Below are 287275 nucleotides of genomic sequence, written 5' to 3' on the forward strand. Positions count from 1 at the left end.
TATTGTGATAGTTGAGAGGTGTTTTACAGTAGACCTGTGCAGAAATTACACAACAATGCAATATTTTGCTTAAGGGAATTGTACGTCTATGGATTTTGGCATGCACTGGGGTATTGGAATCAGTGGATACCAAAGAGGGAACTTTAGTGTTCAGATGGTCCATTGTTGCATAACAAGCCATCCCAAACTTCATCTTAAAACAATAACAATAAATTGAATACTAGCAGAGGTAATAGTAGGGCGGCTTATCCCTATTCTGCTTGGCATTGCCTAGCGTGGATCAAGAGGTAGGCTCTAGAACCTTCCAAGGTGGCTCTCATTGGACTGGAGTCACCTTGGAGACTTCCTCACTGACATGTGTGGCATCTGTCTGAAGGTTAGCGATTGCCTCCCTGAGTTCCCAGCTGAAGCCACCAAGTACAAGACTCACCTGTGTCCTCACAGTGGTGACTGAATGTGGTGCATCATCCCTGCTGTCACATTCTATTTGATAATGCAGTCACACTCCTGCACAATTTCTCAGCATGAACCAGGACTGTCCTGGGTAAACCAAGACATTTGGTCACAACAGCCATACAGTGAAGGCACCAAGCTTTCTGACTTCCTTTTTATCTTTTTGACATTTGTTGTGTCATTTTTAAAACTTACCACTTTAATCTTTGAAATTTGCAATTTACATCTTATTTTCTGCTTCTGCATAAGGTCTTGCTTCTAGAAAAGGAATACTATCTTGAAGTTGCTTTTTTTCATCATGATGCTGGGACTTGAGAGCTGTAAATCTTCTCCCATAATATTGCTCACACATACTGACAGAGCTGTTGGCAGTATAGGGGACATGTAATTAGGATGCTCTCGCTCTCAGATGAGAGAAAGCCAAGCCATGGAACAATGTGCTCTAAGAAATGCTTTTAAGAAAAACTAACTTCTGAGCTAAGTGGTGAACACACACACACACACACACACCATCATGGTGACTCACCAGTTGCCAAATCCTTCAGCCCCAAAGAAGTGTTTTTACAAGAAGTGGGGTTTTTTTTTTTCCTTTCCCCTAAGGCAGACTGCACAATGCTTGGTGTGTCTCCTTCTGAGAAACAGATTCCATCTTAATGGGAAGTGACAGCTTCACGCTCGAGCTGATAGTGTTTATTTGCAGAGCGGAGCACAGTACCTCGGCCCAGGATTCACATTCGCCTACAGCCCCAAGGGCAGATCGGCCATGGAAGCATCCCCCATCAGTGCATTTCCCCTGTCCCTGCCCTCCCTACAGCCAGCCACCGCCCAGTGTTTCCAAAGACTCTGTAGCAAAACGAAGGCTTGAAGTGAACCCTGGAAACAGGACCACCCAGGGGTACGTGGGCATGGCTGCTTTATTGTTCCCGGCCTAGCACTTCTCAGATACTCATTCTCCATGGTAGGCTGTTTCTTCTCTCCATTGCAAAACTTTGTCTTCCCTTTGTCTCAAGACTCTACACCTCTGGAAAAAAAAAAAGCACAATGTGACTCATTTCTGATTCTTGAAAGCAAACACCCCATTCTGTTTCTTCTGTTTTCTTGGAACCTTCCACAAATCTTTCCTTGCTGGAGAACAAAAACGAAAAGCTGCTCCAGACTTGAAATATGCAGGACACGTTTGTGAGTCCCAGATTATAATTTGGGCTTCATGAATTAAGGAGATATTGAAGATACACATGAGTTAGGACCAGGAGAAGCAGCAGACAGATACGTGAGGGTTAGAGCCAGTAACTCCTAACAGTGCTTAGAATGAAAGAGGGACTGGACATAATGGACTACTTGCTTGGAACTGATTCATGCACAAGCTGAAGCCCCAGGGTGGTTTTATTTGGAGGGGCTTTTGGGAGCTCATTAGGCTTAAGAGAGATCTTGTAAGAACAGATGCCAGCAGCTGGCATTGTGGGGCAGTGAGTTAAGCCACCACTTGCAATGTCAGCATCCCATGTCGGAGAGCCAGTTCAAGTTCCCAGCTGCTCTAATTCCAATCCAGCTTCCTGTTAATGTGCCTGGGAAAGTAATGGAGGAGGATCAGCATTGTGACACAGCAGGTTAAGCCATAGTTTGCAATATCACCATCTTACATGGAACTGCCTTGTTCATAAGTCCCAGCAATTCTGATTCTGACCCAGTTTTCTGTTAAAGTACCAGGGAAGGCATCATATTATGGCCAAAGACACACGTGGGAGATAAGAATTGAATTCTAGGCTTCTGGCTTTAACCTGGCTCAGCCTATATGGTTGCAGCCATTTGGAAGATCTTCATGTCTTCCTCTCTTTATCACTCTAACTTTCCAATAACAAATCAATCTTTTTCTAGAAAAGAAAAGCAGCAGAAGATGGTCCAGGATACTCCCCCCCCCCCCTTATAGCTGACCTGGAAAGCATTCCTGACTCCTAACTTCAACCTGACCTAGCCCCAGCTGTTCTGCCCTTTGGGGGAGTAAACCCACAAATAAAACAACTCTCTCTTTTTCTCTGTCACTATTCTTCTCAATTAAATCAATTTCAAAACTTTGTGAAAAATCATGCTAATGAGTGTTGCCCGCTCCGTGCTCCAGCCCCTCTCCACAGCAGGAAGGCAGCCAGGAAGGGAGCTCTCATCAGAACATGCCCATGTTGGCCCAGTGAGCCTAGACTTCCAGCCTCTAGAAATAGGAGAAATGGATTTCTGTTGTTGACGTCACCGTCTGCAGCATTTGTCATGGCAGCCTGAGTTGACTGTGATACCATGCAAAGTCTTGTCATGCACTGAGCCTGCGCTGTAGGAGAGTTGTGCTTCTGCCACCATGGAAGTCATACTGTTGGCAATTTCACTACCAACGAGTCAGTGAGTCAGAGCCACACTTTGTTTTCTGCTCCAGTCATTCTCCGTATGAGTCCCAAGCATTGGTGCCTCCCATTAGTGCCCATTTTGGGTTCTGCACTATGAGCCTTCTTCCTTTTTGCTGTCTCTCAAAGTACCTTTGGGGGAAAAAATTATTTTCAAAAAGGAATGACCCAATTACAGTTGATGGCAAGAATCTAGACAATAAGACATCCAGCAATGGAAAGCAAAAATTGTGTTGCATCAGCACTTAATATTATGCATCTGTAAGTTTACTCATCCTAAAAACTATAGAGGCAACACGGGAAACACCCAAGCTAGCACGCTGCTGAAAGAAGCATATAAAATATGAGCTGGAAGGTAGGATGAGTTGGAACATGTCTGTGGGGATGTTTTCCTGTTTCATTTTTTCACATTATATTTAATATCACTTTGTCTTTTCACTGAAAAAAATATATAGTCAGAGGCAGTGGATCTGGAGGCACGATAGTGAGATTATAAGGCCCCACCAACACGGTCATGAAACTACAGTTGGAGCTTTCATTGAGTAGCCGTGCTGAAATTCTCACTGATCCCTTACTCACTGCTGACAAGCCAAGGTCACTTTCATCTCTGTCCTCCTCTGTGACCACAAGAAAAGGCCAGGTCCAAGTCCTGTGACTTTAAATGGAGCTCTTGGTAGGACTGGAGGGATGAGCTTACAAAGATGCCACGCACACATGAAACCCCAACACTCAGGCTCATGGATAAGGTATTAGCAGACCTTAGGGAGCTCTCAGGTCCCTTGGGGGCTGGCAAGTTTGGTCACCTTGACAACCCTTGCAGCCCTGCCCCAGTACCAAATGTTCTACCTGACTCTGCTCTTGGGTTAGTGTGCAGACACCTGCCCCAATCTAGGATTCTACACTTACATGACTTTGTCTATTCTGCCTTTCCTTCTCTCAAAGCACCCAGGCCTTGGCCATGGAGAGCCTTTTCTGACCCTGGATCAGACGCCTAGCTGGTCTCCTGAGGACAGACCTTTCTCTCCACACCCTCTTGGAGGAAACCACAAAAACATCCCAGAAGCCAGCTTTGTTCCGAGGGGAAGGTCTTCACCCTGCTCCCGCTTAGGCCTGGAACGCAGGCAATGAAACATTTATGAGGTTTCCCGGAGGTAGCTGCGCAGCCAGCCCAGGCACCTGCCAACTCTGGCTTCACTGGGGGTTGCTTTCATCTTCCCGGCAGCTGACATTTCTAAGCTCTCTCATCTGCCAAGTACATATGTTTACAAACAGACATTACCATTCTCCCTTAAAAATTCCTTTTTCTCCAAGTCCCAGACAGTCAATGAGTCAGAGCCACACTTTGTTTTCTGCTCTGGTCATTCTCTGTATGTGTCCCAAGCATTGGTGCCTCCCAGGCAGGCACGTACTTTACACTGACTTCCAGCTCTACAGCTGACACCGTGCCCTCCCAGAACTGGTACCCGTGAACAAACAGGAAACACCCCCAAATGCTCAGCAACAGCAGAAGACCTGAGCAGATTGTAGCTTATTCACACAACGAGATACTACTCAAGGTTTAGAAGCAGTAACACATGCAACAACACAGGTGACTCTTAAGAATATTACACTGAATCAAAGAAGCCAGACCTTACAGCGTGCATATCGTACAACGTTGTGCCCCTAAAACCGGTGTGCGTAAGTGCTAGTCCACAGTGAGGCTCCAATCCCCACTACCTGGACATGGGGGCCCCTAAGGAAGATATACAAGTTGAATGATGTTGCGACAGTGGTGTCTCCACTCAAAAAGATGAGCGTGTCTTTAAGAAGTGACAGCCTCTCTCCACCAACAAACACTGAGCACTGAAGGTACCCATTTGCAAGCCAAGAAGACAGCCCTCACCAGACAATGGACGGGTAGCAACTTGACCTTGGGCCTTTAGTCTCCAGGAATGTAAGCTTATGGATTTCTGCAGTGTAAGTCACCTAGTCTATGGTGTTTTGCTATGGCAGCCTGAACAGACCAAGAAGAGGTCAGAATAGCAGCATCTAGAGGTTAGTGTTTAAGCTGCTGCACTACAAACACTACCACAGCAGGTGGTTGTGTCAGGAGAGATGTGCTTGGCAAGCAAACTTCCAGAGTCTAGAAAATATTGTACATCTCTTCAGGGTGATAATCACATGTATATTTACACAGACACACGGAAGAAAATCACTGAGCTGTACACCCACACCGAGTGTATTTCACCGTCAGTAAATTGCACTTCATTGGGAAAGAATAATTATTTCTTCACCCCGTAACTGATCGATTGGGGTGAAGCTGTATCCAACTTCCACTGGACAGCTCCAAAAGCAGTGTCTGGAAGTCCTCAAGTCACAGCCACACAGCCAGACAGTGCCAAATGCTAACAGCTCCCTCGGGGACCTGCTGGTGCTCAAGAAGCCACATCTACTGTCAGGCGCCCATGGAGGCAGGGGTTGCCGGCTTCCTTTGAGCCCCAGCCAGGCCCCCGATCTGCTCAGCGATGGCAAGTTCTACCAGGAAAAACAAAAGGGAAGTAGGAAGACCAGGGCAGACTGTTCCTGTGACATTTGCATCCATGTATTTCTGACTTGGAGATTCTCTGCCCAGGAGGCTGCCCAACTCCTTCCCCCCACTCTCAGCCGGGCTCTTCCCTGAACCCTGCAGTCTTGATGTGGCTGTTGGGCTCCTGGAGACAAAGCTGAGACATTCCCGGGAAGGCTCCCAACCTTCATTTGCAGAACTGCCATCGTGCCTATCAGACATGGTCAGACACCACCTCTGATACAACATAAACTAGAGCATGTGTTCTGCGTTCCTTCCCACGGAGAAACGGGGCATTCATTGGCTGATACCAGACTCTTTACACCGAGCTAAACAAAACCCCAAAAAGCTGTTTTCATAAGATCACTACATTCTAGAAAAGTAAACGTGTGGCAGATGGACCACCTCTCTGCCCCTCTGTGTCCTTTAGCAGACATTGCTAGTTGATCACAGCACACTCACCGATCAGTGATGTGCTGAGCAGGCAGGTGCTTATACATGGGAGCCCATTGTTCACCTTCTTGGGGAAACCAGTTATAAAACACCCATAATTAAAAATTAAATTGTATGAGCATATACTTAAATGAAGCAAATTATATATTAAATACATCAAATATACATTTATATTTAAGAATATTTGTTTGAAAGAGTTTCAGAGAGAAACAGAGAAGCCTATGGGCCAGAAACCTGGCCTGGAGGTGACAGATCACTGCTCTCTCTGCAGTTCTGGGGCCAGGTGCCTTTCTCTCTTTCTCTATCTCCCTCCATGCCTTCCTCCTTTATGCTTTTCTTTCCTTCTTTCTCTTTCCCTCTTTCTCTTCCTGCCTTCCCTCCGTCCTCACCCCCTTTTCTGCTTGTACCTTGATTCATTTTCAAGCTCAGTCCTGCCTTCCAATTGAGGCCTGTCCCTGCACAGTTAGAGGGTTGCCCTCATGGCGTGTTCCGATTAATTTGTTTGTAAGGTTTATAAAAGAGTTTCTGTGAAATCAACATGTAAGTGTAACATAACACTTAAATCCAGGGGCCAGTGTTGTGGCCACCCGCAATCCAGCTCCCTGATGGTGGACCTGGGAAAGCAGTGGAGGATGGCCCACGTGCTAGGAACTGTGTCACCCACATGGGAGACCTGGCTGGAGTTCTGGGCTCCTAGTTTCAGCACACCACAGCCCTGGCCATTGAGGCCATTTGGGGAGTGAACCAATGGATGACAGATCGCTATCTCTCCCTCTCTGTGTAAGTCTGCCTTAGAAAATAAGTAAATATTTAAGAGAGAGAGAGGTGAGAGGTAAGAAATGGAACAGGTTAAGCTCCTGGCTTTGGTCTGATATAGCCTGGACTGTTGCAGACTTAGGAGGTGTAAACCATCAGATCTCTGATCTCTCTTTCTCTCTCTCTCCCTCTTTCTCTCTCTCTGTGTGTTTTCCCTTCCCTCTCTATATATTTAAAATAAATGCATACATCTTTTGTCAAACAACAACAACACTTGAATCACTATTTTGAGCCAAGAACAGTGATTTTTTAATTGGAGGGCAGAGCTGTCTGAAACACCTGGGGCAATGTTTTTTTTTGTGGCCGATGATATGACTCTGATGGACTGTACTTATTAAAGCCAAGAACATGGCTAGCCAAAGAGCTGTCTTGTTTATAAAGCAGGGAGCTGATATAGGATGCTCAGGACTTCCTCACATCCAGCCACAGGACTCTTCAGAGGGTCTGCATAAATGATTCTGGGGGAAAAAATCTATCATAAAATCAACATTAACAACTCTGGACATGACCTATAGATTCACTTCGCATCGTAAAATCTTTAGTGGTGGAAAGCACCCAAGGAACATTTGATCAGTCCTTCCCTCTTGTAAATCAGTAAGGTTGAGGAACTTGTCCAAGGACACAGAGGGGCAGGAGTGGCAGAATGCCCAGCAAGGCACAGACCTCAGCTCTGGCTTCCTAAGCAATAGCCCAAGGATTTCCCTCCACCACGATGTGATGCTGGTTGTGCCACAAACCAACTAGATGCTCAGCCTGTTGAACAGGGGATTGAATTTGAGGCCCAGTTGCAAGGCTGATGCAAACAACATGAGCTTTCTTTCTGGGAACCTGGGTGGACATCCCCTGCACAGCCAGGGAAGGCCTACATTCTTAGCAAATCATACTTGTCAGACGGCCTCTCTAACCTTACACACACTCTCAAAAGTCAACTCAAATTTGCAAAGGGATCACACAGATTTTCAAAAACTTGCTTCTGTGACAGCTCCACACTTGCAAAGCAGGGCTGCATGCAAGGAATGTCCAAGGAGCCCAGTATGGCCCACTCATCCTGGGGACAGTGGTTGGCAGAAAGTTCCCCTCGCCAGTGCATGTTTGTTTAAAGAGTCATGTGATGTGGTGACATCATGTGTAGATCAGATCTTCACACATCAGGGCGAGTGTACATTCTAATCTTTCCCAGAGGGCTCGGAAGTTCATCTTCTCCCCAGCCACCCGAGTGTAACACAGTGCATGCTTAAGATGAGCTGCTTACGATGCCTCCCCATCCCAGTGGCAGCAGAAAGTGGAGAGCTCAGGCCACGTGGAGCTGCCCCAAGGTCATGAGCAGCAATGTTTGGCTGTCCCAGACAATCATAACATTGGCTGGAGTCGATTCACACACCCATCCTGGTGTCGCCCGGCTCAGAGCCAGCCCACAAAAGACAGAAGATTTTTTTAAAGTGATGGTAAACAATGACCTCACAGCACAACCCTCCTGGGTTTAGTCAGGATGGAGGGGAAAAAAAACCTTAGGGATTATAAAATCCCTGTGGCCATTCCAATCAGGGCCAGGCAGGCTGGGTTTCACGAACTGGGAGATTCTCTCAGGAGGAACTGAAGAATATCAGCTCACCTTTTGCCATCCCCCAGGGCTGTGAGCATTAGTCAATGACCCCAGCTGCTCTCCCCACCAGCCTGGATCTCCAGAACCCAAGACAGTGCCCAGAATAGTACAGGGACTAACAAATGTCGGCTGAATGATCACATTTATAAGTTAGAAACTGGACAGAGAGAAGCATGACAGGGTAACTGAGTATATGTTTTTTAAAACTACCAAGTCAGAACATTTTACTCAATTCTCCCAAGGCTGTTCCTTCTGTGGCTGACGCCTCACTCTTGTTGTCTGAAGTCTTCCCACTGCTTGAGCCCCAAATCTGTCTTGTCATTTGTGCCCTGGTGGTTTTATTTTCCCCTCTCCGACTTCCTGCTCTTGCTCGAGGGATCTTCCAAAGGTAAAGAGACCTTGCCCTACTCTCGAATCGCAGAGTAAGCATCTTCTGAGTTTTCCTTTTTCATAACTGTGATGTCCTGCCCTAGATGCTTAGCGTGGAGTGGGATTTTAATTATTCTAAAAATTCACATCAAGGCTTTCATACTATCCATCTTGTTTTAGACATCTGCACAGTTGTATATGAAATTAGTTCATCCAATCTACATGCTTGTATATTATGTATTATCTAGCTGCTCATACATTATGTGATGTAATGTGCATATGTAGGTTATTTTTCAATTGTTTTTTTTTTCTCCAACAAGCATGCCACTACATGTCTTCCTGTGACCAGGCCATAAGCTTTCTCCCAGAAGAGGCAATGCTGGGTTGCAGATTGCCCACATACTCAATGCCCAAGAATCCTGAGAGAGTCCAGGATCCACTGTCACCACCAGCATGCGAGCGTTCTGTTTCTCAGCTTCTTTGACTTGGCTGGTGTTACTGGGTGTTTGTGATGTTGTGTAGTGTGCATCTAGATTCTCCGCTCTGTTCCACCAAGTTCTCACTGATGCGCCAAGCCACATGATCATCACAGTGTTTTCAACCCCAAGTCTGACAAGAGGAATCTTCCTCCTTGCTCTTCTTTTTCTGAAGATTGTTTTTATTGGAAACTCAGATTTACAGACTGAAGGAGAGACAGATCTCCCTTCTGCTGGTTCACTCCCCAAGTGACCACAACAGCCAGAGCTGAGCTGATCTGAACCCAGGAGCCTGGAGTTTCTTCTGGGTCTCCCACATGGGTGCAGGATCCAAGATTTTGGGCCGTCCTCGACTGCTTTTTCAGACAACTGGGAGCTAGATATGAAGTGGAGCAGCCAGGACATGAACTGGGGCCTAAATGGGATCCTGGCACATGCAAGGCGAGGATTTAGCCACTAGGCTATCACATGTGCACATGTGTGTGTCCACACACACACACACACACACACACACACACACACACAGTAGGAATTGCAGCACAGCTTGTCAGGACCCATGGGGGTTCAATGAAGATTTGATATGTAATCATAGCAAATTTCAGGGTAGAGTTGAGGACTGACATGTTTGTGGTGGTGAGTTATCCATCTAGGACTACATCGCATCTCTGGGTTTGCCTTTATTCTCTCAAAAAACATTTATCATTTTCCCCATATATGTGTGAGATTATTACAAGCTCCCTAAACTTAATCCTGAGGTGCCATTTTTCATTTACTGGACAAGACAAGGATACAGACATTTAATAACATTAACCACTGGTAAGATTACCAGGCACTCGTGTGATTTACTAGTGCAAGTACAAATGAATGTAATTTCTTTGGGGTACCATTCGCAATTGCTATTTGATCCAGAAAATTTCACTTTCATGAATATGAATGAATACATGCACACATGTGAAATTTTATATATATACGGATATTTACAGCAGTGTTAGTATAAAAGCTTAAAATTGCCAACAACTTAAATGCACAACAATAGAAAATTGGCAAAATCAACCACTGATGAATTTATCCATTCAGTGAAACGTTACGCATAAATCACAGACAGCTAAACACTTACATAGGAAATTGTGCAGGATTTTCACCTCTCCATCTGCTTTAGGTTTACCTTGCCCTCCCCCTTTTTTAAAGTCCAATATCTTACAACTTAAGTTGGTCATTAGAAATGTTTCTTCTCCTTTTATTTGTTTTTTATAAAACATTTATTTGTGTGAAAGTAGAGTTAAAGAGACAGGGTGAGACAGACGGGGGAGGGGAGGGTCAGGGAGAGAATCTTCCATCCTTTGATTCGCACTCCAAGTAGTCCTCAGCAGCCAGGACCCAGTCAGGCTAAAGCCAGGAGCCAGGAGCCTGGAGCCAGGAACCAGGAGCCCAGAGCCTGGAGCCTGGATCCGGGAGCCAGGAGCCCAGAGCCTGGAGCCTGGAGCCAGGAGCTGGGAGCCTGGATCCGGGAGCCAGGAGCTGGGAGCCTGGAGCCTGGAGCCAGGAGCTGGGAGCCTGGATCCGGGAGCCAGGAGCCCAGAGCCTGGAGCCTGGAGCCAGGAGCTGGGAGCCTGGAGCCGGGAACCAGGAGCCCAGAACCTGGAGCCTGGAGCCTGGAGCCTGGAGCTTCATCCAGGTCTCCTTTGTGAGTAGCAAGAGCCCCAAACACCTGGTCAAACTTGCACTGCTTTGCTAGGCCCTTAGCAGGGAGCTGCTTTGGAAGTGGAGCAGCCAGGACTCAGAGAGCCTCCATATGGGATCCTGGTGTCACAGCTGCAGCTTTATCTGCTTTGCCACAAGGCCAGCCCCTTTCTTTAAATACAAGCACTGTGACATTCCATAAGTTTTGCTGTGCTGTGGTTTCCTTTCTATTCATTCCGAAGTATTTTCTTTGTTCTCATGTGATCTCTTCTTTGACTCATGTATGAATATATTTCTGAATTCTTTTGTATTTGTGGTTTCTCAAATTTCTTTATGCCATTGATTTATATTTGATTATGTTTTGACCGAGGAATGTATTTGTCATAATTTCAATCCTTTTATCATCATTGGGCTTTTAAATGGCATGCATATGTTCTACCCTGGAGACTATTCCATATACCCTTGAGAAAAATGTGCTTTGCTGATGGATGGAGAACAGTGAGACAAGCCGTGTTCATCCTGCATCCCCCTCAGCTCTCATATACACCTACGGGTGCTGGAGCTTTACTCAACCTACCCACCCAGGCCACGCGTATGCTGACAGGTGCTGCCACCTTGTCCAGCCTGGCCTGCCCCCAGCCTTGGCTCTCATGCCCACCTGTAGGAGCTGCAGCCCAGCAGAGGCCTGCCTGCAGTTCCACTACTAGGCCTAGTCCCAGTCCCTGACCTTGCACTTTCCAGAGGGCACTTCAGCAGCCTCACTTCCAGAAGGACAGCATCTGTGGTCCCCAGCAAGGCACAGGGAGTTTGAGCTAGCTTGGCAGATCACCCGGGGTAGCCTGGGTGTGCACAGACAGTTGGCTGTGTCCCACACACAGCCTTTCTGGACTAGGGCGAATTCCCTTGACTCTCTCCAGGGAAGGAATTCTTCCTCCCAATGAGATCCAGATCTCAGCTCCTGGGCTGTTTCTGTTGTGATCCAGTCGCAGCAGCGACGCTGCTGGGTTGTGCAGAGCCTGAGAACACTGAGGGCATTAGGACCAGGAGCGGGGCTTGGCTCGGCTCAGGCTCGGTCTGGCACGGGGCTCTGGGCTGAGCAGAGTATGTGTGAAAGGAAATCAGGCAGTGCCTTGCCGGCTTTGCATCTGTTGATCAGACCTGACTTGAGGTGTCCAAAGAAGGACAGATGTGAGTCCTGCTCGCCTGGGATGCTACCAGTTCTTCTGGACGTCTCCCAGCAGCCAGAGGGAAAGGAAACTACTGGACCACACACCTGAACAGAACCAAGTCATCACTGGTTTCCCAAAGAGAGCAGCAGGGCGAGAGGGCAGCGTGCTGCTGTATGCGGAATCTTTGTCCGAGGGTCTTCAGGATGCCATCACAGAAACCCACTTAGAAAGAACCGGTTGGCGGCGGGGGGATGGGGCGCAGATGGACTTGGGTCCTGGAGATTTCTGGTGGCAGGTGGAAGCAGGTCCCACACTCGCTGCTGACCAACGCCATGCAGGAGGGGAAAGGGGCAGAGTAAGAGACAGGTAAAGGCCTTCAGGTGGTACAAGCAACTTGGGTCGTGCTGCGAGCTTGAAGCAGAGGGGCAAGCCCGTGAACTTGAACATGACCTGTTGCACTTGGCGAGTCCCAGCATCATGCTCCTGAGGAAGCAGCACAGGACCCGCCGACTACAATTCCTCCTGCTCTTCCTGGTGTTGGGCTGTGTGTTGGTGATGGTGGTGATGCGGCACCCTGCCCCACACACCTCCCATCAAACTGGTACTGCCAAGGCCGGCCAGCATAGCCATGCTGCAGCCAGAGACCACCTGGACTTTGGGGACTCCCAGGAGTGGGTGCTGGAAGCTGAGGCACAGGGGGAGGAGTACAGCCCCCTAGAGAGCCTGCCAGCGTACATCTCCCTGCGGGAGGATGAGCTGCTGGTAGCCGTGGCCTCGCCCAGGGCCAGAAGGGACCGGAGCTGGGGCAGAAGAAGTGGCAGCTACCGGCTCATCAAGCAGTCTCGCAGGAGGCAAGACGAGGATGCCCCAGAGAGAGACTGGGCAGCCGAGGAGGAGGACGGGGAGCTGTCTGAAGCAGAGGCACCAACCCCACTTGGCCTGGACTTCAATGTGCACCTGCAGGTGCAGAGGCCCCTACCTGAGGTGCGACACCCACTGTAAGTAAGGCCCTTTTTTTTTCCTTTGCTTGCCTGGTGTTAGGGCAGCAATGTACCCACCCTATATCTCCTCCCTGCCCCAAGGGCAGTGCTGCTGGCACCTGTTAGCAGTGCAGAGCCAGGGTCCAGGGCTCTGTATTCAACAACTCCCTACCAACCTGGCATGGGGTAAAAGGCACTGGAGCTGGAAATGTGAGGCACTCTTCCTGCTCCTCCCCACTGTGGGTACAAGTCCCCTGTGCCTGCGTTGTAATAGGGTGGAGCAGGTACCCCCGCAGGGCCTCATCCAATTCTAACACTGACTTCTGCATTGCTGTGCTGTGGGGATTGGTGTTGGCAAGAATTCCTCAAGTGTCACCTCTGAAGCCCTCGCTACTCTGTGGGATGGGTGCGTGTCTTGGCCTCATACCTCCTTCACAGAGCACAAGTGGCTTGCCCACAGTCTCAGAGCTGGCAGGTGCTGAAGCAGGGAGTGAATTCAGACATTAAAGTTTGGGTATCCCCAGAGCACTCCCTCTGCTCCCTTGCTTGGTCCACCAGATCTTGGAGCATGTTCCCTGGCCTGGGGTAGCATGCAGCACTGTTTACAGCTTACCCTGGCCGGGTGTGGTGCAGGGACAGCCCCAGGAGGCTGCAGAGCTGTGCCCAGGGAGGTGGTGGTCTCGCCCTACACACCCTCACTCAGGCAAGGGAGGCTGCTAAGCTGCATCCAGGAACTGACACAGCTGCTTTGTCAGGGCTGATCGAGGTTGCAGAGCGCACGCAGGTTTCCTAGAAAGCAAACTCATACTCCACTCCTGAAGGAAGGAGGATCTGTGTGGAACCGCAGCTGGGAGCAGGGCAGCGTCCTCTTCTCTTCCGGCCTTTGCCCTGGCTCCTCTCAGCCTGGCCAGCCAGTCACCCATGTGCCAGAGCGTGCACAGGCAGGCTCAGCACCCCAAGCTGTGCACCCCAGCACCCTTGCTTGTCTCATCCTAATCCCAGCTCTGAGACTCTGACTGCAGGAACTCCCACCCCATTCATTGGCACCCTGGAATCTGTCAAGTAAATGGTCCAGGATGTGTTTGGCTGTCCCTTGCCATGCTATGAACCCCAGAGAAGGTTGGCATTGAATCTGGGTTGTCCACCTGAGTGACCAGGACAGCACAGAAATGATCACTGAATGAAGGAACAGACATGCACTTGTCAAACTCTTCTCACCCACTTCTTTAGTGGCTTAGAACCAAAGTGAGTACCCTCGTTTTACCAACAAGAAACATTAGCTCCAACAAGAAGGTGTCTGACTAACATAGGGCTGTGTGTGACTGCGTAGCGCAAGTGTGCAGTACACAAGCACACCCATGAGTGCTTGGTGTGTGTGCTTGGGCAGGGGTGTGTAGTATACACAGTGTGCTTTGCGAACACTGTTGCTTACTGACACTGTATGCGTGCTGTTGATGGTTTTCTGTGCGCTGTGTGCCTGCTGAAAATACATTTGTTTATGAGACGTGCTGTGTGTAGGTATTTAGGGCGTGGTGTTGGTGCACATGCAGGAAGCAGGTGACACAGGCGTATGTCACGTCTGTGGTGCACTGGAGTAACCAGCACATGCACGGTGCATATGTATGCTGCAATGTGACATTTGCAGCTTGCACATGGATTATATGTGACTTTGTGCACATGCATGCTCTGCTGGTGCGTAGATTGCACGTGTCCTGTTTTGTTATGAGTGAGATGTGTGTACTGGTTCAAGTGTGTTATGCATGTACTATGACGTACATGGGTGTGGTGTGTGTGTAATAGAAGTGTGGATTGGTTTTGCTGTATGGGGTATGTTGGTGTGCTGTCTAGACACAAGTACTGTGTGCTCATCACACCACGTTTGTGTGTCCTTGTATGCTTGCATGTTTGTTGTATGTGTCATGTGTGGTGTGATGTGTGTGTGCTGCTATGTGGAGCAAGCTGAGGTGCATGTTGTACCATGTGTGTTTGATGTGAACCTGTATGTGTGTGCACTCATGGTCCTTCAGCAGATACTTCTTCCAGCCAGATAATCAGCTTGTCTTGCAGTGCACGGCCTGACTGAAAGTTCCTTCACCAGAAGCAGAGGGCAGGCCCCCAGCTCCAGGTTCCCATAACCTCCTGCTGGCTCTGTGCGGCGGTGTGCAGCGCCCCCTGCTGTCCATTCCAGCACGTGCAGCCAGGGCAACGCTCCCAGGCTCCCTCTCCTGCCTACAGGTAGTTGCTGGCCATCAAATCGAGGCAGCCACCCCCCACTCCCTTCCCTTCCTCTCCCACCCCTTTCCAAACGCACAGAAATACAACACAGAAGAGAAAGAACATATATGAGACATCTTCTGTGTGCAAGCCCTGCACGGCACTGCTGTTTTCCTACCAGGTCTAGAACACGCAGGAGCCCCACCACTTACCAACTTCTGCCCAGAGCTCTATGCAACCCAGCTCGCCTCTGCAGGAGGGGGCAGGGCTCATCTTGGGACCAGCAGTTGATGGGTGTGGTAGCACTGTGAGCAGCCTTATACACTACTTGTAAATAGGACCAGAGCCTTCCTTTGTCCCCTGAGCAAACATTTATTTTACAACTATTAGAAGTAAGAAGGTGAGCGAGCTTCATATTCAACTTAAGGAGCTTGGGGGACACTGAGGAATGCTGTCCAGGAGCTAGTCTTCTAGGGCTGTGGGCTCAAAGCCAAGCTAGAAACTGCTGAATGGGGAGCTTGCGCTGAGTGGGGAGGAGGGATCGGGAGCCAGTAACCCCCAAACATCTTTAGGACACCGGCAGAAATCTCTCTACTCCAGCCAGGCAAGCAGAGGGTGGGTGGAGGGTGAGCACTCCAGCCAGCCAGGCCATCTGGCACAAGGTGATGACTCATTCTCTTTGGATCAGCATCCAAACACGTATTCCAAGTTCATGGGGGATTCTGGCCTTGCTTATAAAGAGAGAGCACATGTCTACATATAAATACAAGAGCCTGGCTCCTTCTGACCTTGGCATCTGGAGCTGTAAGGCCGGTGTGTGGAGTGGCTCCTGGGCCAGGACTAGCCCTCACAGTCCAGGCCACACCCTTGCCCTGGAGAAGGGCATTAAGCACCCTGAGCTGGCTGATTAGGGGCTGTAAATGGCACAGTCAGGATAAGGGCTGGGTGGGTATGACTCCAAAGCCCCAAGTCCTTTTTTTTTTCTCAGAAGACGGAAGGCAAGGTCAGGGGTATGGACTCCCAGACATTTGTACCACAGACATGTGCAAGCTGGGACAGTGAAATTCTCTCCTGGTAACAAAGAAGGCAGGTCCAACACTGAATGATCAAGATACACCCAGCCAGTTGAGCTCAGAGTCCCAGTTTCCTCATGTGCACAGCGGGGCTAAGATCACCCAGACCACAGACCCAATGAGTGTGCGACAAGGTGAACACAGGGCCTAGCACCTCTGACATGTTGTCGGCACTCACAGACACGCAGACCTGTCCCTTCTACTGTTATGACAATAAAGCCCTGATAGCACCCCATGTGTGCACAACCTGGGCTGCACTAGGATGCAGGGTACACCTCTCCACAATGTCCCTGTCCTTGCATGGACAGTGATTCATGTTCACAGGACTTACAACAAAGTGCTCACAACCCTTAAGCATCACAACACTGTCATGAGGTTGGCAGACAATGTCAGTTTTCCTCATTCTACAGACTGGGACAGCTGTCCTGGGAGGCGGCTGGATGAAGTAGGCAGGTCACTCCTGGGAACTGAGGTATGGGGCGTGCTAGGTGAATTGCCACAGGCAGGATGGGGTCTCTTGAAATGGAAATTGTAAGAAACCCCAGGGAGAGAGCTGTGGAGCTAGGAGGAGAGCCCTGCTGGAGAGGCAGGGAGAGGTGGAGTGCGTCTGGTGGCCCTTCCCTTCTCCTAGATCTCTTCCTTGCAGGTGTCTGCAGCAGCACCCAGGGGACAGCCTGCCCTCGGCCAGCATCATCCTCTGCTTCCACGACGAGGACTGGGCCACCCTCCTGAGGACTGTGCACAGCATCCTGGGCACGGCGCCCCGGGCCCTCCTGAAGGAGATCATTCTGGTGGATGACCTTAGCCAGCAAGGTAGCTGTGGGCTCGGGCCAGGCTCCACACAGGTGTTGGTGGTGCAAAGGGATGGAGTTTAGGCCAAGTCTTCCACCCATGAGGTGGCGCTCCGGGTCCCGGGGAGACCCATAAGTCAGTGGGGAAGCAAGGCAGAGAAGGGGAAGCCACAAGTGAGAGCCCTCGTGAGGGCTCAGGGGCTCCTAGAACTATGGACAAGACCTTTACATTCATCAGCAGTAAACCAACAGGAAACTCACTTCAAGAAGATTCTACAATTCAACTCAAGGACTGAGGCATGCATTTCCAGCTCAGCCTCACAGCCTCAGAGTTGGAGATCAGAGTGTGTGGAAGCAAGCTGAACACTTAGCACGGTTCTGGGGGAGAGATAGCATGCATGGCTAGGGGGCTCTGTTAGCTCTGTCCAGGGTCCTGATGTCGGGAATCTGCACAGCCTGGTCACACAAGTGGGTGGAACCAGCCAGCCAAAGGCTCTGTGAGTGAGCATGTGGCTAGGCAATTGGCAGGACTCAGGACAGGTGCAGGACCGGCTGGGCCGGCTGGTATAAGTGCTCACATATCCCCAAGCCTGCATTGAGACGGGGTCCTCCTGAGAACACACCTGTGGTCACTCCCCACTCTCGGATCACTGGGTTCTGCTGGGCAGCGAGGGAGTTGTCTCCAGGGAAGTGCCAGCCTGCAGCGCACTCAGAGCCGCCCGCAGGCCATCACAGCCAGGGCGCGCAGTGGCTCCATTTACCCCTCTCTGTGTGCCTGCCTAGACCCAGAGCACAGACAAACTAAAGAAACACTGGTCACCATAGCAACAATCCCACTGTGATAAGATCCTTGAATCTCAGGATCTTTTTGTGCTTACAAGGGTCCACAAGACAAACAAACAAACAGATGACCGGGCAGAGCGATGGCCACTCCCAGCCTACCTGTTGCGCCTCTGTGACATTTCCCGCTCTGTCCACTGACCACAGCCCTGCTGATTCCAGGACAGCTCAAGTCTGCCCTCAGTGAAAACGTGGCCAGGCTGGAGGGCGTGAAACTGCTCAGGAGCAACAAGAGGCTGGGCCCTGCTGGGGCCCGAATGCTGGGGGCTGCTAGGGCCACGGGAGATGTGTTGGTCTTCATGGACGCCCACTGCGAGTGCCACCCCGGCTGGCTGGAGCCCCTCCTCAGCAGAATAGCCGCTGACAGGTAATCCCCCCACCTCACTTTGCTTGGGGGCTGCAGCGTCGGGAGGGGATTATGGGAATAATGCCCAGCCCCCACCCTCCCAGGGCTTTTGTGCATTGCTGGAGGAATGATCACCACTGGAGAGAGAGTTGCTCCTGTGCAGCTTCCAGGAGTTGGAGTTGGAAGGGAACCTGAAGATCTTCCAGTCCACATGTCTTATTTTACAAAGGAACAAGCCAGAACATACTTTCTGTTAAGTTATAAATACTTAAAATCCTATTAAGTTGCAGAGGAAGGGTCATGTCATATCATAGTTATCCTTGCCTTTGATGACAGTTTGACAACTTAATTTTTTAAAAATTTGATTACTTACATATCAGGAGAGAGAGAAAGAGAGGGAGAGAGAGGCCTCATCCACTGGTTCATTCCCCAAACGCCCGCTGTGACTGGAGCTGGATGGAGGCTGGAGCCAAGGGTCAGGGAGTCAGCCCAGGTCTCGCACATGAGCGGCTAGCACCCAGTTACTCAGCCATCATCTGCCACCTCACAGAGTCTGCATTAGGAGGAGGAAGGAGGTTAGAGTTGGATGCCACAATTGAGACTTGAATGCAGTACTCCCGTACGGGACAACAGTGTCTTAACTAGGGTAAGTTCTCACTCCCAGTTTTAGTTAAGACTATATCATCACCTGGACAGGGAACTGGAAATCTCTGAACTACTTAGGTCATAGATTACACATCTGTCAAATGCAAGCATTTGATTCTGTAATCAAAGTCTCACCAAGAGCTAGCAAACCTTGCTCTTCCAGTTTGTAGAGGGGTTCTTCAAAAATCTCACTGAAAAAAAGAAATTAAAGGAAATGTTTGTTTTGTTATACAAGAACATGGAAATCCACACATAGTGTTTTCCTAATATCCATTTTCCATGAACTTTGTAAAATGCCCTTCCACCTGGAGTCTCTGATTTTCCCATCAAAGCTGACCCACAGAAGCGAGGCTGGAGAAGGTCCATCCTCCCAGACACCTACACACGTTTGCCCTGCTTCTCTTCCCTTGCCAGCCACTTTCCCACTTACTTGTCCAACTCAAACAGTTCCCACTCACGCCTGACTAACCATTACTCTCAACCTCAATATCTCACTCAGGAAAACTAAAACCTGAATACTACCCCACTGGGATTATTTTAGGGGTACCCCTCTGGGGCTGAAGGAGACCCATCACACAGAAGGACCTCCACAGAGGGTGGGGTTTGGATCAAGTAGGGTTGATTTTAGAACCAAACTGTGTGATCTCAATTTTCCCTCCCCAACCCATGGCCAATGCTAACTGTCTCAGCTGCGGCTGAATATAATCATCTATGAGTCAAGTATTCCTGGACCATATTGGCATCCTGTTTGATGGAAGAGGTTTCAGGAAGCACGAAGCATAGTGTTAATAGTCTCATGATTAGATTCTAATAAAATAAAGAACTCTAGTGAAGCCAAGACAAGTTCCTTTTGCCCAGTCCCATAACGTAGACTACTGTCTCCTCTAGGAGCCGTGTGGTGTCTCCTGTTATAGATTCAGTTGACTGGAAGACTCTCCAGTATCAGCCCTCCAAGGAGCTGCAGCGTGGGGTGTTGGACTGGAAGCTGGATTTCCACTGGGAACCTTTGCCAGAGCACGAGAAGAAAACCCTCCAGTCCCCCATCAGCCCTATCAGGTGAGTCCCAGGATGCAGCCCATTTAAACCACTGTCTCCTTCCTAAGCACCACTCCAGGGGCCCTCAAGCCTGAGGGTAGGGAAAGCTCCAGGTGATGCCTGGACTCTGTGGGCAGAGTGTAAAGTTCTGGGCAGCCATCATGCTTCCCTCTTAGAGTACCCCACTGCTTTGCTCCAGGTTCACGATGGAAAGCCTCGTGGTCCATCATCCCAGAGCCCACTGAAGCCCCTTGCAGCTCCAAATGAAGGCCCCACCCCAGCCTGACCAGCTAAGCTGCCATCCCTTGCCTTCCTCCCCTCTCTGTCCAGGAGCCCTGTGGTACCCAGAGAGGTGGTAGCCGTGGACAGACACTACTTCCAAAACACAGGCGTATATGAGACTGTCATGTCACCTTGGGATGGTGAAAACCTCGAACTGTCTTTCAAGGTATGTCCCAGACCCAGGGAAGTCACAGGGGAGGTCATGGGTGAGGTTGTGGGAGTTAGGAAGTCCTTGCCATGGTCCACCTGCCTCTCTCCTTCCCTTTCTCACCCCCTGTGAACCCTACCTTGAACCATAACCAGCCTCTCTCATGAATTGACCTGCCAAAACCTGCTAGCAGGAGAGGCCTCCTAACAGTCATCCACCTCTTGGTGCACAGATTTCAGACATTCTTATCCAGTCCCCATTTGTAGCACCCTTCGTGTCTCGGTCATTTTTTTTTTTTCATAGTGCCCACAGGCCAAAACAAGTTCTCAATATCTCTGTGTAGAGAGTAGCTTGGTCCGGGCAACTTAGTGAGCACTCACCTAATAACTGATAATCTGTTGGGCATCAGAACGGACTGCCATAGGCTGCCAGGGACACCTCTATCACTAAGGGAGCCTCGAGGAGAGCAGAGTGGCAGATCGGAGCAGGTGTTGTAAGCATAGCACATCTGGTCACCCCTTTGATTCCAAACTGAAGCACTGCCGCAGGTTTCCTACTGGCCCCTTCACTGTCCGGAAGGGCCAGAACTGGACACCCAGAGCACTTTGATCTTCTTGACTGTTCCGTGGGTGTGGTCAGCCCCTCACGGCAGGATCTCTTTCTTGGCACTGCTGTGGTAGAGGTGGACTGCAGGGCAGTTTCTCTCCCTATCTCATGGCAGGCCTGGCTCTGTGGTGGCTCGGTTGAGATCCTTCCCTGCTCCCGCGTGGGCCATGTCTACCAAGACTGGGAGGCCCACTCCCTGGTCGACCAGGAGGCCATGCTGCGAAGCAAGATCTGCCTTGCTGAGACTTGGCTGGGGTCGTTCAAAGAGACCTTCTACAGGCACAGTCCGGAGGCCTCCTCCCTGAGCCAGGTAAGGAGGCAGTCGGGAGGCGCGGGGGCGGTGTGGATACTGGGCCCAGCAAAGCTCAGTTTCTGGCTTGAGCTTCCTGTAAGCTGAAAACTGTTGAGTGGCACCTCAACCGGGTGGGACTGTTAGTGCTTCTCTTAGCCTCTCCTCCACCCCAGATCTCACAGTTGGCCTTGGCTAGGAGCCTCATGATGGCAACGGGGTGACATCCCTGGGGTGCAATTCCTTACCATGCCACTGAAGATCAAGGTCTCCTGGGAGCCCTGAGCAAAGTGCTCCAGGCCAGAAAATGATCCCAGCCATGAAACACAAATGCTACAGAAAAATAAACATTTGACCTATTACAAGTAGTGCATCATCCCTGGGCCAGCTGCCTTTGGCTCAGGTCTTGTGGAGTAACATGGAGATGCTGGGTTACTTGGACCCCCAGTCCCCAGTTTCCCTGGCGACACCATCTTGGCCACCCCCATGATACTCACGGCAAGTCTGCACCACTCCCAACTAGGGGCAACAGCTCGGTTTCTCCTGGTCCATATTAAAGTCATCCTAGCACAGATGTGGTATCTGCATATTCAGGATCCAGGGGTTTGTGGGAAAGTAGTGAGATCATCTGACAGTCTTATTTTTTTAATTCTTTATTTTTCATGATACAGTTCCATAGGCTCAGGGATTTCTCCTTCCACCCTCCCCATTTGCCACTCCCCCCACCATTCTCTAGTCTCTTCCAAGCCCTCCTTTCTCCTGTCTGCAGCCCTGGGAATTTCAGTCTTGGCAACTCAGTCCTGATCCCCCTTAGCCTCCTCCTCAAGGACTTCAGGCTAAAACAAACCTGCTCTTAGTGCCCGAGGCCTTCTCGCCCGCCCCCTGCCCCAGGCTGAGAAACTCCTCTGCCCAGAGCGCTTACAGCTGCAAAGGAGACTGGGCTGTCGGACATTCCACTGGTTCCTGGCCAATGTCTATCCGGAGCTGTATCCGTCGGGACCCAGGCCCAGGTTCTCTGGAAAGGTAAGGCATGGTCCAGGAAGAGGGGGACGAAGGAAGGGGCGCAAAACCTTCCCAAAGCAAGAATTACATGTGCAATGCACTTCCCTGACCCCGGCCAGCAGCCTCAGGCTCAGCAGGACCTCAAAGGCTTTAATGGCTTTTGGGCACCTCAGTGCCAGTTTGAGGAAGGAGGTTGGGTTTTCTAATAGTCCATCCCAGGACCACTCACCTGGGCAGGTGGGGCCTGTGTCCTTCAAGAGGCCTGAGTGATTCACCTTGAGCCCCATTCCAGAAAAGAATGGGGGAGGAGAAGAGGAGGAGTCCCAAGGTGTTGCTGCAGTGGACATGGGGTTCACAGCCATGTCCATGCCTATTTTCAGCTCCACAACACTGGCCTCGGCTTCTGTGCAGACTGCCTGGCAGAGGGTGACATTATGGGCTGTCCCATGGTGCTGGCGCCTTGCAGTGACAGCCGGCAGCAGGTGGGTGGTCAGACTTTTCAATGTGGATAAGAGCCCAGAAAGACTTCCAGGTGGCTTACATCATTCTGTCAGCAGAGAGGGGTTTTAAGGGGGTCTGTCTAGATTCCTTGACATCCTGCTCCCTCCAATAACTGAGCCAAGTTAGGTTTCAAGTCGCTAGCCCCAGTGTTGCCAATGACACTTCCGGGATGCAGATGGGACTCAAGCATCTCAGGAAAGAGGAAGATGGTAATTGAGTCAGGAGAAGGGTGAGGATGCTGCAGGATTGTTCCAGCAGCATGGGGGGCCCTTGAGCACCAGAAAGATCTCTGTAGAGCTTAGGGTATTTCTCCTCCTCAAAATATTCTTCTATGAGACTCACTGTCCAGGGTGGCAGAAAGCTTCCATCAGTGCTGCCACCTGCGTAGCTAACCTGCAGTGTTAGTCTGTTACCCAGCAGCTTCCCATTCAGGCTATGATAGGGGCCTTTGTGTTAAGCCAACAGATCCCAAAGGCCTCGAACAAAAACAAAGTATTAGATGCATTGAGTGAGGCCCAGAGTCTGGGCCAGAGGATGGGCCCTCTTGGAGGGTCTGGAGTCCCTCTACCCCTCAGAGAGGGCTAACCAAGGCCATGGTTGGAACTGAGGCCAGCTTTGCCACCCAGGGATCAGGCCTGGGCCTGAGGATGCCTAGGGAAGGAGGCCCTGTGCCAGCCTCCCGGAGCACACCAGGAGGCAAACCCACACACATCTGGAATAGATGTATGCAGAGATGAGGAGGGAATCCTAGGGCAGGGAGGAAATCATCCAAACTTTCCCTGTTAAGAGAGAAAAGCGCAGGGAGGCCAGCACCCAGTGATGTTAGGAGCTAGACAGTTGAAAGCTCTTCCTTAAGGCTCCTTAAGGAACAGGATCTGCTGGGTGGAAATCAAGGTGCTGCCTTTTCCTGCTTGCTTTAACTGAGTGAATAAGAAGGAAAGGAAAATCAAAGGTTAACTGAAAATAAAGCCGCAGGGTGTGGTCCTGCCCTTCTATCAGGTGTGTGTCTATGATTCTGTCAAGTTCAGCGGCCCGGGGTTTGGACTGTGGGCTGAAAACAGGATCCAGCTCATCCCGGGGCCTGGTCCTGTCCCCGCCAGGAAGCAATCACTCTGGTGCTTCAGAATGGTCCCACGCCCACCCGCCTTTCCTACAGCTCTCCCCAAATACACAGCAGAGCGCACAACTAGGAGGCGGGGACTGCAGAGGCCAGGGCCAGCCCAGCTGCAGGTCTGTGACCTTGCAGACTCCACAGAATCCAGAAGTTCAGCCTCCGGAGTTCTCCTGGCCTTGGGGTGGTGGGGCGGGGAGGGAGGCCTTTCTTGCTGCACTAACAGTCATTCTCTCCATCCAGCACTGGGAGCACACGGGCAGAAAGGAGATCCACCTGCACAGTCCGCGGCACCTGTGCCTGGATGTCAGGCGAGAGCAGGTGATCCTGCAGAACTGCACCGGGGAAGGCCCTGCCGTCCATCAGCAGCACTGGGACCTGCAGGAGGTGAGCGGGGTGGTTAGGGATGAACTCCTGGCCGCACAGTATCCTGGGCTCTCCCCAGGGGCCCAGGCCTCAGCACACCAGCCTGGCCCTCAGAGGCTAAACTTCATGGCTGGGTACAAAACCCTTGGAGAGAGAATGAAGTTGGGCCAACAGCAGCCCACAACACCCTGACTTGTCATATTTATGTATAGCTCTGGCCTTGATTGTGGTAGAAGGCAGAGTGGGCCCTCTTTTCAACGTTTATTTGCTCAAATGGAACACAGCCCAGGAGTAATCACATCACAGCTGATGGTGTGATTTGAAGAGCATTGCAAAATCTTCCCCCATGCCTCTCCTACCAAACACACACACACACACACACACACACACACACACACACACACACACACAAAACAAAAACAAAAACATAGAGCTCCCCGTTACCGTGTGGGTCTTTCCCCAAACCGTTAGCATGGAGCTGGATGAAATAAGGAGCATCCACGACTCAAACCAGTGCCTACAAGGGATGCCAGCAACACAGCCAGATTCACATACTATGCCTTGATATCAACTCTGATTAAATCTTTCAAAAACACAGATTTACAAATGGTAACAAGCATGTCACAAATATAATAGTAAGTCTCAACATACTATATTTCTTGGAATTATACTGTCTGAAATATTCTAAGCAATGGCATAATTATACAACTATTGGTAAAGAAAATTGTGTTAATTATGCCCTCTAAATTTTAGAACTACCTAAATTGTATTTGATATTAACCAAAATACTACGATTTCTTCCCAGGTACCACCTCAATAATTCTGTTAGCTATTAGCACAGATCTCAGATAACATTCCTCGCTAACTAATGGTGAGGGACTGGTTTAATTTCCTTTTTCCTTTATTCTTTTCAGAATGGGATGATTGTCCACGTTCTTTCTGGGAAATGCCTGGAAGCTGTGATGCAAGGAAACCGCAGAGACCTGCGCTTGCGCCTCTGTGATGGCAAAGCCAGCCAGCTGTGGCGGTTTGACCAAGCCAATGCTGTAGCTGAACGGTGAATGCCAATGGCTGTCAGGGGTCAATCCCCAGGGAACTAAAAGGGCATGCATGTTTCAGAAAGTAGATCCTTTTCTGCTTGTGCTCCTGGGGATAGACGAAAATCCCAGCAAAGGATGTAGGGAATCTCTCCTTTTCACAACTGATTTGATTGCTTGGTGTTTTCAAAGAAGCTTGAAAATGAATTCATCATCTTCATCACTGGGAGATGGTCATCACCGGGAGATGGTCATCACTCACATGGAAGATTCTTTTCCCACTGAGTGCCCAACAACTGCTTGGATTTCTGAGTAGCCAACAATCCTGCACACTCTTTGGCAGCACCTGCGGGATATATCAATCCAATGGGTCTTCTTAGTCTTCGCGAGTCTTATCTTGGATTGTTTGTGGCCAACCATGAAAACTAAAGAGGGCCTGCCGTGGTAGCCTAGAGGCTAAAGTCCTCGCCTTGTACACATTGGGATCCCATATGGACACCAGTTCATATCCCAGCTGCTTTACTTCCCATCCAGCTCCCTGCTTGTGGTCTAAGAAAGCAGTGGAGAACGGCCCATAGCCTTGGGACCCTGCACCCATGTAGAAGACCTGGAAGAGGCTCCTGGCTCCTTGCTTTGGATTTTAGCAGCTCCAGCTATTGTGGCCACTTGAGGAGGGAGCCAGCGATGGAAAATTTTCTCTTTATCTCCTCTCTGTAAATCTGCCTTTCCAATAAAAATAAAAGAAAGAACATAAAAAAAAACAAAGAAAATTAAAGAAGGAAGAGGACATCAAAGGCCCCACATTGCAAGGAGTTGGATGAGCCACAGAGTTCATGCTCCATGGCACTGAGCTATAGGTCAGAAATGGAAGCGGGATGAGAAGGGGAGTGGAGAGGATGGAAGAGAGCCTCCACCCAGTTCTCCAGCTCCTGCTAACAGCGGAAAAGACCTTTACTTTTATGTTCATGCAAACTTCTCCAAACATTCTACCTCCATTCACCTGCCCCGGCCCTTCTCCAGCTTGGTTCAGCATAGACACACTCCCTTGCGATTGTCTGCTCTTGAGTGTCAGCACAGACCAAGCATTCCCATTATCAACGTGTTCCCATGGGCCTTTTCTAACGCCTTGATTGGCTGTCCTCCCCCTTCAAGTGTTGGGATCCCATATGGGTGCAAGTTCGTGTCCTGACTGCCCCAGTTCCCATCCAGCTCCCTGCTGTGGCCTGGGAAAGCAGCTGAGGATGACCCAAAGCCTTTGGACCTTGTACCCGCATGAGAGACCTAGAGGAGGCTCTTGGTTCCTGGCTTCAGACAGGCTTAACTCCACAGCCATTTGGAGAGTAAATCTATGGACGGAAGATTTTTCTCTCTGTCTCCCCTTCTCTCTGTAAATCTACCTTTCCAGTAAAAATAAATAAATCTTTGAAAAATATATTAAAAAAAAAAACAGGTGTTTCCAGGTAAAAAGCTCTCCTCATGCTCTATTCAGGAGGGTAGCATTGACTGGATCAGAAATGACAACCTTTGCTGCAAAGGAACAGGTTTCCCTGGGAGGAGAAAGCCAGAGCCCGAGCTGACATTCTGTGGGGAGGAAGCAGAGTTGGGTGTTAGTGTCCATGAGGCCCCTCTGCTCATCGCTGAGTCCACAGCACTGGTTTGGCACATCCTCATAGTGCCCGTTCACAGACATGGGAAGCACATACCTCAACTGCAGCGGGCAGGGCTAACAAGGGGCAGTGGCTCTCCTCACTACAACCTGAGCTGCCTCCTGTAATAAGACTTGCTGGGTGTGACTGCTTCTGCTGGTAAGAAAGCACGTTCAGATCCTACTCTCCTTAACGGGGTCAGCACTCCCCCGGCCAGCTTACAAGCCTCCTGTCCCTTGGGCTGTCTCAGAACACCACAGGCTGGAAATGCAGAAAACTAGGTGGGACTGTGGGTTTCCAAACAATGCCTGGCTTGATTCTGTGTTTATTCTCCACCTGCCAAATCAATACCCCACTGTGTTTAGCCTTCCTCAGAATATACGCAAAACACCTGTGCAGCCTAACCAGCAGTCACTGACCAAATGTTTCCATTGTAATGTCATTTTGAAGAGAGAAACGGACGAGAAATGTGACCTGAGCATCCTCACAGTGCCTTGTTCCTGCTGCTGCTGCTCTGACTCGATTTGGTTTTATCCCTTCAGATTGCACCTTTGCCCACAAAAGGTACTGGAAGAAGAGTAACTTGGGTCAGTTGGAACTAGGGAAGATATGTGTTGTAAGCCTGTGTGTGTGTGTGTGTGTGTGTGTGTGTGTGTGTGTAGACACTGCCATGCTGTAGGAGGTTTAGAACAAACTTTTTACCAGCCATGACACAGAAAGATGGAGCAATAAATGTCAACTTATTGGATGAGTAAGAAACGAGACAGGCAGGAGCCAGCACCATGGCATGGGAGGTTAAGTCTCCACCTGCAGCACCAGCATCCCCTATGAGTGCTGGTTCAAATCTAGGCTTCTCTGCTTCTGACCTAGCTCTGTGCTTACAGCCTGGAAAGGCAGTGGAGGATGGCCCAAGGCAGTGAGCCGCTGCACTCACATGAGAGACCTAGAAGAAGCTCCTGGCTTCCGGCTCCTCCTGGCCCGGCTCTAGCTGTTAGGGTCATTTGGGAAGTGAACCTGTAGATGAAAGATTGTCTCTCTCTCTCTCATCTCCTCTCTATATAATGCTGCATTTCAAATAAAATAAATAAATATATATTTTTAAAGCCAGTAGTTACCAAAACATCTTTTAAAAGAGAACAATTATTAAGTAGCAACAGTATGCCTGATGCTATGCAAGGTCTTAGCACGTGTCATCATATTTAATCCTCACAATCACCCTCGTAAATGATTTTCATCAATTCCTACTTTACAGAAGGGGAGACTGTGGCTTGTCCAAGGTCACAAGACTAACAAAGGATTCAAAACAAGGATGTTAAACCTTGCTCTTTCACTTCTGCAGCTTTCCTCGAAAGCAAACCTGCGCCATCTGGTGGCAGCGCGGGAGCAGGCGCTGGGACAGCGGACGAAGGATACTACAGAGGCTAGCCACCTGCCTTGGGGGGGGGGGATTTATGGAAAGGAAGAACAAATATCTGTTTCTCTAAACCACCTCACCCCTACCTCATCCCCATGAAGAAAACAAGATAGCTCAAAGCTCAAATCAGACAGAAATGGCATCTTCTAGATGGCCACAGCTTCCTACTGAACTACAGTCTGAGGTCTCCACATTGTTAGCTTGCTTCAATAGAATTTAAGCACTGCTCATTCAGGGATCTCGGCATTGTGCTTTCTCTCAGTTCTGGGGCTCTCCTGCGAATGCGTCCTTCAAATCTGCTGGTAGGAGCGGGGACTCCTGCATGCCTATTTTAAGCATTTGGTGGAGCTAGCAGATAGTATTTTTTTATCTATGCTTCTATTTTATATGTCTTTGTTTTAAGCTCTTAACAAGGAATAATTTGTAAAATGGTTTCTTAGTCCAATATGTAATCACGAGCAATTTGCCCGTGATTGGTAGGAAGCAGAGAATGGCAGGCATCAGCGAGCAGAGTTAAAGAGATCCTAACTACTTACACCTGCAAGGGCTGTCGCTCTCGGAAGGTGTGCAATTAGCAGCCCAAGTGTGCAGGGAAATCTGATTGTCTATTTAAATAGGGGACGCAGCCCAGAGGCAGCCCACACTGGGGCTCCCCTGCTGTGTCCATTAGCCCAGCCAGGACTCTCCTGGTCACTTGCTAAGCTGATAGCAGGCCAGAATGCAAAATGTGCTGCCAACTGAGCCTGCACGCAGTTTCATATGCAAAACTGGTGTGTCATTTAGACACCGGGCTCCTTTTTACTTTGACTTTGAATTTTCTTGCCTTTCTAACCCAGTGGTTTTTTCGGCCCCAGTTGTACATTGGAAACACAAGGGGGCACTTTCTGAAGATTTTCATGCCCAACTTGCATTCACCAGTTAAGTGAGACTCTCTAGGACTCTAAGTTTTAAAAACATTCCAAGTCTTTATAAACGTGCTGCCCACTCTGAAAAACCCATGGTTCTCAAACTTAAGCTACCTCAGAAGGAAGCGGAGTTTGCTAAAGCATGCCGGGTCAGGCCTTGTGAGTCACCACACCCCACATCCCTGGGTGTGCAGCCCGGCTCTGCTCCCAGCTCCAGCTTCCTGCAAACGCTGTCGGGAGGCTGTGGATGGTGGCTCAAGTCCTTGGGTCTTTGCTCCTCACGACGGACACCTAGAGTTTCAGGCTCCGGGCTTCAGCCTGGGCCAGACCTTCGTGTCGCAGCCATGTGGGGAGTGAACCAGCAAAGGCAACATTTCTCTATGTCCTTGTCATTCCGCCACTCAGACAAACTTTCTAAAAACAGATGGAGTGCTGGACCCTATCCCACAATCCATAAGATGGGGAACTAGGCTGTTCAAAATTTTGAACTTCCGTTATATGCACTCTGAGAAGGTTGTTAATACTGGAAACAGTCAGACTCTGTCTGGAGCCAGACTACTCAGTGAGTCTGTGTGTGTGCATGCGCACACATTCCTATTAGAGGCATTAACTTCTTCATTTTTACGAAGAGGTTTCAGTTGTCAACCTCACATCTCAAGGAGTCAGATTCAAGACTGCTCTCTCTACTCCTCCAAAGGCACTTGGGCAAGCTTTCTCTATAACCTGGTTCATTTTCTCCTAGGTTCTAACCAGACTGTATCTTGGTTATTCCATGGAAACTCCATGACAGCAGAAACTGCGTCTCTTTGCCTGGGCACTTCAGCAACACCTGAATCAGTGGAGTTCATACAGCACCTATGAAAGACGACTACGGTCTACGCCTCACAGACCAAGACGCGGAGATCCTAACCCTAACTCGTCTAGGACAATAACGGAACAATTGAGAGTCAAGTTCTGTCCAGATCAGAGATGGGCTTTTAAGCCACAATTCATCACTGGTCTTAAAAATCAACCCTTTTTCCAGCAATAGACTGAATCACTCATTGAAGAATACCAATGAACTTTGCCTTACTACCACTTAATTCAAACCCAATCTTTCCCAAATTTTAATTAAAACCCAAAGCCCAAATTCAATGACCAAACTACAAAAAGAGCGGCACTTTCCCATTTCAGGACGTCTTCTCTCCTTACCAGACACTGCATAATGCCCTAAAGCCAGGCTAGAAACAATTCCCTAATAGTTACATCCAAACCCTAAAACACAAAATGCTGGGATTAAGGGGCGGGTGCTGTCACCGTGGGTTAAGTTTGCCTCTCGGAATACCCATATACCTTCACAGAATGCTTCTGATCCAGCAACCTGCCGATGCATCTAGGAAGCTAGATCAAGTACCAGTCTAGTACTGCCACCCCTTGGGAGCCTGAGATGGAGTTCCAGCCTCCTGGCGTCAGCCTTGTGCAGTCCCAGCTTTGACAGGCATTTGGGGGAATGAACCAACAGATGGAAACCCTTTGCCTTTCTATCCATCTTCCATTAAAAAAAATATTGATATTTAGGGAAAGAGAAATCACATGAAAGCAAATGAATTTGAATTATCTGACTTTATTTAATAGGCCAATATAATTTATTCTGATAAGAAATTAACACAATGTACAATTATGACGTGGGTTGGGTGCCTTCCAAGAAAAATGCTTTTCAATGCGTACACAGATTTGTACATAAAATCTTTTACATTCTCGAGTCTATAAATTTACACTGAAAAGTGTGGTAATACCAATTTTCTGAAGAATAGAGTTCCTTTTTCTGTAATTCATGATTTACTAGTTTTAAAAGGTCTCAATTGCCATTTTGGTTTCTGCAAGTTGCCAAGCCTGAAACAAGAGAACTGACCACTGAGCAATGACCCGGTCCAGTCGCACACGACTTCTCAGTGGTGCTCCAGAAATGTCTTTTGAGCTAAGCCAGCACAAGCATGGCCGTGCACACGTGCACATGCACACACATGCGCGCACGCACATGCACACACACACGAGAACTCCAGCCGCACTAGAACGTAGCCTTCTGCTTCACACAGGAGTAATTCCTGAGGTGTACGGTGTTCCAGCTGCATCAGAAATGAGGCCGTTCCCACGCTGCACTGGGCTCACACTATCAGTGCAGTCCCTCTCTTCCTGGGATGAATGGACACGGGCACTTTTCCTTCTGTCCCTACATGTTCATAAGAGCTATAAGCTGAAATTCATCAGCAGAAGTAACATCATGTTAACAGTGCCTACAAAATCAGCAACGTGAGCACAACACAGCTCATGTCTCTTGGCAGACCATTCCCACCAGAGAACACACATTCCTGGCTCTGCTCATCTGGGCGTCACTTTCAGTCTGCAAAGCAGCGTGGGTTACTTCTGGGGCACCAATGTCCTGAGGAGTAATGCACTCTCTCAACACACCGAGAGCACGCCACACTGTGACAAACACAGCACACAAGTGTCAGCACCTTAGTAAGCCTCAGCCTGCTGGCCACACACAGCCACACTACTGCCAGGCGCAAGCTGGCCACCCCATGCGTGTGCGCCGAACGTCTGCCAACCACTAACACAGCACTCACTTTCCAGCAGACTGTTTCAGTTGCAGGAACCATTCCAAAAACGACCTGCCAGAGCTTTCTGAAAACTGTTATTCACACAGCAAAGTTGCCTATCAAGGGAATTTTCAAATTTCCATCTGAGTGGTTCTAATTTCTTGTTACTCTCAGAACTACAGCAAAGACGAGACTGACCTCTCATCTTTACATAGTTCTTTTCCTTCCGCAGCATTTCCCTGGAGATGTGCGTGTAATACAGGCCAACGAGACGTGCCTGGTGAGCCTACTGAGCCATGCCAGGCCTGCCGTTTCCAACCCTTCTCTGTTGTCATGCTCTCCCTTTCAGGAGCAACGACATGATATGTGACATACTGAAATCACCGCCACCAGCCATGAAAGTTTGACATTAACCCTCATCTGGGAAGCAATTTCATTAGCATTATCTAAACAAACAAACAAACAAAAGACAAACAAACAGAAGCAGAAGTGCTCAAGCATTTCATTCCCAACCTTGCATGTTCTGCTTCTCTCATTAGGTGACCAATTTCTTGCCCTTTGGCTGTTTTTAACTTGTCCTGCTTTCAAGGGACATGGAAGCCTAAGCTGACTTTTCACTGTGGACTTTTCTTTGTCCTAGAGAAATTCTGAACACACTGTGCAAAAGTGCCACACAAACTGCACATTGCGCAGAGTGTGGTCATGGTGACGACACCCAGGAGGAGACAGGTCAGACGTGTGACCCAGCGTGCGGACAATGCATTTTCGTCAGTTTAGACAGAGAAGCAGAGGTGATGTCAAAGCTCAAAAAAAGGGCCTGATCCTCTTGACAGCCACGTCACAAATGTTACCCCTTGCTTAGTAGGGAATGCTAATGAATGAGGTAGCTGATGTTGCTGTCAGATACTGAACTAAGGCTTAAGACAGAAAAATGATAAAATGGAGCCAGAGAAAGCACTGCTCTGAGATGATCTTCCTTGGCATCCTGACAGGTAATTAAGAACACTTGCACTTCACAGCTCTAAGCATGAAATCCAGGCGTGTCATGGTGTAGACTCGCCTCTTTATTCGAAACGCAGAGGAAGGCCCACGACTCCTGCTTGGCCCTAACAAGGAGCCAGAAACTGCGCTGGGCGTTTCCTCGGCTCAGGCCCAGCTGCCGGAGACTCGCTCTCTCGCAGGCTTCGTTAGCACTTCACTAATTCTTTGCTGGTTGATGGGGCTGGGATTGTTTCTCCACACATGAACTGATCCTAAGACAGAATAAGAAGCGACATTAGCCAGTGAGTGTCCATGTTAAAAATGCATGAATGTGGCCATTTGGGGAGTGAACCAGGGATTGGAAGATTTTTTTATTTAAAAAGCAGTCATGTTCCTTAGTTTTGTTACCCACTCCAAAGCTAAAATGAGTTTACAGAAACTTAACCTCTCAAAATCTGAATATTTTAAAAACTTGTGGAGAAAACTCTGCACTCTACCTAGTACAACACTGTCCTGCACCTGAGGGTCACAGACAAGCCGCTCAAGGTCCTAGCCCCTGTCCCCCCGCCTTTACACGGTGTCCCTTACTTTGTCATAAATCACTCTGATAATCAGAGAGCAGCTAGGGCACGTTGCCACGTCTTCCCCATTCTCCAGATCTTCCTACAAAGAAACCAAACACCGGGCGGTCAGCATTGTCCTCCCGTCCCCTCTCCCACCCCTTACTGCCAGTTTCTTGGTGGCTTGTCAGTCCCGCGAGATGATGTTAGCCAAAAGGGCCTGCCAGGAGCGACACCGCGAAGGCTGGGGAGGGTTCAGTCACTGCAACCTCTCTGCTAAAGGAACACGCGCCCCTAGGGAGAGCCGCGGGGCTGGGGGGCTCCCGCCCCCGCCAGCCCTCCCGTGGCGTGACTGGGGGCCAATGAGAGCTGAAGGTAGCAACTGCTGGCGGCGGGGGGGAAAGCAGTTCAGAAACACCAGAGGAGGGGAAGAGTGACCGCACAGAGCCACCCGATCAGGGGAACGAAGCCGACGCAAGGAAAAGCTGACAGCCAGGGAGCCAGAACACACACCGGGCAGTGCGCATGCTCGATGGGTGAGTCGCTCAGCCAGCCACCCTGCCACCACAATGCGCATGCTCGCAGGCTCTCCACCCCCATCACCCTCAATGCGCATGCTCGCAGGCGCTCCACCCCACCCCCCCACCACACAATGCGCACGCTCCGTAAGCCGCGTAGCCGGGTCCTCAGTTACCTTAGTGATGGAGAAGTTATCGCCACACGGGCAGGGGTAGAAGTACGTTTCTGAGTCCTCATCATATTGGAAGTCCTCGATCTCCACTTCGTCGTGAAACACAGCCATGGTCCCCGGGGCCGGTAAACAGCTAACACATGTTCCGTTCGATACTTCTCAAGAGCCGGCCCAGACCTGTCAGGTCCTCACCACCCATCGGGGCACGACAGTCACTTCCGGCGCTAGACAGTGACGCAATTCCGGACAGGGCGGCCAAAGGGGTGACCGGGTTTCGCGGTCCCCATGGAGATGGCGGAGCTAAGGGCGGAGACCTTCTAAAAAGGGCGTCTCCCGTCGGCGTCGCTCCGCCCACTGGAATGCTATGACCAATAGCTCGCCAGGGCTCCCTGGAGCGGCTGCTACGTCACGGCGGGGCGCGCCTAGTCGGCGCGTGTCTCGAGGCTGGGACTGTTGTCCCCCGTGCTTGCTGGCCGTGGCTACTCGTGGCCTACGGGGCCCTTAGACGTCGTCGGGGAGCGGGCGGCAGGCGACATCCTCGGGCGTGAGAATTGTGCCCATTTGCTGGGGCTTCTGCCGCGGTGGGAGCACCCAGGAACAGGTCTGAGAATCTGACCTGAGTCGCCAAGTCCCTTCTGGGGGTCGGATGGTTGCCGTGAAGTTTCTCTTCGCCACGTGATCCAACTTGACTAGCTCCTGGCTGCAGGTACATCCCGGCTCTTTCCCACCGCGAGATCTTTAGATTCCCGAGCACGGTCGGTGTTGTGTGAAAGGACTGAGTTGCAATCCGCTGTCCTGCCGTAGAACAGAATGCACCACACCGAGACATAATGCTAGCCTTCGATCTGGGGCGCTTGTTAGGCGTCTTTCTGCCGTTAGCTCTAGGGGGATCAGATGTCATTTCATTACTGATCTGCAGGCTGCAGTAACAGGTTTACACTCTCAGGGAATAACCAAGAGCCTGGCTCTCTCCAAAGCCTGGGAATAGATTACTTCACTTACTCTTCTTTGTAAAAGGAGTGATACTCCTGGGCAGATTCTCTGTGTATCTTGAAGCGAAATACAAATAAAAGGTGGCTTGCCCTGAAAACAGTGCTGGTTGCCTGTTGGCGTGCAGCCGGCTGCTGTGGGGAGTGGGACCATCACTCTTCCATATTTCAAGGGAAACAGAGTGAGGTTGTGAAAATGGCACGATTAAGAAACGAAGATCTGCTCTCTGGATCTGACCTGGTTGTGAATGAGCCTTGGAAGCGGCGTATTTACGTTACTTGGCCCGCCTTTCATCTACCACCTGAAAAAAGGGCGGTTGCATTGGAGCTGGCTCACCTGCCCCTTTCGAACCTTGTGTTCTCTGCCATGGCAGTTATGAGTTTTATTTGGCTCAGCAATCGCACATCATTTTTATGTATTTGCATGTACACACATACACATATTCTGTAACATATGTGCAGTCACCCCATGCTTACACATACTCAGAAATGCTTGTGTAAGTTTACTAGGTCTGCGTACACTGAGCTGAAGCTCTACTTGGGACCAACCGTCCCTTTTTAAAAAGAAGATTTATTTATTTTACTTGAAAATCAGTGAGACGGAGAGACTGAGAGGGAAAGAGCTCTCGCTCTCTCTCTTTTTTTTTTAAGATTTATTTATTTTTATTGGAAAGGCAGAGTCATAGAGTGAAGGAGAGATGGAGAGGAAAATCTTCCATCCACTGGTTCACTCCCCTAATGGCCGCAACAGCTGGAGCTGAGCTGATCAGAAGCCAGGAGCCCAGAGCCTCTTCCTGGTCTCCCACACAGGTACAGGGTCCCTCGGGTGTGGCCCATCCTCGACTGCTTTCCCAGGCCACAAGCAGGTAGCTGGATGGGAAGTGGAGCAGCTGGGACCAAAGCGGTTCCTATATGGGATCCCAGTGTGTGCAAGGTGAGGACTTCAGCCACTAGGCTACCACGCCAAGCCCTAAACAAACCATTTTTAAAAAGTAGTTTAGATCTGATATAACAAATTTACTAAAGACTCTGAGTGCTAAAAGTTACAGGGCTCCTAAGGTGAATTCTCTGTATAACTTTCCAACTTTTATTTATGTACTCATATTTATGATTTCAATTTTTTTTGCGGCACAATAAACTTAACTTTTAATAAATTACATTTCCACAAACTTTGACAAGTGCCTTGTATTACCTAAAATAAAATAGCAAAAAACTAATGAATGGCTTATTAATGGTGATTGGCACTCTGTGCTGAGCCCTGAGCCTCTCCTTTACGTGTGTTATGTCATTAAAATAGTGTGGAAATTGGTGCCTTCTTTAACATGGGAAACTTGAGGTCTGGGAACTAAGGAAGTGCCGAGGCAGAGCTGTTAAGTTGCGGAAAGCTGTGATGCAAGCTCCCATCTATCTGGTCCCGGAATCCTGGCTCTTAGTGAACCACAATGCTGTGTATGATGAAATGGGGTTGTGGGCAGAGCTGGATTAACCAAGCATAGGTAGGCCTGGCATGATGGCTCAATGGCTAAATCCTCAGCTTGCAAGTGCCAGGATCCCATACAGACACCAGTTTGTGTCCCAGCTGTTCCACTTCTCATCCAGTTTCCTGCATGTAGCCTGGGAAGGAAGTGAAGGGCGGCTCAAAACCTTGGGACACTGCACCCACATGGCAGACTTGGAAGAAGCTCCTGGCTCCTGGCTTCAGATCAGCCCAGCTCCTGACACTGCAACCATTTGTAGAGTGAGCACGTGGATGGAAGATCTCTCCTCTCTGTATATGTCTTTGTCTTTCAAATAAATGAATACATCTTTTAAAAATAAAACATGTGTTGATCTGCTGTGATTAAATGTTTAGAATGGATACATGAAAACACTGGGAATATTTTAAAAGTGAGTGGTTTTCCATTTTGTTTTGTTTTTTAAGTACTCTACATTTAAAGGACTAGTGAAAAGCCCTGGAAGGCGCTGGAAAGTTTTTTTAATGCCCTCTGTTTACCAGTAGGTGGCACTCCTGGTCATGATTACTGTCAAAGATTTTTTTTTAGAATTCTAAGAACAGCTTTTAAAGCTTAAAATTCCTTTGTTTTTCATTTCATTTGAGAAGTAGATTATTCAGACACCATGTTCACTAAACAACATGTCCTACAGTGAGGAAGATTTTTTTAGCAATCATTGCCCAAAATATCGAACAGAACAGTGTTTTCACAAGATTTATTTGTTTGAATATCAGAGTGAGAGGAGGAGAGATCTTCCATCTGCTCGTTCACTTCCCACGCGGCCTCAGTGGCTGCCTCCAGCGACCTGGGACTCCGGCTGGGTCTCCCGCACGACTGCAGGAGCCCGGGTACCTGAGCCGTCTCCCCCTGCTTTCCCAAGTGCATCAGGGAGCTGGATAGCAAGTGGAACTTCCTGCACTTGAACTGGTACCCATATGAGATGCCAGCAGTGTCACAGAGGGCAGCCTGACCCACTGTGCCAGTGCCAGGCCCAGTATTTCCATATTTAACTAAATAGCAGCTGAGTTTGGGGGGGAGGGGATTTACAGAGGCGTGACACCTGTTGGGTTTTTTTGTTTGTTTTTTTTTTTTTTTAAGATTTTATTTTCATTGGGAAGGTGGACCGACAGAGAGGAAGGTGTGTTCCTCTGATGGTTCACTCCCCAAGCGGCCACAACAGCCAGAGCTAAGCCAATCTAAAGCCAGGAGCCCAGAGCGTCTTCTCGGTCTCCCACGCGGGGGTAGGGGGTGCAGGGTCCCAAGGCTTTGGGCTGTCCTCGACTGCTTTCCCAGGCCACAAGCAGGGAGCTGGATGGGAAGCAGGGCTGCCAGAGTTAGAACTGGTGCCCGTATGGGATCGCAGTGTGTTCAAGGTAAGTACTTCAGTCGGTAGGCTATTGCATCGGGCGCTCAGGACCGGTTTTGACAGTAGCAATGGTCACATACCTGTGTGCTGTGGAGGCTCACAGAGTCTACTCTAAACAGGGAAGATGGTTTGTCGGGGTGAGGAATGGCAGTCCCGGCCCTTGCTTGCTTGGCTGGCAAAGCTCCTAACAGCACAACAGAAGTGTGAATTCTTCTTCACTGGCCTTTAATGTAGTCTGATCTTCTCTTAAAACCATCTTGGATTTCAGCCTGCTGCTTGCCTGGGAGGCGCCATGGTGTGTGCTGCTGTCCTGACACGTGGAAGACGTGCCATCCGAGCCCTCTGCATCCAGGCCGCGCCTTCGGTTCTGCCAGCCAGTACCGTGCGCTGCCTCGCCCTGAGCAGGTGAGTCCTCGAGCATCCCAGGAGGCCTCACCTGCTGCCAGCTGTGGAAAGCCTATGGAAGTCCTGAAAGAGACAACCACGTGGCTAAAATGTACACGCTGTCAGCAGATCACAAATTATTGTTAGATGTGTACACACTTGCGCTGATCTTGTTGTGGGCTGTGGGACATTGGGTTATGATGTTGCGGGACAGACTGAGCTCAGTGCTTTTCTGAGGGTAGTGGATTATAACCTGTTTGTTTCTTTTTTTCTTGTTAAAGCTTAAGGAGATCCAACAGGAAGATGGATCACTTGGCGAGAACAGCGAGTGCCGTCCGCCGGGAGGTCTGTGTCTGCAGGGGCGATGGCTTCTCTGGCTGACAGGTGCACCCAGTCCTGACTGGTGGCTGGCTCGGGCAGTTGGGCAGTCAGGGGATGTGATTCATTGAGAAGTTCTCCACTCAGGGACATGGGCTAACTGATATGAAACGGTGACAGAGAAGGACCCAGGGTCCTCCCTTTCCAGTCGGGGTAAGGGGATGCAGCTGTCGCCCCGTCCGCACAGGACTGCCGTGCAGGGCTGTGGTCGGAGATGGACTGCTTCCAGAAGCTTACCTTCCCCAGCCTGCCAGCACGAGTCCGCAAGTGTGTGTTCTCACTGCGAGGGGAGACGCCGACCCGGGAAAGGAGGCTGGCTTTGCGTGCACGGTCTCCCCCAGCGTGGTCAGACTCAGGCAGGCTCATGTGCCACCTGACGGGCGGCAAGGGCCGGAAATGAAGGGGCTCACCTTCACCTCCACAAAGAACCCTGGTTTCATTTAAGACCATGAGTTGGATTCTTAGTTTTCTCTTTTTGATTGTTTCTTTTGTGCCTAAATATGTGTAGCTTAGTATTACGGTCCACAGATGTGTTCAGAGTAGATTTATGGGCATGTGGGAAAATACACTTTTCCACTGATGATAAATCTGAATTTTTTTTTTTTTTCTGCTTGTTCAACCCACAAACATGCTGATTTTGTAATGGTCAGACTTGTTTGCTATCTTTTCTTTTTTTTTTTTTATTTTTTTAATGGAACCATTCCTGGATGTGAAGTGAAAGTAGCTTGTTAAATAGGTTTGCGTTATTCTGTTTCAGGGGTTTTTCATTTTTTTGAAATGAGTTTTAGGCTTTATGAACCCTGCTGACTTTGTTCCATCTACCAGGCTCTGCCCTTGTAGCGTGACTCAGCCGTAGATAATGAGTAGACAATACAGTGTGGCATGTTCCAGGCAAACTGTTTATCAAAACATCCAGTTGGAGTTTATTTACAACAGCCATTGCACATTTTTTTTTTCAAGATTCATTTATTTGGGGGGTGAGGCTAGTGGCTAAAGTCCCTGCCATGCAAGTGCCAGGATCCCATATGGGCAGTTTCCTTCCAGCTCCCTGCTTATGGCCTGGGAAAGTAGTAGAGGATGGCCCAAAGCCTTGGGACCCTGCATGCACGTTGGAGACCTGGAGAAAGCTCCTGGCTCCTGGTTTCAGATTGGCTCAGCTTGGGCCATTGTGGCCAGCAGGAGAGTGAACTAGCAAATGGAAGATCTTTCTTTCTCTCCTCCTCTCTGTAAATCTGACTTTCCAATAAAAATTTTAAAAAGATTTATTTTTGTTGGAAAGGTGGATGGGAAGTGGAGCAGCTGGAGCACAAACTGGTGACCATATGGGATTTTCAGCACTTACAAGGATTTAGCCAATTGAGTCATTGCACCAGGTCCTGCCATTGGACAGTTTATACAAAGTATATAATTTTTTATTACATTTTATTTTATTGGAAAGGTAGAGCAACCATAAAAGATCTTCCATCTGTTGATTTACTATGTCAAATTCCCACTTTAGCCACGGGTGGGCCCGGCCAAAGCCAGGAGTCTAAAACTCAGTCAGAGTTTCCCAGCTTGGTGGCAAGGTCCCTGGTACTTGGCATCCCCGTCTCTCATGAGGCTCCTTGATGGAAAGCTGGGATGGATGTGTAGAAGCCGGGGCTTGGGGCAGGTGCTCTGCCACAACACAGTATCTGAATTACTGTGCCCAGTGCCTGCTGCTTGCTTCAGAACTTCACAGGATAAATTGTCAGGATGTCGTGGGGTTATTCTGAGCCAAGTTTAGGTGAAATTATACACACAAAAAAGTTGATGTGAACTCTTCAAAAGTGTAACTGAGAGGTTGGGAATTTTACTGTTTAGTAATAGTGAATACATAGTTCAAACCCAATCAAGGGAACGCCTTAAAAGGGTTGTCCCATCATAACTCTTTTTCCTAAGTTTCTCATTTCTACTCTTTTCTCAGACAAACTGAAAACTGGGAGGAGCTGGGAGAAATTGGAGAGAGCAGTATGACCCATCATTTCAAGAGTGTATGGGGCTCAGCCAGTCTCTTTAGAGGTTACTCCTAGCATAGAGCAAGGGGTAGAACTTGGGCTTCTTGAAGTGAACCCTAAGTTGGACCGTAAGGAGTTGCCTCTCCTGGACTTGTCTTCCACTTCTGCCTTTGATTATATAGCAGTGCATTTGCAAAGCGCTTCCCATCATCTGCTCTGCACTTCACACCCTCGAACTAGCCTGAGCATAGGAAGTTATCTACCTGTTTGTTACTAAGGAGGAAACCAGCAGGGGAGGTCTCCCAGGGAGACCCTGCCGCTAGTCCTGAAGTGGATCAAGAAGGAAATATTCCTTCACTCAGAAATGTCCTTCCAGTGTTGGGCATTGTGTCCCTGCTGCAAAATGTACCGAATGACCGTTTTATGATGTTAATGTCCTTACTTGGAACGGTAAATGTCACCAGGCTAAGGTTAGATTATTGCAGGAAGCTGAACTTTGAATTGAATGACATTTGGCTGTTTCTGTTCCAGTTCGCATTTGTTTCCTAAGGGTCAAAGAGTAAGCAGTGTGGGAACCTTCAAAATGTCAAGGAGATAAGAGCAGAGCTATCATTGTGCAGTGAGGACTGTTTAGTCAGGTCCTTATTTTACTCGAGGGGTCACTCTGCGCTTGGCCTCTGTAGAGGGTTGACCCACTAAGCAAGTCATATTCAGTTCATCAATCTGATAGCAGTATGAGGCAGTGGCTTGCTTTTTCAAATGTTGTTTCTGGTGTGTTCTATTCATTTGGAAATTTGCTAGGCACCCGGACAGGTTCTGGGTCTACCTTTACAGAACTGTTCAGGCAAGTGAAGGAGTCAGTCCTGGACCCAGAGTTTTGATAATCAGACCTGTTTTCTTTTCTGCTGCCACAAATGTGACACCCAGTTTGGGCAGACAGTTTAGTTGTATGGCTTGTTTCTCGGGTTGGAGTTACTGGTGGTGCAGTGGTTAGTTTATAGTCTGCAGTGGAGCAGTTAGGACACTGCATCCTAGTTCAGTGTCTGCCTCTGGTGCCAGCTCCTGCACTTGCGGACCAGCTTCCTGCGAAGGCTCAACCTGGGAGGCATCAGTGATGGCTCGAGGATTTGTGTCTTTCACCCACGTGGCAATCATGGACTAAATGCTGGGTCCTGGCTTCAGCCTGGCCAGTGTCCAGCTCTTAAGAGCATTTGGGGTAGTGAACCAGTGAGTGGGAAAGCTCTGTCCGTCTCTATACATATGTCTCTCTTTTTTCCTTTCTAATAAATGTAGAATAACAAACACTGTTCCCAGTCCTGATTGTCACATGTTCTTCATCTGTTTGTGCTTTGCTGGGGCTTGGGTTTGGGTGGGATGGGTTGCTTGGCTGGAGAGAAGTGTGTCTTAAGCTTATTGTTTGCAGCCCTCTGGAGCTGTAACGGCATGCAGAGCTCGGCCACAGCTTCTGGGAGAGACTTTCAGGCTGGCACAGTTAGCTTGCATCCCCTGCAGTTGCTATAAGTTGAAAGTTGCAAAAATCAGCAGGCTCCTTGAAAGGAGCCGCTTGGCAGTTCTGGTATCTATCAGAGTGCTGATACACCACAGGCACTCAACACAGGCCTCACTGAGTAATCAGGCAATGCCCTTCACCCTTGCTGGTTTCCTGTATTTGTTGGTTGAGTCATTTGATGAAGTAGCAGTGAGGCTGGCAGCCAGCTGAAGAGATGAGGTGAGCTTGCAAGTCAGCTCTGTACAGATAGAAAATGAGAACGTTGGCTGTACTACCAGCATTCCAGCATGAACTCCACCCAGAACGGAAGGGGTAGTGTCTAAAATGTGGTGTCAGTGCTTTTCACAGTTCAGTAAATAAAGCAGTCCTTTTTCCCACCAAGGAAAAAGGAGGGCAGGAGGTGGGCCTGGGTTCCTAGATTGTGATACAGAGTTAGACGCGAGGTCATTAGTGAAAGGGGAGGAGACCAAGGTGACTTCCAGGGCCTGGGACTTGAGAAAATGGATTCACTAAAGGCTGTGATGATCATAGCATGCAGTTACTCAAACTGGAGAGGGAGTTTGGAGGAGTGGCCATCAAGAGCTAAGTTTTAGAATAGGATAAGATAGAAGGGAAGTGGAGGAAATACAGATGAGATGAGATGACACAAAGCTTTAGCAAGCCTTCCACTTGTGTTAACTCATGGCAGCTGTTGAGTCAGCTGAGAGGTGGGCACCAGTGGAGGCTCTGTGGGCACCAATCGAGGGGAGTGGCCAGCACTGATGAACTTGAAAACTGGACAGAATGTGCTGCAGAGAGAACAGGAGCCTGAGGAAATGCAGGCAGGACCCGCAGAAGCCGTCTAGCTGTGTGATGTGATGAGGAGCCAAGGAATGGATTAAAGGAGAGGGTTATTTTGTTTGTTGTTTTGAAAAGCAGGCAATGAACCGGTGCGGTAGCCTAGCAGCTGAAGTACTACTCACCTTGAACATGCAGGGATCCCATATGGGTGCTGGTTCTAATCCTGGCAGCTCCACTTCCCATCCAGCTCCCTGCTTGTGGCTTGGGAAAGCAGTCAAGGTTGGCCCAAAGCCTTGGAACCCTGCACCCATGTGGGAGACCTGGAGAAAGGTCCTGGCTTTGGATCGGCTCAGCTTGGGCCATTGCGTTCACTTGGGGAGTGAATCAACGGACGAAAGATCTTCCTCTCTGTCGCTCCTCCTCTCTGTATATCTGCCTTTCCAAATAAATAAATAAATCTTAAAGAAGAAGAACAAGAACAGAAAAGAAAAGCAGGCAAGCACGGGTTCCCGGATTCAGATTTCAGCCTTGCCTCTCACTAGCTCATATTCTCACACGTGAAGTGAGGGCGGCAGGCTCTAGCTTCTGGGGTCATTGTGAGGAGCGGATGGATGGAGGGGCCTGGCATGCGGCCGGCACCATCAGCAGGTGTTTGCTGCTGCGACTGCTGCTATAGACTGGACGACAACCTCCAAGGAAGTCGATGTTTCTCACAGACAGGGGTGTGCAGCGGCTGATTCCAGAGCCAGCATAGATGGTCGAGTGACCCCTGGAGAGGGTAGAGGGGAGCTGGTTCAGTGAGGCCACCAGCTCTGCCAGCATATAATGTAAAACAGTGAGGTCGACAGAAGCTTACAGCCTTTCCTTCGTCAGCACGTCTCTCGATCCCCCACAGGCCTGTTTGGTTTCTGCTTACCATCTGAGTGATGTCCCTGAGTTGTCGGGGTTCTTAAGTGTCAAGTAGCAGGCAGGGCTTGATCATGACTGCGGGTTCCTTCAGTTCTGAACTTCTGGAAGCCCTGACTGCTGTGTTGGGTTGGGGTAGTCTTCTCATCCCAACTTGGCCTCAATTTTTGAACCAGAAAACAAATACATGGAAGTGAACAGGGAAGGCCGTCCAAAGAAAGACCTCTTTCCTGTCCAGACGTTGATGTCAGCAGTAACATAAGAATATCCTACGTAGAACTGGCCTTTTAAATAAATATGATGGAATTTCCTTTTAGAGCTGACTCTGACAAAGCACTCAGAGTGTGTCTTAGAGTACAAGCTGGCAAGTGTATTGCTTTTTTTTTTTATTGAAAGGTAGAAGAATCTAAATGTTATTTCATGGGAAACTTTGTTTCCTGCCATGTGCTTTAACTTAGGAAGTAGCTAGTTGAGGTTTTAGTTGCAGAATTTTTTGATCCAGTAAGAATAGGAGCAAGTACACATGTTAAAACGTATAATTTCTTGGCATATTTTATTTACTCAGTGAAAGTAGAAAAAGAATTCCATAAAACAAAAGGCACAACTACAGATCCTTAATGACACAACTAGCGTCCAAGTAAAATAAATATGGGGCCTTCAAACAGTTTCTGTTCATGTTTTTAATTCGTATGACTAAGAATCTTGTATTGGGTTAAGCAAAATAAAGTAATAAGAGGGAGCCATGTCTTTGAAAGTCATGAATCGTGAGAGGTATTTTCGTGTTCCAGTTCTGGTAGTTTTATCCGGATTATTAGGATAGATAGCATTAATACCCGTAGACAAAGTGTATCTGGAAAGTTCTTTGATCAAAGACACGAGATGAAAATGTGATTTAATAGAAAGGATACCTTTTTTCCTTGGCAGCATAGCACTGGCCTCTCTCTCTCTGTTGTAATTGAGTGGCCATTGGAGCTAAGGAATAACTCCCTAGGTTGGAACATTAGAAGTACGTTGTCCATTGTGTGTTTTGAGAAACACAAGGAGGACGCCAAGCGAGCGGGACCAGTGAGAAGAACTGGGAAGGTGGAGAGGGACTAGAGAAGGAAAAAGACTTGCAGTAGATTCAGAGTTGGACTGTGTTAGCGCGAGTGCCAGGAAGTCTGCACGTGTTTGTATGGCTATGAGAACAGGTTTGATGCTGTGGAGGCCAACATGGTCCAGAATTGGGGTCCAGGTGAGCGGGTAAAGCTGCTTTTTGAGGGCTCTGGGAGTGCGGGCCAGCCTTCATGTCTGTGTCCCCGGTCCCCAGCATCATCCGTGCTCGAGGAGAGAGTGTAGCAGGGATAGGTCTGGTGGAGTTCATTCTGCGCATCAGAGAGTTTGCCAGGGCACCCCCCTGAGTTAGGGCAAGGCCCCCTGGGTTGGAATCCTGGGTCAGCTGCCCCTAGGGAGGTGTTATTGAAGAAGTCAGTTGGGCCTTTCTGTTGGCTTGTCTGCAGGATGAAGGCTAACACCCGTGCCTGGGGGATGTGGCATGTTTATTCCTGTCGACCAGGTGAAGTTGCACACAAACCATTTGGCTTAGCACCATGCTCATAGGTGAGGCTGTGGCTGGGCGCCTTGGGCTGCCCACTGAGCCCAAGTTCATCTCTCGGCCCTAGGTGGTGTCGCCGGCCAAGGTGTGTGCAATTGCAGCTGAGTCGCCCTCCGTGAAGAGCCTCCGCTTGCTTGTGGCCGATAAGGAGTTCTCCTTCAAAGCCGGCCAGTGGTGAGTACGTTGCCTGCCCCGCCGTCTGCTCAGGAAGATGCCGCAAGAGAAGGGGCTCGGCTTCGCAGCTTTCCCTCCCAGCAGGCCAGCACCTCCAGCTCACATCTGTGCCAGGGCAGCCTTGTCCCGTATGCAGAAGCGGATTGCCCTCGGCACCCGGACAGGAGTGCTTAGGGGGTGTGGGAATGGTGGCTGAGAGAGCACTCGGACAGTGCTGTAATGTACCCGCCTTGGTGTGTTGCTGGGCATGCGCGTCTTTACAAACAAGACCTCTTTATGTCCAACGCCGAGCAAACAGCAGCCTCGCGGGCGGAGTGCCCTGCTCTGTCTGCCCGGCTGGCAGTCCTGGCGGTTAAACACCTGCATTGCTTGCTTGTACCTCGCCTGGGTCAGCTTTCAAAGCTCTGTTTCTCACCAGGATCTCCCTCTCCCTCCCAGCTCCTGCCAGCAGCTCGTAGGTCTGGGTGCTGGCAGGGCAGCAGTGGCCCGGGTAGCCCCATTGAGTCGCCATTCAAATGGAATCGTGAGTACATAAACTTGCGTTTCCCTAGGAAAGGTGTGTTTGGGGGTGTGTGTGTGTGTCCTTTATTTAAACAAAGCATTCATTGCCAGATCAATTCTGGCATGTCAATCTTGACAGTGTTTCTTAGGAGTCGCTTGCCTAATTTTGGCAGTCCATCTGGAAATGCGGTTTTGTTAGAAAGAGGATGTGTGATAATAGCAAGTGTGATAATAGCAAGAGTTAGCAGCCTTGTGTTAATAGTTTGCCTTTGAATTTAGAACTAAAAAACAAGATGCTGATTGCAATAATTTGCGTTTGTGAAGCAATTTACTGCAATCTTTGCACATGTTCTGTGATACATATTAAACGCAGGGTGGCTGCCTGAGGGGGCGGGCCACATATTTACCCTTCAAAAATGGCTTCGCGGTTACTCCATGGAAAGTGGAAGTGTGGCTGCACGGCTCTGTCTCTCAGCGTGTGTGTCCCTTGCGCAGCCCTGGATCCTGCTGGGCCCCGGGCGCGGGCTCTGGTGAGGGGGCGCCCGCACACTGGCTGCAGGGCCACCGCCATGTGTGCCCGCAGGTGGCCTCCACCTGCACTGTGCAGGTGTCTGATAAGGGAAATGCCCTCAGCCCCGGCCACACGGATAGGGGTATACTGGCAATCTCCAGGTAACACATACACCATCCCTTTGTCTCGTATTTTAATTAAAGCAGGTTTTTTTAATTATTATTTTTATGTTTCCTAATGTTTACATGGTTGAGAGGGACGCACACCCATGTGGGCATCTGATTAGGATGGGCAGGGTTGAGATATGGAGGAAGGTGGGTGGGACTGTTTGGTTTTTTTTCTTCTGTGTCTGCAGATGGGGAAGGGCAGGCAGCCACTCCTTGTTGTCAAACTACATCAGCACCAGGGATGGGGGTGACATTTGATGACACCTTGGAGACCCCGATGTCGGGGAGAGTGTCCCGAGAGTGTTACTTGAGAGGTTGTGATAGTCCTGAGATGCTGTTGGCCTTGCTGCAGCAGAGCTATGAAGATCTTTCTAAGGTCAGCTGGTAACAAGTGCACCTTAGGGCAGCCACAGACCAGATACTTGCTGCCAAGCTCGGCCAGGGGAGTTGTCCAGCCTGTTCTGCTTTCCATCCTCTGACGAGTTACTGGATGTCCTCTGCTGGCCTTGATGAGCTGGCTGTCACATCCCCTGCATGTATCTGGGCATGCTGTCCACTGCACAGGCAACAGCAACTGAGGCAAGCCATTCCCAACACCAAGGTCTGACCACCTATATCGTGATTTCCACTGTGGCCAGGTGTTGAGTCCAGTGGTCCAGTTGGAGAGTCCCCCAAGAAATCTCACCTGGGGTGCCCTAGGTCTTGACTGGTGTGTACCCACCAGTGCAGGCAGGGTCAGGTTCGGCCCATCACCTGTGCCAGTAGGGATGGTTCTAGTATGCACCTGGCTGGCTTCAGCGAAAGAGGGAAGACTTGCAGCTACTTGTCACTGGCTGGCTGACGGTGACACTGTCTCTGCCAGCTGTTGGCACTCATCCTGGCAGCTCGGCCCTCCTCTCCTGTAATAAACTGTGTCGGGGTCCTGGTACACTGGTTCAATGGCTAAATCCTCACCTTGCCATTATGCCACATGGGTGCCAGTTTGTGTCCTGGCTGCTGCACTTCTGGTCCAGCTCCCTTGGAAAGTTGTGGAAGGTGACCTACGTCTTTGGATCCCTATACTCACAGAGACCCGAGAAGCTTCCTGGCTCCTGCCTTTAGATCAGCTTGGCTCCAGCCATTGTGGCCATTTTGAGAGTGAACCAGCAGATGGAAGATCTTTGTCTCTCCTTCTCTCTGGAAATCTGTCTGCCTTTCCAATAAAAATAAATCATAAAAAAAAGGCAAGGAAGCCACATGGGTCCCTATTGTGAGAAGGAAGATGCGAAGGAACAAGAAACTGGAGTGGCGAGATTGGAGACAGGTGTGTACTGACACATACTCGCGGGAGGGGGGCCATGCCCTGTCCTCCCCACCCTGTGCCTGTGTAGCTCTGACTCCCGGGGTCTGCTGAGGAGGTGCGGGGGCCTCGGAGTGTGCGCAGACCAGGCTGGGAGCACTCTGTCTTTAAGACTTGGGTTACGAAGCATCCCCTCTGTGAAGTCGTTGTTTTGGTCTAGCTGACTGCTCTCCGTTACTTTAAGCAGATTCCATTGTATCCATCCGTGATCTCTCCTCCCACTAGAGCGGATTTATCAGGGGCTGTGAGGACTAGCACAGAGGACCCAAGAGCTGGAGGGTTCTGTGGTAGAGTGCCATCGCTCGGCCTCAGTGCGCATGCCCACTGTGCACTGGCGTCGCCTGGTGTGGCAGGTGGCCGTGCTGTGTGACTACTTGCTTTGCTGCGCTCCCAGGCTCCTCTTCTCGTTTCCGGTGGACTCTGCTGACTCCAGGAATGCTTGTTGTGCAAAAGTTATTTTTAAAGTTGTGTGCTTGTAGGAAAATTCTGCCTTGGACAGGATTTTAAAGACTTTTAATATGTTTATGTACATGTTTTATTTGAGAGGTGAGAGATTGACTGACTGACATTGTCTTCCCCCAAAGTACCCCAAACAGCTGGGGGTGCACCAGGCTGAAACCAAGGGCCCAGATCGCAGTCCAGGTCCCCCAGTGGTTTTTCGGGTGCTCGTTCTTGAGCCATCATCTGCTGCCTTACCAGAGTGCTCCCGACCATCAGGAGGCTGTATCCCAAGTGGGCCTAGACTTGAACCAGGCACTCCAAAGGGGGGTGAGGGTTTCCCAAGCTGTGTTTTAACTGCTGCGTCCAGTGTCCACTTCTCAAACTTTTAATAATCAAATATTTATTGTGCACATTGTCTTAAATCGATTCAGATTAAATTTTTATGTAATTTGAATTTTAACTTTTAAAGGAGAGAGGTTTCTTTTTCCTAAGGTAGCTCTCTAGGGCTCTCGTCTTTATCAATTGGAGCAGCAGAGGGCGCCATAGTTTAGCAGATGCAGCAAAAGCTGCTCATTGATGGATTTATTTAAAAATTGAATGGTGGAGATTCTGTCCTCCTGTGTGCCTGCAACTGGACTAGTCATTGCAAGCTTTTGTGTTTTAAACGTTTTCCTGGAATGAGAGGGAGGTTAAAGTATTCCCACAAAAGAGCCGAATGACAGTGGGTAAATGTAGGCCAGGGACTTTTGGGGGGAGTACTTCCCAATCCAGAAAATGATTGAATAGTATAGGTCCTATATCAGAGGAGAAGATTGTTTAAGGGCATGGATCCAATCGGTAAAGACCATCTTGTTTTCCATGAAAGCCTGAACTTAGGAAGCCAGACGTGGGGAGATGCGCTTTCCGGCTGACACCAGGAAACCCTGGTTGGGTGTCAGGTTCCCTGACTTGGGGGGGTGTTCGACCTTTCTAGGTTCTAGGAAATGTCCTGGCCTTTCCATGTGACAAGATGTATCGCCATTCCCAGAATCACAGCCCCCCAAAGAAGTGTTCCTGTGGCGTAGAATTGTTGAAGGTTTAAAACTCGCCAAGTCCAGCCTGCAGGGTTGTAGTGAGAAGAAAAATGTCACGACTTTGGAATCCCACTTCAGCTGGTGTCAGTGCAGGGCTTGTGACGTTTCTTTTGTTGTTGCTTTTCCCTTTTAAAACAGTAGTTTATTGAGATGTGATTCGCCTGTAAATCCACTCACTTAAAGGGTGCAGTTCAGCAGCCTTTCAGCACTTGGGAGCTGTGTGGTCATCGACAGGCCCACTCCGTCCGACTCCTGGCATCCCGGGAGGCAGCCCTGCGCCGTAGGAGCCCCGGCCGACCTCCTGAGAAGGCCACTCACATGCGCTCTGTCTCTGGCTCTGCGTCTTCTGGACCTTTCTCTACGTATGCACACTGAATGCTAACCTGCGGGTTGTTTATATCCTGCAAGGACTGTACACAGTTTTGCATTAACATATAATAACTGTTCACTGATACTTCACAACATCTATATAGCATGTACGAATCAAGTCGCAGTAATTAGCATTCATCTCCTTATCATTTCTCTACTTCTGTTCTTCTAGTTCCTCAGAAAATGTGGATTTGCTTATGGGCAGCTGTAGTCATCCACTGTGGTTCACTGCGGTGTGTAATTCTAGACTGTACCTCTTTTTGACCTGTTTGGAGTCCCTTTATGTCCAGATGTCTCCTAACCCTTCTACACGCGGTTCTACTTGGGAGTTTGGTTGGTTTCTTTTAGGCTTCTACAGTTGAGACTCAGTGTGCGGTATTTGCCTTTGACCTGGCCTGTCTCACCTGCTGCTATTTTGGACAGCTTCCTTCCACATTTGTTCCTGCTTACGTCTGCACAGATATCCTCTTTGTCTTCGATACCTTGCACACATGTGTAAGTTAATGTCTGTCTAGTTAGCTTAACGTTCCACCCTCAGAAGGACCCCAAAATCTTGGGGGAAGATTCATCTGCTGGGTTTTCTGTAAGCCAACATAAGGGGATTCTTCTTTTGCTGTCGGTTGCATGGTGTCAGCAGGCGGCCTTGGACAGGACTGCCTGTGGTCCAGGGGGTGGCCACGTGGAGCTGTGGCATGGACCAGCTGGAGGCCCCATCGGATGTTAACCTGATCTTGTGTGTCTGTGCTTTATATGGCTTGCTGGTTTCTGCCTGGCTGGGGAGCGGGCTTGTTAAGGTGGCTCCTAGAGTGAGTTGCGAAGCCGTGTTCTCTCCTGTTTTCGGAGGACTTTGTGATTGAGTAGGGTTCATTCCTCTTTAAGTGCATGGTAAAATTTACCACTGATGTCAACTAGGTCTGACCTTCTCTTTGTGGGATTTTTTTTAAATGATCACTTCAGTCTTGGCTTGTTAGGCATCTTTTCAGATTTTCTGTCTCTTCTTGAGTCAGAGTTGGCAGTTTGTGCCTCTCTGGGAATACATGTATTACATGTAAGTTAAGCTTTAACGAGCAGTTATTCACTGAATTCCTTTATAATCTTTTATCTCTGTAGCATTGGTACTGGAGTCCCTTCTTTTACTCTTGATTTTCAGTAATTAATTTTTCTTCATAGCCTAGCTAAAATGTGTATCTTCCGTTTATCTTACTTTTACAGTTGCCTCAACAGTAATCATTTCTTTGTTTTTCCTTTTAGGGTCGATTTCTTTATCCCCGGGGTCTCTGTGGTTGGTGGGTTTTCCATATGCTCCAGTCCCAGACTGCTTGAACAGGAGAGGACGATCGAGCTGGCAGTGAAGTACGCGAACCACGCCCCTGCGCTCTGGGTCCACAGGACGGTGAGTGAGCGCTCTGGCTCCTGAGCTGGCCCTGCCGCCCACCGACTGTGTGCTGCTTACCTGATCTGCTATAAAAGCCACGGCCTAAGTGGCTAGAATACAAACTCAAGCTCACAGAGAGCTTTTCAGAAAGGCTTGAGAGGCAGGATCTCTTTTGGATGCACGAGGCCTGGTTCCAAGAGGCTTCAGGATCTGGCAGTGCTTCTGGGGTTCCAAGTGGTATTCAACTGGGTATTACTGTAGAAGGAAACCATTGTGCATTTTAAGCAAGGTTTTTTTTTTAATTGGCTATGTGTATTTTGTATTTGACAAATTGATGCGGCAGATTGTCTTGTCCTAACCTTCGTGAATGCAAGGAAGGACGTGATGATTGTGTCATGGTTCAGAGTGGAAACTGTCACTGATTACACTGGACTGCCCTTCCACTGCCACACACGTGTGTGTATGTTTCTTTATGTATTTAAAAAAGTTACGCGGCCAGCATTACGGCACAGCATGTTAAGGTACTACCAGCTGCGTCGCCACTGTCCTGTGTGAGCACCAGTGTGAGTCCTGGGTGCTCCATTTCCCTCACTCATGTGCCTGCCGCCCACATGGATGACCAAATGTAGGTCCAGGCTCATGGCTTCACCTTGACCTAGCCCCAGCTGGGAAGGAAAGCAGACAGAAGTTTTCTCTCCCTCTCTTTCTTGGCCTGTCAAGTAAACAAATCTTAAGAAACCAGACTTTTCTTTTCATCACATGTCTGTGAGACAGGGGGAGACAGAGTTCCTATCCCCAGGCTCACTCCCTAGATGCTGCAGTAAGAGTGACTTGGGTCACAGGCCAAAACCAGGAGCGAGCAACTCCATCCAGGCCTCCCGCATGAGTGCTCACCACTGCCTTACAAAGCCTGCTGGCGCCCAGAGCTGGGGCTTGGAGCCAGGAACTCCTAGACGAGGTGCGGCTGTCATTAACCACTAGGCTAAGTGCCTGTTCCCCAGCACATTTTCCCAGGTTGTAGAGAACTGTTGTGTTTGTGTAGGAGCCACATGGGGATAGCTAGAGAGTAAAGGCTGACAGTGGATCTCATGAGTACCAGTAAAGACGCACGTGAGAGAGGCCTGCGACAACAGGCCCAGAGCAGTGTAGTACAAACACTGCAGCCCAGGACACCCTTGGCCCACCCCCCAGAGCCAGGCCTCGTGCAAATCATGGTTCATGTCAAGCTCATGGAGAAACCAAAGCAGACATGAACCAACCTAGAGACACACCGTCTTCATGGTGTGGAGGGCTCAGCAGAGTGAAAGAATCTGTTTATAATTTATAGAGTGAAGATTGATCATAGCACTCATTAACATCTCAACAGGTTTTTTTAAGTAGATATAGACAAGCTGATTTTAAAATTTATGTGAGAAATAGGAACTAGAATTTTGAAAAGCAATAAAAGTTGAAAGTACTCAAATTTAAGATTAAGATCAACACGAGATAAATAGTATATTACTGAATGTAAGGAGACACATTACCAGTGGAACAAAATAAAGAGTTCAGAAGTAGACACAGATGCGGCCATTTTAGTTTTACAAAGATACTACAGACATTTAAGAAAGAAAGGCGAGCCTTTTCCCCCGTTAGTGCTGGAACAATCGTACATCTCTGTATGTGTTCCAGGAAAAAAATGGAGAAAAGAACTTTGAGCTAAACTTCATACTTTATATTAACTCAGAATAGGTTGTAAATCTAAGACAAATTATGAAACTAAAAATTCTGAAAGAAACTATAGAAAATATTTGGAACTTGATAGACATGACTCCAAAGGCAAGTTCTATAGAAGAAAAATATTACATGTAGGATTCAATGAAGATTATAATTTTTTTCTTCTACAAAAGATACTATTAAAAGAATTGATAAAGAAGTTATTGGCTGGGATAAAATATGTGCCAATTGGATATCCAGATTATATGAAGAATTCCCAGAATTCAAAAAAGAATATAGTGTAAGTTTTTCAGATTGGCAAAGAACTGAAAAGCATTTAATTAAAAATGTTGTAAGAAAGTTGGGTCCTCTGTGGGAAGATGTGCAGCATCATTAATCCTTACGGAAATATAAATTAAAACTATTAGAAACTATCAGTACATTAGAGTGGCTGAAATTAAGCAGCTGGAACTCTTCTATCTTGCTAGTGGGAATGCCAAGTCATATAGCCATTCTGGAAAACATTTTGCAGTTGCATGTAAAGTTAAACATACATTTGCTGTGTAACCTGGCAACACGGCTATGCTCATATAACCACCTGCTATAAAGATTTACTGCAGTTCTGTTCATGATTATCAAAAACTGGAAATCACTCGCATGTCCCTCAACAGGTGAGTGGATGAACAATCATGATGCATTCATCCAGTGAACTAGTCAGCAAGAAAAAGGGATTAACAGCTTGGATGCATCTCACAGGCCTTGTGTCTAGTGAAAGAATGCAGTCCCATGGGGTTAGAGAATAGAACATCCCACTTATATCTGATTCTAGGAAAAATGGAGTGATGGCCAGGCTGCCAGCTGTTGGCAGGTGGGGCTAGGAAAGGAAGTGTGCATGAAGGGGTGGTACAGAGAGTGGGATGACAAAACTGTTCTGTCTTCATTTGCATGTTGGTTACATAAATCTGCTTATGTGCTGATATCCACAGGGGAAAAGGTTTTGCTAAGAGAATTTAAAAGACAATTTAAAAAACTTTTATTTGAAAATTAAAGAGGGAGAGAGAGAAAAGAAGAAGCAAGAAGTCTTCCACCTGCTGGATTCATTCCCCAAATGGCTGCAACAGTCAGGGTTATGCAGGCCAAAGCCAGGAGCCAGGAGCTTCTTCTGGGTCTCCCACACGGGTGTAGGGCCCCAGGCATGTCATGCGTCTTCTGCTGCCCTCCTAGGCCATTAGCAAGGAGCTAGTTCAGAAGTGGAGCAGCCAGAATCCAAACCACCACTCACAGGATACCAGCGTCACAGGTGTTATACTGACCTGCCACACTGCAGCTCCAGCCCCTAAACATTCTAGAGTCGAATACATTCTTTAACCTGTCCATTTGTGTCTGCTCGGGGCACCCCAGGGGCTTGCGGTGGCACTGCCATTGTCGGTGTGTTCCATCACATCTTAACACTGCTCTAGGCCTCCCAGCCTCCTTTGCTGCAGCCTCAGGTGTGGCTGCTTTCAGAACGCTCTCTGGGTTTCAGGAATATGCCGCTGTGCTGGAATCAAGCAGGCGTTGGCGTGGCTTGGTAGCTTGGCTCAGAGTTGAAATCAGCTCAGCCATCCAGGCGTCCTCTGCCTGCCGGTGGCCTGGCCTGGTCCTTGTCCACAGCTCACTGTGTGGTTTCATGGAGATTTCGGAGTGGCACTGCCGAGTGCATGCCCTAATTGGAGAGCCTGCTGTCCTGTCCTTGGGACTCGCTAGCAGCAGCCTGCAGGAAGCTGGTTCTTCCTTGGAGCCATTTCCAGGTGGCTGCGTTCCTCCTGGGTGTTTGTCTTATTACACCGTTGGAGTGGACTATGGATGTGTGTGAATGTGTGGGTGGCCGCAGGCTGCTCTGCCGCCGCTCGTGATAAAGTGCCATAAACATCTTCCTCTATTTGGTCCGCCTTGGCTCGGGCTCCTGGCAGGGTAAAGGGCTCCAGCCAGCCATTGTGTGCTCAGCTCCAGTCGTGCGAAGAACATCTGGTTCATAAGTAGAAAATCTATACCCAGGTTAGATGCATTGCCATGTGATTGAAGATAATGTCTTTCTACTCACTTACGTGTTACGCTGCGCAGAGCCTTGAATCTGTGTTCCCGCTACCCCAGCAGCTTTTATTGATCAACAAAAGACAAACGTGGCTTTTGATTCTTTCCAGATGCCAGCAAATAAGAAGATACATTTACCAAAGGTTGTTTGGCCTCTAAGGAAAAGCCAGGCTTCTTGAGTAGTTACCTTTCCCTGGGGCACATTTCCCACCAATTTTAAGATTGGAAATGCTTTAGTTTTTAAAAACTATAACCTGAGGCTTCTTTGTTGTTATTATTAAGCATGCCAAGGTGGCCACTGAGAAAATGATCTCTGTGGTTTCCAGTCTGTTTTACGCTCTGGTTGTTGGCAGTAAGGAGAGGTGTGTGCAGGCCAGCGCGAAAACTCAGCAAAGCCTCTTGCGCCTTAGGTTTGCTTTGAAGACGTGAGAGGATGGAACATGGTGAAGCACAGGGGCAGGGAGCCTGCGCGGGACTTGCTCCACATGCCTCCTGCCCCTGTGCTCCCGGCTGCCAATTCCTGTTAGAGAGGAAAGCCAGACACCACCTTCCATGTAAAAATATCCTAGATATATAAATAGATATAGAGAAAGATATACAGAGAGGAGGAGAGACAGAGAGGAAGAACATCTGTCTGCTGATTCATTTCCCAAGTGGCCACAATGGCCAGAGCTGAGCTCATCTGAAGTCAGGAGCCAGGAGCTTCTTCCAGGTCTTCCATGCGGGTGCAGGGTCCCAAGGCCATGGGCCATCGTTGACTGCTTTCCCAGGCCACAAGCAGGGAGCTGGAAGGGAAGTGGAGTGGCCAGGACATGAACCAGCTCCCACATGGGATCCCAGCACATGCAAGGCGAGGACTTTAACCACGTGGCTACTGTGCCGAGCCCCAACATTCTCTTAACTGTAATACAAGGGAGCATCTCAGGGCAGTGGTACAGTCACAGCATCTGTTACAGAAGAAGGGGGTGCACACCTGTTGCCTAGGAGCAAGAATGAGGCCGGCAGCTGGCTCTCCTAACCTGGCTCACCTCCAGCAGGGTCTGTTTTGCCTTCCTGAGTGGCTGACCCTGGGCTGTGTGGGGTCCCACTTTGGCGAAGGTCTGAGCACAGCAGAGGGTGGTCCGTGTGTATGGGGGTCCCATTCTGAACAGGGCAAATCAAGTTCCACCTCCACAAAAGGGACCCTGAGATTATTGACAGATGAATGAGGATCTGACAGCCCAGCACGCGAAAACCTCCTGGGTCCTTCAGAAGTCACCGCACAGGATGGTCCCTTGTGTCACAGCTGTCGGTGTGCAGCAAAGCTGCTCTGAAGAATTACACCCTTGTTCATGCCGTTGGCTGGGCTGTGTGCTGCTGCCACGATGGCCGATTTCAAACCAGTGGAGATAGCCGGTTACAGAACCAATCACAGATGGAGCCACAGTAGGCACCAACTCCTGGGCAGGACTGCCAGCATCGCTTGCCCTCTACGTGCCACTTGGCTTCTCCATATCATTGTGACAGCATAAAGTACCACCCCACGTGTGCAGGATTCCCTCAGTTCCCACCCCTTCCCCCACGGCCAGCAGCGCGGCCCGCCCAGCTCCGGCACATTTCGCTCCACGATGTTTCTGGGGCAGGTGACCTCAGCGAATAGGCAGGTCTGTGTGACACCCCCCCCCCCATGTGAAGCCTTCAACTTGGGTCTGGCCACTGTTTCTGCTGATGCAGAGAGAAGCAGGCCTGCAGTGCTGCTCCACGCCCATGCCCGTGGACCTGGCCTGGCTGTGGTTCGTGGTGATGGGGAGGCAGCCCCCACTTCCCATACCTCGCAACCCTGGTCGGAACGCAGGTGCAAACTCGGTAACAGAGCCACTGCTTCCAGAGCGCTCCCCTGCCCACGCACATCGCCCCTTCCCGCACCCCAGTCCATCAACTGAGACACTCATAAACGGCAAAGTTACTGAAGTCAGCCTCCCTGTTCTCAGTGCCACAGTGGCTGTGTGTTCAGTCAACCGAGCAGGGCAGCATATGGCCTGTGTGATGGCTGAGTCAGGCAGAGCCCCAAGCGGGAAACTGGGAGCATGCGGTCGTCGTAGTCCTAAACCTGTTAGTTTTCCGAAGGGAGGAGGTTTGATTGAAGACCCCTGCTACAGAGGACTAAGGAGTCTGTCCTTCCCTCCTGTAGTGTGCACTTGACTCTGAAGTGGCAGTGAGAGTGGGCGGAGAGTTCTTCTTTGACCCTCAGCCCACCGACGCCTCCAGGAACCTCGTGTTGATTGCAGGAGGAGTTGGAATTAACCCCCTGCTTTCCATCCTGCGGCACTCGGCAGATCTCCACCGAGCGCGGGCAAGCACAGGCAGCGGGTATGAGATCGGAGCAGTGAGACTGTTCTACAGCGCAAAGAATACCAGCGAGCTGCTGTTTCAGGTAAGCGAAGGCCCCGGGTGCGTGTTTCAACCTGGACTGTAGCAACATTCCTTGTCCACAGATACTCCTGCTCTGGGATCTGTTTTCTCTGTAGAGATTCTTACAAAAGACTTGGCAAAGCTTACCCATGTTTCAGTGATGCTTAACTAACACATCTTTAGCCAGGACAATTAAAACGCTGCTGTGGAAGAGGCTCCCAGTTTAATGACAGCCAGAGAGATGGGGCCCAGTGGTTGGGTAAGCAGAGAAGTCACGTGTACGCCTACCCTTCCCTCCCCACCAACCCCCCCAAGGATCCCAGGGTTCAGGAGTGGGCAAGACCCAGGGGGCTCAGGCCCTGCTGCATCTGCTGAAGAGACCACACTGGAAGGAGGCTGTCTCTTGGCATTGCTCAGCAGCTGCAGGAGTGAACAAAAGAACAGAACAGTTAAAAGCGCAACTGTGGTTCCTGAAACTGCCACTTAATTGCCAATGCTTAAGAAGAAGGAAAAAAGTCACCTGGAGAGTCAGTAATATGCTTATTAGCATATTGAGATTTCAGTTAAAGCCGAATAGCCCCTGTCCTGTGTGCTCCGGCCTGCTCTGCTGCAGACAGTGTTGGAGTAGAGTGCGAGCTGCCGACCTGTGCTGAATGAGGGTCCAGGCTCAGCGCCCACAGTTGTGCACATCTGTTTTGATTTCTCAAGATTGCAGTGTGACCAAAGCTGTTTGGCATTTCAGAAAAATATCCTCGATGTAGTCCATGAGTTTCCTGGGAAGATTACATGCAGTCTACACGTTACAAAGCAGACTACACAAATCAGTGCCGAACTCAAGCCCTACACCACGGGTGAGTCCCCTAAAGACACCTCGCAGTCTCTGGGCGGTCGTTTAGCGCACCTGTCGGCTGTATGCATTGTAGGTGCTTTAATGGTTGGCAGTTGCCGGCTGGAAAGGTGCCTGCCTGGGGATTTGGGAAATGTTCATCATGGAATAATAATAATGAGGTCTTCAGTTGGGTTTACTTACTGTATGCCGATTTCCTACTGCCCGTGTGAAAAATGAGTTTTGTACATTGTTCGGTGGCCATCGCAGCATCACTTGGAGGCTGCATACAGAATTTATATTCCAGCTGTGGCTGCATTGATGCCATTAATGAGCATTGGAATTACCCATGATTCCCCTGCCTGAGAGGATTCTTACAGTGGCACTATCTGCAGAAGGCCCTTTGCATCTCCACCGCGGGTCCAGAGGTTCGCCAGCCCTCTCGCCGGCCCGCCCTGAATAGTGCCCCGAGATCGGCTGCCCCTTCCAGGCCAGGTTGAGGAAGTCTGGATTTTGTACTCTGCTGTGTCTGGCCACAGATGCCCCCAGGAGCCGTCGAACGGAAGGATCCAGAATGAGCTCGAGTTCCTGCAGCTAGCTCCTGTGGCCGAGTTGTCGTTAGTCCCTCATTTCAGCATCCAAGCACATCTGGCTTAATTCAGTGTTCTGTTTTCTTGGTAGAAGGAAGAATAACGGAAAAAGAGCTAAGTGACCATATTTCCAAGGAGACTTTATTCTTTATTTGTGGTCCACCTCCGATGACGGACTCTTTCTCCAAGCTCCTGGAAAACAGCCACGTTCCTAGAGAACACATCTGCTTTGAGAAGTGGTGGTAGGGAACGGCCAGCGGCCAGGATGGGAGGGAGACGTGGACCCGGTGGGGCCAGGCAGAGCCGTGCTGTGCTCGGCGACTGACTGGGTCTGCCCTTCCCAGAAGACCTGGGGAGGCAGGGAAGCCTGCCACAGACCGTTGATCCAGCTGTGCCACTGCACAGGTTTTCTTGTTATTAATTTTCTCATGATATTATCATGAGCTGGTCGGCATAGAACTTTCTTTTGCAAGGTATATACGTGGGTTTAATCATGAGAAAAATGGAGTTTTGTGAATGAGGTATAGGGTATCTTTGAATTACATGGCAGTAATTCACATAAATGTTCAATAAACTTGTAATTTAAGAACATGATTTACCGATTTTACCTTATAAAGTAAGTTGGAAGTAAATTTGGAAGGTATGCAGTACCTTCATTTCCCATGTCCCACAGCCTTATTTATTTGGACACTGAAATTAAGCTTCAAAATGGGAAATGGTTACAGAAATTGCTTTTAGAGGTTGATCTCCAGAATGCTTGCTTTCCTGTTGACAAATCTCCTATGTCCGGATGCTGACAGGGGCTAGGCGCCTCTGCAGCGAGGCCCGTTCTGAGTGAGCCGTGTGCCTTACCCGAAGGAGCAGCTGCTGTGTGGGGCAAGGGTGCGGGCGGCTGTGCTGTGCGCACTGCGTCTGCCTTCAGCGCCGGCTGGCCGGCTGGGGCAAGGTGCTGAGGTTTGATCAGGCACCGTAGAACTGGTTCCACTGTAGAACTGGTTGCTCTGCTTGTTATTTCATTCTTTGCCAGGGTTGGAGGCGAGCCGCTGGCCGGGTGGCGGCCTGCTAGTCAGAGTTGCAGCAGGCTGGGTGGCTTAGCTTCAGTCCACTCGTTTTTTGTTTTTCTAAGTAATAGAGTTATTTTATTTTTGATGATGTTTACATAGGGGAAGGATGCATGCCCATGTGGACCACTAACTGGGGGGTTGTCAAGGAATTGGGGAAAGTAGATGAGATAACTGCTTCCAGTCTCCCTTTTATTTCCTGTACCTGGGGAACGCGGGGAGGAAAGGGGCAAGGGCCGCTCCCAGCAGTCCCCGGGGGTGGGGTCCCGCTCAGCAGGGACCTCTTTCCCTGTGAGTATGTGGACCTCTCGTTAGCTGAGACCCTGCCGTGGGTGTACTCCTCCAGGGACTAGCGTGCAGTGATAGATGAGTCTTTGTCAAGTTTTGAGTGGTAGAGCTCACCAGAAAATGGAGCAAGCACCTGGCCTTCCCCACAGACTTTCCCATGAAAGGTGCCTTCTTGAAGGCGGGGAGCACTTCATCTCCAATAGGACATCTACAGGTGGACGTGGAGCCCCCCGAGAAGGGTGTTCCCCGGGACCCAGGTTTTAGAGAGTAGTACTCACAAAGAAAAAAAATACATCATGAGATGTTTAGACACCTGCCCATAGTGAAAGGGACACGCGGGCATCCCCACCCATCCGCGAGGGCTGCCAAGACTACTGTGTGCCCTCAACTTCTTGTGTTGTATGACAACCAAGCCAAAAAAATTGTACTGTGGCACTCCAAGATATCATAACATGTGTCTCTAAACTGACACGTCACGTCCACATGACCACAGTGCTGTTGTCACACTCAACACAAACAGCTGTGACTCCTTCAAGTCTCATCTGAGACCCCTTTATGCTGCATCTCCCGTGACCTCCAGTGCACACATGGTGTTGGGTTGACAAGTCCTGTTAGCGGCACTTCCCACCATACACACACACACACACACACACACACACACACACACACACACACACACACACACACACACACACACACACACACACACACACATTTCTTTCTCCAGGTTTATCTGTTGAATAAACGTGTTATTCATCCAAAAGACCTTCCACATTTTGAACCTGTCTTACTGAGTCCTCAAGGTGTCATGTAACACAAGCTTCTCCCTTCCGTGCTTCATGTACGTTGGTAATTAGATGTAGCTTGTCTTGGGGTTCAGGCGCAGGACTTCTTTTTTTCACTAGAGTGCACGCCCAAGTGATGTGCGTACTCCCGTGGCCTCCCCCGAGCGCTCCGTGTCAGCCCCATTCCTCATGCTGCCACGGGGGCCGGCAGGTGCAGCTCTTGTCAGCCTGGCCTGTCCAATGTAAACTCCACCCCGTCCTTCACCTGATTATCCTAGCAGCCATTATTACCTTTATCTGTTACTTCATTAAGGATTAATTATCCATCTCTAGCATTCTTCCTGCATTTATTATGTGTGATTCTTCTTCAGCTTTGATTATCCTGCAATGAGTCTAAATAAGAGGCAGGATCAAGGCCTGACGTCTCGCCTCTTATTTATCAATTAGTATGTTATGATTTGGTTGCTTAGCAACCTCAGAGATGACCTGTGAAGTTTGTGGGATGGGGTTTTTTTCAGTATTACTGTGGACTCATGGCTTTGTATACGTTTGCTTGCTTTTACCCGTGGCAGCCAGTGTTCCGATGCTCAGCTCTCCGTGCTGTGTCCCTGACCCGCACTAAATCAAGGTGTGGGGAAGTTGATGAGGTTTGAGGCCTTTAAGAAATGCAAAAAGTGCTCCAACGAACAGGAGGAAAGGATATGAGCGGGGGTGGGCTCAGCAGAGCACACTAGGAAGCGTTCAGGGAGGTGGGCTGGCTGACAGTGGGGCAGCAGGACGAGAAGCAGGTGTTCTCAGGAGCGGCCGTGGCCACTGGAACGTCCCTGGGGACTTCCCTGAGTAGGAGTGAAGAGCCGGTGCTGCAGTGCAGCGGGCAAAGCCACCTCTGTGACGCCAACATCCCATATGGGCCCTGATTGTATCCCGGCTGCTCCACTTCCCATCCAGCTCCCTGCTAATGTGCCTGGGAAGGCAGCAGAAGATGGCTCAAGTGTTCGAACCCCTGCACTTGTGTGGGAGACCTGGAGGAAGCTGACCTGAACCAACCTTGGCTCTTGTGACCATCTTGAGACTGAAATGACAGATCAAAGATCTTTGTGTTTGGCCTCTTCTCTTTGTAAATCTTTTAAATAAATATTTGGGCCCAGCACGGTAGCCTAGTGGCTAACATCCTCACCATGCACTCCCTGGATCCCATATGGGCGCCAGTTCTAATCCCGGCAGCCACACTTCCTATCCAACTCCCTGCTTGTGGCCTTGGAAAGTAGTCAAGGATGGCCCAAAGCCTTGGGACTCTGTACCCCCGTGGGAGACTTGGAGCTCCTGGTTTCAGATCAGCTCAGCTCCGGCTGTTGCAGCCACTTGGGGAGTGAATCATCAGACAGAAGATCTTCTCTGTCTCTCCTCCTCTCTGTATATCTTACTTTCCAATAAATATAAAAATAAATCTTTAGAGAAAAAAGAAAACAGGAAGAAAATTAGATGTTTACAATGCCATGAAGTTAAACAACAGCTACTGATGGCCAGTGTGTCGCTGAAGAAATGAAAATCAAGAACCTTCTTGAAGAAAATGATGCTAGTGAAAGACCTGTGAGTCAGTGAAGAATTTAATATGAGAAAAAGTAAAAATAAAAATATCAAAATCTGTGAGATATAGTTGATTTTGAGGCTTTTCGTTTGAGGAGATGCATAGTAACTGTGCAGTGGAGACTGTCATATCCAGATGTGAGGATACAACGCAGTATGCATCTCTCCTTCCAGACAAAGATGGACTCCCAATGAAACTGTTAACTCTGTCCTGACAGTAGGATGCTGGCCTCTCTGCCATTGTCCAAGTGATGGACCTGTGAGCGTGTGTGAAGAACTACACTATAGTAATAATATAGGGGAGCTCAGCGGGGATGGTAAAGGGAATCCCAGAGCCTGGGGAACTGTATCATAACATAGTCAGAATTTTAAAACGGGGAAGGAAAAGCAGTAGGAAGCAACAGCAAAACCACAGGAGTAATTGCAGGGACAATCAGAGAACGGATGCTGAGTGACACACAGGATGGTCTCACAGCATCTGCTCCCAAGGCAAGGTCGGTGATGGGCGGCTGCCGCGACGGGCAGCTGCGCTCAGCACAGCACCACTTCACTCGTTGATGTTTGGTTTTGTTTTTTTAACTTTTACATTTTCAAGTAATTTTAGATTTAGAGAAAAGTTGTAAAGAATAGTGCAGGCTTTCCATATACCTCTTACCAGCTTCCCCAATGTGAGCACAACCAGTGGCCATATGGGATCCCGGCACGTGCAAGGTGAGGACTTTAGCCATGAGGCTACTGCGCCAGACCCACAGACCTTCTTGAGGAGCTGGTTAAAGACTTTGGGAAACTGTTTAATAAAAGCTAAAGACTGATGGAAGTTGTCTTCAAGAAAGAAGTATCTCTTTCACTGTGACCTTTTCACCAAGACTGAAAGTGGAAAAGCTCTGGGGAAGAATTTGCTTTTGCAACCAATCACTGGTTGAAAGTGAAGCTGCCAAAGCTGGATGAGTGAACAAGGGAGCCCCTGGCCTCACGGAGTCCTGTAAGAGGAACGACAGACGGCGGAGCAAGTCACCAGGGTGATGGCGTCTGCCAGGCGGGTGGACAGGTGACGATGCCTGACATGCTGGCTTCATGTGCGGGGGAGGACAGATGACTGGGCAAATCGCTGGCATGAGAGTGTCCAGCAGGTGGGAGGATGGGTCGCTGGGCAAGACACGGGGGTGACGTGGCCCCACGGGTGGGAGGATGGGTGACTGGTCACTCATGTGATGAGGTTGTGGGTGAGAGGATGGATGACTGGGAGGTCACTGACACGTGGGGCCTGTAAGTGGGAGGATGAGTGAGTGGGGAGCCAGCAGCCTGGTGGGGTCCTATAGGAGAGAGGACTGGTGACTGGGGAGTCAGTGGCCTGTGGGTTCCTGTAAGTGGGAGGATGGGAGACTGGTCACTCATGTAATGAGGTTGTCCGTGGGAGTATGGGTGATTGGGGGGTCAGTGGGAAGCTAAGTAATGGGGCCAACTCACTGTCCCACAGGAAGGGGCGTCAGGCCCTGGAGGTTATACCCATGCTGTGGAAACAGGCCCTGGGATGTTGCCACTGGATGCACCTGCGTGCTAGGCAGCCCGAACACACACATGCGTGCCCTGACTGTCAAACAACCCAAGGTCATGTGTCTCCCGCTGAGATTGTTTCTCCCTCTCTCTCTTTTTTTTTTTTTCTGAATGGAAAACAGCAATTTCCTTCATCTCTTGGTATTGCGGATGATCATATGCTGATAAATTAGCATGAGCACCATTGCTTCATTTTATTTTAAATAAGACCCAAAGAAGTATACTGTTCTCATCCTAGAAAAAAATAGCTATCTTGTCTTTAATATTACTCTTTCCTAATATGCACAATCAGCCATCGGTATGGTGATGACATATAAAGATAACCACCAACCCACTGTCAGATCAAGGCATGCATTTTAATACATTTTATGGCCAGGCATCCAGACTTGTCCAGTTGTTGAGTAAGTGGCTACCTTTCTTTTTCTCTCTTTCCTTCTCTCCCTCCCCCATCTCTCTTTCTTTCTACATTCACAGATTTATATAAAGAGCAGAGGGACAAAGACACAGGCTTTTCCACCCATTAGTTTACTTCCTAAATGGCTGCCAACAGCCAAGGCTGCACCAAGATGAAGCCAGGAGCCAGTAACTCCATCCAGAAACTTCAGTGTGGGTGGCAGGAAGCTGAGTGCTTGGGCTGGTACCCACTGTCTCCCAGGTACACTGGCATCAGGCTGGATTGGAAGCTCAGGGTAGCCAGGACTAAAACCAGGCACTCCAGCTGGGGAGTGAGCATCCCAAGCAGGGGTTTAACCTGCTGTGGCATCCATATGGCATGCTGGCACTTGAGGGTGGAAGATTATCCAGTTGAGCTATCACACTGGCCCCAAGATGACTTATTTTAAATATATTTTGATAACACTCATTTTCTGAAGCTTTTTAGCCATTTCTGTTTTTTTTTCTTTTGAGAATGGTATGTTGCTTTTATGTATCCATGTTGATGTTTTGCATATCTGAATTGATAAAAATGGACTAAATGCTAATAACGCTTTGGTAGATGTTTTACAACTGTTTCTCCCAGACTTTTGGTAGTCCCTGGTTAACTCCTAGCTTTATTTCAGATTCGTATGTGGTCAAGTACACTCGTCCTTCCCCTTGGCTTGCTAGAATAGAATTTTCTTCTGATGCTTTTACAGACCTTTAATCTATTGGGGATTCATTTTGTACTCGATGGGAGTATAGAGATCAGATTTGTCCAATATGGCCCTCCAGTTGTGCATCGCCATTTTTCAAGTCTCGTGTTTCTATCCTCGTAGTTTGAAGTGTTCCTTTGTCACATACTCCGTGTCTCCCACCAGGTCCACAGATTTGTTCTTGCTTTGGTGTCACACTGTTCATTAATCTAGCTGTTTGGTGTGGCATCACATGTTGGACAAAAGCCATCTCAGACTGTAGATGGCTAGAGAAAAAAAAGCAAAAAAAGAAAAAAGAAAACAAGGCAGATGGGTTTGCTGTGCATTGTAGTGTGGTCAAAAGATCGAAGCACCAGGTCTGAGCGACCTAAAACGTCCCCCTTCTACGCCTTGCTGCCCACCTGTGAACTGTCATGTGGGTGGGGCTGTGCAGTGTCAGGTCCCTTTCTGGATAAATGGCCTCAGACATCCCGGGGGCTGGACTGGCCCTTCTGATGAGGATGACTAGGCAGGGCCTTCACATATCTGACAATTGTTGCAGTGACTGTCGTTGGCATCCCCAGGGCTGCCAGAAGAGTTGTCTTGGAATGAAGCAAGCAGTGAGGTGGAGGACTCCGGGGTTAAAGTGCTGACAGCACAGCCCTGTTGGGGCCTCGTGGACTCCAGTGAGGCAGGGGCTGAGCTGACAGCTCTCTTGCTTCATAAAAAGGGAGTGTTTTAGATAGTCGCTCACTTAGGCATTCTGTGGCCCCATGACTGCTGTGTCTGTTGATGGTTTGTTAACAGTGAGGTGGAAGGTCATGTCTGGAAGCCGCTCTGTCCCAAGCTGCAGGTGATCCAGGCCCAGCAGGAGCATCAGGTGTTCAGTGAGAGCTACCAGCTGCCCTGCTGGCTACTCAGCAACATGTGGCTGACTGCCACCCCAGGCCAACCACAGTACCCAAATCTTCATAATGCCCACAGATATATATATTTAATTTTAACAATTTATTTGAACGGCAGTATGACAAAGAGAAAAGAAGATGGAGAATCCATCTGCTCATTCCCACCTCCCATACCCACAACAAGTCGAAGCCAAGAACCAGGAGCTCCAGGCCGGCTTCCCACCGGTGGCAGGAGCCCACTCACTCGGGCCATTGTCTGCTGCTTCCCAGGGTGCACCTTCGCAGGAAGCTGGACTGGAGGGGGAGGCGGGACTCGATCCCAGGTAGTTTGATATGAGAAGCAGGCATCCCCAAGCGGTGGCCCTTTTCCACACTTGAGATTGGTGCCAGGAAATGTGAAAAAGCCAACTGAAGTCCATCTGTGTAGACTGAGTGCAGTTCAGATCCAATTCCAAAGACCTGTGCAGCTCTTCCACTGCCCCCAATCCCAGTATCAGTCAGCCCCACTGCTGCATTACCTCAGGCCTCCTCCGGCTCCCCATATGGCAGATCTGTGACCTTGTGGCATGGCGGTGTACCTTCGGAAGCACACACCTGCATTTGCATTTGCTGAGACAGCTTCTCCCTCCCGCACCTGCTGAGTGAGTGATGCTAGGCCCCGCCCACTGCCCTCTCCAGAAGCTTGGAGGTGAAGACACTTTCCTGGGGGGGCGGGAATGCAGCCACCGCCTCACAGGCACATCCTTCTGCAGTCAGCAGTCAGCCCTGGAGCTCCTGTTTCCTGGCAGTGCCACTCCGTGACAGCTGCAGCCCCAAAGACGGTCTCCCACAGGCAGCAGTTAACTCCTGCCAAACAGTGCCAAGGCTGTGCAGCTTTGAGTGCCTACTGGGGCCGTGTCCACGACGGGCAGGTCACAGCGAAACAAGATTCCCTTTAAGGGCACTGCATACTTGAAATGTATTGCAAAGCAAAGGTGTTGTGGTGCAGTGGGTCAAGACACCGCCTGGGACACCCACACCCTATAGCCAAGAGCCTGGGTTCAAGTTCCACAGCCAGCTTGTCACTAAAGCACCTAGCCAGGTGCTGGTCCCTGGGCTGCGTCCCTGGCACCCACGTGCTTCACCTGGGATCAGTCCTACCTCTTGGCTTTGACCTGACCTGGCTCCAGCTGCCTCTCTCTGTCACTCAGCTATTCAAAAAAATAATTTTTTAAATGTATATGCAAGATGCTGGGATCAGACTGGGGGCCTTGGTGAATTTGTAGAAAGCATCTCATCTCGCAGGGAGCAAGCTGTGATTCCATTCAGAGAGATCCTGCGGCCAGCAGTTCTCCGGCCTGGCTGTGTCTCGGAATCCCCCCCCACCCCGGGAGTTTTTAAAAACCCCGTAGTTTATGACAGAGAGGGAGCTTGGCCCAGTGATCAGGACTGTGGTTAACATGTCTACATTGCACACCGAGGAGCCCGGGCTCTGCACCTGGCCTGGGCCCTGGCTCCTGGCAACAGCTAGAAGCCAACCTGGCTCCAAGAATTGGGTTCCTGCTACCCACGTGAGAAACTTAGGTTGAACTCCTGGCTCCCGGCCTCAGCAAGCGTTCAGGGAGGGAGCCAGCACGTGGGGGCTCCGCCCTCCCTCACCTATCTACACCTCTCAAAGAGAGTAAGTCCTGATGGGACTGGCGCGATGGCTCAACTGGCTAGTCCTTTGCCGGCGAGTGCCGGCATCCATGTGGCCACTGGATTGCGTTCCAGTTGCTCCATGTCCAGCTACTTGCTTGGATAACTGGCCATGGGACCCTATGCCCATGTTCTGGGCGCTGGTTCCTGGCTTCAGATCAGCTCTGCCCCAGAGTGAACCAGCAAATGGAAGGTCTTTCTCTCTCCTTCTCTCTGTAAATCTGCCTTTCCAATGAAATAAATCGATCTAACAAATAAGAAATCCTGACGCCCAGACCACTCCCCGTTTATTCACAGGCTGGAAGGGCAGGACCCTCAGCCCAAGGACAGCTGATGCACATCACCGGGTTACAGAAGAACGTGCTCAAAGCTGAGTGCTGCAAGCTCCTCCAGGCTGGAGTTCTGCCTGTTGCTGATGAACAAATCTCTCTATTGGTTATCCCCCTTGCCTGCCACATTCGGGGCTAGGCCAAGATGAAGCCAGGAGTAAGAGCTCCATCCCAGTGCACTACAGAGCAGGCATGAGCCATCAGCTGCCGCTTGTCAGGGCGCACAGTGGCAGGGAGCCGGACCAGAAGCAGGACTCCCCGGATGCGTGCATCTCAGCTGGCAGTTAAACCCACCAGCCCTAGCCTATTTTTAATAGGGTACTAAGATATGGGGTAAAGAGATTTTTTTCTATTAAAACATACTTTAGATCTTAAGACCTGGGCTTAATTATGGAAAATGCCATTTTGTGATAGCTTCCTGGAAAGGGCCTTAAGACTTTCTGAGCTCTGAGGGCAGGGCAGTGGGGGAGGGGGCTGGTCAAGAGGAGAGGGCCAGGGATGCGGCTGGACAGGGTTTTCAACTCCGCAGTGTGATAAACATATACCACCTATGTCTTATTTTAATAAGCATGCAAACAAAAAAGGCTTGCCTCTTCAGGTGATTTACTTCCAAGGAAACAAGCTTAGAAATCGGGGTCTGCCTGTCCCTACCCCCTCACGCGTGGGAGGTGGCGGTCAGTGCCCCTGACCTACCTGGTGGCCGCCGGATGCCACGTTACAGCCTCACAGCTCACTCAAGCCACTCCCACAGTTTCCCAACGTGCTGAGGCTGCTGGGAAATAGAAACCTTCCCGAAGCAGGGGGAGGGGTGGAATCTTTGGCCACGAGGCCTGGACTCCATATCGTGACCCAGTAAATACTGCACAGCAGGCTGGAACTCACGGACGGTTTATTGCTTTAAGTAACTAAAGAAAGAAAAGAAACAGGATGCTGTTTCGGTCAGCACAAGCTGGCATTCCCTCTCCAGGTGCATCTACTTAAAGCCTTCACAGTACTCTCTGGACCGCAGAAACAAGGGATGCCTACAGCATACATGGGTAACAAGTTGGCCAATGAGAACACCAACGGGAACAGCACACGCGGGCACCCAGGCCGGATGCCCCGAAAAAAATGTGTGTTCCTAGGCTGGGCTGAATACAAATACAAAACCTTTAAAAAATGTTTTTGGCATTAATACACGGAACACTCTGTTGCACTCCCTGCAGCAGCAGGTGCACACACAAAATTACCTCTTCATCAGCACGTGACCAGGATCTACAGGACTATCTGGAGAGAAGCTGGGGGCTGGGCAACTCCTCTCCCCAGCGTCATTTTCTTCACCAAAGCAGCAGGGTCTGAGGGGTTCAGAGGCAGAGAAGGAGGCAGCCCGTGGGGCTCCAGGGATGGTTACAAGTCACCAAGCAGCTGTGGAAAGCAGCCGGGCACGGGCACTGCCCCCCCCCCCCCCGCAGCCTTGGGAAAGAGTCTTGGGTTTCCAGCCAGGGAGGTACATGGATTTGGCCCAAATATGCCCTGGAGTCGGGTGTTGGGAAGAGGGGGGGCCAACACACACAGGCACCAGGTGGCCCAGACCCTCCAGCAGAACTGGGCCTCTGACCCCCAAGGTCTAGGAAAAAGAAAAAAATCAAGCTGACCCCGTGCACTGTCACACGTGGCCATTAAGACACCTTTGGAACAGAAGCACAGAGACTTAACACTGTCAGGGGTGTGGCCTTGGGGAGCCCAAGGACAGCATCCAGCAGAGGTCAAGCTGAAGTTTATCAACACGCCAGAGAAGACTGCTGAGCCTGCGCCAGCCCAGCCGGCCTCCGCACAAGAACCCCGGCCTCAGTTTGCCTCTGCCACGATGGGCTCTGCGGGAACCTCCTCGGCGCCCCCGTCGGGGTGCCCGGCGCTCCCCCCCACCGGAGCCCTGCAGTGGCCAGCAGGGCCGTTCTGCAGGGCTTCCCCTGACCCTGGCCTGTCTCCCTCCGCCTGCTGGCCGGGGCTCCTCATCCGCTCCGAGGCGCTCCTCTCCTGCTGCGGGCCCAAGACGCAGTTGCCCACATCTCCGGCTTTGAAAACGCAATCCTCCGAAGCCTTATCCGTTTCTTCTGCTTGCCGCTTGTCCCTGGCTCTGAGTCTCCCTTTGGACCGCCGCAGGTGCCGCTCCTCTCGTGAGAATCGCCACTGAAACTGTTAGGCAGAGAGGAGCAGGTGAGCAGAGTGGCCCCTGGGATTTCCATCTTCCCCGGAAGGCTAATGGCGTCACACCCACAACCCTCCCCATGGCAGCGCGCTCATCTCTGACACCATCCCCACCAGCCAGACTCTTCCAAAGCTGCTGTTTGGGGGTACACTCGGCCTGTGGCCAGCAAACTTCCCTCTGGGCATGGCCAGAGTTCCTGCCACCCACACACTCCACAGGCCAGCGGTGCCTCATCCCTGCCCCCAGCCATGGTGCCCACCTCAGCCAGCGCTACAGTACATGTGTTCTTCTAGGTGTGTGTGTGATAGTTGTCCAAGAGGAGGTCAGGTCGTTTTAGTTTTGTTGGACGAGTAGCAGGCTGGTTTTGGCTAAGAGGCCTCAACATTGAACTGTCAAGGGGATGCCTAATCCTCAGGTCCAAGTTCCAGCCCATGCACTCAGTCAGTCCCCCTGGGGCACGTTCACAGACTACCAGACAGCTCCCAAGTTCCTCATCTCCAAAGTGGTTGTCTCTGACCCCAAGACTGGGTGGGCGCACACCTGCAGGGGCCCCACCCACACAGAACTGATGCAAAACAGCGCCCCCTGTAGGCTGTGAGGAAGACATGGAGGACGCTCCCACAAGCACCAGACTTTCCATCTGCGAAGCCCTGGGGATGTGAACAGAGCCCGGATCAGGCTTCCCGGGGCTGCTCTAGCTGACTGAAGCCACAGACCCCACGGGGGCCCTCGGGATGCCTGGCTGCATCCCCTCCCTGGAGCAGATCCCACTTTGCTGGTCTGAGGGAAGACAACAGGAGACCACAGTGGGGAAAGGAGCCTGTGGCAGGCACACCGGCTACTTGCTGCAGCAAGGACCAGGGAAGCTGGGTGGGAAGCAGCTCGGCCCCCTCTCCCGAGTCACCACAGGGAAGTCAGCCACGCCCAACACCTCCAAAGGCTGCACTGCTTTTTCTGTGTCTGCAGATGGGGCTGTGGGCGAATGTCACACCTTGCTGAATCCCTCCAGGGGCACCATTAGTGCTGGTCTGCAGATGAGCAAGTAGGTAGTTTCTTCCCTTCAGTGTCAACACTTGACTGAGTTCCTATGTCCCAGGCTCAGAAGCCAGATTCTTCAACAACTACCCGTTGAGCTCTAACTTCAATCCAGGCTGCAGCGTCATGGCGGAAGTGGGCAGTTAGCTACACTGAGGTGAGCTGGGACTCCTGTGCTGCTCCCAGGTAACCCGGATAGGCTCGTCCTAGTCATGGACGCCAACTGCACCCTGCTAGGCTGAAGGCCGGCAGAGAACTCTTCCAGGAAGTGTGACTGCTGCACTTCCTCTCCCTCTCTGTCTCTCTGTCTCTCTCTCTTGGAGCACCCAACACAGACCAAGTGCTGCATAGGACCACCTTGAACTTATTGAAATGAGGCAAGACAGGAAGAGCCAGAGGCCCCGGGGCTTGGGAGCTATCACTGACTATCAGGAAAGCCAGTCCTGCTTGCTGACAGCAGCTCTGCATGACCACCCTTAAGATGCCCTGCCTGCCCCAGTCCAGTGTCCCCCGACGTGTCCCCCTAAGAGGTCAGACCTCCTTCCCACTCTGGGGACAGCACCTACTCTGCATACCCGGGAGTGGTGACACCACGTCTTCCTCTTCGCAGTGTTTGCCAGGGAACCTTATGCGTGTCGACTGCTCAGTGTCACTCCATGATGGCTTAGCGACAACGTGTGGCAGATGTAGCTGGCAAGGTAGCTGTTGCCTGTCACATCACCCCTCGCAGCCTGCACAAACCCTCCCCCAGTCTGCAGCCTGCCAGGCTCCACGTCCCCACCCCGCAGCCCACGGACACAGCATCCAAGAGTGGGCAATGTGGAAGATGGGCCCCAGGCCTGAGGAGCTGGGCAGTGCAGGGAGCGCTGCCCGAGAGTGTGGCCTCGGCCATCATCAAACACAGAGCAGCTCGACACAGGTGACCCTGACGTGGGCTTCATGATCACGTGACTCATCATGGAAACCACTCAGGGAAAGCACCCACAGGCTGCAAAGCCTGTGGCCACACAGCCTCCAGGTCACCTGGTACATGGGGCGGCCTGCCTCGACTTTAGAAAACAAAGAACCCTCAGAAGAGCCAGTGTCCTCTGCAGCTGTGCCTGGTGGCCAGCTCGCCCGAGGTGCACCTTGGGGAGACTCACGGCCACAAAGCCAGGGCGGGCCTTCGTCTACACCACCAGCTGTCACTTGGGGCCCCCTGGCTGGGGCCTGTCAAGATCTCTGCTGAGATCAACAAACTGCTGATGACCCAAAGGCAGGTCAGCGCTCTGGCCGGCGTCTAGTAAGACCAAGCCGCTGAGAGGCCGGCCAGGGGACCGAGCCAGCCCCAGACTGGTCTGATGCAGCTGATTTTGTGCACCTGCTGGTCCAGCAAAGACAACTTGGTGCATCTACTGCTTGCAGTCTGGGGTAAAGGGCACCTGGGGGGGACAACAGAGCCCGTCCCTGACCCTCCAGCCAGCCTCTCCATAGCCCCAGCACCCTGTTCACAAGCCGCACGTGGGACTCGGGAGTCCCTGAAGTTCTGTGGGCCCAGGGAAGCCAGAGCAGGCTGCCATCCAGCACTGCAGGACAGGGGCAGGCAGGAGGAGGCCCCGCCCAGGGAAGCCCGGGCCTCTTACCTTTGATTCCTTCTTCTTGAGTTTCTGAGGTAGACAGGGTCTCTGGAGGAAGACGATCTGCTTGGTAGACACACTGCCCTCCCTGCAACACATGGCATCAAGAATGGACCAAACAACAGACAGAAGGACCCCAGACCTGACGCGGACGCCGCAGTGCCTCAGCACAGATGCAGCCCCCTCCTCCCTCCCAGGCATGGAGGTTAAATTCGGGTGGCGCCTGGCTCAATACCCCTACCCAGGCTTTCAGCTTTGCCACCTCTGATGCCCTATTAAAGCCCTATGTGTGTCTCTGCCCAGTCAGCTCCCAGCGGGGAACTGCCCATCCTTGACAGGAAGTGACAGCTGCATATCAGCCTAGGAGGACACATGGCTGCTGCGGCAGGTCTCAAAGGGGCAGGGCCTCATCCTGATCCGTGCTTGGGGATGCTGCCATTAGGCAGGTCGGCACATGAGGACCCGTGCCATCAGCTTAGTCCTCCAGCCATGCCATGACAGATGGGGCGGAGGCAAGGCAGACTCAGGTCCCAGCTACAGGAGTGGCTCACGTGGGCTGTTGGCCATGGTGGTGCTCCAGGCAAGCTGTGGGACAGTGGTACGCATGACCCTAGCTGTGACCTCACCTTACGGGAAGTGCTGGCTCCTTCCAGAAGGACGGGAGCACATGGGCTATCTTTAGAGCGATGGTGACACTGCAGAGGAGACTAGCAATTTGGCCCAACTCCACCCTCCAACGGACTTTCTAAAATCTGGGCCCTGTCTTCTGGCCACAGCGACAGTGCTGTATTTGGCCATACATCTCATGCACTAACATCTGATCTGTACCGATTCTGTGCCAGCTGCCAGACTGGGCGACTGCACGCAGTGACTCGCCAAGGCTCACTACAGTGCTCCTAGGAAAACGAGCCTGGGGCAGGAGCGGGTACAATGAGCATGCACACACCACCTTCCTGGTTCCACGTTCTCTATGCCCCACCAGGACAGCTCAGGGAGCACCACAGCGGGCACACAAAAGGATTCCCCAGTCACAGTGACTGCCGGAGCCAGGGCAGACAGCTGTGGACCAGCTGGGGCTGCTCCCTGCCCCCATCCACGGCATGTCCCGGGCGCTGGACACCGGCTCCGGGCACTTTTCTCCCTCAGTCAAGGTGACAGCGAGTGGCACACTTGGGGCTTGGGTCCAAGTGTTCAGGCCTCAGATCAAGGGTTCCACTCACTCAGCCACAATGCGCTGTGCCTGCAGACATGCAAGCTGAGAAGTGGGACAGCAGGTCCCCGGGGCTGTGGGGCCTAAGGAGGCTAGGCTGGCTCCTGCAGGTGCACAGCCCCACTGGGGCCCAGAAGCTGAAGGCAATCATGTCAGAGGAAACAGCACACATTGCCCCGTCACTCTCCACTCGCACACACCTAGCCTCATCCTGTCCATCGCCCTGCAGTTGAGGATGGGCAGCGGGGCTTGGACAACCATGGGAGCAGGCACCTGATCACGTCAGTGGCCAGGTCCACGAGAAAGGCCTGACTGTACATTAATGTCCTCAGGCCCAGGCTGTGACACTTACTGGCTGGACGTGACTGAACCTCAGTTTATTCATCATATTGCTGCTCAAATCTCTACAAGGGGATTAGAAGGACTGCATAAGTGAGCAAACCCACAACATAGGCGGCCAGCTGCCGAGGCTCAGCCATGACCAGATTCCCAGGCAGAGTGGAGGGTGAGACAGCCAAAGGTCTAAACCTGCGAGGAAGACCACGGTAAGACCCAGGCCGCCTCCCGGGGACCAGTGCTGTGACCTCGGCCAAGTCCCTGAACCTCACGTGCCTCGGCTTAATTTTCTAAAACTCCAGCTCATAGGACTGTGTGTTTCCTTCAGAGGACTAAGTAAGACTTCATAGCAAAGTGCTCGCCCCGTCCAGCACAGGCTGGGTGCTGGATCTCTCCTGCCCTTGCGGGCCCCTGGGCATGTCACCTGCTGGGCTGCCACGGGGGCAGACAGGTGCAGGGGTGCTCCAGGAGGCGATGAGGGAGGTGATGTCCTGGTTCTGTTAGCTCCCAGCTGGAGCCGTGAGGTGAGGGACCACAGGCGACGGTGGCCCGAAGTGCTTGCTGGGAGCAGCGCCTAGCACACAGCAGCTGTGCTCTGATGTCAGGGACAAGCCCTGTGTTACCTGGTTGTCTTGATGACGGGGGTCGGTAGCACACAGGTGAGCTGCCAGCCGTAGGCCGCCAGCGAGTTCAGCAGGGGCACGTAGTCTGTCTGCACCTCGACGCCCTGGGGGGGAGAGGCCACCATCAGATCTGAAGGCCATGAGAGGCACCTGTTCCCTCCAACCCCGCAGAGCAGAGCAGAGGGCACCCCCAGGACTGGGCACAGGGCCCCGCCCTTCCTGAGTCCCTCCTGCTGGCACTGCCCTGGTCACTTGCAGAAGGAGGAGCTCTGTGGCTGTTTTATCCTGAGAACCCCACCCCCAACCTTGCATTCTTGGTTTAAAGGGAGGGGGGGCGGTGTGACATGCTCTCTTCAGCAAGGTTATGATTACTGTGGCCTATCAAGAATAACCTTACCACTTTATCAAGCACTGTGACAAGCCCGCCACAATCAGGCAGTAGCCATGGCAACCAGGACAAGCTTTGGCACCTCACAAAGCCGAGTGGCAGAATGGAGCCTTTCTATTGGCGGCTGCACGGGGTCGGGCGCTCTCCCCGGGCCCCTAGAGCTGCGAGACAATGAACGACGACCCTCCTGCCCAGACAAGCCTCACCCTTCCTATTTTACCACGTTTTGTCATAATCTTAAAGAGAAAAACGTCAGGATCTTTCCCTAAACAGTTCTCCCTGCTTGGTGTAAAAGATGTCAGGCAAACAGTGCAAAACCATACAGGCCAAAAGGACACAGGAAAACACGCCCAGGCAGAACCATGCTGGGGAGAGCGTCAGGTGCATCCACGAGAGTGGGCCTGTGCATGCCTCGGGCAAGCCCATAGGTTAAGCACAACAGGCAGGGGCCAGGAGCTCTGCACACCCAGCCTTGTGAGAGGGGCCTGACTTAATCAATGGTAAGCACCCAGGAAGGCTGGCCTGCGCACTCAGTGCTGAAGCCTCAGGATGGGGGTGCTTGCAGCACGTGGTCCGGGGAAGGCGCCTTCAAAGTCCATTAGCGGGGAGAGGTGGCAGGCAGCAGCTTCGCATGGCAGGCTCTTTAATCTGCTTTTCTGCGACACTTGATGAGAGGACAAGAAAGCAACCCACAGCACTCCAAAGCCAGCCTGCTCATCACACGGAGAGACATCTCATCCCGGGAGTGGGAGCAACATTTTAATTAACTCTCTACTCTCCCGCGGTGGGCGCATAATCTCCAATCACACCTCGGGTGTGAAAAGACCAGGCCATGTCCCATGGCTTTCCAACCTGCGCGGAAGGTGGCCGTTTGTACTTGTGTCTCTGGTTCGCTTTGTCCCCATCATTTCTGCAGTGGCTGTGAGGTGACAGCAGGAACACACAGCCCACGATACACCCCCATCCCTCCCAGTCATGCTGCAGACAGTCTGACAACTGGATGCGGGATGACCGGAAAATGCACGTGACCTTTGATCAGTTTTAAAATCTTCTAAACAAGGAAGGAATAAGGGGTGGATGGGTTCAAGGTCCAGAGAGACAGCCTGTATCCTCAGGGTCTGTCTGCATCTCCCAGCCCCAGCCCGTCCCTTCCATCCCCGAAAGCAACCAGCACGAAAAGCAATTTGAAAGAGAAGATTTGGCTGCTTGCACCTGACTGTGTGTAAAGAAGAATTCGGCTTCCTTTGTTCGAATGGCAGTTAGGAGTGGGTCTCCATCTCCCTTCCTGAGAACAGAGATGGGGCCGATCTGCCCCTGGTGCCCGAGGAGAAGGGCTGAGGCACTGGAGGGAAGAAGACTCCTACGGATACCATTTCTGCATGTTTTGTGAACTTGCTACCAAAGCATGAACGTCCAACATCTATATGACTATTATGTTATTGGTCAATTTCAGCTACTGATGGATTTCTACTGTGGAAATAAAACCTTAGCACACCCATCCACATTGGTCATCTCTCAGTGCCTCAAATAGTGATTGTGTAATTTTTAATGAAATCCAAAAAGTCGATGTGTTGAGAGCTGGCATTGTGGCCCAGCAGGTTGAGCCGATTCCTATCTGGGCTCCTGCCACCCGTGTGGGAGACGGGACGAAGCTCCAGGCTTTGGCCTGGCCCAGCTTGAGATGCTGCAGCCATTTGGGGAGTGAACCCACAGATGGAAGCTCTCTCTGTGCGTCTTTCCCTCCCTCTCTATAACTCTGCCCTTCATATAAAAATAATATTTTAAAACGAATTATTTGACCTGTTGTAACTTTATGGATGATGCTCAGTGTTGGGTCAAGTAACAGGTAGGAAGCATGCCTTCTTTTTAGTATAACCCTTTATTTTTTCGTTTTTTTTTATTATTAATTACGTTGCATTATGTGACACAGGTTCATAGGCTCTGGTAACCCTTTATTTTTTTCTGGAGTTAATCATTACCTCAACATTTTTCATCTGCCTGGATGGGCATGAACCCATAACTAATTGATTCCACGTGTACAATACAGTCAACCTCCCACCTATGCGAGTTTGTATCTAAGCATCCAAATATAGAAAACAGCTTTCAAAAAACTGAGCTTGTTCAGAATAGGTATTTTTTCTTTTGTCTCATTATACTCTAAACAATTTGCGTGGCATTTACCTTGTATTAAGTGTTATAAGTAATCTAGAGATGACGGCGAGCACGGGAGAGGACTGTGTGGGTTACATGAAATGCTATTTTATATAAGGGACTCAGCATCTGCAGACTTGGGCATCTGCAGGGGGTCCTAGGACCAGTGCCCAGAGGGTGCCATGGCACAGCTGCAGCTCTGTTCCATGCCCATCAGATGTCCCATGCGCCTGTGGACATCAGCTCCATCTGCTCCCCCGAGCTCTCCGAAGCCTTGCTCCAGTCCGGTCTGGCTGTCCTCCACCCCTGGGTTCTCCCTGCACTGGTGCTGACGGCCACCTCTTCTCTTCTGGTTTGCCTCTCAGTTTGCTGGAGCACATCCTCTGCCTGCTCGTAAGGAAGCAATGACCTAGAAGTCCCTAGAAGTTTCCTGAAGAAGTCCCCATCCTTCCCTTCACTCATGGTTTGGGTACAGAGAGCGATCCCATCTACTAATTAACTCCCCAAATGCCCACAATGTCCAGGGTAGGATTGGGGCCAAAGTCAGGAGCCAGAAACTTCATGCGAGTTGCAGGAATTCAATTAGTCAAGGCACTGGCAGAAGGCTGGAGCGGGAGCAGAGCTAGAACTGGAGGCAAGGCATTCCTGTCTAGGATGCAAGTGTCCCAACTGACCTCTTAACCAGTAAACCAATGCCCTGCCCAGGATTGTCAAGGACTGCTCCAGGAGGGGCCAGACGCTAAGCCTGCCACTGCGATAGCTTTTGTCATTGCTAATCCTTTGAGTATAAACTGTTGCATTGCTTTGGAAGTTTTGGGGATTTTTTTCCTCTCCAGGGAGTTCCAGAATTTCACAAGAATGTGACTTAATGTGGGTCATTTTTAGTAAAAGGACTGTTTACTTGATGGTCTCATAATCTCGGGATTCTTGTCCTTCAATTCCAAAAAGTGTTCTCCTTTTTCCCTTTGATAACTTTTCTCCCTCCGTTTTCTGTTTTCTTTCTGGACCTTTTGGTAAGGAAAAATTGGGGCCTGAAGCTTTCATGTTATTAACTTCTCCACTCCTATTTTCTTACTGTCTTTCCAGTTCCTCTTCTGAGAGTGTTCCTTCACTTTACGTTCCAGCTTTTAAATGAACATTTTGAAGACTCAAAAGCTTTTTCTTATTCCCTTATCATATCTTTTTCATAGCATCTTATTTTTGTTTTATGAATACACATCTTTTACCACTTGTAGTAGTAGCTTCTAATTTCTGCATTCTCTCTGTCATTACCAGGTCGCGAGTGACACGGAGGGGGACCAGGGGCTCTTACCACACCACCCTGGGTTGCAGCTCTGAAATTCGCCTCCCCGGCTCCATGGTGGCCTGTGCTTTGAGACCAGAGACTCTCCTTTTCTGCGGGAGCAAAGTGCTTGCAGCTCATCCAGGTGTGGTTTCACCGGGTCAGTGAGATTCCTCAATCTCGCTTTCTTTCTTCTTTCCTTCCTTCGTTTCTTTTTCCTCCTTTCTCTCTCTCATTAATCCTCATCAGACTTGGTAAATCTGTTCTTCAAAAGTCAATTTGGGGCCCAGCACCATAACATAGCGCCAGGATCCCATATGGGATCCTGCTTCCCATCTAGCTCCCTGCTTGTGGCCTGGGAAAGCAGTCAAGGATGGCACAAAGCCCTGGGACCCTGCACCCGTGTGAGAGACACAGAAGAGGTTCCTGGCTTCAGATCAGCTCAACTATGGCCATTGCGGCCGCTTGGGGATGAATTATCGAATGGAAGATTCTCCTCTCTGTCTCTCTTTCTCTCTGTATACTTGCCTTTCCAATTAAAATAAAATAAATCTTTTTGCTTCTGTGTAAAGACAGCTTGTGTAAGGTATATTGTTGATTCATTTACCACTGAACTCACAGCTGGAAGCACTCTAACTCATGACCACACAGAGCTTACCTGACACTCGTATCTGCTCTGTAAGCACAATAGGACACTTCTAGAACACTACGGCTCTTCTTGGGGGGTTAATCTTAAGGGCAAAATCACCGAGAAAAAAGCACAAAGCCGAAAACCAAAACAAAGCACATTAACTAAAGAGCCGAGACCACAGCTGAGGGCAGCGGGGCGTGTTTGGTGTAGCAGCTCCAGTGGCATTCGGGATGCCCACGTTCAGTGATGGGTGTGACGAGGCTGGAGTCCCAGCCCGCTCCCCGCTCCAGCTTCCTGCTAACATACACTTCCAGAGGCGGATACAGCTTGAGTCCTTGGGTCCCTGTTGCCAGTATGGGAGATCAGATTAAATTCTGTGCACTCAGCTTTGGCTTGGTTCAGCCCTGGATGTTGTAGCAATTTGCATAGTAAACCAGTGGATGGGCGGTTTCACATTCTCTCTCTGAAATAAATAAGATTACTTTTGCAAAGAGAATGCTGGTTTATATGACAGGCCCCACAACAATGAGGCAGGCACCGCGTGGCTCAGCCACTGCTGGAAATTGCACATCAGGTGGCTCAGTTCTTTCACTGCTCTGTGCGTGTCTGGGACGATCACAGAAATGCCATGCATACTGACTGGGGGGATGCAACAGAGGTGTCACTGGGCGGAGGAGTCTGTAAATACGGAATCAGTGACTATGAGCATCGATCCAGTCTATCACCCGTCAGCATCACCCTTTCGGTCCCATTTTACTGGAATTTGTCAGAAAAGAAACAGATGTCACTGCCTGATGACACTCATTTAATAAAATTCTATTACTGTAATTCTACAGGATTCTCCCCAAAAACGCCTTTCTAAGTAACTCAGAACCTAGCAGCCATGACATAAGATGCATCTGATTACCTAAAACCAACCTGCATGATAAAAAAGATAACCTCTGTAAATTTAGCAGACAAATGAAATGAGAAAATATTTGTGGCTCATATTACAAAAAAAAAAAAAAAGCTTCTAGAAATTGTTAAAAACTCACAATCCACTTTCAAATGGATAAGGCTATGGAGAGCTGTCCTAGAAAAGGAAACCTAGATGATCACGACAGACACCAAGTGCAAAATCTCACAATAACAAAACGACCACAAGATAATGGTATTTGTTGTCACAAGCGTGACAGCCCACTTAGTTTACAAGGCTGTGGGGAAGCTGGCGTTCTCACATGCCGCTGATGGGAGGGCAAATGGAGTCAGCCCCCGCGGCAAGCAATCGCTACAAACACACTTACCCTTCAACCCAACAACCTCATTGCTGGGAATTTATCCTACGTACAAAAAATGAAAAAGGAAATATACAAAGTCACTCACTGGAGAGCCATCCACAATGAAAAAACACTGGAAACCCCCCAAATGTCTGTTAGTGCTGGACTTGATCAACCCACATGACTCACCCTTCCACTGGCTTGGGGGACTGCATTGTGGGTACCCACTGCATTGTGGGTACTCCAGTGTTGGGCCAAGGCCCGCAGGGCAAGGAGGGGACAAGAGGGAGTGGGAGGAACCTACGGAAATGCCTGTGAGACAGCTAAACGAAACAGCTTGTGGCAGAGAAAGACCCCCAAAGGGGTTTACATCACAGAACCCAGGAGCCTAGGAATACACCTCCTTACCTGAGAAAAAGGGTTCAGCAAATGTGTTTAAGGATCTAGATGCAATGACTCAAGCATCTAATCCTCCCTCTCCAAGCACCAGTATCCCATCCCTGCTACTGCATTTTCCATCCAGCTCCCTGCTTGCAGCCTGGGAAAGCAGTAGAGGATGGTTCAAGTCCTTAGGACCCTGCACTCTCATGGGAGACCTACAGGAGGCCTCTGGCTCTGGATCGGCTCAGCTCCATTGGAGGGGTGAAGCAGTGAATGCAACATCTTTCTGTCAGTGTTCTCTCTGTAAATTTGCCTTTCCTATAGAAATAAATCAATCTTGGTTTGTTTTTTTTTTGTAAGAACTCAGGTGATACAGCGTTGAGCCTGGGTTTGCCCAGATGGACCCAATGCACTAACAAGGGCCACCATGAGAGAGATCTGATGAAGACAAGAGGCTGGTTGTCAGAAAGGAGCCAGCAGCCAGGGAACGGGGCACCCCTGGAAAAGCCAGCAGCAGCATCTCCCCTGCACTGACCAGAAGGAACATAGCAGCGTGTTGACCTTCCCCCTGTAATATCCACCTCAGCCTGCTGACCTGCAGAACTGAGGCCCAACAAGCTCGTGCTGTTTCAGGCCTCTGCACTTTGCAGTGACTTGTGCCAGCAGCAAAAGGAAGGAAGTAGCCATCAGGATGGAGATAAGGGCTTGCGGGCACTGGCCAAAGTAGAGGACATGACAAGTAAAGAGATGGGAGGATGGCATCTCCCGATAAGGGATCGTGCATGGGCAGATGAATGAGAAACCCAACTGAGCTGGTGCTGGGAGCTACCGGCCCATGCACGGCCAAAGGGGGAAAGAGAGGTAAGAAGGGAGCTTGAGCCACTGTTGCAAGCCAGGAAAACACGGAGACCCCAGGAGACCATGGCGGGACGGTCCACGAGCAGCAGATGGTTGGCATCCTGGCTGGAGTCCTGGCTGGCTGCTGGTGAGGGGGACACGGAGCATACAAGGTTGTCCCAGGAAGCCGGTGTCTGCCTTGACTTTGTTCTTGGCATCTACGTTAGACATAATGGCACCCAGGGCAGGTCAGGGTGTTGCCCTGACAAAAACAGCAGAAAGCGGAGACCTGAAAGTGGGGCAGGAGCAGGATGCCAAATGGGGAGGAAGGACTGCTTCATGTCGGAATAAAAGCCCATGCCCAGAGAGCCCAGCCCAGGCAGCTGCGAAAGGACGTAAGTGGTTGCTATCAGGTGGGAACCAGTAACGTGTGGAGGAGGAGAGAAGGATGGGGAAGGAAGCCAGCAGCAGCCCCTGCCTTCTGCACCCCTGTACCCCCACCCCAGCCTCCCTGAGGACCACTATGCCTGCCAGCCAGAGGGAGGGCCAGGCCCGGCAGGCGGACTGGAGATGTTGCTTTCCTCTTTGTTTTACACACAATGCGTCAGGAAAAAAAATTTTTTTTTTTGCTGATATGTAATTAGGTCAACATAATAGAGTCTGAGAGAGCAGTCATCTCATCTCATTTTAGACAACTGTGGCTTTTCATAATGTTCAAAGAGAATAGGTTAGGGGGGGACTTGGTTCTTAGATGTGGAAAAGGGAGTGGATGAAAACACACACAGCACGCAGGAGGCGCAGCTCCCAGCCTCCATACCCACCCCTTCTGGGAATCTCCCATCTGTGTCTGGCAGTCTCCATCAGGCCAGAGAGACAGCAAACTCTATACAGCCTTTCAAAATCAGAACAGCCACTAGCAACTGAGCCTTCCTGTTTGCAAAATCTGACTCCATTCCACCCCCCGACCCTCCTCCCTACACCCCGGAATCTAGACCTTGCAGCTTCTCCTGCGGTGATCAGTCCACTTCTGGCAAGCACAAGACAGCGGACGTGACCTCACAGGAGTTCTGAAGCCAGACCCCCAAGGGGCTCTGCTGTTTCCGTTTGCTTCCCCAGGAACCCTGCCTGTGCCGAGCAGGCCCACCTAGGCCAGCCTGTGCTGTGAAAGACAGCTGGGCCAGACAATCAAGCAGACCCACGGGACGTGTTGTCTTGCACTGGCCAGCAGCCCAGGTGGCCTGTGAGTGACTGCAGAAGCCCAAGTGAGCCCAGTTATTAGGGGAGCCTAGCTCAGATCAGCAAACTCATCTGGCTGACCTGCGGCCTGGTGAGCGACCAAGAAAGGTTGTTCTCATTCACCAAGGCTTGCAGTATGCTGAAGCACAGCCAAGTTCACAAGCCCGTTGTTATCCATCCAGGAAGAGCTGGCTCTTTCCCTATTCCTCTAGGAGGTCAATCGTCCTGAAAGGCATCTCATTCAATGTGAAAGACAGAAAATGCAAAGCTAGCATCAGAGGGGACTCGCTGTTGCTGACGCTTCTCGACATTCAAGGCTGGCACACCTGGCATACCCATTTCCTTCATGCCAGACACACTGAAACCACAAAGCACCTCCAGAGCCCTGAAATCTCATTGATGATGACCTCCTGGGAGGCCCAGCAGTGCCATCAGCACACCTTGGGAGGCAGAGATAAAAACCCCACACATTACCACGCTTCTCCTAAAGTCCCATGCCAAGTTGGCAGCGAAGCCAAACCTGCACAAGCAAGATAACACTCTCCTGGATTCCAGGCCATTCTGGGTGATCCCAGGGGCCATGTGTGGTTTCTCTGAAGTCACATACTGGGCTCAGGAGGCCAACAAGGGCAAGGGGCCATGCGATGGAGGGGGCTGGAAACGGTACATCACCCATCACCCTCAGAGCTCCCATTCCAATGCATCTACTGGCCAACTAGGTGAGGCAGGCCGCCCTGGTGGACTCCCATGTGCAGGGGTGAGGGGGTTCTGGCTGGCGTGGACTTGGCCTCAGCAGGCACAGATCCTGTAGCCTTTGGTGTCAACAGTTAAGTAACCCAAAGCCATCCCACGCCATCCACTGCTCAGCGGGAGCATGCGCTGTGACAGCATGCGGCTGACACCCTGCAGACGCCGACATCTTACGCACACGCTGATCACTCAAGGGCAGCGGGTTCTCTCTGGCAGGCCTGGAAGCAGCTTTGTTTGATAACAATTACACAAGAAGCATTCTCTCCACCAAAGACCTTGCCAAGTCCCGCCCACTCACTGTGATGAGCCACAGTACATCAGACTTTCCGGGAATAAACGTAACTTGCACTTCGTTATTGTGTTTTAGCACTTTGAGGTGGACAAGGGATCACATATCTAACCTTTTTCTGTTTCATTCTATTACCTAGAAAGAGAGAGAGGCCTGTAACGGTCTCTTTTCAGAGCCATGTAATTTCAAGTTGCCTCTTCTGGAGTGAGAGAGGACAGAGCCAGTTTGACCACAACAACTCTAGAACTTAAACCTCAGTTGAAGCCATTCCTTCTGTGTATCCACTGGAGATTCCTCACAACATGTCCAGGGTCCTTTAATACCAGCCTGGAGGAGGACAACTCCAGACACAGGCTGGTTCAAAATGCTTAGACAGGAGACAATGAAAGTTAAAAGGCTGTCCGCTGAGCTAACACGGACAGAGCCACACAAACCACGTGTGCTGGTGCTCAAAAGACAATGGGCGCGGGGAAGGGCCATCCTGGCGGGATTTCTCTTTCTCCACAGGGCACACTCTAGGGGACATGCTCTCAATCAGTGCTGGGCAATCACAGCTGGTCAATATCCTCTCTGTGGTGACCCAAATGGGAGCGTCTCGTTGCCATAGTTACCACCAGTCTAACAGCCCTCTTTCCTCCAGCTCCCCTCTTCCCTGCCTCCTTCGGCTCTGCCAGAGATGGCTGTCTCACACACTGCTGGGTCCCCACCAGCACCTGAAATGGGGCCCACCAAAGGACGAGGGGATGGAGGAAAGATCCAGGATCTGAGAAAATGGCAACAGTCTCAGGAAGATGGGCCAACTCTATTTGGGATCTCCTGGAAAACCCTCACACTGCCCTCCATCCACTACCCCCTGATCTCAAGTATATTGATCACCACTGGCACGCATGATTTTCTATTGATTGCTGACTCCTGAGCTCCAGGGTTCTCTCCACCAGCACAAGAAGTCTTCCTTGTTCCTGAAGAATTCCAAATATTAAGAGATACCAGCTGCTAGGCAGGGTCTCTGGGATAGATTCCTGTCATCAGATCTTACATTCTCAAAGTCTAATCAAAAGGGCTGGAAAGCACATCCAACAATGAGATGGGAGTCTGCTGGTCAAAACATGAGTCCAGAAGCTGGTGCGATAGCTCCACAGGCTAATTCTCCACCTACTAGCACAGGTATCCCAGAGGAGCTCCAGTTTGTGTCCTGACTGCTCCACTTCCCGTCCAGCTCCCTGCTTAGGGCAGGGGAAAAAGGCAGAGAATGGCTCAAGTCCTCGGACCTCTGCACCCACACAGGATACCCAGAAGAAGCTCCCAGCTTTGGATCAGCTCAGTTCTGGCCACTGCGGACATCTGGGAAGTGAACAGAAGATGGAAGTTCTCTGTTTCTCCTCTATACAAATCTACCATTCAAATAAGAATAAATAAATCTTAAAAAAAAAAAAAAACCCTGTGTGTCCATCTGCTAGGATGTTGCTTTATTGGAGCCTTCTCTATGTGGTGGTTGGGAGTATATCTATATATGAAAATTAAGCAGAGTCAAACCCCGGTCAGTGAGGCCACTGGCTGCTTTCACCAAGACTCTGTGTACTTGCACTATGAGACACAACCTGAACCACTGGGACTTTCCCACCTGCTGCTGTTGGGAACCCTGGGACTGTTCGCTGTACTGTGAAAAACCCCAGCCTAGCCTGGTGGGTGTTGACAGCGGCGGGCTCTGCTGCCCTAGCCCTCAGCCAGGTAAGTGCCAGACATGAGTCATCTAGCCGTCATTATGAAGGAGCCAGCAGAACCCGGCGAAGCCACCCCAGAAAGGAAGAATCACTCAGCTGAGCCAAAGAATCTAAAGCCAAAGAAATGGCTAACTGAACTGGTTCGCTATACAGCAACAATCGATGGTGGAGACGGGAGAACAAAAGCTTCAACAGGCAACAGACACAAGTCTGCGGCTTCCGCAGTGACCTGGAGAAGCTGACCCCGTGGGATCCTGCGGCCCAGAGGATTTTAAATAAAACCATGCTCCCATGCTAATCCTCGCTCCTCATCTTCTTGCCCAAACCCCCTCTAAGACACATCAAGAATTTTCAAGGTGAAATCACAGCCAATATAACTGTTACATGGAATAATACATCACTTGCTTAAAACACCAACCACTGAGGCAGAAAGGAAAGCTTTAGACCAAGAAAACACATTCTTCGAAGATGTGATACAAGATTTTGTAAAAAAAAAAAAAAATTACCCTTCTTTATTTGAGGAGTGTGTGTTGGGGTGAAAACACAATACAATACTCCTGGGTGGGTGGCAGAAACTCCCCTGTGTGAGGCATCACCATTGCCTGCCAGGGTCTGCATTCACAGTAAGCAGGTATCAGGGCCACAGACAGGCAGTGGACCAAGCACTCTGGCATGGAACGTGGGAATCCTTTCTTTTTAATTATTTATTTATTTTTATTGGAAAAGCATATTTACAGAGAGAAGCAGCGATAGGAAGAGAAAGATCTTTCATGCGCTGCTTCACTCCTCAAATGTCCGTAGCAGCCGGAGCTGAGCCGAACTGAAGCCAGGAGCCTCCTCGGGGTCTCCACATGAATGCAGGGTCCCAAGGCTTTGGGCCATCCTCAACTGATTTTCCAGGTCACAAGCAGGGAGCTAGATGGTAAGTGGAGCAGTCAGGACATGAACCAGAGCCAATATGGGACCCTGGTACTTGGAGGTAGAGCATTAGCCAGTTGAGCCATTGTGTCAGTCCCAGGATGTGGGAATTTTAATGCTAGACAAAATTTCCACTCCTGATTTAAAAAAAAACAAAAACAACTTCTATTGAAACATCTACAAAACAACTACAATGCAACAAGAAGACAAATGGCCAATTAAAAATGGGCCCTGATTTGAATGGATGCTTCATTGAAGTGACACAGACGACCAATAGGCATCGGAACACCCTATGTCACTAGAAAGACACAACTATGCTCAACACCCTATGTCACTAGAGAAACACAAACCCAACCAATGAGATGTCACTGTACACCTCTTAGAATAGTCCAATCCCAGGGCCTGGTGCAGTGGCATGGAGAGCCAAGCCTCTGTCTGGGGGTGCCATATGGTCCCCTCTGCTCCACTTCCCATCCAGGAAAACAGAGAGGGATGACTGAGTCCTTGGGCCTGTGCACACCTGGAAGAAGTGCTTCGTTTAGGCTCAGCTCCATCCATTGTGGCCATGAGGGGAGTGAGTCAGCAGATGGAAGATCACACCCCTCCTCTCTCTCTCTGTAAATCTGCCTCCCAGATAAAAATATATATTTTTTAAATGGCCAAATTCCAAAACACTGACAACATGAAATCCAGGTGCAGGTGTGGAACAAGATGTTTCTATCACTGCTGGTGGGAATACAAAAAGCGAATGACACCTTGGGAGTTTCTAAACATGTTTGGTTCCTAAAGCAAACTCCCATGATGAGGCAATCACACTTCCTGGTATTTACCCAGTGGAGGTGAAAGTTTTTATGTTTTATTCACAATCGCCCAAACTTGGAAGCAACCAAGATGCCTTTTGGTAGATCAATGACAAAGCAAACTGTGGTCCCAGGATGTGGGACATATTGTTCAGCACCAGAAAGAAAGGATCTATTAGAGAGCATGAATACATACTAAGCAGAAGAAGTCAGGTCTGGAAAGGTCATGTACTATATGACCCCAACTATACAACAGTCTGGAAGGAGCAAGACCATGGAGATGATGGGTCAGCAGTTTCCAGGGACTGGAGGGAGCGGGGTCCTGAGGGCAATGAAATTACGCTGTACAACAGTCCAATGGTGGATTCGTGTCATTATGCATCTGTTCTAACCCAGAAAATGCACAGCTCCAAGAGGAACCGCGATGTAACCTCTAAACTCCAGGTGACAGTGATGTTCCAGGGCCCGCTCAGCCTCAATAAGGAATGTGCTTTGCTGTGGACAGTGACAGCTGGGCAGGCCACACCTGTGCAAAGACATGGGCTCTGGGTCCTCTGTGCAGTTTCAATTCAACTTTGCTGTGAATTGAACACTGCAGTAGCATTAGGAAGTACATTTTTTTTTAAAAAAAGGCAAAAACATTTAATCCAAAACTGATAAGAAACATAACAATAAAACCAGATAATATTTATGACTAGTAAGAGCAAGAAAATTGAAGACACCGAAAGTTCACCAATGGAAAACCTAACTAAATTAAAACACAACTGTTCATGTATTGGAAGACCCTGTAGTCACGAAAAACAGTGAAGTAAACGCAAGGGTAATGATGTGCAAACATTTCAAGTCACATCGTTATACATAAAAATTCATGGCACTGTGAACACTGTGATCCCATAAAAACATCCATGCAAGTGTTGTACATAACAACAATATCTTAAAATTGGCACATTTAAAGCATGCCACTCAATGGCTTATAATACATTCACCATTGCGCAACCACTACCATAATCTAAGATTAGAAATATTTCCATCTCCCACCAAAACATCCTGTAGGTATTATAAGCCCACTTCCCCTTTCTTCCACCCATCACTAGGCGACCACACATCTACTTCTGTCTATAGATTTGCCTAACGTGGACATTTCATAGAATGAACTGGCTTCTTCCACTACCTTAACACGCTCTAGATTCATCAGTGTTGTAGCAAGTATCAGCCTCTTATTCCTTTCTATTGCTAAGTAATATTCTATAACAGCATTACACTGTAATTTGGTTTACTGATTTTATCCATCAATCAACATTCAGATTGTTTCCACTTCTTGGGGCTTATGAATAAAGCTTCTATCAACACTCATGTAGAGATGTAGACTGTCTTTACGTAGAGATGTGTTTTCATTTCCCTCAGATACATGCGTGGGCATGGAACTGTGTCACATCTATCTGTGTTTAACACTTACCTTTTACTTCTGTTTAAAGAAGAAAGTTACAGAAATAAAAGCGCAGGTCTCCTGGCCTTATTAGTAAGTCCAATTTGCCACATGACCTAAGCAGAGATAGTAAATTCTCCCACTTCAGCTAAAGACAACACTGAGTCAACCACACAGCCTGCTACAGCAGCTGGAAGGATCAGGCTGAACTCCCCCTCCCCGCAAACACTGGCCAGCGCACTCAGGTCTGGCTGCAGGATTTACACCCAGATCCCTCAACGTGGCTCCCAGACCTACTGATCTGACTCTCTGGTGGAACCAGGGAGGAGATCTGGGCAAGTTCAAGTCCCCAGGTGGCTAAAGGGTCTATACGGCCTGGCAGCCACTGCTCTGCTCCTTCTTCCCCAAAGCATCGCTCTTGCGAGAAGATGCTAGAACACCTGACTCACACCGACATCTGGGCATTGACAAGCCCAAGCCCCATCTGTTTCTCCAACACTCTCCAACTGGGCCTAGTTGTCCCCTAACCATCAACCCTTCAAGAGCCATGAAGCCACCAGCTCAACACCCTTTCTCCTTCCTTCTTCAAGGTGAGCTGTTCAATGTCTTCAGGCATTCCCGGGTGTACCCTCCCTCTGGTCTCTGCCTCCCATACCTCCAGCCTGTCCCTGTTGAATTATCAAATACAATTTCCACAATAGAACAGAAAACTCTGGTTCTATCAGCAGCGATCAGAGATGAAGGTATCAGGACCTCCTGTGTGCTTTTTCATAAATACAGTCAAAGACATCTCGGCAAAGCCTCACGTTACACAAGTCTTCATTCAACCAATATCTCATAAAAATCCTGTTCATGAAAGCAACTACTTTGGATGTAGGAAACATAGATATCAGGAATGGCTAGCTCCTGACTCAAGGAGCCTGAGCAGCAGTGTGGTAGCTTACATCCTTAAGGTGAAATGCCAAAAGGAATTGGGAAAGGGAGCAGAGCAATTGTAGCTGATGGTCTCAGAGAAGGCACCACAGAGCTGGGCAGGGCTGGGTGACCAGGGGAGGGTCCCAGAGCACAAGGCAGACTAGAGTAAGGTAGAGTAAGGACATGCTCTCAGGATTCCACAACGTCTCAGCTGACAGCACTTGAAGGGCAACAGCAGGTATGAATCTGGCCTGCACTCAACTCTTTCAACTGATGTCAAATCAGCTCTTCTCTGTTTTGTATTTCTTTTTTTTTTTTTTTAAAGATTTATTTTTATTATTTTTTCACTGGAAAGGCGGATATACAGAGAGGAGAGACAGAGAGGAAGATCTTCCGTCCGATGATTCACTCCCCAAGTGAGCGCAACGGGCCGATACTATGCCGATCCGAAGCCAGGAGCCCCTTCCGGGTCTCCCACACGGGTGCAGGTTCCCAAAGCTTTGGGCGGTCCTCGACTGCTTTCCCAGGCCACAGGCAGGGAGCTGGAAGGGAAGCGGGGCTGCCGGGATTAGAACCGGCGCCCATATGGGATCCCGGGCATGCAAGGCGAGGACTTAACCACTTGCGCCACCGCGCCGGGCCCTTGTATTTCTTTTTAAAACCTAAATACAAGTTATTTTTTGGTGTGATCATGAAATGTATCCCTATTACATTTTATTGGACTGATTTGGGTCCAACAACCATAAACTCATGGATAATGAGATGGGAAGAGATTTAAGAAATGGGGGAAAATAGTGGATTAGACCAGTAATTTGCAAGGGTTCTTCTTTTTACTTGTTGACAGTAATTGGATTTTTTCCCCACAAACACTGAATGTAATCTAATTTAGAAACCCAACAAGTACAATCGAAAAAACTCAAAAAAAAAGCAGCTCTGCTTGGCACAGGCATGAGCAGACATCTGAACTCACTTCCCCATTCCTCACCCAAATAAGCCCGTGGCCTTTTTCTCGCCACGCCCAGCTGAATGGTAAGTTCTTTGCATCCTGACGTCCACCCAGGATGATCTGTGGCCTTGCAGCGTTGGTCTCTGGCAGACCCATGTCTTAGATCTCTACACAAGTCCCTGATAAAGACATGAATAGGAGAGCCTGCTGAGATAGGCTAGTAGCTAATTTTTTGCCTTACATATGCCAGGATCCCATATAGGTGCCAGTTTGTGTCTCGGCAGCCCCACTTTCCATCCAGCTCCCTGCTTGTAGGCTGGGAAAGGGCAAAGCAGTCCAGGAGGATGCTGCACCCTCCTGGGAGACCCGGAAGAAGCTCCTGGCTCCTGGCTTCAGATCAGCTCAGCTCTAGCCATTGTGGCTACTTGGAGAGTGAACCAGCAGATGGAAGATTTTTCTCTTTGCATCTCCTCTCTATAAATCTGCCTTTCAACAAAAATAAACAAATAAAGATAAAGCAATCATGGGTCTTAGGAAGCCATCTTGCTTCCCAAGGTCCATGAACAAAGACCTGCCTCCAATTAGGGCCTGTCCTAGCTCAGCGTAGTGTCTGAATCAGTGACACTCCACCATTGCCTCTTCCTTTTTTAGCTAGCCTTACAGGTCTTGGCTAAGTGAATTCAATAAGAACATCTTCCAAGGAGTAGCAATGACTGAGCACAGCACTGTGAGAATACCACCCAACTCCACGCATGCTGATTTCAGTACACTTCAGTTCTCCTTAGGGATCACTTGCTCTGTCGTTCCAGTTTACAGTGTACGTGCTGCTAAAGCAAGCATAGTACTTGCTGTCCTCCTTCATGGCACCTGTACCATTTCTGCATTTGGCAACTTTTTAAAAAGATTTATTTAATTTTTATCGGAAAGTGAGATTTACAGAGGGAAGGAGAGACAGAGAGAAAGGTCAAAGTTAAGTCAGGAATCAGGAGCTTTTCCCGGGTCTTCCACATGGGGGCAGGGTCCCAAGGCTTTGGGCCATCCTCCACTGTTTTCCCAACCACAAGCAGGGAGCTGGATGGTACAGCAGTTGCACCCATATGGGAACCCGGCGGGTGCAAGAAGGGGCTACTTGGAAAGCCTAAAGAGGAATGGGGGTAGCCCCAAGGGGCAAGGGCCAGCTCCTGGCTGCGAGCCAATCAGGAGACTAGAACCTCAGTCCTTGGACCACAAGCAACCTAGTTCGGCCAACAATCGGTGTCCTCGGAAGTGGGCTCTTCCCCCAGACCCCCTAATAAGGAACACAGCCTGCGGACTGTGAGCCTCCAACTAGAGGATTCAGGGAAAGCACCTTAAGCAGAGGATCCAGTGTAGAACTTCTGTCCTACAGACACTGCAAGACAAAGTTGTGTGCATGTGTTTTAGACTCCTTTTAATCTCAGCCGTATCAGGAAAACAAAAGATCAAGCCCTTCTTATCCTGTTGATGCTATTTTCATGGGTCAACCTGTTGGGCCCCAGGATGCCCAGATGATCTCAGCAGACCTCACTGCATAGTAGGTCAGTACAAGTGTTCCTGATGGTAGGAAACAAGGGCCAAAGAAAGCAGGGGGTCCTCCTCAGAGTGGATCCAATCCACTGAGTGCCTACAAGGCAGAGCAAGGAAGACATCCCACAGCCCGAATGTGCGAGCTGGAACATTAGCCCCTGGGCTCTCCTGGATTTGAGGGCTGGGCACCTGGGCTGCAAGCTGCACCAGGGATTCCAGGCTTTGCAGAGACACTGCTGGCTTCCTGGGTCTGCAGTTAGCAGGTGGAAAACTGTGGGTCTATCTGCCTCTGTGATTGTGCAAATTACTGCCCTACAGTAAATCTTATTTTATTTATATGTATGTGTTCATAAATATATGAAAGAAATACATATAATCTGCCACGGGTTCTGTTCCGTAGCAGGACCCCACGATACACCCCCTCACCATTCTGCAGCAGGCGCAGGGTGCTTTAAAACATGCTGCATTTGTAAACCACAGGTGTCACGGGCTGTCGGAAGAGATGATCATTCTTTCATCCCCTTTTCCTCTGCTGTGACTCTCAATTCATTTTTTTCAGGATCTTCTGCGTGGCACACTTGCCTCTCCCCTCTCATCAGCTGCAGAGTAATTCAGTGATTGAGGGCCTCCCCCCACCGCTCAGAAAGCCTGACAGCAGAGCAGAGTGGCTGATGGGTGTGGGAAGGCCAGCGGGTGGGCTTTCATTTGTAATGACTGGGGTGGGGGTGGGGCTCTTCCCTCTGGTTGAAGGGAATCAATCCTGCTGTCCAAATGTCTTCCATCCTGCATGTCCTCACGGTGGCTGACACACAGTGGGAACCCAGCATGTGTTTGCTGGATGCATTTTTTTTCAAAGGTCTAACTTACTCCAGTTCGCACAGGAAATGGAATACGGATGTTTGAGAGGACAGTTGAGTTTACGGAAGACAAGTGCAGACAGAGATTAAAAGGCATTCTTCCCCTTTTGTTAACCCACGGAACAAGCTGTCAGCAAGCCTGATGTGCCGGGGTATACCTGTTGGAGTAACTCATATCTCCAGTCCCACTCAGTGGCAAACACGAGGAAATTTGAGAGAGTTCATGGAAAAATGGAATTGAAAGTTAAGTTTGTTTTGGTGCAAATCGTTTTTGAAATCCATGCATTGTCTTTTCACAATAGGCATTTGAAGGCCCCTTGTATGCATATAATCATAATTTTTTTGCACTCGAATAAACTTATTTTATTTCCCACTAACACGCACTGTTGGTTTCCAGAGCCAACAGTCCCTGGATGGGCAGGCCTCCCTTCTTAGCAGACATTCTCTGCAGTCCCAACAACCACGCCCTGGACAGTGCCGTGAGTCTGCAGCTCAGCCCTGGACAAACTGCAGAGAGAGACTTTGCTCAGGAGCTCCTGGGAAAGGTTGCACTTGCTAGCAACACTGGACTTGTGGCAAGAAACAAATGCCCTTAGTCTTCACAGCTGCCATCATGCTTGCATGCGTGAGACACCTGGAAAAGGTATAGCCACCTTGTGTCCAGCATCATCAAAGAGGCTGGCAGGAAAGCCAGGACCACAGTGGAGAAAGGCGACAGCACTGGGGGCGCTGATGACATGAGAAGGCTGATGTGCAACCATATGGGCTTTCCTTTTTACTGCTTGCGTCATCGTGAGACGAGATGAAATCCCTTACCACATACCCAGCCTTTTAAGCTCTCTGCTGCATACTATCATTTTCTGCTCTGCATACTAAAATATCCCACCGTCTCCCTCTTACTCAGATACATACGGCTGCACTAAGGGCTCTCTCTGACAATGCAGGCTCATCTCCCCTCTCAGGACCCCAGCCTTCCACCATTTCTGTAAAGATCTGTTTTCCAAGTCAGGTAGTACTGACAAGTTTCAGGGATGGGGCAGAGGTGGAGGGGCAATGGTCAGCTCAGGCCAGGTTATCTGTGTGTATTCACTGACCTCTGGGCCCCCCTGGAGGGGCTGCCTGTGGGAGAGGAAGCCAGACAGCCAAGGGTCAGAACCCTACGAGGTGACTCATGGTTGATCACACTAGCCAGGCCTCCACAGGTTCCCATTTCTGCAGTCTGCATGCATGGATCCAACGCAGCAAGGACTGCCAGCAGTCTGGAAAAATTGCATCTACATTTAGTAGATAGGCTTTTTCTCTTGTCACCATTCCCTAGACAGAACAGTAACAACTCTATATTCTACTGACTTGGTCTTAGGCACTGTCAGTCACTCAGAGATGATCTAAGGTGTGTGGAGATGTATGTAGGTTACATGCAAATATTGTGTCATTCTATACACAGACTGGAGCACCCACAGCTGGCGGTGCCATCAGGAGGTCCCGCAGCCCACTTCCTACAGCTACCAAGGGAATGGCTGTTCACTTGCATGATTTTGTTTAGAATTATAAGATCATTTTCATCTCAGTTGGTAGCATAATTTATATGATCCCACAGATTTAGAAAAAAAAATGATCCGTCAAGCAGCTTCCCAGCCGCAGCCCCCAGGGCACATCGATGTGTGAGGAATCCAGTAGGGAAGGAAGGACACTCTAAGTAAACACTTGGTGAGTTGGGGGAGGCAGGACAACAAACGGGAGACACTCAGAGACAATGTCTGCAAAGAGATGTCTACGCTTTCCTCCATCAACAGCACCACACTCTCCGTCACTTCGGCCAGAGCTCCCCCCGATAAAAGAGAACCCACAGAACATCTTCTACATCTGTGTGTGTCCACCTCCGTCCACATCCCTGTCTGCCATGTCCTTCACTGCCATTTCCACCACCTCCTCCAGCTACAGCAACACCATGAGGACCTGGCTCACCAGACTGTGGGCTTGGCAGGTGCCACACGTGCAGCGCAACCAGTCGGCTGGATGCTCGTGGTGGTGCAGGCTGATGCCCCAGTCCTGATTCCAGAGGCAAGAGTGCAGGCGTCTTCCTTCCTCTCCTGGAACCGCAGTGCTGCCTTTGCCAGGCCTTCAAGGGAATTGACAAGGTCCATCCACAAAGAACCGTTTTATCTTTCCCCTGAGATGAATGCTAATCACATCTCCAAAGATTGTCACGAAAACCTCAAGACTGGTGTTTGACCAGATAACCCAGTACCACAGCCTGACCATACAGACAATGCAAAATCCCACACCACCGTGTCATGTTGCAAGTTGGGGTGTTTCCCAAACATTTATTTCCATCCCTACTGTGTCAATATCTACAGAATGACCTCAACCGTTGTTGAGGGACACGCAACTTGCTTCCCTCCTTCTCCCTTTGACTGGTAACACTGACGCAACACCCTGTGTGTGCCTTCCTGTGAACGCACTCTGCTACAAGAGAAGCACACGAGGTATGGGATTGTCATGGATGGGGTGGGCAGTTAAAAATATTCATAGTGGCTAATGATCAGCCCTTCAAAGCAAGGCTGGACATTTAAAATGAGCTCAAACCTCACTGAATCACATTTCAGGGGACAAGGAGCTCGGCCAAGCTCTTCAGCACTGTCGGAGGGAGGTGGGACACAGGAATCTGCTGAGTCAGTGGATGAAGCTGGGGGATGGTTGTGAGGTTTAGGTTTTCTAGAGTGTCTCCCAGCAACCCACCTGAGCTGCAGTGAGAACGAGAAGGGTTTGCGTCTCACATTATGGTCCTCTGGTGGGTTTGATTCTTCTTGGGAAAATCCCATACCATGGCGAAAAGGCAGAGAACTGCCACCTTTGGTGCGACAGGCTATGATCTCAGAACCAAAGCAATTATCTTGGAGGTGCCATGGCATTGAGAATACACCAGATGGTTTTAAAATTGCAAATATTGGCTCCCCCATCTGAACAGAAGGTGATGAATTCGAGATACCATAGAAATTGATGCTGATCCTTGGCAAATCCTAGCATGGATTCTTAAGAGAGACAGTTGGGAGGCACTGGAAATAGAAGACGGATCATAGAAGCACGCCTAAGTTCATCTAGATGACACAGGGCTACAGGTCAGGGCAGGTTCCAGCAATGGTCAGACATGCTACCAAGCCTGTGGTGACTCCCTGAGGGACAAACCAGGTCGGGGAACATGCAACAACAGGCTCATCTGAAGCCACCGCAGAAAGGACTGGACGGGAGATGTCTGCAGCTCGCAAAGAATTCTGCCCTTGAACCTGTCTGCTCCACACAGAACAGATGGCAGCCGCCTTACCCAGGGAACTTTAAGGAAAGCCAACACTGGTGGATGCCCCAAAGGTGGGGTAATACAATCATGATCGAATAGAGCTTAACAGGCTGGGGACACAGCGAAGAGCTAACAGTGTGAGACAAGATGGAGACCAGAGCCACAGGAAGGGGATGCAGAAGAGGCAACACAAGCTAACACGACCCCCAGCTTTAGAGGTCAAGTACTCCCAGAGGGCACCTGCTTTCCAGCATGCCTGTACCCCGTGATGTCACCAACTGGGGCCATTGGCGAGGGCATGTCTTCTTTGGCCCCAGACCTGCGTATGTCACTGAGACACAAAACATATGCTCCTAACAACACCAAGTGCCATCCTTGGATGAAAGCCAGCCAAGGACAGGGGCTTAAAAACAACTAGTGGGCTGAGTTAGATGGGGAGGTGCGAAGGCAGGTTCCCAAGTACAGATGGATTCTGCAGCCAGAACCCCTCCCAGAACTTGAAAGAAATGGTCACTGGCAGGTAGCTCTCACTGGGTGTCATTTATGAAAGAGATGAAGTGGAATTCCCAATCCACAGACCCTAAACCCAGGAAGACTGGCAAACGGATGCATGTTTACAAATCTCACAGCAAAACAAACATGTGTACAAGTATGATTTCTCACAGTTCTCGTCAACTCGTCTTCGCACTTACCCGCCATTAGCTGGAAGCGCTGTCACGGCTGGCATCAGGGGAGGCAATGACACGCTCAGACACATCCCAGGCTCTGGCGTGGAGACAGAGGGAGCGGGCTCCATGCTCCTGGGGCCCTGGTGTCATGCACACTCTCCTGGGCTCTGAGACCAAAGGCCCCTGTCCCAGTCTTACTCATCACCTGCCCCTTTCCTTGCAAAGAAGTGCCCTGTGCTCACACATTGGATTATTAACTCAAAGAAACAAACACAACATCCCTTACAAACGAAGGCCCTCTGGGTGGGCTTTTCTCCTCCTCACAATGGCCTCTAACTGGCAGCTGTAGATTCCAATGAAGAAAATGCAATTCCTGGCACGTGACCCCACACCTGCCCCAGCCAGTCCTCTTCTGGTCTGCTAGAACACACGGGGAGGGGGGGAGGGGGCTTTGCCACAGACACTCCCAGGTGACTGCGGAGGAAACGCATATCTATCAGGGACCTGCTATGTGCCAAGCACCACAGTCATTAACTTTTCAACCTATTTTCTCTTATCATCATCAACAACATTGAGAAACTGATGCCAACTACACACCGGAAAAGCAGAAAAATCAGCCAGAGGCAGACACTGAGCTCCCATCTGCTGGTTGGTTCTCTTAGATGCCTGCAATAAGCAGCCAGCCGGTTCAACCCAGGTCTACCCTGAGGGAGGCAGGGACCCAACTACCTGAGTTACTTCCACCTGCCTCCCAGGTGTGCATTAGCAGCCAGCAGGAGCCAAGAGTCAGGAGCCAGGAACCAAACCAGATACTACAATGGGCATGCAGCCGTCTTAATCCTTAACCCACTCCAGAGGGCTCACGCACTCATGCCCTCAGGGACTGGGCTGGGCCTGACAGAATGCACAGGGAGTCTACAGCCTTTTACGTGCAGCACGTCTGCAGAGACATGGAGTGGCTGGGTCCATTTGCACGTGGATATGTGTGTATCTGCACACGTGTGTGCATGAGCAAGGGTGCGCCTGTGCATGAGCGTGTGCAGGGTTGCAGGTAGCGAGGTAGCAAAGGCAGGCCTAGAACGAGGCGTCTGCACACAGAGCTGAGCGCCAGGCCCACGAGCAGAGGCCGGAAAGGGACAGAGCTGTCCCAACCGTGAGAAAAGCAGAAGGAGCTGGTCAGTGCTCTGTGGTCAGAGCCTGAGACGTTATGGGCTGCCTGTGGTTTCCAGGAAAGCAAAGTTGACCAGTAGTTGACAGGCCCTGCCACTCTTCCCACCCTTTTGGTCTGTGGCAATGTTTCCCACAGGAGTGACCTTTCCCAGAGACCACCAGGGTGGGATGAGAGGAAGAGGGGGATTACCAGGGGGGCATCCAGAGCAAGCATGAGAGCTCCGGACAGAGATGTGCAGATAGGGGCTGGTCATTGGGGTCCGATGGGGCCAAGGAGGAGGCAGACCTGTCCCAGGCTGGATGCACCAGGCTCTGCCGGCACCTGCTGTCAGCACGTGTTCTAGGGCACGGGCTCCCACAGTGCAGACCAGCAGCACTGGCTCACTTGGAAAGTGCCACAAACGCACCTTCTCTGGGATGGTGTGGGGGTGGTAAAGCCTCCGCATGCAATACTGATGACCTATATGGATACCAGTTCATGTCCTAGCTGCTCCACTTCTAATCTAGCTCCCTGCTACTGTGCCTGGAAAAAGCAGCAAAAACAGCCCAAGTGTTTGGGCCTGTCAACGTGGAAGACCCACACGAGGCTTCTGACATGGGCTTGGCCCAGCCCTGGCTGGTGAGGCTGGAAGACCCCCCTCCCCCTTCTCTTTCTCTGGTTCACATACTCTGGTTTTCATTCTCTCTACAAAACTTTTTCAAATAAATAAGTAAATAAGATCTTTTAAAAAGACAGATGTCCATTCAGACTCTCAGAGATGGAAGGTTTTGCTTTTTCCTTACACTCACATGTGAATTTCCCTTCCCCAGTGGAGCAGGATTAGCACCCTTCTGATAAGGTAAGCACAATGGCTTGCTTGCTCATCCTTTTCCCAGGCGTCTGTCCAGCGGGACTTTGGGAGGCCAAGTGGCCGCCAGCAAGCCAGGAAGTGGAGCCCTCACCTGAAACTCAACCCAACCAGAAACAGCCTCTGAAGAGCAGGACAACGCACCCTCCACTGGCATTGGAGGGTGTTAGAAGACAATCTGTTTCTAACCACACAGCAGCTACACCTCCAGCGCGTAACGTTGGGAATGCAATGAAAGGCCCATCCAGGTTGTAAGGACTCCTGGGTTGGAGTGTGGGGTTGGGGAGAGTCCTGATGCCTCATGCTTGCAAATTTCCATGGTGCAAACACCTCCACCCGGCCAGTCTCAATGGCCAATATGATGTGGCTGAGAGTGGAGTTGGCTTTGAGAGCTGGTGCCAACTTTGGTCTTTAAGATCCAGTTTTTTGGACCCAGTGCAGTAGCCTAGTGGCTAAATTCCTCACCTTGAATGCACCAGGATCACATATGAGCACCAGTTCTAATCCCAGTGGTCCTGTTTCTCACCCAGCTCCCTGCTTGTGGCCTGGATGACAGCCACAAACCCTGGGACCCTGCAGCCATGTGGGAGACCCAGAGGAGGCTCGTGGCTCCTGGTTTTGGATGGGCTTAGCTTTGGAACGGCTCAGCTTCAGCCATTGTGGCCACTTGGAGAGTGAATCAGTAGATGGAAGATCTTTCTCTCTGTCTCTCCTTCTCTCTATATATCTGACTTTACAACAAAAAATTTTTAAATTATCTTAAAAAAATCCAGTTTTATTCCCGAGGGTTCCTGGGAAAAGCAAAGGTAGCAGTGAGGGGGTGGGGGAGGGGATGGAGGAAGACCGACACCCCCAAATAGAGGGAGGGTCAAAATAAGGAGGGAAGAGGAGAGAAAGAGCAAACAGCTGAGCCGGACAGGAAAGTGACCGACTGGACGGAAGGAATGGAAGTCAATGTGTAGTTTTTCAACAAATCCCATTCTTTCCGGATCTGACGCTTTACGCCACACAATCTAGTTTTAAGTGAAAAAGACAGTGATGTCCTCAGCTTCATGTGCAACGTTCTCTCCTTCCCATCCAGCTGGATCTGATCTTGGATGATTCCACTTAATTATTTTCCAACTTTATTCAAGATTTACTTACTTGAAAAGCAAGAGTTAAAGAAAAAGGAACAGACAGATCTTCTACCTACTGCTTCACTCTCCAAATGGCCACGGTGGTCAAGGCTGGGCCCGGCAGCAAAGCCAAGAGCTTCTTCTAGGTCTCCCACATGGGTGCACCTGAGTTCCACATGGGAAAAACTGGAGCCAGGTCTTCATCTAGCTCCGTACCTCGCTCACTGCAGGCGCCCCGGGCTTCCGGCCCTGGATGCTGGTAGCTTGCAGTGCCTGTGTCCACTTGCAGTGCAGTGGCCATCACAGCATCAAGCAGCCATCTCCCATCCTCGCTTGGCTGCAGCAGGCCCTTGGTACCTCTGAGGACACTGCTTAGGCAGCCAGGAGCCGCTGTGGGCTTCAAGGTGAGCAATAGCATCCTGGGGAATTGGGGGAGGGCGTCGCCCAGCAACCAGGCAAGGGACTTGCCTTCAGGCTCAAGGATGTGGAGAGCACCAGTTGTCTGGGGTGGGGGATGGGGATGTCTTGACACCCCATGTCCCTCCTTTAGGGTCCCGTCTGCCTCTGTCTTCCTGTGGAGTGGAGACCCCAGTGTGGCAGGGACCCTCTGAGCGATGCTGTGTTCATCCCAGGCACTCAGATGCTGATCAGGGGAGGTGGTCGGCACAGGGGTTTAGACGCTCATGTCCTACAACAGAATACTGGGGTTCTGTGTGCCAGCTCCGGACCCCAGCCTCCTGCCCTTCCTGGGAGGCAGCAGGGCTGACTCAGGTCATGCAAGACTTGGACTGAATTCCCAGCTCCCAGTTTCCACCTGGCCTAGTCCCTGGGGAGTTGTGGCATTTGGGGAGTGAACCAGCAAATGGAAACAGTCGTGTGTGTGTGTGTGTGTGTGTGTGTGTGTCTCAAATTTTTTTAATTTGCCCAAAATTTACAAAGGCATCAGTCCTCTCTTTCCACACAGCAGCCCACTTGGTCCCTCAGATGTCTGAGATGTGTGAGGATCTAGCCTGAATCGCCCATGCTTCCACAGTTACAGAAACACCCCTAACGTAAGCATCATCAACCTGCCGAAGGAATCAGCACCTCCCGAGTCCCAAGCAAGTGAGGCCTGAGGAATTCCTCTGCTCAAGGCAGGCTGGCAGCTCATGAATCCACATGCCTCAAACACGCCCATCTTGGCCTGAGGACCACAGCGCCGTGTGCCTCAGTTTCCTCATCTGTCAGAGGCAGCCAGAGTCCTGAGCCCCTGACTCGCCGTGATGACTAAGTGACTGAGTGTATAAACGCCTAAGGAAGCTGTCAGAGGGAACTGCAGGTTCTGGCTCCAGCAACACCACGAATCCATTCTGGAGGCCACCAACCATGGGTTTGTTCCATTTGTGTCCCTCATCTGGGACCCAACCCATGAAATGCGCTTTTCTCGTAGAAAGGGACAATTGGGGTCCATCCCTACCCACCCCCTGGGAGATGGGAAAGGAGGGACAAGGGAGAACGAGGGAGTCCTGGTGGGGTTTGCCCAGGTCAGCTCCCTTCGGCTAAGGGCCACAGCCGACCACCTGTCCCACAGGCAAACAACCACCTGTCCCACAGGCAAACAGAGTCTGCAGACGAGACAATCAGTGTCCAAACAAAAGCAGCGCGGCTGCCAAGCCCACACTTACTTCCAGGACCGTCCATTGTTCGACAACAATAGCGTCGTAGCCCTGGATGGTTTTGCTGTCTTCCGAAGAAACAGCTTCAAAGATGAATACTCCATCTGTCAGGCCGCCGGGCGAGGAGTCTGCGGAGAAAGCAGAGGGCGGGAGGGGCTCGGTGGGCCGGCTGCGGCTGGGGCCTCGGAAGCTTGCTCGCACTGCCTTCATTAATAATCCCAATCAGAACATCTTTTGAGCATGTTAATTAAAGGAGGCACACACACACACACGCACACACAGACACTGCGTTGAGCCCCATCAGAATGAATGAGCCTAATTTACCTCGCAGTTTTGAATAATATCCTTGATTTTATGAGCCCAAATTTCATTGTTAGCAATCACCATTTGATTTCACGCGTTTACCTTCCTTTTCACGCTCCAGCGTCAGGATACACTGGGAGAGAACTTTTCCGGGGAATTTTTACACACTGTTTTCAGAAGAAAACTATATTTAGATGAGGTTTTTTTTGTTTGTTTTTTTTGTTTGTTTTTGAAAGGGAGCACAGATCTCACAGAAGTGGGCTCCTCAGAAGCACTCTAGTCATGTGGATTCTTGAGGACTGGCAGGATGGAGGCTGTTGTGGGCACGGTGTTTACTGATTTTAATAAAAATACTTATTTATGTGAAAGGCAGATTTACAGAGAAAGAAGGAGAAACAGAGACACAGAGATCTTCCGTCTGTTAGTCCACTGCCACAACGGCTGCAATGGCCGGAGCTTAGCCAATCCAAAACCAGGAGCTAGAAGCTTCTTTGGGGTCTCCCACGTGGGTGCAGGAGTCTGAGGACCTGAGCCAACCTTCGTTGTTTTCCTAGGCCATAGGCAGGAATGTGGATCAGAAGTGGAGCAGCCCATATGGGATGCTGGCACTGCAGGCAGAGTCTTGATCTACTGTTCCATAGCACTAGCCACACAGACAACTTTTAAGATAGCATATGTCAAGAGGTAGAATGGGGTTGGGGGTGGAGCCTTTTCCCAAGCGATATAATCCCAGAAACATGGAGGCATTTTCCTAGCCAATGGATCAGGTCCTGGGTGGGTTGTTACCATTCTACCACTGGACAGGAAGCACTTACCATGACTCCACAACAGTCTTAGGAAAGGAGGGTATAACGAGAAACAGGGTGCTTGCCCTTGCAGAAGACAGACATACAGGCAGCCAGACACCTGCCGCCCTTGTGTGGCTCATGACCCTTCAATGCCAGGGATTCACTCAGAGAAATGATTGTGGGACAAAGGGCTGACTCGGGTGCCAGTGGCTTAGATCCCAGCTCAATCATGCCAGCTGACATGCCCTTTCCAGAGGCTTCATCTCTTCCTCTGTGAAATGGATCTGTGGGCAGATGAGCCCTGCGGGCCCCTAGATTCTATCACACAAACACTACCCAAGTTCACTGCCAGGGATCCAGCTGTGCCCTCCTCCAATGCAAATGACGGAACCCTCACCCCTACCCCCAAGTGAGAGGATTTGGAAATGACCTGTTTTAGTGTTAAATGAGGTGGTCCTGGGGAGCGGGTCCCATCCAGTGGCATTGATGTTCTTAAGAAAGAGAAAGAAAAAAGCAGAGCCCCATCTGGCTCTCTCACCAGTGGGTGCAATGAACAAAGAGGCAGTGAGCACCCTGTATGCCAGCAAAGAGCCCTCACCGGAAGCCGATTTGGTCGGCAATCCTGGCAGTGGATGTCCGGCCTTCAGACCAGGGAGAGACAACTGTGTGTGGTGCAAACCACCCGGCCACTGGTGTTTTGTTGCAGACACCCTGGCAGGCCAAGGTACAAGCAAGGCATATGTCAATAGTCAGCTTTTTCAAAAGCTCACTTACTTAGCAGGACAAATCCATAATTATGTGACATCCCAGCCACCCAGGGAGAGAGCAGGAGCGACAGCATCACAGCCCTCTGAATCACACAGGGTTCCTGGAACTGCCAGCGTTTTCCAGAAGTCACAGAGAAAAAGTCTGACCAACGTGAATGCACAGCTATCTCTCACTTCCGTCCTCTACCAATGCTAAGAAACAGAATAAAGAGGCTATGGGTGCAGCCCAAGTTCTTGTTGCCATAACAACAAAAACCAAGGAGGAGGTGAAGGGTAGTATTCCTTCTATACAAAAAGCTTTTACAAATCAATAGTTTAAAATACTCAAAAACCATTCGAAATGGGCAAAGAACATAAACAAGCCATTAATTAATTCCCTCTCTCCCATGGTTCCAATAAATCTGAAACCAAACACATTTTTCAATGTCCTTGCTGTTTATCACATGGGCAGATGTCAAAGGGACAATGCTCACTGATAACGGTTTGGGGATTTAGGCAAGTTTCCAGTGAGAGATGGAATTCTGAGTGTGTAATTTTCCCAGAGAGTAACTCAGCAATGCCTCGAGAGCCTCAGAGTGCAGAAGCCCTACCCCTTTTGGTCTACAGGCCGAGTACCGAGCGCCAACACCACTGAACACCCATGTACGGAGTTCCTTACAACATCCCTACACACCTTTAACACTTCTGTGGACAATGTCATGGCCCACTGCGGCATGATGTCACAGCTGGGACACCAACATTCCACAGTGGAGAGACAATTCATTTAATTTCTGATCCAGCACCCTACTTATGTGCCTGGGAACACAGCAGAAGATGGCTCCAGTACCTGGACCCCTGCCAATCAACCATACATGGGACCAGGGAGGAATTGGTGGCTCTTGGTATGAATTCAAGCCATCAGCAGCCCTGGCGTGTACAACTATTTACAGGGACCAGCAGTTGGAAGATTTGTCTCTCTGACTCACTCACTCTGCTTTTCAAATAAATCTTAAAAACAAATAAAACAGTCTTTAACTATCTTTATGGTTCACATTTTGACACACTAGATTAAGCTTCAGCCTGTAGTACTAGCATCCCATTTGGCCATTGGTTTGAGTCCCTGCTGCTCCACTTCTGATCCAGGTCCCTGCCAATGTGCCTGGGGAAGAAGTGGAGAATGGTTTAAGTCTTTAGCTACCGGCACCCATGTGGGAGACTGCTTCATTTCTTGTCCTCAGCATCTGCTGCCCAGCATCTCCAGGAACCCTTCACATAGGTGGCCTGGGAGAGCAGAGCTGCCCTTCCGCTGGGGTCTGGTTGAACAGACTGCAGCACACTCGTACCAGCTCACATTCCCACCACTGAGCACAGCTTCTCCAAGGCCCGGCCTGGGCATGCTCATGACCAGAAGACACTCACGACATCCTCCAGAGGTTATGGACACAGCACGCACCTGCTCCAGACGGTCATCCTCTGTGTCTGCAGCTTCCACATCTGTGACCTCTACCAACTTCACACTGTAAATACACACACACACACATCTCCCCTGTACTGCACATGCTCAGACCTTCTTCCTTATCACTATTGCCTTAACAATATGACAGCTATTCACATAGCTTTGGGTCAGCACTGTGACATTACAGTTCAGCCACCACTTGCAGCACCAGCACCACATATGGGTACCAGTCTGTCTGTCTACTTCTAATCCAGTTCCCAGATATGCAGCTAGGAAAGCAGCAGAAGATGGCTCAAATCTTAGGGTTCCTGCACCCATATGGGGTGGGGGACGACCCAGTAGAAAGCTGCTGGCTCCTGGCTTTGACCTGGCATGGCCCCAGCTACACAGGTGTTTGGGGAGTAAAGCAGCAGATGCAAGAGCTTCCAATTTCTCCTTTTCTGTCATTCTGCTTTGCAAACAAATAGAATAATTTTTAAAAATGGCATAGCTTTTACAATATTTGGTACTACAATTCATTTAGAAATGGATTAAAGCCTACAGGAGGACCATGCCGGTTGCATGCAAAAACAATACCATTTCTTTAGGGAATCTGAATATCTGAGTACATGAGGCTTTGGGTACCCATGGAAGAGGGGTCAGTGGGCCTCAGACCTCAAGAAAGGACTGGATATGCAGCTCCCAAAGCCCATATCTTCAAATGGCCTCAGTGGAAAACCTCAAGTCCTTCCAAAGTGTCTGCCTGGAGCTTTGAGTACTCAGGCGCCTAACATGACATAAATTACCAACAGCGCAGGCCAGCAGGGGTCATAACACCCAAGAGGGACCTGCAGTGCACCCACACTCTGTCTGCAGTGCCTGTCTGGCTTCCCCTCCCACCTTCCCATGTCACAGGGATGGGAAGAGGCAGTCTGAGTGACGGCCAGGCCTGGGTGGGCAGGAGATAGGAAGACACCGAGTTCCTCCTCCCCGTCCACCTCACTCAGCCTTCCAGCCTCTCAGTGTGCTGCCCTGCTGCTCTGAGTCCAGGGCGCTGATTCCCCTACTTAACTAACAGGCAGGTGCCGAGCGGCTGTCAGGACGCGCTCATCTGTAACAGTGGAAAGCCGATGACCTGGAGCAAGCAGATGGCTGTACGCTGACAGTGTCCCTTGTTTTGATGGTCTCATCCCCTCCTGGTCTCCATGCTCCCCTTCATGGCTGGGCCCCACTGCAGCACGCACTTGCACCCAGTTGAGTATAAATAAGGTCATCTCAGAATAAAGGCGGCCAAAGCAGAAAGGTTAAACCATCCTTCCTCTATAGAAAACTTTCCATTATCACCACATTGTTTATTAAAGTAAAGATGCTTCCCTACTGTGCACAGAAAGCTATTTGCCCTGGTGTTTGTATAAATATTTGATGCCGGTCTTTTGGCAAAAGGCCACCTTACCCGCCCGAGCTTATGATTTACAAGAAGGATGTGCGAAAAGGGCGAATGGCTGTATCCTATGCAGAGGTAAATCCGATGGGACCTCAGCTCTTCTCCCAAAGCCTTGAAGCCTCTACACTCCGTTCAGGCGGCTCAGCTTTGGGCCCAGTCCCCTGGGGCTTGCTCTTCTCCAAAGACAGGCACGACAAATGGCCAGGGCAACTAGTCTGCTTCTGCAAGATTAAAGACACATGCTATTTCTCCTCTGAACCAGCTGCTTTGGAATCAATCATCCACGCCAGGGTGTGGTGGTGACAGCAGCACAGCTCGCCTTGGGCTTTCTGGAAGCCCCTTCTCCACCCCCCACCCCCCCGACCCCAGAGACTGCACGCTGCTCCACCTCGGTTCTACCATGGTGCACTGTGGTCACACATCATCAGTGCTCACCCATCCTGGGCAAGTTTGCCACAGGCCACTTTCCCGTGAGACTGAGCTAATCTGCTTCACGAACCCAAGTGAGCAAGGCCGTGCTTTTCAAATGCTCACAGCTGCCCTGGGTCAACCTGCACCTCCCCGCATTCTCAATTTGTAGCATTGAATCATCTAGACAAGATGTTACTACTCTTCAGACTGAGTGAGGGTAAGTCTGCCCGTTTCGGTTCCATTTAGACAACTAGGGAAGAAAACTGGGATTTGCTATTAGCTGGATGCAAGGCCATTACTCTGCTAGACCCAGATCACTTTTTCTTTCCCCTCCAGTCCCCTCCTTCTCCAAACTCCCCAAGAGCCAACGTGCTTTACTGTGTGAGGAAACAGAAGCTATACAAACTACCAGGACGCCTGAAAAAATGCAAGGACCAAACAAGATCTGAAAGGCAGCTGGTCTGATGCCAAAGCCTTTGTTTCTTCAACAAGCACCGAACACTCTCCGGGCTGCACCAGCCAGCTGCTGTCCAAAGAGCCAGTGCGAAGGATGTCACAGGCAGTCTCTACCTGCTGACCACTGCGCCACACTCCCTCTGCCTTGGCGAGGTGTCAGTGGGGTCACAGGCAGATGGCATCAGGACTCTGGTAAGGGAGAAATCTGTGCAGTCATGACTTCCTCCATGGGATAAAACAAAACAAAAAAAGCTTATTGACCAGCACGTCAACACGCTGTGTAGACGGACAACACAATACAGATCGTCTACAGGAAGAAGAAAAACGGACTTGCCGTAACACCTGAAAATGTGGTTGGATCGCACAGCAGAGAGCGAAGGGAGCCCAACGCAACATGCTCCGCTCAAGGTCAGCAGTGGCGTTTCAAGTCCGCTCTGTGGTTACCTGTGAGGTCAGGGAGGGCGAGGAGCATCAGGGCTCCTGTTCCTGACCTCAGAGCGCACCTGGGGGACGTCTCTGAGTCATTCTCCCAGTCTAGCTCAGTGCTCTGAGTGCTCCAGGGCAAGACAAAGTTACTTAGACACATGCGATGCCTATGGGAGCAAATATCTTTTAACAGCAGGTGTATAGTCTACTGTCCAGTTATTAAAGGGTTTTTTTTGTTTGTTGTTTTAAGAGATATATTTATTTATTTATTTATTTGAAAGGTAGTTACAGAGAGAGATACAAGGCTTCCATATGCTTGTCCACTTCCTAAATGGCCACCATGGTCAGGACTAGGCCAGGAGCCTGGAACCCCAGCCAGTCTCTCACGTGGCTAGCAAGGGCACACGCACTTGGGCCATCTTCCCCTGCTTTCTCAGGCACACTAACAGGGAGCTGGATTGAAAGTGGAGCAGCCAGGACTTAAACAGGCATGCCTGTAGGATGCCAGCATCACAGGCAATAGTTCAATGTGCTGTACCACAAAATCAACCCTACAGGGTTTCTTTGAAATAGAAGCCATGGCTGTGACTACCAGGCCAACCCTTCCTGGAGGCAGCTGTGTGCCAAGGGAGTGACTATGACCAGTACACCTGCATCGACTGCAGCCTTCCCGGATAGCTGCAGCATGCACAATGCACCAGGCCCTGGCACACACTCTGACCACACACGCCTGGTGTGTCAAGGCCTCAGAATGAACTTGCAGCACATGGGACACAGAAGCCCCCAAGACAAAACAAAGGCCTCCTGAGGCACAAGCCCACAGACCCACCATGCAGGCCCTCTGCATGACAGGAGGCTCACCTGCTTGCACAGGCAGAGAAAGAGGTGTGAGGGCACAGTGGCCACTCCCTTCCCTCTGGCAGTGCCAGAGGCTGGGCTGGATTCTGGCTCAGACCATGAGCTTCAAACGATGCTACTAAAACCCACAGGAGGACTGCCAGGGCAGGAGAGGGCAAGGACAGGGTAAGGGGAGTACCCAGGAAGGGATGGGATGAGGGCCAGAGGGCAGGGGTAGGACAAAGGTTGTATGGGATGAGAGCAGAGCAAGCAGGCATCCAATGAGGGTAAGCGCAACATTAGAGGAGGGTAGGGCCAGCAAGGACCTGAGCAGGGCAAGGAGACATGGTGACAGCTGCAGCTCTGGATTCACAGACACAAGAAGACCCTGAAGAGAAGCCTGCCTCCCTCCCGGCAGTTTTCAAATACTGGACTCTTGGTACCACCTCGGCTCCCTGGCTCCTCACTAGCAGCCAGCTCAGCATCCTGGGATGCATGTGTTCCAGCCTTGGTCGCACTGAATGGAGCACTGGCAGGCCTATCTGCTCTGTTGTGTGGTCCCTGGAATAAGTCCAGCCACCCCGTTGGTGGTATGATCTTATACTTTCCATCTCCCAGCCCCAGGGATCTAGGGACCCCAAGCTCCTATCCCCAAGAGGGCCATCTGTTCTCCCTTCCCATTCTCCTTCGTCCCACCATTTATTAGCAGGTCACCTTGACAATAACACATAATGACCCTGTGCATCAGTTTCCACAGTGGTAACACAGGCACCCCAACAGCCCCAAGGTTGGTTCCCATGGTTCCCATGGTTGCCATGGCCGTGCACCTCTCCCATCAGGGCCTTAACCCTGCAGGGTCCCAGGGCAGGGCCATCCCCAGATGGAGACATCTGCTAGCCACAAGGCATAATGACAGACCCAGAGAGAGGACCCTGGAACAGCACCAGCAGGAAGCCAGACCTGAGAACTGTCTGGGTCCTCACAGGAGCTGGAGTCTTCCCTGGGTTGTTGGGGCTGAAACATCATCTCATTTATGGGGCAAAGTTCATGTGAGCTTGAACAGTCCACAGAGAAGATGCTGGAGCACAAAGCATCAGGCCTGGTGCCTTCCCAGATGCCGAACAGCTAGAAGACCTGTTCCCAGCTCGGCCAGCCTCACCTCTATGGACAACTGGTGCTGTCTAGGTTCCCTTGATCATGACTAGCCACCCTCAGTACAGAGCACCTAATTCATACACACCTTGCATTCCTGCTCCATGGAAACTTTAGGCACTTTCAGACCAGAAAAACTTCAAGCAACTAGCATTGATTGCTGATAAAATTGGAGTAAGGGGGAGGGCTGAGGGGTTGGGACAGCAAGAACCTCAACATCATGGCTCAACACATCAATCCTCCACCCTGTGGAACTGCTATCCCAAATGGGTGCTGGATCATGTCCTGGCGGCTCCAGTTCCCATTCAATTCCCTGCTAGTGGCCTGGGAAGGCAGCAGAGGATGGACCAAAGCCTTGGGATCCTGCACCCGCGTGGGAGACCTGGACGAGCTCCTGGCTCCTGGCTGCAGACTAGCCTAGATTTGGTTGTTGTGGCCATTTGGGGAGAGTACCAGTGGGTGGAGGATCTTTCTCTATTTCTCCTTCTCTCTGTAAATCTCCTTTTCAAATAAAAATAATTAAATCTTAAAAAAAAAAAACTGGAGTAATGGGCCAACATTTGGCGCAGCCAGTTAAGTCCCGTATTGGAATATGAGCTTCCAGTCCCAGCTCTGCTCTCTGTTTTAACTTCCTGCTAATGCACACGATGTGAGGCAGCAAGGGACAGCTCAAGTCCTTGGTCTCCATCACCCACATGGAAGACCTGGTCCATCCAGGGCTCCTGGCTTTACCCAGTCCCAGCCCAGCTGTCGTGGGCACTTGGGGGAATGGACCAGAGGTTGGGAGATCTTTTTCTCTGTCTTTTGAGTAAAATATAAATTTGGGAATACAGTAAAAGCAGAATGGGTTTCAGTGACTTTTCAGCATGATAGTGCTGCAGGCCTCTGGCAGTCAAAGCACGCAGCTACAGGAGAGCACAAGACACAGCTGCCCATGGGAAGTCACTGGCTGGTTGCAGGGTTCCACGGCTGCACCTGCCAGGGGAGATTTCACATTCTGTCTTCAAGACTAGATTTAACGCAGCTAAAGCCAAGGCAGGATATAGCAGCATTTCAAACACTCAAGTCAAACCCGAGGGAAAGAACAGGATAAATTACACGCGTGTTTGGACTCAAGGTTGGATGAGGGATGGGGATTCGGAGGAGAGCAGAGGACGTTAACTCAGCTTGAGTTGCCAAAACCCACACAGTTAGAAACACATAAATGGTCTTAAGAACTTCAAGGTGCTGCCTCCTGGGGTTCAGACACGCTCAGGCAGTGCAGTAAAAGAAACAATTTCTTATTTTACACCCCAATTCCTCTGATGTTGGGGAGGGATACTGCCAAGGGGTACCCACACAGCTACCACACCTCACACCTGCAGATGTGAGCATATGGGCAGGTGTTATGTGCAGTTAGAAATGCTACTTAAGATACCCAGATCCCATTTCACAGTGCCATCCCTCAAGTTCCAGCCCCGCCTCCCATTCTGGTTTCCTGCTAATGGACACTTCAGGAGCCAGCAGGTGGTGGTGCAAGCAGCTTGTTCCCCGCCACCCACATGGAAACCTGGACTGAATTTGCAGTCCCTGACTTTAGCCTGGCCCAGTCCCTGTCACCAGTGGATGGGGACTCCGTCTCTCTGTCTCACTCAAATCTATAAGTAGCATTGTCAGCCCCAACATATCCAAAAGTACACCTCTACAGCTTCAACCAATGTCGGACTAAAAAATTTTTCAACAAACAACAAAACTCCACAAAGTTCTAAAAGACAAAGAACTGTGCTATTAGGCCTATTATGGGTACACCTGTACTGAGCATGAGACTTTTTCTCATAATTCTCTAAACAATACAGCAAAACCACTATTCCCATAGCTTTATATTGTAATATGCATTACAGGAAACCTGGAGGTAATTTAACTTATGCAGAGGATGTGCGTAGGTTACATATGCCAGTGCACACGAAGCCTGGCACAACCTGCAGGGGGTCCTGGGACCAAACCCCGTGAATACCAAGGAATGACTGAGTAGCTATTTACTTGTATGGCACCACTTCACTACTAAACACCTGTTCAACTAACCATCTTCACTACTAGACACTTAGAAAGCTGAACATCTGCACAGTTAACTATCTATTCCACCAAGTATCCATACTACTGATTGCTCACAAAACTAATCCCCTGCCAAACTAACCACCTTCACTGCTAACCACTTTCACTGTTAACCACCTATACAACTAACCATCTATACTAACCATCTTCACTATTAGCCATCTGTACTGCTAACCATCTCTACTAGCCATCTGCCCTACCATTTGCCATATCAACCATTTGCACCACTAACAACCTGTACAACTATCCATCTGCACAACGTGCCCACCAGTTGCCCAGAGAAAATGCAAAACTGTCCCAGCAACAGAGAACCTTTATGGGCAGAACAGCAGCAAAGGGGCTCACTCACTTCCACTAACAGCTGCGAATGAGGACTGTCAGCACCTGTCCCAAGCATGCTGCTGCTTGGTGGTGCCCATCACAACAGACCACGACAAGCCCTGGCTTTTAGGGCCCTGGGCGGGCATCCATGGAGGGCTTCCTGTGGAGATCCTGGCTGAAAAGAGGTGGCACTTCATCAGCTGTAGTGATGAAAAGCACATCTTAGAACAGCAGTGTCCAATACATCAACCACATACAAGGAATTCTCAACAGGTTTATGTGGCCGGCACAAGGGCATAGCAGGCCTGTGGCACCAGCATCCCACAGGGGCCTTGGTTCTAGTCCCAGCTGCTTCACTTCCAATTAGCACTTCCTGCTAATGCGCCTGTAAAAGAAGTGGAAAAGGGCCCAAGGTCTTGGGCCTCTGCACCCATGTGGGAGACCCCAAAGAAGTTTCTGGCTCCCAGATTCAGATTATGGCCATTTGGGGATGAACTAACTGATGAAATATATCTCTGTGTGTCTCCCCTGTTCTCTTTCTGGAATTCTTTCAAGTAAAATAAATACATCTCATTCTTTTTTAAGGTTAATGGAAAACACATAGCATTAAAAAAAAAACTGTGCATAGGTTTCAGCACTCTGCATCAAAATAAAATTTTAATTCTATTTTTCCACCAACTTTTTTTGGGTGAAGTATCCTCATGTAAGTAAATTTCAATGAGATTTAAATAAACTTAAAATCAGTTTTGACCCAGTGCAGTAGTCTAGTAGCTAAAATTCTCACTTTGCGCCAGGATCCCATATGGGCACCGGTTGATGACCCAGCTGCTCTATTTCCCTTCCCTTCCCGCCTGCTTATGGCCTGGGAAAGCAGTTGAGGACAGTCCAAAGCCTTGGAACCCTGCACCTGCTTGAGAAGTCTAGAAGAAGCTCCTGGTTCCTGGCTTTGGATTGGTTCAGCTCCAGCCATTGCAGCTACTTAGGGGAGTGAACCAGTGGATGGAAGATCTTTCTATATTTCCTTCTCTTTATAAATTCACCTTTCCAATAAAAATTAATAAATCTTTTTTAAAAATCAGTTGCACATTTCAAGTGGCTAGTTTTCGAATATTTCCATCATCTCAGAAAGTTCTATCGGGCAGTATACCTGCTGTACCTTTAGCCTGAATGAGCCAATTGCCTTTTTCTTGTCCAATCACCACGTGTTCACATGATATTGATATTTACTTACTAACAAGGTTCTTGCAATCCAAAATGGAAACCTGCCTAGGATGCATGACATTACATAGCTTCCGATGGCAGAAAGCCCGGACCTTCATAATGAAGAGTGATGTCTCCATTCCGAGCATGCTCGCTGGCATTTTGAAAATCGCAAATAATGTAGAACCTAACCTCCACTCCTGACTCTGCTAATTCTTAGGAGAAAATGACTTCACACACACACACACACACACACACACACACACACACACACGGGGTTGCCAATGCCTCCTGCCAGATCTTGCTGAAAATGGCAAATAGTGATGTTACATTCTGTTGACTTGGAAATCTGCTGACTGGCAGCCCTCAGGACCTGTTGGCATGAACCCCTTCCCCCAGAGTGCCTCTCACTTCAGACACACCCTCGAGACTCAAGTCGCCTTCCTGTGAACTCAAAACCCTTTAGTGGCTCCACACATTCTACCACTGTCGGCAGATCTTTTTTTTTCTGACATCAACAGTGCTGCCCCACTGCAGCAAGTGCCCAGCGACAACCCAGTCCTGGGGAGGAGGAACTGGGATGGGGTGGGTCTCACTGGAACTCACGGAGGCCAGGCTACTCAATCTCCTTTCCTGTTGTTGACGCCAAGGTTGTTGGCACCATAACTTCAAATCACAATTGCATCTACAAACAATTTGCACTTCTGCAGTACCATAATCCCAGAGGTTAATTAACAAGCCCTGGGAACACCACCACCTTTCAAAACCACAGAGACTGAGGCCACCTCGGGCAAGACAGGATCACCCGCCTTCCTATGTCATTTCCGAAGATTCCTGGCTGAGGGCTGATGACGTGTTGAGGGCGTAGGTTCTGGAGTATATGGCAAGTTCCAGATGTTACTGAAAGATGTGTTCACTGGAAGTCAAACACATCACGCACTGGCTCAGATCTAGTCTGAACAGAGCCAGCTCTGAAGAGGGGCTAAGGTGACGAGAGCCAGAAGCAGCTTCCAGGAGGGCCACTCAGGGGATGTCCAGCACACTGCCATACCTGTCACGGCCCCCAGGTAGAACACGGCGTTGACCAGCGCGCCTCCTTTCCGGAAGTGACTGCTCATGTGCTCCAGCCAGTTGGCATCCAAGCTGCTCACGGTCTGGCCGTTCCTGGAGACTCGCAGAGGGATGGTGACGGGGTAGTACTGCCGGCACGGCCGATGACTCTGCGGTTTGTTGAATAGAGCGATGATCTCCATCCCTGCAGAGGTTTGGAAAAAGCGGTAGAGAGAAAAGGGGTCAACCACGGAGAGAAAAAGACTGCCCAGGAGCCCGAAGAACAACAATCCACAGGCCACCTCTGTGAGAGACACTGCTGCCAGATGCCCTGACCTCATGGTGACTGAGACCCCCTGAGGGTGGGCTTCGGATGGGGGGTGGCCTTTGGTACTGGAACATCATGCAGGGGCTATCCACTGAGAGTCACTGAAACACAGGCATTGCTAGAAATGCACGCAAAGATGTGCCTTGCATGGAAAAGGAAACCCCTTTGGGCAACAATTGCTCTTGAACATGATTGTGCAGAGCACAGGAAAACAAAAGCCTGCTCCGATTCCAGGAATCTCATACAACCGTAAGCTCACTATTTATAAATGGCAGCAGCGCTTCCTGGGGCCGCCCTCATCACACTTAATCAAGAACATCAAAAACACATCATTGATATGTAAAAATAAATACTTCCCCATAAGCCAGAGTTCCTGCTCCAAGTGGCACCCAGGACTTAGCCAGGCAGGCGCCGAGGGATGAGGCTCAGCTCCATAACAATCAATCAAGGCCATGGGCCGGGCAGCAGTGGATTCACGTTGGGCGGCCCTACCTACGTGCCACTGGGCAGGAGTTGGCCGCAGCAGGTTGGTCGAACAAATGCCTGGAATTTCAACCTAAGCCCGTAGGTCTATTTTTGTGTTACTCAGTTAGTTAAGCAATCAGAGTGGACTCAGTTTGAAAGCTTTGCTTACACAGGCTTGTGAGGAATATGCTGTGGCTTCCAAAAATATCTTTTTTTGGAACCCTGAGAAAATCCCCACCCTTCTGTCAAATACGAAAAAAAAAAAAAAAAGTAAAGGACATCTACAAAGGTTAACATGAGTACGAAGCGCAAAGCACCGGCCGCCTGCTCCCTGCCGGAAACCTGGGGCCGCGTTCTAGAGGCCATTCCCCCAACTGTACTGTTTCACAATTTCTGTGGCATCCCAACACTAGCTCTGGAGTGACTCACTTTTCTTTATTTAAATAAGTGCCCCTTAAGAAAGAAACTGTGCTCCGTGAGCTGAAGGCAAGCCACTACCCTCAGCCATAAATAGGGGGCTGTAAGAGGCACAGCAGCACTGATTGGCTTTATGCAGGTAAGGCCCGCGTTTTTCTCTCACGGATCAGTACCCTACTTGGTGGCACAGTCTGGGCGAGCATCAGCAGACATCTCTGCGGGTCAGTGCCGGGCTTTGCGGCTGTCATCAGCCATGGTGGAGCAGGAGAGCTGCCTCTGAGCCTGCGCTGGAACCTGCTACCAAAGGACGGTGCCCATCTCCAGCAGCAGCCACCTCGATGTCCAGCACCAATCCTAGCCCAGGCTTTAGCTTTGCCAAATGACCACTCTCTCAGTCACCCTTAGCCAAGAACTACGTGCACGACAGAGATGAGAGCTGGGGTCTAGAGCTAGTGACCACCTGACACTTTCATGGCTGAACATACATTTTAGGGGTAGAATGGCAGAGAAGAAGGTTTCTAGCCAAGGGCATAAAGGCATGGGCTGGTGCTGGGTGGAAGGAGGACCGTGGGGTGTTTTCATGCTCAGTGCAAAGGGTTTAGAAAAGCAGCAGCTCCTAAGGGCAAGGGGCTCAACACTGTGTTAGCGAGTCCTCAGCTGCACTGGGATCTCTTCCAAAGCAGACAAATAGGTCGTGTCAACTTCTGTGTGTGAAGTTGCTTCTTTGGGAAATGATCCCAGGAAACACAGGGAGGGAGCAGGCATGGTGATTGGTGGGGGACACGGGGGAGGCTAACAAATGAGCGGTCTTTAATGAGCAGTTATCACAGGGGCAACTGGAGTTCATGCCACCCAGACACTGTGGGTTACACGCAGCCCAAGTGAGCCAGAACAAGACAGGCAGAGGCTGAGGAAGCTGCCAGCTTGGCCATGGCCATCTGCAGGTGGCTCCAAGGTGGGGCAGTGTACTTGTCGTGGAGGCTGCTGAGGGCCTGAGAACTAAAAGGCCAACGCACCGGGGCTCCACAAGGAAGAAGTGAGCGGGGAATTTGGCAGAGGCCAAATGCTCGGCTCATGGGGTGACACTTGGCCACACATAAGGATCCCCACTTACAGGGCAAGGCAGAAACACGACTTGCCCAAATACATCATGAAACCAAAAAGGGGGAAGTGCTAGAAGGAGAAGTGAGAACGCTGGGGACCGGGGCAGGGAGCAGGGACTGGTGTGTAGGCGGGAGGAAGACAGAGTCAGACAAGGTGAAGGGGCTAACAGGGACCTGGCTTTCCCGTCCTGATGCGCCCCAGAGGGCAGGACTGAAGCCAGAGACAAAAATAAATCCTTCAGGAAGGAAAAGGAAATGATGTTGGAACGAAGAGCGTCCCAAGTTATTAGCAGCCTTGAGCTACCGGAGAAATCGGACTTGAGGAGTCTGATCCTTTAGTAAATCCCATCTCCTCCGCCACAGTCTCGTTTCTGTTCACAGGAAACCAGCCAAGAGAAACTGTCCCTATGTGATGTCCTTCCATGTTCCACTATTGCAACTATCCAACACACACACATGCAGGCACGAAGGGCTCCAAACGGCAGCCCCACTTTGGTTTAAATTCCTCAGCTGCTGTGTGACACCGCCATGACCCAGCGGGAAGATTTTTTCCCAGACATGGGACACAAAGTCCCAAAGGAGTGGGAAAGGCATTGTTCACGAACACAACACTCACAGTGGCTGAAGGACCGCCCTGGCACAGCACCCAAGGCTCTGAGCCCAGTGTGCTTGAGACCTGCAACCCATGGGGGATGCTCCTAGCTTCAGCGCCTGGCTCTCTCTTCCAGCCAGTGCAGACTCTGCAAGGCAATGGTGATGGCTCAAGTGACTGCATTCCTACCACTCACCCAAGACACCTGATTTGAGTTCCTGGCTTCTGGCTTTGGTCCTGGCTCCTGGGGGCACTGAAAAAAGTGAACCAGTGTGTGGAAAAGCACACTCTCTTTTCTCTGAAACAATTTTGTTAAATTTTTTATTTACTTGAAAGGCAGAATTACAGAGAAAGAAAAAGACAGACACAGGGAGCAGTGGAACAGAGAGCTCTTCCATCTACTGGCTCACTCTCCAAATGGCTACTCCAGCTGGGGCTAGGACAGGCCTAAGCTAGAAGCTCAGAGCTCCTCACAGTTCCCCCACATGGGTGCAGGCACCCAAGCACCTGTGGGCACCTTCTACTGTTTCCCAGGCTCATCAGCAGGGATCTGGGTCAGAGAAGGAAAACCCAATCTCGAACTCACGCCCACACGGGATTGCCAGCATCACAGGGGAAGTTTAACACTCTATGCCACAATGCCAGCCCCTGAAATTGTCTTCTTTAAAAACCCTGTATTCTCATCTTTTCTTTGCCCTGACACAAGATGTTGCCTTTCTTGTTGACATCCTTCATGCCCAGCGCAGTCTCGGTAACACAGCAGGTGCTGCCAGCATTTGCTGGATCGACCTGAGCCAGACCAGTGGCTAGGGGCAGGCTGAGCAATTGTTTGCTCAGTGTCTGCCCACCCACACCTTGCTAAGGCTGCCCAGTGGGGAGAAAAGGAAAAGACAGCTGACTCTGAGGCCTTGCCTGGGGCACAGGAACCCAGAGGTGGCATAGGAGCTGGGCAGACTGTATGCAAGGAGGCCTGAATTTGAGAGTGTGCAGGGAGCTGGCTGGAGGTCCGGAGCCCGAGGAGCTGTCCAGCCTGGAGCGAAGCAAGAGTTCAGGGTCCTGTCTGAGTGTGGGCTCCTCAGGCTGGATGTGGGAGGAGGGTGAGTGGCTGAGCACCAAGTGAGAGCGATAATGGTGCTGGAAGGGAAGACCAAAGCTCTTCAGTGGGCAGAGAGGGCAGAGAGGGCAGCGGGTGCTACGGCTTCTCCAGCCAGTCTCCTCCTAGACAGGTAGATGGGCCTGCTGGGCCCATGCGAGGGCAGCATACCAGGCAGCAGGGCAAGGCCAGCATGCAGGTGCCAGCTGGCTGTGCAGAAATTAGGAATGCTGTAAGGCTCACAGCTTTGGGCCCAAGTCCTAGAACAAACAAGGGCCTCTCGTCTCCATCACCACCTGTGTCTCTCCTGCCCTGCGCAGGATGGAACAGCAGAGGCCAACACCCAGATGCATGAGGGGATTTATGAGAAATTATGAGGCTACACAGAGCCATGCAGAGAGGTCTTCAAACCCCAAGCCTTGGGCTCCTTCCTAAATCCTAAAGAGGCTAATGTATTGGGCAGGGGAGTGAGAACTCAATGGCTGCTTGTCTGAGGGTGTGACAGGCCCCAAAGCTGAGAGCAGGTGGCAGGTCTGGGAGGCAGGGCAATGGAGGAGGACCTCCATCAAAAGAGCACTCCTTATATCTTTTAGCATGAGCTGCCTGCCAAGGTCAACCCCCATCGCCAGCCAGGAACTGTTGCAGCAGGACGGCTAGGGGCTGTCTGGTATTTACAAGAGCTTGCTCCACCTACATGCAAGAAGGAAAGGACAGTGCTTGGAAGAGGTTTTTATGATTAGCCTAGCGACAGAATATTCTAGAAAATCTGTCTGGCTGCCTTGTTTCTCAGATAGGAAAACTGCAGCAGCACAGACACTGGGGCTGCCCCTGCAGAGCTCAGGAGTGACCTCCAACCCACAGGAAACCCCCACCCTCCCTAACCAGAGCAGGAAATCAGTCACTGAGCAGGCAGAGGGACTCGCCACGCCACCCTGGGCAAGGAAGACACCACCCTGGGGGCCCCCGCGCCGTCTGCTCTAGTTCTGGAGGAGAATCCCCGGGAAATCCCAGTGTGGGCAGCCGCTGGGGAGATTCCGCCACACAGCCCCTTCCTCCCCCTGCACGACCATGAAATAAATGAAGTGAAGAGAAGAGGAGAAGGAGAGAGACTCCCCCTGGGTCTTTTGTAATTGTCTGGCTCTGATTGCCTATTTAAACCCACCTGGTACAAACAGCAATAAAACAACACTTCACCCTCCTGGGGGTGGGATGGGGGAGCCGTATGAGCAAGGCAAGCCCCTGGCTGCATCGCAGTGGGTCGGCCAGGCAGGCCTCATGTGCCTGTTTTCGGGGTGATATGAGTGGACTTCCCAGGGAAGGAAACGCAAAGACTCTCCAGGAAAAAGATTAGGAGAGAAGCTGGGGTCTGGCGAGGGTCATGACCAACGAGGGCAGGGTGGGAGTGTGGATGTCCGGCCATCCAGTCGGCCAAAGGCTGCGGCTGGAACAAGAAGTGTAACCACGCAAGGCTAGCGCAGTACCTCTCTTATCTCCGAAGCAGCTACCATGGCAAACTGTTGGGAGGGGACACTGGAGCAACAGCCAGAAGGATTCAGACCAGGGCTCTCTGGGGCTGGGGAGGGGTCCGCATCACCTCACATCATGACCCGCACCTGTCCCCAACCAAACTGCATGGTCACAGGCAAGCCCTGTGCATCTGTCAGCTGAAGGGCGGTGCACAGGCCTTGACTTCGCCACAAGGAGGGAGAGCATCGCTGAGGGCTAAGGGGCCAACTCCCTGTAGATGCAGGGCACCTGCAGCCCAGCCTGGGTTAGAGAAACCTAGAATACCCCTGCCTGACCCATGCCATACCCCAATCCCTTGACTCTTGGCTGACACCTCCTGAAACACATCCAGCCACCCTCGTTCTCCACGTGGCCTGCTGGATAGCAAGAATGGTCTCCCAAGGTGATACACACGGCCTAAGGCACCGATGTCGTGGTCACCATTCAGCCACAGGGCCGGGCAGGAGGTGGGGGCCCGCAGGACAGGGACAGGCCATCAGACACAGCTCCCTCATCAGCCACTCGCATCGGGTCAGCCATAGAAGGCAGGAAGTCTAGAAGGACTTGGGGAGTACGGCACCCAGTCTTTCTCCGCATGAGGATGAAGAGTCCTACGTTAAGACCTGGACATACCTCAGACCGAGAGAAGACTCACGTGAAGGAAGAACTCCACTCGAGCACATCCTTAGCCCGGACCCGGGCACTGCCTGATGAAACCCTAGTTCGAATCCTTCCACAAGAGCCGCAGCTCCAGTGTCTCCCTCTCTAAAAACCAGCTTCTGAATGAGTCCCCAGAATCACCACCGATCTTCTGAAAATACACCGTGGTGACCACAGAAATTTCTGCTGCTTTCTATCCTCAAAGTGTAAATTGTTCCCTGTTAGCAAGAGGCTAATCAGTGCATAGCTGTGCCTACATACTTACTCCCTGAGAACGGCTCTGCAGGCGGCTCTGCTGGGTCACTATCTAGTCCATACAGGGCCTGGCTCGTGCCTCGCCGGGGACTGTCCTCACTGTCTTCCTCCGCTGAGGCCAGCTGTGCGGCTGAGTCTTGGCCAGGCTCCAGGCTTTGGTCCATCTCTGTGGGAGATCCACCCAGGTCCACAGCCCCTGGGTTCTCATGCTCCAGTGATGACGTGCAGACATCATGCGTGCTCTCTGTGTCTCCGGCTTGTGCAGTGCTGTTGGCCTTGGACGTGGCAGGGCTGTTGCCCACTGAGCCTGTAGGGGCACGGTACTGGGGTATAACACCAACAAATTTCAGGCCCTGACTTGCAGCCTCCTGGACCTAAAAGGGAATAAAAGGAAGGATGAGATGGTCTCTTCAAGGGTCAGACGCAGCAGGCGCAGCAGGCACAGAGCCTTGCTGGAGTCCCGGGTTGAGCCAGTGTGAACATGTATAAGAGCAAGCTGGTTGAGCCTCCATGCACCTGCTCACGACAGCACCTGCACGCCCTACGGTCCTGATGAAGACACAGAAACTTGTCTTGCTTTGTCCTACTCGGGGAAAGTAAAGCTTTTGATTTCTAAGGACTGGATCCACCTCTCTTTGAAACAGGACATCAGCCCCTAACGTGTGTGATTTTTTGTTTGTTTTTAATGAGCGTAGGAAAAGGTTCTATTTGAAACAGAGTTTGAAAGAGGAAGTTCATTTTTGGCAGTGCTTATTTTTTTTTTTTAAATTTTTCTTCTGATGAATCACCCACTTCTTACCAATGCAGCACAGCTACATAATCATATACCAACTGGCAGGTGTGTTTTATCACCCAAAGGGCTTTCTTTGTAGATGACAGCTTGGGTACAGAGGGGCAGTGGTGGGGAAAAAAAATCAACCACCATGTACACTGTAGGTCCATGAACACGTATGTGTCTGTTCACACACTTACGGTTGGGTTAACTCACTCTTCAAAAATTAAAAGCAAAACTACTTAAAGTCATCCTTCCCATTCCCAAAATTCATTTTTTTAATCCAGCAACCTGATACCAATGGTTCTAGAGATTATTTTGGAATGTATCTAAAAGACAGAATATACAGAGTTTAGAAGAGTGGGAGGGACTGTTTGGAATAGTTACTAGCCCACTGGATACCCACATCTCATCCCAGAGTTCCCATGTTCGATTCCAGCTCCGCTCCTGCATTTAGCTTCCTGCCACTGTACACCCTGCCAGGCAGCTGGCGAGGGCTGAAGAAGTTGAGTTCCTGACACTCCCATGGCAGACACAGACTGAGTCCCTTGCTCCTTCTGCCTGGTGCAGCCTCGGCTACTGCAGGCATCTAGGGAGGCAGTCAGTAGACGGGGCATCCCTGTTCATCTGTCTCCTGGCTTCTCTCTGCATCTCTCTTTCAAATAAATCAATAAAACTTCAACTGTAACACAAAGTTGGGCGATAATTACACCAAAAAGGACTTAGGGTAAGAGAAGTAACTATACAAAGTATAGTTCTGAAACAAGCAAGACCAGATTCTACAGTCATCAGATGAATGCGGCAAGGCTTGTGCTTTGCTAGCACCTGCTGCTGTACCTCACCTGTTGAAATAGGACTGACTGCCAGCCAATGACTGTCAACAGACTTTAAAGATAACTATACCAACAAGAAGTAATCAGCATTTACATTACAATCTTATATTTTTTAAAAAATCAAGATTCTAAACTTTATAGACCAGTGGTATGACTCCAGGTTAACATACATACAAACTATGCATGGAAACAATTACCAAAATGAAACACCACTGTATTCAGGGAGTGAGAATATGAGAATACAAGTAGTTTTTATCTGCTTGTTTGTAATTTTTTTAAAAAATCTATCTAATGAATATTCATATCACACTTAGAAATGAAACAAAAAAGTAAATACTTTAGGAATTGCTTTGGGGCTGCTGCTGGCTCTGCCATCACCTGCATTGCTAGTATTCAATATGGGTGCTAATTCATGCCCCTGCTGCTCCACTTCTTTTTTTCTTTATTTAAAAATGTTTAAAAAATATTGATTAATTTTTATTGCAAAGTCAGATATACAGAGAGGAGAGACAGAGAAGACAATCTTCTGTCTGATGGTTCACTCCCCAAACAGCCACAACCACTGGAGCTGAGCTGATCCGAAGCCAGGAGCCAGGAGCTTCTTCTGGGTTTGCCACTCAGATGCAGAGTTCCAAGGCTTTGGGCCGTCCTCGACTGCTTTCCCAGGCCACAAACAGGGAGCTGGATGGGAAGTGGGGCTGCTGGGACACGAATCAGAGTTCATATGGGATCCTGGAGCATTTCAAGACAAGGATTTTAGCCACTAGGCCACTGCGCCAGGCCCGGCTTCTCCACTTCTGCTGATCCAACCCTCTGCCAGTGTGCCTGGGCAAGAAGCAGAAGATGGCCCAAGTACGTGTGTCCCTGTCACTTATACTAGAGATTGGGAAGAAGCTTCAGCCTGGCCAGCACTAGGCATCGTGGCCATCTGGGAAGTGAACTAGCAGATGCAAGGTCTTTCTCTTCCTTTCTCTCTTCCTCTCTCTCTCTCTCTGTTACTCTTTCAAACAAGTAAATCAATGTTTAAAAGAATTGCTTACGGAGGCAATAAATGATGAATTTAAAGGTATTGAAAAAGTGGCATGACCAAAGTGATTATTTTGGTTTGAACAGGAGTTGAGAGCATTTTCTGCTGGAAGGATAGAGTAGTCAGAAATAGAATGGTGTAACACAACAGGAGGTGAGGAGTGTGGCAGAACTGGAGTATATCTGTCGTTTGGCAACACGTTAAAATCTAATTGCTTTTTCGAAATACTTTGCTAAATAAAACTTATTTGGTGACCAAGTCTGCCAGAGGTGTTGAAGGGTGAACAGGAGTTCCGCAGCTATATGAAGGTAAAGGAGAAAGCAAGGTTCCATGGGCGAATCTTGAGGTGTTCAGGAAACTTCTAGAAGTGCTTCTGAAATGAGGCTGGGAACTACAGCTCCCATTTGTCTTTGGAAATGTCTCCGGCAAACCCTGACTTCACTGTACACACCAGCGTCTCTACAACTTTCCCACCACAGGAAATCAAGGTCAAAAGAGACTGGGGGTCTGCAGGAAGAGATCTCCACCTGCTCCTGTTCTGTCTTAAACATCAATGCAGATCTTGTGTCCTGGACCACAGCACCGCCTGGCTGCAAAAGCACTGGAAAAGATGCTGAAACGAAATGCTCCCCCATCTCAGGCCTTTCAGGCAAACCCACATTCCAAGAGGAAGTATGCTATTGTAGAAGCCTTTATCTGCAGCTCTGCTGACTTGCTGTGGGTAATTCCTGTGAGCAGAATTAACAGGTCCAAGGATATTAACTTTTTAAAGGCTTGGCACAGCCTGCCAAATTGTTTACCAGAAGGGCGACTTGATTTTTTAACCAGAAGACCGCATTTAGATTTTATAAAAATCAATATTTGGCTAGACCCTGCAGGAATCACTCTCCCGGGCCCAGCATTGTAGCGACAACAGAGAATATTCTCATCCTGGGGGTGACACTGAGGCAGGCATTTCCAACAAGAGCAGTTTTACCGCCTGTACTGCCTCTGTTGACTGTCTCAGTTCTTCCATGACTGAGCCTGGGAGTGGAGGACAGGCAAACTAGGAATCAGTAAGCCTGGGAGGATGCTGTGAAAAGTCCCAGCCCAGCTTTCTGTGTCCCCTAAGCCCCCACAAACCAACCCACCAGAACCCAACCAAATGATGTCAGAGGTTTCATCTTTGCTATTAAAGATACAACAGCAAAGTGAACAAGAAAAGGGCTCCCTGGAAAGAACAGCCCATTGGTCCCTCAAAGGGCAGCCAAATGGTCAGCAGAGCAGGCCAGAGACAGGCAGAAAGACCTGGAAGCACTGTTTACAGCAGCACGGTAGGGCATTTTCTCCAAGGTTCACCCTTCCTCCTCTTTAACTGTTGGCAGCATTTTCTCTCTTACCTAGTGTCAGAAAACATGGCCACAGCGAACTCCTGAGATTTTCTGCTAATAGCTTATCCATCACAGATAGATTATGTAAAACTTCCTGGTTACCTACAACCAAAGATTCCAGAAAGGGCTCTAATTGACCCAGATTAATCAGATATCTACTTGTAGGACAATCAGCTTCAGCCAGGGCAGAGGGTGCCATCAAAGGAAATAACAACACAGCTGGGTTATGAGAACAAAGGCACCCAGAGAAGCAACAGCTGTAATGTCTTAAATATGGAATGTGCTCGTGACCCACATAGATTAAAATGAAGAGAATTTGAGGCCAATGTTACATAAGGGAACTGATACTTAGGCCAAACACCACCAAACAAAGCAATGTCGATTCTCTGTGGCCAACATTCTTTCTGCACGTCTCCTGTCTGCAGTCATGGTGTTCTTCCACTTCGCAGAGGGCAGGTTAATCTTGAGGTGTCTTAAGAACATCTTCTAGGGCCTGGTGTGGTGGCTCAACAGGCTAATCCTCCAGCTGCTAAGTGCAGGCATCCCATATGGACACTGGTTCCTGTCCCAGATCCTCCACTTCTGATTCAGCTTTTTGCTTATGACCTGTGATAGCAGTGGAGGATGGTTCAAGTCCTTGGACCATCCAGAAAGTCCCTATTCTCCCTGGATGTCTACCTGTTAGCAGAATTCAGCACATGTGTGGCTGCTGTACTCAGACAGGGGCCCTGAACAAGGCAAATAACTCAGCCCAAGAGACCTACCATCCTCTAAGTGGGAGCAAGGAAAGAAGACCTCCCCACCACCGAGAAAAACCTGCCCGCATGACTATAGGCTGCTGTTACAATTCAGTGCACACCCACAAAGGAAGTAGATGAAATCAAGCCTCAAAACACACTAGTCAAGAGACTTGGCTGGCAGTCCAGCAGGAGTTCAGCAATGTGTGCGGGACTTATCCACAGACCAACTATGATATGTGTAATACAGCCTCTGCCACAGGTGGAATCTGTGCAGACATGCACAGTTTTGGAGCAAAGAATTTCTGAAGGAGCAAGGCTAGTGGAAGTGAGAGGTAAAAATGTGCTGGGAGTCATGGGAGCACATGTTCAGGGGTCCTGGGCTGGAGGCCCACAATCAACAGCAAGCACTCACAGAGCACAGCAGCTCAGGTCCGACAGGGCTGCAAAGGCACTGCACCAGTCAACTGGCTGAATCCTGATCACAGAGGTACTAACGGGTGAGCTTTCTTTCATCCCCATGTTCCACAGTAGAAAACTGAAGCACACAGACAGGCTGGGCAATGTGCCCATGGTCAGAGACAGAGCTAGCAAGACTCAAACACCAACAGTCTGGGTAGAGCCCACACTTCTTTTTTTGAATAAGTATTTGTCAATTCTATTTTCTTTTTTTTTTTTTTTTGAAAGTGGGTAATATCATTGTTTCCACACTAATATAATCATTTTGCCCTGTATGTAGGGTTAGGGGAGTAACAAAGGGGAAAGCCCCACCCTACCTCCCACCCATCCCCCATCCCCAACATGAGGCGCGCTCCAAGGGTCCTGCTCATACAGTTTTGATAGTTCATCAGTTCTGGATTGCTGCCAATCTCTCCGTCCCAACCGTAATGAAACCTATTCAGAGTCCACTGGCTGACAGTCTCTTGATGGTTGGGGTTCCAAGATCAGCAGTTCAGTTGGAGAAATATCCAAAGAAACTTCATCTGAGTTGATCCCAGATCTGATTCTTGAGTGAGTTTGCTAGTACAGACTCCAACACTGTTCGTCACACCAATCAGCTTATGCATATGCTGGTCGTTGCGATTACTGGGTCCGTTCGGCTTCCAGCCCTGTCTTCCTTGTGAACCAATGGGTGTTGTAGTCCAGCTCGATTCTACCCACTTCATACTCGGTCTTCATGCAAACCAGTTGGAGCTGCAGCCTAGTTGAGGCGACTCCCCAAAACCCCTACCAGTTCTGCCCCCTAACCTGGTTCCCATGCTTGCCAGTATGCACTGCAGGCTTGTCCAGTCTGTCCCACATCCCAAGTAGCTCTCGCACACGTCAATGGACATTGAAGCCTGGTTCAACCCAACCAACCTATTATCCAGCCCATACACCCACTGGCAGGTGCCTTTCTGTCAAGCCACCCCTGCTCCTAGCCTGGGTTTCCTGCTGTCCAGTGAGGGTGGTAACCCTGAGGGAGGTGCCCACTATTTCCCTACTAGGCCACACCCACTCCTAGAGTATGCAGTCTCCAGGTAGTTTTGGCATTTGACTTGTCAGAATTGTAGAGCCCACACTTCTAACATTGCCCAGGGTTGTATCCATGGTCAGATACACTGAGCGTTAAGCCCTATCATGCAAACCCAGGGCTAGATCTCAGACAGGCCTGACGTTCACTGACACTGGACTTTACTCAGTAGGCAATGCGATGCAGTAACACAATCAGGTCTCCGCTATAGGAAACAGATCTGCCTGAGGACGCAGGAAGGAAAGCAGTGGGGGAGATAACACAACGAGTGGACAAGAGTCTAGGAGAATGGCCCAGGCCCAGAATGTACACGGGGACAGCAGGAGAGGTCATGAGGGTCCTTGGGCAAATGATGATGGCACAGCAGGCTCTGGCCCATGTGCAATCTCCAGGTGAGCTGGCTACGACTCTGTCTGATCAGCACTTGAAGTTCCTGCAGGAAGTCCCAACGTCCAGCGTTCACACGTTAACCACAGAGGTGAGAATTGGATTCTGGATTCTGCAAGCCAGTATCCTACAGGGCCATCCTGATCCTTGCACCACTGTCTTAATTGGCTGCGTTAGTCTGTGGTGAGGTGCTGACTTAAATCACCACAGTGAAGCCAAGAGCTGCAAGCTGAGGGAGCCGTGACATCCTGAGACACTCTGCATCCAAGACACTGGGTTTCCTGAGGAGTAGATGGGAGACCACAGGCACAGCCAGCAGCCTGCTGAGCAGATGGTACTACACCACTGGGCTCAGACATGTGCAGTCATTGGTGATCTGCTGTCCAAAGGGGAAACCATCTGTGATGACACTGGAGTGACAGCCAGGAGCTGGACACACAGTCCCCTCAGTAAACATGACCACGGCGAAGGCCCCCATGCACGGGTGACTGCCCCTGTCATCCTTCCCTGTCTAGCCCACAGTGACTTTTGCCATCACACCTGTCATATTCCTCCAGTCCACTCAGGGCCATACAAGCAAGGCTGCAAGTCAGCTCTCCATGCTGTGGCCACCCAGCCGGCCTGTTGTCCCCCACATTCATGTTGGCCATTGGTCTTGAAGATTCCTTCAGAACATTTCATGGCTCTCCTGGGCCCCCCACCTGCCACATTCCTTCACCATACTCTAGCTATGACCTAAAGATGAACTGGGGGTGGTTTTTGAGAAGTCTTATCCACGCGTCCTTGTGGTCACCAAGCAAAGTAGCACCTGATTTGCACACCGCCCCAAGAGATGGGGGCCCAGCTCTGCTACTCAAAAAACCCACACCGGCTTCTATGTCTGACCATTGCCAGGAAGGCTATGTGCACTGTGAACAAACCAGAGGCCCATAAAGAGCCCCTCCCACACTGACTGGCTGCCATGTGCATCTCTGATTCACCATCTTTCAGCCCTCAAGGAGTCCAGGACAGCTGACGGCCTCCTCCTTCTACAAATACGCTCCTACCCAAGGGCACCATCCACTGTCAGCCACTGGCTTGCTGGGCATTGGGCGAGCAGAGCCGGATCTGGGGATTCCGCAATTCCTCCAACCAGTTCTGAGGTGTTCTCTAACAGCCAAGACTAAATGCAGGTCATGGGGCTCGGGTCCTCCAATTTTCTAGAGGACCCAACTCCACTGACACCTGCTTTTATTATTTAAATCTTTCTCTTCTGGCAATAGCTACCCCGCACACAATCAAACTAAAGTTTTCTTAACCCTATAAATGGAAGAAAGCAATCAACATCAATAACAGAGAGGAAGCCCCTTCCACCTGCATCCCACCTCACTGACTACTGTGGGGACTGGTGCCCCAGCTGGGTTCAGAGACCTCTGGCTACACTTAGTCCAAGCTCTTGTCTTCCTGCACTTAGGAAATCAAACAGGAGGAAAGTAGGACTGACAGAGACAGAACACACCCAGATGTGACTGGGGGAACCCTCAAGAGTGGCTGAAGTCACTCTTTTACGGATCAGAGTAACACTGGGAGCAGGGCCTGACTGAATGCTTGGAGGCAGCCGAGCTTGGGCTGGGGATCTCCAGGCGAGTGCCACTGTGGTTGATACCTGATGGAATGTGAATGGTGCCACTCAGTGAGCGGCATGCCTGGGAGTGAGCATCTTGAGATTGCACCAGGACGAAGCAAGTGATGGAGTCTGGGCAGTGAGTACAGCCGAGGCAGCCCTCAGCTGCTCGCCACGCAAAAGCCACCTGCCTCACCCACGTCAATATCCTGTCTAGGCTCTGCACATCCCACCTCTTCCCCCTGACTTGTGCAGTGCTTCCCTCGGATGGCCACTCCAGCAACCTCAGACCCTTACAGTCCTCACCACCATCCCCTTTGTGGTGCCCACGGTAGGAACCATCATGGCTCTTGGCATCTATTCTGCCCCTCGGTGGGCTGCCTCCTCCATGAGGGCCCATGGCACCTAGACAGGTCTCTCACAGAGGTAACGCAAGGTGAGGCAGACAGTTAGAAGGAGTGTCGGACCCCTGCGGGAACTTCCTGCTAATGCAAGACCCATGACCTCTTGGCTTGGCCCCCCACCCCCTTGTTCTGAAGATAAATAGTGTTCCTGGTTGGACCAGGCTTGAGCTAGTCTGGAAGGGAAAGCCTGACCTGGAATGACCTACAGCTCACTATACACTCACTATAGTGAGTATTATAATGTACTATGCTACATAATACTATATATTATATATTACTATATAGTATTATAATGCAGCATGCTACGTGCCACAGCCACAAGCCTGCCATGACTGGACACATCAGACAAGGAAGAGTGAAATGGGGTGGCCACTGGAGTCCAGAACATGACCATTCCTCCTTTCTCTGGATGGAGTTCCCCCTTCGCCAAGAAACCCATATATTGTTAAACAATGTTTCTGAGATGGAGCCATGGCTCTCCTAGTAGCCCAGCTATGGAGCATACATCTGTGCTTTCTACAGCTCACTCCTGGATTCCTTATCGAGGTGCACGTATGTGTGTGCGCACACACACACACACACACACATACACACACACACCACCTGGGTACTGGGCACAACTCGCTCACTCACTGCCTAGTGCCCAGTTGAGGCACCTATGTTCACCGTTTCACAGCATCCCATTTGGAATGAAAACCCAAGTCCAACCCTGGTACGAGTTCCACTTCCAATCCAGCTCCCTGCTTCAAGCACCCGAGAAAGCAGCAGACAGCAGCCCATGCCCTGAGACCCCTACTACTCATGTGAAAGACCTGGCTAAAGTTCCAGGCTCTTAGTCTGATCCCTGCTATTACAATCATTTGGGGAGTGAACCAGTGGATGGAAGACCTCTTTCTTTCTCTCCATATTTCCCTGTCACTCTGCCTTCCACCAAATAAATAAATCTGCTTTGAAGAACTGCCCAGTCACTGGCCGCTGCCCGAGGGCTGCTTTCCCAAAGGCACTAAAACCTCAGACAAGCCAACACACTCCCCTCCGATAAGCAAAGCCAGCTGCACTTCTAAAGCTGCCCACATTGACAACCATGATTTTACAAACTGGTGATCCCAGTGACCCTGGAATGACAAACTTGGGGCCATGCACCTACCTCAGGGGCTTGTTGCTATTAAGACTCCTGAAACATCCTGGAAAACCAGTTTTCGTGTCTTCATGGAACTCAAATCAGCGCCACCGTTACATGACGGAAGGCGAAGGAACGTAACTGGGAGCAGATGTCTCCCTTCACACCACGCTGCTTTTAACATCCAGGATTCGGGACTTTTTTCCCCCACCCTCCCCTGATTTACACAGACTCCCAAAACATTCACAAGAGACACTTTAACAGAATAGGAAGATGGTGCAGCCACGTACTAAGATCATGACTTTAACCCTTGGTTTAAGATCTTGTTCTATGCCTCAACCCACAGACCAACAAAAATACAACACAAGCCTAACAGTGTTTGAAGCTCTGATGGTAAACAAAGTAGTCAGACTAAGTACCGGGGCTGGTTTTCATTACAATGAGCTACAGAAATGAATGTTTTATTATTCTTGTGTAAATACCCTGGAGAAGCCAAGCCATTTTTCTGGAAGATGAAAATGTTTTGAGAGAGTTCAGATCTTATGAAGATAATGTAACCCATTTGAGTAACAAATAAGGGTTGTTTTTGTTGTTGTTGTTTTTTATGGTGGTGGGGGAGGTGTAGCTACAACTGTTGAGAATTATAAAGCTAATGATTATTTCCAATGTCCAATAACCCCTTATATAGAATCTTCAACTCCTTCCATTTCTCGGTTCCTTTGTTATTTTCTTTATATTCTGAGTTGTGTTCTTTGAGCAGGATGCACTGAAAACGTACACAGCGTGAGTGAATTTATAGAAGTGGAAGGTTCTCAGGATGGCTCCTACCACTCTCTCACAGCAAAAATCTGCTAGAACCTCAGCATTCTGCCACCAAAAGTAGAGTCAAACTCCATCCCCCTCCTTAAACCAGTAAGGGTCACTGGTCATTGTGATGGCCTCAACTGCTGAGAGTCTTTCAAGGAACAATCCCATTGTTCCAATGGGATGGTTGTCCGTCGAACCCAGCTGTTGTATTTTCAGGAGGTCCAAGAACTCTATGGAAAAACCTATAAGCCTGAACCAACAGGAAAGTCATCCGAAAGTGCATACTCCTGGGCTCCATCAAGTCACATAGCTGACTCCACGGTGGGCTGAGATCAGCCACCAGCACAAAGTCCTGACCAAGAGGCAGATCTGTGTGCAAAAATAAATGCCTGGTACTGTTCTAAGCCTATGGGATAACTTATCACACAGCAGCAATCTCTTAAACGATAGCAATCCTCGCTAATTCCTATCTGTGTGGAGCCCTGCCCAGATTCCATAAAGATCCACAGCCTTTATAAAAGATGTGGCAAGCAGCGGGAATGTCAGCAAAGACAACACAACTGCTCCCCTAAAGCGGTCCTTTAGGGACCTGCTTTAATAGAGACGCAACAACCATTTGTCATTAGCCTTTCGGTTTGTGTTGATGGTGTATACACTGCCAGGACCACAGGTATCCATCCTGCAGGTAAAATAAACGCACCACGGCAACATGACTTCCATTATTCATTGACTGAACAGACCTGCAGGCAAACTCAGGCTTGGCTCTTGTTTATCACAAGTAACTAATGTGCAGAGCATGAATTAATGATGATGCTTTATCATTCAAGAGCCACGCAAATGATGCCCGCATGCCTGCGCAGCCTCGGGGTCAGAAAGGGTCACAGATACGCCTGTGCTTGTAGCTAAGGAAAAACTCACCTGCGCTCCAAAGGCAGCGCAGAGACACGCCCACAGCCCTCCCGCGGGCGCCTGCAGAGTCAGAGCGGCAAGCAGATTGCATTCAAAATGGAAAGTTGCTGGAAAGAATGCCTCTCCCCCATCAAAATCAAGCCTCATTTGCACCAGGCACCATGCAAACATATTAAAGGTCCCCTGTCTCTTCAGGAGGATTTATTCTCACTTCTACCCCTTGTAACTTCTGTATCGCAATGCTAAGCTTGCTTTCACAACACTTCTTGATGACCTTCTGCACACAGTGACATCACTGTGACCCCCACTCTACTCTCAATGCACTCCGGCCCCTTCTGAAACACAAGCTGGAGTCTCGTGTCCACCATGGCCGCTGGTGGTGGCAGGCTTGAGGTCACTGAGTGCAGTCCTCGTGACTGAACAGAAGTGGCCTTGCAGCAGGGGGCAGACAAGAGGACAAGCTTCCATGTCCTTACCAGTCTCTTACCATGTGATTTCCTATGCTGCCTGGGACTCTGCCAACATGAGAGCCACCAAAGATGTGGCCCCTCTATCAGGGACTGGAACTGTGAGCCAATACATACATCTTTCCCTTATACCTTAGCCTTTTGGTGGTGCGGTGTTATGAGCAACACAAACAACAGACAAATACACCCACCAATAACATCCCTGTCAGCCCCACCACTCACACCCCATGCCCCCCACTCACACCCCGTCAGTAACATCCCTCCACTCATAACATCCCCCCCACTGCAACTAATAATAGCTCTTCCCCCCAACACTAACACCCTGTCACTCCCACCAATGACATCCTAAGTACATGCCTCCCTTCTAAAACCCATAAATGCTGCCAGCAGGCTAACAGAACTGAAAATGTCGATTGGGAAGTAATTAATTAGATGGGAAATTTCAGTTTCACTCTATATTTTCTCTTGGTGCTTGCACTACATTTACAACCGTCAGTTACAAACATCTTGAGTTCCGCTTACGGATTACAGCACCACCCCCCTGGATGGTAATCTAGCCTATTTTTCATTCTTTTAAACACTTAAGAAGTCAGAAGTGAGCCAACAAATGAATCATTTAAAGTTTAGATTTTTCTCACAACAGATTTTTTCCATTGGAGTGTCAGAAGGCAATGTTTATTTTTAAGTTAAAAACACACACACACACACACACACACACACTTTGTAAAAATAATAGTGCTGATACTGAGCTCCAATTACACTCATGGGACAGTTACGAATCAATCAAGACACATTGCTGTTTTGGTGGCTGAGATTCCAGGGGGCGCTCAGATTTGCCCGGACAAGTCCACAGAAAGAGGACATCCAGCTAAAATTCGACCGGCCGTGTGCCAACAAGCCCTGATCCAACACGCTTCTTGGACAATGACCAGGGACGATCACTGAACCAAGGATTGAGCTGGGCCTCCAACCACAGCAGAGCCACAGGCAGACAGGGGAAAAAATGAAGTGCTCCCCAGTCCTGAAGTGCCTATCTAAGTTACCAGGAAGTGGGTTGCCTTTACTGGAACCAAAGATTCTACAAGGAGGCTTGCTAAGTTCCAGACCCCTCCCTCCCCGCTGGAGGAGGTGGGACAGTTTTGGTAACTGTGGGTGCTGGGTCCAAGCGAGCTTTCTGTGCCCCCACCTTCCCCAGCAACCCACCACCCACGCACTCGCTGGCCTCAAGTCTCCGGGTGCTTTGACTGCAATGCTCCCAAAAGCACAACAGTGGGGAACCTCCTGGGCCTTGCACTCCAGTCACCCTGGCTCTCCAAGCCCTCAGAGAAGATTCCACACAATTGCAAGCAATAAAAGTGAAAGGTTCCAGCGATGGAGGGGAGAGACAGCAGATGGCCTGCCAGGATAAACGCTGTGTCTCCGGAGACACCCCACCCTGCACACGTCTCGAGGGGAGGCCGAATTCCCACACTCGGGCTTTGCGCTGCAGCGGGCGCAGACGGAGCCCGGCTGACAGGAGCGTGGCTGGGGCGGGGGGTGTCAGCACCTCCCGCCACGCACACGGGGAGCTTCAACCTGGGCTGTAAACCCGTCAGCTGACACATGTGTTCCCTGACAGCGCATAATTAGCACCCCACGCAGATCCCATTCCCTCAAAAGCATCCAGCTATACTTCGTAAACTCTCCTGGTGCCCACGGCAGACCTCACACGCGTCAGCCTGTTTGCTGGGGAGCAGGAAGTGAAGGTTGACTCCACCAGCGCCAAGCACCCCAAACCCTGGCACAAGTCACCATGAGGTAGAACAAAATGAGAAAGTCAGCGTGTCTTAACACTCTTCTTCCTCATCTTTCAAAACATCTGTTCCTTCACCATTCTCATGTCTTGCAAGCTCTGGCAGTAAGAGACTACTTTTAAGCTTGTGGGAAAAGGCAATTAGAAGATAGGTTTGGGGCAGGCATTGTGGAGTGGCATGTTAAACTGCTATTTAGGAGGCCCACATTCATTTCCAAGCGCCAGTTCGAGCCCCGGTTCCTCCACTTCGGATCCAGCTTCCTTGTCATGTACTTAGGAAAGCAGCAGGTGAGTCCAGCAGGTGCTTGGACCCCTGTCACCCTTACACAGGACCAGGATGGAGTTCCAGGGTTCTGGCTTCAGCCTGACCCAGTGTTAGCTGTTGCAGGCTGTTTGGGCCAATGGATGAAAAACCCTCTCTCTCTGTCTTTCAGGTAGGAAAACTGAAGTTTTTGGCACGAAGAATTTTCACATGCATGAGCAGGTTTTGCATAAGACACATTTTCTCTGAGGTTTTTGAAGGCCCCTTGTATTATGGATTTCAAAATGTTGGCACCAAAATATTCTCATCTGATTTCACTGGCTGTGAACTTTCTCACACACAGATTCTTATCCTTTCATTTCATAATTACTGAGTACTGACTCCATGGCCCACACCGCTGTCAGCATGGACGAGAGGACGCAAGAAGCATGGTCAGCAGGCAGTTGGTACCCTAGGAGCTGACAAGAACAACATGTAGAAAGGAAACAGGGGGGTAAGGGAATCAGAACTACCAGGGCAGAGAATCGCAAGGGCTAAACTGCCCTTTAAAAACCGGAGGGGTGGTGGGTACTGTGGCACAGCTGGTTAGGCTGCTGCGTGGGATGCCTGGAGCTCACACTGGAGTGCTTGGACTCAGTCCTGCCTCTGCCTCGAACCCAGCTTCCTCCTAGTGCACCACAGGCAGGCACAGACAACAGCTGAAGTACTCAACCTCTTGCCACGCACGTGGCCAGTGAGACAGGAGCTCCTGGTTCCCGACTTCCTCCTGGTTCTGGCTGTTGCAGGCATCCGTGGAGCGAACCAATGGATGGAAAACACACCTGTCTGCCTCTCCCTTACTGTGTCATTTTGCCTTTCAAAAAGACAAATGAAAAAAAATGAAAAAGCAAGTCGGGCATAACATGCCACCTAGGACACCCATATTCCATGCCAGAGTGCTGGAGTTTGAGTCCCAGCTCTCATCCTGACCCAGCTTCCCACTAACATAAACCCTGGGGGGCAACGGTGACAGCTCGACGACGTGGGTCCCTGCCACCCAGGTGAGAGACCCAGACTCCCAGCTCCTGGACTTGACCCCACCCCAGCCACTGCCGGTACCTGGGAAGTAAATCAGCAAGAGCAAGTTGTGTGTGTGTGTCCTCCCAGCTCTCTGCTTTTCAAATAAAAAAAATTCTTAAGAATGAAATGATAAATAAATAAACAAATAAAAGCAAAGCACAAATTCTACATGCAAATGAACACAAGCAAGCCCTTCAATATGGAGCATCTCACAGATCTAGTGTTGAGTAAAAGATGCCATTCAGATACGCAGGAGGCGCTGCTGGGCTTCATGGATGGTTTGTGTGAGGGGGTGGTGACTGCAAGAAAGGGCCCAGCTGTGGGTTCTGTCCTACTTGCTCACCTGGGTGTGAGTTACCCAGGTGTGTCTAAGGAACTGTACACTGATACACGCCCCTGGATTTATTTATGCTATCTTCCATAAAACAGACACCTCTCCTTCCCTCCCCTCTTCTCCACATCTCTCTCTCTCAACAATGCAGAATCAGTGGTTCCACCAAGGAGGCTTCTCATTCACACATGAGCTGAATGAGAACCAAAAAAAAAAAAGCACCCCAAAAAACCAAAACACAACTTACATGCTCATGAGGCACACGTACAGCTTAGCAAACAGCGTCATTCATGGGCTTGGAAGGTGCTGGGTCCCATTGTGGATGAGCAGAACTCGGATGAACTTGAAGCCTGTGCCAGAGGACCAAGCTCATCCCGTGACACCAGACACCGAGGCAGAGATGCAGGACAGCCCGCAGGAAGCAAGCTTGTGTTAAACACCAGGGTGGAGGGGAAACACTACTCGCAAATTCACACATTTTATACAACTTTAAATACGCATGTATAGCTAAGTTAATTATTACTATTACATGCAGAAAGGTAATCACTTCAAGTATATTCCTAAAAGGCCTTATGTTAAAGCTACGCCAGAAATTAAACAGAAAAAAATTTTTCATGGGGAAAAATAGAATTTTCTTTTGTAAGAAAGGCAGAGTTACATAGAGAGAGAGAAGAGAGCTAGAGAGTCCCTGGTTCACTCCCCAAATTGCCACAATACCCACAGACTTGGGTCACATTTCTCTGCTTTCCCAGACATGTTATCAGAGAAGCTGGATCAGAAGTGGAGCAGCAGGACTCAAACCAGAGCACGTGTGGGATGGTGGCACTGCAGGTGGCAACTTAATCTATCACACCACAACGCGGGTCCCAGATTTCTGTAGTATGTGAATGTTTTGTCTAAATGTCCAGTTACTCATGTTGTTCTGTGACACAATCTCCCGTGGGACTGACAAAACTTGGAATCACAAGGGTTTGTGTCAACTCAGAGAACACAAAAGACAGAAAAGGGCCGAAATACATGACATGCTGCCCAAGACGACAGCCAGTCGCCACCTGCAGCTGTGAGGCAATTACAGCAGAGCCGGCCTTTCAACGCTAGTCTTCTTTTTTAAATGAAACCAAAGAGCTGGGTTTTCAACGCTGTTCATTTTGTAAAATTTATTTGCAGTTTCTTAGTTGAAAGGCAGAGAAAGCAATGTTCCATGTGCTGATTCTCTGATTCCCAAATGCTACAGCAGCCAGGGCTGGCACAAGCCGATGCCAGGGCCCTGAAACTCCATTGAGGTCTCCCACTGTGGGTGGCAGGAGCCCAGGTAGTTGAGCCACTATGTGCTGTCTGCCAGAGCGTGCGTTAGCAGGAAGCTGGACTGGAAGCCAATCACAGCTTAATCTACAATGTCAAATGCCCACCCCCAGCTCTAATCTCAAAATGGAAGCATTGTGAAATACTTTCCTGTTAAGCACAACTTTATTTTGTAGGATAGTTCACTTTGCTATCAAAAATCATGTGTCCAAACTGAGATGTAATACCAGTGACCATGAATTCTGAAGACTGACTTGGGAAAAGGCCCCAATTTGTCATTGCAAAAATCTCTTGTTCCATGCTTAAAAGTTGAAATCTTAGTTGAAGTGACATATTCTACTAGGGTTCTCTCTTGCTTTTATTTTTAATATGGCTATGAGCAAATTTGAAATCCATATAGGTGGCTAAAAAGTCATATTTCTGTTAGATGGACCCACCAAGCAATAACGGCAAGACCTAGAATTAGAGGCATGGGGGAAGAGACAGAGGAAAAAAAGGAGAAATTAAAGCCGGAGAAAAGAATGTATTTGAAGCTCTGATGAATGACTGTGACGGAAGAAGTCCAGGGCTGGGGTGAGTCGAGAGGGCAGACAGTGGGAGCTGGGGCACCGACAGGCTAGCATATCTTGAAGAGACAGCACGGCAGGCGCGGGCTAGGATTCACAGCTGTCAACAAATTCTACTGCCCTAGTTTTTGCTGACTATGTGTTGGAAGCAAGCTATGCCTGTTATCAAAGAAAAAAAAAAGACACATACCCAACACATGTCTTTCTAGGGTGACAAAAGACAGAGAGGAGGGGGTTCTTAATTGGCATGCTACAAATCTTGCCTCTGCTAAGAGGCCCCAGAGGGCATTACACTACACAGTTATATCTCAGGCATCGATGCCAGGAACACTCGTGTCAGTATAACCAAAAAATACAGCACAGCACTGGCCTCCTCCCAGCCAACAGTGATTCTGTACAGCTGAAGACAGCAAGTACTAGTGACCCATTTTAGAAGGGCAGGGAAGCCTGCTGATAGATGAATGGATCACTAGTTTGGTGTAGGGTCTACAAACAGCAGAGTATTATCCAGCCTTAAAAAGGAGATACTGCCATGTGCCAATAACATAAACAAAGCTGGAGGACATGGTGACATGAAACAAGCCAGATACAGAAGCACATCTCTTCTACCATGCAATCCAATGCTTGCCACCTCCTCGCCCAGACTAAACAGGCAGGCATCTCCCACAGGCAAAGGTCGTGGCCCCTCCATGGTCTTGCCCCACCTGAACCTGCCTCCACTTTCACCTCCTCTGAATTCTCTCACCCACCCCCTCTCTAGCAGCACCTTCCAACATTCATGGATGCTCAAGTCAGTGGCACAGCCAGCCGGGACTTGCAGCGTAGGGTTGCATACGGGAGTACAACACTTTTAAGTCCCAGATGCTCTACTTCAAGATCCATCTCGGCTAATGTTCCTGGGAAGGCAGCAGGAGATGAACCAAGCGCTTAGGACCCTGCCACCCACCTGCATGGAGTTCTGGGCTTCTGGCTTTAGCCAGTTCCCAGGCCTAATAGTTGCAGTGTGGCCATTCAGGGAGTGAATCACTGGAAGAAAGATATTGCACTCTCCCATTCCCCATCATCATACTGGACCTTTCAAATAAATAAATGTTAATCAAAAATGCTTAAATATCCACTTTAAAACAAACAAAGCTTCCTTCCATGCCCACCTGCATTAGCTCTGGTTCCTTTGAAACATACTTACTCGTCAACCTGTGGCAGGGAGGCGTCTGCCCACCCCAGCCCAGGACAACAGCCCCTGCACAATGATCAGAGGCCCTAGGGAGGAGCTCCCTCTGAACTGGTACCTTACAAGAAGTAAATCACAAATTAAATTAATTAAATGATAAATTAATAATAATAAATTAAATAATAATCTTTTTTCCTAAAGGCCAGAGCCCAGGGCGCAGGCTCCTGGCCTGCCTCCAGCAGGGGAGCACCACCCACAAGCAGGTTGGGGAGAGCGGGTGGCTTCCTCCAGGAGAAGCTGAGCAGCAGGCCCTGCAGCAGCAGCCTCCACAAGGGGACACCTGTAATTGGAGCAGCCAGCACCTGGTGTGGACCACACCTTGCTTACACTCTCTGCCACCCAATCCCAACCTTGTTTTCCATCCCTAGATCATGAGCAGGAAACCCCAGACCCACTGTTGATAGTTCTCAATTTGGGGAGGCCGCCCAGCTTCCGGGAGCGGGGCTGTGACAAGGGTTAAAGGACAGGGCCTGCCATGCTTCTAACACCAAGTCCGCCTGGTACATCACAAGATCCCCTCTGCGGAGCGGAATCCCACTGTGAACAGACCTTGCATGCACACATAAGGGCCAAACATACACCTGACAGAAAAAAGGAGAGAGAATTAAAAACATTTTTTCCCTGCCTTTCTGCCCCTGGCTCCATGCCCTGCATCCTTCCTTAGCAACCCTATCTGACTCACGTGGGCGGTGGGGCTCGGCTCCGTGTTCCTAACAGTAAGCCACGCTCAGGACAAACACAGCCTGGCTCTTCCCTGGCCTTCGGGGTCCTGTCCACACTCCTGTCCACACCACAAGGGTCCTGTCCACTTTGCCCTCAGCTGCTCACTCTGCAGGGCTCTCATTCCACACCAACTTCTCTAGAACCTTCCTCAAGTGCCCTAGCCCAAGAGCCTTCACACAGTCCCCAAGTCTTTTATGCAGCCTGGTGCCATCTCTCCTGGGGAAGGCCCAAGCCAGGTTCTGTGGTTTAGCTGTCTCAGTCCTGGCCTCGACCTCATCCGCTGTCTAGGAAACGTCACAGGATGTCGTCTCCTGCACCATGTGACTGTGTCACCCACGTCACCCATGACGTCAGCACTGTGAATGAACATGACTGCTTTCCGACATGCACTTTCCCAGGAAGCTCCCCGTAACAGAAAGCCATCTGCAAGCAAGTGTACAGTGGGTCAGTGCGCCTCCTCCACAGTCCTCTGGGAGCTCTGAAAAACAGGAAATGCACAGGTCCCCCACGGACCCATGGGGCGCTCCAGGCACAGGGATGAGGCCAGGGACAGGAGCACTCAGGTCCAAGACTCGGCAATAAGACCCACCCCCAAGTCTGCTCTTAACTGCACATCTTACGCATGCTGTGGCCTGGAGTAAACACTGCGTGCAAAGGCAGCTGGCTGAAGCACGGGGCATGCAAGAGGGAATGGCAGAAGGCGGTCACTCAGCCTGCACGTGGCCAGCAAAGGCGCTCTGAGGACTCCTGAGCCCACCCTGCAAGCTGCAGGCTCCTCCTTTCAGCTCCCTCAGCCCTCTGTGGAAAAGCAGGATGCGCAGGGTGTGGGAATGACAGCCACGTCAGCTCATGTTACATGACGGGGACACAAAGAATTTCATTTCTCCTAATTGTGGGAAATAATAAGCTTTCCTCCCCTCTGCGTCAGCTAGCAAAAGAAAAAAAAAAAGAGGTTCTGCTAATTTAAAACACATGGTAGGGAAATAACGCGGACCACAGTTTTTCAGGGCAAAAAACCTCCAAGGGGGTCGAACTTCATTCTAATCCACAGGATGGTACAGCGACAACATGAGACAATGACCACCTCATCTAAGACATGGACCTACTCGTCGTAGGTGCAGACACCATTATTTCACACAAAGTAATGACTCAGATTAAAAAGGAATGACTGTGAGTCACGGCAGCCAGGGAGCCAGCTTCAGCCTGGCCCAGCCGAATGGCAATTAACGTGTCATCACCTACGTCGAGACGAGGGGACTCATCAGTCATTTGCAAGGAAAATACCCCAGTGACTTTCCAGTCGACTTCTCCCCCAGAAGCACCTGTGGCCTTCCTTCTATCTGTGTGAGAACAGGACATTCCCACCACTGCACTGGGCCTCTCCGCTCTGCACGCACAGGGAGTCAGTTTCTCTACAAATCAATGCCCAACCACGGAGAAGCAAGCCCGGGGGAAGGGGGTCCCGTGCAAGGTTCTGCCCCTCCTGTCCTGGCCACCAGATACACTGGCCTGGGAATTACAGCCTCAGACTCCCCAGCAACAATCTTCTGAGTCCCGGTCATGTTCCCTGCTGGGTGGCAGGGGCTCACGTCAAGGCAACTCCAAGGAGAGAGCGAGCATAAATCACCTTCCCCTAACGAAGACAAACATCCGGTCGCGAACCCTCCAGCAAGAGTGGTCAGTCCCTTTATTTATTTTTGCTGAATTATTTATTTGTATTGATGTATAGAGAGGAGAAGAGACAGAGAGGAAGATCTTCCATATGCTGATTCACTCCCCAACTGACTGCGACGACCGGAGCTGAGCCAATCTGAAGGCAGGAGCCAGGAACTTCTTCCAGGTCTCCCATGCAGGTGCAGCAGCCCAAGGCTTTGGGCTGTCCTTGACTGCTTACTCAGGTCACAAGCAGGGAGCTGGATGGGAAGTGGGGCGGCCGGGGACACAAACCATTGCACCATACGGGATCCTGGTGTGGGCAAGACTTTAGCCGCTAGGCTACTGCGCAGGGCCTGAGTCCGTGATTTTTACCTGACAGCTGGGGTGTGGCAAGAGCAGGATGACACACTTGGCTTTAAAGTGTGACTTACAAAATGTTCACACCAAGAACTGTCACACCAATATGGAATGAGCCTGTGTCAACCACCTATACAATCAATTACTGAATGTCTAATGAGATACTGCTGTATTCATGCACATAAAATCAGTGGTGGAAAAGAAGGCTGGGGTAAAAGTGAAAGTTTAATAAAAACTGGCGAGTGGCCTCCAGGGTACAGAACACAAATGTGGAAGTTACGTTCTGGTGGACAGATGTCCTCGTGGACACAGCTTCATGTCTACATCCGACCCACATCCCTCTAAACGGCCAAGTCGTTTTGAAAATTATCCCCCCAGTACTCACATCTACAGCAATCTAAAGACAGCCCTACTTACACGTGATTAAAAAAAATACCCTCATTTTACACTGCGCAAGTGTGAACAGGAATGACTTCTCCCCCATCCCTTACACAATGATCTGAGTTATACGAGAGTAGAAAGAGCCTCCACCCACTCAATGCCATTCCCAGAAGTTCTGACTTCAGAAATACTCGAGTCCTTGGTCCCCAGTCTTGGCTGCATCCCCTGTCCTTGGGGGCCTGGTCATAGTGTTGATCACGTCGAGGCAGGAAAGCAGGCAGCAGACACACACCCTTTCCAGGGACAACCTGAACTTCGCGCTGTTTGGCACAACTCCCTCAGCAGCTTCCTGCACTCGTGAGCCAGTCCTGCCAGCCCCCCACGCCTGCCTCCCCAGGCCCGTTCTCCTACCCTCACCCTCCCTCTCTCCGGCAGCCCCTCTGACATTTAAACTTCCCTGGCTCCCTCCTGCCTCAGGCCCTCACCTGTACCCTGCCCTCTCCCCGCCTGCCCCAGGGCAGCTGTAAGGACTCACTCCTCCTCCTTCCTGTCTGAGCACTGGCACCTTGCTTCCCAGCTACACCAGGGCATGTCTCCCAGTCCTGCTCCTTGCTGACAGGCAGTGAGATGAACAAATGAGCTCTCGCCAACAAAGCAGCGGGACCACCAGTACGGAGCAGGAAATGCCCATCACAGTCACAACATCTCTGTCCACGCTGGCCCCTCCACCTGACCGTAGCCCCATGACGAAGCTGAAAGCTCCGCATGCTGGGGACACTGTCATCCCGTGGCGACCCCATGGCCGCACATGGATGCAGTGTTGCTGGCATAAACAATCCTACTGCCCTGCCAATCCTGTAAAAGCTGAGTATGAACCAGGATGCAAAGCACATCAACCTGACAGTGACAATAAAGTAAGCTGCCACCTTGCATATTTGTGACGCTTTTTGCTTTCATTTTAGGGTATGCTCCGTGCTCTGAAAAACCACTTGCTGGAAGCAGTAGCCTCAGGCATCTCATGCTTGGTGCGCATCCTGTGAGCAGGTGACCACCAGGCTTGTGTAAGTGCCTGGTGAGACCTTCCCACAGCATTGGCATTGCCTAAGGACAGCACGTCTTCCAGCAGCTAGGTAATGCACAGCTGCATGCACCAAGACCCCGGAAGGGGTCAGGGAGAACGAGATGGACATGAATCAATGTCCTCTGTTCCAACGTGGCACAGCGCCATTCCTTCTTCAGTCAATACACTGCTGTAACCCAAGGGGACCCTGCCACCAGCCACAAAACCTCAATTGGCAGGAAGACATGTTCAAAACCAGGCACATTTCTGGGCCGTCAGGAATTCCCTGCAGCAGGCAATTTTTCTTTGGTCCAACCACATGGCAGAGACCACAGGAATCTGGCTTTCAAGTAGGAAAGAGCAGAAAGCTCACAGCAACAAAAATCCACAGGAAGGTGAGATTGGAGGTGCGCCCTAGCGTGAGGAGCTGCTGGGGGAAGGGTCCCACCTGCACACACACACACACACACACACACACACACACACACACACACACACACACACACACACACACAGGCTGTCAGCATTATTCCAGCCCTAAGAGGAGACCCTGGTCTGGGCGGCCTGGGAAGGACTGCCAGGCGTGCGAGGACTGCCAACCCTGGAAGGCTGCCCAAGGTGTAGGTCATGGTTCACCCAGAATCCTCCACAGTGTGGCCAGCTCGCCCACCTGGCCACCCACTTGGATCCATGTGCTCACCTTCTTAATGAACTCGGGCATGAGTTTTTGGTCCGTCAGGTGGTCCAGGGAAGAACAGCAATCTAGTTCTAAGACGTAGCCTTCACTGTGAGGATCGCTCTTCTGAGATCTGCAGGGAAAGAGAAACACATCCACATAGAAAGGTGGAGATTTTATACAACGCCAAAAGTAAAAATAATAATCATAATCAGTAGGTATTTAATGAAGTCCCTGAAGGAACTGCCAGAAAAGCGGTGCTAAACACAACTCCTACTCAGCCACTCAGAGAACCTATAGGAGAGCTAGACAATGGAGGGGCCTCCTAACAGCAGGACCGTGAAAAAACCCATCAGAAGCATGATGGGTCTAATATAGCATGGCTCATGGGGGCAAACAACACATCACACACACACGCACAGACCCCAGTCACACACACACAGACCCCAATCATACACACACACCCCAATCATACACACACACAGACCCCAGTCACACACACAGACCCCAATCATACACGCTCACAGACCCCAATCACACACGCATACAGACCCCAGTCACACACGCACAGACCCCAGTCACACACGCACAGACCCCAGTCACACACACACAGACCCCAGTCACACACACACAGACCCCAGTCACACACACACACACAGACCCCAGTCACACACACACACACACAGACCCCAATCACACACGCACACAGACCCCATTCACACACACACACACACACACAGACCCCAATCACACACGCACACAGACCCCATTCACACACACACAGACCCCAGTCACACACGCACACAGACCCCAGTCACACACGCACACACAGACCCCAGTCACACACACACACAGACCCCAATCACACACGCACACAGACCCCATTCACACACACACAGACCCCAGTCACACACACACACAGACCCCAGTCACACACGCACAGACCCCAGTCACACACACACAGACCCCAGTCACACACACACAGACCCCAGTCACACATGCACACACAGACCCCAGTCACACACACGCACAGACCCCAGGCTGCATGTCTGTCCCCCAGCCCGACCCGTGTGTAGCTCACAGCCCCACAGCGCGGCGGGATAATGGTGTCAGTCACCATCTCTAATTTTGCTCACTTCTTAAGGAAGCAAATATATTCACTGATGAGTAATCTTTAAAAAAAATAATTGTGGAAAGTACAAGTTATGAAAAGAACTACACATGGATTGCAACATTTTTTTGGTAGCTGAACATCTTTTATTTCCACTTTCCACAATCTTTCTAAAGTACTCCATCATATTACTTAAGAAAAATCCAAAATAAATTTTTAAAAAGTTTATGTGTTTATTTTTATTTGAAAAGAGAGAGACACAGAGAGAGCTCTCATCCTCTGGTTCACTCTCAAATGCCCACCTCCTCCCCACCCCAGCAACCTCTCCTCCCCAAAAATAAAACCATGGCTGAGTGAGACAAAAGGCAGGGATCTGGAGCTGCATCTGGGTCTCCCTGTAGGGTGGCAGGGACCCAAGTACTCGGGCCATTCCTACTGCCTCCCGGGGTATGCCCTGGCAGGAGCTAGACCGCAAGCCTCAGGCACCCTGGGCTGAACACGGATGCCTTAGGAGGTGCTTTAATTCACTGTAATAGAACGCCGACCCCACAAATTATCTTGCAAAGACTTTAGCCTTATGGAGCAACCTGGAAAAACCTATCAGCGCACTAAAGAAATACTGGAAGGCAACTGACACAGACCTTCTAGAAAAACAGTGTTATGTGAAGGGTGGTACAAGGTCAAGGCCTTCTGGTGTAGGGTCAAAACCACATCTCGGCACACACAGGGGTGGGGCTGCTGCCCCCACTCCCACTACAGGGACACACCCATGACGCAACACAGGGCCCCACAGTGATCATGTAGCCAGCAGCAGACAAGCTTCAGCAGGGTCTCTGCAGGATACTAAGGTGGTGTGGGGCACTGCTACAGGCCCTGTGAGCATCTGAAATTGAAGGAAGTTCTTTGGCCTGGCCGGATGTGAGGTACCAGGTGACGCTACAGGTGAGGCAGCCAGAGCATGCTCTGTTTTCCAGGGGACTTGTAGAGAGTGACTGTCAGGGTCCAGGGTCTGGCTCTGCCCGGGTTCCTGTGCCAAGCACCCACTCTGGGCAGCTGAGGGGTGAGCAGGGCCTGCCTGCCAGCCTGCTGTGCGGAAGGCTCTACATGCCTGAGACATAGCTCACCAAACAGCTTCTGAATATAAATTCAGTATAACTTTTTTTTTAATGAATTTCCAAGATTTTTATACAGCATTCAAAGCAATTTATGCTACCATTAACCACCTGGGGGTGAATCACATGAGATTAAAAAGTGAAAGAAAACTAAAGAGGATTTGGTTTTTGCAGGTGTGAGGCTGCGGTTCCGTGAGCAACCCTGAGGAGCTCATTTTCATTGTGTTCCCCTCCCCCGCTCCCCACATCCTTGCAGAGGCACAGGGTGCCAATGTACAACACAACACCGAGTCCCAGCCAGCAATGAACCCACGCTGAGGGGACATGCCATGCTGAACCCTGGCCTTCCTGCCTTCATCCTGGGTCAGAGGTTAGATGCACACTCCCATCCTCCTCTAAACAAAAGGCACGCCAGGAGGAATTAAAGCAGAAGATTCCAAACTCTTCAAGGGAAAGACTTGGTCAAGACACACGGTCATATGCATGGGACTTCTTCTAAGAAGTCACAGAAAATGGACTGAACAGGTTCACACAGCAAAATGATTTTGAAATCCAGGCAGAGTTCTTGTTTGAAGAACTAATGGCTGAAGTCCTCGCCTTACATATAACTGGGACCCCATATGGGCACTGCTTTGTGTCCCGGCTGCTCCACTTTCCTTCCAGCTCTCTGCCTGTGGCCTGGGAAAGCAGTAGAGGACGGCCCAAAGCCTTGGGACCCTGCACCTGCATGGGAGACCTAGAGGATGCTCTTGGCTCCTGGCTTTGGCTCAGCTCAGCTCCGGCCCTGTGGCCATTCAGGGAGTGAACCAGGGAATGAAAGACTTCCTCCTCTCTGTAAGAATCTGCATTTCAAATAAAAATAAACAAAAACATTTTCTTTTAAAAAGAAGACACACACTCCACAGACTTTCTGTGGAGCCCTCATACGTTCCAATTGAAGGAACCTTGTATTAACGTGGGGTCTCTAAGCACAAAGCCGGGGACACAGAGAGGATGTTGTGTAACATAAACTCCCATCTCCTCTGACAGAGACTAATGACAGAAGGCATGAAGTTACTTGCAAGCAGCCGCAGAGGTCACGCATGACTCGTGCAAACATCATGTTGAGCAAGTGTACACATATCCACCCACTAAAACCCTCAAAACGCACGCAGAAGCCAGCTGGCCGCGAGCGGCTCACAGCCCTGACACATGAGGAATCGGCTCAGGTGCAGGATGTGGTAACCAGTATCTCTGCTTCTGCAACGAGAAGTTCTCCAACAGGACAGGTGGCTCCGGTACCCTTCATCGCAGAACGAACTCCACAACATCTCAGCTAAAGGAGGCAGCAGGCGGTCAGCACGCACAGGCCCTGCATGCTTTCTGCATGGACACAGAAACTCCTGGCTTAGCGCAGGGTCTGCTGGAAAGCACATCAGCCCACACAGACGGAGCAGGTGAGCACCTGTCGGGGGCCCCTATTGCCTTGAGAAATTCTCTCCACACTTGAGATGAGAGGGTGATGATATCGAAGATGGATGGAGTGGAGAGGGGGTGCTGCAGGCTTGCAGGGCTGCCCCGGGAGTTTCTGGGCTACTCAGTTTTCAGGGGCAGGGATAAGCACACACAAGATGACCCCCCAAAAACCTTCCCATCCTGGTGTTCACACCTTTCTGCATCATCTCCCGTTGAATGGGGCGTTAACTGTCAAGCCAGCATAGATAACATGCTTTGATGACTTCATGCTCTAGGACTCCAGGGAGGCAGAGGAGAACATGAGACCCCATCCCACGCTGGCCTGGAGAAGGCTTGTTACAGTGGGAGTGGTCGTAGAGCCTGAACAACGGCTGTACAAAACCCGGCATGGCCTGCAACTGGATCCTCTCCTGGTTGAGCCTCTCACGATGCCACAGTTCCACCCGATGTGCAGGGATGATGGAGTTCTGAGGCAGAGAGCCCCAGCCAGAAGCAGTAAGATAAAAACACCCACTGTCTTGAGCCGCTTGGTCTGTCACGGTTTACTGAAGAGTAGGGAAAACAATTTCAGCTCCCAAGGTGGAGCTCCCACTGTGACTTCACAAAATGGCTTCTCCCAGGGAACCTGCTAGTAGCTGGAAGGCAGTGTCCCTTTAGGCAAGGGGCAGGGCTGTGCAAGAAAAAGCAGGCTGTCTGCAAGCAGAACCTTCCAGGCTGGCCACCCAAAGGCCCTGGGAGGAGGGAAAAGATGGTCTGCCAGCTATCAAGTGGTCAGGAAGGAGCTCTGATCTGCAGCTCTCAGCTAATCACCACCTGCCATCACGTGTGACAGGTGGGAGATCTCAGCCGCAGTTCCCAAAAGGATGAGTCCTTCCCCAAGACTGAAACCCAGCAGGGGCCAGTTCTGGAAAGAGCAGAGGAAAATGAGTTAGACGGTAACGAAAACAGAGGAGCAGAGTGCATTTCTAGAGACACAGAAAGAAGCTCAAACGAAAGCCTCCCGCACATCTCCTGGTGGGGAGACTCCCATTCAACACACACACTCTGCAAAGAGCACGACCAACAAGGAAATGTGCTTCCCCACTGCTCTCCGTGCCCAACTGGGCAAATACCATGGATGTTAAGGTAGTCAGAGGTTAGGTTCAAGGACTAACTCAACATGAGTCATTTACCCTCCATGAGCTTTTGGGGAACTTCCTTCAATGCCAGCTTCAGTTTCTTTCACTGCTAAGTGGTAATATTCAGAGAAGCAATCTCTTACCATCATTTTAGGGACTAAATAAGACAAAAGCACACAAAGACCCTAGCATAGGGAGTGGCTCAAGACCTTGCTCAGCACTGCCTGCCACTGCAGGAGTCGTGTCCTCCCCTCTTCCTTCTCAGCATGGGTACACTTCAGGAGAACTAGGCTGGATCATGCTGACCACACTATCTGCGTCATGCCCTGTCCTGCAGCACCCATCCGTACAGAGAAGTGACAATCCCTGCCCTCATGAGCTGATCATGTGGTAGTGGGAGAAACACAACATCAGCACACACAGGCAACGGTGTTGGTGTTAACAGAGTGGGGAGAGTCAGGAGCATGGGAAAGCTCAGCTTGGCCTCCCCGATGAGGTACAACGTGGGTAAAGATGTTGAGGAGGTGGGATTGCGCCATGGTGTAGCAAGTCAAGCTGCAGCCTGCAGCACTGGAATCACATGTGGTTGCTGGTTTGAGTCCCAGCTGCTCCATTTTCCATCTAACTCCCTGCTGAAACACTTGGGCCTCTGCATTTACATGGGACACCTGAGTGACAACGCCCAGGACAAGAGTTCTCCGAGCAAAAGGGACAGCTCATGCAAAGGCTCCATGGTCAGAGCTCAACTCTAAGGAGGCAGAGGTCCATGGGGAACGGGATGACAACAGCTCTCCCAAGCTCACACGAAGATATGCATTTTATTCACAGTGACGAGGGAGTCTCCTCGAAGAGCACTGAAGGGAGAAGTGACGCAATGTGATTTGTTTTTAAGCAATCCCTCTGGTTACAGGGGCAGCCCAGGGAGCACCTCATTGGTGCAGGCAGGGACGGTAGTGGTCCAGGCAGGCTGGTGACAGTGCAGATGGGCATGATGGGAACTGCTGCAACCTGGCCAAACTCAAGGCTGAACCTTTGAGATTCCATGGGGACAGGATGTAGAGTGTGAAAGGAAGGGCACAGACGAGATTGGCCCCAAGGATCGTCACCCTAGCCACCGGCAGGACACACAGAATGGCCACACCTTCACGGGGGGAGGCTTGCGTGACACAGGCTTGGGCAGACGATGGTGAATTTCTCTTCAGAGAAATTGAATCTGACACATCCAGGACACACGGATATGTCTGGCAGAAAGAGGAACGCATCCCCAAGACTGGGCTGCAGGAAGGGCACTAGAAATGGACATTTGCTTCCCGTTGACATTAAAACCCACAGACCTGATGAGATCTGTACTCACACTGAGATACAGCAATCTACTGAGGGTGGGGACCCTCCATCACGAGCAGCCCGGGAAGAAAACAGCAAAGGAGACAAGGAAGTGAGGGCAGAGGAGGGAAGCAAACTTGGAGAGGGAGATCACGCTGCCCCAGCCCAGGAAACTGCTCCGAGGGGACAGTGTGAGCCACCCAGCCAAGGGCTCAAGCCCACAGGTGGTCACTTCCTATCCAATGTCCTTGGCCTCTAGGAATTCCAAGAGGGAACCGATTTAAGCCAAGCTGTGGGAACAGGTGTGATGCAGTCTGCTTACTGTTAACATGGGATTAGCCTGTCAGATCAGCAGGTGGTCCAAGTAAGAGGCTGGTTTGGGCTCAGAACAACTTGGTTCCTGAAAAAAAATATATCATCATGCTTCTGGGTCCTTTCCCAGAAACAGCCTGGGGGGAACTGGCTAAAAAAGAGTTCTGACTAACCCAGCTCAGCCCGTGGACTCCCACTTGTGCACAGCATGGGAGAATGAAACCATCTACTCCTAAACGCTGCCGAGGGGGTTTCAGGAATGAAGTGGTCATGACAGGATATCACTGAGCAAGGCTGTGCTAGCCTGAAAACCAAGCCCGAGTAAGACAAAAACATGGGATTTGACATGGGTAGTAATACAGTGCTAACAAGGCACACAGACTTAGCAGGTCTGACTGCTCAAGACAATGGGAAAATAGCCAAGACATCAGAGTCCAGGCAGGCTTCAGAAACCCATCAGGGCACAAGGGACCCAGATACAAGAAGGAAAGAGAGTGCCGGATGCTGGCTTCAGCCTGGTCCAGTCTCAGCCACTGTGGGCACTTGGGGAGCAAACTGGCAGAGTTCTCTCTTTCTCTGCCTTTAAAATTTCAGCACAAAAGTCTTTAACAAACAATCACAATATGACCATGACAACTACGTGCAGTGCAATTACTTGACAATGACAAACTACGTGCAGTGCGGGATCCTGGAACTGAAAAAGAACCTTCATAGAAAAACTGCAAAATTGGAATAACACCAGCAGTTTAAGCAATAATAAGTAATATGCCAAGACATATTAGTACATTAGTTTGACAAATGTACTATTGACAATGGAAGATGTTAATAATGATGGAAAATCCGGTAAAAGGCACAAGAGATTCCTTTGTAATCTCTCTGATTTTTCTGCTAAACTTTAGAATATTCTTGAGCTTAGGGACGCTAAATCTCCCAAGGTGGAAACGTGTGTACAGCTCAGTGATGTGCACTCCTACACAGGAACCTTCTAGAATAAACCAGAGATGAAGGACACAGAAGAATGGATTCTGTGCTTTTCTTACTGAGGTAAACTCAAAAGGACATCCAATTCCTTAGTCTCCTCACTTCTTTTAAATGTCCTGTTGTTGGCACAAACTCTGCACCGCACAGCCTTGTCCACTGTAGTCACTGTTATGTGAACAAATCCCATGTCATTAAATATATTCATGATGCTCCACGCCTAACACCACTATCCATTTCCAGATTTTTTTTTTTGTCATCCCTAACTGCCTGCATTTCTTCAATCCCTTACAACTAGCACTTGGGCCAAATTGGAATGGACGTGTGAAAAGCATTAATCACAAGCTTGCCAAACGCATACCCAACCAGTCACTCAGGACACTGAGTACCCGCACCCAAGTGTTTCCTGACCACAAGGTGTCCTTGTGGTCATCAGCTGCCATCCCTTCGTGTCCACACAGCTGGCCACAACAGACGCCAGGCAGCTGGACAGAATAAAGAGCCACCTCCAGCAAGCTGTGTGGCCCTTGTCATCCACACACAGACAGCAACTGTCATATAGGCTGCAGAGACACAGACATGCCCACATAGCCCCACTCAGCAGGACACCTGTGTGTGCTTGTGTGTGGAGGGGAGTGATGCCCAGCCAGACAGGGGGCACAAGGTCAAAGCAACAGTTGCCAGCTCACAGTCCCCAAGAGTGCTGACCTAAATATGTACTCTAGACCCTTGGTTCTCAAATGAAAGCTATGGGAGTGTCCACCAGGAGCCATCTCCCCAATTTCACTTCAAACAGACTCCCACTCATGTTCCTGTCTCTGGTAGCCGCACCATCACACAGAACATCACCTCTGTCAGGAGCATGGCCGTGGGGACACACACAGCATGGGTGGAAGCCTGGTGTGCTGGCAGGACCATGAGGCTAGTGGAGACAGCGGGACCCTGAACACTTCATATCCCAGCCACCAGGAGAAACTTCAGGCTAGAGTTTGCCAAACCTTCTAATTTTGTCAAAGGAGCCATTAAATCCGGGCTGGCATTGTGGCACAGCTGGCTAAGCTGCCTGCATCCCATGGGAGCACTGGTGTGCATCCAGGCTGCTCCACTTGAACTCGGCTTTCTGCTAACACTTGGGCACGTGCCACCCCTACAGGAGACGCAAATGGAGTTCCAGGCTCCTGGTTTCAGCCTTGTCCAGCCCCAGTCACTGCAGCCAACTGGAAAGGGAGCTAGCAGATGAAAGAGCTCTCTCCCCTTCTCTGTCCTTGCCTCTCTGTGTCTTTCACATAAACAATTTTTTTTTAAGAAGCCACTAAATCACGTTCTCATGTAAGCCCAAACTGTCAAATTTTGACTTCAAACAATGCTGTTATTTTTCTATTTTATTTATTTTACAGTCAGAGCGAAAGATAGGCAAACTGAGGGAATGAGAACTCCCATTCTCTGCTTCACTCCTCAGGTGTCCCCAACAGCCAAGGCTGGGCCCAACAGAGCCCAGGGCTCAGGAACCCAACCCAGTCTGCCCATGTGGGTGGTACTTCAGGAGACCCCACTTCCTGCCTCCCAAGGTGCAACCATCAGCAGGAAGCTGGGATCCAAGGAGAGTCAGGGCTCAAACTCAGGTTATCAGACATGGCAAGTGGGTGTCCTGACAAGATACGTTAGCCACTATGCCAAACGCTTACCCACAGCGGTTTCCAAGGCCATGTAGGCCAACCTTTAGGGGACTAAATCTGACCTCTGTGCTACAAGCCTGGGTCCCAAGCCTGAAGACTCTGCAGTTAACTCTGCTGGCAGATGCTCCCCCAATAAGACAAGCATCTGAGCTGGACTTTTGCAAGTCCCTGCCTCCACATCCCTTGTGGGGTGGGCTGGACCACAAAGAACCCTTTGTGAAGCCATGGGCAGCTCATATTTGCCAGCAAATATGGCTGAGATGCACGTGTTGAACATTCAAAACGGACCCAGGCAGAAGGGTTAACATCAGGAAATCCTGGCCAAGGATTCAGCTGGGTACTCCTCGCTCGGGGTCTCACGTAGGGATCTGAACCCAGGCTACCAAAGCACACAGGCCTGCCATAAAACTAGTATAAACTACACTGACCAAAAACGACGATACACAATCCTTTTCAATAATAAACATGCAATAGATCTCATTGCAACTCATAAATCCCTCAGGCGCTTTCAAAGGCCACGGTTTCAACAATGTCTCCTTTTTCCCAGGACACCCAGCATAGTTTAAGCTTCAGTTATGAAAAGAAAGCAGAGGGAACGTGTAGACCTCTCAGTGGGGTTATTTTTGCTTCCTTCAGCAACAACCAAAAGAAATGGTGACAAACACAAACTTAGATTCCTAGGCACTTCTCCAACCAGAAAAAAAAAGTTACTAAATGTCAGTTGACAGACACAAATAATTCTCTATCTCTGGGAAACAGGAAGAAATTTTTAGTTTTTTTTTTTTTCCCTCCAAAGCAACAACAGGTTCCAGTGCAATAGTCAGAATGGCTTTTTTTTTTCTTAAAGGGGAAGAAGGGAGGAAAATGAACTCCAAGTATGAAAATGATTTATTAATGAAAGAAAAGGAAGGTTACTGTAGTTTCATGAGCTGAGCTAACTAATGACAACAGAAAGATGTATTCATCCCTTTATCCATCCAGCCAGCCCTCTGTGCAGCTCCTGCTGGACCACAGACACATATGGAACTAAAGGCACTGCGTTAGACCCTTCCCTGAAGAAGCATATGGTCTGTACAGGGAGATAACCCCCAAATACACGGACGGCTACAAGAGCTCAGTCACGCCCAGTGTCAGGGTCCAGAGAAAGTTTGAGAGAGTAAAACGCAGGGCCAGTGCCATGACTTGGCACACTAATTCTCAGCCTGTGGTGCCAGCATCCCATTTGGGCAGCAGGTTGTGGTCCCAGCTGTTCCATTTCCAAGACGGCCCGATGCTAATGGCTTGGGAAAGCAGCAGAGGATGGTCCAAGTATCTGGGCCCACATAACCTACATGGAAAGACACTCGTGGCTCCCCACACTCCAGTCCATCCCAGCTCTGGCTATTGCAGCCCATAGAGGAGTGAACCAGCAAATGGAAGATTTTTCTGTAATTCTGACTTTCAAGTAAAACAAACCTTTAAAAAAAATACACAGCAAAGAACATGAGAGCTGAGTCCTGGGACATGACATGACAGCACAGTCTGGGCACAAAGAACAAATATTAGTCGAGACCTGGATGGAAGAAAGCACAAATTTTCTGATGGAAATGATGAATAGCTCAGTTTGGTACAAGGTGTATGAAGGTGAAGGTTGCTGGTTCTCTGGCTGGAGCAACGATCAGGTGCATAACTCACATGGGGATGAACTCACAGCCAACATGCACCTGTGGGAGAGCGCTTTTCAGCGGCTCCCGGGGAGCAGTGGGAAGCGATGGTCAGAGGGAAAGGGAGGGATTCACCGTGATTCCGTTGTGAAGGGGACTCAGGGATGGCATCAGACAGGTACTGGGATACCTGAAATGGGGGGCCTAAGCATGGGGCAGACAGAGGAAGGCAAGAAGAGCACTCAGACTGTGCTAGAGGGAGTGAGTGCATTGCCAAGAGATGATCGGTGTTTTTTCTTCCTGTGACCGTACGGCTGGGGGAAGGAGGATAAAACCACTGCTTCCCAAACAGCTTTCCGAAACAGGAGGGGAGGTGCCATAATGTTTAAGTCTCCTCTTTGCAAAATGAACCAAATCTAGAAAAAGAAAACAGGACTGCTGGAAAAGCACTGCTGGAATTCTAAGTGTTCCCTATACAAAATACTTGAAAGGGGCTGGCGTTGTGGCACATCGGGTTAAACTGCTGTCTGTGACTTCGCCATCCACACAGGAGAGGCAGTGGAAGACAGCGCAAGTGCTGGGCCCTTGCCACCCAGATGGGAGACCCAGATGGAGTTTTAGTTTCCTGGCTTTGGCGTGCTCCAGTCCTGCTGTTCCGGGGAGAAAGCCTGTGGATTCTCTCTCTCTCAAATAAATAAGATAAATATTCAAATTTATATTAAAAAGCAAAAAAAAAAATTATTAAAAAAGCAAAGTCTCACTATTTTTCTTAACTCTTGAAATGAAAGCACCTTACTACAGAGTCCCTTCAGGAACTCTGAAATACAAAGAAGGGGCACCAGTCCCAAGCTGAGCCACTGCTCGCTCTTCTGATTTTCCCTCCGTTTCACCAACAGACACCCTCCACTTATGTGGACAGGGGTTTGCTATCTACAAGAACATTCTGGAAATGGTGGTGAGATCTGTGCAAACGATACTCCCACCACACACCCTTGGGGAGCAGTGCACTACCAGGTGGGTGTATGTCACTGGCAACACTGGCCATCCAACTGCCACTTGTTCTAGAGAAATCTTGCCCCATCCTGTCTCACTGGCTACAGTCAAGGCCCAGCTCCCAGGCAGATAAGCCACACAGTGACAGTTTCCTGGGAGGACTCATCATCAACCCTCAAAAGCCCAGAGGAAAACAACAAACTTTACTGTGATGCTGGGAAAGAATTTCTAACCCAGGCTATAGAAAAGCAGAGATCAGCCACCAGGAACAGGTCTGCCTTCTCTAGAATAATCCATGCCCAAGACTCCTCCTTAGGCAGATGTACAAAGAACTGATGTAATAATGCATAGCTGGCAAAATGTTACTGCAAGGGCCTGGCGTGATGGCCCAGTGACTGGATCCTCACCTTGCACAAGCCAGGATCCCACATGGGCACTGGTTCAAGTCCCAGCTGCTCCACTTCCCATCCAGCTCCCTGCTTGTGGCTTGGGAAAGCAGTAGAAACCTTGGGGCCCTGCATCTGAGTGGGAGACCCAGGGGAGATTTCATACTCCTGGCTTTGGATCAGTTCAGCTCAGACCTTTGTGGCCAGTTGGAGAGTGGGCCAGCAGATAGAAGATCTCTCTGTGTCTCTTTCTCTCTGTAAATCTGCCTTTCCAAGGAAACCAGATACATTTTTTTAAATCTTATCATAAAAAGGGCACTGAACAAATGTAGATCTGCTCGATGTGAACAGAAGTCACAGAAGTTCAGAAGTCACATATCTGCCAACAAAAACAACAATGACAGTTATAAAGGAATAGCCTTCCCACAGTGGGCTGGGCCAGCTGGGTGACAGGAAGCCTCTTCTCTGCCTGAACTCAGTGCATATTTCCCAAATGAAAGTCTGTTCCTTCTTTTCTTCACAGTAATAAAAACTGTGATACTAGCACCAAAAGCAATACACAGATTACAGGGTAATAAAGAATCAGGAATGGACTAGATACTAATTATGACAAAGTAGATGAAGAACTCTTGAGCTAGTACCAGCCAAATGCTAACTACAATAAAGGCGACAGTTCATTCAGTGGCCAAGTTAGGCCAATGTATTGAATGCTGTTGGTAAAGGTGACCTCTAACCCAATGGTTCTTGCATAGAAGTAGGTTTGCCCACCAGTGACATCTGGCAATGTCTGGAGATACTTTTGATCATCACAACCATGGGCATGGGAGGCCTGCTGCCAGCATCCTCTGAGTTAGTGCCAGGAAGGCTGCTCAGGACCCACAGAGCATGGGGTGGTCTCACGCACAACTGTTTGGCCCCACAGGTCATTCATCTCAAATCTGTGCAATTCTACTCCAGTCCCCACCTTACCTCTCATGGCTAAACCCTAACCCTCATGGTTAAAAACTCAAAGAAGAAGGGTATTAGAAGCTGACAGATCCTGGCATGAACCCTGAATCTTCCACACAGGAGCTATGTGGACTCTGATCTGGACAACCATCCCTCTGGGATTCCACTGCTTCCTTGAGACTTCCAGGAATAACAATGACTTACATCAGGAAGCAATGGGCAAGGACTTTGGCTAGCCACAACAAACAGACGATCACTATCACGGCCATTCATGTAACAAACACACACATGTCCTTCACGAGAAGATTCTGAAAATTTTTCCCAATAAGGAGCCTCGCTGCTTGACACAACAATTTTGAGAACCTGGGAAAATGTCAATGACACTGACAAGTGTGTTCTAAATCCTACAGCACCAGGGACCGGGTTCACTTCATTCTTTCCAATGAAGACTACTGCTACAACCTTAGAGGACATAGCAGACAGCTAACAAATAGATTTTGACTCAGAATTTGGGGAGCAGAGAAAAAAATAATGCAGAAATGGCCCCAAGATTGTCATCTGCAAACATGTGCTGGGAACAGAGCAGGCATGCCCCTCCAGCATAGCCATCTGGGGGTGCTCCGGCTGGCTTGCCCTGGCAGCTCAGAGTCCTGCCTGCAGGCTGGGGATCAGCCAGGCCCCTAGGTCACAGCCTAGCCATGGTGGGGGGAGGCTGGGGAGCTGCCACTCCTGAGGATTCTCAGCAGCAGCCCCCAGGTCTGGGAGCTGGGGGAGACAGGTGCTATCCTCGGCCCACGTCTCCAGAGGAGACTCAAGCTGCACACTCACCACTCACTCCCACTCACCTCCCCTGCACCTGACCGCAGCACCCAACAGTCCAGCACAACAGTGGAAGTCTCACTCTCCTGGGACATGGAATGGGAAGTGGAGGATGAGGAAAGAGAAAGGTACCTTTGCAGCTACGAAATCATCTCAAACCTCCATGGAACACTTAATGATGTTTTCAACAAATATTAGCAGCACAAACAACTCTCATGAGGACACAATGAGAATTAATTATGTTCCTTCACACGTGCGAGAATGAAGCCAAGTGTTCACAGGCCCTCAGAAACAGGTGCTGTCTGAATATGAGTTGTGAATTTGGGTTTTTAAAGTCTTTGTAGTCATCATCAAAATCCAACTCCCGGTAGATGAATAGGAAGCAAATGAAATGATGTACTCCACTAAATCATATTTATAACATTTACCTTTGGGAAAAATAGTTCCTCTTTTCAACCATTTAAAATATTATAGAAAACAGTTGGATAGATTATAATCATTCCATCCAAGCCCCAAGAACATTTACATCGTTAATAACGGACTTACACACAACTGGAAGTTAGTGCTCACCTGCTTCCACATTCATGCGTACAAATGGGCAATTCAATTAGTACCAGTCTGTTCCAGGACTCATCACGGGCAATGCCCATTTACGTCTTTGTCAGCTTGGAAAGCAGTCACCACCTACACTACTTCTGATTGATACAGACACGACAGTAAAAAGCCTCTGCTGGGAAGAAGCGAGACAAGTTCCTAATTTCAATCTGGGGCAAACATTGAAACACACACACAAAAATCTAACTCTTCAGCAAAATTATCTGTAACTCAATGACCTCCACCATATGCATCCTGCACTCAAGATCAGACCAAAATGTCCCTTACCTTCCTCCTGCAATGCCACCACAAAGTCTCCCAGGGAGCTGATCTTTAAGATGGCCTGTACATCTTTTTCATCTGACTTCAAATCAAACACAGCCCATTCGGGGTACCACAGCAGCCACGTTCACTTCAAGATCAACAGGCAATCTCAAGGAAACACAGCGCCTGTACTTTAGAGGGTGCCATCTGCTCTCCTCCACCACCTCAAAACACTGCTGGGAAAGGCTGGAAATCACTAGCACGCTAACTTCGTCTCTCAGAGGAAACAAGAGATAAAACAGAAAGTGGGGAAAGACATGGACAACGCGGGCCCATTGTAAGAACGAGGGAGAAACGAGCTCTCCCACCAACCAGGCACGCTTCTCCAGCTTCTCCCGTGCCCCCCACAGGGATGAAGATTGACATCAGAGGAAGAGAGGAAGAGAAAGCAGGCAAGTCATTTAGGGGCGTGGATTGGAACAAACTCTCCTTTCCCCAGAGAGCGGGGCTATGACACATTAGATTGGGAAGTGCAAACACAGTAATTAACAGTGCATCCTAAAACTTCAACACACCAGAAAAGCGTCATTTGCCTGTGCCCTGGGAAAATGGGAGTATGAAATGAAGGTCGCATGGGCGGAGCTGGACAGCTCCTCAGGGGGGCACAGTGGCAGCCCTAGCTTGCTAATCAGGCTCCCCACACCCCTGTGACAGCAGGGGAAAACAGCGGAGGGATGACCCCACTCCAACAGAAGGGGCGGCTGTGGGCAGAGTGGGCGTCCTTCCCACGTCTGAATCTGAAAATAATGACCTGCACGCCACACAAACACTTGCTCACCCTCCACTGCAGTGGGGTGGGGGTTTTGAATCCAGCTTACCCTCCCTCCCCGTGCTCTCTGGGCATCTGGGTACAGATGTCAATCACAGCTAGGCCATCTCTCCTCCCTTTCCCCAGAAGGGAGGCGCTCAGCCCTCGCGCTCCAGGGCTCCCTGCCGCTTCTCACGTGTCAGTGTTTTCTAGGGCACACCCGGCAGGCGCTACACCCCTGTGTATTTCACTTCATTATGAAACCTCTTTCTAGAAACCCTGCAATCCTACCATGAGGCAAAGTAATTGGCAAAAATTAGACATAAAGAGACACGAGCCCACTTAAAAAGGACGCTTTCAACTATAATTTGCAGAAGAATTTTCTTTTTAGTTCCAGCGTAATTTCGTACTTTCCCAATTTCTGCCCTTTTCAAATGCCAAAGAAAATGCTCATGGTATCGTGTGAGCTGTTAAAAAGGCAAGGTGATGTGTGTCTGTGAAGGTCCACAAAGACCTCCTTTTCTTCCAAGGCCAGTCTGTGGGTTATTTTTAAAAAGAAAAAGTGGAAAAAAATAACATACATTCATGCTTGTGGGCCAGTCCCTATCATTTCAGTGATGGAAAGGACCGTGTGTGTGTGTGTGTGTGTGTGCACATGTGCACACTCTGTGACTTAATGCCGAGTGACTACACTATCAAAAGGCACTTTGGGAACCGGCAAATACACACAGCAAAGACAGACTCAGGTCGCCGTGCATGCAGGTTCCTGGGGTGAACCAACTGTAGCAGAACTCCAGCACACGACTATATTCCATTCCACTTGGGAAAAATCCTATTGAGTAAAACACCCACTTGGGGCCTTGCCCTCTAGGTAGGTTAATAAGAATTCCAAGATGAAGAAAGACTTAGCAAGGCGGCCAGGGGTTACCGAGAAATAATGCTATGTTTAAAAGGGAAGACAACATTTTTACAAAAAAAAAAAAAAAATTCTGGCAGAAACATCCGTATTCTTGGATTTCCTTGAGAAAAGGTGCATGAGCTGGCAACATTAGGGCAGAGTTCACGCAGGAGCTCACGAACTCCCCATTCAACGGACCTGGCCCTTGGAGAGCTCTGAGTCCCCAGCCCTGCCTGAGAATAAAGACAGAGCGTGCAGGACACTAAGCCCCAAGCGGGAGGACAATGGTAGCAGCTGAATACTCTGAGAGTCTGTTGCCTGGAAGGAAGCAAACGAGCCCAACTCTTGGATCAGGCATTTGGCACAACACTTAACGTATCACTCAGGATTTCTGTATCGCACATATAGTACAATGCTCGGTCTGAGTGCCAGCTCCTCTCGTTGCAATCCAGCTTTGTGCTAACGCACACACCTGGGAGGCAGTTGGTAACGGCTCAAGGATCTTGGTGGGGTTCTTGGTTCCTGACTGCAGCCTGGCTCAGCCCCAGCTAGCATGGTCATTTGGGGCTGAACCTGCACTCTGTCTTTCAAATAAAAAGTGAAACAATTTTTTAAAAAGAATAGCTCAAACACTTCTCTCTACGCACACCATTTGACACTGAGTGGCCGGCGTTGACTCATCCAGCCATCTGTGAACTCATCAGGACTTGGGAGCACAGTTTGCCGATACTACCTTAGGAAGGAAGGCCTCCAGCACGCAGACATCTGGCCAACCTGGAACAAAGCATTTCAGCAAATCCACACTGCCTCAACTAAGAATCACCACGAGAAATCGGTATAGGAGGAGGTCCTCGACAGCTGTGGCTACGTCAGCACATGGAGCAGTGGCCCAGCCTTCGCAGGCACATCCCAGGGGCCTGGCAGTCTCCATCTATCTGTCTCTAGCTCTAGAGCCCAGCTTCCTATGCCCATTGTCCCATTCCCTCTCTCTGGGCTTCATGTTGCTTTCTCATACATATGACCCATGCTCTGCTTTCCAGGCTGTCCTAGAGGCCCTTCCCATGACTCCTCCTTTTGACTCCACCTGTCAGGACCCACATTATGTGAGCACTCCCCTGTGAACAAGACCTTGCAGCAAACAGGTACACACCAGGCCTGCCACCAGCTGAGTGCGAACACCACTGGACAACTCTCACACATGCGTTTCTGGAGACCCGTATAGTTCTCTTTGCTGGGTGAGATTACCAAACACAAGTGCAGCTCAGAACAATCCAGTCACCAAAAAGCAATGTTCACCATTGAAAAAGGCACCAGTTATTCCACTGCACAAGCACATGTTCCCCAAATGGGCGTGCGAAGGAACCAGGCATTCCTGTTCCCATGAAGGCCTCTCTAGGTGGCAAGCATCAAGCCTTCCAGCTGTGCTTCTAACAGACATTCCTGGCAAGCCTCAGCCAGCGCAGCTTTCCTTGGGGTCCGCTGCTAGAAACAGCAATGTGATCAACCCCCATCGGCGACAGATGCAGAGATCTCACACTTGTACATTTCACGGTCAGTGACCATGAAGGGGATGGCATTTGGCACAATGGTGAAGCTGCAATCCATATCAGGGTGCCTAGGTTCAAGTTCCAGTTCTGCCTCCTAGTCCAGCTTCCTGTTAATGTGCACCTCAGAAGGCAGCAGGAGATGGCTCCAGTACTGGAGTTCTTGTCATCTACACAGGGGACCAAGACTGAGTCCTGGACTCTTAGTTTCTGTCTGGCCCAAACTGAGCTGGTGCGGGCCTTTAGGAGTGAACCAATGGATAGAAAACCTCTCTCTCTCTCTGTCTCGCTCACTCGCTCTCACTCTTTCTACCTTTCAGATTTTAAAAGTTTTTTTCCAAGGGTCATTGTGCCCATATGCCTTTCATACTTCCCATTGAAATTTTAGAATCTCACTTGTGTAATTTGCTTTCTACTGCCATAACAGAGTACTCGGGACCGGGTGATTTATAAACAGAAGACGTTTATTAGCCTCACGATTCTGAACGCTAGAAAGTTAAAGAGCCCAATACTAGCATCAAGTCAGAGTCTGTGTGCTGTAGTGAGCACAGGATGTGAGAAAGAATGAAGAAAATGGGCCAAACCCACCCTTTCTATCAGGATCCACTCCTGCAATGACTAAGCCAGCTCCGATTGTAGCACTAATACTCTCATGAGGGACTCAATCACCTATTAATGCACCACCTGGAATACCACAGCAATGGCAATTCACATGCAATGGCACTTCAACCTGAGCTTTAAGGTTTATTTGTTTTCATTGGAAAGTCAGATATTGACAGAAAGATCTTCCATCTGCTGATTCACTCCCCAAGTGGCTGCAATGGCTGGAACTGAGCTGATCCAAAGCCAGGAGCCAGCAACTTCCTTCAGCTCTGTCATGCAGGTGCAGGGTCCCAAGGCTTTGGGCTGTCCTCTACTGCTTTCTCAGGCCACAAGCAGGGAGCTGGATGGGAAATGGAGGAACCAGGACACAAAGCAGTGCCCATATGGGATCCTGGTGCTTGCAAGGGACAGATTAGCCAATTGAGCCATTGTGCCAGGCCCGTTTAACCTAAGTTTTGAAGGAAACAGTCAAACCACAGCCCACCCCCTGCATAAGTTATGGCACCACCTCGTGCCCTCTCAGGCACTGCTAAGCCAAAAGGTAACTGATGGATGTCTACAAAGTTCCCAAGTGTCCTGCAGACCTGGGCACTAAAGGCTGCCCACTTGTGATAACACACACACACACACGCACACACACGCACACGCACGCACACACAGCAGCCAGGCTCTGAATTAGCTCCATGCATGCATGACAACAGGTGAAAACCACAGCGGCCACACCATGTGTGTCTGTACTTCGATCTGCATTAAACACCCTGGCATTAAGCCCACACTCATGAAAAACATCAGAAATGACACTTCAATAACTGATTTCCCTTAAGTATAAAGTTTTAAGATCGTTGGCAATTATGGACACCTTAATTGTACTTGGAATGCTGGCTGGAATGAAACTCTCTGGGCTGTCACCCATCACCAAGCATTCCCGAGATCAAGCTGGGAAAAGGAAGTACAAGTCCTCTTTCTCCTTATTCACCACGTGTTTCAAACTCCCTCTCCAGTCAGTTTTCAAAGGAGGCGACTTGGACTGCATTCGACACACTCCAAATCAAAAACACTTTCTAGTTCACTTGTATGGCTTGGCCTGCCGTCTTGAAAGGAAACGGCAGTCATCACAATTTTCAAAAGGAAAGATCAGGTAATTTTTCATGGATTTAAGCTGAAATTTGTCAAAACTGTAGAGAGCTCAGCAGAATGATACTGCGCGGAGGACTGCTTTTGGAGTGGCTCATTAATAATTTACTAAGGCCGTGAAAGATGCTCTCAAGTTTCCCAAATGCCACTAAAAGACACTTCATTATGAAATGTAACTTGGCTCTTCCCCACACAATGCCCATCACCTCGAGAATCGCCCAAGAGGAACCAGGCCCACGTTTAGAGCCCCCTCCCTCCTCCAGAAACACTCGCTCAGTTTCCTTTGTAGTGGGAGGGCGGCTGCTCCTTCTTCAGTTCCCACTGGTGTAAGATGTATGCCTTATATTCTCGGTGAGAGTGTGGGTCCACATCCACCGAGCCCTGCACCTGTAACCTTCCCATCATCCAGAGTCCTACATCATGGCACCTTACAAGGAGTATGTGCTGGACAAGTGTCTACAAGTGACTGAGTGAATGAATGTGAATTCGCATATCTCTGTGCTTGCTGCACACATGTTCACCTTCCAAACACGTGAGGCTGAGGCCCAGATTTCAAGTAGTCGGTGAACTTCATCTGGGCCAATGGCAATCTGAAAAGTGAACTAATGCCTCTCCTAGTGTGTTTTCCTTAGACAATATTCATCAGGAATTGCTTTTTGGAAAACGAAGTCATTCCATTTAACAGCATCTACAGTTGCCAGACTTTTGAAACATTCTAAGAAAAAATTCCACTTTAACTATTGCTATTTAAAGTGAGTCAAGTATGGTTTCCTTTGTTTCATTTTTACTACTTAAAATCCCCATGGACACAGAAAAGGTTTGTGGATTTTTGCTTGCTTGCTTATGCTTAGTAGTGTGAAAGGAGTTGGCATTTTGCCTAGCTATTAAAAAACTGCTTTAAGTCTTGCCTACTTCCTAGTACAATTTCCTGCTAATGTGTACCCTGAGTGGCAGCAGAGGACAGTCCAAGTATTTGAATATCTCCCACGGGAGACCCAGAGTGAATTCTGGAATCCTGCCCTAAGCTGTATTCTCCACAGGTAATGCAGACATTTGGGGAATGAACCAGTGAACCAAAGAGGTTCCCTTTCCCCGTCCCCTTTTCAAATAAAATGAAAACAATTTTTAAAATACTGTGAAGGTTTTTTCTAAGATATGAAAACATTGTTACTTAGGCCAGTGTGGTGGTACAACAGGCTAATCTTTCCCCTCCCAAAGTCAGCATCCCATATGGGCACCAGTTCATGTCCTGGCTGCTCTACTTACCATCCTGCTCCCTGCTTATGGCCTGAGAAAGTAGCAGAGGATGATCCAACTACTTGGACCTCGGCAGCTATGTGGGAGACCTGGAACAATCAGATCAGCTAAGCTCTAGCAGTTGTGGCCATTTGGGGACTGAACTAGTGGATGGAAGTTCTCTCTCTCCCTCTTCCTGTGCAATTTGGACCTTCCAAATAAAATAGATAAATGATTAAAGAATAATGCTTTGGGACCCTGCATGATGGCTCAATGGCTAAATCCTCACCTTGCAATTGCTGGCATCCTATATGGGCACCGGTTGATATTCTGGTTGCTCCACTTCCCATCCAGCTTCCTACTTGTGGCCTGGGAAAGCAATAGAGGATGGGCCAAAGCCTTGGAACCTTGCACCTGCGTGGGAGACCCAAAAAAAGCTCCTGGCTTTGAATTGGCTCAGCTTTGGCCATTGCAGCCACTTGGGAACAGAAAATCTTTCTCTCCATGTCACCTCCTCTCTATAAGACTGCCTGTCCAATATAATAAATGGTTATTGTACTGGCTAGGAGACAGAAATATCTCAACTTTAAAATTCAATTTCATCATGACTCTGCTTCCATCACCACCCAAGATGGGGATGGAAACAGGAGAGATTCTTGTGGTCATCTTGTCTTATTTTACATTGGAAATAACCAAGTTGCACACCTTTCTCTTAGTGGGAACAAAGGCAGTTACAGGACCCAGCACAAGGATAATCAAGAAATGCTTTTTCTGTTCATGACAGCTGTCAAGGAAGGTAGTTCAGCCTCAAGGTGAGTGAAAACTCAAATCCACGAAGGTGCCACCTTTCCCTCACCCCCAACATGCCAGGGTCTCATTCTTCTCCATAGTTCTGTCCACTCCTCTGATCTGCAAAGTCCTTTCACTTCCTGGGGCCTGCAGTCAACAGAATGAAAAACTCAAACTTCAACCTCCAGCTCCCTTGATGGGAGGATTCCAAGAGTAGTGGCCTTTTTTCCCCCTAAAAAGGCGTTTCCTCACCCGTGTCACTCCCATCGGAGCATCTACAGCTAGACAGGGTCTCGCACATGACGTAGTGCTAACTGCTCAGTGAACCAACCAAGAGGCCCCAAGTGCAGCCTGGAATCCAGGTCCTCCAGCCACGAGCCCTGTGTTCTTCACACGATTCCTGGTACATGGAGCTTTCCCAGGAATAAAACACCAGGCAGAGAACAGACAAGAATGGGCCAGGCCCACCACACCTTGCCACTCTGTGGGCCAGCAGCATCTGCGTCAGAAATGCAGAGCCCCGGGCCTTACCACACACCTGCTACATCACACTCTGCACTTGAATAACATCCCCAGGCCCAGAGCAGAAGAACAAAGAACACCTCTGCAGGTTAAATTCAGCAAGTCTGTGCCAAGTCCTGCTCTAGCACCACTTCCTACAGTAGAATTTCCATGAAGGGCACTCCTACCTCTGACCCAGGCAGACCCGTCCCCTCCAAAAAGCAAGGCCAACACAGCAACCCAGGGAACACAACCCCTGGATCCCAGGGACTGCCTTATGGAACCTCACCAGCACACACTACTGAGTTGTATTTTCTTTCCTTTCTACATTCTGAATTTATTTGAAGACAGCTGAGTAGTAGCATGGAGGAAAGGTTGAGCAAAAAAGTACTTCCTCATCTAAGCTCAAACACCCCTTCCCTTATTTCTTATCAAAGGTCTGTCCCCAAGAATCGTGGGCGGAGAACACAGCAGGTGCTTCCTGCTGGGGTGATGTGATTTGGGTAGCTTTTATTTTCTCCCCCAGGTGACTGAAAAAACTCACACAGGGTTCAAATGTATCAAGTATTTCTAGGTTTGGGGGGAAGATAGGAAGTGTATACAAAGCCAGTAATAAAATGATCATGTTTTCCAGCCACACTCGCCAGATGAACCGCACGGTATGCTTGCCAGCCACACCATTCTGGAAGCATGCTCAGTAGAGGAAGTGCTTTTCTAGCTATGTGTAATTCAACAGAACACAGAAGAAGGACACATGATAGGATTTGTTGCTCGTCGTCGGGTGTGGCATCTGTTTCCTGTCTCAAGACGTGCTTCATGCCTTACCTGTCAGGGGGCAGTGGTCCCGCGGGCGGCATGTCAAAGGACAGAGGCCATGGGAACAACAACACACGGACTTCTAGCCGTTATCCCATTCTCTCATGTCCCCTCCTCCCCTCAGCACACTGCCCACACATCCACAGGGGAGGCCTTACCTGTCGGTTTTCTTGATCAGGATGGCCCTAAAGATGTGCTCCAGGGGCGTCTTCTCCAGCCCGAGGGTGGGCTGCACGAAGGGGTGCAGAGCAGCCAGCGAAAAGCCCTGCTGGTACAGCCCCAGGAGCTGGGCGGGCAGGTCACGCAGGGAGGCCAGCCTCACGGCCGAGGACCGCGGCAGCACTGCTGCAAGGGCAGAGAGGAGAGGCTAGTGAGGACCCCAAAGCCATGGCCACACCACGCCCCTGACCCTCTAGTTTACCTGTCTGTTCTACACTATCTTACGAGGGACATTATCAGTGAGCTAGAGGCACTGATAATTGAATGTCCCTTCCCTCCCTCCCTTCCTCCCTCTCTTCCTTCTTTTCTTCCTCAGGAAGACTGGGGGAGAGAGAGAGAGAAGAGAGGAGGGATCTTGCACCTACTGTTTTACTCCCAAATGACCGCAACAGCCAAGGTTAGGCCAGGATGGTGCCAGGAGCCACAAATCCACCCTGGTCTCACTAGGGGTGGTGCCCTTTCTAGCTGCCTTCCCTGGTGCATTCAGCAGGGGACTAGATCGGAAATCACACAGCTAGGGCTCTGACATGGGACATTCACAACACCAGCGCCGACAGCTGGGTGTCTTCCATGCAGTCGGTCTTTTCAGGAGCCAGGATGAAGAAAGGGAAAAGAGACAGAAGCGAGGAGGGAGGAAAGCCGCGTGGGATGGAAAAAAGAGCAAGCGAAAGACGAGGAAGAGAAGGGCGGGGGAGAAAGAGGACCACTTACACACAGAAGGATGCCCAGTCGCAAAAAGGCAACATGAACAAAGAGGAAAAAAGCTCCCATGCGATCTAAAACTAAGGGATCATTTCCTTAAGTTTCAAAGGAATCACTCCATCCCCCAACGCCACCCAGCACAAACATAAAATCAATGAGACAGCACGTTTCCCAAATTTAATCAATATTTGAAAGGACTCAAATTAGCATTAAGTTAGGCAGTTCAGAATATTTTCAATGCAGTGAATATTTTAAATTTGGGTTTTAAAAGAACTTACATTTGAGACGAACAGCTAAGGTTCAAAAGTCAAAAGGCACAAACCTATATTCAGTGAAAGCGTGCATCTCAGCCCCAGCCCCTCGCCCAAGAGGCAATCAATACAATACCGTCCTTCTGGGCTTTTGGCTTCTGTTTTTGCACACATGTCAACGATGGCTGTATTTAGACACAGTAAACAGGGCCATGAAGCTCTCCTCCCTCTTACAAAGCTGGCAGCGTGACATCCTGCACCTGGCTTTGGGCAGCTCTGTTACCAGGCCATCACACAGCAGCACAGCCAACTCTTCCTAACTATTTCCTACATGCCCATTTTTGGTTATACATCAGGCACTCTACAAACCTGTGTGAAGAAGTGCCTCTTTAGTGAAAAAAAAAAATCCTACATGATTTGACATGTGTGTATATACAGAAGAACCAAAACAATACACTGCTAGATGCGGAACTGCTGGGCTAAAAATACAGGCATTGTAACTGTTTCCCAATTTTGCCATATTTCCTCGGTACTGCAGTGAGGCTGCGTCTACCAGCAGTAATGCACACAGCTGCTTCTTTTCCCACGCCCCGTCTACTCTCGTAGGAAAAGGACGAATGCCGTGAGGTGGTGATGTATAGCTCTCTTATTGGATAATCTCTATTTTTTCTTATTAAATTTTTCATGTGTCTCTTTTTCTGTGGACTTTGAGTAATCGTTCCTTGCTTTGCTACTGGGTCATAGGGACTGTTTCTATCGGCTTATAGAAACTCTTTATAGATTAAGATAATAAGGACTGATTTGATAACAGTTGCAAAGATCTCTCTTTAATGTTTGCCGTCTAGACTTGGCATACAATGGTTTTGCCAAAAAGAATACTTTTGTGAAGTTGGATTCTTTTCTCCAAAGGCTTCTGAATTTTACGTTATAACAGAAAGGCCTAGGAGTATAAAACTTCTCTGTGAATGCTGATAATACATATTTGATTTTTGTATATCTTTGATCTAGTTTGGGAGTCATCCCATGTGCCGCACACAATATGAATTCAATACCTCCATACCCACTTTCCTCAAGGGATCTATTCAATTTCCCCATTGATTTGTCACCATCACCATACACTATGTCCCTGAATATATTTAAGCTTAGACCATGATTCATTCATCTACTTGTAAACAACATTATTTTTATGAATTTTAGTTTCATATTATGTTTTCATTTCTGGTGGGCTATTTTCTGAATTTCCTAGTTTGTTTTTCCAAATGGTCCTTTAAAATCAGCTCATTAACTGACCCCCTCTCCCCTCCAAGAAACTGCTGATATTTTTATTGGATTGTGTTCAGACTGTCACTTAACAGAGAGGGAAAGGACGTTTTCTCCAGTTTCCATCCAGGCACATTACATAACTTTGATTTATTCAAGTCTTCTCTCAGATCCCTCGGGAGCATATTAAAGTTTTCTTCACATAGACATTACATATTTATCAAGTCTGTTCCTAGTCGCTTTATATTTCATTGCTATTGGAATAATAGATGCTCTTGTTTTACTCCCTTAACAGCCATGGTGGGCGTGGAGAGTAGGGAAGTGGGCGCGCTCCCCCCAGCTGCTGGAAGCAGGCCTTCCTGGAGGAGTGGGAGGCGTTCCTCCAGACTCAGCCATGCAGCCTCACTACCAGAAGTGCACCTAAGTATGCACTCATGGATTAAAGAAATTTACTACTGACTTGTTTTAACAAAACCCTGGGAACAGGAGTGCGCATTTGGCTACCGGCTAAGACTCTTGATTAATATGCCCACATCACACATCAGAGTCCATGGGATCCACACCCAGTTTCCTGCTAATGCAGACCTCAGGAGAGAGCAGTGATGGGTCAAATAAAGTGGTCCCTGTCGCTCACTGGGATAGGCCTGGACTGAATTCCTGGCTGCGGGCTTTAACCTGGCCCAGTCCTGGTCATGGCAAAACATTCCCTGAGTGAACCAGCTCACATGCATGCAAGCTCTCTCTCTCTCTTTCTTCCTCCCAAACGCCCCCACAGCCCCTCTCTCTCTTGTACTTAAGAAGAAAAATAAAACCTGGAATCACAGATCATTTCTTCATCAAAGCACTAGTAAATACTGGGCTGCACCAGTGATGAATTCTGGGAACCATGAAGATGACTAAAGAAATCTGTTATGAAAACCAGACACAGTGGTAAGTTTAAAAACAAATGTGTAAGGGTGCTAATGGTGTGTCACTCTTGCATGAAAAACTAGAAGGATGTGTAGACATGAATAAAAATTTTTCTGAGGGAAACTACAGGCTAGCGTAAGAAAACCCGAACAGGTCATTCTGCTTTAGTTCACACTATCCATGCTCTCGTCCCAGGGATCACTTGGCTGGATCTTCTTTACTTTCTTCCTTCAATATGAAGACAATTTTTGAAGTCTTTAACACGTATTTTAAATGAGTATTATTTTTAAAAAATGTTACAATGAGCTCTCAAGTTACTTAAGGATATCACCAATACCAGAGTCCATAGCTCTCATTTCTGCACCTCATACAAGACATTTACAGTAAAATAAATAAATAAATAAAATCTATCACCAAAGCAAGTATACTGCATTGCTGGAGACACCTCCACCGACAACAGTGACAAACGCAAGAAGTGTCTCCCTAGGGCAGCGTGTGTTCTGAGCACACAGCACGAGCAAAAACAACCTAAGGAAAAAGCACTCTGGGATGATGCAGAATGCTTGTGGCACAGTCACCTGTGACGCCAGCATCCCAGTGACCCCCAGCTGATCAGCTCTGGACCCAGCACCCTGCTGATGCGCCTGCGAAGGCAGCAGAAGATAGCCTAAGTGTGAGAGCCCCTGCTGCCCCGTGAGAGAGCCAGATGCAGCTCCCGGCTTCTAGATTCAGCCTGGCCCTATTCTGGCTGTGCCAGCCATCTGGAGAGTGAACCAGCAGATGGAAGTGTGCTTTCTCTCTCTTTGCATTTCAAATAAATAAATAAGTCTTAAAAAGAAAAAATGTGCTGGGTGCCTCCCCCACTCCCCAAGCACACAACCTGTCGGGGCAGTCCTACAGGCTTTGAAGGGAGCCTGCCTTGGGCCCTACACTTCGCAAAGCATTCCTCTCCAAGTGTGAGCTTCCTTCCACACCCTTGGCTAATTGTTTCTCACACATAGGTGCGGAAGCCCAAGCACCTAGGCCCTTTCCTCCTGCTTTCCCAGGAGTGTCAGCAAGAAGGAACCCGTGTGCAGTGCCCTGTGTGCAGTGGGGGTAAATGGTGCCCGGGCTCCACTCTCACTCTCACGTCTAAGGGACGAGTGGGGTGGAAAACGCATTGAGGGTAAGTACATAACGCTCCACGTTACAAGACGAAAATGGACACTGAAAGAGTCAACAACGACAGGGCCGACTGATCTGTCCTTCTGCCACAGGCTTCTATGTGGCTCACATGGCACTGCTACACACCTTATCTTTCTCTACCCCACTGCCATCTTTGCCTCACCCTGGCCCCTGGTTGCTCCTGCCAGGCCTTGCTAACGCTGACTGTGGAACTCTCAGTCTCCACATATGAAACAAAGATACCATCACCCTGTCTTCCATCAGAGCAGCTGCGAGGGTCCGACGGCCTGCTGTGTTTGCAAAGGATAAAGCCCCAGACAACCCGAGTCCATGGGGCCGGCCTTGGTGGGCGGGAGCTGTGTCAGAAGAAAAGGTTCGGCGGAGGACGGTGACCAAAAACTAGAGCTCTAGGGCCACGAAGTCCTTCTCCATCCCGACTCCTGCCTCAGTGTCCACCCTCCCAAATCAGCACACCGAAAATATTAGTCAAGCAGCTGCTTTACAGTGAAATGTTTCCTGAATAAAACATAAACACCTTTAAAATTTTCATCTTAAAAATCTAAAGCTGTTCTCTCCCGTCAAAACACGGCAGTTTTACGGCTTTAATTCTGGACGTGCCTATGCTGTCAAAGTAAGTTTAGCTTCGTGGTTAAAACCAGAAATTAGAATGAGTCTCAACAATTTCATCACAATAAAACAAAAACCTGCTCCTATTGTAAATATGATTCAAGACCTTAATTTCACGCTTGTAGTATCTGAACATAAACCCCAAACCAACCACCACCACCACCACAACAACAAAGGAGTTCTTATGAAGTAATCAACCCTCCCATGTTATTGCTAGGAAAATAAATGAAGGGATGATTTATTCGTTTGGAGGGATGTATGAAGCACAGCCTTTTGGTCTGTTTGTCACCCGGCCCAGCCTAGCATCTGCTATTTCCCTTTGAAACGGTTGCCTGCTTTCTTTCACAAATGATGTAAACCTTGGGCAAACCATATAACACCCTCCCTATCTCTTGGGTCCTTCGTTTATAAAATGAATTGTCCCTGATGAGGCAGTTACGAGGGGGAAAAAAAGGCTTCCAACTTCAACATGCAATCACATTACTATTTCAGCAGGAAGTGCCCATTTCTAACTCAAAAGGGACACTGAGGACGACAGATGTCTTCAGTGTGAACAGAAAAAGTGTCCCCAGAAAAGCAGCAAGTGGAGAATAAGAAGCAGTTGGGTGGGAAGCAGAGAGATAAGCAAACGTACTTGCTGGCAGCAGGCAGCTACCCCTCGGTGCTGAGCAGGGCCCAGGTTCCCACCTGCCTTCTGCTGCTCCACTGTCTCTGGAGTGAGGGGGGCATGGGAGGAAGTATGATGCAGAGCTCCCAAGGAGTTCTAGAGAACAAGGAAGAAATGCCCGGGCAGGGTGGGAGATTGCCCAGAGGGGCACCTCAGCTTTCTGGCACTGAACTGGGACCTCCTCTGAGACAACCACACAAGCCATTGCTCACTGCAAATGAGCATCTCTAATGATAACTCTGAATGCTGACCATGGGACACTGATGAGACCAGCTCTCTCCAGCAACAGGAAACGCCACCCTGTGCAGAACAGACAGCACCGCTGGCGGGCCACACTTCTCTGTCCACTTCCCCATTGGCCACAGCTGGAAGCCTTGTCCAGGTTGAATGCCCACTATGACCCTCCACTGCCCGTCTCTCCTAATGCCAGGTTACGTCCAGTTGCAGGGCAATGGCAGTTCTCGGGCTGCCTTCTTCCACCACCAAGACCAGCTGAATCTCACCTTTTCCAGCATTAGCACCAAAATCAATAAATAGATCAAGGCAATATAGAAGTCCTAACTATAACAAAGGCAGCATTTCATTCAGTAGGATAGTCACGTTAATGTAACAAATGCTGTTGACAGAGAAAACAGGGTTGGATGCCTCACCTCACACCATAACTCTAACCCCGATTCTCAGCTCGGGGAGGGGCCATCAGTGGATCTCTGGCTCCGTCTGCAGACACCTTTGGCAGTTATATCTGCAGGAATGGCTATCTGCTGCCAGCATCTAGTAGGCCAAAGGCAGGGATACCAACCCATGCCCTAGCGTGCCCAGGGAAAGAGCTGATTCCAAAGCTAAAGAACTGGGAAGGTCCAGGCAGGGCAACAAGGACACAAGCCAGGCAAGAATAACCAAGACTGAAACCCCACCTTGTCCACCATCGCAGCTGAGCACATGGACCTCATGGTGCTAGGCCTTCTAATTCCCACTTTCAGAAAGTCAGACATCTTCAGCCTCCTCACCTTTACAACTTCAACTCCATGTGGTTGTGGAGCGTGGCTGGGACAATGGGTATGTGTAGGGGATGTCTGCTCCTGTACCCTCCCCCTCCCTGATCTTGATGCTGCCACACAGAAGTGCACCAGTCACCAGGGACTGAAGAGCCTACCTGTCTCTCCATTTGGCCCTCACGGGCACCACACCTGCCAAAGGTCACAAGGGGGCATGTGCAGGTTCCAACTTCCAACTCTGCCTCCTCCCTTTTCTATGTAGCTGTGGAGAGGAACAGAGCTGAGACCGACATAAATTCTACTTTGAATTCCTCAGAAAGCTTATTGCTTTTCCCCAACTCAATTACCAACAACAGGCTTTTTCTAAAGCCCAAATAGACCACAGAGGTATTTTTGGGTGACATGAGAGTCCAAAGGCCTTTCAAGATAAATGTTTTTTCTTCTCTTTCCAGAAAATAACTCCCTATCTAAATAAATAAACCGTTATTCCAAGAGTTCCACAAAGACAAGGAAAAGAAAAGAATGAAAACAGGACGGGGGGGAAACACATAACCCATCAAACCACACATTACTTAACACCCCTGGGAGCAAGCTGACTGTTTTTGCTATGACTATGTTTTGTTTAGCAAAAAACATTCTGCAGCCCCACGTATTGCCTGGAAACAACCCTTTCAGACCTCTGCAAGGAGCCACAGCCGTGGCTCACTGGGAAGGCGCCTGTTCCAACACAGCACAGAAACCACAGCCCATGGCTAAGACTCGCTTCTAGAAAGCAGTTCTAGCAAGCAGGCTGCAGCAGCTGGAGTGCAGCAGCTCCTGTTACTCTGCCGGGTGATCGTTTGTGACTTTAACCCAATTATTCAACGTCCGACTCTGCCTGTCTAATTACATCCATGAATTGATGTGTCAATACCAAGGGCGAGGAGTGCAGGACACCACCTCCCTCGAGTGGCCTTCCTCACAGGTGAGGCTGATAATGACACTGCAATCTCTTCGGTTTGTTTTCCGGAGTTCCTTGAAGACTGCTATTTCTGTCCCATCAATCTACCCGGGCATTGCAGTAGATCAAATTTATCTGAACACTAAAATCAATCATTTCAACTTTTTTTAAAGTATAGGTAAAGAACAATTCCATTTTTTTTAAACAATTACATTTACAATCCGTGTCTTCTAGACTGATATGTGTCATTTCTCTATCTGGGGTAACAAGTTAAAACACTCATTTTACAGTCTGTTAAAATCATTTCTGTCATTTTCTCATTAAACAAGTTCACATTTTGAAACTTGCAAGGAAGAACACACATCCTCCAGCTCAGGCCACCCCACCATTAAAACAGTACGCCTGTTTCCAACCGAAGTGTCATTTCCCAAACGTAAGATTTACCATTCTAAAGTGAACAACACAGGACACTCACATGCCATGCAACCAACAGCTTCATCTAGTTCTGAAACATCTGTATTACCCCCAAGGGAAACCCCATAACCTCTGAGGAATTATACCCCGATCCCTTCCCCCCTAAACCCCTGGAAACTACCAGCATGCGTTCATAAAACACTAGGCTAATTTATATTTACTTATCATTACATATCATTACATGTCATTAAAGTGCAAGGCATGACATTTTTAAAAAATGCTTATTTTATTCATCTGAAAGGTAGAGTCAGACAGACAGACAGGGAGGGAGACAGACATACACACACTGTGAAATTCATCTACTGGTTTACTCCTTAAATGGCCACAACAACTAGGTCTGGGCCAGAAGGAAGCTGGGAACCAGAAGCCTCAACTGGGTCTACCACATACATACAGCGTGCGCCAAGCACCTGGAGCATTTTCTGCTGTTTCCCCAGGAGTATCAGCAGGGGGCTAGATAGGAGGTAGAGCAACCAGGATTCAAGCCAGTGTCCATAGGGGATGCCAATATTGTAGGCAGTGGCTTAACCCTCTGTGTTACATTGTGAGCCTCAAAACATAATGTCTTTATATGTATATATGCGATGTAGTGGTTAGTAATGGCAAGCAAATTAACACATCATCTCACAGAGGTGTCTTTTTTTATGTATGTGTATAAGAGTATCTAAAATCTACTCTCAGCAGATACCCAGTATCCAAGTTAGTTACTGAAAGTTCCAAGAAATGGAACCCAAAGGTAAGTTTTGGGGTATAAGAAATTTTAAATCCATGCCCCAAACTTCTTCCAACACGTGTTTCTCATAAACTTCTTGAGCGCCTCTTTTCACATCAAGTTAAATTTGTAATCCCAAGTTCTGTCAACTGTCGAAAGTCACCTCATACTGTCCACTGGCATCCACATACTGTTCATCCCCAGACGTCTCCATCTGACACCACCACGGCTCTGCTCCCTCCAACCACATCACCCTACAATTCTACTGCTTCGAGGAGGACTCTGTTTTAATCTTTGTGAAAGTGAGATCTTGCAATTCTGCATTTTTTGTTCTCTCTCCAGCTTACTTCATTGAGCAGAGGGTCTTCTTTCGTGGTTACAAATGACAGAGTTACTCCTTGTTTAGGTGTGAATAATACTTCACTGTGTGTGTATCACTGTTTCTCCATCCACTTGCCTGTCCACGGACACCCGGACCTGCCCCATGTCTTGGCTGTTGTGGAAGTACAAAATGTGGGAATCCACACGTCTTTACAGGATGCTGATTTCACTTCCTATAAGTCTATAACCAGCAGAAAAACTGCTGGGTCACCATGGTTCTGTTTCTAATCTCTTTAGGAACCGCAGTATAATTTCACGTCGTGGCTTTCGCAATCTGCATTCCCACCACACTCTTACAACACTTGTCACCTCTTCTCTTCTTGATCAGTGCCATCTCAGAGATGTGACCTCACTGTGGTTCTGATCATCACTCCCCTGATGATTTAGCAATGTAAACAAGCACCTTTCCATGTACTTGTGGATAGTTTGAATGTCTTCTTTGAAGAAATGTCTATTTAGGTCTTTCGTCCACTTTATAATGAGGTTACTGTTTTACTGGCTATTGAGTTGTATGAGTACTGAAAGATTATTCTTAAATAGAATAAATCCTGCATAAACACACGGGGGTAATCTCAATAAGGTTAAACGTATTTCTTTAAGCTTACAGACCCCTAGGATTCTGCAGGTCAATCAGCAAGTAATTGGCAAAGCAAGCAGATGCTTCATCAAATGTGTTCTCAGGTACAGGTCACCAGAACTCAAATGATTGTCAAAGAATCAGATTGTCTTGACAATGTGGCAACGAGAGCCAACTTGTTGTTACTTTTCGTTTCCAAGGGTCATACATCATCACCAAATTGCACACACATGGTGTTCTGCAAAAGCATAGTGTCTAGGTGTTTGGAAGAAGAAAATTCCTGTTGACTGTACCTACTCATCAGCCCCCAAAGGAGGCACCACTGCTGACCTCACCAGCCATTTTGCCAGAGCAAAACCCAGGCTCAGATTCATCAAGGCTCTGCAAGAAATATGAGGAATCCCCACACGTTAAAAGTAAGCACAAAGAAATTGAACCTCAGAGTAGTATTACAATACCTCGAGCACTTAGAAAGAAAGCATTTCTGATAGGGACTGGAGAACAGGGAATCACCCAATCTTCAGGACTCATCAAATTCATCCACAGCAGATCCAAGAAGAGCAGACCTGAGTCGGAAGGAAGCCAATTCTCAGTGCTTCATGTCACCTTTGGAATTGGGCTTGACAGCCAGGTGGCTGATACGCTCAAAAACTCTTTTGATTTTGAGAGCACATTAAGCCAAATGCATCAAAGCCAGCCATCAAGTAATATGCACAAACAACATGGAAAAAAGAACTATTTAAAATACAAACAGGACCCTATCTGAGTTTCCATGACAAAGTCTCCAGACTTCCTTTAGAAGTAATCCATATTGAAAAGATCACAGCATCACAGCCAAAGCTCTCAGAGAAGACGCTGGAGCACACGCCACCTCGGCAAGGCATTCGGGAGTGTGGGTTCCAAGTCAGTCTAAAATTGCTCTACTCCCTTCTCACGCAAGCAACATCCAAGCAGCGGATGCCACCTCCAGAGGGCCTCCCCTGGCAGCAGGTACAGGGCCCACAGAGTAGAGTCCACTCGGGCCCTCCTTGCCCCTGCACCAGCAGCAAGAGGCCTACCAGGAGCCAGAGTACCAACATGGTCAGAGTCAGAGGGCATGTGCCAAGTCTAAAACCATCAAGAGGCCATTGTAATCCCCACACCAGTGCACCCTAGCTCTGGCCTGGCACAATGTGTGGAAGACAGAGCAAAGACAGAGGCCAAAGAAACTGCACCGAGTGTGTGCAGTTCTGGAAAAGCCCTGCCCTGCACGGCATCCAGGCACAGAGCAGCACAGCGCGGTGGGAAGGAAGGTGAGACTCTGCTGCTCGCTTCACTTCCAAGGGACAAACTGAAAACGAAGGCAACATCCCGTAAGATAACAATTGCACAAGAATATGGCTGGAGGTTTTCAAAGTCAAGGTCCAGACCATGCTCCAGATCTCCGGGACCTGAAATTTCAAGGGTGAGAAAGCAGGAGTGAGGGATTGGGAGAGGGGAAGACGAGAACGAGCGAGAGGGGGATACTTTTTGAGATGGCAGCCACTGACCACGTGTTATAGTAGTAACACTCAAAATGCTCACTGTGGAAAATGAAATGTGCAAAGCACGAAATACTCCTACACATACATCTGATTTCAAAGACTTAGATTTAAAAAAAAAACCAGCAATACATGCAAATAAGATATTTCCTATACTGATGGCAATATCTTGGGTGTATTAGGATAAAAATGCGCCACTGTGCAAGACCAGTTCCAAGAGACTCAAGACAGTAAGTTCATTCTCTGGGGGCTTCGCACAACTTGTGTCTGCTACAGCAGCCCGCTCATTTGTTCAACAGCACTACTCCAGGACACACCAGCGAGTCCCCCTGCGGGATTCTCCCGTCCTGGCTATGGTGGGGACACACTGCCACTTCAGCGGCAGAGTCACACAAACTAGCAGTGAGACAGAGTCCCACACACATGGCAAGTGCATATTAATAAATAATAACCCCCCAGGTATGATGTCATGAAAGATTCAAGGAAACAGTGTTAACGAGACCAAGACCAGAAAGTTTCCATACTCTAAAGAAAGCTTCCACAACTTCGCAAAATCCCAAATGTGTTCATGGGAACAAAAATCATCCACAAGTCCAGTGGATTCAGGAACCAAATTATATCCACATTATCACCAGTGTGCTCTGAATTTGTTGTTGTTTGCCTGTGCAAGCAATGGCATCTGTGACGCTTTGGGAGAGGCCATTTTGGTCCCCACTATTAAACTAGACTCCTCCGAGGGTTTGGGAGCTCCGTGCCCACACCTGCATTCTTCGCAGCTGTCTTCTCATGAAATTTCGGTGGAAAAGCAGAAAAGTCTGTAAATGAAAGTAACGGCCAGGGAGAAGTTCTGCAGACTCATGATAGAGCAAGAATTTGGTGAAAATCAGTTCTATTTACACCCTGAAAAATGTAATCTAGCCACACAGCCAGAATGAGAAGGAAAAGACGGATTGTAATGGGTTGGTTGGAAGGAAGGACTTTCCCTAACTTGCTAGAAATGATTTTCTGAAATGGAGGCTTGGGAGGAGGCCTTGAGATGGCCCAGGAAGGTGTGTATTCTGTTCTTATTCTTTATTCTCTCCTGTCAACCTTTTTTTTTTTTAAAGGGAGAGCCACTGAAACAGAGAAAGAGGAGTGACCTTCCACCTGCTGGTCCACCCCAAATGGCTCAAAAGCCAGACATGAGCCAATCCTAAGCCAGGAGTCTCCTCCAAGCCTCCTGCGTAGGTGCAGGAGCCCAGGGACCTAAACCATCCTCTGCTGCCTTTAGGCCATACACAGGGAGCTGGATCGGAAGTGGAACAGCTGGGACTTGAACCAGCGCCCACATGGGATGCAGGTGAAAGCTCAGTCTGCAACACCACAGCGCTAGCCCCTATCTTTTTGCACTCCTCCCTTCCTCCTTGGCATCCACCAGCTACTGTCTGGTGATTGACGGCCTGAACGGTGGCTGGTGTGGATCAACATACACCGAAAACATAAAATCCACAAAGAATTTACACCAAAAGGGAATGAAAAACCTCAATAATTTATGTTCATTAGTGTTGAGAGGATAAGGATAAAGTCCTAATACATGGGACTAAATAAAAATCATTAAAATTAATTAATCTCTTTTTTTTTAACTTTTACAGAAAATCTGAGGTGATACCATGGATCACCCACTAAATTTCTACTTGATAGGTCTGTTTTAAACAGAGGCATTCTTACGACAGTCCGAAAGCACAGGATTCCTTCTCTAGCTTTTTAGAGTGCCTATTTAATTCCTTATTAAGCGTCCTCCAGCTACAGCTAAGAGGATGGCCATTTTTTTCTTTTTTCCAAAAATAAACTCTTAACACCAAGGAATGGAGAAAAGCTGCCAAAATCTTTACAACGCAGGACCCTCTACACACAATAAATCTTTGCTTTTTTACCAGCTCTCTCGGCTCCAAATTAGAGAGGGAGCGCAAACTTCTCCTGCCTTTGTGTCTCCTCTGGGGTGTTGTTCCTGGAGCCCTTCTACAGTCCCTCGCCCCCCAGTAACACAGCACTTGGCATCCAGTGTGCACCTCTCAGGAGCCCTGGCTGTGCCCTCCTTTTCTGTCCTGACACCATTCACATAAAACATCCCCCAGGTGACACCGCTCACACCCATAGGCATCACAGGCTGGGAATTGCTGCTCCAGCAAAACCAGGTCCAAATGCTGGGGAGCAACCAGTGTCCACATTCACAGTGAGCCCCCACTCCCACTCCCAGCCTTTGTGGAATCTCCCAGAAGGGCTTTGTTTGGGACTTTCCCGATGATCTCATGACATTCCAGAAACATAACTTCTCCCCAGCACACAGAAAAAGTAATCTTGGTGGTTTCCAAGTTTTAACCTGAGCATCTGGAATTCCTTTTCATCGGTAAGTGAGCAGGAGAACCGCACTATGTCTCCATTCCAAAGCTGCAGAGTCTATGAAGCAAGTAAGGTACTTCAACCCAAAAAGGACTTACAGGATGGAAAGAAAGCTGTATGTTCTCTGGAGCCAGTGTTGTGGTACAGCAGGTGTGAGCCACCACATGCAACAGTGGCATCCTCTATGCGCACTGGTTCAAGTCCCGGCTGCTCCACTTTCCATCCAGTTCCCTGCTAATGTACCTGAGATGACTCCAGTGGTGCTTGGGTCCCTACAGCCACGTGGGAGACCAGGATGGAATTCCAGGCTCCCAGTTTAGGCCTGGCCAAGTTCCTGTTATGGCCAAAAGTGAATCACTCAGCAGACAGATCTCTCTGTAACTCTGTGTTTCCAATAAATAAAACTTACGAAAAATATCATCCAATTTTGAGTGTTATAAAAGTATAAAAGCAATTAAAATTTTCAAAGAAAGCTGAGTGTTCTCAAGTATGGCTATGGTAGAGAGAAGAACAGTGCCCACACTCAAAACTTACTTTGGAGACAGATTCTTCGGGGTCAAGTCTCAAAGCCACCCTTGACCAGCCGTGTGACTTGAATGGGTTAAGGGCTTTCATGGGCCTCAACTTTGTCCACACAGGATAAAAATGCCACTGATCTCTCTGGACTGCTGTAAGGACTAAGTGAGATGAAACACACCAAGTACAAAACTGAGCCTGCAACCCCAACTCTTCTATTTCTGGGAACTGCTACCATCATTATACTCACTGCTATTATTAATAACCCTAATAGTTCAGAAATCGCTAATGAGCATGACAGATCATCCCGTTCGTGAGCCGTCCGTTAGGTCTGGATCACTCTAGCTCCCCAGCTCTCACAGCTGACCTTACCTCTGCAGCCCAAGCCACAGGCCTGCGTCCTTTTCCTGCAACTCCATTTCACATGCTAGTGGCGCTTTCAGTCCTTCTGGAATATGAGCCCCAAATGGGACTTGCCAAAAATAAAGAAGGTACACAGCTCTGTGGCTCCCATAGGGGGCTACAGAGCAGACTTGTGCATGGGAAGCAGGGGCACATGTGTGGCGGGCCGGGAGAACCCTGGAAAGCTCTAGGAAGCAGCACCATCTCTGGGGGGTGACAAGGACCCAGTAGAGAACAGCAGAGCGCCCTGGAAGGCTCCATAGTGGAAACAGGTGGAACCGTCATTCCTTACAAGGAAGAGGCAGAAGAGGAAGTTACAAACAAGAGTCCTTAGTGGGAGGGGTGGCAGTGACAGGGACATAGCTTCCCCAGCCGGCCACTCTCCATGCCTGACTTGACTCCAAGTCTGGAAAGTTAAACGCACCAAGAGGAATTAGCTCTAAGAAGGACACACGCGATTTCAACCTCTGTACTTTCCTCCCTAACCCAGGAAATTTCTGGGTTAATTTAATTAAATAACCATCATCAGCATCCCAGATGAATGCCCAGCCAGGTCAAGACCTGGCTGCTCCAGCTCCCAGCTTATGTGCTGGGAAGGCAGCAGAAGACGGTCTAAGTCTTTCGGACCCTCTACCCATGTGGGAGACTGGAGGGAGCTGCTGGCTCCTGGCTTCAGCTTGGTCCAGCCCTTGTTGTTGCTCCATTTTGGGGAATAAACCAGCAGAAGGAAGAGCTCTCTCTCTCAAACTCTCTCTCTCTCTCTCTCTCCCTCTCCCGGTAATTCTGTTATTCAAGTAAAGAAACAAAATCTTTAAAATAAAGCTTTTGCAAGGCATAGAGAGACAGAGGCAGAGAGGCTGATCTTCCATCTGCTGGTTCACTGTCCCCGGACGGCAGGAGTGGCTGGAGCTGTTCCACGCTGAAGCCAGGAGCCAGGAACTCCACCCTGGTCTCCCATGTGAGTGGCAGGGGCTCAAGCATTTGGTCCATCTTCTGTTGCCTTCCTGGGCACATCAGCAAGGGAGTGAATTAGAAGTGGAACAGCCAGGACTCAAAACAGTGTTCTGATATGGAATGCCAGGGTGACATGAGGCAGCTTAGCTTACTGTGCCACAATGCCAGCCCCTCTCAGCCAACCCAGCCACCTGGGCAGCGTCATTGTCATTGTCATTGCCCATTTCTTCCAAGTGACCACACTCATTTCCAGTTGGTGTTTCAGGACTTAAATGCTGCTCTTCAATCTGCTTTTTGGAGCAGATGGTTTCAAAGGCATTTACAACCCAGAAAGAAGACGATAGAAACAATATGAACAACCCTGGTAACAGTGGCAGCTGGCTTCCATTGAACATACTGTGCACCAGACACTGTTGTGTGTATCAGGGCTATCCCCATTTAATTCTCCCACCACCCGTCAGCCATGCACGCTTATTATTCCCATTCTAAAGAGGGGGACACTCTGGACTAGACAGATTGATCACCACCAAATGTGCACAGCCAGTACATCACAGATGGGACCTCACTGGCCTGTGCATGTCCCTAGTGGCCCAAGCCAACTTCCTATCCAGCTTCCTGCTATGCCCCTTGGGGGACAGACCACAGGCCCCGGTTGCAGCCAAGCCCAGCTCTACATACTGCATACATTTGGAGAGTGAACCAGCAAAGAGGTCCCTCTCTCTCTTTCTAGCTCCTTCAAATAAGAAAGTAACTCTTTGAGGGGGAGGGGAAAACAGGTGTCTATAATACATGTTCACTATAGTGAACTAATTCCTCTTCCTTGTCATTATTCCTTAAGCAACATGTTGTAGCAACTATGTAAACAGTATTTATGCTGTTTTCAGTATCATAAGTGACACAGTGATGATTTAAATTACAGAGGAGGACTACATGGGTTACAAATAATAATTTTATTTAGCTTTTACAGATTCATTTATGCATTTAATTTCTTTTGAAAGGCAAAGAGTAAAAGAGAGAGAGGATTTTCCATTCACTGTTTCACTTCCCAAAGGACCACAACAGCTAGGCATCGGTCAGACCAAAGCCAAAAAAAAGTAGAACTCCATGGGAGACTTTGACATGGACTGCCAGGGCCCAGGCACTGGTGCCATCCTCTACTGTTTGCCAGGCCATCAGCTGGGAGTTGGATCAGAAACGGAGCAGCTGGACTCCAACCAGCACTCCAATATGGGGCTGGTGCTGCAAGTGCACAGGCTCAGTCCAGCACCCTACAGCCACTGTATAAAAGGAACTTGAGCATTCACGGCCTGTGATATCCACGGCAGTCCTATCACCTCCTGGGATCAGCTGCATGAGATCGTCACCTCTCCTTTCTCCTCTGGCTGGAGGATCCCTACTCATCTTCTCCACCCTCTCTAGAAGATATGCCTTCCAGCTGCTCAGCCAGGCCTCGCCCCTCATCTCAGCAGCTAGAGCTCCCCAACAAAGGACTTACCAGGAAGGCAGTCTGTGACTTGTTATTTCATTCTCCTCTTGGCCAACTTCAGCCCCATTCCTAACTAGAATGCACTGAACACGTAAGCCAACGCACGCATGATACAAAACAAGAGAGCAAATACCAACAGGAAACACGAAACAACATGGGCTCCCCCACCAACATCACGCTGCGTTAGGGTCCCTGGGTCCTGCTACTGATCAAGTAGGGAGAGCACCCAGCAGCCCTTCCACCCAGCAGCCCTGAGTGCACCTGTGACCTCCACAGGACCCGACACTAGGACGGTAAGCAGCAGTGGTACAAAGGACCGTCCAGGCCATTTGGCAGCAGGCGTTTGTGGGAGAGGCTCATTCTGTGCTCTTCTTCACCCACCACTTGGAGAATGACATTATGTTCAGGAGGTGGGGGACACCAAACAGGCTCATTTGGCCAACAGACACAATTTGTTCACCTCCACTTCGCATGCGTGTGTGAAGATCCTCACGGTCGCAGCTAGGACCTGGGGGATCCACTGGGAGAAGGCTCCATCAACAAGCTGGGGTCAGGAAAATAAGTGCCGGGGATGGCAAGTGTACCAATGAACCCTGCGGCCAGCAGAGAACTGGAGTGTTAGGAAGCAATGAAGCCAAACCCATGGAAGCATGAAGGAAATGCTGGGTTCTAGCTAGAAGTGTCATCAGGGACAGCATGGGCCTCTAAGCTCAGGACACAGCATTTAAAGGACAGTGACATTGAAAATGCAAGACAGAGGAGGACACCCTCCTCCTGGCTCACCCTCTAGCTCTCAGATAATCGACCAAGGAGTGAAATGAATTGGTTCCCAAGTAACCAATGCACAAGGCAGCGACACCACAGCTCTCCCACTCAACTGTCCCTGGGCAGAGCTGTCAGCATGATGATGAAATGTCCGTCTGTGAGCAAGGCCAGGGAGGAAACGCACACACACTGGGCTCCTCCACGCCTCGTGGAAATGACAAGCTCCCAGATTCATCAATTAGCTCCACGGCCCTGGCAAAATTCCCTAGGAATCCACTCACCACTCTATAATCACAGGCAGCCAATGAACATCAAATTCTCTGCTGAATAACGAGGAAAACTTCACATGATGATGGGCGAGGGACTGATTAAGGACACTTCAGCTGCCCACAGCTAATTCTCACAGCCACCATGAAGCAGAGCGGCTGCAACGCCAGGCGGGAGCAAAGCAGCTCATTTCTGAACACACAGAACAATGAGTCCCATCCCCGAGCTGGCTACCTCGCCAGCCCTTACAGCAAACAGGACTGTCCTTTTCAAGTCAATGCCTTGTGAGTTACAATGCAAATCCAATCTTGGGAGATCCCGGGACACAGTCTATCCTTCCTTTTGAAAATAAAGTGGATTAAAATTCCAGAAGCACCTGCCAGACGCGAGGTGGCTCAGAGAGGAAAAGGTCTGTCTCCCTAACACAGATTTCATCTCAACTACATTTCTTAACTGTTTGGTTTGGAATTCTTCTGAGTCGCAGAGTCGATGTGGAAGTTACACATGATTCATGTATAAACGAGACAATGTAGTCTCCACAATGGTGGCAGGAATGAGTTCCGTGAGAACTGGCCTTGCAGAGCGGCGGAAGTGCCCGTTCTCTCGTTCCCAGTGTGATGTTAATCTCTGCTGGTATTCTCCCGCTTGGGCCATGTCAGAATCCAGCGGGAAGGGCAGCACATGGGGAACTTTTCCAGCAACTAAATCTGCTTTTCATTGAAGGAGCCAATTTCTCCTCACCTTTCTTTTTTTTTCCTTCTCCCAAGGCCCACTGGGCATATAATTAAATGCACAGCCCAGTGGGAAAGCCTGAGGGGTTCAGGTAGATATTTGCCTGTTTGGCTTTACTGTGTAGGCCCTTAACCGGTGTCCAGACCACGTCTGAAGGAGCCATGTGAACAGGGAAACAGCCAAAATTCACGACTGAAGGTCTAAACCTGAGTAGAACCAGATGGTTCCAGAATATCAGAGACATGTAGCTACCATCACAGTGACATGCCCCCTTCCTTTCCACCTCACTCACCCCAAAACTTCCTACCCTTCCTATGGCAGTCCATGCTCTGGACTGGTCACAGAGCAGACCCTAGCTTCATTGTATAAACCAGGCGTCTGCAACGGGAGAGGGGCAGCTCACCTGCAGGCAACAGGAGCCAGGGCCAGGACTACAAAGGATGGGCCCTGCGCGGTGGCGCAAGTGGTTAAAGGTCCTTGTCTTGCACGCCCAGGATCCCATACGGGCGCCGGTTCTAATCCCGGCAGCCCCGCTTCCCTTCCAGCTCCCTGCCTGTGGCCTGGGAAAGCAGTCGAGGACAGCCCAAAGCTTTGGGAACCTGCACCCGCGTGGGAGACCCGGAAGAGGCTCCTGGCTTCAGATCGGCATAGTATTGGCCCGTTGCGCTCACTTGGGGAGTGAATCATCGGACGGAAGATCTTCCTCTCTCTCTCTCCTCTCTGTATATCTGCCTTTCCAATGAAAAAATAATAAAAATAAATCTTTAAAAGGACTACAAAGGATCAAGTTGAAGGCCTGTGTTCCAACAGCAAGTCCACACCATGGGTTCCAGGGCCAGGCAGACGCTAAGGAGTTGCACCTAATTCCCCTCTGACCACCTAGGGGATGTTGGGGCCGTAAATGCTGCTATCAGGAGCTTCCCAGGAGGATGTAAATATGAAGGTTAAGGAAGAACCCAGAGAAAACAGTCTCTTACACAGGTGCCACTCTCCTCAAATGCATCCAGGGTGATTTAACCTGCAAGGCATCTGCTTCATGAAAACCCTTATGTGAATTAGCAGCCACCACAAACCTTAAGGAAGTTCCTACTGTGCCCTTTTTACTTAAAAAAAAATACCCCCACACATACACATACAGGTGCACACACACACACACACACACACACACACACACACGCACGCGCCTTCCACTAGGAAGCCAAGCGAAGTACTTAGGGTTTGCCCATAATAACCTCATAGGATTAGAACACCGTAGCCCAACGGCCAGGCCTCACACAACAGCAGATGATTCAAGCGAAAGAATCAAGCCCTTTCAGCCAATTATACAATTAGACGATATGACCATGTTTACATTATCAAAGAGAGCCAGACCAAATTACCTGGCTACTTCAAATTAATAACTCCATTTGCTGCAATTATCTTGCAGGCAGGGTTTAAATAATCTGAGTAATTACCTCAACCCATTCAGCCACTATAGGTTGGGCCTGTGTGTCCACAAGTAATTTTCCTTCCAGAATGCCTCACAGCAGCAGATATCAAAACGCATAACAGCAAATACATCTTGTCTTTGGATGTACGCAGTGTAAGCAAATTTCTTCCATTTTTTGACATGATTAAGATTTGTTATGCTCTTAATAATCCAGGATTGCTAATATTTTTTCCCTAACAAAACAGAACTGTGCATACAGAAAGTGGCAATCTAGGACCCCCGCTCAAAAGTCAGACACTGGTACAGTCCAAACTAAAATCCAACCTACTGGCTCACAGCAGTGAGGTGAAGCAGAACCCACGTTCAAGGGCTTGAGACCAAATCCTGGCTCCATCACTCAGTAGCTGCACAGTTTTGCCAGGTTCCCCAGTGGAATTCCAGGTTCCTGACTTCAGCCTGGTGCAGCCTACTGAGAGTGAACCAGGGGGTGGAAGATCTGCCTCTCTCATCCCTCATCCCATCTCCCTATTTTTCAAAATAATTAATTACACTTAAAAAAAACTGTTCTTGAACATACTTACCATAGTTATTTTAAATCATTCTTTAAACAAAATCTTTTTTTGTCTTGCTCAATCCAATGCTATTAATTCTAGCTCACCTATGAATACATTTCTATTATTTGTTCTTCTCTCAGCTGGATTCACACTGATGCATCTAATATTTTTTTTTAATGAATATCAGACATCATGCATTTAAAGAGTGAAGTGATTTCTGTTGACATTATCTTCCTCAACAGATGGCTGTTCTCTCCTTCCACTGGGCAGATACAGTTAGGGAAAGGGGTGGGGACTGACTCTCTAAACCAACAAAGACCACCACAAGGCTCACACGACTCCTGGTTTACTCTGAACCTTCCTTCAAGAGCCCCCACCCTTCTAAAGCATGACTTGGACTCCTGCCCCAGACCACGAGACTGCTGGACACATCCAGGTCCCAGGGACTTTCTGCTAAGCCTGGAGCCTCCTGTCCTGCCCAGCCTCAGAACCCAGCGATGTCTGGAGGGGGAACCATGGTGTGCTGGAAGCTTCTCCAAGTCTTCCCTGCAGCCCAGTCCCAACAAACTCCCACCAGTTCTGCTGGCTTCTAGTTCCCAGAGCCATAGGCTTCATCCAGGAGAATCCTGGACCCTGTACCCCCTCTTCACCCCTCCCAGAACCCAGAATGCAGAGTCCCTGCAGATCCAGCTCCCCTCACAATCCTTCACCCCGCCACCATTGTGTCAACTTTAAACAGAACTGTTCATTTTGTATTTTATATAGATTTTCTTGTTCCTGGAATCACTCAATTGCCTCAAGCTAACCAATCCTTACAGAAGTGGAAACCTCTTCTGTACATTTTTTCAAAGAATTTTCTTCACAGTATTTAATTTCCTCCCACAAACCTATAGGAAAAACAGGGCTGGGGCCGGCAGCATGTCATAGCACGTTAAGCCTCCACCCGGGACACCAACATTCCAGTTCAAGTCTCAGCTGCTCCACTTCTGATCCCACTTCCCGCTAATGTGCCTGGGAAAGCAGTGGAGGATGATCCAAACCATTAGGCCCCTACATCCATGTGGGAGATTTAGAATAGGCTACCGGCTTCAGGCCCCACTCCGATCACTGTGGTCATTTGGGGAATGAACCAGAGAATAGACTGTATGTCTCTGTCTCTTTCTGTCTCTTCTTCTTTACATATAACTCTGCCTTTCAATTAAAGAAAATACAATAAATCTTTAAAAATAGGGCAACACGTCTGACCCTGAGCTCTTGGATCAGGAGCTGGCCAACTACAGCCCACAGGTCACATCCAGTTTTCATACAGATTTACCGGAACCACAGTCAAGCCTGCTCTAACATTTTGTCACTGGCTGCTCTGGCTCTTACTAAAGCTTTGGCAAAGTTGAGCAGACGCAAGAGGCCCCCTCAACTGTAAAGGCCAAAATATGCTGTTCTCTTCTCCTTTATAGAAAAGGTTCTTTCGAAGAGGAAACACACTCAGATATACTCAGTGCCTTGCAAGTTTGCCCAGGGGACAACCACACCTCAGGCCCCCAACTGCCATTCCACTGCCCCACAGTCTCCTCTGCTCTCCATGGCCATGACTGATGACCACACTTTTTAAAGATGAACACCAGGAGCAAGGAATGCCCCCAGGAAGAAAAAAGGAGGAGTCCTGGGGAACACAATGGGGACCCTTCCGTTTGTGGACTCTGGGGAATCTTCTGGCAGTGACCTTGGTAATCTGCTAAAAGAAATCGTGGAAGGGGACTTTCAAAGATGCCACATAGAGGCAAGAAAGTCATCAAATTTCACCGGGATTTTGTTGCTACTGATGATAAAACCAATATACAAAGAAAAAATAATGAAAAGAATCCTGAAGAATGCATTCAATGCATAACCATGTGACTGCCCAAAGCTTTCATAGAACTGGGGACAAATACTCCCTACCAAAAGAGCAGCTCAGAGGGACAGAGTGTCATGGACAGACGGATGGACAGTCTCACACACACACACACACACACACACAGAGCCTGATTAAACCAAACAACGGAAAAAACATCCAATTCAGTTCCAAACTTGACAATGATTTAAATGAAAGGCCACTTGTCTCACTCATCTTCCCTCTTTTCTCCCTGCTTTTTTATATAAAATTGTACAGTCTGATGAGTGGTGTAATTTAGTGCCCTGTATCAATTACTAATGTTAAAAATTTCAGAATGCTAAGAGTACCACGTGCGCGCACACACACACACACACACGCACACACCCCTCTGGCAGCAGCCAGCCTCTTGCTCCACCTTTAACAGGGAAGGGCACTGCTGCCTCCTGCCAACAATGGAACCCTACTTCCCCAGAGACGGCTTGAGGGGGGACTGCAAGGTGGGAGAGAGATGTACAAAGGCAAGGGACATACAAACTCCCTTGGAGAGGCGGAAGGAAAGGCTCTCCCAGCACCTCCTGGCCAGATCCCATCGCTGTTCAGGCTTCCTTGAAACCAGGAGGGTCAAGAATGAATCACCTGAACGCCCACTGCCCGGGTCACTCTCATACTCCTACTGTGCAGTCATGGGGCCTGCACCTCTGTCTGCAGCACACACCATTCCACACTTCCTCCTGCCTCACAAACACCTTCACTAACTCTGCTTGTGTGCCCTGTGCTCCTGTGAAGGTCACTTTCAAATGCCCCTTCCCACCCTCCCAACCCCATGGGGAAGACAACCACACTTGAAGGTCACGTTCCTACTTAGACATTCACATTTAAAATGTGTAACATCTTCCTTTACAAGCTCTAGAGTCTCTAAAACTGCCACAGCCATTTACTCAGGAAAACTCCATGAGATTTCCCCAGTCCCCCACAGTCACCTGCTCTGAAATCCCCAACCAGCAGCTGAGCAAGCCGCAGGATTCGCTCCCCTCTCCCAGAAAAAGGGGAGCTTGAGGGAATCAGCCACTCCCCGAGACCCAGCACCCAACCTTAGCAGCCAGCCCTCTGTATACGCAGGGCTCTCTTCCAAGCCATCCCCCGAAACACTTTGAAGGATACCTATTGTCTGCCATGAAAGCCGACCAGTTTCACAAAGCAAGGACACATGCACATACACCTCCCCTGGCTGAAAACTGAAAGACAATTCAGGGCTTTATTTTGTCCTTGTGGTGAAACCTAAAAGCAAGTCTCTAACCCCAAGAAATGAATGACAAGCTTGAGAAATTCAGAAAAAAGAAATACATGAATTCTAATCAATGTAGCACTATATGGAGGGGTAGAAAGAGAACGAGAGTCAGCAGGAGAAAGCTCCTACCTGCAGGTCGGGTGGCCAATTGTCTGCCACAGTCAGGGCTAGGCCAGGCCAGATTAGGAGCTGGAACACAAGCTAGTGCAGAGAACAGTTTGCAATTCAGACTTATCCAACATGAGTAGCAGCAACTCAACATACAAAACATTAAAAAATAATAATAATAGGAATCAATAAGCTGGGGCCAGCACTGGAGTCCAGGGGGTTGAGCTGCATGTGCTGTCAGCACCCCATACAAGCACCTGCTGGAGTCTCAACTGCTCTGTGTCGGCTCCAGCTTCCTGTTAATACACCCGGGAAGGCGAGAACCAGGACCCAAGTGCTCAGGTCCCCATCAGCCACGTGGAAGACCCAGATGGAGCTCCAGGCTCCTGGCTTCCGCCTGGTCCAGTCCCAGCCATTGCAGGGACTTTGGAACCAGCAGATAGATGGGTTCATTTTCTCTCACCAACCTCAAGTGAATGAATGCAGACATACCTGCGTGACTATGACAACCCCTGTTATTGTTCCTCATACAGTATCCACATGGAGTAGGCTCCAGGGTTCACCACAGACACCACAATCCACAGATGCTGGGGTCCTTCCTTTAAGATGACATCGTGACCTACACACATCCTCCCATACACATTCCATCCTCTGTAGCATCATACTTATAACACCTGGAACACTGTGAATGCTGTGTAAATCATCATCATGCTTAGGGTATGATGACAAGGAAAGAAGTCTGTAAGCATTCAACCCAGATGTAACATTGTTAAGCACTCTCGGCCCTTTGGCGGGCTCCAGTCTGGGGAAGCTGGACTCAGGCATGCAAAGAGACAATAAAACAGTCTGTAAGCCACCACCAACTCCACCCATACCACTGGATGCTCTTCCATCCAAACCTGCAGTCTGCTTCGCATTCCACTCCATCTGCAAAGCCTTGTCACCTTCCCTGGCCAACAGTGTGTGGTCAAAGGGATAGTGTGCCACTTTCAGACCTAAGCAGAGAAGCAGTCACTTCCCCCAGGACTGCTGAAAGACAGATGCAAGAAGAGAGATCAGATACAGGAGCACCAAGACCAACCATCCTAGACCTTCCATGCAAGCTCCCAGCCGATGTAGCCACGTACATGACATCAGCCAACACTGCACAGAGCAGAAGAACTGCCCTGCCAAGGCCAGCTGATCCACAGAATCATGAATAAAAAGCACTGTTCTAAATCAGCAACCTCAGGGTAGTGTGTGACACAGGAAAAGATAAAGCAGACAATAGCTATTGAGTTCCTTCTAGATACTGAGCCCCTGCCTAGTCAAGGTGAGGCGATAATGCTACAGGAAAACAGGAGGAGAATACATGCAGAGACTAAAGAACAGGTTGATTAATGCGCGAATGGATGCAGAGGTGGAAGGATGGGAAATCAAAGTGACAGAATGGTCAGTTCCTCCCTTGTGGATGCAGAGAACAAAGTGTTGTTAAGTAGCATTAAGGCCAACCGGCAGGGAGAGATGCCCAGGAGAGGCATGCTGGCTTCAAGCAGAAAGGAGTCACTAGGGCCACCCACCCCTGAGCTGAAGACCTGACCCTGGGCACCAGAGGGCAAGAGGAACAGAAAGATGCTGCCAATCACCACGGAGGTACGACAGCCCTGGGAAGGGCACAGAGGGAGAATACATCGCAGCCTCTTCACTAAGATCGGTTTTCATTTGAAAGGCAGCATGACTGATGGGGGGTTGGGAGAGGCAGGGCATGGGAGACAGAGAGAGAATCTTCCATCCACTGAATCATTCCCAAGATTGCTAAAATATTTAGGCCTGGGCCAGGCTGAAGCCAGGAGCCAGGAATGTCACTCAGGCCTGCCATGCCGGTGGCAGGGACCCCAAGTACTTCAACCAACACCTACTGCCCTCCAGGCACACCAGGTGGAAGCTGGATCAGAAGTAGGGGAGCCCTGACTCCAACGCTCACTCTACGATGGCATGCAGACATTCTAAGTAACACCGCAACCCTCTGCACCATAACACCTGCTCCAAATTACAGCATCTTGACCTTCCAGTCTAGGAGGGGAAAAAGAGAAAAAGGTTAGTAACACTGCACTAGGCCAAGGTCACATGGTGCAGAAACTCAGCCATCAGGATGCAATGCCCTCTCCCCATTACGTGCAGACAGACTCACTGGCTGCCATGCCCCTCCACACAGGCCCTACAGCCCACTGCTACCACTGACCTCACTGCCCAACATCTCTCCCCTACTCTGCCTGATCCTCAAACATGCCCAGCACATCCCCACACACCCTTCACAGAAACTGGGAGCTTCTTGCAGGAGAAGCGGCAAGACGTGACCCTTGCCAAATGCCCAGAGCAAAGGGCAATAGAGAGAAAATCAGAGAGGGGAGTTACCAATTGTCAAACCAGACAAACAGGGGTGGGTACTTAAAATACTGCATCTAAGTGCCCCATGGAGCTCTAGCACCTAACACCAGCTTCCTGCTAATGCAGACCTGTAGGTGGTAGTGCTGACTCAGAGCAGGTCTTTGCCACCCATGGGGCAGATCTGGACTGCATCCCCAGGTCCTGGCTTTAGGCTGGCCCAGCCCCATTCACTGTGGCTATCTGGGCAGTGAAGTAGCAGACCGGACCTCTGCGTGACTCTTGTCTCTGTGCCCTTCTCCCCCTTTGTTAGTGTCCCTACTAGATAGACAGATGACATAGATACATGGCAATTGCAGAGAAAGTTGGGATCTAAAGCTTCTGGCAGACAAAAACTAAAGGAAACAAAGTCTGGAGGAAGGAAGGGAGGCAGGGAAGCTGTTCACAGCCAGCAGCCTGGCAGGCGCAGCAGGAGGGCATGGCAGAGGAAGGACATGAGAGCTGTTGCCCTGCCCACTCTCCCTCCCTCCCTCCTGCTGCACCACAGGAGTTGCCTTCTGGGGAAAGAAGCTGGGAGAAATAGGCTTTCTCTCACCACTAACCCCAAATTAATTCCCCAGCAAGTCTCTCTCATTACCATCATCTTTTTCTCGTACATCAAGCCTCTCGTACAGAACCAAAGACTGGGGCAATCAGGAAGTGCTGACCCAAAGTACTGAAACCTCAGGGCAAAGCGGCAGGCCCAGCACAAGGCCAGAGCCATGGCAACACCAGTTGGTTCTCAACAGCTGAGGCCCTGGCACGCACCTGGCTCTCTAGAAATCCTCTTTGGCCTCATTTATGTCTCCTGCCACATCCCCTTTTAGCCAACAGGTTTTTATCTTTTTGCTCTGAGAAACTTATCTGGGGAGGATTTTCTAAACCCTTACTGTCATTTTCACGTCCCCAACTGTGTCTTGCATGGCTCAGACATGCCTGCCCGCACCCTAGGACCATCAAATGTGTCCCCACCCTGTGGGCTGGCCTCAGATCCCCACAGCTCCAACAGAGAAGACATCATCCCCCTCAACCCGCTCTGGAGAGGCTCTCTCTCTTGCACACCCCTTTGTGACACCTTCTCCTGTCTTGGCTAGCTTTACATGTGGTACCGCCCCAGCCCGGTGGTGGCACGGGAGGGAGGGCTGATGTGTTTTCTCACATACAGACTGGCATGTGAATTTAAAAAGCAAAAAAAAAAAAAAATGTTACTCAGAACACAGATAAGGCTAAAGTCAGATCCAAGTTGAAAATGGAAAGGAGCCAGTTATCACCCATCATAAAAGAGGACTTAAAAGAGACCCGAGACCCTAAGACAATGGAACCATTTAATGTTTATAACGGAGACCAAAATGCCACATAATTAGATGCAGCCAGAGAAAGGTACACACGCTTCCCTTTCCTGTGGCTGACCTGTAAGGGCAGGCGTGCAGCCTGTCCCCAGCACTCCGCCTTCCTGGGCCACAGCCCACGCCAGGACACAAAGGTGGAGTTTCCTCTGGCAACAGGCCGCTCACAATTCCTGCGTTCTTTGCCTACCCCAGGTCCAAAGACGCACAAGAATAATAGCATCCTGACCCCGCAGGTTCCCAACGTACGAAAGCATACCTCAGCTCAAATCCCGGCTGTGTGATTCCCCAGTAAATCTACAGAATGGGTATAACCATAGTACCTACTTCACTGAGTGTTAGGAGGATTTAACAAATCAAGGATTTCACATACTGGCACAGAGTGAGTATTGAAGGCATCCGTCATCATCAACTGTGCTACTTTTTAACCAAGCAGCTCCCAACAGCCAAAGCCACCAGCATAGAGGCTGGCAAGGCCGTCACACCTGCCCAGGCTGGACAATTCTGTGGCCCTGACCTGCGGCCGACAAGTGGGACTCCAGTGTCACACCACAGAGGGCAGGGGCAGGATTCATGGAAATGGAGGCAGTGCAGCAGCAAGTGTGGGGCAATGCCAAGTCTTCCCAGAGGCTGAGGTGGCAGCCACGAATGCAGCACCTGCTGGCTGTCTTGAATGTGAAGAGCTGTCTTGGCTGATGGGAAACAGAGTCATGGCCTTTCTGCAGCCACCGCCACCTTCCCGCGCCCCCAGGGACTTCGTGTTGACACCGACATTTCCTGCACAGAGGGGCCTTGTCTTGGTGTGGGCAACCCACGGAAGTCACCACATTTGCCCTGACAACGACCCCTGGATCTGGGGCTTGCCAAGGTGAAGTAACTTGTTCCGGATCAAAGGATTCGTGAGGAGCAGTAGGAAATTTAAACTTGGCTCCACCAGACCCTGAAATGTGGCCCCTCTGCACCGACCAACGCAGTCTCAGCCCAGCACTAACGAAGGGGAACTCAACAAACTCGCCTAGGCTGGAGCCCCCAAAGCAGGATTCACAGAGTTCCTGGAAAGGATTTATCATGAAGAAAAAAAATCAAGCATTGATTTCAAAATAAGCTTTCCTTTCAAAGGCATGGATTTGAAACAGTTTCTGTACCCAAATATGCTTACCTTTGAATTTCAGCCTCAATAGACTTTTTTTTTTAATTGGAAAGGAAATTTTCTCCTGGATCCCTGCTAAGCCCACGCACCGGGGCAGAGAAGTACACGGGCAGTGAGCAAGGCCAGCCAGGCTGCAGACCTAGAACCGTGTCCGCCATCTACAAGCATAGAGACAAGCTCACGTCACAGGGCAGCACTGGTGCACTTTCAAAGCAACCCAGTGGCCAAGAGACGCACATCCCACACTGGAGTGTCCAGGTTCAATTCCTGGCTCAGACTCCTGACTCCAGCTTCCTGTTAATGCAGACCCTGGGAGGGTCATGGTAAGGACTCAATTAACTGGGTCCCTGCAACCCAAGCGGGCAACCTGGACTGACTTCTGGGCTCCCAGCTTTGGCCACAACCAAAGAATGGAAGATATCTCTCAATCTCTCCTCAATCTCCCTCTCTCTCTCTCTTTCTGAAAACAAGGGGCTAGAGATCTAACTTAGTAAACTAAAATTCCTCCTGCACTACCAGCATCCCATATGGGCACCAGTTGGAGTCCTAGTTGCTCCACTTCCAATCCAGCTCCCTGTTTCTGGCCTAGGAAAGCAGAGAGAATGGCCCAGGTCCTTGGGCACCCCTGTGGGAGATGCAGAATAAGCTCTTGGCTCTTAGCTTCCGACTGACCTAGCTCTGGCCATTGTGGCCATTTGGGGAATGAACCAGTAGATGAAAGATCTCGCTCTCCGTGTCTCTCCTTCTCTCTGTGACTCTGCCTTTCAAGTAAAAATAAATCTTTTCTAAAAATGAAAAATCAGAAAGTGTTAAAGATTAACTTCATGGAAAAAAATAACTTTCCTTTTAGCAGGTGATTCTGAGAAATTAACAGTCTGTTTTGATCCAATCACTGATTTCCCTGGCACCTACACAGAGTGCCTGGATTCACTCCTGCCGTCATCACCTGTAGCATCCTCATGCGTGGGGCTCTCACTGCAGCCTCTGCCGGGAGAACCAAGCCCTGACGAAGTTAAAACTCCTGGCTCAAGGACTGCACGTGAGAAAGTCACACAGACTTCCGGGATCACACATGGTATGTTAAAATCATTTACAAAACTGGGGACTTTGCCTTGAACAGAATGACAGGTGTTGGGGCAGGAAGTCGCTGAGTGAGGCGACGTGCCCTTCTCCGCATAGCCCCGTTCCTCTCTGTGACCTGACAAGGAGCTCAAGAACTGGGCTGCAGGAATTAACTGAAGGCAAGGAAGCAATGGAGATCGCCCAAGCAAGCAGACGCAAACCTGAGTCAGGAACCTCCAGTTTAATCCTCATTTTTTTTTTTCAGAACCAATGAAAACCTTAAAAAAATGTCTCATGAGTAGGCACTTGAACTTGGCATGGTAGAGAAGTCACTCGATAATAAACACCTGAGTTCGATTCCCGGCTCAAGCTTCTGATTCCAGCTTCCTGCTATCCATGACCCTGGAGGCAGTACCAATAGCTCAAGTGTTTGGGTTACTGCTCCCACATGGGAGACCTGGATTGAGTTTCTGGCTTCAGCCCCTGCCCAGCCCTGGTAACTCTGGCCATTTGAGAAGCCAATCAGCAGATGGGCTTTCTCTCTTTCTCTCTTTCTCTCTTTCTCTCTTTCTCTCTCTCTCTCTTTTTCTCTCTCCCTCCCTGAGTCTTCTCTTTACCCTACATTCAAACAGCTGAGGTGAGGAAGAGGCAAGAGAGAACTTGGGAAAACCCAAAGAGTTCCAGGAATTTTGGACAAGTGCATGGTGGAAGGGCTGGACCAAGAGGCAATAATGGTTAACTCAGGTAGAACATTCCAGAACGACAAGCAAACAACAGCCTGATGAAGGTGTGGAACCTCAAGGCCAAAACAATTGTCGGTTAACATTTCTAGCTCCAGGAGAGAGCGATTTCCTGTCAGCAACAGCAGTGGGCGTTGTCCCAACACATGATGACCTTCCCAGGCCCCCAATCTGGCCTCCTAATGACCTGTGCAGCTGAAGTGACTACAAAAGGCAAACCATCGGGGGCTGAGCAGAGTGGCCACGGTGAAGCCAGCAGTCTTTGGGGCTGGCGACTCTGGGCTGCCTGGCCCTAGGTGGGTTCCTTCCCCACCCACGGCCTCCATTTCCTCATCTATTCCAGGTCAGATGGGGAAGGGGCAGCCTGCAGGGTTCCTCTCACTTCTAACTGTGACCAGGAACTTGCTGCGTGCCCTAACCACTCTCATCTGCAACGCCCGTTTCCCACAGAGATATCCTGAGGATGTGACTTAGCACAAACAGCACAGAGTGAGGTGCTCTCAGCTGGGGACTGCACCTCCACCCCACCACTGGGCAACACGCCACGGTCCCAAGTCACTGCCACACACTGAGCATCCTATCACAGCAACCAGGACACACGGTTGGAAAAAAAAAGTCCCTCATGAGTAAGGGAGCTGGCCACTGGAGATGCCCACGGGACACATTGCAGGGCCTGGGTTTGATTCCCAGCTCCAGCTTCTAGGTAAGCCTGGCTCTGCACATAGGTGATGACGACTCATGTGACAGAGTTCCTCCCACTCATGACTGATTTCCTGGCTTCACCGCCAAATGAGGGCCATGTGAACATCTGGTGGTGAGCCAATGGACAGAAACTATGTCTCCTTCTCTGTCTCCTCCCTCTTCTTAGAAAACAAACAACTTAAAAAAAAACTCACCTTATGGTCTGATGATTAAGTAAGATAAAGTTGGGCTGACACTACAGGGGAGCATCCTACACAGAGCACCAATTCAAGTCCCACTTGCTCCGCCTCCGACCCAGCTCCCTGCTAACGTGCCTGGGAAAGCAGCAAAGTATGGCCCACGTGCTTGTGCACCTGCATTCAATGTGGGAGACCCAGATGCTATTCAGTCCAGGCTCTTGGCTACAGCCTGGTCTAGCCATGGCCTTTGAGGCCATCTGAGAAGTGAACCACAGATGGAAGATCTCTCTGTCTCTTTCCACATCTCTTTTACTCTGCCTTCCAAATAAATATTTTTTTAGAAAGCATAAGACCCACGAAGCACTCCACATTCTGAAAGTGCCCTCTGACTACAAAGCATAACTGCCTTTTGTGCCACCCTGCTGGCTTCGATCTGAGGGAGAGAGCTCCCCCTAAAGTCTCCCCACTTTTCTCTCTGCTGTTGGGTCCCCCACACACAACAACGGACCAATTGTGCTACCTTTGCCCTGCACACACTGGCTTCTCTGGCTGATGCCCAGGGTACCAGCAATCTGGCTGGGGCACTGGGCGGGTGCCCACTCCAACAGGATAACAACAGCCCACCAGTCAGCGACCTAAGAGCAGGTGGGATCTTGGAGAGGGACTGGTTAAAACAAGCCCCTCATTTTGCAGACAAGGGAATAAAACTCCATGGGATCACTTCACTAATCCCCATCTTGGGGAGACAGCTCTAAACTCCTTTTGGCTCTCTTTCGCATTCAGCATGATGCACAGGTAAGCGATGACTGAGAAGGAGCTAGCAAGGCCTTACCTGATCGCCTCACCCAATTCCAGGGAGCTCTAGGGACTGCAGTACAGTTTACAGACTTCAAGAGTGGAATGAATAGTTCACTAACAGTCCAGACAGCACAGCACAGCACAGCCGGGCCTCCCTACAGCCCTGCAGGCTTTACATTACCCCAAAGCTCACACTCTCCACTGCTCCCACAGCACAGCTCCCCGGGGTGCAGGGTGATAGGCTGAGAAATGATGTGTCAATGTCACCACTACTGGCCCTCTGTTTCACAGTAAACACAGACTGGTCCCAGGGTCCCGCAAGAGAGGCAGCCAGAGAACTCTGGAAGAGCCTGCCAGCCTTTTGTGATGAGTGATGCTGTAAGAGGGGACTGGACACCTAGGAGAGCATCTGATGACCACCGTGAAGCACTCAGGGAGCAGCGGGGCAGGCAAAAAACAGGATCCTATCAGACACAATCTTGAAACCTCTGGTTCGCCATGCTTTGCAGTGTCAAAGTCCAAACAGCCTTCACGACCGACCACAGCACTTGCCAAATCCTGCACACTGCTTTCCAAAAACTTCATTAGTGAGCACACTATTGCCAGTGGAGCCAGCTGGGAGACAGCTGTAGGTCAAGCCGGTGTGCCCTCGCCACAGTCAGAGTGTACACACACACACACACACACAAGCCTGGCAGTGCAGTGCAGGCAAGAGGAGGAATGGCTCATCTTCTCTTAACCCTAACAGATTTAGAATTTGGCACCTTGGCCCCTAGCTCTTTGGGGCCCAAGGCATGAAAAGACAAAAGGAAGAGCAGGTGTTTGGCACAGCAGCTAAGGCACTGCTCCAGATGCTCACAGCCCCCATCAGGGCACCTGAATTCTTGACCTAGCTCCACTCGCTGTGAGTACACACCCAGGGAAGTAGCAGGTGACGATGGTTCAAGTTCTTAGATCCCTGCCACCCCGGCAGGAGACCTGGCCTGGCCCAGCCCTGGCTACTGACATTTGGGAATGAAATGAACCAGTAGATCAGTCTCTCCATTTCTGCCTCCTCCACCTCTCACCTTTTAAATGATTAAAAATTTTAAGATAGCACTATAATGATCATCGTTGCATCGTGATAGGCAGAAACAAAGTTATTTGTAATTAGGCCGAGTCATACACATGAAGGATGGGAGAGTGCCTAAGTGGACTGTGCCGGCCATGCAGCAGTGGCTCAGCTTCAAATCCAGCCCTCTAGACTGACCGTGAGCTGGGGCTGGTGCCACACAGCCTGCATTTCCCATTTGCTGGCTGAAAGCCCTTGGTGTCAGACTCTATGGGTGACACAGTAAGCAGAGGGCAGATGGCTCCCCCTATAACCCCAGTTTTAGAGCTCCATTCCAGCGGCAGCAGCTGGAGCCGTCTGCAGGGTCCCCTGAAGCTCTCGCCTCACCCTGGGGTAGACCCCAAGGACAAAGCAGTTGATGAGACAGACAGGGGACTTGAGCAAGGGATTGGCATGGCAAGATGTGCTGGTTGTCCAAAGCACACACAGACAGGCAAGGCCACGGCCTGCCATGGATGCCACTAGGATGAGAAAGACCCACACATCCATCACTGGCACAAACCTGTGAGGACAGGGGCATCGAACCACACCCAGAAGCCAAGGGCCCCTTCACAAAGGCTAGAGTGCCCAGGTAAGATAACGTAAGGACTCCACACTCAGGAGCGGCTATGTTCACTCACTCACTCATCCAGCACACGCATCACAGGCTCTAAGGACCCAGCTGTGAACCAAGCACAGACATGCCCCTCGAGGAGCTCACGGCACATCTGGCAGGACACCTTAAGCAACAACTGAAATAGCATGATTTCAGGATGACAAACTCCCAAAAGAGAATTAAGTCAGGAGCAGGAGGTTGGGGGTGGGCAGGATGGGATGGGGCTGTGTGGAGCCAGCAGGTAAGAAGAAATGTCAAGGGAGCAGATATTTACACAGGGATGGGATGGAAGGAGAGGACTCAGGCTAAAGCCTCCAGGTACAGGGACGCCACACATCACTAGTGGGAACCCAGGTCACGTGACAGAGGAGGCACTTGAAGCCACACCATGGATGGTGGTACGTTTTTAATTTGTATTTACTTATTCTCTGAAAAGCAGAGAGAGGAACGCCCATCTACTGGTTCACTCCCCTAAATATGTCTACAAAAAACCAGGGTGGGGCCAGACCAAAGCCAGGAGTCAAGAGCTCGATGCAGGTTTTGGGAAACCTGGGGGTGGGCAGCAGGGGCCTAAAGCCCTGGGCCTCCCAGGGTGCTGGCAAAGGAGCAGGAGCTGAGACTCGAACCCAGGCAGTCGCATTTAGGATGCAGGGATCCCAACTGTGCAAACACCCTCCACAAATGCCACCCAGAGACCATGCATCTCTCAGGAAACCCTCCAGCTAGACCCTGCTCGGCGGCCCGCTCGCATGCCAGCTCTGGCACACGGCTATTCTTCCTTCCTTCCAATTTACATCGCAAGCTGGAGAGAAATGAATTACATCCCCCTGGGTTTCTCTGTTCCGTACAATTAAGAAAAGCTATTTCTCAGTCACACAGCGGATGACGACACCAAGATTTCCCATTTTCTCTCCCCAGGGAAGCTGTCAGCACTCAATATTAATCGATCCTGTTTTTCATCCATAAAGCGGGGGACGAGACCAATTTGGGGTCACCAACATGGCAGCTATTATCCGTTGAAGGTAAATTATTAATGGTGGCTCCACTGGAGCACACTGGCGTGCCCGTGGCACCAGCTGCCCGCACAGCACATGGAGAGTCTGAAATGGAGGAAGATGAGCAAGCGGCTGCCTGCCCGCCTGGCTCTGGGTAAACCGCCAGCATCCTTCCCTCACGGCACAACAGAGGACCCGAGGTGTGCCCAGCAGAAAGAGCATGCGTGTCAAAGGGACGCAACTCCACCTTCCTGTTGGGATGGGGCAAGGTGAACTCAGCAAAACGACGCTGGAACTGAGACGGCTGTGTACACACACACACACACACACACTCCAAAACGTCCTTGGAAATTAAAATCAAATTGTACATGTCCAAGTGAGGGTGACCATCTTCCCATCTGGTCACTGTTTATAGCTCTTGTCTGTTTTCCTGCTGGACTGGGTCCCTGGTCTCTCTCTCACAGAATCACAAAGCCTCTGACCACAACGCTAATTCAAAGTGTTACCTGAGAAAAGAATCCTGAAACATTAAGTTTTTCAAAGGGAGGAGTTTGGGTGCCAAGACATTTTGAACTAAGTGCATATGAAAAGATTTTGGGGAAGATTCCTTATGTGCTTCCACAGACAAGAAAACAATGCATATTTGTTTAAAGTGCGGGAAATGAATCAGAGAAACTTCGCTAAAGGAGGGGAGAAAAGCTAACTTTATGTGCCTAAAAAAGCCTGCGATGAAGCGGACAGAACAGCTGCATCTCATCACTGCTGAAGGGAGTGAACAGACACTGACGTCCAAAGAAGCTCGCCCCTCAAACGCAGGGGAAGGAACTCGCTGCCCTTCTCATCCAACTCCTCCACGGTCACTGATTTCCATGAGTGCCAGGGCCTGTGGGAAGGCTAACCACAGGACATTTGCATTTCATCGATAGGTTTAAATGTCACAAATTTTGATTTTCACAGCTGGGAGCCCGGCTGATGAATCACTGGGCTGGACGCAGAAGGCTTCTCTGAAACATATAATTTAATCTTGGGAGAGAGGAGCTCTGCCCATCAAGCCCGTGGCATGAAATCAGAGAAAGATGCTAGCGATGTGTCTCCATGGCATCAAATTCAAGTGACGAGCATGGGAAAATGAACTCAGCAAGTGAGTATCTGCTTGCAGCCCAATCCAGGAACATGTGTCCATCACCGAACACAGGCATGGTGCCGGAGCGCCGGGGACACCCTCCCCCAGGAGATCCTTTCTCACAGCCACCTGGCCCAGGGGTCCGAGAGACTTGGAAATTACACAGTGGCAGGGACTGTGGGCTGCGCCTATAAACCCATCTCCACCCCTTCCACCTCGTCCTCCTGGACTGCAGAGGTCAGCTCAAATCTTCACCTTCACAGATGAAGACACAGAGGAGGGAAGTGACTTTGCCAAGGTCTCACAGGTCACACACGGCAGAGCCCAAACGTGAATCCAAACTGTTGTGCTCAAGGCTCCCACAACTGCACAAGCTGCGCCTCACTCGGGGGCGACGTTGTCCACAGTCAGTGGTCCAGATTAATCATCCGCTGCTGGATCAAAAATGACTGCAAAACCAACAGCTGCAAACATCAGCAACGTATTCTTTCACGGTCCCTGTGAGTCACCCACCCAGGTGCAGCAGGCCCTGGTGATTCTGGCGCCTGGTCCGGAGCTTGGGTCCCCTCCAAGCCAGAGCTGGGAGCCATCAGCCACGGTCCGTCTGCCTCTTCCTCAGGCTCCAGAGCAGAGGCTCCGCTGGAAGCTCACGCACACACGTGGCTGCCGGCAGGATTCTGCTCCTCGGGGTCTGCGGGGCTGAGGTCGCACGCCTCGCTGGGGGCTGGTAGGAGGCTCCTGGGCTTCCTCGCAGGACCTTCTCATAGGACGGTTCACAACCCAGCAGCTGGCTTCCTTCCAAGGGAGAGAGCAGGAGCCCAGGGCGGAAGCCATAGACTTTCTGTAACTCGGTCTCAGGAGTGACAGCTCATCATGCTGGCTGCGTCCGGTCTACTAGATCATCCATGGTCAGCGGGAAAGGACTGCACAAGGGCAGGGGGTCACTGCAGCTAGCTTTCAGGGGCCCCCGTCAGTGTCACACTACGGGCACGCCAAGGAACTGGGAATCAAGGGGATTACTGGGCAGTTAATGTGTCTCTGCAACCCAACTACAGCACCCCTCCTCGTCTAGGATAACAAAACACGGGCCAGTTCACCGTGCAAGGGCTCTGGTCCCCAGCATCTGCCAAACCGCCCTCTGATCCCACACATCACAGCCAGGAAAGAAAAGGGCATTCAGGGAAAAAAAATTAAATTAAAAAATATATATAACATATATGTAAAATGAGTTTTCATGGATCGTAACTGTTACAGCCTAATGCATATGTATGAAATCCATGGTTAGGAAACCCCTGAGCAGAAGTGAGAAGGAGACTTGGTTTTTGTTTACCGTGTGCAGTAAGTGGTAAGCAAGGGAGCCAGGTTCATGGACAGGAGTCTGGGGCTGAGCAAGGCCATCCAGAGAGCCATCTCCAAGTGCTTTTCCTCGTTCCAAGGGCTTCTTCCTGGAACCGGCTCGGCGCAGGCTGTTAGCAGCAACAGTCATTTTTCTTTCACTTCTCACTCTGGTCACACAGACCATATCTCATCCACAGAGTCCCTAAGAGGTTAAAGGCCTGGGAGCACACACACTAGGGCACATCCTCCATGCATCAACTGAGCCTCCAAACACTTACCCTGTTGACATCATCTGAAGCAACTGAGTCTGCCCGGCCCCCAGGCAGCTGGGTCACTAATTCAGGGATTTCCAAGCTGCAGGGTGGTGACCCAGCGATCAGACTCAGCACAGGATCCCCAAGGCCCGCCCTGCACCTGCAAGGCAGTAGGCAGAGCACCAGGCCACTCAGGGAACACTGCATCAAGGACACATCTAGAGCTGAGGCAGACACTGCCCAAGACAACAGCCAGAGCAGCTGGGCTGTGCCCAAGACGGACTGGTTTCCAGACTGAACAAACATTAACACTGCTTTCTGCACTGCAGGGCCTGACCTGCATGTGTACCACTGCGGGTCCAACACAGAACGTGAGTAAGCAAATAGTCAATGACTAGAATGAACAGATTACCAATTGCATGTCACAGCGCCACACTTTTGTATGTGCTTATAAACTAATTATGAATTGATACCCATCATGCCAAACTCAAAGAATCGTCTTTCTCAATGACAGTGAGAGGACTTTCTCTTTTTTCCCCCTTCTTTCTCCCTCTCCCATGTTTTTGCTCTGTTTCTCAAATAAAAATTGTTTAATCTATTTACTTTTATTGGAAAGGCAGATTTACAGAGAGGAAGACAGAAAGATCTTTCATCCACTGGTTCACTCGCCAAATGACCACCAAGGACACAGCTGAGCCGATCCAAAGCTGATCTTCTGGGTCTCCCACGTGGGTGCAGGGTCCCAAGGCTTTGGCCTATCCTCTCTTGCTTTCCCGGGCTACAAGCAGGGAGCTGGATGGGAAGCGCAGCAGCTGGGACCCAAACTGGCACCAATGTAAGATGCTGGCGCTTGGAGATAGAGGATTAGCTAGTTGAGCCAATGTGTAGGCCTCTCCAATGATATTTTTAAGAAATAAAGGCAAATGGGGTTATTCAATGAACATACATTACGGGTGCCTGCCTGAAAAGCACGTTCAGACAACAGAAAGGGACACATCGCCACTGCTGAGCAACGCAGGGACTCCTTGCCTGCGGAACGCTTTGCATCCGAAAATTTGATCTGCAAACAAAGAACCATGTATCTACAACAGAGTGAGAAAATGATAAAATCCAAGTTCCTCCTTCCTTCTGAACCATCAGGAGGGGTTGATGAAACATCAAATGGTGCTGGCCCCCAGGAAAATGGGATACAGCCTGGTCCTATCAATTCTCTGATGTAGGGATCACCCATTAATTAGGAAGGAGATGGGTGCACAGGCCAGCAACCTGTTTTTCTGTCCCACTTTAGCCAAACGAGATCAAAAGGACCACTATCAGAGGGGCTGCTTTCCAAAAGCCAGGCAGACAAATAATTTCATTTTGCCTCAACAGACAGCAGTCATCACCCAGGAATTCAATTTAACCGAACGCAGCCTTAAGCCTCTGAACACACACACACACACACACACACACACACACACACACACACACACACACACACACACACACACACACATGAGCACCTGAGCCGGTTTCACACAAGACTAATTGTTGTTCTTTCGTCTGGATTTGGAGTCGCTGGGAAAAGAACGTGGGGAGTTTTGACATGAAGAGAAGAATGCAAAGAATGCCTTCCTTCCTCTTCAATCTAATCTTACCGACCCCATTAGTGAGTATTTAACAGTAACACGAGTCCTAATGGCAGCGTTGGTTGTAACATCAAAGCCACACACACAGAAGGCGGCGAGCGCAGCGCTGCCCAGAAAAGCTCACACTCACGTCACACGCACTATCTCATTGATCTTTAAAAGTCCCTGCACACTGTAAAAGCATGTTTATCTGCTGGGGAGACAAGCTTTATGGAGCCGATTTCCTCACCGCTCGGCGCGTTCTGTCTAAAAACAGGGCCTGTTCTCGGCACAGCCCCCCTCGCCAGCAGATCCTCAGCTCGTAACTCCTGTCACTGACTTCCTCGCCTGACTCTTCAAAAACAAAACCCAACTCACAGCAAGTACAGAAACCGGAAATAAAGAAAGAAATAAAATGAAACACAGGTAAGGAAATGAAATAACTTCGCCACACCCAAACGTTGCTTTTGCGCGGAGTGAAATTAAACGTACACACGGGCTGTCCACGAAAACTCAGCAATACAATTTATTAATGAGCAGTGAAAAGAAACAGAAGCCAAAAGTGGGTCGGGAGAAACAGCTTAATTTAATCGCCTGGAAATGATAGTGGAAGGAACAGATGGTATCACAGAAGTCTGTGCTACCTAGAGGGGGCAAGGAGCAATTTTCGAGGAAAGAAAAATGTTGCTTTTCCCTGCTATGCGTACTATTTTCGGCATAAAGGGGATCTACATCCAGCACAGGCCAAGCCTGAGCTTGGCACAGTCACAACACCAGGACTCCGTGGCAGTCATCCACACATACCCAGGTCCCGATGTGGCCCAGTGCATCTGAGCCAGAGGTCAAGCCTGGTCCTGTGTTAAGACCAGCCACAAACAGGAGCCAGTCCCCTGTGGCAGCAGAAGCCTAACCATCCATCAGGACCCTGACTGGGAAGAACAGTGGGAACCCAGCAGGGGACTGGCAGTGTGGCCTTGAATGAGGCCTGCAGCCCTTGGAGATCCTGGAATAGGGGATCCCAGGCAGCAGCAGTGCAAGTCTCAGAGGCGAGCCCATCCTGCGACAGAGCGAGGCAAGCTCCCTCTGTGACAGAGTCTCCCTCTCCGTCATCATGCCCGGAAGCCAGGGGATCAGCCAGGCTCAAGCACACTGCAGGAAACTGGGGTGCAAATGTCACAACAGACCCCAACACTCAGTTTCTGCCTTCATCCCTACAGCCGGGCTCCAAGGAAGGGAAGGCCAGCAAGTTAGCATCTTCAGATGACAGCCCTGGGCCACCAAGTCTCCCAGCCACCCAGGGCACCTCTGGGCACAGCACACATTGCTAAGGGGCACAGGATCTGAAGAAGGCACATCTGTTGCAGGAGTGTGGGTGACATGAGCTGTGATTCCCGCTATCAGCGTTAACCCTGATGACATCACCACCACCATCAGCAGACACTGCTGTTGTCATCACAATTGGTCACCCACAGCACAGCCAGGAAAGGTACAGGCACAGGGGCCATTTGGCCATGAGGATGAAAGACACTCATGGAAGGACCCTCCTTCCAGAATGAGCTGAAGGAGTGTGGGGCCCTGCTGGAGGCAGGAAGAGCGGGGATGCCCTGGGTGGCCTCACCTCCGCACTCCCACAATCCACCCACAGCCCTCCTTGGTGGCCTCTGACATTTGGCCTCCGCGTTTGCACGATGTTTGTTTTAACCACCGGAACCACCGTGAGCATCAGTGGCTGGATGCTCAGCTGTGCTGCAGGGTGCAGGTGTCAGAGACAGATGTGCTCCGTTCTCAAGCACAGGTCTTATAGGCAGAGAGGTACTAACTGCCTCATGAAAGAGGATCAAACCTACACTCGAGGTGCAAGCTGGAGGAACCTCTGGGTGAAGCCCACTGCAAACCAACACTGCTCCCATCTCGCAGATCCCAGGTTCCCCCAAGTCTCCCGTGTGGGGCTGCCCTGTGAAGGGGGCTACAGCTGCACACACCTGCATCCAGGTGTCACACCGGCCAGATTGCCGACTCATCAAACAGCCTGAAGCTTAGCCACTATGTCCAGCTCCACACTGCCAAGCTCAGTCACCTCTTTTTATTCTTTTTGTTTTTAAAGCTTTATTTGTTATTGGAAAGACAGATCAGATTTACGGAGAGAAGAAATGACAGAAAGATCTTCCACATCCACTGTTTTACTCTCCAAACGGCCACAACAGCTGGAGCTGAGTTGATCTAAAGCCAGGAACCAGGAGCTTCTTCCTGGTCACCCACACAGGTGCAAGACCACAAGACCTTGGGCCGTCCTCCACTGCTTTCCCAGGCCATAAGCAGGGAGCTGGATGGGAAGTGGAGCATCTGGGACACAAACTGGAGCCCATCTAGGATCCTGGCACTTGCAACGTGAGGATTGATCCATTAAGCCATCGTGCCAGGTCTGCTCAGTCATCCCTCAAGGGCCTGGCAAGACTAGAAAGGAGCAAGCCAAGGAGTGGTGAGCAGCAGCTTTAGGCGCAGGACACAGAGGCAGCTGGAGACTTAACCAAAGCAAAGGCTCCAGCAAAAAGTCACAGAGGAAACTGCATGGCATGCGGTGGTCAGGTACAGCCTGCAGGCCTCTACTACTTACGGAGAGCAGCCAGAGCCTGGGGGGACACACAAGACTGAAGACCAAGGCTCTCCATATGCTGGGGACACCACTGACTCCCAGAGCCCTACGGCCCAGGCCACAGCCTTAACTGCCCCGGGAGATATGCCTTCCTGCCCTTGTCAAGGGTGGCAGCAGGCAGAGAAGCACCTGCCAAGTTTCTTACTGCACAGACTGATATGCTCCTATCCCGAGCTTGTGATTCATGAGGTTGGGACAGCGCTCAGACTCTGCATTTCCAACAAGTTCCCAAGGACTGCTACTGCCTGCCACCATGGGGACCACATAGAGAGTCACCGGGCTGGACCACAGGGTGACAACTCCCCAGCAGATGCAAACAGCTACCTCTCTGAGGTCTTCCCCATCTCAGCTATCCCCAAGCTATCCCCACTGTGTCCCAGTCACCCAGGGCCGCATAAAACCACTGAGGGTTGGGGTTGGTGATGATTCCTTTCTCAGGTATACCATTCTGAAGCCAGGAGCCAGGAACTTTTTCTGAGTCTCCCATGTGAGTACAGTGTCCCAAAGACTTGGGCCATTCTCCACTGCTTTTCCAGACCACAAGTAGGCAGTTGGATTATAAGTAGAGTAGCCAGGACACAAACTGGTGACCACATGGGATGCAAGCGCCACAGCTGGAGGATTAGCTACCTGTTATACCACCACACTAGTCCCTAAGACATTTATTTATTTATTTGAAAGAATTACAGAAAGAGGGAGAGACAGAGATCTGCCATCCTCTAGTGCATTCCTCAAATGGCTGCAAGGACCAGGGCTGTGCCAGGCCAAAGACAAGTGCCAGGAATTCAAGCCAAATCTCTCAGCAGTGGCTTTTAGAAATTTAATTTGCTTAGTTTAAAAAATTCTTATTTATTTTTATTCACTTGAAAGAGCAACAGGGAACAAGGGGAGAGAGATATGCAAAAAGATCCTCCATCCACTGGTTCACTCTCCAAAGGGCTACAGCAACCAGGGCTTCGCCTGTGGCACGCATCAAGCTCAGGCACTCTGATATGGAGCATGGAGCTTTTCCTAGCACATTAATCATTAGGATAAATGCCGACCACAAACTTTTCATTACATTCCCATGAACTCTGTGCATTGTTCTCCTACGGGTAGCTTCATCAATCTTTATTGAATTTGTTTTACACTAACATACATACATATTCTAATACATCCTCTGTGCCATCTCCACTCAGGTAGCAAAAATGAATACAGCAGAAGCTGGCACAGTGGCAAGTGGGTTAAGCCACAAAGCATCAGTTTGAATCCCAGCTGCTCCACTATCAATCAAGCTCTCTGTAAATGCGCCTGGGAAAGCAGCAGGAGATGGCCCAAGTGCTTGGGTCCCTGCCACCCATGTGGAAGCCCCAGATGGAGTTCCTGGCTCCTGGTTTCATTCTAGCCCAGCACTGGAGATTCTGGTCATTGGCACAATGAATGAGCAGATGTAAGATTTCTCTCTCTCTGTTTCTCTGTGTGTGGGTATCTGTGTGTGCATGTGTGTGTCTTCCTGTCACTTAAAAATTTTTTAAAAACCTGCACTCCCTCTAGTCTTTGAAGGTTCTGATGGTGTAGCCTCAACTTCAGCCTCTGGGAACCTGCTAGGAATGCAGATCCCATGTGCCATTCCTCATCTACTGAACCTGAACTTGAGTTAAAGCCTAGGAATTGATGTCATCGTGGGCCTTGATGCACACAACAATGTGTAAGGTAATAACAAGTGCTGAAGGCTCAGCCGTTTATACAAGCTGAGGCTCTTTTTGAAAAACTTGCCTATGACCCCTGAGTACACCAGGGTAACAGTATACCAGGATTTACAACTACCAGGCACTCACACTCTTAGTTTAAAAAAAATATTAAATCTGCATGTTTTCAAATCACAGTGTAAATGGTCGTCCCTCCAGACGAGTATTTCTCACAGCCTTGAAGGAAGCATGAAAGAACGTCTCAGTCGGGGGCTGACAGCGTCATGTCCAGGACTAAGGTCACCCAGACTGGACGTTAAATAAACACTGGGGCCTCCAGTGACTCACCGCCCAATACGCATGTTATCAGTAGCAAGTGTCACCCTGTGTTATGATTCTGACCACCCAAAATTTATTTACAGAGTTTAAGGCTGAAATACTGGCAGCCAAAAGGCAGGCTGGAGTCTGATCAGCACAACAGCAAAGACAATACACCAAAGGTCAGTGCTTTAAGACCTCTTAGACAGGAAAAGCACAGAGCTGGGAATTTAAAAAATGTGGCAATGCAGACTGACCCTAGAAATGATAATGAGCACCAGGGGAATGCTTCAGCAGCAGGAGTCGAAGCGAAGAAGTCGCAGACAGACTTGCAAGAAGCAGGCAAAGGCACATGCGTGAGTGCTGGACGCATTCAAGCTGAGTCTTAAGTTTAAACAGTGCACCACAGGCCAGGGCCCAAGACAGCCCAAGGGGAAGGCTGTCCCGCTCGGTGAGACCACAGGCCTCCCTGGCAACTGCCAGGGACTGCTGCCCGAGAGCAAGCTACTTCTCCAACCATTCCAAGCCAGCTTTTTCTGCACTGTACAAGCGCTCAAGGATTGCCACATTGCAAAAGCTACCAACTCACACAGGTTGTTGTAAGAAGGGTAAACAGTACAATCGCTGCAGAAAAAGCCAGGCAGCATGTGATAAAGGTGAGTACTCAGTTACCAAACACCCCAACAACTGCATCCCTACGTATTTACTCAACAACAGCAACATGAAAATGGGAACTGCCATTTCATCCCAGCAGGGATAAACAGCTGTTTGCAATGCCAGCATCCCATATCCAAGCACTGGTTCAAGTCCCAGCTGCTCTGCTTCCGATGCAGCTTCCTGCTAAGGGCTGGGGAGAGCAACAGATGGCCCAAGTGCACACGTGGGAGACTCAGATGAAGTTCCAGGATCCTGGCTTCAGCCTAGCCCAACCCTGGCCTTTGTAGCCATTTGGGGAGTGAACCACCAGGTGGAAGATTCTCTCTCTCTCTCTCTCTCTCTCTCTCCCATCCCTGTCTTCCCCACGCCCTTACTGTCATTCTGCATTCCAAATGAACAAATCTTTAAAAAAAAAAAAAAACTCCTTTTCCATGAAAATTTGTTTCTCGAGTATTCACAGCCATTTTTTCACAAAAGTCCCAAACTGAAAAAAGCCCCAGTGTTCAAAATCAGGCTGCTTTAACAAATGATGGTGTATCCAAGCCACGAATGACTCCCCACAGGGGGAGGGGGGATGCAGCACAGGTGCATGACAGACGCATAAAGCTGAGCCAAAGAAGCCCGCACAGCAAACAGCACCTACTGTGGGATTCCATTTCTAAGAGAAGAAAGCCACCTATAGCTATTGGGGTGAGGGGGCGCCCAAGGGAGCTTTCTGGAAAAAGTCAGGATCTTGAACATGGCGATGGTTTTATGGATGTCAAATTTACCCAAACTCATCAAACCAGGGTCTGAACATAGGCACATATCACCGTAAGCCATGCAAATGCCACTGAGCCACCACTCAGTAGGCCTGGTGGCTTGGCTGTGGACAAGCGAGCCCAACTGCTCACTGCTGGTCCAAGCAATTTCTATGTGGCCCAGGGAAGGTTCGAGCACCTGACATGTAGTCCCCATGCCACCCACCCAGATGTCCAGCAACTTGCCCCTCCTCCAGGTCCCCACCAGGTGCTTCCTAATCTCTCTCAGCCCCACCCACTCTGGTCCCATGGGGTCCGTCTCACCCTGCTTGGCAACTGCACTGGCTCCCAAATGCTTCCGCCTCACCCAGTTTTGTTCCTTGCTTGGTTCTTCATTCTAAATCCAGAAAGATCTTTCCCAAAATGCACATTTAATCGTGTTGCCCACCTTTGGAGACCACACTGCAAATATGGCAAGCTGTAAGCAGCTCAGCTTGAGGGGAGTGTGGCCTTGGGGGAGACGCAAGTGGGGGTGCTGGGAGCAGATGACAAAAGATCAGACCTCTAAGTCTTGGTCCTTCCCACAGGTTGTGCCCTTGAGCTGCAGAGATGGCCTTCTGTGACCTGCTTTTTGCCTGGCCATCTCCATATGCACCTGCAGATCTCATGCCTTCTCTGATGCACATCCCTCCGAAAAGACTGGGAGTGACTGGCACTCCCTGTGTCAATCATTCCAGCGGCAAGTACCGGATGACTGTGAGATGCTCCAGTCATCTAGAGTAACAGATTCGGCCAGTGCCAGGCCTGCGCTGTGCCTCTCGGTGGACAGCTAGCCCCCAGGACAACAGTGTTTGGAGTAAGGAAATGATGAAGCTCAGATCAGGTCTCAGGAGGAGTGTCCTTACAAAACGGAACACAACAGCACTCTCTAGCTTTCCTGCCGCCTTCGCCCACCTAATGATACTACACAAAGCTTGCCACCGGCACTCCAGGACTAGAGCTGTCCCCCACTCCCAGAACCCACTCTTGCTGACTCCCTGACTTCCACGCCAGAGCTAGAAAATCATGTCCCTGAAGAGCTGTAAGAAAATAAATGAGGGGTGTTTTACTGCCAGTCCGTGGTATTCTATTACAGCAGCCAGGAGACTCAGGCAACCAGGAACGCCTCCCGGACGGGTCACCCCGCAGCCCTCAGGACGCAGCACCTGGTGAAAGCTGACATGCAGGCAACATTCCAGGATCAATGAAGCATCCTCCTATGTGTGTATGAGCCCAGAGCATGCATGCATGGTACAGGAGTACACTATCCTGAATTAGACACAGATACCAACCTGGAACCAAGCTTTCCTCCCTTGAACAGGAAGCAGGACACTTGCATGAATGTGTAAGTTCTGCATAGCCTAATCAACACTTGAAATGTGACCTAGCAAGGAAGGAACTGGAGTGTTTCAATTTTAATTAACGATCACATCTCATAGGTTGGTGGCACCTGACCTGGACAGAGTGTTCAAGCAGTGCCCAAACCCCAGGCACTGTTGGCTTGTGGTACTAAGCCAACAGTCCCCAGCACTGAACATAAAATAGAGCTAATTCTCACAGCAGACACAGGTAGTACAAGGTGACTTCACAGCAGTCTGACACAGAGACACTAGCAAAACGCACACTTCAAAGGGATAATGTGACTCCTGACGGGCCTCCACCTGCGACCAAACCCATCAGGGGCAGGTTCAGCCCTCGGTGACCAAACTTAATTGGAAATTTAAGAGCTGCTCCAAGTGCCCCAAATGGAAACTTCTGGCAGCTTATGGGCCTCCCTGGGAGGTTCCTGATGCTTTTTGTTTTTTACTCTGGCAAGCTTACAAGTGAGACCACATGCTCCAGTACCATCCAGGATGGCATCAAGCTTCAAGTACCAGACAAAACTGCTCACTCTGATGCTGATGTTCTCAGAAGCGCATGTGGTCACCTTCAAGCCTATGTCATCAGGTGGACGTGACCCAAAAACTTTCCTCCAATTATGTTTGCTTACACATCAGAGAAGCATCTTCTCCAGAAAAAATAAGATTATTTAAGGGGCCTGCACTGCGGTAGAGTGGGTTAAGCTAGGGCCTCTGATAATGCCCTTTCAAGTAAACAAAGAGATCTTTGAAAAATACTAAAATGAATTTACTGAAAGTCAGAGGAGGAGGGGGAGTGACAGAACGAGAGAGAAAAATGTTCCATCTGCTGGCTCACTCCCCCAGAGACTCCAACAGCCAGCTCTGGGCCCAGCCAGGTGTCAGGCGCTCCACCTGCTTCTCCCAGGTGAGTGTCACAGGCCCAAACACCCTTCCCTGCTTTCCCAGGTACATCAACAGGGAGCTGGATTGGAAGAAAGGCAGCCCGGACATGAATAGGTGCCCTCTTGGAATGCTGCTGATATAAAATTATCCACTCATTTTTCAATAAAGCTGTAAAAAGAAAAAAAACATGAGTTCAGGAGTTGAAATCCTAGCACAGAAAGTGACACGCAGTATTACTGCCTTCTGGAACAACGAAACATGATCCCATTGGAATCACTGGGCAAAACCTAGAGCGGCTACCTGGGAGACCAGTTGGCAGGTGTACCATCTACTTTCAAGTGTCCCAGGATCCTGCTGTTTGGGACAGCTCTAGCTCTTTCCAGCCAGGTTTGGGCAAGGAAGATGAACAGAAAGGCGCACAAGGTTTGCTCTTTGCCCTGAAGGAAGACACCGAGGTGATGTAACAAAAGTGCCATAAAGCCAAGATTGACAAACTGCAGGCGTGCAGTAGACAGTAGTTTTAATAAGACAATTGTCAGAAAAGACCATTGCAGCAGGGTGGGGTCAGGGCAAGCAGGGAGGGACAGGAGCCTGGGGCAGCAGGCAACGCCACAGCCATCATCCCTAGTACCCCAGGGGGCTGACTGACGGAGCCAACTCAAGGCTGAGCAACAGAGAGCTCTGGGCGCCGGCCAGAACTCCTGCTTCATTTCTCCAGGGGAACCCGCTCAGGAGCTGAGCAGGATCGAACGTTTGCTCCACGCAAACAGGTCCTGTCTCGAGGGCAACGTGGCAATTTATCAACAGTCCTGACATTCACATCCCTCAACTCAGCAATTCCAGAGGAAATAGTCAGAAATGTGCACAGAGATTTATGTACAACATTGCTTATCACAACATTATTTATAATAGCCCACAGCCCGAAATAACTTAAATGTTCAATAAAAGGGGACCGCTGGATAAATTACGGTCCACCAAGTGATTAAATCATATACAGCCATTAAATCAGGTTTTCAGAGCACACAGACAACCAGGCCGTAGGCTGGAGCCCAGCAAGTCACAGAGAAGCAGCAACAAACACACGTGTGGGTTATTCGTCCAACAACTACTTCCCAATGGTTTATTAAGCGCCAGGCACTGTTTGGGCACTGAGGGCACAGCTGAGAATCAAATACAATCCCTGCACTTGCAGGAAGAGAGGCTGCCTAATTTAGGATTTTTAAAAATTTTTTATTGGAAGGACAGATTTAAAAAGAGAAGCAGAGACAGAGCAAAAGATCTTCTATCCACTGGTTCACTCCTCAAATGTCGACATTTGAGCCAATCCAAAGCAAGGAGCCAGGGAACTCCTCTGGGTCTCCCACACGGGCACAGGGTCCAAAAGCTTTAGTCTGTCTTCCACTGCTTTCTCAGGCCACAAGCAGGGAGCTGGGTGGGAAGTAGAGTAGCCAGGACACGAACCAGTGCCCACATGGGTTGCTGGCACTTGAAGGCAGAGGACCAGTCAAGTGGACCACCATGCCACCCCCAAGGTGGGCTACCTTTCAATGAAGGAAGGAAGATAGCTGCAATGAGCAACATCATGTGGCACCTTACATGGCAGAAAGTGCTCTGGAGAACATTCAGAAAGGAAAGAGATGGGGAGCTGGGAGCTGGCAAGGCGGGGGTAAACAGAAAACTTAAATAGATGATCAGGGAAAGCAGAGACTTCAAGCGATGAGCCACGGAGTTCCCTGGCGAGGATGCTCAAGCAGAAGCCTGGGGTGGCAGATGCTGAGAAACAACAAGGCTGAAGTACCTGACCATGAAAGACAAATGGTGGGAGAGTGGGTGAGAACAGCGCCACTCCTGCCCACGTGGAACCAGACCCAAAAAGGCCAGGGATGTGTTTTCCTGCAATGCTCACATGTCCCCCTTACAACCAGGAAGCTGACAACGATTCAGCACAGTGCTAACATGCTGCGTGGATATTGCTGTCTCTGGAGCACAGAGAGCCAGAGAACAAGAGAGGAAGGAGGAAACCCAAGTGTCGACATGAAAATGTGTGTGTGTGTGTGTGTGTGTGTGTGTGTGTGTGTGTGTTCAGAACTCTACAACCAGCACCATCGTTCTTCTCAGCAACAAAAGACACATCCTCACGATGCAAAACTACCTAAGAGGAAGGAGGACCACCCCACAGATGGCACTCAACACCTCCTCCTGCTTCCAATCCATCCTTTTCCCAAAACACACTCTGGAGTTTTCCACAGTCATTCCACAACACCCAGCATGCCATGGGGACCCAAGCAATCATGGAACACATCAAAGCCAGGGGTGAATCCTCGCACCAATTAGGGCTGTATAATCTGTGTCAGAAGCACTTCCAATGAGGAAGAGACTTGATGTGGAAGATGCTGGGGCCTTGATGGCTTGGGACCCTGCAGACCCCTAGCTGCCCACCTCTCTCAGGGCTAGTAGCAGGTGGATCCTCAGCTCAGGCAGAGTGGCTGCAAGGACAACAGCGTTGGGACAAGTGGAGAAGCGACAAAAATGAGGAAGATAAAAACAGTGAGGACGACGAGGGAGACACCAGCAGCCCCTTCCATGTGCCAGCCACGGTGCCCAGGGCTTCACCACCCCCCAGGAGGTGGACTTGCATCTGCTCACTTCACAGCAGGAGATGCCACAGGCTGAGTGGCCCGGGGATGGCCCTCAGAGACTCCCAAGCAGACCCAGCTGCCACCCATGAACACAGGGGCTTCCCCAAGTGCATTCTCCTCTCTGCTCACTGAAGCTGCGATCAAGTGGTCTGAAGATGACCCAGTGACCCAGTGCCCACTCAGCACTCTCCACTCGCCAGGAGAGGAGGCAGAATGCATTCTTCCTCTTGCAAAAACCACATGTCACAGCTTTTCCAACCAAGTGTTACGACCTACTAAGCTCCTCTTTCCAGGGCACGAGTCCTCTCTCCCTCTCCCATCAGGCAGGCACGAAGCACCAAGAAGCCAAGGAAGGTTCCGCAACCTGTCCTGGAACAGTGCAACACTCAGCTGCACACAGTAGGGCATTTCAGCCAGTGCTCCGGCTAATCCAGATGAAGATCACTGCTCATCAGCCACCCCATGACCTGTCCCCTGAGATGTTGGACACTACACATGGCAGATGACCAGGACATCCCATCCGGCTCAGAAGGGCAAGGCCAAGAATAAGCCCAGGAAGAAAAACCCTCCTGAAAGACAGTTGAACAATGGGCAGGCACTGGTGGCTGGCAGGTGCACACAAGGAGATAGGGCAAACCGCCTCTTTCCACTGGGTTTGCTACCAACAGTTCGCAGGCACGTTGGCTTGGGGGCCCCTTTCAACTCAATCAGTGGACTGCTGGACTGAGACACGGCCCTGCTCAGTGATCATTCAGTCTGTAATGGATATGCACTCTGCTTATGCTCATAGAGTGCAATATGCTAGCGCAGTACACACGCACAAGACGCAGTGAGCAGTGGCCGGCATTCTCACTTGAGTTTGTCGCTACCCTTTAAAGACCCAGAGGCCACAGCAAAGTCTGGATTCATGCAGGCATCCCCTGTAAACTGGTCCACTCTGCAGCAGCTTCCCCCCAGCCACCTGTCCACCGGGGCATGGGGAGAGGTGGAGGGGTGCACGGAAGGCCCACACTCACCAGCGCTGAGCGTGGTGAACTCCAGGAAGCGGTACTCGTAGGACACGTCAATCTTGGTTTCCACCTGCGGCCTCTTCAGGGTGGAGTAGATATTCCCAGGCCGCTTCTCGTCGCGCTTCTCCAGCTTGTTCAGTCCGCACCCCATCACGGCAGCTGCCCACCAGAAGGACAAAAGGGAAGAACATGAAGCTAGGTTCTGCAATTTGCCTTCTAAACACTACAGCAAGCAGAGGCCCACTGGGCATAAGGGCAGCACATGTCCATCTCAGCACCCATGCCAGCCTGTATCACCCAGCCTTCACCAGGACATTTGCCTGGCACCTAGAGCATGCCTATTTATGTACTTTTAGGTCCCCATGAGAGCACATTAGAACCATTTACATAATGTGTATGCATGGTATTTTAAAAATGGGATTTGGGAGCCAGCAATGTGGCATAACAGGTTAAAGCTCTGCCTGCAATGCCAATATCCCAAAGGGGTACCAGTATGAGATCCAACTGCTCCATTTCCCATCCAGCTCCCTGCTAAAGCAAAGAGACCTAAATCCTTGGGCCCCTGTAACCACATGCAAGGCCCTGAAGAAGCTCCAAGGTCCTGGCTTTGGACCAGCCTAGCTCCAGCTGTTATAGTCATTCAGGGAGTGAGCCAGCAGATGGAAGATCTCTCTCTCTCTCTTTGTATGTGTCCTTCTCTCTCTAAGCCTGCTTTCTGAGTAAAAACAAATCAACCTTTTATAAAAGTGAGTTAGCAAGGCAACCCACGCCCATCAGTAAAGAGTAAGGGGTATTCCTTTCTCCAGAGTTAGTAAGGAGTAAAAAGAAATTTTCAAACTCCAGCAGCTTCTCAACATCATTACTTATAGCAGGGACCGTTCATTCATGAATCACCTGAGACTTCACGACGGCGTCTTGATGGGCCTCGTCTAACAGCCCTCCTCCTTTCCTTCTTTCTCAGCTCCAACTACAGGAAATAGCAATCCTCTGCCACTCAGTCATTCCAGGCCCAAATGAGAACCGACTGCATGTTAACAGCAGAGCCAGAGGCACTGGAGGCAGAAACGCTCACATATCAGAGCTCTGTGGCTGCAGTGTGCAGAGAATGCAGAAACGTTAGCTTCAGGTGCTTCTTCAGGTGGGCTCCCCGTCCGGTCCTGACCAGGGCTGGCGAGACAGACCTCTGCACCCCCAGGCAGAGCAACATCCAAGTGACTTGTCATCCCTCCCCTCCAAACAGCAGCAACAGGGTCACCAGCCTGACCACTCCCCACCCCGCCCTGGGCATCCCAGTGTTGCCATCACAGCACGGTTGCCAGAAATACTAAATGGCCAAGGGTATCATATGCACAGCAACCTGGTGGTCACTTCCTTGCAGAGAGAAGAACTTCCCTTTGCTCAGTGCACTCCCTCAGGAGCAGCGAGGGCACAGGGGGCGGGGCGGAGGGAGGAGAAGGGTGGTGCCCCGATGGCCAGGTTGTGCTCTGAAAGAACAGAGGAACAGGAAGGCTTCCCTTCGCCTTCATCAGCAAGCATTAACGTCCAAAGGGTCAGAGCGGATGTGATTTATGTGCAAAATGCATGGCCTGGCGACTTGTAAAACACACCATGGCTCTGCACAGAGAGGAGCTGAGAGGCACACAGGCTAAGCGGGCACCTGCTGGGTAGACGGAACACAAGGCACGGTGAGACCCCCGAGTGCTGGGACCAGGCAACCCCGGAGGACAGGCACACAAGGATGGCCACCCAAACAGGCACGCCAACAGGCCAGCAGCGCACTGAGACCTCGCCCTGAGCATTCCCTGCACGCCTGTTACAGGCACCGGCAGGGACAGTCACCCAGCGTGGGCTTCACCTTATGGGAGAGTGGGGGAGACATTACAACCCAGGATGGGCAAGCGGCAAAGCACTGGAGGTGGGCTGGGCTGCCCAGGGGGACACAGGACTGTAACAGTTACAGAGAGCAGCCAGCAGGGGCAGGAAGCCCAAGGTGGGAAGGGCAAGTGCAGGCAGGAGTAAGGGGGACAGTCAGAGGGCTACGACACCCACCAGGGGCCTCTGTGACAAGTGGAAGACAGGCAGCCCCGAAGAAGGCACCTGCCACCACTACGAGTAAACAGAACTCAAGCCCCCACTTAGACTTGGGATCCGCCCTTTTGAAAGATGGTGTTCGTTTTTGAGAGGCAGATTTACAGAGAGACAGAGAAGGTCTTCCATCTACTGGCTCACTCCCCAAATGGCCACAACTGCTAGAGCTGAGCTGTCTGAAGCTAGAAGTTTCTTCTGGGTCTCCCACGTGGGTGCAGGGTCCCAAGGATTTGGGCCGTCCTCTGCTGCTTTCCCAGGCCACAGGCAGGGAGCAGGATCAGAAATGGAGCAGCCGGAACACGAACCAGTGCCCACATGGGATGCTGGCACTGCTGGTGGAGGATTAGCGTGGCACACCGCCAAGCCAGTTCCACGTGATCCGCCTTTCTAACCAGTTATGTGTCAGGGCCGTGGCAGGCAGAGGCGCGATTTCAACACTGTGAGGCCTTCACTGGTCACCTCAATTGGACACATGTGCTCTAACCACAAAGGGAGAATCCGACACCACGATCTAAAGGAAGATGAAAAACTCCTCAAAACACGCCAAAAGCAGGAAAGACTACGTAGAGACTAGAAGGCATGACTTGCAACACATCTACCCCAATTGGATCTCTTCCAGAAGGGGAACTCCCCCAGATCTGGGGTGTTGGCTGATTTCTGTGGTGTCACCACTGACCCCCACTGCTGACCCTACGCCACCAGCATGATCCCTCTCTCAGGGATGGCCGAGCCAAGGCGCAGCAGCCACCTGCATGTCAGCATCCCACAGGCTCCAGTTCAAGTCCTGGCTGCTCCACTTTCCATCCAGCCCCCTGCTTGTGGCCTGGGAAAGCAGCAGAGGACGGCCCAAAGCCTTGTGACCCTGCACCCACAAGGTATACCCCAAAGAAGTTCCTGGCTCCTAGCTTCGGACCAGCCCAGCTCCAGCTGTTGTACTTTGTGGAAGTGAACCAGTAAATGGAAGATCTCTCACTCTCCCCCATCTCCCTTATAACTGCGTCAAATAAAATCTTTGAAATCTTTACAAAAAATAAAATACATATTGTTCTCTCTGTCCCCCCTCTCCCAACACCTTTTGGACTTTGGCATTCACCCCCACCGCTCTGTGGGGATGAATTTCTGTATATTTTCTATTTCTGTATATTCATTGCTGTGGAACATTCAGTCTTGTGACCATCGCCCGATGTGCCTGTTACGGTGCGGGGTGCATTCCTGCAAGGGGCTGCTAGGAACCACACCACCGGTGAGTACAATCACCTGTGTCGCACGGCTTCGTGAGCACGTTCCTGCTGATGTTTACGTACAACGGGAGTTTCTGGGTCCCGGGGGAATGTGTGGTCAGCTTCCTTACGTCCTGCCACTTACCCACAGTGGTCCGACACCAGCCTTCACTTTCACCTTGAGGAACTTTCAAAAAGAGACTTCTTCCCTCCCCCCAAAAAAACCCTGCCACTTCCACTCTGCGTTTATGCAAATGCTAGCATCGGGGTTCATGCTGTCCTTCCCACAGCATCAAGTGTGAAAGTCCCGTGTATTCCCGTAGGATGGGCTCCTGGCAGCCACCAGCACTCAAAAACAATCCACCTTTGTCTGAAGCTTTGTACCCGATGCTTACATTTTAACCTTAACAGTGCCAAGGGCCATGCTGGCCACCACGCCTTTAGTGTGTTATCTGCCCCGACTGCTCCCCAGTGGCACACCTGTGCGCCTTTCGCTTCCTCACAGCACTCCTCCACACCTGTCCCCAATCTATCCAAACAGAAAAGATGACCGCAGCTTCCCCCATCCCAGGGCAGTCCCGATTCAGCTCACAAGACAGCAAAGAAAAGAAAGACTAGAGGACGGAGCAGTACCCCTCTCCCAGCTCGTGGAGTGTCTCCTTGGCCTTGCTGCCGAGGGGGAAAAAGTTTCTGAGCAGTGAACTTTCAAGGGGCGGGGGGCTGGAGGGGAGTTAGGGAGGACAGAGGCCTTAGAGAGCAGAGGCAGGAGTAGTTAAACACTCAGTTTCTCACATGGATGTAAGCGTTCATGTGTCTACGGTAAATGCGGAGCAAGCAAGGGGACGCTGGGCTGGAAGATACAGGAAGGGGAGGGCCACAGTGATGAGTGACAGGCTTGGGGGCTGCGGCCAGCCCTGCAGGAGGCTTCTAGGAGAGCCAGGAGCCAGGTCTTTCACCAGCAGCTCTCTGGAGAGAGAGCCCACCGGGTGGAGCCCCGGGCAAGGTGCTGGTCACAGGTCCACGTCTCCTGGAGCATCACTTACTTTGGTAAGGAACCTGTGCTAACATTCACAGGTATCTGCTCAGAGGTCCCCATGCCCACATCTCTGGTCCATCCAACTCCAGCTCTGCCCTTGCAGGCTGCTAGGGCGCGTGGCATGGGCACCCAGCACGACACGTATTGATCCCACGTGTGAGTTCACCGACAGGATCGGCTGTGGCTGCCGAGTGCACAGGAGTTAGTCTTTAAGGGCACACATCCCTGTGACCCCCTGGACAGAGCTGGCAGCTATCAAGTTACCAAGAAAAACTTCCCTAAAGGTTTTCACAGTACAGGACATTCTCCATAGGGTGAAATAGCAGGGAAACAGACAAAAAAAGATGCACAGTGCCCAAGCACAAACTGGCAGAGTCCTTTATTTATGGGCCCCGGGTTGATAGGAGGTGGCGGTTCCTCATCCCTGGGTACTGGGACGTGTGGAAAGTCATGAGTAATTCCCCCCTTTGTCTCTCCCCTTCCTCCAGAAATAACAAGAAATAACAAATTTGGAAGCAATGAGTACACTCAATTTCCCCTAAACCTTGATCCTTCCCACCCTGATCCACCATGTAATCATTATAAAAAATAAATTTTGTAAAAAAAAAAAAATTTTAACTTAAAAATTTTCTATTTTTGTTTTTGAAATGATTCCTAAAGCTCCCCATTTAAAAAAAAAAAAAGCACTCCAAAAACTACTTCAAAGAGACCATATTTTTTTTAAAAAAAAAAAAAAGGTTTATTCATTCATTTGAAGGGAATGAGAGGAGAGAGACAAAGACAGCCCTCCCACTCACTGGTTCACCCACCAAATGCTCACAAACCCCAGTACTCATAAAACCCATTCTGGTCTCCCATATTGAGTGTACTTGGGCCAGCACGTGCTGGCCTGCCATGCACATCCGCAGGAAGCCAGATCGGAAGCAGAGTAGCTGGGACTCAAACCGACGCCCTGATCCAGAACGCACATGCCCAGGTGGTAGCCTAACCCGCTGCACCATGATGCCTGACCCAACGGGCTGGCTTCTTAAAAGATCATTTTCCAGCTAGAGTTTACATAAGCCTCGGCTTAAAGGTTCATTTTTACTATCCATTAACATGCACACAATAATGGGGTACTAAATGTGATTATATTTCTCAATACAAATTAGTTTCATTAAGTGGGATCTCTCAGGTCCCACACTTGCCACTAATCCAAAACAGCCGCGAAGCTAATTATAACAAGTGCCAACAGCTCATGCCAAGCAGCCAGAGTCGAGGCAATGTCAGGCAGGATGTTGGAGCAGCTGGCAAACTCATGCTTTATTTCTACAATCAAATTCCATATTTGAAGATTTGAGCCTGTTTATTACATCATGCAGTCACGCAAAGAGCAGATGACCCAAATTAAGAATCTCCCCATCCATCTTTGTCCATGGAAACTTGAAAATCCAACTAATTCAACCGGTGCGAAATGTCAACTTTGTGCTAACAAAGCTGGAAAAGTGAAAGACAACTAACTATACCTCACCTGCTGAAAGTGCTTCTTAAGGTCCCGGAGCAGTAGCCTAGTGTCTAAATCCTCACCTTGCATGTGCTGGGACCCCAGATGGGTGCCAGTTCATATTCTGGCAGCTCCACTTCCTATCTAGCTCCCTGCTTGTGGCCTGGGAAAGCAGTCAAGGACAGCTCAAAGCCTTGGGACCTTACACCCTGTGGGAGACCCTGAAGAAGCTCCTGGCTCCTGGCTTCAGATCAGCTGAATTCCAGCTGTTGCGGCCATTTGGGGAGTGACCCAGCAGATGGAAGATCTTTCTCTCTGTCTCTTTCTCTCTCTAAATCTGACTTTCCAATCAAAAGAAAAAAATGGCAAGCATAAAGAACAAGACCAGCACTTCTGTGTGCTGCCACTTCCTTGGAGGGTCTGTGTGTACTGGTAGATAGAGTGCACGTTCCTGGGCAGGTGTACGCAGCAGCTGAAGCTGCCACTCGGCGTGTCTGCGCACCATATTGGAACACGAGTTTGAGTCCCACCCACTCATCTTCTGAACCCACTTCCTGCTAACATAGCTGAAAAGGTACGGATGATGGCTCAAGTGGCTTAGGCTCTGTCACCCACGTGGCAGACCCAGAGGGACCTGGCTGTGGCCTGGGCCAGGCCTTCCAACTTTTGTAAACACCAAGGAATGAGCCAGCAAATAAAAGACAGACTCTCTCTCTCTCTCTCTCTCTCTCTCTCTGCCTTTTAAGCAGATAAAAATAAATAAACAAGTTTAAGACTCTAAAACTTACATTCTTGTCCAGATCGGCAGAACATAAACCACATGTTAACGGAACATTTCTCTGAGTCACGAGCTTACAGGTGGCATCTTCAAGCACTGCATTTATTTGCCTAGTTAAAAACAGTAAGTGGGGGACAGCTTTGGCACACAGTGGGTAACCCCGCCTCCTGTGACACCAGCATCCCATTCCAGCTCCGACACAGCTCCCTGCTCATGGTGAAGGGTGGCCCAGGTGGTTGGGCTCCTGTTACATGGGAGACCTGCAAGGAGCTCCTGGTTCCTGAACTCAGCCTGCCGCAGCCCCAGCCATTACAGCCGTCTGAGGAGTAAACCAATGGATGCAAGATATCTCTCTCTCTCTCTCCATCTAGTTGTGCTTCTCCTTTTCTCTGTAACTCTTTCAAATAAATAAATTTTGCAAAGTCAATCAGGAATCTGGTATACAGTCTCTGACACCACAGCATGGCGAGGTGCCCTCCCACAGGGACAAAGCCAACCGGGCTAGCCTATGGGAAATGACAGAAATGCAGCTGTGCGACCCACAAACAGGTCAGAGGAAACCTGTGGCTTCTGCTTTATTCTCTTGGGGACAGCCAGCTGCCACACGATACTGTGCCCACAGGGAAGCAGACCTCCAGCCCCATCAACACCCTGGTTTCTACCTTGGGAGTGTCATGAGTCAGAACTGCCCGACAAAGTCACATGGCACAATCGGAAACGAGACGACACCCAATTACGGTTGTTGGCCTGTAAGCTGTGGGGCAACCTGGTCCATAGCCTCAGATCCTTAACCCGGGCAGTGTATGCTGCAAGTGTTTCTCCTAGAAGAGAAGCAGCCTGGCAGGGCGTTGGAGCAGATGCCAGAGCTACCAGGTTTTGGGGTAATTTGTTTTACATAACATTAGATGGGAGCAGTGCTTACCCCACACAAAGAAAATGCCAGCTTCCTGCTGCCACCCCAGCCCCACACCCTAAGGCATGCCAACTAGGGGGAGGCGGCCCAGAGCATGTTTCTGGTGGTCCTGGTCACAACCACCTCCTTGGCCTCACTGAACAACTGGCTACTCCAAGGGGGTTCCAGGGGCAGCCTCGGATCCCCAGAAGCTTGGTAGAAATGCAGACTCCCAGGCCCCAACTCCCAGCCTGCTGGAGCAGAATCGCCATCGTCACAGGAAACAACTCCTTGAAACTCAGCTCATAGAGAAGCCCAAGCAGGAGCCCTGGGTGAGATGCTGGGAGTCCATGGGTGGGGTGGGCAGCCTGAGCCACTGCCATGTCTTACATGCCCCCAGTGACTAACACTCCTGGAGCCAGCCCAGGCTTTCCCCACCCCAATACTCTGCAATTTTCTGGCAGCTGGGTTCCAAGCAGGCTCTGAAAAGTCTCACCCAAAGCTGAGAGCCACAGCTTGGAACTAACTCCTGGGTCCCCACCCACAAGGGCTCTGTCTACCTCAGATGCCCCCTTCCCAGGCTCGCAGGCTCGCAGGCTCCTTTGTCATTGTCCCAAACACAGCACATGCACAAACACACACACATACACACACACCACCCCACCTCTACATCTGCATCCCAGCCTCCTCTAGTCTCACTTTCCTAAAATTCTTTTAATTGCAAAGCACTTCAAACATACGGAGAGAGAGAGAAAATGAGACATCTACGTGCCTGCCACCTGGATTTGACAAATGCTTACATTTTACCTTATTTGCTTCACACTTGCAATTTTTTGGCAGAAATAAAACTGCTCAGACACAGCCCCCATGCCCTTCCCTCTCTCCCCACCTTCCCAAGCCTCGCATTACAACCTGCACTTCAGGCCTAGAATAATCCACCGTAGGGATTAACAGTTATTCCATTCACAGGGCATCTCTTTGGTGAGGGGGAGAGGAATCGTTTACCTAGCAGAGTAAGGTCCAAGTATCTTAATATTTATGTATAGCTTACAATTGAACGGTCTTTTGAAAACACACATACATCAAAAAAGTGCCAAACACCTTGGGCTTCCCGCCCCCTCCTGTGGGGGTGTCTTAACCTAGGATTGAGGAAAAGCAACCAATATATGGACTGCCACATGTGCCCATGGGGCAGTGGGCTGGGGGCACCCATTTGGCACAGCAGTTTTGAGTCTGTGTCCCATAATGGACAGAGCCTCCGTTCCAGCCCTGGCTCCGATCCCTGCTGCTGAGAACCCTGGAAAGCAGCAGCCACAGCTCAAGGACCTCAAGCTGGAGTCCCCTCCCACCTGCAGGGAAACCTGGGTCCTCACTCCCAGCTTCGGCCCAGTCCAACCCTGGCTATTGTGGGTACTTATTTGAGGAGTGAACTAGGAGATGGAAGATCTGCTTCTGTCTGTCTTTCAAGTAAAAATAAGTAAGTTCTGTTTCATTTTACATGCAATGTTGTCTCTTCGCAGATGCACCTCTCCCATCCCAAGGTCACATAGGTCAAGCAGCTCCCGGCTCCCTCCCCTGCCTATCTGAGCAGTACCTAGCTGACAATTCCAAGGGCTGCTGCAGCATTCCCAGGACTGCCCAAAAAAAGGAGTACTGTACCCAAAAAGCACCCAACACCCTGCCCACTAGCCTGGGCTTCCTCCTGCCCATTTTCTGTGGATGGTACCCCCTGCCAAGGTTGAACATCCCATCTCACACCTGAGGCACTAACCTTCCCCTTGCCCTTGTGCCCCTGCCCAAAGTTGGCCTTCTGCCCAGTGCTGGGAGTGGGGAGGGTTGCTGCAACTCTTCACTTCCCACTTGAAGCCAGCTCCCACTCTGCAGGACCATCCTGCCTAAAATCCACCTCCCCCACATCTCTAGTGAATTCCCATCAGCCAGATCAGCCATCCTACACCACAGGATGGCCTGGGGAGCACTCAGACCCAACATCCAACACAGAGACCTCAGCCTCACACCAAACCCCCTCCCGCCCAGTCCTGTCTGGCCTTAGAGTCACATCAGACGACCTGTGCCCATCACTGCTATTTCCAGTAACTCCTTTCCCAATGTCCCCACCCTTCCATCCTGACCCCACTGTTGGTTGGGGTCGTCCGGAGAAACAGAACCAATGGAGGAGTGTGTAAACACACATGTGTGAGATAGAAGGGTGTGTGTGTGTGTGTGTGTGTGTGTGTGCATACCTAGACAGGTAAACAGGGCAGAAAGAGGTAAGAGAAATTTCTATTTGAAGGAACTGTAGAAGCTAGAGAGACTTTTAGAAAAGCTGATTTCAGTCTTGGGTCTAAAAGTGGTCTAGAGTCAGTTCTTCCTCAAGAAGCCTTGGTATTTTCTCTTTTGCAAAAGATTTATTTATCCAACTGCAAGGCAGAATTACAGAGGGAGAGGAAGAAGAAAAGAGACAGAGAGAACTTCATCTTCTGGTTTACTCCCCAAATGGTAGCAACAGCCAAGGCTGCCAAAGCCAGGAGCCAGAAGCTTCTTCTGGGTCTCCAATGTGGCTGCCAGGGTCCAAGTGTTTGGGCTGCTCTCTGCTGCTCTCCAGGCCATCTGAGGGGAGCTGGATCAGAAATGGAGCAGCCAGGACATGAACCAGCACCCATAAAAGATGCCAGCATGTGCTGCTGGAAAATTAGCCAGTTGAGCTATTGTGCTGGCTCCAAGTTCATATTCTTAACAGCGCATCACCACGGCTGGATGCACAGGCTGGAGTCCACACTGTCTAAGTCCAAATCCTGGTGCGCCCACTGGCTTGTTCTGTGACTTCACTTGTCTTATCTGTACAATGGGCCCAGATGCAGGGCATGTCTTTTCATAGGATGAGGACTACATTAGACCCAGTGATTGAGTGTCTGCTGGGGCTCAGCAGAGCTCAGCACCTACCAACAGCGGCGTAAGAGCCACCTCACCTGCACGGGCTATGCTCCACAGACCCTGTGGATGCTCGGAACTACAGAGAGGACAGAACCCCAGAAAGTGCACACAGTGTTTTTTGCCAATGCTATATATACATACCTATGATGAAGTTCAATTCATAAATCTGGCACAGAATATTAGTCCAACAGTGAAGTTCTGTTCTTCATAAAGAAAAGAAGTTTACCGAGCTCACACCTCTGGGGAATTCAAGAGCATGGCCCCGGCCACTTGCCGAGGGCACACGTGGCTGCGTTACTGCCACAAGGCACAGAAATCAGAAGTGAACCAAGCTATAGCACTGCCAACACTGACCCTGGGGGCCAGGTGCATCCCGGGGCCCAGTCCAACCGCATCCACAGCAGAGCACACGGCGGAGAGAGCAACAGCCACAGAGGATGATGGCTCAAATGCTTGGGCCCCTGCACCCATGGGAGACCCAAAAGAAGCTCCTAGCTTCAGACCGGCTCAGCCCTAGCTGTGACAGCCATTTGGGGTGTGAACCAGCAGATAAAAGATCTCTCTGTGTCTTCTCCCTGCTCTCTCTGTAATTCTGACTTGCAAGTAAAAAATTAAAAAAAAAAATTAAGATTTATATTGGAAAGGCAGATATACAGAGAGGAGAGACAGAGAGGAAGATCTTCCATCTGATGATTCACTCCCCAAGTGAGCGCAACGGCCGATACTATGCCAATCCAAAGCCAGGAGCCTCTTCTGGGTCTCCCACGCGGGTGCAGGGTCCCAAAGCTTTGGGCCGTCTTTGACTGCTTTCCTGGGCCACCGGCGGGGAGCTGGAAGGGAAGCGGGGCTGCAGGGATAGAACCGGCACCCATATGGGATCCCGGGCGTGCAAGGCAAGGACCTTAACCACTGCGCCACCGCGCCGGGCCCCCCAAAAAAATTTAAAGGGTTGAGGGGGAAAAGGTGGCTTCCTGGTAAAGCCTAGAAGCCACCGCCATAGGGTTCCAGGACAGCCTCACCTCTGGTCAAGCAAACACAACAAAGCCCAGTGATGCAGACGCTCCACCTCCGGCTGGTCCTGTCACCCAGCCTGCCCTCCCCTGCCTGATTCTGGAGCAATACACTCGACAGGAGCCACGCCCACCCTCCCCAGCCCGGCAGCACAGGGATGCTAAAGCTGCTGGCTCCAACACCCACCCCATCACCCTCTGCACCCCAGGGGCAGGTCATGCCCAGGAAAGTCCCAAGGTATCTCCTCCATCACAGCCTTGGCAGGGAGCCACAGCCAAAGCCGTGACCTGCTTTCTGAGCACTTTGGTTCTGGCCCGCTGAGAGGGATTTTTCTTCCTGAATCCAACCCAGGTAGGGAGTGAGTCACACAAACACACACTGAAAGTTGGACGGGATTGGGATCTGGAGAGTAAAGCATTAGCCGGCTCAAGCAGCAGCTGCCGCGTGCCTGCCACGCCGAGCCTTCACGAGCAAGCGCCTTGATAAAACACACCATGAGAATCATGAAAGGCCCTTTGCAAGCCCCGGAGAGAGAGAGGAAACGTACATGTGTGTCAAAACCCGAGTGTGAAGGGGAGCAAAGATCACACGTACTCAACCTCGGCAAGGTAAACCTGAAAGCAATGTCTGGCTAAATTTATCCCTCTGTCAGTGAGAAGCAGCCTACGGCCGAGCCAGTCAGGCGGCAATTCTCAACCCAAAGGAGAAAAACACTGCTACTACGGCAGCACCATCAACCTGGACGTCCAGCCAGGAGCAAAAGGCCCAGGTCTGGCTGCAGGCGCCATCCAGTTCCAGAGCCAACAGCCACACGAGACTCTGGGCCACTTGGCTCGTGGCCAGGGAGACCGAGAAGTCAGTTCCATATTGCACTTAACATCAGTTCGTTTACATTTGCCTGTCAAAAACACAGGGGGCTCCTGGGTCTACCGCTGGCCCACCCAGCTACAGAGGCTCATCAAAGGGCAGGTGACAGCTGTCCCTTCCTTCAATTGAAATTAGAATCCTAATCAATCATATCCTAATCAATTATTAATACACTGGTTGATAATAATTACTAATTAATTAAATAAAGAATATCCTGAACCTGTAATATCCTAAATTGATGATAATGCTAATCAACATCTTGATATATTATTTAATAATGAATAATTATTATAAATAATCTATGTGTTTTGAATTTTATTTATCTGAAACACAGAATAACCAAGAAAGAGGAAGAGAAAGAGATCTTCCATTCACAGGTTCACTCCCCAAATGGACAAATGGCTGGGGCTGGGTCAGACTCCAGTCATGAACCTAGAACTCCACCCCAATCGCCCACGCAGATGGCGGGGCCCAGGCACGGGGCCATCTTCCATTGCTTTCTCAGGCACGTTAGCAGGGAGCTGGATCCAAACTGAGCAGCCAGAACTTTCATTGGTGAAATATCAGCACTACAAGCAGAAGCTTAACACACAGCACCAAAACACCTGTGCCCCAGAAAACCAGTACTCCTGTTTAGGCCCCCAGCCAGCCAAATGAGGAAGATACCACAGAACATGATCCTGGCGTGTCATTTCCTGGATGTGAACCCCGAGGATCCAGTGTGCATTTCTACGACACACACCATGGCTTCACGGACTTGGAAATCTGTGCTCCTACACAGATCCCAACAGCCTCATCCCGCAAGGCCTCAGAAACACGAGAACAAGAACACAGGCCAAGTTAACCTCGCTAGGCTCCACTTTCCTCAAGGCTCAAGTGCAGCTAACGTCAGCGCCCGCCTCTCACGAGGATGACATTCAGATTACACCACGCCAGGTGCCCAACAGGGTCTGGAAAGAGCAAGCACCACCTGTGACTCAGCTTCCAGAGAAACACTTCCAGGCGTGACATCACGGCACCCACTGTCCACCTCCAGAGGGGCGATCACCTGAACCGAATCAGTCCAGAATTCCTGGCACCCATGTTGATGCCACCCCTAACCTGTGGCAGGTGCTGTACCAGGCTTCAGGAGAAGAGGCCGTCCCCACACCGTGTCCTGCCACGTGCCCCCCATGAAGAGGCCCAGCCAGCACAAGGACACTCAGATGACATGCAACAATTTAATTCTGGGGTGCCACACGGCAGGAGGGCACCCTACTTGGACCAGCCAAGGTCAAGTTCTGTTATGATGGTTTAAAAGGACCTGGATGAGGCAGGCTCACTTTCTTCTCCAGACCACAAAGACGGAGGTGGACAGGCCCCCGATTCTCTCTCCTTGGCCAAACCCCTCGCACGGGAAAGCAAACACTGCTCTTTCAACAGTCAGCTGTCCTGGCTGGTGAAACCCAAGGGGAAATCTCGACAAGTTCACGTCCACAAGGCCAACAGGCCAGAAATCCCCAAGGGAGCTTCCAGGCAGAAGTTGGGTAGAATTCTGCAGAGCTGGGGGTTATTTTTCTTATTCTAGAAGGTACTCCATCAGTCTTCCGTCATAAGCAAGAATACATTCCCCTATGGGATCCCCTTCTCCGAAGATCTCTAAAAATAAAACACTCATCTGACTGCATGCGATAGCTGAAGTTTAAACCATCTACTGGCAGTCAGAACTTCCTCCGGCCTTCCACCCGTGACACGCAACATGCTCCTGGCTGTGCCAGCTAGGCCTGGGGCCTGGACACTCCGACCTCAACCAACAGTGTGGTCCAAGCCACACTACTTCTCACCGGGGAACAGGAAAACAGGACCGTCTTCCCTGGACTTCCATAGTGGGAAATCTTTGCTGGTGGGAGCATAAAACGGTGGGAGCGGAACGGGAAGAAGTCTGGCCATTTCTTAAAGATTTGCAAATGTCACCTCTCCATCCTCCAGCGGCTCACTCCACAACAAATGAGAACATGTGTCCCCAAGAAGACACGTGCACAAATGCTCCTAGCAGCTTCACTCACAATAACCCCAAAATGGGGATAACCTGTAAGTTCTACAGGGTAACAGCCCAGGGGTCTTCTTCACAGATTTCAGAAACACTTCTACACCAAAATCAGCTTCTCTGTTAACTCCACAGACCTTCGGAAGTACCTTTGCACTAAGCTGTGTCATAGACATGGCCCTGAAGATGACTCAACAATAAGGCCGAGTATTTAATATACATACTATGAATCTCAAAAACACAGTGAGCTTTCTGCAAAATTCCATTTCTAAGACATTCAAGCACAGCTTACACACAGGGTGACCAACGGACCAACTGGGGAATCGGGACAGGGAGCAACAAGCGATGGGGAGGAAGGAAGTCCCTGGGCTGCTGATCATACGCTCTGTATAGGAAATAGGGGCACAGAGGTACATGCGTCTGCCAAAACATTATGCAAATGACACTCACGACTGGTGCGTTTCACTATCTGTATATAAAATTAATCTTAAGAAAAAAATCATGGCCACATATTGAGCTCTAACAAAACATGTGCTGAAATGTTCAGCAGGGTGCTGGATCAGTGTGTATAATTTACTTTAAAAACCTGTGAACTAAGCTGGACTGATGGGCAGTGGGATCGGCATGTAGATGTGTGAGGAAGCCAATAACGACAGGTGGTAATCCAGACCCTAAGTATGGGCAGTCAGGTGGTCACTGCTCTTGCAGCTTTTCTGCACGAGGGCATGAGGACTGCAGACTAAACCACTCACCTGCAACACCAGTCTCCCACATATCGGAGCATCGGTTGGAGTCCCAGCCGCTCGGCTTCCAATCTGGCTCCTTGCTAATGCGCTTGAGAAAGCAGTGAAGGATAGCCCAAAGTGCCTGGGCCCCTGCAGCCCATGTCAAAGGACCTTCTGCCTCTGGGCTCCTAGATTTAGCCGGACCCTTCCCGGCCATTGCAATCATTCAATCATTTGGGGAGAGGAGGGATGAACCTGCAGCTGGAAGAGGGGTGTGTGTGTGTGTGTGTGTGTGTGTGTGCATAACTGTCTCCTTCAATAACTAAATAAATCCTTAAAAACAGAAGAGAAAAACGGGGTGGCAGAGGGTAGAGCCGCAGTGCCCTCCCCTTGCCCATCATGTCAGAAACTCAGGAAGGCACCCCGCCCACCAAGCCACGGGGCCACGCAGTTTCAATTCTGCCTTGGACTGAAGGCTGGACAAGCCAAGAAGCTTTACAGGAACTCGCATCACTCACGCCAAAGATTTTCTGCCCGTTTCCCTACAGACAAAGCAGTTCCTTGAATGTAAGCCAAAAATTCCCCGCTCAGAGGGAGAAAGGACTCACTGACTCGTATTCCCAACATATTCTCTCTCAATTCCTGCACTACGTTTATTAGCTAGCTGCACAACACTCCACTTCCATTTTGCCCCCACGTCCGTGCAGCCAAAAAACAAACAAAGGAAAACCAAGCCAGCCACACTTGATAGACAACTGCAGCCAGGGGCTGACGTCCTGGCTGCGGGGCCAGAAGCCCCCACCGAGGGCTAGAGGATGCAGCGCTCCGGTTGAGGTTAACGTGATTTCATGAGGTTAGCGCGCAGGCACCAAAGAGCTCCCAACAGCTTGTTGCTTAAGCCCGCTGTGGGGTTTGGTGACATCTGGGGTCACTTGAACTTGGTCGGAATTCAGCTACTCAGAGGTAGCAATTAGGTATGTGGCAGCCGGGGGCACTTGGGGGAACACAGCGGCCCTGCCCCCAGTTTCTCACGTTACAGGCGGCTTCCTTCCCCGCCAGGCTCCACACTTATCCCGGGATGACACGCGAGGGCAGGCGCTCCAGACGCCCGTCTGCCCAGCATGTAAGGGCAGACAAACCCACTGAGAACAAGGCGGCCCCTCGCGGACGTTTCTACCAGACTTTCTATTTAAATGGAAAAAAAAGAAAAAACACTTTTTGTTTTTTCCTAAGCCCCCTCCTCCCCCCAAAAACCAAACTCGCTGACACCACCCAGCGTCCCCGGAGACCAACCACAAGCACACAGAGCGGCCGGGTGAGCGGGAGCAGCAGGGTGCGCGCCCGGGTCGTGGACCAGCCTTGGCCGCCCGAGCGTTCCTCCAGACCAACTCCCGAGGTGAAGGGCAGCGCGTGCCGGGCCTCTGAGTCTCCCGAAATAGATACCGTGCTCCTTCACCCAGCCACCCACCTAGCCTGGCGTCCCTTGAGTCTGGCAAAGTGGACTAGGACGAGGGAAGGAGGGGGAGCCCCTGCTTCCCGCGCCAGGGGACCCGGGTCTCTTCCCCCTTGAACGCGCGGCCCGTCTGTGCCCGCCCGCCACGCACCCCTGCCCCGCAGCAAACTCCAGCCGGGCGCACGCCGGGAGCTGGCAGCGGGTGCCCGCCCCACCTGGCCCACTGCGGCAACCTGGGTCCTGGGGCCAGCTCCCGCCTCATCTTCGACGAGGACCCCGGCAGCGGCGTGTCCCGGACCCACCTGTAGCCTCCAAGCTCCCCCTCCGCGTCCTTCCTAGATGCCCGAGCCGCAGAGCCCACGGCCCACAGGCTGCTCCGAAAAACCTCTTTCTGCCTAGGACCAGGGATTTTCTCCACACACACACACACACACACACACACCCCAAAGTTGACCCAAGACCCCCAGCGTCTACACATCGGGCCCTTCCCTGACCCGGGCTGGAGGAAGGATGCAGCTCCGGGGCCCCAGCACAGGTCACCTGCAGGGAGGCACCACGCGGGCTCGACCTCTCGGCCAAGCGCCGGGGCTGTGAGGCTAAAAGGAGGGCTCGGCTTCTGCCAGCACCCCGAGCTCCGCCGCGCCCTCACCTACCGTTCGGGACTGGCCGTGGAGAAGGCACGGGCACGGGTTGCCCGAGACTGCGCGCGGCGTCCCGGGAGCAAAGTTTGCGCGGCGTCCGGGCTGCGGCGCCGGAGGGCGTGGGCGGCGGGGCGCGTGGGCGGCGGGGCGGGGCGGGGAGGCGGCGCGCCCGCGTCCGTCCCTCCGGCGAGCGGCGCGTCGGTCCCGGCCCGGAGCCCGCGGCGGCCGCGTTCCCGCTCGCTGCGCCCCGCGCCCGGCGCGCTCCGGCTGCAGCCCCGCCGCGCCCCCGCCGCCGCGCGCCCGCTACACTTCCTCTTCCTCTGAACTCATGGGCCAAATATGCGGCGCGGCGTCTTCGGGGGGCAGCCGCGTGGCGGCCGCCGCAGCCCTGGCCCTCTCGGCAGCCCGCGCCCACGCCGAGGCGCCTGCCTCCCCACGCCCTTGCACTCCCCACGCCCGGCTAACCTAGGGCTGGCGCGGCCGGGAGAAGGCGCGCCGCCTGGGCGTCCTCCGAGGGCGGATGCAGGCCGGGCTGATGACTTGCGGGGCAGAGGGGCAGTGGGAGAGAGGACTGGTCTTCGCCCCGTTCCACAGGTGGCAGCCTCCCGGGCGTCGCGAGCGCAGCCTGACGTAGTTCTTTGGAGTAACTGAGCCTCCTGACACCCTCTTGGACCTACTTCAGACACTCGTACCTGCTAACGTGAGGCCAGCCAGGGGGGGAATCATACAGATCCAGCTCCTGCTCCGGACTGCCTTAGTGAATTGAAGCAAGGTGGACTTTCTCTTTTGGAGCTGTTTCAGCAGAACAAGGTCACAGTGTTGGGTGAAGAGGACCAAATGGGCAGCCAGCTTCGGCACCTCCTGGCCGTGGGACCAGGAAGGGTTGGTGAAGCGGTTCTGGGCCTCTTGGTTGGTAAAACAGCACTTCCTGCCGGGTTGTTGTGTAGTAAGAAAAAAGGGAAAGATGTGCAGGCAGCAGTGTGCTGTTCGTTGCTGCAGTCGCCGGCATCATCGTCGAGGCTCTGGACACAGCATCTCCATGTGTCCATTGTGTAATATAAATATATATAGTGTGTGTATATATATATATATATCCTTTACAGGTGTCTGAACAGCAGTGTACAGGTGTGTGCGTGAAGTGAAAAGAAATATCACGAAAGAGCAGGGTGAAGAACAGAGGAGGGGCTGCAGGAAGAGCTGGTTGTGCTTGGGGAGCGGTTCCTGTCCTCAAAGCTCAGTGCGTCCACCCTGTCACTCTTGTGCAGGTGGTTGGGGCAGTTGTGTTTGTTTTTAGCACGGGGTCCCTGAGGTTAATAAGCTGTTCAGATTGTTTCCATTTTCTTCCACGCAGGGTCTCCCTGAGTGTGTGGCTGTCTTAGCTGACTTCCTGTGTGGGGCTGCACTTCTGAGGTCTTCTTAACACTTGACTTTCTTTCTTGGATATCCTGGTGCTGCCAACTGGCACATAGTAGGTGTTCAAAGAAGTACTTCAGAATGCGTGCGTCGTTAGCACCCAGATACATTTTTTAAGGATTTGTTGTTTGTTTGAAAAGCAAGCAAGGGTGGGAGAGAGCGCTTCCAAAGGCCGATTTACTTCCCGAATGCCCGGAACAGCCAGGGTTGGCCCAGGCTTGGAGGCCAGGAGCTGGGCACTCCATCCGTGTCGCCCTCGTGGGTGGCACTTAAGGAGCCGGGCCATCACCTGCTGCCTTCCCAGGCACATTAGCAGAAAGCTGGATGGGATGCCGAAGAGCAGAAACTTGAACCTGCGCTCGGATATCAGAGTCCCAGGCGCCAGCTTAGTCCGCTGTGCCACGAGGCCTGCCCCACATACGGATCTGTTTCAGCTCTGTGTAACCTACATTCAGCAATCACTCAGAGTATTCCAGTTCTCTTCCACCTGGACGAGCCAGCGAGGAGCCAGTTCCTGGCTTTTGCCTGTGTCTGTACAAACCTCTCTCGATTTTCCACTTGGCTGCCGAGCTCTGGTTAGCCAGGAGATGGACAGACCTTGGGCAGCTGGGCCTCACCTCTAGCTGACCTCGCCTCCCCAGCATCAACCCCAAAGATGCTGGAACTGTATCCTGGTGGGTTACCTTGGCAACCTCACAATGTCATCTGTTAGAATGTCCTAGGGCGGCAGCTTTTAATTCTCTCGCAGCGGTCTCATCGGGGGTCATGTAATAGTGCTGTTTCTCCCCAGCTCACACTCGCTCCCCCTACGATTTAACACTAAGTACTCAGGGAGGGAGTCGAACACGGGGAAAACCAAGCTATTACTGCACGACAGGTCACAGATGGGCCCAGAATCGGGGTCCTGAGAGTGCTGGGAGTCGATAAAACGCAAGCCCCGAGTTAATAGGGAAGCCGAGTCTCCCCTACCCCCTGTGGAAGGGAGGGGTGTTAAGCCAGCCTGGGCACGCGGAGGAAGCAGCCAGACTGTGTTGTGTGTGTAAGAAGATGGGTGCCGGTGCCTGGAGCGCCTGCCGGAGCCTCACCGGGTCCCCAGGCCATCCAGGGCACGGACAGGCACCTCTGCTGCATCCTGGCCGCACGGAGGCCCGCAGGGAAGCAGAGTTCCTGCCCAGCTCCTGCACTGCTCACCCTGATCTCACCACGACCCCTCCCTCCGACCCACCCTGCCCCTAACTCTGCCCCCAGAAAACTCCATCGCCTGTCGTTCTGTGGCCGTCACAGCTCATGGCAGGAAATGGATACAACAAAAGCCGGGGACCCTGAGCAGCAATTGTCCTAGTGGTTTATTTGCAGCGCCACAGAGCCCAGGTTGCACACTTGCAATCTCAGAAACTCCTCTGTGTCCTGGGAGACAAAAGAATTACTCATTTTTCTCATCAGAGTTAATATTTCCAGCAGGTTCGCAGTCATGGCGGGATCACGCTTTGGCCAGATTCTCTTCCCTAAAAGGGTTCAGGCAGCAGGCCCCGTGTGGGGTAACAGTTGTTCCCATGAGGGAACAAGACATGGTGACAGGGGCCCGAGTCCCCACCCTGGAGCCAGGGGTTTTGGGGGAACCCCCTGTCCTTTGTTTATTGTCACAGGACGGTGGCCCTGGGACAACAGTGCATTCATGCCAGACTTACAACATGTCTCTGACACCCTTTCTGGGATGTAGTCAAGTCAACTGCGGTGGGGGGCAGGGAGCTTGTTAGAGGGGTTTTTTGCTTTTTTGGAAAAAAAAAATTTTTTTTTTAATATGTACACCCATCAGCCAAAGCCCGGGACTTTTTGTACAAAGTGGAACTCAAACTAGCACTTTGCAAATGCCACCCACAGGCATCACCAATTGAGGGAATGCTGGATGCCAGCCAAGTGTTCCATCCACACACACACACAGTCTTTTGGGCCCCCTGAAGCCCCTCCTCCTCTCACCTCTGAATTCCCAGGCTGAGCACTCCGGCAGTGGGGTGCTGGGGCCCTCCTGTGGCTGAGAGAGAATCTGCTCTCTGGGGACCACTCGGGGTTCCCTTGGGAAGCACACAGCCGCCTAGCCCTGGGCCTGCAGCTTTGCCAGCGCGCTCCGCATCCCTGCCCTTCACTGGATCCCCCGTCCGTGGGACACGCTCACACTGCCTGGCTGAACAGGCGTCGGGCTCACACGGGACAGGGGGAAGGACACAAATGAGAGGTCTGCAAACTCACTTGTGGAAAACGGAATTAAAAGAGAAGTTTGTTTTGGTGAGAAATTTTTGAAATGCGTGTGTGGTTTTTTTCATAACACACAGTGCCTTGTGTAAAACTTTTGGAAGCTCTCAGGCAGATATATTTGTGTTTGTAAATATGTAGATAAGCAATGGACTCCGTGGCGGGGGGCGGGGGGCATTGGGGAAATAGGCAGTATGGAGCAACTGGTGGGGAGGGACTATTTTGGTATTAGTGGTTGATGTGATTTCACTTCTACCATGGACCTTTCCCCCACCGGCTGGCTATGCTGGCCAACCCTCTTGTGGTCATTTTTTAATGTTTTTGATTTGAACGTCAGAGTCACAGAGTGAGGGAAAGACAGAGACAGAAATCATCCATCCACTGGTGCACTCCCCACATAGCTGCAGCAGCTGCAGTGGGCCAGAAGCCCGGACGCTGTCCAGGGACACAGGCACCCAAGCACTTGGGCCGTCCTGCGCTGCCTTCCCACATGCACCCACATGCATTAACAGGCTGGAGCAGCTGGAAGTAGAAGCAGTGCTCGTATGGGGTGCTGGCGTCACAGTGGTGGCTCAGCTGCTGTGCCACAACCCTGGTGTCTTACCATCCACTTCAATAGTTAGTGGAAGTTTACTTTTCACAACACAGAAACTTACTGAGACGGGAGGAGTCAAATGCTTGGCTTTGAAATCACAAAAAGTCAAAGTTCAAACATTGAAATTAAAAAAGGAGAAATGGGGAATCAAGTAAAAGCATTTTCCCTCTCCTAGCTCCTTTCTTCCCCGCCCACCTGCTCTTCCACACATTGCTGTGAGAACCAGAATCCCCCAGCCTGGAGAAAGGAGCCATGAGCACAGGGCAGACGGAGGGAGGCGCTGTCAGGAATCGGACTGGCCAGAGTCAGGATTCCGAAACCCACCAGCCTCCACCCAAGAAGTCTTCCAGAATATTCGGGAGGGCTGGAGATAGCCTTTCAGCTCTTTGTAGAGCTTCTGCAGAGGAAGGGACCTTGCTGTGCCCTCTTCCCACACACACTGGGGGCTGGTCTCCCATCAACAGCCGCTGGAAGGCAACCCAGGGAGGAAACAATCACGAGGGCCCAGAGTGACAGCCTAGTGGCTGAATCCTCGCCTTACACGCACCAGGATCCCACAGGAATGCCGGTTCCTGTCCCGGCTGCTCTACTTCCCATGGAGCGAAATTTGTTTGATCAAATCTCAGCTAAACATTAGCGGCTTGAAAAGTAAGATCAGTAAAGAAAGTCAAAGAGATGCACACTAATTAAACAGGAAAAACAAATGGAAACACACACACACACACACACAGGGGTGTGTTCATTAAGTTGTCTTTTACAAACAGGAGGCTAACTCCCCATTCCTGAGTTCTGCTGGGATGAGACAAAAAAGCAAGAGAGCTTAATTGAAACGCTGGGGAATTGAACACGAGAAGGAAGTCTTTGTTCAAGGCTGGCCTCAATTCGAAGCTCTATTTAATTGTAAGCTTCCTCTGGGTAAAAGAACGGTTGTCTTCTTCCTCAAAGATTGGAAGGACGGATAACTGGAAATGTTGTGAGTAAAGCAGAGACGGAGACCTGTAGCAGCCCCCGGAACACTGGAGATTGTGTTTCTGATTATAAGCGCATCTGATGTATTCACTGTCTCAGTAAGGAGGTTTTGGGCTGCAAGCACAGCTTCAGTGCCTTACACCGGGAGACGGGTTGCTTTCCTCGTACAACTGAAGTCTGAAGGCGGCAGTGGGTTTGCAGTTCAGGATGCGTTTAGCCTTGTTTCGTGGGCTGCAACTTCAGGCGACACAGGTGACATTTTCCTTCAGAAAGGAGAGGCAACATATGTACCAGGAAAGGATCCACTAGCCTAAGAACCTCAGAGTTAAAATGTACATTATCGGGCCTGGTGCAGTAGCCTAGTGGCTAAAGTTCCCACTTTGCACGCACCAGGATCCTATATAGTCCCCGGTTCTAATCCCAGTGGTCCCACTTCTCATCCAGCTCCCTGCTTGTGGTCTGGGAAAGCAGTCAGATGGCCCAAAGCTTTGGGACCCTGCCCCTGCATGGGAGACCTAGAAGAAGATCCGGGCTCCTGGCTGTGGATTGACCCAACTCCGGCCGTTGTGCCCACTTGGGGACAGAAGATCTTCCTCTGTCTCTCCTCTCTGTATATCTGACTTTTCAATAAAAATAATTTAAAAAAAAAAAACACATTATTTCAGAATTCCACAGCCTGGCCCTCTCCAACTGAAAAAGAAGCTTTGGGGGCTGGCTCTGTGGCATAGCAAACTAAGCCTCCATCTGCTGTGTCAGCATCCCATACAGGCGCTGGTTCCAGTCCTGGCGGCTCCACTTTTGATCCAGCTCCCTGCTAATGGCCTGGAAAAGCAGCGGAGGATGGCCCAAGTCCATGGACCCTCACCTTGCACGCAGGAGACCCAGAAGATCCTGGCTTCTGGCTTTGGATCAGTCCAGCTGTAGCCATCACGACCATGTGAGGCGTGATCCTTCTCTCTCTCTCTCTCTCTCTCTCTCTCTCTGTAACTGCCTTTTAATAAATAAGTAAATAAAAGGCCAACCCAGGCCCAGCCACATCTAACCCCAGGGATTGGCCTGCAGTGGTCAGGTGGCACCCTCAGGGCCTGCTGGTGCGCTTTCCCATGACTCCTTATTTCGAATTAGAGACAGAGGGCTCTCCCTGTGCTAAGGCAGAAGCAGGGGCTGCTGCAAACTTCTCCATGTGGAAAGACCACGGCTGTAGAAGAACGGGAGGCCAAGCATCCAGAGATGCGGTTTCCGAGGCCAAGGGGACCAGGCGGAGAGAATCCACCACAGGCTTGCTGATTCTGTGAAGGCGTGAAGGACTCTGACGCACCCCTTGGTCAGGAGCGAGGTGAGCTGACTGCTTGGAGAAAGCAGAAATGGAGCAGAATTCAGCAGGACGGGCTGAGCCAGGGAGCTGGAGAAGAAACACCGGGACTCAACAAAGTGGGTTGAAGATACTGATCCGGCTGCCTTGAGTACAGGGCAAGAAGATGGAGCAGGTTTTATGGGAAGAATAGTGTTTCTGCCTTCCTCACGTCCATGTTCTGGAGTTCTGGCTTCCTAGACGTGACAGGGGTCTGTGCACTGCTGGAGCCCAGCACAGTGGCGTGCAGTAGGAATGCAATGGACGTTTATGGGGGATTTGCCAGCCTGGATGCCCGCATCTTCTATCCGAGAGCCTGACGTCACGTCCCTCCTCTGCTGCTGATCCAGCTTCGTATCAGTGCACACCTGGGAGGCAGGTGGCAGCCCAAGTACCTGGGCTCTTGTCACCCGTGTGGGAGACACAGATGGAGTTTCCGGTCCTGCCTTCAACCTGGCCCGGCTCTGGCTGTGCCAGACATTTGAGGCATTGTGCTGGAGGAGGCAAGATCTCTCTCGCTCTTCTGTTCTTGCTCTCGCTCTCTCTTCCTTTCACATGAAAGAAAAATAAACTTTTTATAAGGGGTCATTGGATGAGTGAGTGAAAGAATTAACAGGGTCACAAGATGTTTGTCCTACTTAAATGCTGATTCGTGTTCCACTTTGTTATGAAAATGTTCAAACCTGTTGCAAAGGTCTGAGAACTGGACGAAGGTCCCCCGAACACTCACCCGCAATTCTGCATCTTACAGCTTGTTGCAGTTGCTTCAGCGCGTATGCAGCCAGCGAGCGGCCCACGCACCCATCCGTCCACCACTGTATTCTTTCGATGCTTTGCAAAGTTGCAGACACGGGAATGCTCATCCCATAGCTTCCATATTTGTCTGCATCCATCTTGTTTCTTTTTCAAAACCAAAAATGGCTCCCATGGGTGAAACACACTAACACATCGAGCTTAGGATCTTTACTGCTACTTGCACAGTTCCACGACATTAAGCACATTCACGTGATTGTGCAAACATCACCGCCCTCCAGCTCCAGCTCCTCTTGCCGAACGAACGGAAGCTCTGAGTGCTTGAAGTGAAAATTCCCCATCCTCCCCACGCCCAGCCCCCAGCCATCACTGCTCCACTTTCCATCGCCATGATTTTGACTCCCCTGCGGATCTCCAGTAAGAGGAACTGAACGGTTCCTGTCCTCCTGTGACTGGAGTATTTCCTTCGCAGAATACCCTCAGGGCCTAGACCTGCTACGGCAGGTGTCAGGCCTCTCCTCCTTTGCAAGCGTATGTGTGGCTCGTGCTTTGCTCGTGTGCTCAGCCGCTGGCCACTCGCGTTGCTTCCATCTGTTGGCTGTTGTGAGTTTTGGACACCGATGTCCAGCTATCTGTTCAAGCCTCTGCTTTTACTACTTCTCGGTTATAGCTACAAGCGACATTAATGCATGATGGGGTAATTTGTGCTTTCAATGTTTTGAGGAAAATGTATTTTCCACCAGGGCTGCACCATCGCACTCTCTCTTACTGTTCTGTTTTCCTAAGGAGTGTAAGGTGGTGTCTCATCCCGGCTGTTACCTGACCATCACAAGTTGGTCGTTGGCGTGTTTTCTTTAGAGAAATGTCCATTCAAAAACCTTTGTTTCTTTTTTATTTTATCTTGATGCAAAAGAAGTCCCACCTGGTAAAATACGCCAACCCTAAGTATGTGGGTTCTGTGTCAGGCGCAGAGCACCACTCTCCCTCTGGAAAGTTATGCCATCTTTCTGTGTCCTCACCCTCCAGGGGCCAGTGCCATTCGGTGTTTTTCCTGCAGCCGCCGGAGCAGGCCGCCCGCGCAGGGCTTTCAAGGCACGGAGTCACACAGCGCGCTCGCTTTTGTGTCTGGCATCTTTGACCCGGGAGGATGGGCTTTGCGACGCGCCCATGTTGCTTGTGTGAATTTATTATTGCTCTCCCTGGCTGAGCAGTAGGGCTCTCGTGCATGAATAAGCCAGGGTTTATCTTCTTTGTTGACACACTGGGCTGTATTTGGTGCGGGGCTATGATGAATAAAGCTGCTGGGACCAACTTTAGTAAGTCCTATTTCTTACTATAACAAAAGCAAAATGCCATGAGGCTAAAGCCTCAATGAAAACCTCCAGCTAAACCCGCTGTCCTTGTGGATGGAAAACTGAAGAAACAGGACGGACCCTTTGCGCAGTGCGCACAGTATGCCAGGCCTGCTGAGCGCTGCTTTCCTACCAAGCACTGCACTCAATGCCCGTAGCCTCATTGTCCATGTGAGCAAGCCACAGCTTGAAGCAGGGAGCTGACCGGCCCCCATTCCCACCACTGGCCTAAAAACAGTCTCTTTTCCCTGCAAGAAAATGCCGTGCCTGTCAGCAGTGGTGCCCATGCCAAGACAAATGAGTATGGCCTTTTGTATTTCTGGTTATTACTTTTTTTAAAAAAAGATTTGTTCTGTTTTTATTGGAAAGGCGGAGTTAGAGAGAGAGAGAGAGGTCTTCCCTCTGCTGATTCACTCCCCAAATGGCCGAGCTGGGTCAATCCCAAGCCAGGAGCCAAGAGCTTCCTCCAGGTCTCCCACGTGGATATAGGGACTCAAACACTTGAACCATTCCTTACTGCTTTCCCAGGCCCTAAGCAGGGAGCTGGAACTGGTGTCCATCTGGAGAGCTGGCGCCAAGGGGAGAAGCTTAGCCTACTCTGCCTTGGTGCTCCACGGCCGACCCCCAGAGCTGGTGAGCCTGTCTCCAGATGACACCCCGGGCACCACTCCCAGGCTCCAAGGCCAACCACCAGCGGTGGAAGATTCCATAGCCTGAAAAGCATTACCGTAAAAATCACATCACTTTGGTTTTTAGAGGAGATGGCCTGTAGGTCAAGGTTAAGCTTTCCTTTCACCCTTGTGGGGGGCCTGGTCTGATTGGCCCCCGACAGATGGAGGGGTGTGGCAGCTTTCTTCCTCCTTCCTCGGCTCGCTTTTTGCCAACTTACATATTTTTGCTGAGTTTCAACATCTTCTTTCCATCAAACCAAATGTTTCTGTTGCGTTACCATCTCGGAGCCCCACCCCCCCACCTCATCAAAGCTGTGAAATGTGACGGCTTACGTGCTGAGAAAGAGTTATTGAAAGATGAGGTTATTCCAAGTTATGGGTTCAAAATCCAGCTCTGGTGAATTTGTGTGAAATATTGAGCTCTAGGGCTTTTTGCCTTTCAGATTTTTAAAAAATATATATTAAAGCTGAAGTGATTATGCTGGCCTGCCCAACCTGTTAATGGTTAGTTTTCGTCCAAGAACAAAGGAGAGATGTAGAAGTCTCTTTGGCTTGGAATAAATGGGCTTATCTGTGGGTCTTTAAATATTTTTTCTCCTCCAGCTGCAGGCAACTGCCTAGGTTGCCTTGTACCTAAGCAAGTGCAGAGAGAAAAAGCAACCAACATCTGGTGGCAACTCCAGGCCAAATCTGATTTGGCTGATACCAAATCTGTTAATGATGTCAGTGTGCCAGCAGAGTTGCCTATTTGTTCTTTGAAAGCTATGCGGGCTGGGGTGGGGAACACCAGGCCAGGACACGCCCCCCTGGCTGCAAGGCCGGGAGCCCCAGCTCTCCCAGAGAAGGGGGTCTGGTGCATCTGGAGTCGGAGCGGCTGAGGGCATGTGTGACAGGGGAGGAATGACTTCTAAGGGCTTTTATGGACGCGGCCACTGAACTCACAGCTAGGTGAGGGAGCTGAGATAAGGTGGTTTGTGGGGCGTGGCTAGGGGGCGGAACCGAGGGCATGTCTGGGTCAGGCCAAGGCACCTGTCCACACGGAGACCTGGGCTGGGCTAAGTAGCTGGGCTAAGTAGCATGTGCCTGCTGCCCACCTGCACACATGAGGATCAACGGGCACCCGGTGGTCCCATCCCAGGCTGTACCAAACGGCCACCCTGGATTTGTGCTTTTATCAGATTGCTGCAGCTATTGCAAACAGATTTAGGAGAAGAACAGAAGCAAAGCGAGCAGACAACAAGTGGTTACGCTGCTGTGGTGAATCAAGGTGGTGAGCTGGAGAGAGCTGACAATCAGAACTGATTCAGCTGGCTGACTGGCACACAAAAAGAATCAAAGACTAGATTCATAGGTTGCCCTACTCAAGAGGGCAAAAATTGCATTCACAAATAGCGTGTTTTTCGGAGTGACGATCACAGCCCGAGTGCAGCCGTCAGGGCTCGAGCCGTTTGCTTTGGACTTTCTGCATCAACAAACTCCACGATGGGCGGCCTGAGTGCTCACTTTCTAATGACAAATGCCCTGCGCGTTGAATGGTCAGCCGCTTAAAACTTCCCGGAAAAGTCCGCTCCCCGCCGCCTTGTCGCCCAGGCACACTTACACCCAACGATCAGTGTGTTTACGGGAGAGCCCTGCCCCTCTGCCTCTCTCTCCTAGAGGGCCGTTTCTGCACAGCCCTCAGGGTCACAACAAGAGACACCCTTGAACTTGGAGAGTCTGATGTTTCAGTAAAGTGAGGCAAAAGTTCTCAGAAACATGATTTTGCCTCCAATGTTATGTTTCCGTAGAAGAATTCTCCTTCAGGTATAGCAACTTTTGTTTATAATTCCTGTGGTCACATACAGAAGAAGGATAGGAAAAAAAAAAAACAACAAAGAATCAGTTACGCAAACATGGTGACGTTGTAAGGGGACACAGATTTCTGAAATCTTTTTTTAAAAATGTTTATTTTATTCTTATTTGAAAGGCAGAGTAACAGAGAAGAGAGAGATTTTCCATTGCTGGGTCACTCTCCAAATGGCTGCAACAGGCGGAGCTGAGCTGATCTGGAACTGGGAGCCAGGAGCGTCTTCCCGGTCTCAACATGGGTGTGCAGGGTCCTGAGGTCTTGAACCACCCTCTGCTGCTTTCCTGGGCCATAAGCAGGCAGTCAGATTGGAAGTGGAGCAGCTGGGACATGAGCTGGCACCTTTGCTAATGGTGGAAGTTTAACCTACTACGCCATGGTGCCCCGCCCCCTTCTAAAATCCTGAACTCAGGAATTCCAGCCTGAGATGGGAATGAGGGTTGTGACTGCCGGGGCATCGTCATTTCAGGCTCTGGACTTAGTCACAGCCGGAAACCTGGCACTCAACCCGGATTCTCCACACAGGGGCAAGGCCCTGGGTACTGGAGCCGTCACAGTACAGCGGCCTCCCAGGGTGCACGGGAGCAGGAAGCTGGATCTGAAACAGAGCCCAGACTTGAACCTGGCACTCTGACATGGGCTGCGAGCCAGCCAAGCAGCCAGCCCTCTGCACCCGCTGGTCACGGGTTCCAGGTTTTCTCAGTCTACACTGCACTGGCTATTGCAGCAGGCTTTCAAGGCATCAGCAAGTGAGAGAAATACCCAGGAGGTTTGTTTATTAATGAATCAGTTCCAAGCAATTTAACAATTATTTGTCTTAACAAGTTTAGTAGCTGTTTGAAGTAAAATAACACAAAAGGCTGAAATAAATAACATTTTAATTTCATGTACGAATAACCACAATCTGTTAATAGTGGCATGCAGGGGCCTGGTGGACAATGCATGATTGCTCACACCTTGCATTCAGATTGGGTAACGCCATTCTCATTTGCTATTCTACATCATCCCCCCCCAACGCATCGTCTTTAGTGGTAGTGACCATCTGAAACCCTACTTTATCACAAAGATGTAATGGTCTCACGCTGAAAACGGGAGCCACTTGGAGTTGAGCAGCTGCACAGCACCTGGCAGATGTCAACAGGTGTCCCGCCAGGATCCGGCAGTGCGTCAGCTGTGTCCACTGAGGCACTCCAGTGGGCCTCGGCGCACGGCGTGGGAATCACAGCTGGACAAGCTCCTGTGTGATGCTTACAGTCGGCTTTTCTAGGGACCTGTGTGTGGCACAAGCAGCCAGGCCGTCACCTCAATCCCAGTAACCCGTGGCCAAGCAATAATTCGAGTCCTAGATGCTGGGGTTCAGATCCTGCCCCCTGCTAATGCTTAGGAAAGCAATGGAAGATGGCTCGAGTGCATGGGCCCCTGTACCCTGGTGGGAGACTTGGGAGAGGCTTCTGGCCGCACCCCAACTAATAGGGCCATTTGTGGGGTGCACCAAAGATTTGTCTCTCCTCTTTCTCTTTGTAATTCTGCCTTTCTTGTGTATATGTGTGTGTTGATTATGTATATATGTATATATATTTATGTGCGTGTGTGTGTGTATATATATATAGTTTAACATCATATCATGCTGCAGCTTAGGTGTCACCATCCAGCACAATGTAGTTTTGAAACTGGGACACATATATACCTACGTTTCACATGTATATACACATGTGCATGTTTCATACATGTATAGAGATGCACATATATGTTTCTATGGAAGATGCATTCATTCCTCTCTGAAGGGCAGATTTTACAGAGAGGAGAGACAGAGAAACCTTCCATCCACTGGTTCACCCCGCAAACAGCTGCTACTGCCAGAGCTAAGCTGATCTGAAGCCAGGAGCCTGCAGCCTCAAGCCAGGAGTTTCTTCCAGATCTCCCAGGAAGGTACAAATGCTCAAGCCACTTGAGCCACCCTCTGTTGCCCTCCCAGGCCCTAACCACAAAACTGGATTGGAAGTGGAACAGCAAGGACCTGAACCAGTGCCCATATGCTATTGCTAACAGAGGATTAGCATGCTATACCACCCTGCTAGCCCATAAATATTTTTTTAAAAAAGAAGGAAAGGGGCCCAGCGCCATGGCCTAACAGCTAAAGTCCTCGCCTTGAACGTGCCGGGATCCCATATGGGTGCCGGTTCTAATCCCAGCAGCCTTGCTTCCCATCTAGTTTCCTGCTTGTGACCTGAGAAAGAGATCGAGCACCCTCATGGGAGACCCAGAAGAAGCTCCTGGCTCCTGACTTCAGATCAGCTCAGCTCCGGCCATTGCAGCCACTTGGGGAGCGAATCATCAGATGAAACATCTTCTTCTCTGACTCTCCTCCTCTCTGTACATCTGACTTTCAATAAAAATAAATAAATCTTTTAAAAAGGGAGAGAGAGAGAGAGAAAGGAAAGAAAACTGCTTTTCCATCAGAGCAATGCCTTCTGCTCTCTGGCAGTCACTGCTTCTGCCTCGTGTGGGTTCCTGTCACTGCTGCCTGCCCGGGACATGACAGGAGCCTCGTGATGTTAGCAACAATTTCCTTCCACATATTCCTTAAGCAATGGAGACTAAACTCACTCAGACCGGTTGTCTTACCGCAGTGAGAAGTCTGAAGTCACACTCAAGCCACTGGAAGAATCGGAGTGATGATCTGCCGGGCCCCTGCAGGTGTTCTGGAATCATCTCCGCTAAGCCCGGCTCACAGGTGTCTGATGCAGAACACACGTTCAGCTGGTTGAAGTCCGAGGCGTCCGCAAGGCCCTCCGAGTCTGAATTCTGCAAAATGTGAGCAGGTCATCCGCGGCAGAGTGGAGGGCCAGGCCACCTGCTCGGGGCCCTACTGTTGCTGCTGGCATGGGTGGGGAGTGTCCCCAGCAAGTGCTGGCGGAACAGCATGGCCTTGCAGTTGGCCTGTGGGAGGGTGATTGGCCTAACCTGAGTTTCAAACTGTAAAAAAAAAAAAAAAATTGTATTTGAAACACACAGTTATAGAGAGAGAAGCAGAGAAAGGGAGAGAGATCGCCCACCCACTGGTTCACTCCCGACATGGCCGCCACAGCTGGAGCTGAGCTATCTGAAGCCAGGAGCCTCTTCCTGATCTCCCATGTGGGTACAGGATCCCAAGACGTTGGGCCATCCTTCGACTGCTTTCCCAGGCTATTAGCAGGGAGCTGGAAGGGAAGTGGAGCAGCTGGGATTTGAACCATACAGGAGTCTTCAGAAAGTTCATGAGAGATGCATGATGTGAAAAAACTCACACAAGGAACTTGAAAATTTGGAGATTAGAATAAACTTTCTTTCCACTTTTCCAAACTTTTTAAAGTCCAGCCCTGCTCCCGTGCAGTCCCAAATGACAACTCAGCTCCACAGCTCCAGGGGCCGGTGGCTGAGTTCCAAAGTGCTCCTGTGGCAATGGACAGGCTAGGGAGGCCAGTCCCGTGCCAGGGGGCTGGTGTTATCTGGCCCACTGAGGTTCTCCTGCCCTGTGCTGCGTCACTGGCCCAGGGAGCGCTCCTCCCTGTCCTGGCTTCTCCCACACTCCCTCCCTTGCCCACCGAGTCCCACCTGCCCCTGGGTGCTGTGAAGTGCCTTTGGGGTAGAAAGGTACCACTCACTCTCAGCTCTGAGATATGCCAGACTCGGTGGGCCTGGGTCTCCTCTTGCTTGGTCTCCGGAGTGGGAGGACCCAGGGCTCGCAGCCCCGGTGGCCAGGGTGTCTGGCCTCGGCTCAGCACCTTCCGGCCCATGCTGGGGTGTGGAAGCCCTGCAGCTCAGAGCTTTGGTGTGGGTGCTGTTTCTGCACCCAACCACCTGACGTGGCAGCAGCCTCTTGCTGCTCTCACTGGAACGGGAACAAGAGCCTCGGAGTCAAAATCAGCGTGGAAACTCAGCTGGAGTGCCCCACTCCTCTTCATGCCTGCGTCTCACCCAGGTGCAAACCCCACCCCCCCTGCACCGGACAGGGAGTTGGGAGCTTGGGTGCAAGTCCTGACCCCACCTGCCCTTCTCTGAACATCAGCTTGCTCAGGCCCTGAGGGTCAGAGAACATCACCAACAGTCCAGAGCTCATTGCACACAATCAGGGCTGGCGCTGTGGCACAGCAAGTTCAATCAACTGCTGGCGATGCCAGCATCCACATCAGAATTCAGTTTGAGTCCTGGCTGCTCCACTTCCAAAATAGCTCCCTGCTGATACGCTGGGGCAGTGAGAACCACTCTCTAGATTCAATGCCAATGGAACTCGTGTTGCACTAGGGGGTGCAGGTAAATGGTTTGAAAAGGCCTAGAGGTGCTGTGTTTGAAACAGCCTTGCCCCTCCCACGCACCTGCTGCCTCACCCAGAGGAGGCAAGCGCCCAGTATTTAGCCAGTCCAGCCACTGCCCACCCTACAGTGAAGTGTGGGTTATGCCCATCACTCACCCACCCCTCCCCAGCTGTGTTCCTGTTTATTTTTACGCCACGCGGTCTCTAACACTGGCAAGGGCTTTCTCTTTGTTACACTTGCTTTCCTTCCAGGGGCCAGCCCAGGTTCCTTGGGTGGACTCAACTTCCCATTGAATTACCAGAATAGTGCAGAATCTGATAGGAAGGACGGCGGGGGGAAAAATTGTGTTCCCAGGCCCTTACACAAGGGCATTTGTTCTGTGTCGACAGTGAGCTAGGGGCTGGGCGGAGGAATGAGACATCCTGGCTCCCGCACCAGCACACTGCTCACAATTCCCACCAGGTGTGGCAGCTGCTCGGGACACAGAGTTCTGGGACGAAGGCCTGGCACTTCTTGCTTTGAGGTATTTCAGCCTGGGGTCCTTTCAAAGAAAAAAAATTTTTTTTCCAGGAAAAGATCACAGCACCCAACCAGTGTAAGCAGAGACGGCACCGGCTTCACTTTCTCCATCAATTTAAAGCATGCCTTGTGCACTTCTTTATTTAGCAGGCAAGAAACACATCTTCCACTTCCTCTTCCTCCCCCACTCCCCCTGCCCGGGTCCAGTACTGCCGGAGCTGGGCCAAACCGAACCCTCGGGAACGCACTCTCCCAGCTGAGAAGCACTTGAGCCATCCCCTGCTGCGGCAGGAGGCTGGGCGCAGGAGGCGCGCCCTGAAGCCAGGCTCTGACGCCCTGGGCAGACACCTCAAAGGGGCAGCTTCACCACTGCCCCACCCCTTCTCCAGAGCAGGACAGGGCAGCTCAGACCTGCAAGAACCAAAGGCATGGAGAAGGAGCCCTGGGCTCCTGCCCTAGCAGGGCGGCTGCCCAGTGGGTAATGCCCCGGCCAGGAGTGGAGCTGTGCCTACTTCACAGCTGCCCAACCTCAGCACGGAACTGAGAACCAGCCCTTCTGCTTGCTAGTTGCCGCCTGGCCCTGCCTAGTCACCTCCCTGCCACCTGAACCTCAATTCCACATGGGATATACATTTCTTTTTTTTAAAAAAATTTTTATTTTTATTGTAAAGTTAGATATACAGAGAGGAGGAGAGACAGAGAGGAAGATTTTCCATCTGTTGATTCACTCCTCAAGTGGCCTCAATGGCCAGAGCTGAGCTGATTCGAAGCCAGGAGCCAGGAGCATCTTCTGGGCCTCCCATACAGGTGTAAGGTCCCAAGGCTTTGGACCATTCTTGGTTGCTTTCCCAGGCCACAAGCAGGAAACTGGATGGGAAGCGTGGAGATGGACTGGCAACCATATGGGATCACGGTGTGTTCAGGGGAGGACTTTAGCCATTAAGCTACTGCACTGGGACCAGGATACAAATTTTCTAAATTTAACCTCTGCGAACACAGGCAGCCTGGGCAGAAAGTCTTCTGTTTCTGCCGAATCCTTTGTTTGATGAAAACCTCCCTACACACAGCTTCCTGGGCCTGGGCTCGCCCTGTGTCCGCCAGCTGTGTGCCCTCTATTGCTCTTTTTCCCCCTCCTCATCACTCTGCCTTTCAACTACATGAGTAACTTTTTAAAAAGCAACAAAAACTGGGCCCTGCGCAATAGCCTAGCAGTTAAAGTCCTCACCTTGAACGCACTGGGATTCCATATGGGCACTGGTTTTAATCCTGGCAGCCTCGCTTCCCATCCAGCTCTCTGCTTGTGGCCTGGAAAAGCAGCCAATGACGACCCAAAGCTTTGGGACACTGCACCCGCAAGGGAGACCCAGAAGAGACTTCTAGCTCCGGGTTTGGACTGGCACAGCTCTGGCTGTTGCAGTCACTTGGGAAGTGAATCAGCAGGTGGAGGATTTTCCTCTCTGTCTCTCCTCCTGCGTGGCTAGGGCAGGTAGGTGATAGGCGTTGCTTCACACAGCCAGTGTGCCGCCTTGGTGAAAGGCCAGGGAAGATGGCGGTGCCCCGTGACCCATCACTCCCACCCGCTCTGCGTCTGCCGGAGCCAGCTGGGAGGCTCGGCCCAGCGGCAGGGGAGGCTGGGAGAGGCGCGTGGCCCCCGGGGAGGCACTTGCTGAGCCCGCTGTGGATTGCCATGGTGCCTAGGGATTGGGGAAGGCTGAAAGGACCATACCAAAGAGCTTTGTGTGTGTCCCTATCAAAAGACTCCAGCACCCCGAATATTGCCTAACTGCAACGCTTGTCTTTACAGCCAAGGCTGTAACCCTCCCAGGCCCTCCACCCCACCCCCTTCCCAGTCTTGGAGGAACTTCAGTACGTCTTCCCAGGAAGAAAACTCAAGCTGCGTGTTGGGATTCTGTCTCCGGCTCCTTTGTTAAAGATGAAGCTTCCACAAGCGAGAGAGCGCAAAGCCTAACCCGGCGGCGGCGACTGGTCCAAACATGCTGTCAGTGCAAGCGCAGCTGCACACGTGTTTGGATCAGGCTCTCCGTGCCATGTCGGGGGTTCATGTGGAAAGACTAGGAGAATCTCGTGACAACTTAAACTTTGCAAAATGAGAAGCAGGTAAGGAGGGGGCAGGCCAGGCTCCGCCTCCCGCTGCAGCCCCTGCACTGAGCAGGTACAATGGAGCAGTGGGAGGAATCCTCCCTGCTGTGCCCGGCCAATGTGCCTGAACTTGAAACAGAACTGTTAACCTCATGGAGCACCCGTCCATCCATCGAGCCTTTTTTTTTTCTTTCACTGGGTCTTTCAGAGATGCTTGTTGGAAGAAAAAAAAAATCGCCTTTTTTATTCTTAATTGAACAGAGCAGCTGATCAGTGTGCGCACGACTTCTGGAACAAAGAATGGATTTCAGACCTACTTACTGCTTGCTTCCTTCACTGAACATTTAACAGATGTCAATTGTGACAGGTAAACACTCTCTCCCTAGGCAAAGGATTAAGGCAAATTTAATTTTATGCCTGGCATGAAAGCCATGCTATACTGTGTGTTGAAAGACCATTAAAAAAATAACAATAAAGGAATGAAAGGAAGAGAAGGAAAGACCATTGTGATTTAAAAGCCAGTAACAGAAGAAAACCAATTTCCACACAGGCATTGTTCCTGGAAAGCTTTGTTGGCCTACGGCGCCACCTAGTGGGGACTGTGGATTTCACCGGCCAGGATGGAATTTCTGCACATCCGGACCCGATGGTTCCTTAGCTGCTAGACTCATCATCTGATTCGGGACAGGCCTCTCAGTCTCTCTCCAAACTCCTGGATCTTCACTTAAATACAAGTCCTCGAAGTCTTTTTTTTTTGTTAGACTGTGGAGAGGACTAAGAAAGGGCATGCTTGAAGTTGGGGTTTAGGGCAGCAGCTGATTGGAGATGCCAGCATCCCTTATCGGAGGGTCTGGGTTCAAGCTCAGCGCCTCCACTTCAGATGCCAGCTTTGCTAATGCGCACCGTGGGAGGCGTAGATGGTGTCCTATCTTGGCACTTGGTACTTGGGTCCCTGGCATCCACATGGGAGAGCTAGATGGAGTTCCAGGCTCTCAGCTTCCATCTGGACCAGCCCTGCCTGGGGTAGACATTTGGGGAATATACAAGACGATCAGCTGCAGTCCCTGATGCTCACTCCCAATCCAGCTTCCTACTACCGCGTGCCCTAGGAGACCCCGAAACCCACATGGGAGACTGGGAACAAAGTACGTGCTGCTGGCTTGATCCACTCACGGCTATTACCAACTCCTGGGAGCGAACCTGCTGACGGAACAAGAGTCTCTGCCTTTCAAATAAAGTGAAAATAAGTCTTAGTCACGTTTTACTCACAGAGTGAAACTGCCCAAACACGAGGCTGGGATGAGCACGCGTGAAAACCAGAGAGCGTCCCGTTCCACCCTGTCTCCCTCCGCTCTCACTCGCCCGGGCCAGAGGGCAGCGGGAGCGCCTTACACGACCAGGCGGAGGGAGCACGTTCCCCGTAAATGACTGCTCCGGTCTCAGCAACGCAGATCAACTCTGCTGCAAGTTTCACCCAAAGCAGACTAGTTTGTCTCCAGTCATCTTGGGGAGAGACAACAGATGTAATTACAGCCTTGATGTGCCTTTGTCAGGTTTTCTGTAACAAAGAACTAATTAAGGGATTATAAAATCTCCAACTTTCTGAATGGCTTCACGCTTTGAGCTTCCACGACCTGAATACTCGTCATACAAATATTTTTCCTATTGTTAAAGAGCTAGTGAGCCGCCACTGGGGATGTTGTGAGGGCAAGGCACGCTGCTGGCACCTTAATGGAGGTGCATGCAAGGTGCTGAGAAAGACCAAGGGCTCACCTACTAAACTTACTAAACTTTCAGACCAGTTTAAAACATAAAATATAGCTGCCACATAGTTGAACTGCGTAACGGTAACTTCAGCTTCAGTACCAGGAGACATTTTTTGTGTGTTTTCTTGGGATTGGCCCACAGCTACAGCCGTACAGGACAGATGTTTGCATGCTAAATGCAACGGAGAATTACCTATCATTTCTTAGCTATGCAGATGGGATATTTTGCATGTATATTCAGAATGCATGTTTATAGTTTGGGCTTCTTAACATTTATTGCTTTCTCCCACCAAATGCACTGTTTACAGATGGAAAACTCCACAGTCCTTCACCGGCGGTGAGGAACTGCTCAGTCAGACACGTACCACAGTCAGGAAGGCACAGCATGCAGATGCCGAAACACAGGAAGGAGCTGCATCTACAAATGCCACGTGAGGGACTCCGAACGACTGTTCTCTGCAGCTGGTCCTACTCACGGGGGACAGGGCCGCTCACGCCCTTTACCCTTCACAATCCCCTCTCGCGCCCCTGCATCTCTGTGAAAGCCAGGTGACACACGGCCTCATCTCTGCCGGTCCGTATTACCCTCCCATGACAGCTATGAGGGCGGCAATGTGATGAAGACAGCGAGAGAAGCTACAGCAAAGCTTCACCACCTAAGGGTGCTGCAGCGCAGGCTCCTGCCCGTCATACCGATCCTCAACTACAAAGCTCATGTGCTTGTCAAGGGAACAGGACAGGCAGAACGCATTTTTTTTTTTAAAGATTTATTTTATTTTTATTGGAAAGGCAGATATACAGAGAGGAGAGACAGAGAGGAAGATCTTCCGTCCGATGATTCACTCCCCAAGTGAGCGCAACGGCTGATGCTATGCTGATCCGAAGCCAGGAGCCTCTTCTGGGTCTCCCACGCGGGTGCAGGGTCCCAAAGCTTGGGCCGTCCTCGACTGCTTTCCCGGGCCACAGGCAGGGAGCTGGAAGGGAAGTGGGGCTGCCGGGATTAGAACCGGCGCCCATATGGGATCCCAGGCGTGCAAGGTGAGGACCTTAACCACTTGCACCACCGCGCCGGGCCCCAGAACGCATTTTTTACAAGGATGACCAATCTTTTGGGGGTTGCTTGATTGTGCCTCCAACTTATATTAAAAAGAAACAAATAAGGGCCTGGTGCAATGACCCAATAGCTACAAACAGCCAGTTAGTGTCCCAGCTGCTCCACTTTCCATCCGGTTCCCTGCTTATAGCCTGGGAAAGCAGCAGAGGATTGTCTTAAGCCTTAGGACCGGGACCTGCACCCACATGGGAGACCCTGAAGCAGCTCCTGGCTCTGGATCGGCTCAGCTCCAGCTGTTCTGGCCATTTGGGGAGTGAACCAGCAGATGAAAGATCTTTCTCTTTCTCTCTGTAAATCTGCCTTTTCAATGAAAATAAATAAATCTTCAGCAAAACCTTAGTCTTTGTTTAGTATTGAATGCAAACATGCTTAGTGTCATGAAGCAGGTTTAAAACAATTGCTTCAGACACCATGTAGTCTAGTTTTGTGGTACTAAAATGCTCAGAGAATATTCTGGACAGTAGTATGTATACAAGCATACATACACACATTAACAAGTAATATTCAGCATACTATAAACATAAAAATGTACATTCTTTGGGGATTCAGAAAGTTCTATATTCTTTTCAATCTTGCAGAACATTGGTGGTGTAATTTTCTGGTAATGAGAATGTTAATAAAATCTTAAAAACTGCGACCTGGCAGCGGTAGCCTAGAGGCTTAAGTCCTCACTTTCGCACGCACCAGGATGCCATGGCCCCGCTTCCCATTCAGCTCCCTGCTTGTGGCCTGGGAAAGCAGTGGAAGACAGTCCAAAGCCTTGGGAGCCTGCACCCATGTGGGAGACCCAAAAGAGACTCCTTGCTCCTGGAGGCTATGGACTGGCTCAGCTCTGGCCGATACGGCTGCTTGGGGAGTGAATCAATGCATGTAAGATCTTCCTCTTTGACTCTAATTCTTTTTGTATATCTGACTTTCCAATAAAAATTTTAAAATAAATTAAAAAAAAAAATCTTAAAAACTGATGGACTATACCAGAGGAGTGATGCATCTGAAGGGGCAAATTTACACTTTGTGCTCACTTCTTCGAATGTAAATTCACACGAAGTAAATGTAGTATGGATCTAAGCTCTGTGAGATAACTGCAGTGCTCCGAATTAAGATGAGAAAGAGCCAGCCCACAGTAGGATTTAGGCAACATGCTTCAGAGACCTGAAAATCTGAGGGGCCCTGGCCACGGGACGAGGCTCTCCTGCAGCGTATTCAGAGCAGTGCCTAGCAGGAATGCTGGAAAATGCATCTGATGCAGCCTCTTGCAGGTCAAAACAGGAAGGACCTTCTCATTAAAATGCATCTTGGTTTCATAAAACAAAAATACAATGCACTGAAGTGTGCGTTTATAGGCTAACTTCACCAGATTAGTAAATTAAATATTTATACTTTTGAGAATTTCTAGATTTAACTCTTGTCCCACACTATCCAATAAATGTCCGAAACACTGTTGAAAAGAAATTTCTTTATTTCTAATTATTCACTTATGCAAAGACAGTATCAGAAATAGGTAGCAGAAACATTTTGAATATTAAAATTTATTTTCCATTTTGAAAGGTTCAGGATTTTGTCTCTTCTACTTTTAAATTCACTCCAACCAAAGAACAGACAAGTTTCTTTTCCTGCTTTTCCTTCAGGTTATATTAAGATCATTACAAGTGGCTCTTTAGAATTTAGGTATCACTTAGGTAATTCAGAAATTTAATCCAAGGATGTATGCAACAATTCTAGAGCATTAAAAAAGAGTACTGAAAATTTTAAAAAGGACAAATTTAGGGGCACCTTCTAAGGTGTAAAAAAGCTCTTCTGGGAATCCTTAAAAAACTCTTCCCTTCAGATTTAACATGAGAACTACTGGGAATTATGGACCACAAGTACTGGTGACATGGCCCTTGGCAGCTGCGTGAGGGGAGGTGCGGGTCAGGAAGGCACTTTCAACCCCTGTCCGCGGCAGGTCAGATGACACCGAAACAACTGCATCCTAAGGATGCGCTCACCTGCTGCTGCCTCCTGCAAGAATGGCAGCACACGCTATGTCTGATGATAGGAAGGAAGGGCTGTGGGCACAGCAAACGGCTGCTATGTGTCATGGGGCGCCAAGCAAATCCAGATACAATTCGTTAAATTTGTGCTTGGATAATTACCTATTGTTAACAACTTTTGTGGCTTAGAAAAGGAAAATCTACATTCTTTCACTACTCTGGACATATTTTGCTTTACAAAAGGAAAGATAATAATAGGCCAACAAAATAAAAATCTAATTACGATACAATAACTAATGTTTTTATAAAAACAGATTCTTTTCAGATACTCTGATTAACCTTTAAGTGACATAAAAAATTTCAGCAGCTTTTAATACCAATATTTTGCACAATTTAAGATACAGCCATTGCTTACAGCATTTTGAGGAAAAGGGAGTAAAATTAAAAAGGAAAATGGTTACTCACTGACAAGTTTATCTACTTAGTAAAGTTTAGTTTGTTTTGTATTCTTAAAAAAAAAACAAAGCAGGCCCAGAATTTTAGTTATCCTAATTACCATCCCAATCAAGCAGAACATACATAGGTGGAATCTAGATGAAGAATAAAATATTTTGAATACATGTAAGACCCACTGACTGGGCTGTTTAGAATCTGTTTTACTGGGTTTAGATAAGGAAGACTTCAATAAAACTGTATACCAAGTTCCACTGATTAAAAATGCAGTTTTAAAAATTCTGCTTTTGTGGTAAATTTCTAGACAAATCAGAAAGCAAAGAACAGTACTCTAAATACTGTCCTGGTCACGGATACTTGTTGGAGAAATGAAATGCTTGTATTCAAACTGTCCAAAACTCTGACCTTTCAAAAGAGGCTTTTTAAAACAATTTTTTGAAAATCTGTATTTACCTTTAAAACTCTTAAAGTTCTAATTTCAATTCTAAAAAGATCCTTACAGATAATCTTAAAAGTTCTTTCTCTGTTTCAATTATTTTTACTTTAAGCTATCAAACATGGAACTAGTTTCTAAATAAACAGCTAATGAAGAACAGTTTCAGTGTAAAATAAAACTACACAATCTAATATAACCCTGAATTCATCAAAATTCAGAGTTAAATTCTATAGCAATGAAAAACTTCCAGTCTCTTCTTAACATTCAAAATCAGCCAATTTCCATGAAACCAGAAAGTTGGCAGGGAGGATCAAACAGATTTAAGCACTGCCCGACTTCTTCTAAAGTGATGCACTCTTTTATCCTAGAAAAGACAAACAGGTTTTTTTAAAGTCACTGAAAATTTCCTATTGATCTAACAGAGCTGCAATACTTAGAAAGTATTTATTTTCAGTTTAAGTATTATACATAACAAGAAAAAAAAGCAATCCTTGTTGTGAAGCATTCTTCAACTTTGGGCTAGCAGTGTATACCAAGATGGATAGTTTTATGTGACGGAAATCTCAGTAAACTCCGAAACGGAGCACTTTTACTAGGTATTATTTTATGCGTTTTAAACTAGTGATTAGGCAGTGCTATCTCAAATACAAATGGTGGAAATGTATGTGATTTTTTTTCAAAGTACTGTTTTTACTAACAGAATTTCGTCTTGGGGAAATCATAGATTATAAACATCTCTCTGTCACTTCAATTTGAAATCCCATGTTTTAGGATGCAAGATTTCAGCTGTAGCATTTTTAAACAATGTGTCTCCAACCTGTGAGAATGTACCGTCCTTTAGGAACGAAGAGGAAAACTGAAAAGGGTCATCCGCTGGTCTCCTCAAGGACACTGGGCCTCTCGGAAACTCAAGCGCAGTATATTTGTAACTGCTACACATTCCCTTCATGCTTTAAATCACCTCTAGATTGTTAATAATATCAACTGCAACGTACACAGTTGTTATACTGTTTAGAAAAGAGCAACAATTGAGAATGCACATGTTCATTTTAAATGCAGCTTAAAAAGCAAAGTGTTACTTCACAGCTGGCTGATCTACAGATGTGGCACCTATGGATAAAGAGGGTCACGTGCACGCACACCATCTCGCCCTCATTCTTTGTTGCTGGCAGAGGTGCAGAAAGAGGCAAGGCCTCAAAAAGAGTAAGGGGAGCTCTGCACCATGGCTCAACTGACTAACTCTCCCCTTACAATCCCCATTGTGGGGTCCACATCCCGCCCAGTTCCCACTTGTGGCCTGGGAAGGCAGCAGATGGTCCGAGGCTTTCCTTGGGATCCTGCACCTGCATGGGAGACCTAGAAGAAGCTCCTGGCTTCATATCAGCTCAGCTATGGCCAGTGTGGCTACTTGGCAAATGAAACACCGGATGAAGATATTTCCCTTTGTCTCTCTTTCTCTCTGTATATCTGCCTTTCTGATAAAAATAAGTCTTAAAAAATATTTTTTATCAGATTTTTTATTTATTTTTATCAGAAAGGCAGATATACAAAGAGAAAGAGGGACAGAGGAAGATCCTCCGTCCACCTATTCATTCCTCAAATGGTCACAATGGCTGGAGCTGAGTCAATCCGAAGCCAGGAGCCAGGAGCCCGTCACACGTCCACCACACAGGTGCAGGGTCCCAACGCCCCAGGCCATCCTTGACTGCCTTCCCTGGCCACAAGCAGGGAGCTGGACGGGAAGTGGGGCAGCCAAGACTAGAATTGGCATCCACTTGGTATCATGGCACTTGTAAGGTGAGGACCCCAGAAACCAGGTTACTGTGCCGGCCCTCAATCTTTTTTTTAAAAAAAAAAAAGGTGGAAAAAAGAGTAATGGAACTGAGTAAACCAGTAAAAATCACATAATAGCATTTTCTTTTCTACAGTTTATTCGGCTGTACCATTTTTTAAGGATTAAATCTAGTTGTCATGTAAGGAGATGCGTTATCTGGAGATTAGGTAATCTGTCAGCAGGATAAGTCTGTCCTACTTAGTTTATGGCCTAGAAGAGTGACCCAACTGATACATTTCTCTTCAGATGTCACAGGGGAAACTTAAAATTGTGAAAGTACTGGAATTAACACAACAAAGAGAATTTTCCATGGAAATGGAAAGTACATTCAAATGCTGTGATGTGCTCAATTTCAACAGAAATAGTAAAAACAACACTTGGCCAACTGTCTAGATGCCAAACAACCGTAGGCTGCCAACTTCTTTTTTTTTTTTTTAAAGATTTATTTATTTTTATTGGAAAGGCAGATATACAGAGAGGAGGAGAGACAGAGAGGAAGATCTTCTGTCTGATGATTCACTCCCCAAGTGAGCGCAACGGCCGATGCTATGCCGGTCCCAAGCCAGGAGCCTCTTCTGGGTCTCCCACGCGGGTGCAGGGTCCCAAAGCTCTGGGCCGTCCTCGATTGCTTTCCTGGGCCACAGGCAGGAAGCTGGAAGGGAAGCGGGGCTGCCGGGATAGAACCGGTGGCCATATGGGATCCTGGGCGTGCAAGGCGAGGACCTTAACCACTTGCGCCACCGCGCCGGGCCCGGCTGCCAACTCCTAACTCCTAGCAAGGGAGCTGAAAGCTTTAAAATTTAAAGGGAAGTTTTGTCTACAGTCATGTGAAAAATAAAGTTTAAAGAATTTTGGGGGGGGGGCAGGCACGGTAGTCTAAACTCCTTGCCTTGAATGTTTGAATGTATTAGCATCCCACATGGGGTTTGTGCCCCAGAAGCTCCACTTTGTTCCCAGCTCTCTGCTTGTGGCCTGGGAAAGCAGCAGATGAAGGCAAAAGCCTTGGGACCCTGCACCCACTGTGGGAGAACCAGAAAAAGCTCCTGGCTCCTGGCTTCGGATTATCTTAGCTTCAGCTCTTGCAGCTAATTGGTGAGTGAAGCAGCAGATGGAAGATCTTTCTGTCTCTCCTCCTCTCTATAAAAATCTGACTTTCCAATAAAAATAATCTTTTATTAAAAAAAGAATATTTTCTTCTTTGTTAAAAAAGAATTTAAATATTAATCTTCAGAACTTTGCACAAGGTAGGTAGGTTGTCAGACAAACCAGAGTTCTTTCCAGTCTGAAGTGGATTCTGTGTATACAGAAAGGAACAGGTAAAGAGCAAAATGTCAATTTAAAGGAATTATATTTACTACCTACTGTGGTTTTTACTCTTCTGTATTATAGGAATTCCTTACTATTTTGTAAAAAAAAAAAATCAATTTTAAGATTCATTTAAGTTTATTCACAGGATTTTAAAAAGGCAGTCTGCTTTCTCTATTTAACAGATACAAAGTAATAGGCAAAACTCTTCTCTTTAGGAACCAGTGCTGTGGTGTAGCAAGTGAAGCCTCTGCCTGTGACACCAGCATCTCCTGCTGGTTCAGTCTGAGCTGCACTCCTCACCTGGGAGAGCAGGAGAGGATGCCTCACATCCTTGGGCTCCCGGTACCCACATGGAGACCCAGAGGAAGCTGCGCTCCAGGTTCCTGCCTGCTTCAGCTCTGGCTAACTGCAACCACTCCGGGAGTGAAGACAATGGATACAAGACCTCTCTCCCTGCCTCTCCTCTCTCGTGAAATCTAGCTTTCAAATAAAAATAAATAAATCTAATAAATAATACTAAAAATCCAACTTCTCTTTGAATATAAAACAGTACAGTCACTTTGAACAAACTGACATTTTCTCAATTATTAAGCACAGTTAAACCATGTGACTGAAATCTCATTCCTGGGCATATTCCCTAGATTCAGGACAAATAAAAACTTCCGTCTTCTCAATAACTTGTGCATGATATTTATAACCTGGATGTCTATCAGCTGATGAAGGAATAAACATGGTATATTCATAAACTAAAAAAGAAATACACGCTGTAACACCAATGAACTTTTAGATCAAATACCCTACGATTCTACTTAGAAAACATCTAGAATAGAAAAGTCCTTAAGAAAGTTAAGTTTATGATTGCCTAAGGCTAAAATAGAAAAGTTAGGGAACAGGGGAGTAAGTAACGCCAGTGACTATTCTACAATCTACTGGGATCAGCATTACACAATCCTGTGAATCTACTAAAAAATCCCAGTGAATTATACGCGTTAAATAGGTGACCTATATTGTACCTACATCTTGACAAACGTCTTATTTAAACACACACCTTCCCTATCTTAAACACAATATCTGAGTGAATTTTACACTCACATACTCCAATACAAAGGGACCTGAGAGACTTTCTGTGCCGCCTCCTCATTTGCACGTGTAAGAACTCGAGCCTCAGGGAAACTGAAATGACCGGCCAGGTGGGAGAGCAGCAAGCTCACGCTGTCCGTCTGGAAGTCCCACAGGTCGCATCTCTCCCCTCAGTGTTTCCTGCAGTATTTCACTGACGCTCTCCTGCCACATTGTTCGGGAGCGTCATTGGCGTGATCCATTTTCATCTGATCCATTTTCAACTGAACTCACCTCAAGTTCAGTTCTTTAGATCTTTTTTCTTTACTACTTGGTCAAACTAATATTTTCCTTTCGACTACATTCTTTCATGAATCCTTTCAACTATAAGCTTAGTCAAGGCTTTCTCCCTGAAGATAAACCACATCCTACCAAGATTTGACTGTTATCAAATACTTTGCTGGGTAAAATTCACTTGCTGTGCTTTACTGGGCTACAGTAAAACCCCAATGCTTCATTTAAATGCTCCAAATCATCTGTAAACACACATACCACAAGAAAAAGGATACTTCAAAGCTAATAAATCCATTTTTTATCCTGCATACCATTTTTTTCATACCTTGAAGTAATCATCTTGAGTCACAACAGAGTTTCTCAGCCTGTTCTCTGGACTAAACAAACACGACACCACTGTCTGTATGCTTCGGTCCACGGATTTCTGAAACACAGAAGTCTTCAGTAATCTAAAGACAATTTGACTCATAATGAAGCATTTTTTTTTAAAAAAAAAAAAACGTTTAATGAACAAACACTCTTACTATGCAAGTCCTAATTCTTACCACATCACTTAAGTTTTCCACTTAAGTGTTCTGACAAACTGAAGTATTTTAGAATTTTAATGATGAAATATTAGCCTTAAAAACTCAATTTCTGAAACCCTTATCTTATGCTTCAACTTTTTAAATCTCTCCTGTTAGATATAAACAGTGAATTCCAGTACTGTTAAGAAAAAATACCCAATTATACAGTTATACTGTTACTTTCATATTTTTTCACAATCTTAAATTTTTTTCATTTCATGACTCTAGAGTTCCAACATTTTTGTCCGAAGACACACATGATAAAAGTCCACACTCCAAGATGACAGTCGTTCAGCAGATATCCTGTATACCAACTTTTATATCTTACCCATTCAATAAAACATATTTTAATTCAAAAGTGAAATACTGGGGGCGTGGCGTAGTAAGTTAAGCCTCAGCTTGCTGTCATCCCATGTGGGCACTGGCTGGAGTCCCAGCAGTTCCACATCCAATCCAGCTCCCTGCTCATGGCCTGGGAAAGGCGAGAAAGACGGCCATGCCTTTGGGCCTCTGCATCCATTTGGGAGAGACCTGGAAAAAACTCCAGGCTAGTGGCCTTGTACTGGCCCAGCTCTGGCCAATGCAGCCATTTGGGGAGTAAACCAGTGGGGTTGATTGCTCTGTAAATATTCCTTTCAAATAAAATTAAATAAATTTAAGTGAAAGTATTATCACAGAAACCTGATCTTACAATAACAAGAAAATCAACAACTTTGTCTACTTCAATATTTGAATAATTACCACTTTTCCACTTGAGAGCTTCCACAAGCATGTTAGAAGGTCCATAAACAAAGTGTTTTACTATTCAGGTAAATACTTGTTTAAATTGTAAAAAATACATGTTAAAAATACTAATAATATTTCTTAATATATGATGAAATAAATAAAAACAAACTGGAAGAGGAGAGAGGCCTACCACTGAATCTGAAACTGTATGTACACGCTAGAAAGTAGGGATGCCAGAAACTTCATGGGCTTTTCCATTAATGGCTAAATGTTAGTTAATTAATTATGCTCTATAAACAAATGTCTTCCATCTTTAAAAGGGTCATTATTAAAATCTGAATATATAAATACAAAATATTAACAATAATCAACACAATTAAATGTTTGCCTTTTGCGAGCCGTTTCCAGGGGATGGAGCAGCTTCATGAACGGAGCATTCATTCGACAAAACTTCAGCTCCTGGATCAACGTCACTGCAGTGGTAGTTAACAGCTGTGTAAGCCTACGTTAAAAAAGACAATGGTGTAATTGAAGTCGTACAGGTACATTTCTAAGTTGAAGTTCAATTATATTATTTCAGCTTAAACTGAATGGCCCAAGGGCAGTAAGGCAAAGATTTACTTATAAAATGACCTCAAGGTATTAACACAATCAGAACTAGGACTCCAAGAAAAACAAATTCTAAACGGGCAGTAAGGGAGTACTTGAAAATTTTACCTGTTAGTTCTATCTTTCAAATATTCGATCCTGATGATGACAAGGGCTCAAGGTGTTTCAAAAGTGGTACAACCTTTTATTTTAACACTCTCCTTATTTGACGGTATTAACAGTACTAGCATTTCCGTTTCTCTTTAACAGATGTCTTACAGGTAGCAGAACCAGAGGCAGATTGTAGGCAGATTCTATGTTAATCCTAAACCTGCATTAATACCTTTCTGATTATGTATTCTAGCAGTGATTATTTACCATATGCAGAGCAGCCCTTGCTTAAACACAACAAATAAAAAACACTTTCTCCCACAGGAGTGTACATTTTTGAAAACAAGAAATTGTGAAAGCATAACATAAAATTTAAAAGCGTACTGAAAAGCACTTAGAGGGCCAGCACGGGAAGTGAAATTGCTGCCCACGAAGGTCTGCAACCTGGACGTGCTGGTTCGTGTCAAAACCATTCCACCTCCAACCTAGCTTTCTGCTGGGGCCTGGGAAGGTAGCAGACGGACCACCGACGACAGACCACCATCTGAGCGCCCCTGCAACCCCTGTGAGAAACCAGGATGACGTCTCCTAACTCCCGCTTCAGCCTGGCCCAGACCTGCATGGTGTAGCCATATGAGGAGCAAATCGGCATAGAGAAGCCGTTTCCCTCATTCTCTACACTGCTCTGCCTTTCAAGTAAACAAATTTAAAAAAACATCATAGCAAACAAAAGGCCAAAAACACGTAATAGTTAAATGAGGAAACTATTAAAGAATAAGAGATATTTATTTTAATTCATTTTACCGGAGGTATAACATAACTTCTTGGCTCCCCAGCAGGCCACTGTGGTGGCATCTTGAAAAAGAAAAAAGAAACAAAAAATTACTCAAATATTACTCAATATTACTCAAATAGCTAGTTCAGCTACCTGACAGCAACAATGGAAGAAAAAATGTTAAAGCACAGATGTCAGGGCACGGTGGTGAGCGGTGGCTGCTCTGCTCCTGCTCCAGCTTCCTGCCAGCACAGCACAGGGACAGTGACCCACGGTCCCCAGGGCCCGGGCTCTGCTCTCCCATCCCTGACCCTGCAGACTCTGGGGACCAAACCAGTGAATGAAAGCTCTCTGTCACTCCCTCCCTCTGTCACTCCGGCTTTTTAAATAAATAAACAAGTCTTTAAAAAAATCAGACAATAGCTCTTAGAAGACAGTCATACAAAAGTGCTTGCTAAAGTACATTTTGGTCAAAACTATCATTCCATTATTTCTAAATAACAGAAGCTATGGTCTCTGCAATGCTTTTATATTTTTGTCCTTTAGATACACTTTGCTAGTTCAAATGCCAAACTACTTATGAAATTTATAAAAATAAAAGCCTCACAATATTTCAAAATATATCAACTTGTTCCCTCTTAAATTACCTGATAATTATAAACAGGCAGCTGATATCCAGTGATGACCTGAACTGGTGAACTTGGGTAAGGAGGATATGCCTGAAAACGAAGTTTACAGAACAACTGGTTTAATAACTAAGGTAAATCTGAAAAAAAAAAAAAACACAACCCTATTCTCAACATAACAAAATACGAACATCAAGAAATACTCAGTATTATGCTAGATTAAATAGCATCTATACTCATTCCTATAATTCCAAATGAATGCCTGAGTTCATGATAAAGAAGTACTGACTTTTGTGGCAGGCAGGAAGAATGAACGAACGACAGGTGACTGATTTTACCAACCTGTGTTTATCTTCTGTCTTTACTTATCCCCACTCAGTTCTTTCTCCCACTTGTGATAGAGCTCTTAATGGGACTGACATTCATGTAAGTCAAATTAATCCTTCTGCTATTTCATTTAAAAAACACTTTAAAATGGTTTAGTAATCCTTCGACAATATTATTCCATGATGTGTATCCTCCAACAGACTTCATGTTTTTCCTTTATTTCATTTCTAAAGATTAAGGGTAGACTACTATCCCAAACTGGTAGATAAAGAATCCCCTTACATATTTCAATAAATATTCATTAATTAAAACCACAAAGGTAATAGCATTCATGAACATTCATAATAGATTTGGTGACCAGCATTGTTAACACAGCAGGTGAAACTATGCCCTCTCTGCTGGGCTCTCACAAGGGTGCCAGTTGGAGTCTCAGCTGCTCCACTTGCAATCCAGCTCCCTGTTAATGTGCCAGGGAAAGCAGCAGAGGAGGGCCGGAGTTCTTGGACCTGTGCACTCATGTGGAGGACCACAGGCTCCTGGCTTCTGGGTCCTGGCTGCAGTTTAGCCCAGCACTGGCAGCTGTGATGGACAGTGAACCAGCAGACGGAAAATTTCTTATTCTCTATGATTCTTCCAATAAAATAAATCTTTAAAAAAATCACAGCTCTCAGTAAAGGTTAAGAACAAGTATGGCTTTTCCTTTCTAGCCATGTTCAGAACACGAAAAATGAAAGATGTAACCTATGTTTCAGATAGACGAAAATGCAGGCGAGAGAGAGAGAGAATGAAAACTATTTTACTATTACATTTTTTTTTGCAGCAAAGACAGTATCTTTAAAATGAACTAAGGAGAAAATAAATGTTATTTATGAACAAAAGAGAATAAGCATACCAAATCCCACTTCAAAGCAACCAGGACCAGACAAATTCTACACCAGAAACTCCCAGGGTTTGTAGCTACTAAGGTACACCAGCAATCTATCTAAAACCAGAATACATCCAGAAGTCAGCAATCTATATGAGAGGAAGCACATGGAAATTACTGAAAGTAAAAGATGGCTGAGGCAGTTGCTAGTTTTAAATAAACTAGAAAGATACTTGAAGAAAGTTGCCTTTAACTCTCTGAAGACTCGTAACACAGAAGGAAGAGACTTGTCCTCTAAGAAATGCTTGGCAATTCTATACAAACATGTTTTAGCTAATTGATTAGAAAAATACCTGAGAGATTTCTAGCAAAAGTTAATTTTTATCACCCAAAGTATAAACATTGAACTATATTTTCATTTATGACAGATGGTGACTGCGGTGACTCACCTGCACATACTGAGCGATGGGATTCATCATGGCTGGAGGCTGCATGTAGGCTTCAGTGCTTGGACTGCCCCACATACTGGGAAACTGCGGGGGAGCGGGAGGGTTCAACACCAGCGGACGAGGCTGCACATGATAGGCACCTTTTAAGAAAATTATACACAAAATATACTTTTAGTTCTCTGAAAAATAATCTACCAACAAAACAATTTCTTTTTTACTCACATAAATTTTGTTTCCTGATTGCAGGGCCCAGTTTCAGCTTTTTACCATGAAAGTTTATCTGTGACTGAAAACAAAAACAGTAACAAAATTAGAATCGTTTTCCTAGTCTTTACCTTCCAACACCTGTGTAAATACCAGTGTTCTTTAACCCTGAAATCTCTGGCTTAACTGGTAAAACACTGCCTTGGATGGCCGTGGGTTTGAGTCCTGGCTCCCGCTAACGGCTTGAGAAGCAAGGCAGTGGGAGATGTCCCCAGTGCCAGGGCCCCTGCCACCCACACAGGAGACCCAGAAACAGCTCTGCCTTTGGCGGCCATTTGGACAATCAGTCTGTGCAGGATTTCTCTCTCTCTCTCTAACTCTGACTTTACATAAACCTTTAAGAAAAACAGATCAGTGGTTAAGTATATATCAAAACAAACTTATTTTCCTTCTTGACCACTCTAATCATGCGTCAACAGAATTTGATCCAAAAGCTATCAACTGGCCCCATGTCTTCCTCTCTAGTTCTTGAAACTATTTATCCAGTCAAAAATAAGACATGTTATGCGAGATTATTCTAAGCTTGGATTTGAACAAGAAGTGTTACCGTTCTCTGTATTTAGCCTAAGAATTAGTATATTCAGGACTCAATAAACATTTCATTAATAAACTAAATAAGACATTTTCCACACAAAGATTACTTACTTCCACTATCTTCTGTACATCCACATCATTATAAAATGAAACAAATCCATAGCTAGAAAGGCAGATAAATGAAAGATAAAATCATCTCTGTATGGTAACTGGTTAGCACTTCTAGGAGATAACAGGAATGGTCACGGGAAAGGTGGGCAATCCGCTGCACTAATTCATCTGTGAGATGCGCTAGATCCTCCGTAAACAGGACTACTTCTAACTCCTTAAAATCTCACCTACGTTAGAATATACTGTGACAAGGTGGCATGGGAACCCCAGTCCCAACATAACATCCTCACCTACAAATATGAAATTTACTATCTAATGCAAGACGGTTAAAACTTAAGGTTCTGTGAAATATGCAAAGAAAACAATTCTTTGGTAAAATCAATTAATCCACTTGGTCAAAATAGGAAAAACTGAAAAAACAAATAATAGGAAACTGCTGAAGATCTAACAAACTTTTTTTTGCATGCAAGAAATGAACAAAGCAACACATTTCATTCATGAAACAATAGCAGATGCTAGCATTCAGATGTTTGCTAATTGACAGGCACTACATGTTTTACTTACCCCTTGGACACACCACTTCGATCCGTGATTATTTTTACTTCTTTAACAGAACCATATCTAGCAAAGAAACTTCTAATTTCTGCTTCATCCATCTATGAAAAAGATTAAACTTTAAGAATAAAAATTCAGCGTTTGACATTTTAAATTCTACTCTAAAGGGAGCCTTACAACGTGAATTAATTCCCTCAAGTGTCACCCAGGACATGTAGCTCTCTGTCAACAGTATGTTTAGCTCCTATGGTTAAACACAAAACCAACTCTGCACAAAATACAAAAAAAAAAAAAAAAAAAAAATTAAAAAAAGGCTTGCAACAGGATCAAATTTCCATTCCAGACAATGTATTTTAAAATATAAATGAAATGTGAATACAATACCCTAACATCAATTCCACCAACAAATATGGTGTTGGGCATGATTTTGCCTTCTGGTAGAACATAGCCTTGGCTCGAAGCAGCTGATGAGGACTGGGTGCCGGCCTCCCTGGAGGCTGCTGAGCTCGCAGCCTCAGAATTTGCAGCAGACTGTAACACAGAGAGCAGACCATCACAACGAGACACACAAAACCCATGCACAACATGAAACCTAAGTTCTGCATTTAAAGAACAAACTATTTTATGTAAATTGTTCTTCATTATATATAGATCAGTCATCAATATAGCTTAGTTCAGACTCCAGTTTTAAAGCAATCAAGGGTACGGTACTTTGTTTTTTCTAAAAGATCTATTTAATTTTTTATTTTATCTTCCATCCATTGGTTCACTCCCCAAGTGACCGCAATGGCCGGAACTGAGGCAATCTGAAGCCAGGAGCCAGGAACTTCCTCCAGGTCTCCCACGCAGGTGCAGGATCCTAAGGCTTTAGGCCATCCCCGACTGCTTTCCCAGGCCACAAGCAGGGAGCTGGGTGGCAAGTAGGGCCGCCAGGATTAGAACCAATAATCATAAGGGACCCCAGTGCATTCAAGGGAAGGCATTTGGCCACCAGGTTACTTGGCTGGGCCCAAGGGTACTGTACTTTATTAAGCCTAATGTTGCCCATTATTATCACTTATACAATTCTACGAAAGACTGGCTTTGTATTTTCTGACTTGTAAGAAAAAACAGTTCAGATTAGCAAAAATTAAAATTATTAGAAGCATACTGTTTTACACTGGCAAACAAATTCTAATTTTATAGAATACATGAATAAAAAGCATGGTGGGGGCCCAGGTGGTTGGAACAGCAGGCTAATTCTCCACCCTTTGGCGTCAGCATCCCATATGGGTGTGGGTTTCTGTCTGGCTGCTCTGCTTCAGTTCCCGCTCCCTACTCATGGCCTGGGAAAGCAGCAGAGGATGGTCCAGGGCACTGGGACCCTGTAATCACATCGGAGACCCAGAAGCAGCTCCTGACTCCTGGCATTAGATTAGCCCAGTTCTGGTCATTATTATTGAGAAAGTGAACAACCAATGGAAGAACTTCCTTGTCTCTCCTTCTCAGTAAAAATCTGCTTTTCAAATGAAAGCAAAACAAATCTTCATTAAAAAACCATGGAAATCTCTTAGAAAAGGTAAAAGATGCATCAAGAAGAAAACCAAGTATCAAAGTTTCAAACTAACCTGTTTTATTTCACCTTTTTACTCCATATAATCAATAACGTGCATTTTATAATTTTAACACTCCCTGTTAGTACACCTGTTTAGCTCAGGAAATGGATCATGCATGCATTATTTCCCACATACCACAGCTCTTACTTAAAAAGAGGGGTGAGAGCTGTAGTACTCTCCCCCAATGTTAAGGCATTCAAAGCTTTGAAATCAGTTTCCTTCCTAAATAATACTAAGTCATTTCCACTAATTTTAATTTTTACAGTGGGATGAAGGATATAATGCCATGTTTGTTTTCAGATAAAGAAATCCATACAGAAAGCTCATTACTTTTCTGGATTTTGATCAGAACTGTTTTTAGTCTTCCCACAGTAGGTTCTGTGGCTAATGTCAACTTTCTGAAACAGAATTCATAGGTAAGAGAGAGACTGGAGAAGCAGAGTAACTTAAGCAAACGAAAAATTATTCCATTGGGCGAGCTCTGTTCACGTCCCTTACTTGCTTATAAGCCACTTGTTCACTTGTTCCGGGCAAACTACTTTGCAAATGAAAGGAGGCAACATCTGTGAATGCATTTTGTAAAGCATAAAGTGATACGGTAATGTATATTACTATGTGCTTATCTGAATTTATTTTCAATAGGTTGTTACAGAAAGTTTCTCTCTTTTACTATTTTAGCTGACTTCTTTTGTGGGTACTTTATTAACAACTAGCTGGAATTTCAGGAAATTATTTGAAGACACCTATTTATCTAAAACTCATTCATGAATTAAATGATTACAAGAGATAAATATGGAAGACTTCTGAGAAAGTTCTCAGACATACACCTGCAACCAACATAAAGAAAAGCAAGCAACTGCTCCATCTTTCTGTAAAGGAAACAACACTTCTTACAGCAATTAACATAAAGAGACAGCAGGAAAACCCCTAAATGATAATTAAATGCTAGGGGCTACTGATAATCATTCCATAAACTGTTCTACTATTTGGAGAGGAAATTAAAATTGTCACATGACCAAAGTTGACTCATGTGCTTCTCTCTTCATGTGTGTTTACACTCATTATTCTGGTTTTCTATATGAATACTCTCTAATTCTTTCCTATAACTGGATATTGTATGACAATGAAGTAGAAAACAGTGAAAATATGTTCCTACAGTATTTTCTTCTATTTCTGAAAAAATTTCAACATTTTTGCTAATTTTCCATTTATCTGAAAGGCAGAGAGACGGAAACCTTCCACCTGCTCCCCAGATGACTGTACAAGCCAGAGGTGGGCCGAGCCAAAGCCAGGAACTCACTGCGGGTCTCGCAGTGGGTGGCTGACAGCCATGTGCCCGAGCTTTTACCTGTTGCCTCCCAGGGCACACACTGGCACCGTGACAATTTTGCCCTGCAATCCCTTGACTTTCTGCTCAACTGTCCCTTCACTTGTAAATGAACTTTGTAAAGCTACAGAGTCAACCATCTCTGGACTACAATGTATGAATGTAGCTGAAGCGCGCCTATGCCCGAGACTTCAGAAGAGTTCATGCCTCCCCAGCTCCTGCTCACAGCCGAAGCAATGTTCTGCAGTAACACATGAGATATAGTCTTGGTATTCGGGGGGCAGAAGGTCATGGCTATTACTAAGCATTCTACATAACTGACCTAAAATCTGAATAGGGTTTTGACAGAAACCTTGTCACAATACCACTAGAAATAAAGTGAAAAATCATTCATGAAGAACTTGTTTTTCATTGTTCAATAAAATAAGCCTTTGCAGAATCTCAGTGTCCTGGCTCAAGAAGTGAGTGGTTAGATGGGCACCATGTCTCACCAGGCTAATCCTTCACCTTCAAGTGCCACCATACCGTATAGGCCCTGGTTCATGTCCTAGTGGTTCCTCTTCCCATCCAGCTCCCTGCTTATGACCCTGGAAGGCAGCAGAGGACGGACGGCCCAAGTCCTTGGGTGATCCTGAAAAAGCTCCTGGCTTTCGATCAGCTCAGCTCTGGCCATTGTGTTCACTTGGACAGTGAACCAGCCAATTTAGGATCTTTCTCTCTGTCTCTCCTTCTTTCTATAAATCTGCCTTTCCAGTAAAAACAAGTAAATCTTTAAAAGAACAAAACGAAGTGAATGACTGAAAAAGATCTCTATTTTCAGATTCTATGTGCCAAAGAAAAACGAGGCTTCAGATGTAATGATTTGATAGGAAGAAAAGCACACAGTATCATAGGAAACTTGGTTTTGCCTTGGATTTTGCATGTTGGCTGCCTGCTTAACTGGGGAGTAAATACAATACGCATCTAATCACTAATTCTGTAATGTCTGAGATAAGGCAGGCATCAATGTGTGCTCATCTTTGGCCAGCAGGTGGCGGTCAAAACTAACAAAGTAAATAAACCACTCCATCGATCAAATCTGAAACAGCAGGGATACTACACCGGTGATGCATATTTACATGATTTGTAAGTAAAACAAAAAAAGGAAACTGATTATCTTATTTTTGCGACTAAAAATACTCTTAAAAGTGAATGCTCAGGACAAGCAGAAGTTTGATGTTAAATATAATTTCAAACCATTATATGGATGATGAAAAACTGCATTAATTGTAACTCTTCTGATGAATTCTAACTTCAGCTTGGTGGGTTCTGAATGAGCCATTTTGGGACAGTGACATGGGCAAGCTTGGAGATCCCCAGACACGCAAACTTTTGTTTATCTTAACATACCTCTGTTAATATTTGAGTATCTAAGGAACAAGAAAACTAAAAACTGGAAAAATCCAAATTCCTAGGATATCAGCTTCTTTGACATTAAGTTAGTGCAATTAATACGTAAGCAAACTGAGATCTACACTTGTAATTTGTACTCATCAAAGTTAGTTATGTCAACAAGAACGAATTTATAAAAGAGAAAAGCCAAAATTAAGGAAATGAAAATCAGAATAAACACTTAACATGACTCCAAGAGCAGCTTCTGGGCAGTGGGGCGGGAAAGCAGGAAGTCATATGGCCCACTACTGGGGAGCAACAGGCCGAGCCGCGCTTGCTCCCACAAAAACAAACAACACTTTCAAATCGCCTGTGACTTCACCTCATCATTGAAAAAGAATCTGAGAAAACATAGCATTCATTTTTAATTTTTAAAAATTCATTTATTTGAACAGAGAGACAGAAGGAGAGGTCTTCCACCCCAAATGGCTGCCTGACAGCTGGGGCCAGGCCAGCCTGCAGCCAGGAGCCTGCGCTTCCTCCAGGTTTCCCAGGGGCGCTGCTGAGGCCTTCCTTGGACCATGCTTCCTGCTTTCCCGGGAGCATCAGCAGGGATGTGAACTGATACCCATACGCGATGCCAACAGGCAGTGGCTTGACTTGTGAGATCACAATGCCAGCCCCCTTTTTCAATTTTTAAAAAATAACCAACAAAACATACATTTTATTTTCTATGGATCTAATTCTAAGATAGTACCAAGTTTAAAATTAAACACCAAAGGTTATTTTCATAGAAACCAAGAATAGAGTAAGGGGCAGCACTTTTATCAAATTTCTTCTACCATGTGTGGTAAATAACTGAGTTTTTAGGAGCTAACAGAAATAACAAAAATATACAAGTAAAAAGGTAGGTTAACAATTTACATATAAAAAAGACAGATGAGTTTTTTAAAAAGTATGTCAGACTGGAATTGTGACATGAAATGACGCAATGTCACGCGGGTGCTGGCTGGCGGCCCGGCTGCTCCACCTGCAATGCAGTGGCCTGCTCCAGTTCACTGCTCCTGGGAAAGCAGCAGTAGATGGTCTAAGCACTCGGTTCCTTAAACCTGCTTCGGAGTGTGAATTAAGATCCCAGTTCCTCTATTCCACCTGGCTCCGCACTGGCCATTGTGGCCACGTGAGATGGAACAGTAGATCGAAAACCTTGGTTTCTCCTTTCTGTAACTCTACCTTTCGAATACATACATACATACATACATACATATATATATATTTAAGATTTATTTATTTGTATTGGAAAGTCAGATATACAGAGAAGAGAAAAGACAGAAAGATCTTCTGTTGTTGATTCACTCCCCAACTGGCCACAATGGCCAGGGCTGCACCCATCCAAAGCTAGGAGCCTGAATCCTCCCGGGTCTCCCACATGGGTGCAGGGTCCCAAGGCTTTGGGCCGTCCTCGACTGCATTCCTGGGCCACAGGCAGGGAGCTGGATGGGAAGTGGAGCTGCTGGGACGTAAACTGGAGCCTCTATGGGATCCCGGAGCATGAAAGGCAAGAACTTTAGCCGCGAGGCTACCACTGCTGGCCCCAATAAACACATTTTTTAAAATTATGACTTTTTAAAATAGGTTTATTTATTTTTATTACAAAGTCAGATATACAGAGAGGAGGAAAGATAAAGAGGAAGTGGAACTCTGGGGATTAGAACCGGCGACCATATGGGATCCCAGTGCATTCAAGGCAAGGACTTTAGCCAGTAGGCCATACCGCCGGGCCCTAATGAACACATTTTTAAAAAGTCACATCAACATAGTGAAGTATTTTCTCTCTCTTATGTTTGCAAGAATGAAAAATAATAAAACCTCTCATGGGAAAGATTTTAGATATCAAATCAATCTGCATGTCATCAGTGGGAAAATTGTACACTTCACGATTAGTACCTTGTAAAAATTTTTTATAAATTAGAACCATTGTAAAATGGGTGTAGAGATTTCCACTCACTTCGGGAAAGCTATCAGAAGAAATCAACAATGCAAGCACGCCAAGATATTTACACAGTGCTGTGGTGGCTGTTTTAGTACTGGAAAAGTTACTCATCATAAAGAAATTTAGTAAAGTACTGGTACAATTTTCAACATTATACACTCCAAGTTATACTGGTTTCGTGTTATTCCCAGTGTGTGTGCATACATATATATATGATTTACTCCCGTTTGAAAGGTGGAGTCACACAGACTGAGACTGAGATCTCCCAACCACGGGTCCGCTCCCCAGTCGGCAGCAACGGCCTGAGCTGAATCCCTTGGCAGCCAGGAGCCCCTAGCTGGTTGGTCATTCGTGCAGAGTCTTGGGTCATCTTCCACTGCTTTCCCAGGCCACCAGCAGGGAGCAGGATTGGAGATGGAGCAGCTGGCACCCCACATGGGATGGGAGAGTTGCAGGTGGAGGATTAACTTGTTATACCACTGTCCTGTCTGGTATATTGGACAGTAATCGATATAGTACCATATAAAATAAAAAAATTTTGTAAAGTGAACCTTATCTATGCGCAATATAAGCACACAAAATATCTAGAAGGACACACATGGGTCACCATGTAACCGATTTGCAGTGCCGGGATTAAAGCAGGTCGCGATTTTCCTAGATTATTTTCAAATGATAAACTTACTTTCATTTTCAGAAAAAAAAAAAAACGTAAACCGTTAGTATTTCCCATTTCACCTCTAATAATGAAGAGGAAAGAAACTCAATGATTATTAAATTGCATCAAACATGGAGATTTTAAATAACGAATAGGGACCGTTACACATACTTACAAATATGACAATAAAATAGAAGCGTAATAATTATGAAACACAAATGTGAACCCACAGGCTGTTACACGTTTGCGACTTAGTGGTTAGTCCGTGGGCACAGAACTGGGTCCCACAGCGCTTGTGAACCAGTGCGATGCCACTGATTTAAAAACGGACACCAAACGCTCGCTTACAAAATCAACATTCTCCTTCAAAGTTCCTAGAGTGTTGAGAGAGAGAGGCAAAGAAAGGCGTTCCCAGAGTTTAAAAAGCAAATCTAAAAATTCCGTGGGGCGACACCAGAACCCCGGCGCACGTGGCCATGATGGCGGCGGTGGCGTGCGCTGTCAGCAGCGGGGCCAGGGCGGCCTCTTCGCGGGGCGCCCTCGGTGCGTCCTGGGGTCCCAGGGAACGGCCGCCAGCCCACGGACCCCGCGGACCCCGCGGACCGACGCCAGGGCTGTGGGCCCCGCTCAGGGAGCCATGCTCGGAGGCGTCGGGGCGGCCGCCATCTCACAGACCCAGACTCCGTCAGAACCCCAAGACGCGCACGGCCTACGCGCCTGGGGCCTGGGAAGAGTGGGGGACCCTGCCCACGACCCCCTAAAAGAAACCCCTTCGCAACAGACCGCCAACCCCAGAGCCCGGGCTGCCGCGGCCGGCCGTGTCGGCCTCAGGTGTCGCCCTGTGGCCCTTGGGGTGTCCAGCGAGGCCCCCCACCACCGCAAGCCAGGCTGGGGGTCACCCCATCTCCAGCCTCGCTGCCTCTGCCACACGCAGAGAGCCTTTCGCCACACCCCGGAGGACGGTGTCCGGCTCTGTGCCCGGACCCCCTCGCGGGCCTCTGCCTCCACTCACCATGATGGCGGCAAGCCGGCTGGGCTGAGGAGGAAGGGGAGGCCGAGGCCGCGCTTCTGGAAGCACACCTCGGGGGGCTGCTGCGACGTGCGCGGGAGCCCACCGCCCGCTCTCTCTCCAAGGGGCTCGGAGGGCACAGAGAAAACAGACAAAAACAGAAACGAGCAGCAGCGTGAAGCACACCGAGGGCAGCAGGGACGGAGGAGACCCCGGGACTGGGGAGAGGCAGCCGCGGGACTGAGGCGTGGCCACGGGGCTCCCGCAGGGCCTACGCACGGCACGGGCGCGTGCAGCGGCCTCAGCCAATGGGGGACAGGCCGGCGGTGGGGGCGCCTGGGGGGGACGCAAGGGGCGCGCGCCCTCGCACGGGCCCACGGCTCCAGCGACGTACGTCACCCCCGAAGCACCTTGGAAGCCCCCCTTGCGAGAAGGAGGCGTGCTGAACGTCAGTACGTTACATTTTGAGACACGTCGGTCCCCGGTTGCAAAATGGCGTCTGGAACAAAGACGATGAAGTCCCACCACCCACCCCCATATCCATCAGAAATACATATAGAAGTAGGAATATGGCCGATAGTACCCTAGTCAGCGGGACGCAGAGAAAGCAATATCAACAGCCTAGAAACTTGGGACGTATTTCTGTAAAGTTTGAGGTAGATGGGGTTGGATTGGAGACGCCCCGTGGGTTGGCCCCATCACCTCCTTTGTCTACTGAATGTGAAGAAGTGCCCAGACAGAAAACAGCAACCCCACTGCTTCCTTTAGGGGAAGAATTTGCGCAGTAATGGTGAAGTTTGTCTTCTACTTCTGACAAGAAGAAGGTAGGCCAGCCTGGAGAGTTCTAGAACATGCTTAAAGTCCGAGGCGAGGCCTTCCGGGAAGGGCGGTGGGGGAGGGGAGAGGCTGCTAACTTTGGGAACCGCAGGGCCCGCGTCCGCAGGAGCAGCCACCGTGACTGTTATCCTCGGACTTTAACACTGTGGTAAAGCATTAAAATAGGATTTTGTGAGCTGGCAAGATGGTGAACTAGAACATGAACAGCCTCAGTACCCACGTCCTGTAATGCTGGGTAGAATAATGACCTTGTTTTTATCGTGAAGCTAACTCTCTGAAGAAAAATTCCAAAGGATCAACAATGAAAATAAAGAAGGTCGCAGCACTAATTGGATGAACTAATTGGCCGTGGGTTACGGGGGCTACCAAGTACACCAGTGTGCCCAGGCCTGTTCTGGTTTGAAGCTGGAATCTAGCCTCTTCGGGTACACCAAGGCAGCCGGGCGTCCTGCGTCACAGCGGTGTTCGCTGGAATTTGAGCCCAGCTGTGTGAGGGTGGGAGGTAAGGTAGCTTGGTGTAGGATCTGGAAATTGGTACCTTGCAAAGTCACTCTCACTAAGGATTAGCTTCAGAAAGAGTGTAGACTAGGAGAAAAAAAATATTCTTGGACAAGTAGATGAGGAAGCTGCCTTGTCTCTCGATTTAAGAAAAGAAATACAGTAATCGTCCATATCTGAGAACTGTATTTCATTTCTTAAAAAAAAAGTATGGGCCCGGTGTGGTGGCGTAGCGGCTAAAGACTTGAACGCACAGGATCCCATATGGGCGCTGGTTCTAATTCCGACAGCTCCATTTCCCATCCAGCTCCCTGCTTGTGGCCTGGGAAAGTGGTCAAAGATGGCCCAAAGCCTTGGCTTCCTGCACCCACATGGGAGACCTGGAAGAAGCTCCTGGCTTCTGGTTTCGGATCAGCACAGCACCGGCCTTTGCGGTCACTTGGGGAGTGAAAAATCATAGGGCAGAAGATCTTCCTCTCTGTCTCTCCTCCTCTCTATCTGACTTTGCAATAAAAATAAATAATTTTTTTTTAAAGTATGATTTAAGGGGCTAATATTGAGATATAGTAAGCTAAACCTTCACCAGTAATGCCAGCATCCCCTTTTGGGCACCCGAACCAGCTGTTCCAGTCCTGATTCAGCTCCCTGTTTGTGGCCTGGGAAAGCAGCAGGTTCAAGTCTTTGGGACCCTGCACCCACATGGGAGCCCCAGAAGACGCTCCGGGCTGCTGAGTGGCCCAGCTCTGGCTTTTAGCGCCATTTAGGTATTGAACCAGTGGATGTAAAAATCTCTTTTCCTCCTTATCTCAGTAACTGCCATTTAAATGAAAATAAAATAAATCTTTTTTTTTTAATGACTTAAAAGACAGACTGACAGAGCAAGAATCTTCCATCCATTTGTTTCCCTCCCCAAATGGCCACAATAGATAGGGTTGGGCAAGGTGAAGGCCACACGCCAGGAGCCTGCAACTCCGTCTGGGTCTCCTGTGCGGTGCGGTGGGCCCACGCACCTGGCCAGCCTCCATTGGCTTTTCAGGCACATCAGCTGGAAGTGGATTAAAAGTGGAGCAGTGGAAACTTAAAATTCTGCATAGGTAGGATGCCAGCACTGCAGGTGGCGTCTTAAACCCACACACCAAGCTCCTAGACCTGCATTTTAAGGAGTTGGGAGCTTAAATTTCTAGCACTCAAATTATTGGAATGTCCAAGAAACTGATTAAGTTCCCTCCTCCAACAAAGACCTGAGGGATGGCGCATATGCAATAGCCGGCAGAAGCAAACATAAAAACGACGATGTGGCTGCTGGTTCGAGTCTAGGCTGCTCCACTTTCATTTCCGCTCTCTGCTCACGTGCCTGGGAAAGCGGCAGAGGAAGGCCCAAGTGCTCGGCCCTGCACCCATGTGGGAAACTCAGAAGTCCAGTTCTGGTCATTGCTACCGTTCGGGGAATGAATCAGCAGATGAAAGATCCTTGTCCTCCTCTCTCTAATTCTGCCTTTCAGATAAATAAATCAATCTTTAAAATATAAACTCCCAATAAAAATGATTATTATTATTTTAAAGATTTTTTTTTTTTAACTGGAAAGTCAGATTTACACAGAGGACAGAGAGAAAGACTTCCAGATACTGGCTTACTCCCCGAGTGACCACAACAGCAGAGCTGAGCCAATCCAAAGCAGGAGCCAGGAGCCTCTTCCAGGTCTCCCACACGGTGCAAGGTCCCAAGGCTTTGGGCTGTCCTTGACTGCTTTCCCAGGTCACAAGCAGGGAGCTGGATGGGAAGTGGAGCTGCCAGGACTTGAACTCACAAACAGCTGCTCATATGGGATGCTGCCACATGCAAGGTGAGGACTTTAGCCACTAGGCTATTATGCCAGGCCCCACCCAATAAAAAATTATAAAATATTACTTATCATGAATGAGAATGGTATATAACAAAAGTAGATTAAAAATGTGGAAAACTTAAAAAAGCAGCTTGCTGCTTCTGAACTGTGTGTTTTTTCTCACATCATTTTCCTCCTAAATTTATCTGAAATTATATACTCTGTGTATATTTTAGTAATTTTTTTGGCCTTATTTTAAGATGTAAGGTTAAAATGTGAAGTTAGTATTAATACACTCTCCTTTTGAAAATACAATGGCCTTTGGGTGTTTTAATTCTGCACCTGTGCGTGTTGCTCCTACTGTTTGTTATTACTTACAATTGCAGTTCTATCTTGTTTCCTTCTAGAAATTAAACTTATTTTTAGGTCCGCTCAGCTATGAGCATGTAACGCATTTTACTGCCCTTTGTCTGAGCGCTCTCTGTGATTGCTTCTGCCCAATTCTTGGGAATCCTGCGGTGAGCACGTGACGGGATCAGCTCACAGTTCTCCCCAACTTCCCCTATTTTGCCCCTCTTCCTTCACGACATTTTACTGGATGATGTAATTCTAGCTTTACAGGGATTTTTAATCCCCCCCTTCAGAATACTATCTACATATTTTTTTTAAAGAGCAAGCTTGGTTTCTTTTTTTTTTTTTTTTTAAATTGAAAAGTCAGATACACAGAGAGGAGGAGAGACAAAGAGGAAGATCTTCTGTCCAATGATTCACTCCCTAAGTGGCCGCAAAGGCTGGAGCTGAGCCAATCCGAAGCCAGGAGCCTAGGGCCTCTTCCAGGTCTCCCACGCGGGTGCAGGGTCCCAAGGCTTTCCGTCCTCGACTGCTTTCCCAGGCCACGAGCAGAGAGCTGGATGGGAAGCAGGACCATTGGTGTATGAACCGGTGCCCATATGGGATCCTGGCGGTTTCAAGGCAAGGACTTTAGCTGCTAGGCTACTGCTGCCGGGCCCATTTATATATTATTCTGTTATTGTTTGTTTTCGAATGCTCCTGAGACATCTGTCTTCAGTGTCATTGCTGGTTAAGACCTACTTTGAAGTACAGTAGATCCCCAAATCAATCAAAGCTTCCATAGCTGCTGGATCTTTGACAAAGGTACCAGATTATATTGGAAAAAGGACAGTCTCTTTAATAGTTTGCAATGCCAGCATCCTGTATGGGCACCAATTCATGTTCTGGTTCCTCTACTTCTGATCCAGCTCTCTCCGGCTGCTCTGGGAAAGCCAAAGAAAATGGCCTAAGGGCTTGGACACCTGCCACTATGTGGGGGACCCAGATGATGCTCCTGACTTTTTCCTGGTGCATCCGTGGTTGTTGCCGCAATGGGAGGAGTGCAACAGCAGATGGAACCTGTCTTTCTCTGTCTCTTCCTGACGTTAGACGAGCTCAGGCGCGTTCAGGGTGGTCTGGCTGCAGACATCTTCCTGACGTTCAAATACATAAGCTCATCTTAAAAAAAAAGGACAGGCAAGTGGGGATTAATTCCAGACATTCCAATATGAGATCCCAAGGGGGAGCTTGACCTCCTGTGTCATCGGACCGGCTCCTCAGCCTTTCTTTCTGTTTTTAAAGTTTATTTTAGTTTAATTGAAAAGGCAGATTTACAGAGAGACATAGAGACAAAGAGAAAGATCTTCTGTCCACTGGTTCACTCTTCATGCGGCTGCAACGACTGGAGCTGAGCCAGTCCAAAGCCAGGAGCCAGGAACTTCTTCCAGGTCTCCCAAGCAGGTGTAGGATCCCAAAGCTTTGGGCCATCTTCTTTCCCAGAGAGCTGGATGGGAAGTGGAGCAACTGGGACACAAACCAGTGATCACATGGGATCCTGGGGCATGCAAGGCAATGATTTAGCCAGTCACTGTGCTGGGCCTCGCTTCTTATTGTGAGAGTTCACACACTTCTTACCGTGCCAGAGATGAGTCAGTAGCATCCAGCAAGTGAATTCTGAATGAAAAGAAATGATACAGATCTTGAACCTAGGAGCAACAGCAGGTAGAAAAGTTCTTACATTCATGTAGAACTGCGTCACAGCCTTCAGCACAAACCTTTTCAGTGTCTTGGTGAAGCCAGATAGGACTCCCTTGGTAGAGGATGTGGTGGAGCTGTGGCACAGCTGGTAGAGCCTCCACCTGCAGTGCCAGCAACCACTGTGGGAGCTGATTCACGTCCTGGATGTTCCTCATCTGACTCAGCTCCTGCTAATGGCCTGGGAAAACAGAAGATGGCCCGAGGATTTGGGTCCTTGCCTCTGACATGGGAGACCCGGAGGGGGATTCTGGCTCCCAATTTTGGATGAGCTCAGCTCTGGTCATTGTGGCCTGTAGGGGAGTGACCAACGGGTAGAAGATCTTTCTGCTTTGCCCTCTCCTTCTGTAAGTGTGCCTTTCCAGAGGACCTGGTTTTCTAGTGAGGCTCCATTCTTCACCAACAAGATAAATAAACCCTGTTTGGTTTACTAAATACAGTAGTTCTAACCATCAAATTAGAGTGTTACAAACTGTGAAGGTCCTGAATATATTATTATTATTATTATTATGCAGCTGCTCATGGAACAACAATTAGTGTTGGTACTATCCCTTGTTCTAGATAATTTCACTGAATCTCTCAGTAATTCCATGGATTAGGCGTCATTAGCCCCACCTCACTGGTGGGAAAGCCAAGTCCAGAAAAGGGCAGTGCTTCCTCTGTTACTCAGTTTGGGTAGCTACAATAAAACACTGTAGACTGGGTGGGTTATACAGTGGGATCTGTTTCTCACGTCCTGGAGGTTGGAAATCTTTGGCCACGGTGCGGGAATTGTAGGCGTGGAGAGTCCCCTTCCAGGGTGGTGGGCTTCCTGCTGGGTTTTCACAAGGTGGAGAGGAAGGGAGAACGCCTTTTAGCTCTAATGCTGTGATCAAGACTTCATCCTCATTAGCTCTATAAAATGTAATGACCTCCTCAAGGCCTGTTTTTGAATACTTCCATCTTAGGGCAGATCGATGGATGCATGTTGGCGGGGAGTGTGGGGTGGGGCAGGGGGTGTCACATCTGAGACCATAGCACTCCCCGTCTTCCCTTCAAGGGCATGAAACTTGTAAGTGGCTAAGCCAGAAATTCAATTCAAGCTTTCCTGCTCCAAATCTTGAACTCGTTCTAAAGCCAGAGGCAGCTCACATCATTATGAAGCTAATTTAGTCAGGGCTCTCACTGTTCTGTCTGGTGCTTCTCAGGACAGATGGCTTGGAAGTACAGATTAGAGTGTTCTCCTGTTCGCTTCTCGGGCCCTAGTGGAAGTCAGGTTGGAGAACATTTCTTTCCTGGTAGTAATTTCTTTATAAAACTCAGGTGCTGCCAAGGGCCCAGCTCGGCGCGGTGGCGCAAGTGGTTAAGGTCCTCACCTTGCACGCCCAGGATCCCATATGGGCGCCGGTTCTAATCCCAGCAGCCCCGCTTCCCTTCCAGCTCCCTGCCTGTGGCCCGGGAAAGCAGTTGAGGACGGCCCAAGCTTTGGGACCCTGCACCCGCGTGGGAGACCCGGAAGAGTCTCCTGGCTTCAGATCGGCATAGCATCGGCCGTTGCGCTCACTTGGGGAGTGAATCATCGGACGGAAGATCTTCCTCTCTGTATATCCGCCTTTCCAATGAAAAAAATAATAAAAATAAATCTTTAAAAAAAAAGGAAAAAAAATTGTTTGCACTAAAATTCATTTAAAAAAAAAATCAGGTGCTGCCAAAAGTTTTAAGATGCACAACAATTTCACAAATGTTGAAACAATAGAATAAAGCCAGAAATTGAATTTCAAAATTTATTTAACCTAAATAATTATTTTTAAAAATGAAAGGATTTATTTACTTATTTTAGAGGCGGCGTTACGGAGATAGAGGGAGAGGAAGAGATACCCTGTGCTTCTGGGTGGTTCTTCCAGTGGTCACAGCAGCTGGAGTCAGGCCAGGCCACAGCCAGGAGCCTGGAACTCCGTCCACATCTCCCACCAGGTGGCAAAGGTCCAAGTGCTTGGACTGCCATTTGCTGCTTTCCCAGGCACATTAACACTGAGCTGGTGCCCATATGGGATGAGTGCATAGCAGGTGGTGGTTTGCCATGGCCCTATAATAGGATTTTTGAAACCTTTGCAAGGATTTTTCTCCTTCATAAACAGCAAGGAAGCGGGCCTGGCACGGTAGCCTAGCGGCTAAAGTCTTCATCTTGCACGTGCTCTGGGATCCCATATGGGCACAGGTTCTAATCCAGGCAGCCCATCTTCCCATCCAGTTCCCTACTTATGACCTGGGAAAGCAGTCAAGGATGGCCCAAAGCCTTAGGACCCTGCACCCGCAGCTCCTGGCTTCAGATCAGCTTAGCTCTGGCTGTTGTAACCACTTGGGGAGTGAATCTTTGGATGGAGGATCTTCTTCTCTGTTTCTCCTCCTCTCTGTATATCTGACGCTGACCGAGTCAAGGCCATGGCTGTGAGCAGGGGTTAGGGAAGGAGTGAAGGGAGGTAGTCATCTAGACCGTTGGAAGAACACGCCACCTAGCACCAGACAGCTGGAAACCAAAATTGTCTTCTTGCTTTCTAGACAGTTATGAATGTGTTTTATTAAAGTATTTTATTATTTCATATTTGTTTTATAGCAGGCATACCCGCAGAAACTGTGGCCTTCGTGTTCCTGCAGCTGATCTTTATTAGTGTTTACCGCTCGCTGCTATAAACTGTGCCGCTCACAATTAGATTAGGGGGAGATCTGGTCTTAATTAAAGCTGTGATGAACGAGCCCTGTTTACATTTCCTCACACCCGCCCTCTACACACACACACACACACACACACACACACACACACACAC

The 287275-nt window shown here is 49.4% G+C and overlaps 5 protein-coding genes across 8 annotated transcripts; 2 read left to right on the forward strand and 3 right to left on the reverse strand.

Moving 5' to 3' along the window:
- The first annotated feature begins 12312 nt into the window (after positions 1-12312).
- Positions 12313-25241, forward strand: GALNT15 (polypeptide N-acetylgalactosaminyltransferase 15). Its single transcript, XM_040963292.1, has 10 exons — positions 12313-12949; positions 16865-17031; positions 18012-18216; positions 19729-19896; positions 20206-20323; positions 21027-21221; positions 22092-22223; positions 22583-22684; positions 24058-24201; positions 25095-25241. The coding sequence occupies exons 1-10, from the start codon at positions 12429-12431 to the stop codon at positions 25239-25241; spliced, it is 1899 nt and encodes a 632-aa protein (XP_040819226.1). The 5' UTR covers positions 12313-12428.
- A 5524-nt stretch (positions 25242-30765) lies between these two features.
- Positions 30766-34237, reverse strand: DPH3 (diphthamide biosynthesis 3). 2 transcript variants are annotated; one of them, XM_040963306.1, is made up of 3 exons: positions 33997-34237; positions 33331-33405; positions 30766-33014 (listed from the first exon to the last, which is right to left on the reverse strand). In XM_040963306.1, the coding sequence occupies exons 1-3, from the start codon at positions 34102-34104 to the stop codon at positions 32949-32951; spliced, it is 249 nt and encodes an 82-aa protein (XP_040819240.1). In that variant the 5' UTR covers positions 34105-34237; the 3' UTR covers positions 30766-32948. The 2 variants fall into 2 exon arrangements, with proteins under 2 accessions (XP_040819240.1, XP_040819249.1); XM_040963315.1 differs by lacking the exon at positions 33331-33405 and having other exon boundaries at positions 33997-34233.
- A 189-nt stretch (positions 34238-34426) lies between these two features.
- On the forward strand, positions 34427-59424 carry OXNAD1 (oxidoreductase NAD binding domain containing 1). Its single transcript, XM_040963325.1, has 8 exons — positions 34427-34699; positions 38110-38246; positions 38507-38570; positions 45437-45543; positions 51196-51337; positions 57255-57497; positions 58218-58326; positions 58983-59424. The coding sequence occupies exons 2-8, from the start codon at positions 38134-38136 to the stop codon at positions 59135-59137; spliced, it is 933 nt and encodes a 310-aa protein (XP_040819259.1). The 5' UTR covers positions 34427-34699; positions 38110-38133; the 3' UTR covers positions 59138-59424.
- A 9636-nt stretch (positions 59425-69060) lies between these two features.
- RFTN1 (raftlin, lipid raft linker 1) lies at positions 69061-236551 on the reverse strand. Of its 3 annotated transcripts, none has more exons than XM_040963354.1 (10): positions 236443-236551; positions 219283-219435; positions 167918-168104; positions 144723-144831; positions 121364-121727; positions 114936-115139; positions 102284-102402; positions 75195-75298; positions 73032-73113; positions 69061-70361 (listed from the first exon to the last, which is right to left on the reverse strand). In XM_040963354.1, exons 2-10 carry the CDS (start codon positions 219425-219427, stop codon positions 70014-70016), a joined length of 1662 nt encoding a protein of 553 aa, XP_040819288.1. In that variant the 5' UTR covers positions 219428-219435; positions 236443-236551; the 3' UTR covers positions 69061-70013. The 3 variants fall into 3 exon arrangements, with proteins under 3 accessions (XP_040819288.1, XP_040819271.1, XP_040819280.1); XM_040963337.1 differs by lacking the exon at positions 236443-236551 and adding an exon at positions 234364-234573; XM_040963346.1 differs by lacking the exon at positions 236443-236551 and adding an exon at positions 225892-226154.
- Positions 236552-260596: 24045 nt separating this feature from the next.
- DAZL (deleted in azoospermia like) lies at positions 260597-279240 on the reverse strand. The gene is made up of 11 exons (XM_040965231.1): positions 279232-279240; positions 271663-271809; positions 271288-271379; positions 270724-270775; positions 270037-270100; positions 269815-269954; positions 268195-268266; positions 267577-267627; positions 266462-266575; positions 265107-265205; positions 260597-260650 (listed from the first exon to the last, which is right to left on the reverse strand). The coding sequence occupies exons 1-11, from the start codon at positions 279232-279234 to the stop codon at positions 260597-260599; spliced, it is 888 nt and encodes a 295-aa protein (XP_040821165.1). The 5' UTR covers positions 279235-279240.
- Positions 279241-287275: the final 8035 nt, after the last annotated feature.

Source organism: Ochotona curzoniae, unplaced genomic scaffold, assembly GCF_017591425.1.
Source record: "Ochotona curzoniae isolate NIBS_2020 unplaced genomic scaffold, NIBS_Ocur_1.0 contig_1302, whole genome shotgun sequence".
In the NCBI taxonomy this organism is placed as follows: Eukaryota; Metazoa; Chordata; class Mammalia; order Lagomorpha; family Ochotonidae; genus Ochotona; species Ochotona curzoniae.

What these genes read in the sequence shown, in the direction of transcription:
- GALNT15 (XM_040963292.1), top strand. Translation starts at nt 12,429, where the DNA reads ATGCTCCTGAGGAAGCAGCACAGGACCCGCCGACTACAATTCCTCCTG. An exon ending in TCCCCCATCAGCCCTATCAG is followed by an intron (nt 19,897 to 20,205) that starts GTGAGTCCCAGG and finishes CTCTCTGTCCAG; the next exon opens with GAGCCCTGTGGTACCCAGAG. An exon ending in GCAGTGACAGCCGGCAGCAG is followed by an intron (nt 22,685 to 24,057) that starts GTGGGTGGTCAG and finishes CTCTCCATCCAG; the next exon opens with CACTGGGAGCACACGGGCAG.
- DPH3 (XM_040963306.1), bottom strand. Translation starts at nt 34,104, where the DNA reads ATGGCTGTGTTTCACGACGAAGTGGAGATCGAGGACTTCCAATATGAT. An exon ending in ATAACTTCTCCATCACTAAG is followed by an intron (nt 33,406 to 33,996) that starts GTAACTGAGGAC and finishes GTTTCTTTGTAG; the next exon opens with GAAGATCTGGAGAATGGGGA. An exon ending in TCAGAGTGATTTATGACAAA is followed by an intron (nt 33,015 to 33,330) that starts GTAAGGGACACC and finishes ATTCTGTCTTAG; the next exon opens with GATCAGTTCATGTGTGGAGA.
- OXNAD1 (XM_040963325.1), top strand. Translation starts at nt 38,134, where the DNA reads ATGGTGTGTGCTGCTGTCCTGACACGTGGAAGACGTGCCATCCGAGCC. An exon ending in CCAGCGAGCTGCTGTTTCAG is followed by an intron (nt 57,498 to 58,217) that starts GTAAGCGAAGGC and finishes TTGGCATTTCAG; the next exon opens with AAAAATATCCTCGATGTAGT. An exon ending in ACTCAAGCCCTACACCACGG is followed by an intron (nt 58,327 to 58,982) that starts GTGAGTCCCCTA and finishes TTTTCTTGGTAG; the next exon opens with AAGGAAGAATAACGGAAAAA.
- RFTN1 (XM_040963337.1), bottom strand. Translation starts at nt 234,562, where the DNA reads ATGATTGCAATGGCCGGGAAGGGTCCGGCTAAATCTAGGAGCCCAGAG. An exon ending in CTGATCAAGAAAACCGACAG is followed by an intron (nt 144,832 to 167,917) that starts GTAAGGCCTCCC and finishes CTTTCCCTGCAG; the next exon opens with ATCTCAGAAGAGCGATCCTC. An exon ending in CCCGTCATCAAGACAACCAG is followed by an intron (nt 73,114 to 75,194) that starts GTAACACAGGGC and finishes CATGTGTTGCAG; the next exon opens with GGAGGGCAGTGTGTCTACCA.
- DAZL (XM_040965231.1), bottom strand. An exon ending in ATGTACAGAAGATAGTGGAA is followed by an intron (nt 270,101 to 270,723) that starts GTAAGTAATCTT and finishes TTTTGTTTTCAG; the next exon opens with TCACAGATAAACTTTCATGG. An exon ending in AATCAGGAAACAAAATTTAT is followed by an intron (nt 269,955 to 270,036) that starts GTGAGTAAAAAA and finishes TTTTCTTAAAAG; the next exon opens with GTGCCTATCATGTGCAGCCT.